Source organism: Strix uralensis, chromosome 2 (assembly GCF_047716275.1).
Source record: "Strix uralensis isolate ZFMK-TIS-50842 chromosome 2, bStrUra1, whole genome shotgun sequence".
Taxonomy (NCBI): domain Eukaryota; kingdom Metazoa; phylum Chordata; class Aves; order Strigiformes; family Strigidae; genus Strix; species Strix uralensis.
This window is the reverse complement of record NC_133973.1, coordinates 32754661-32978464: the sequence shown is the minus strand read 5'-3', so window position 1 is coordinate 32978464 and position 223804 is coordinate 32754661. Positions and strand designations below refer to the sequence as shown.

At 45.1% G+C, this 223804-nt stretch overlaps 1 protein-coding gene across 8 annotated transcripts; it reads left to right on the top strand.

Moving 5' to 3' along the window:
- The first annotated feature begins 23094 nt into the window (after positions 1 to 23094).
- On the top strand, positions 23095 to 212468 carry TIAM1 (TIAM Rac1 associated GEF 1). Of its 8 annotated transcripts, none has more exons than XM_074858166.1 (30): positions 23095 to 23200; positions 58610 to 58850; positions 59020 to 59120; positions 79155 to 79214; positions 123290 to 123468; positions 128839 to 129818; positions 144648 to 145095; positions 147450 to 147622; positions 151590 to 151814; positions 153262 to 153447; positions 155894 to 156040; positions 158124 to 158198; positions 159203 to 159373; positions 165197 to 165301; positions 169238 to 169319; positions 174389 to 174475; positions 177727 to 177951; positions 187977 to 188083; positions 196262 to 196441; positions 196880 to 196948; positions 197246 to 197371; positions 199020 to 199128; positions 201237 to 201416; positions 201544 to 201662; positions 203450 to 203558; positions 205111 to 205169; positions 206126 to 206228; positions 206972 to 207059; positions 207912 to 208084; positions 210052 to 212468. In XM_074858166.1, exons 6-30 carry the CDS (start codon positions 128850 to 128852, stop codon positions 210534 to 210536), a joined length of 4800 nt encoding a protein of 1599 aa, XP_074714267.1. In that variant the 5' UTR covers positions 23095 to 23200; positions 58610 to 58850; positions 59020 to 59120; positions 79155 to 79214; positions 123290 to 123468; positions 128839 to 128849; the 3' UTR covers positions 210537 to 212468. The 8 variants fall into 8 exon arrangements, 7 of the variants coding, with proteins under 7 accessions (XP_074714267.1, XP_074714269.1, XP_074714265.1 ...); XM_074858165.1 differs by lacking the exon at positions 59020 to 59120 and adding an exon at positions 32653 to 32689 and having other exon boundaries at positions 23113 to 23200; positions 58610 to 58948; XR_012627473.1 differs by lacking the exon at positions 59020 to 59120 and having other exon boundaries at positions 58610 to 58948; positions 207912 to 208774; positions 210052 to 210108.
- The last annotated feature ends 11336 nt before the right edge of the window (positions 212469 to 223804 follow it).

Below are 223804 nucleotides of genomic sequence, written 5' to 3'. Positions count from 1 at the left end.
CTTGGGCCCAACTGCACCTTTATAGGTAAACTGGTGATAAAGCGGGTTGACCTGGAGCCCAGAGGGTTGAAACAAATACAGGAGGGACAAACTTAAGGCTGGGTGGACACAGAGCTTTGTCTCTTTGCCCTGTTCTGGCATTGCCTGCAAAGCGAATCCCTTGTAACAGGGGAGTGAAACAGTTTTTAGTGCTGATCAAAAGGGTTGCTCTCACCACGTGAGGGTAGACACACAGGGATCTCTGAAGAACTAGGATTCAAGGTAGTCTTGGTTACTTCCTATTTGCCAACTTAAAGGGCAAATGAAATAATTACTGTGTGATGCAGGTTAACAGAAGTCTAATCTATGTAGACAGAAGCTAATAAACTCCTAAGCAAAATGTGCAGTAGTAACAAAAAATCCCAAACCCTTATGTACTGTAAAAACATGGCACATATGAAGCATCAAACCCATGCAGCACGTTAACATGCTTTCTGACTGAGATTTTATATGGATTAAAAAATTAGAGGGAATTTTGAGGGTTGTGTTTCCCATGGCAACCATACCTCTGGTGCCTTGTGCAAATATATAGTATTTTCTACTTGTGATGACTCTTCTGGAAAAATACAGAGTGAAACTAAGATTGCAGTAGTAAATGTCACTCCAGATGGCCTGAGCTTGTGCACGTAGGTGCTCACTCACCAAGATCACTGTCCACAAATCTTCATTAATGTAATTTTTAATGTTTATTCTCTTACATTAAGAAAAGCAAACAGAAGAAACATGAATTTTGAATAATAATCCTTCCTATAGGCGCATTACATCCTTGGATGTGTGTCTTTGGAGGGGAGGCTGCTGGTGAGATAAGTACAGGTGTGCTCATCCCAGCATGCAGGAAAGCAGACAACTGTCTCTTCTCCACAACCTTGTGCTCTAGAGACAGAATTCCAGTGGGGCTGGATCAGAGCAGTCTGTCCTCCTGCTCCTGGAACAGATCTTTGGCTATTCTTAACCCATTTTTCCAGCTCAGCAGCTGAGTAACCCCTGTTACACGAAGGGGATGAGCAGTGGCTTCCCAGTGTGGTAATGGACAGGTTGCACAGTCTTGTCATCTAAGAGCTGCTGTGTAGAAAGGTGGAAGCTGCATTTCCAATGTTAGTGTGACCTTGTGCTGTGGCACCGTAGCAGACTTGCTGCATTTGAGAGTCACCTAATGCACAGAGAACTAATATATGTGTGTTTGTTCGGGCTTGCTCAGTAAGGACTGTGCTGCACCAGATGTAGGTTATTATTCTGTATTTTGAACGGTCTGGAAGAAGCTTTGTGGTTTGGTCTGCTTTTTTTCCTTTGGGATCCCACAGTCTAGGTGCTGGAATTAGTGTCTAATGCTTTGTCACTGAACTCAGCTGTCTACACATCAGTGTCCAGCACCATCTGAGATATCCCAGGCTATCTCCTCTGGCCTCTAGCCACTAGAGGAGGGGTCCTGGGGCTGCTGTTCCGTACCTGCCAGCCCGCTGTGCATTCCCGAAGGCACTCTGTGGCATCTCAGAGAGCACAAGGAACCTACGCCGAGAAACCAAAACAAACCCCAAGCCTTTGTGTTGTCCTGGGCAAGACGTCGGGTGTCATTAAAGTCTTCCCCTTTGATTACACATGGATAATGACACTTCCCTGCCTCTAAGGAATGTTGGGAGAGGTAATTAACAGAGTTTATGTTTGTATAGCATTTTGAAGATGAAATGTGCTGTGAAAATTATTAAGTGTTATTTCACTAGAAACTTTGTGACAGTGGCTCCCTAGTGGAAAGCCTGCGGTTCCAATTAAGGGGTAGTGGTGCTGACAACCAAAGTATTCATGTAATTAAAATAGTGTCAGATGGAAAGCCTTTACATGGAACATACAGGATTAAAAATAACATTCACTTTTAACAGCTGAACTGTTCTGCTGCAAGGCCCTCATCCTGCACTGCTTGACAAGCTGAGTAAATGTGAAATGTGAGACTCAAAGGAGAGGCTGTGTAAATGTTGATGAAGACCTTTGTACCCAGCATGGGGCTTGCAGCCACAAGTTACTACAACCTTTTGAGGGCTCTGGTGCTATTCAAGGTCTGTCCACTGATTTTTAAATTTTTCTTTTTTTGCTTTTTCGTGCAGTACCAAAGCCTGTGCATGTTATTTCAGGGTGTGTTTCTAGTGAATTCAATGGATTGTACAGATCCCCTGCTGAACCACCTACAGAGGTCGGCAGCAGGCAGTCTCTGAAAGCAGTGCAAAACCGGTGCTCAGTGTCCCCTCTCGCCCATGCACCCCTTGTACGAGCACGCTGCGAAGCAGCTGGGTGGTAGGTGTCTATGCAGGGCAGGAGCAGCCACAAGAGAGGGTGCTCCTGGCAGTGCCTGCTGCCAGGGGGATTTCAGACTGGGTTCCTAGCAGCTGTCAGTGCTGCGCTAAAATGCTGACAATTTTTTAATTATATTAGTAAGGCCATGCTATTGTATACCTCTTGTCTCCCTGAAAGAGCAGAAGTAGCTTGTAAGAGAAACTGTAGCCCTCTGTTTCAGCTCAAAAGGCTGTATGACCCTTTGGCTAAAAAAAATCCCAAGAAAGCAAGGAGTTCCTGCCAGGCACAGCCGATCCGGCAGCTCCCCACTCAGAGCTCACAGGCTGGAGCTCCCGCATGCCCAGCAGCCCTTGGGTGAGTTTCCTCATCAAAACAGCCCAACAGTTTGGGAGCACGAAGCAGCTGACAGTGACTGGCAGGATTGTCATACACAAGATGGGATGGATGCACACGTGGGCTCTGGGGATTCTCTGAGGTTTGCAGAAAAAATATTTTGCTGATGGGGAACTGATGCTACAGCACAAAGTGATGACTGCAATCAAACTGAATTGTGGGGAAACCTAGCTGAAGTTTAAAATGACTTTTAAACTATTATCTAGATTTTTCTTCTTTTTTACCGGGCTTGAATAGTTTATAACAATTTCAAAAGAATATTTTGGTTAAAATAATGCAAACCATAATTTGAGGCCTTATTCTCCTGCACGTACCTATTTTAAACTCGCATTGCTCCATCAGCCTCAGTGCAAACACTCTCCCCCTCAAGCAGTTTATTTGCTCACTTGGATCACAGGCAGAGAAGCACAACCACAACCAGCAGCCACAGAAAACGGCTGCCCCGGCGTGCACCTCACCGAGGCAATGGGCACTTCTCCTCTGGCCGTGGCAGCCTCCCGCAGCCCCCCCTCCCACGGGATTGTGTGCTGCGGCTGGATTCACTGGAGCAAAAATCAGGCCCAGAGGGTTTGGGTTTCTGCTCTCACAGTTACACGGGGCTGTTGGCATGGCTAACAACGGGCAGGCCAAAGTCCCAGGAGTCCTCCACCCTGTTTCTCGCAAACAGACATCTCTTGAGGCTGTGCCAGCAGAGCTCCCTGGGGTGACGCCAGGCTCTCGGCCGGCCCCACGCCAAGCCCAGGAGCAGCGGAGGAAGAAGTGCTCGAGCTCTGGCGTAGCAGCCAATGCTTATTGGGCATTTGCACTGTCAGGAGGAAACGTGTATGCACGCCTCTGAAAGTACTCGGTGGTGGCTGGCAAGGCTGCTTCTGCACGGGAGCAGACCCAGGACTGCAGAGCAAAGCACCTCTCAGGTTACAGGTGATTAAAGTTTTTGTTATGAAAAAGTGAAAACGTTAACTTGGAAACTGGTCAAAGACAGAACATTGTTCAGAAAGGTCATCTGAAATAAGCTTTTTTAATTGGAGACTGTCAAAATGTTTATGTGTTCAGGAATGTTATTTTGTCCACTGAAAGGGTCCAGGCACCTAAATGGATGCAACTAAAGCATTGTGCGCGCGCGTGTGTGTGTATAAATATATATTAGGAAAATATATTTAAAATATCAGCTAGGATAAAAATCAATAAAGTTCAAAGAAAGCCTGTATGTTCTCATGCTTTATATATGTTATATATAATGATCGCTAAGGATTTCATTCGCAGCATAGAAAAAGAAAAGCTTATTCTTAGATTTTTAGCTAGGATTTTATTTGTAAAAGTCCTTGTAGTTGTAACTAAACTCTTAATGTCACTTGATTTATAAGATGCTTTGCAAGTCCCAACCCGCATAAACATACGCCAGAGGTAACTTCCCATGCAGTTTCATTTGGACATACTTTTCATCACTCCCTGACACAAACTGTTCTGGACTCTCTCTTCAATGTTTACTGCATTTATATTTTAGTGGTACAGCAGGTGTCAGTACACCAAAGGATGAGGTGGTTTGTAATTTTTTTTTTTGCTTAACTCAGCTGTGTTGAGTAATCCTGGAGATGCAATCATTTGATTCAGTACAAAATCACAGTGAAAATGCTAATTAATATGCAATTAGAAAATACTTAAATGATACAACAGGGTAAAGTATCCCTTCTCTGCAGTCGGAGATCAAGACTGCCAAACAGAATATATCTAGGTAGGTCTCCAGGTAGGTCTAGGTAGGTGTTTTTATTTGGATTTTTAAACATGTGATTTCTTCTCTAGGGACACTAGGTGGCTGGGGAGTGACCGAGTACTTTCATGAGCAAGAAGCAGAAGTTTGTACAGCTGTCAGTGAAACGAGGCTTCTGGGTGCTGACTTAATATAAGCAATTAGTAAGTGGGAATGCAGCTGTGAAATGCTTTAGCTGGGTATTATAATACAATTTCCACAGTCCTGCGTAATTAATATTTATGTGACCACTTGACATCTGTTAGGAAATTTTTTCCATAGGTCAGCAGACATCTCCAGCCTTGCCAAAAGGACGAAGTGCACCACAGGAGAAAGCCTGCAGACTTTGCACCCAGCGTGCATGCCAGGAGCCATCGTCCCTCTGGGTTTGTGTGATCTGGAACGCCTTCATAAAATGTGGCCAGAACAGATACGCAAGTTCCCAGTCAGGACTTGGGCACTGTGACTGTTGATTTTGGTGGACAGAAGAAAAAGTCCCCTTCCACATTCACTTGTAAGTGTCGAGAGACTTTTAAAAGCCTGCCTGTAGGTCTCTGCCTGGGCCAAGCTTTGTCGCTCTTCTGGAACAGGCTGTGGCATCCACCGAAACCTGCATCTGCGTTGAACCGCGTCCAGCCCTGTCAGCACGCTCCCCAGCTTGTCGATGCTGGGGTCTCTGAATGGGCATGTGGGCCCGCTGGGACAGACTCCAAACCTTTCCAGAACTGGAGTAATTTAAACCTCCTAACAGTTGCTGGCAGGCAGCCCACTGCGTCACATGCCTGTGAACTGCTCGGCTATGCCAGTCCCTCCACGACTGTGGAGGAAGATGAGGTAACGGCACCCAGCTGCTGGAGAGCAGCGCCGCTTCCTGACTTCATGCATTGTTATTCCCTAACCCAGTCCCGTCGCTGTGATCCAGGTTAATTTGCACACTTCCAGCAGCAGGGATTTTCTAGCTGGGATCACTCTAACATAATGTGGTTAAGGAGCAGCTCCACATGCAATTGTGCCGGAGGTCTGAGGGACAACAGCAACCTTTGCTCAGGGCAGACTGAAGGAGCAGCTCAGCATGGGTGGGTGCAATGCAGCCCCCACCGCGGAGTGCCAGATGCCTCTCCAGACCCAAACCCTCACCATGAATGTTCATTACAGCTGCAGTTGGCACCCCTCTGGTGAAAAACCAGGCCAGCCAGCTTCCACAAAGCAATTCTCATGACTTTTTTACAGTGAGTCCCAGCTGCCACCAGTGAGTGCCAGCCGCAGCACTGGGATCTGGGCACGCACCAGAGGCACTCCTTGTAGGAACGTGCTATCCTGCAGAGGGGTGATGATCAACAGCAGCCCATTTGCTTCAGGATGTGGAAGGCCACTTCCACGGCACTAGCTCTGGATGTGCAAACGTTAATTCTCCCTGGGCCCCTCTCTCATTTCACCAATGGGTGGGCATTGCCCTGCCTCTGGCAGTGCCTGGCACCCTCTGACCAGGGTTACCGCAGCTTAGAGCTGGCGAGTACCTTGAAGCAACTGCCATCAGGAACTGTGCAAAGCTGTCTGCTGCCTGGTTTCCCCTGGGGCTGTTGGCTCTTCGTGACATCCTGAGCATTGTAGCTGTATTCTGGAGAAACAACAATCACAGCAGCTATTCCTGGATCACTGTGGGGACACTTGTCTTCACCCTGCCATCTGCGGGAGGAGCAATCACTGCCACCATGGTGGGTTTGCTCCGCTACACTGTGGGAACTTGCAGCAGAGGCAGTTCGTGCACAACCACGTCAGCTGCATCACCTGTGCGCACAATGCCCTTGTGTTTCTGATCAACATCCCTGTCGTGATCTTGGTTACAACTGATCTCTGTGGTGGAGACAGCACCCATACAGAGTTTTCAGGTCGTATATCCCAGTTGTGCCTGGCTCTGAGTAGCTGAGGGCCTGTGGGTGGTAGCTCTGAGATGGTTTGTTGCCAGCACAGAAGACATAATTTGGATGCCCAGGACCTGCTGTATCCCTGGGGACAGCGGAGGAGCCTTTAACCTACCTGGTCAGGTCCATGTGTAGAGCGTGGCCTCAGCCCACAAGAGCTCCCATCACAGAAGGGTGACCTCTGTGCTGGTCAGTGAGTCATACCCCTCATCTCCCCAGATACCATCCCTGCTTTGGTTTGACTGTGGGATCCTCAGCTCCCCTCTCTTTAAGCCACCACCCTGCTTCTTTACAGAGTTTTCTCATTGCTTTCACCTCAGCAACCTCTGCACATCAGAATCCTGCTTTGTGCCTATGAGAGCAGGCAGCAACCCGTGGCTGTCCAGGCAGCCCAGGCCAGGGCTCCTCACCCCTGTGGGGCATGAAAAAACATGAAATGTTTTCTGTCTGAAAGCAGAAGAAGAATTCCCCACACTGGACCACCTTTCTGCTTTCTTCCCTTGCTCTGAAAGCAGGGGATGGTGTCCTCTAGGGCTCTGTCCCCTGCGCATACGCTTGAACGGATGCACAAACATGTCCTGGCCAGGTTTTGTGATCCTGTAGCTCTGCCTGATCTGTCTCAGCAGATGTGGGAGAGGAGCAGACCAGAGCAGGATGCAGATGGCTGTGATTTGACGTGGTGGTGGTTAGCTAATTGGGTTTTTGGAAGATGTTGCAACAGGTGCCAGGCTAATCTCTCTAGTACAAGCTGTTGCCACTACATTTTTCTCCTTGCCTCCTGCCAGCCAACACTGAATGTTTCTGTACCTCCCTGTTTCATAGGGGCTACATGAACTATGTAGGAGCACCAGTGTGTGACTCCATCACACACCATCACAGAAACAAATAAAACAAAGTCTGTTTTGCTCTGCACCCCAAATTCACTTTAATACATTTCCCCCATGGCTCTTGGCTGAAGGTGCTCACTGTAAAAGGGCAGGACAACTTATTGCATCAGGTGCATGAAGAAAGATCACATATGAACTCAGCAGCGTGTACAACATTTATGAGGATTACTTCACAGAGACTAAGCTGTAGATGATACTTTCTATAGAAAACATAGGTGGCAAAGGAAAAATGTGCTTAAAACAAGCTAGATAGAACATATGTGTGGTTTCTTACATTTTTTCAGTATAAGCCTGGGCTCTGATGGGACCAAGTGCAAAAAACTGTTGTGTGAATGATTGCAAACAGCGTGGAGGGAAGAGTTTACAGTTGTTTTTTCCAGTCAATTCAGGGTTTATTAGCGATGGCGGGTGTGTTAGTGTGTGCCAGCCACTGGATGGCATTAGTGGTCCAGGTTTCGTTTGACAGACTCTACCTTCCACTGTACTTCTGCTCTTCATTTGCTAGAATACTGGAAAATTTGTAGAAGCTAGAAAAAGAAGGAAGACAACCAGGCACGTTGGTTATTTTACACATACACAAGACAGTCCCTGCCCTCTCTCATGTAAATATTACCATCTTCATCCTTCTTTAGGAAACCCAGAGGTGAAAGAAGAAATTCCAGCTGCGCCTCATAAACCAGCAGAGCAGCCACCAGTTTTCCGAACCAGCCACTGACTTTCTGCAGCCCATTTCATTCCAGTTTTGGGCACCTGATTTTTAGCAGCATTGGGTTCAGGCAGGCCCTGCTCAGTTGAACCAGTAGTGTGCATGTTGCTGGTGTCAGGCCCTGGGAAGTATTTAGCTCTTCAGAGAAAGTCCTCCGTGGGGAACATCTGCACCTGTCTGCCAGGCTTTCAGATCTAGGGACTGTGAGAAACCAAAGCCCAGCTGAGCCAGGCAAGGTTTTGTAAGTCATGCCTAATTCCCTGTTGGTGCATAGATCGGTCCATTTCAATTAAAATAAGACCTAAAAGGAACAGTTTGAGAAGACAGTCCTTGCTCCATTAAACAACAACTGTTTGGTGGATTCCTTATTGTCCTCCTCCCAGTATATCCCTTTAACCAGCCGACATGCTTCATGTCTAATCCTGTTTTATACAGATTCCAGCTTCAGACCATCCGGCAAAAGCAGGACTTGGCTAAAACCTAGCAGTCTGTTGAATATACTTGGTAACATTAATATTTATGGGTGATAGGTCTAAGGCAGCAAAGGGAAGAAATAAGGGGAATAATAGGCTTATCAGCTCAACAAAAATAAATTTGCCCTTTTAAAATTAGGTTTGTAATTTGGAAACCTTGATGAATCTTTGGCTGTGTGACAGTATAAATTGTGGAAAACCAAAAATCTCCTTCCTTATCCCACAATGCCTGGAGAGGATAGTTGATAGTTTCTGGAAGAGAGAATGTGTCTCACATGGGTTGAAAACAACTAGTCTGAAAAGAGATCAGAAAGCCTTCATGTTCATACAAATGATTGCTCTAATTCCTCTGGGGACACAGAAGAGATCTTTATATGGCATCTTACATCAGACTGTAATAAAAACAAGGGGCACAAGGACTTGCTTGTGGGGGAAAAAGACCCATCCATTACAGAACATGGAACCAGTCTGTCATGTTCACATGGTCTATCTGGGGAAAAAGGATTTTAAAGTGAATGACACAAAGATACTTTGTGAGTTTTCTAGTACTGCAGTAATCCTGTAGTGTCAACAGCTTCAGTAAAACTGGCAGGATGCAATCTTTTCCCCTTTGGACAACACATAGGACCTTGCCAGGACAAAGAAAAGTGGGGAATGTAGCAACCTCATGTAACAGAAGCCCCCTTTTGTACATGAGATGGGAATACCAATTTAGACCACACCTGGCTCCTCTAACAGCATTTCCCGATTATACAAACCACTAAACAATTCACCCTGCTTCAAAACTGAAAGCAAAATGCCGAGGACACAGATGAACTAATCTCATAACAGGGTTTAGTGACGAAAGGATGCAGGGACAGTACCGGCTCCTGCTTAACATTTCAGGGGCTGAATTTCATGAGGAGCCTCCAAGATTTTTGCCCTCTCCCCTTGGTCAGCCAAACCCTGCAAGAGCAGTGCTTATGCCTGGTCATATGTACTACATTTGGCAGAGAGCTATTTTGTTCCCTCTACTTCCAGCACAGAAACAGACTGCAGTTTGGCTGTGTAGGCAGAAAACAAGTGTCCATCATGGAGAAGCCATTTGCTGGAATCAGAAGGTAGAGTGACTTATTACCCACATTAGCCTGACAAGGTTGAGTTATGGGAGGACAGGAAAGTACTTGTGTAAATAGAAATAATGGAACTAATAAACATAAATCAATAGGCACAAGCATTCAGCAACACCAAACACCCCCTGGTCTCCTCTGAGGTGGGATCTAACATCCATCACAGTAGACGAGGGCAAGATGGATGAGTATGCTCTCAGCCCAGCCAGTTCTGGACTCCTGAGCTGCCCAAGACTGCACTGGCAAATTGCCTGCATCAAGGCATCTCAGAGGTTTAAAGTCCAAGCAGAAAACTCAAAAAAGCCGGAATTCACAAAAGTCAAGGGGTGGTTTAAAACTGTCCTATCTTGACATCATTCTGGAGGACGTATCTCCAGAGAAGCTAACTTGGAGTCTGGTTTCACCTGCTTTCTGCTTTTTCCCCCAAGTCTTTCAGCACATATTCTGGCTTGTGAGAGTCCTTACAGGGTAGCACTTTTGTCCCTAGCTCCTCCACAAGATGGAAGGTGTGTCTACACTTGCTGAGTACAGGAGGACCAGGGAGTAAGTTCAAGCGCTGGATTCCTGATTATCTGCACTGTATAATTATTAGGTCAATATTTTAGATCATTTCATCAGCCCCTCCAAGGTACGTCTACCAACAGAGCAGGCTAGCCCATAGCCATGCACAGGGGATGTGCTGTTTGCTTAATTTGTTTATTTTAAGGAAAGGCAGTGACCCCATCAGTGGCTACCTACATAAGCAATGATGATAAGAGTGGCTTAAAAATTTAGATAAATTAAAAGAAAGCTCATTGAGCCATCCCTCTTGCCCCCCACTCCCTGCCAATTCCTTCCTTCCTTCCTTCCTTCCTTCCTTCCTTCCTTCCTTCCTTCCTTCCTTCCTTCCTTCCTTCCTTCCTTCCTTCCTTCCTTCCTTCCTTCCTTCCTTCCTTCCTTCCTTCCTTCCTTCCTTCCTTCCTTCCTTCCTTCCTTCCTTCCTTCCTTCCTTCCTTCCTTCCTTCCTTCCTTCCTTCCTTCCTTCCTTCCTTCCTTCCTTCCTTCCTTCCTTCCTTCCTTCCTTCCTTCCTTCCTTCCTTCCCCACTCTGCACCTATACACATGGCAACTCTGACCACTGTTTTTGCTCTCCATACTGCCATCTCCAAAGGACTAGGATGCTGGGAATGCTTCCCATTGCTTTCTTCCCCTGGGGCAAGGACGGCATGGGCAGGCCATGCTCTAATCCACTGTTAAGTAAAAGTTCACTTCTCTCTGGCTTAAATATTTTAAATTAATTATTCAGAGAGTCCACAGGCACAATCACCTCTTCATGAGCAGGTAATCAGGAAAACATTAATATTTGAAGAAGAAAAGCTCCAGGCTAATGATTTAGGCAGGACAGGCAGGGGTACTCTCTCCCCATCCATTCATAAGCAGCTTTGTGCTTCTCTACATCTCATGGTCCTGACACATTATGAGGTAAAATATGATTAATTCTCCATAAATATGCTCATGGTGTAAGTTTGCCTTAAAAAGGCAAATTGATTTGACATCACTGGGATCAGAAGGCTTGGAGGTTTGGGTGAGGCTTGCTGCAGCTGGGTCACCCCCAAGCAGCAAGGTCGCCTGCCCCTTTCTCCTGTCATTCTGGAGGCTACAAACATGTTCCTCAGGAAACATGTTCCAGGAGATGGGCCAGCAGGCAAGTCCAATGGACTCCAAAGCTACATCCGTAAGAGTTGCGCTGGGAGCACGTTCCTGCAGATCTCCATGCTGCTCAGGGTCAGCTTCAGCAATCAGGAGAACAAGTTATGAAGAGCCGTGCTGAATGCTCTCTGCAGGTGAGCACCCTGCTGCTGCGGCACACGGGCTGGGGAGCACACAGGTTGAAATCATCTCTCTGCACAGCCAGGGCTGAGGCATGCCCAGATTTTCCTGAGTCCACCCGGGGAAGGTAACAAGGCCAGGCATGCAGCAGCCCAGACGTCAGCACAGCAAACCATTTGAGCAAGTCACAGGGCAAGCTTAGAACGGTCAGTGCCAAAGCCAGGATCACCATGTCCCCATGGTTATCGGTGTCCAAGCTCAGCAGCTGAACACAAACGTGATGGTGTTCACCTACTGCAAGAAAGCCAACTGATGGCAACACAGCCACATGGTCACACCTCGGTCTCCCTCCTCCCATGCTCCAGGGGGAGCTTAAAGCTGTGCCCTTTCTCCCCCAGGGGTTTGTGCCTGACTAAGGTGGTGATGCGCAGTGTCTGTCTCTGCATGGTTGGTTGCTGCTTGGTTACCTCTCACCATGCTCAGCTGGAGTGGGAGCTCGTGCCAGGGAGCAAGGGTAAGATGCCTTATTCACCCACCTCTCAGGCTGTAAGGGGAAATTCAGCCCTGTATCATGAGCCAACGTTCATTTAAGTTTTACATGCATGGTATCTGTTCTCCAGATAGTAGTAGTGTGATGTACAGCCTCCGTTGAGGACTGTGTGAAACTTGTGGGCTGTATAAATCCTACACGACTGTCCAAAAGGGTTCAATGATATGTTGGCCCCTGTCAAGCCTCTACCAAGGGGCAAGTTTCACACAATGCCAGTTGTGGGACCAGCAGTCTTTCAGTCACATGAACCAAGTATTCCTCGAGTTTTTCCTGTGACTCCAGTCACTGTAAGAGGAATAACTTACCTAGAGAAGAAAAAAGAGTGGTGGGGAGAAGAAAAAGAGGCAGGGACGTTATGAGGCACTACGGTAATGGAGGATATAGAAATGAGAGGTGCTGGAGGGGTAATTTTTCCCTGCTCCTACCACCAGATGATGCTGCAGAGCAAGCCATCAGAAGCACTGAAGGCTACCTCTGTAGGAGCCCACATACTTATAAGCTGAGTAATACCATTTTCGAGATAAAATGACTTTAAAACCCATTCTTATTACTCATACAGGTATTTCTTAGACATAATCTCTACAGAACATCAGTGCCTCTCCTGAACTACTCAGCCGAGCTCTTCCCTAGGCCATCCGTAAGGGGTATTACGCACCCCACCAGCTGCGAAACTTGCCATCACACATCTCCAGGGGAACCACCAGAGCAGTCAGGGGCACAGCACACACATGCACACCCCAGAAGGATGTCCACACCACTCGGTGCACTGCTGCCCTTGAAGAAATAACATGGGGGAACCAGGCAACGGCTGGTCACTAGAATTAACTCCTACAAACAGCCCACAGAGAAAGATGCCCCAAATTGAAAATGGGAGAGGGGGGCACTTAGCATAAAACAGACACTCAAAGGACAAAACACCTTCAAAGGGTGAGTCTGGAATTAACAAACCTACAGGCTAAAAAGACATCTCAGCTATAAAGATGATACTAACTTTTAAGATATATTATAGATGCTCCCTCCTCCTAGCACCTCAGTATGCCACAAGCAGTATTACCTACCTCTCCTACCACCTCTCCCTTCTGAGCACTTCACAAGTACTGACTAAACTTGTTCTCAAATTGTCCAGCTGATTAACATAATTCAGTTAAACCCAGAACAACTCATCTCAATCTGTTCTTAACATGAAGATTTCTGTTTCTGTTTCAAAAGTGAGGAAGGGCTTGTGTGCCTGAAAGCTGCAGTTTCTCAACAGTATTGGTGGATCTAGTGAAGAAAAGCAACCACCACCCAACACCAAACCGAAGTTCCTGCCCCTGGAAAAACCCGATTTGTGGATTTAGACTATGCTTTTCTCACCAGAAATGACATCTCGAATGTCTTCTGGCTCCTCTCTATTTTCCCCACCCCATCCACCTCCTCTTGCTGCACCGACACCACTGTTCATGGTGCTACTTGCTGTACTCTTTACATCATAGGTAAGCCAGTATAATAGCTATTTGCTAAGGGAAGATTTTCCTTTCCTTTTTGCTTATACCAGCACCCACCTGTCCATCCTTCCAGCCTGCTCAGGGAGCTAGACCAAGAGAAAACTGACATCTTGGTTTTGGAGAGTTAATTTTTGAGTGACTTGAGCTTGCTCATTGCAGGGTCAGATTGTGCAAGGCAAGCAGTGAGGGAGCGGGACAAACAGTGACCCTTTGCACTGTCATTTGCTGACAAGGGTGGCTTAGATGTAGTATCAAGCTGCACCCCAAGAGAAGTGAGATTGGTTAACCTGCCTAGAGGTGCCACAGAAATCTGTATCCTCAGCCTGTGTCTCCTGATGGCAAAGCCTGCTGTCTGTCCGGTAGGCTGTCTTTCTTGCTCTGCCATTTATAAGGAGTATGTTTCATGTAGTCACTCCCCTCATATCTAGCTTTCAAAATTTTGGTTATTTCTATCTTCTTGTAGTGCATCCTTGGCATTTTAGACAACGCTGGTGCTCCCTATGAAATTGTCGCGCTCGCACTCAACACACCAGTCTCTTGGTGTTTTATCACACACCTCTTAGTGTGTTTGCAGATGGAAGGGTAGAAGAGGAAAATGCTGCCACAAAGTGTGCCATCCCTGTCTTCTCCTCTGCTGACATTCATGGGTTCCTTGTGGTTCCTTTTACAAAGACAAAAAACAGACCAAAGCCTGCTGTGGTTTTAGTGAGGTGGTCACAAGGGTAAATGTCCCCTTTGGGATTTAGTTAAGGACAGTAAATGATTTTCTGTCTGTGACCTACATCAGGACTGAGGCCAGGTTTCCCGTAGTAAAAGGCTAATGCGGTAACACAGATATTTGCCTAGGTTTACATGTGTGGGTTAAGCTAATCCAGCAAGAGATAAATATTTTAAATTATGGTCCTTTTATCCCCCTCCTCATATAGGCTTTTTAGTAATGTATTTGTTATCCATAAATTAATGTCAGTGATCAGCTGAAACCTGGTCTACTGGGGGCTGAGGGGGTCCATCTGTTAGAGAAGGGAAAGAGCATCTTTGGTCATAGGCTTGCCAAGCTGGTGAAGAGGGATTTAAACTAAAGTAGCCCGTGGAGGGGGACCTCCATTCATCCCACTCCTACCAGCTTGATGCCAGTGCCAGCAATAGATGCCCAGAGCCTGGAGAGGGGTCACAGGTCAGCAGGAGGGCACCTGAAGAGCAGCACAAAGGAATCCCTGCCAGAATGTCAGCTTCATTGGGGGCCCAACCTAAATGCCTCTATGCAAACACACATAGCATGGGGAATAAACAAGAGGAGTTAGAGACGTGTGCATGCCTGCAGGGCTGTGGAGATGTGGTGGGATGGCTTCTATGACTGGAGTGTTGGAATGGAAGGATACAGGCTCTTTAGGAAGGACAGACAGGGGAGATGAGGAGAGGGTGCTGGCCTCTATGTCAGTGACCAGCTGGAGTGCATGGAGCTCTGCCTGGGGATGGATGAGGAGCTGACCAAGAGTTTATGGGTCAGGATTAAAGGGTGGGCAGGGACGAGAGATGTTGTAGTGGGGGTCTGCTACAGGCCACCCAACCAGGAAGACTGAGTAGATGAAGCCCTCTATAGACAGACAGGAGCAGCCTCGTATTCACAAGCCCTGGTCCTCATGGGGGACTTCAACCACCCTGATATCTGTTGGAGGGACAACACAGCAGGGCATAGGCAATCCAGGAGGTTTCTGGAATGCATTGATGATAACTTCCTTCTCCAAGTGATAGAGGAGCCAGTGAGGAGAGATGCTATGCTGGACCTTGTTCTCACCAACAAGGAGGGGCTGGTGGGGAATGTGAAGCTCAAGGGCAGCCTTGGCTGCAGGGACCATGAAATGGAGATGTTCAAGATCCTTAGTGCAGTGAGGAGGGCGCACAGCAAGCTCACTACATTTCAGGAGAGCAGACTTTGGCCTCTTCAGGGATCTGCTTGGCAGAGTAGCATGGGATAAAGCCCTGGAGGGAAGAGGGGCAGAAGCAAGGACAGGTAGCCTGAGAAGAATATGAAGAAAGTGTCTGAGCAGCCAGTGATCAGGTTGGGAAGGCCAAAGCCCTGATAGAATTAAATCTGGCCAGGGACGTCAAGGGCAACAAGAAAAGCTTCTACAGGTATGTTGGTGATAAAAGGAAGACTAGGGAAAATGTGGGCCCTCTCTGGAAGGAAACAGGAGATCTGGTTACCCAGGATATGGAGAAGTCTGAGGTACTCAACGACTTTTTTGCCTCAGTCTTCACCGGCAAGGGCTTCAGCCACACTGCCCAAGTCACAGAAGGCAAAGGCACGGACTGGGAGAATGAAGAAGCACCTACTGTAGTAGAAGATCAGGTTCGAGACCATGTAAAGAATCCAACATAAGAAGGATATGCACCTGTTGGAGCAAGTCCAGAGGATGGCCACGATCAGGGGGCTGGAGCACCTCTCCTATGAAGACAGGCGGAGAGAGTTGGGGTTGTTCAGCCTGGAGAAGGCTCCAGGGAGACCTTCTAGTGGCCTTCCAGGACCTAAAGGGGGCTACAGGAAAGATGGAGAGGGACTTTTTATAAGACCATGCAGTGATAGGACAAGGGGTAATGGTTCTAAACTGAAAGAGGGTAGATTTAGATTAGATATAAGGAAGAAGTTCTTCACTATGTGGGTGGTGAGACACTGGCACAGGTTGCCCAGAGAAGCTGTGGCTGCTCCCTCCCTGGCAGTGTTCAAGGGACAGGGCTTTGAGCAACCTGGTCTAGTGGAAGGTGTCCCTGCCCATGGCAGGGGGGTTGGAACTAGGTGGTCTTTGAACGTCCCTTCCAACCCAAACCATTTTATGTTTCTATGAAATTAGCAATGACATTAAAAAAAAAAAAACCTTTAATACCATAAACTAACAAGAAAACAGGGACTGGAAGCAAGGGATGTTGCCTTCCCCATATGTGTCCTTATGACATGAGCAATCATACCCCCAGGAAAATTCAGACTTTGCCATTATCCAAAGTACTCTGATTTTACGCATCACTTCATCCGCAACCAGCAGTGAACACAGATAACAGCATTTTTCAAAAGAGAGGCTAAGGTGGACAGTAATTCATCAAATGCATCCCTGCTTTTACATAATCTTAGATGTGTGAGGATGCAATCCCACTATTAGCCTTGCTGCAGCCTGAAAACTATTCAGACAGATACTGGCTGAAAAAAACAGGGAAGGCATTATTATAATTTTTGAAGCGTGCAAAGGCCTGGGAGAGCTTCTTCATGGGACTATAAGGGGTAATAGATATTTTGCACTCATGGAAGCAGACAGTCCCTGCTGAAAGGGATACTGAGCAGGGATAGTTACTTTCTATGTATGGAATTCAGGGTCTTGGTACAAGCCTGAGTTACTTCTACTTAAAAGCCAGAAAGAAACCTCCATTATTGCATTTTTGTTCCCGTTTTCAAAGAAAAAAAGAAGGCAACAACTTCTGGGTTGCGGTGAACATCTGTTTTTAAGCTATGGGCAAAACTGACAGGAAAATAATTAGAAGGCATGAAGTTCACCAATACAGAACACGTCCTAATTCAATCCAGTTTTGACGGTCTGGTTAAGACTTCGGTGGCAAGCAATCTTTCTGCTAACTGTGTGCAGGACATAAAATGTCAGCTTACACACATGCAGCAGCACATCCTTGAAAGGATGTACTGGTAATAGTCTACAACTATTTTTCAAAGAACAATTTCCATGATTTTTTTAAACCCCTTTTCAATTGTTCAACTTGAAATGTCCTCTGTCATTCCTGTCTCTCAGGAACATAAGTGCACTGATCAGGGATAAGAGCATTCCTTTGAGTAGAGGAGAAATATCAAAACATGCATTACAAAGAGAAAAGTGCTTTATTTACAGATAATTAATTTTACAAATGGACAAGGAATGTGTAGAGACAGAACTTTGCTTTTGAGCATTCCTCACCCATAAAAATTTTTTGATAAGCAAATGCTATTTCGTGTTTTCAGTCACAGAATTACTGTCCTTGCAATAAGTTATACTCCTCTGTTCATTGTGCGTTGCCAAGTTGTTTTTTCTGAGTGAGCTACTCCTGTATGCCCCTGTCAAAAGCGACTATGTTTTTTGCAACTCAATCATTCATAAACTCAGACAGAATCTTCAGAGGAGGATGCTTTACTTCTGCTACATTACCTGAAAACAAGGTTTCCTGATGTTGGACAAAGAGTGTTTAGCAATGGGAGTTTTCTCTCAGTCCCGTGTTCTGCTTCCTTTTAAAATGTTTTTGAGGAAACTGAACTTTTTATGCACACAATCACTGCAAGCCAAAAATAACAACTCTTAAATTAGCACTGAGTAGGTGGAGGAGTACAACTAGCACACCAGCTTGCCATAACAGTCTGGATATATAAATGAAGAGATAGGACCTGACATGCAGAATAACTAGAACTGTCAGATGACTAATGGATTTCACTCATTATATGCTGAGGCCCTGGAAAAGTAGCTAATGAAGTGGGATTACTTCAAAATATGCCTATATTAGCTGCCATAAACCCCAGTTGCGCAGTCAGGTCCGCTGAGACGCAGCCGCCTGCCCACATGTGCCTGACCGCGGGAGCTGAGTCCGGCGTGTGCAGGGCCACAGTAGGGGAGGGGGGAAGCAGCACTGGGGAGGGGGGGATGGTTTCCCTGTGCTGTTGTTTGATGTACACCTGAGCTTGCGCTGTGGCAGAGAAAAGCAGCTCCACAGGGGTTTCAGCCTCTGGTCCCTTTTTTCCCTGCTGGTGCTGACAGGAGCATCTGTAGAGCCAAGCGATGAATGGGATGCAGGAGCTGGTCTGGACGGGGGGCAGCCCCCTCCTCCCTCAGACACCTGGAGCTTTCCATGGGAACAGAAATATTCCCCGATTGGGTCTGATGGTAGATGTCACCTATAGGTCAATACCCCTGACCCTTTCAGTTTCTTCCTATTCTGGGGCAGCTGCTGAAAATCACACCAGTGTTTAAGCAGGACAGTGCCAGTGTGGTGCACTGTGGTGGCAGGAGGTGACAGCACCTCTCTGGTGTCGGACTCCCGTACACCACTGGATGTGTCTTGCTACAGTTTTGCTTTACAAGCTGCTAGAAGATGTCCTGGCCTTTCTTCACTGTTAGCTCTTCTTTACCATTCTTCTCCATGTACCTCAGAGGACCTATAGGACAGAGTAGATACTGTCTGTGAGAGAAGCCTGGGGGGCTATACGGTACTCTGCTGTATGGTGCTCTGCAGGAGCCATAGGCTGAGAAATGGAGGATAAAGGGTGCTACAGGACCTGCCAGATGATTGCCTGTTTTATTGACTTGTGTTTGACTTAAACCATGCTGACAGCTGTGGGATTTCTCCTTTGGACACGTATGAAAGCCCCTGTACCAGAGGGAGACTGGCAGACTGGAGTCTGTCCAGTGGAAGGGCACAGAGGTAGGGGCTGGAGCTCATGGTTAGCAAAGAGCACAGGCTGCCCAGAAGCTGTGAAACCTCCAACCTTGAAGATATTCAAACCTTGATGAGGCAAGTCCATGCACAACCTCCCTGACTGAAATTAGCCTTGCTTTGAGCAGGAGATTGGTCTAGAGGCTCCCAGAGGTCTGTTCCAACTTCACTTTCCTGTGATTTACAGTCCCATTGATGCCACCAGTGCTCCATGTAATAAAGAAGATCTTCTGCACCATATTGAGTTTCTCAGCCTTCCTTAAAATATCTCAGCCCTCCTCTCTGCTTTTCTCCCTTCCCCCCGATTCATTTCAATAAAATGCTCTCTGAATTGCTTTACCATGTGGGGTGGTAGCAGCTTGGTAGTGTCATCTGTAACGCACGGACAATTCAGCACACTCAGACTAATCCAGTCCTTCTGGCTTTTCTTTGCAGAATTACATGAGGTGGGAATGTTTGGCTCCTTGTCCTGATTTTTCTCTGTGAGGATGGCTCATCATCAAAGCAGTCTGCTGCTGGATGGTATTGGCCAAACCTAGGAAGGGGTAGAGCCTTCCTCAACCACCGCTTGGGCAAAGCAGCCATGCTGCATGGAGGATCTTCTGCTGCCTTGGGTAGCTTCACCTTGGTTGAGAGTTGAAATTATGTTCTCTCCCTTTTTTTATTTTTACCATGCCTTTTCCCTTCCCTTTTCCAAAATGGCAAATCAGATCGGAATTACAAATCTCCTTAACCATACAACAAATAGCCAGGCTGTGAGACCTTAAAGACTCACAAGTCATTGTTATAAAGGAACATGTGTATCAAGTGCGCCCAAACGTTGGCTGAGAAGCCAAGCACAGCCTACTAACCAAGAGGGCAGATTTTCCCTGGGCTGCGTGGAGTTGCCTGCAACATGGAAGAAGTTGATCCTGGGCTGCGGGATATACAGAAGGAAAGCAGTGCTGCACCATGCACGCCTGCCTGGTGGGACAGCAGATCACCCAGACTTAGTTGCCACGTGGTGACAAAGCAGCATTGCCTGGTGCCACTTGGCCAAGCCAGTGACTTGCACCCACTTAGCGGCCAGGTTGCACTTATGGCCAAAGGTGCTGTTGGTGCAAATGAAGCATGCATCAAACATAAAGAGCTCAAAGTGGAGAAGGTGTATGATTGCAGGAGAGGGGGGAGGCCAAGGTGCATAGGATTTGCCCACAGAATGGCTGATATTGGAAGGGAGCTCTGGAGGGCATCTGTTCCAACTCCTTGCTCAAGCAGGGCCACCTGGAGATGGTTATCCAGATGGCTTTTGAATATCTCCAAGCTGGAGCAGTCCACAGTCTCTCTGGGCAACTTGTGCCAGTACTTGGTCACCCTCACAGAGAAAAAGTGTTTCCTGATATTCAGAGGAAACCTTCTGTGTTTCAGTTTGTGCCCACTGCCTCTGGTCCTACCACTGGGCACCACTGAGCAGAGCCTGGCTCCGTCCTCTTTGCACCCTCCCTGCAAGTGTTTATATAAATTGATAAGATCCCCCTGAGCCTTCTCTTCTCCAGGCTGAGCAGTCCCAGCTCTCCCAACCTTTCTTCATAGGAGAGATGCTCCAGTCCCTTCACCGTCTTCGTGGCCCTTCACCGGACTCTCTCTAGTATGGCCATGTATCTCTTGTACTAGGGAGCCCAGAACTGGACACAGCACTCAGGTGTGATCTCACCAGTGCTGAATAAAGAGGAAGGATCCCCTCTATCCTCCTGCTGGCACTGCTTTGTCTAATGCACCCCAGGTACCATTTTCTGCTTTTGCTACAAGGGCACAAGGTCCTTTTCTGCCAAGCCGCTTCCCAGCTGGGTTGCCCCCAGGATATATTGGTGCATGGGGTTGTTCTTCCCCGAGTGCAGGTATTTGCACTTCCCCTTGTTGAATTCGTGAAGTTCCTGTCAGCCCATTTCTCCAGCCTGTCTAGATTCCTCTGGAAGGCAGTGTGACTCTCTGTTTTGTGTCACTCTTCCCAGTTTTGTGTCACCTGCAAACTTGCTGAGGGCACACTCTGCCCCATCATCCAGGTCATTAATGAAGATGTTGAACAGGACCGGACCCAGTATTGGCCCCTGGGGTACACTGTTAGTTACTGGCCTCCAACTAGACTTTGCACCACTGGCCACCACCCCCTGGGCTTGGGCTGTTCAGTTTTCACTCCACCTCTCTGCTCACTGACCCCATACTTCATCATCATGTCTATGAGGATCTTATGGGAAACAGCGTCAAAAGCCACAATGAAGTCACAGTCAACAGTACCCATTGCTGTCCTCTCATCTACCGAGCCAGGCATTTCATTGTAGAAGATTATTAGGCTGGTCAGGCATGACTTCCCTCTGTGTCCCTAGTTGTGATTGAAGGGCTGAGCTGGCCGAGGGCCAGGCTGTCCTCCCGGTCTGGGGTGTTGTAGGAGGTGCAGCAGCCCTACACAGGGCTAGGATGGCTCTTGGGTACAAGGAGGTTTTGATGTGCAATCCAGTCTGATGAGATACATTTTTTTATAAGCTGATGGATACCTTGAAGATCTGTTTTAAAGTTACGCTACTGATTGGGAGCTATAAAACAAACTGCACACTTGGGGTAGCTGTCACTTGCTTGGGTTCATATGATTATTCTGAGTGGCCACTTGACTAGCTGAACTTTCCTAATCCAGGGCCATAGCACACTATCCAATTTTAATAAGACCTCCTGGCTGAATCAGTGGGGAATTTTACCTAAAAATCAATATCAAGAAAGGACCTGCATTTAATCTTGCTGATTAAATGCTTTGACTAAAGTGCTTGGTGTGGTAATGCCATTTAAAACCTGCCATTAATTAATCAATGGCTTGGTGAAGAAAACTGCTGTTTTATATTTGGATTTGATTTGCAAGCAACATAGTGGTCAGTGGGAAGATAGTTGAGACTTTGATTTTGAAAGGTAGAACAAATACACAGTATTTGAAAATAAGTATTCTTTATTTGATACACATCCACGCATTAACGATCATGATTGATTTGGATTTGCCCATCTTGACTTTCATAGTTGATGGGGAGGTGCTTCCACATTTTTGTGCTTAAAGATCAACTTGTGTAGATTGGCAGGTTTTGTAAAATACTTTTGGTCAAGACACAGCTCATGTTTATTTATCAATACATTTAAAAATGTACTTATCCAGATTTGAGCTGAGTCATTACTTAAAAAAAAAAGCCAACACTTTGGCAGCCGGGGCGGTTTGTGACAAGGTGCTCTCTGGCTTCCCTGTGTCCCATCAAACAGTCTGTGTGTGTGATGCACAGCTGAAGCACTGCCTTAAATTCCCTCAAAATCTTTAGCTGCAAAAATAGCACAGGAGCAAGCTGGCACAGGGAAAAAGTTGTTTGTGTCTCTGAGCCACGTAGATAGCCATTGGCGCCTGGGGGTCTCCGTTAAACGGCAGAGAAGGAAGGGGACGTGGAGCGGGATGGCGGCTGCAGTGGGAGAAGCAAGTGGGGACAAGGCCTGGGTGAAAGATCCGGTGCCACCAACGCGTGCTGGGCCGTGGCTCCTTCCAAGTGTCGGGTGGTGAACGTGAAGTGGGGAGAGACGGGGAACGCTCAGCACTGCTCCAGGGCACTTGGAGGGGGTCTGGAACCGCGAGAGGAAGGTGCCTGACCGCCTCAGGCTTCCTCTCACGGCTCCCGACCCCCTCGCAGCGGCCAGGAACCTTTTACCCCGAGCGGGGCGGTGCGGCCGGAGCCGAGCGGCGGAGGCGGGTGGGGGGCGGTGAGGGGACGGTTCCCGGGCCGCCTCAGCAGCCGGGGGGACCGCGGAGCCGCGCGCTCCCCACCCGCAGCCAATCCCGCCCCCCGCCGCCGCCGCCGCGCGCGCAAACTTCGCCCCCCGCCCCCCCCGATTGGCCGGGCTCCCCGCGCGGCGGGCGGCCCGCACGCCCCATTGGCCGCTTTTGTTGCGGGATCAGCGGTGCGGCGGGGTGCGGGAGGGGGGTGGGTCCGCCGCCCGCCCCCGCCGCCCCCCGGGGAGCGGCCCCTCCCCTCCCGCCCGGGAGCCGCGTGGGCCATTGTCACACAACATTCCAACTCCGAACGCCCCGCTGTTCGCCGCCGTCGCCGCCTATTGGCTCGCACGGCCCGGATTGACTCGCCAGACAGCCAATGGCCGCCGGTTTCCAAGGCGGCCGCCGGCGCCGCCCCTCGCAGCGCCGGCAGTAACAATATGGCAGCGGCGCCTATTGGCGGCGGCGCGCTCTGAGCGGCGGCCGCGGGCGCCTGGCGGCGGGGAGCAGCTCCCTGGGCGGGCGGCGGCGACCCCCGGTGCCGATCCCCGGCGCCGAGCCCGGCCGTGGCAGGTGAGTGGGCGGCGGATCGCGTCCCCGTCCCCCTCGCACGGCAGCTCCCCTCACGGCGGTGCGCGCTGGCGGAGCGCCCCGCGCCGGGGGCGTTGCGCGGCGCCGCGGCCCGGCTCGCAGCCCCTCCGCCGCCGCCCGCACCGCGGGGCCCGGGCAACGTTGTGGGGGGCCGCGGCCGCGCCGCTCCGCTGCGGGCGGGTGGGCGGCCGGCTCGCCGGGCCCGCTTTATTGTTCGTGGTGTGGGCCGCCGGCAGCCGGCGCCGCTCCCCGCAACGGTGCGGCGGCGCGGGGGTGGCCCCGCCGGGGTGCCCGGCTCTTCGCCGGGGTCCGGCCCCGCCGCTGCGCGGCTCCGGAGCCGGCCCTACGGCAGCCGGCCGCCGGCAGTGCCGCTCCTGCGCCTAGAATGTCACCGCCGCCCCCCGGGGCGGGAGGGGGGGTCTGTGCGAGGACTGTCGCGCCCCCCCCGCCCCGGAGAGCCGCAGCAGCCGGGGCTGCCCGGTGCTGGCCCCGCGCGTGGTGGTGGCGGCCGCCGGGTCGCTTCCCCGCCGGGTGATGCTGCTGCTGCTGTGGGGGAGCCGAACCGGGCGCGGTGCGGGGGGGGCAGCCGGGGGGTCACTTGAGGCACACGCACTTCTTGAGCGGGTAGCGGGTAAGGGGGGGTGCTTTCGCCTGGGGTCACTGGAGACAGGGCGCAGCTTGTCCCCGCTGCCCTTGCTGAAGTTCGGGACTCCCGAGTGCTGCACGCAGTCCTCGGCTTGACGGAAAGCGCTGCCACAAATGCGGTTTTACATAGAGAGTTGGAGGAACGGGTGCGTAATTCCAGCGGGCAGCTTGGTACTACGGCGTTGGATTGAGAAGCACTGGGAGAATCGACTTTCCGATCCTCATCCGTCTTTCGTTCCCGCTTCCCTCTCTCTGTGCCTGCCAGGGGACTCCGGGCTGGTGAAAATTGGCTGGAGCTCGGAAATAGGTGGTGCTTGTGACTTATTAATCATTTTGCTATGTATGAAATTCTGATTAAAAAATGTATTGGAATAAATTAGGGGAGGCTGAGATCTATGGAGTGATTACTTGGGTGCCTAATTTGTGATTAGAGCATCCTTTACCCTTCCTGTGTTATTAAAACGCTTCTGTCTGCTTCAATGACACTTCAATGCTGTGATATAAATTATTGAACAAGAGCAAACAAGACCTCCTTCACCTTAGCCGTAAGGGCCTGATCCCGCAGAGCGACTTCCTTCCACCCCTCCTGGTTCGGCAGCTGTTGGAGCCCCTCGGCCGAGTCTTTGCTCCTGTCCCTGTGCAATCCCCGGCTGCCCTTCCCCTGGCAAAAGTTGCCGTGTTCAGGCAGAGTATTGCTTATTGGATTGCATGTAATGGTTGTCCTTGCTGCTTCCCGATGAGTCCACATGGATGGGACAGTCCCGTGGGATTTTGAAGGTGCCAGTGACCTTGGAAAGCGCTGTGGTTTTCTCTCTTGGCTTTTGCCTTAATTGCCCTTGTATGCCACGAGCTCTTTGATTGGGGAGCGATGTGCGCACAGGTCCTGGGAAGTGTCTTAAAACCTGATCAACACGCCTGTGGTAGTGATAGTGTATATTTGGTAGTGGCGATCAACGTGCTACACTAGCACCTCCATACTACTCGAGGTAAAACATGGTTTAGGAGGGGGTGGGGAACGGGACCGTGTTCTTCCCTTCTGGGCCCTGGAATGGTGCAGGTGGAAGAGGAATGTGACATACCCATGGGGACTTGGCTCACCTCTGCTTTGGTTACAGGCAGATTCGTCCTGCTCCCCCTTAGGCTGCAGGAACACTTGCTGCCCCAGAATCGTGTTTCTCATGGAGGAAAAAGCTGTTTCCTTCTTGAACAGCAGAGCAACTTGAAAATGACATTTTAAGGGGATTTTTTTAAAGGGATTCTCTCAACAGGAGTTTAGTCTGTAGCCTTTTTGTTATTGTTATTCTTGCATTAATGATCCCGTTATGCTTTCCAGTATATTAAAGGCAATAACCTGTAGTTCTTAAACAAATGCTCATCATGTTTAATGATAACTGACTTTGGGATCTGGCTGTCCATAATCTCATGCAATGCTGACTGTAATTTGCCTTGAGGGAAACAAGATATACTGCTGTTTTAAATGGCCTTTTTGGCTTCTCTGGTTGCTCTTCACTGAAGTAGAATTCAATGAATCCTACCTGATGTCTGTCCAGTGATTCATCTGGTCTTGCTTGGAAGAGGAAAGACAGTGGTGGTTTTTTTTTTTTTTTTTCCATCAGAGGTGATTATGCCGTGTAGTCATTCAGTGGCCAGGAACATTGGAAAAACCTCATGAGGCATCGTTTGAAAGGATCACTGCGTGTAACGGAGAAAAAAACACGTTTGTCTGGTGCCAGAACTCAGTTTCTCAGACGAAGTTCTCGTGCAGTAGTGAGGAGCACGGTATAAATAGCAATCTAGGTTTTAGCCACTGAATTCAAAGTTATGGTTTCCACAGCAACCAGCACTCAGGCCGTCGTTTACGTATGTAATATTGCCCCCTTTTTTAAAAAAAAATATGTATCTGGCTTCTGGTGTTGTGCTGTGTCCAATCCTCCTCCACAAACACTCCACACTCATTCTTCCTACTCTGCTTTTGAGCATCCCCCGCTGCTTTCCTTCTCCCGATGTCTGTCATCTTTGCTCCGTTCCCAGCTCCAGGCTTCCTGCTGCCTTCTCCTGGGCCAGTGGCTGAGGGCTCTGTCTACCAGATCCCAGCCTGTCCACCATGTCCATTTGTTTTCTAAGTCCTCCTTTACCAGTGTTTGCTTCCAGCTGTGCCTGCGGCGTGATAGGCACCATGCAAACACAGGAGGAAACAGTCCTTCTTTGAATCTCTGGCATATCCCTCAAATACTCACCTGTGTTTCCCATCTCCCCCCTGTCTGGAGGGTTGTTGTCTTAATGGTAGGTCCACATGCTGTCTTGGCTCTTGCTCAGTCATTTCTCTTGAGGCTTACAGGAGATGCAGACAGAGAACTGTGCCCTGTGTGGAGGGCTGCGGGATGTGCCCTTCCTACATGAAGATCAGGATGCAATGCTTGTTTTTAAAAACATTTGTCACGCAAATGTGCAGTGTTGCAAAAGTGTTTTCATTTATAGCCAGGGGGTTGATGTATCTACATGGTTGTGTCCAAGTTACAGTTTCCAGAGCAACTGGAGCTTTGTATCTCGAAGACTGTTAACTAAAGCACAAAATATCACATCAAATTTTCCTTTCTTAAATTCTGTAATTTTAGCTACTGTTAAAAATACAGCTGTGCTTATCTGAGAACATGCTTAAAAACCTTAAATGACCAAGCAGATCTTCAGATATATACCTCTGCAATGAGAACAAGAATGGGAAATTTCAGCCCCCAAAGTAATTATCCTTAGAGTTACAACATAAGGCAGTTTACTTAAAGAGAGAGAGAGAAATGGAAGTGCCATCTCATCTGTATCTCTAACCAGAACTAATGACGGAAGTGCAATCTGGCAAAACTGAGTAAAAAGGCTGGTGTTGGCTGAAAGCAAATATGAAGGATCCCCATGGCTGAAGAATCAATCCTGAGAAGGAAGGGGATTCGGGATCCCCTGTACCTGGGAACAGTTGGGCAGGCTGTGGTGCCGGAGGCAGGTCTGATATTATTATTACTTTTTTTTCGTTCTCTTTCTCCCTCTCATTTGGCTGCTGCTCCTTATGGAACTGAGTCCCTCTTGCAGTGTTTCACAGATGCTTTTCTTCTGAGCAGTCATGCCAAGAACCTCTGGCAACAGAACAGGTCACTTACCCATTATAACTCAATTTGAGCCAATGTTACTTTCAAAAAGTTGATGTATCTGCATTGTAGGTTTTCTCCTTGTTCTGTAAAGAATTTTGTCAATAATAGGCATGTCATTCTCTTATAAATTGCCCAACTAGATACTCAGATTGGTTTGAGCAATGATGCTGTAAAATGGTTTGTAGGTTACCTGGGGAATCTCAGCCAAGAGGCTTTAAGTGTTGGCTTGTGTAAAAAGGAATTACAAAGAGAATGTCTCAGGGGTCTTCCCTTCTATTTTTGTTAGTAACCTTCCAGCTCAATGTTTTTCTTTCTATATATTTTATATAATGTTCCATTGATGTTGCCGTCTATAATAGCATTGTCAGCAGCCTATGGGTTTTGCTTAATAAAATGGAGGAATGATTCTTCTCCTACGAGATGGTTTTTAAATGAAACTCAAACCCAGACCTTGTGATCTTTGGTGTGTTGCCCAGATTATAGAAACCAAATGATTGAAACAGCAGCTGGCAATGGCTTGAAGTGAGTTGAAATACCTTGAACTTCTCCTTGGGTCTCTTTGAGCAAAGGTAGGGATTTTGTTTTCTCTGTAGTCAGCCCAACCTTCGCGATACGGCACAGACTGAGAAAGGATTTTTAGCTTGTTTGCATAGGAGCAGGCTGTTGGTCAGCAGCCGCAACCCACCTTCAAGGCAGGCGATGTTGCATGCTGGGTGGTGAGACAGAGAAAACTGGTAACAAGCTGGGAGAAGAGCCAGGTTCTTGGCTGGAATAAGAACTGCCTGTTTATTTTCTTGCATGCTCAGAAAGTGCCAGTGTGTGCCATGCTATCAACTTAATTGGCTAAGTCTTTCTAAGTGAAGGTATCGATGCTGGGGTTTGACATTGCGTAAATGCATCTATCTTGGCAGCAGGACACCTAGTTTTACTTTTCTCCAGTGCACAGTATAAACGCACCTCCTTCTTGACCTTCTCCATTAATTTCAGTGGATAAAGCCAAGTCTTCTGAGGGACCAGGCATTTGAGAGTTGGAACAAGATACCTACGCCATTAACGCAGACTTATTTTAAGAATTTCTTCCCTTGAAAGAGCAGGCAGTGAGTGAGGGTGGTGGGAAGGTCTTGTGTTCTTAACTTGGTGTCCTGGTGCGTCACCACAGCCCTTCAGTCCAGCTGGGGACCTACAGCTGTAGTGTCTGACCGGCTGCTTCTGTGGGTAACCATTGCTGGGGGAGCGATCTAACAAGGCTGCACTGGGCTAGAGTGGTGCTCCCACCCTGTCTGTCTTCCACCTGGGAGGTCTCCCTTGGAGCTTGGGTAGACACTTGGCTTTGAAAAGTGAGATGGAGGAGAAGGTTAAGATCAAAGAAGAAAAGCAAGAGGTAATGTCTATGCTTGAGCGATGAGGAGAGTCAGTCTGGTCCAGCACGTTGGGTGTCACACTTACTTACGGAACAATAGTTCACGAAGTATTCTGTTTTTCCCAGACACTGTTTCTGTTTTTGAAAAAACATTTAAAAAGTTCTGCTCTTTCAAACTAGGGAAAGTACCAACTTTTGAGTGGGGCTTTGTGCTTGTTGGAAACAATCATTTTGCCTTATGGTTGGGAAATACTTCTTCTAGTAGCAGCAAATCTCTGTATTTTGAGTTTTGCAGCCCAGGCTGCAGTAACATAAATACTTGGAACACCCTTAGTCACAGTTATCTCGGGCATGAGAAAATTCTCTACTGCTTCACATTATTCAGCACGTCTTTATGTCTAATTGTTTTTCCCCTTCATATGCTCTGTTCCTAAGATTAGTACAGTTTTCCTCCTTATGGATAAATAATTTAAACACCTGAACTGATTAAATGCATGCATCTGAGCTCAGAACAATCACAACTTTTTTTTTTTTTGATTCAAAGACTGACTTTTCTGAAGAAGATTCAAAGCAACTGAAAATAGCTTCATCACAGAAACATCAAGCATAACTTGAAAATTATTGCTATCATGTCATGGATTCTGGCAGTATACATTTGCCTTCCCATTAGTGATGTGTCATTGAACAATCAAAGGTTTATTGACAACTCGTTTACTTTGCCTAATTGTATGACTCACTGGAGGGCAAGACCATCCTTCCCTTTGCAGAATGATGGAAAAGACATCAACACAAAGTGGGTCTGTGTTGTGCAGTAACTTGATTGCTCTGTTGGAGGGTGTTTTGTGAGGTTGACTGCAGAAGGTTTGAGGCAACCTCTAATGTTGGATTTGACCATGCATTACCTGCAATGCACCCCTTACCTGACATGGTGTGGGAAGATGCCAGGGTCCTTTGGGCCAAATATGATGCCCCTGTGAAGTGGCAGGGCTCATGGGGAGTGGGTGGCTGCTCCAGATGGTCAGAGCTCAGCTCGGTGGTGCCAGAAGCAGTTCCTCCGCGTGACAACAGTTGGTGCTGGTGTGAAGAGAGCTGTCAGAGAGGTTTAGGAGCCAGAAGCTGTCAAGTTCCCCCTCTGCCATTGCTGTTCTTGCTGTAATGGGCTCATGTGAGGGCTCATGCAGAACCCTTGTGCTGGTGCGGGCAGAAGTGCCCCTTGCTGGGGAGGGTGGCGAGGCTGCAGCACTGCTTCCTGTCTGGAAAAAGTCCTTTCTGCTAATTTTCTTTCAAAATGTCTTTTCAAAGAGGAACAGCTCTCCTGGTTTCCCCATGTAAAGCCATACATGTTCTACAGCCACCTCTAGAGAACTGCAACCCAAACCCACTACCTGAGGAAAGAAGTCTTTTCCCCTAATGTGAGAGCCATCTCATCCTGCATCCTTATCAGTCAGTGCTCTGCCATTTCATCTCAGACTGGCTGACAATAGCACTCTCGGATGACTGGAGTTTCCTCTCCCTTTGTTGTAAAAAATACTCTTAGGAACTACCTTTATAGAGCAACTGCATATCTCTAGGCTAAAGTTAAACCACAGCTGGAAAACATCTCTCGTCTCTCACTCAAAACATCGTGAATCTACAGATTTAAAACCTCATGCCAGAAAGCTGCGGCCTAATACTTTGCCCACGATTTCCCGCTATATCTGCGCTACTCTACAAGAACATGAATCACCTTGATTGCCTGTATCTTGTCTGTCTTATTTGCAGAGGAAAGCGTGGAGAAAATTAGTGATGTTATAAAGTTTCACTTTGCATTTTGATGTCCCCCCCCCCCCCCCTTTTTTTTTTTTTGTACGGTAACCTGGCTGATTTGTTATCACATTAGCCCTCTGTCTGGCTTTCCACCCTTCTTGATAAGCAGTGCTCAGTCAGGCACCAGGCTTTCAGCAAGCCTGGGCAATTTCTGCTTGGATCCAGTAACCGCTTGTCTGTTGGATCCATCCATTATTGTAGCAGCAGGCAGTTTTTGTTGTTTCAAATTATCTCTTACCCTGGTCCATCACAGTTAGTTCCCTTTGCTTCTTCTAAAGCAAATCCTATGCCCGCCTTTCTCTCCTGTCATGATATGGGGAGAGATGTGGGTTTTCTTGTCAACACCAAGCAGGCTTCCCGACTGCTTCCCATCCATCTTAAGCTCTTGCCATCCTGATCTCAAAACAGGCCCTTCTCTCTCCTGTTTGCCACTTCCTCCCACTCCAGCACCGCTTTGATCTCCTGGGCTATGGAAACCCCCTGAGCTTTGAAAGCTTACTGTCCTGCTGCCAGTCATTCCTTCACGATGAATGGGCTTGTGAACAGGCCGGGCTCTCTGTGCTGTGCCCCACTGCTCGGTCCCACCACTCTCCTGTCTGCTGGCGCTTTCCCTGTGACTTGCCGTTACTCACCAGTGAAGCCCTGGGCAAAAGGCATCTCTCTGTCTCAGCCAGTGCTCCAGCAGGGCTCTGTTTGGTTGCATCAGCTCCTCAGCTGTTTGCTTATTAAAAGCATGTCTTAAAACCTTAAGAATACTCCTTCCTAACCACCCAATGAGTTCCTGCAGAGTTTCGGTGCTGTTTGAAACTTTTATGAAAGCCTTAATTCACGCCCTATCTGCATTTCTATCTGCACCCGCATAACTGGAGGGAGGCCCCCATCTGTAGCTTGTGCCTTCACCGTGGACCTTCCCTAGAGTTTGGGTGGATGCCTGTGAGACACGATTGCAGAGGCACTTTTAAAACAGTTCTCCACTGACTGTGTGACAGGTGATCTGAAGAATCACAGTAAAAAAAAAATGCAGAGGGCTGACGTCAGTTAATTTTTCCACTTACTATCATGTTCTTTTATCATCATGCTGTTAAGAGATGACAGTGGGTTTTTATCCAGAGGGTTTGATATCTGCTGTGCTGGGAGATGGAGAGCTGTTATGGTGACATATCAGCATGACAGCTAGTGATACTTAACTTGTTCCAGCTCGGGAGTGAAAAAAGGTTAAGGATCTTCCCTAAACAGACTTGGCTTCCCTGGAGTATAAGCCAAGACCAAGTGAGGGAGAAAAAACGCAAAACAATGCAGAAAGTACAGAAACTGGATGATGTGAGAAACATTTTGAGTTGAGGCTGTTGCATCCCCACCTTGTTACTAGTTCTGCTTAAGTCACTTCTTGGCTGCTCAGATACAGCTGAAGCAAAAGACCCCCAAAAGGATCTCTGCCACCGTTACTGCCTCTGGTACCTGAGCTGTCTCCTTCCAGATGAACCAAAGTCTTTCAGCCTGGTGCTAGGTTATGTTGTTATGCATCCCCTTATGTCTGTGGGAGCTGGAACAGGTGAGACATAAGATAACTGTGGTGATTTCAGAGGCAGGAGGAAAGCCCAGGAGCAACTGAGGCTAGGCAGATGTTGTGCTTGTTGTTTAGCCTCTGGGAAAGCCTCCCCAGAGCCTGACTGGTACTGATACCCTCTTGTCCCTGGGATGAGGGGTGCATGATGCTTCAGGGACACACTGACTGACTGGGGGCATGCAGTTCCAAGTTACCTAGTATTTTGGAGTGCTATTTTGGCAGGATTGTTTCCATAATGCTAACCAAGAAGAAAGACTGTTAGCATTAAGTGACTTTTTTTTTTTTAAAGCTATTTGTCTTGTTTTGCTTGTAAACATTTATGGACCCGACCCGCGTAAAAAATTTTCAAAACCTGGAGGGGTGGTGTTGAAGTGTAGTGTGGTTATATGGAGTGCAGGAAGAGAAAACCTCTTTTGAAGACTCAGCATGTGATAGTGAGAAAACCTGTTGCACTCCTACAGCAGAGGAGGACAAATGTAGCTTCTGCTTACTCTGTGCTATCTGTATGGCAGGTGTTAAAAAAGTATGTGTTATGTTTGAGAAAAATTGAACGTAAATCCTGCTACATTTGCTTGTTGCTAGTAAGATACATTTCCTCACTTGGTCATCATTGTCTCCTGGGAAAGTTGCACCAGTTGTATTAACTTAATGGCAGATCTGCTAATGAAGTCAGTGGGTTTGGGATTTTGCCCCATGACTCAGAAAACTTTGTTTATTCTGTTGATATAGGCTGTGGGGTTATAAAAACGGGATTGCTTCGTGCTGTCAGTTTGCAAAAGGATAGTTGTGAGGAAGGAAACTTGAGCTGACAGAATTACCTGCCAAAATAATTAAGTGCATAGCTAAATGAATATAAAAAGACCAGACAAGTAAATTGCTTTTGTACAAATAGCCTTTCTTCTTCTTTCTTTTTTTTGAGGCTTGCTGAAGTGTGAAGAGCCCTCTGTGAAAATAAGGTGAGCAATTAGTATTAATTGATTCGGTTTTTAATATCAGTTGGGATGAACTTGCTGAGGATTAGTGTGGAAATGTATGCAATTTCAGGAGAAATTGATTGCATTTCATCTCTTCCATGTGTAGCTTTCCCTTAAACTGCTAATGAAAGTTCAATAACTAATGAACAGGATGTTTCATTAAATGTGCGTTCAGCTCAGAATAGTTAACAAGTACCTTTTTGGGATCCCTTTTCCTTGCTAGCCCCCTCCTTTGCTGGGTATATGTTCTGGGATTTTTTTTGTTTTATTAAAGGTGTAAGTGGAGGTAATGACTTTTGTGTCCATTCCTATATTCCTCTTTGGAGAGTATTTTGTGTGGAAGGGCTGGGGTTTTTTATGTGTTTTGCCTTTGGTAGCAATTACTGCTGCTTGCAGTTGTGGCTTCCAGTTCAGAACAAAGCTGTTTTGTGTGCCTAGCCAGTAATAATTGTTGACAGTTGATAATGTTGGAGACCTCTCATTGTGGCTGGGATCTGAATTATACCAACTGCTACTGAACCAAAATTATAGGTTTTTAATTTTAGCTTCAGGGCTCCCATGCTGGAATATTCTCTTTCCTCTCGTAATAAACCAAAAAAAAAGTTGGTGTTAAGAGGTCTTTCCTAAACCTACCAAGCGAGACAGAGAACTGAAGTGTCACAAAGACTGGCTAAATTTCTGTTCTTATTCTTGTCTGCTCTCAGACTTTCCTGGTAACACCTAGTTATCGCATCCCATGGGGCAGTTAAACTCATTCACTGTGTGTTTAAATCTGCAATATATATGTTAGGTGGAATATATTGAGTAAGACGGGAACTGCTGGGGGACTCTGCATATCCAATTACCGATGCAGCTCATGGACCACAAGCCACTTAAAACCCATCCTGAGCAGCTGGAAACGGAGGGTGGCTGTTGTGGTGGCAGGGGTGGCTGACAATGAGACCCCCGGTGCGGGGAAGCTCCCAGTGCTTGCACCAGTGACTGTGAGTTGCTGCTGTAGATGAGGCCTCGACTGAGAATCTTTCTTGCTTGTATCTCTGAATGAGCTAACTGGTGTTACCTGGGCATTTTGCAATTTATTTTCTTGGTTAAATTTCCATGAGTAGGATGATATGAAAATGAATGTGTCATTAACAAATGTCCGGGAATGCTGCTTGCTCAGAAGTGATTAGGAGATTAAGTGATGGATTAATTATAATTATTCTGCTGGAACCCTCCTAATGTGTGTAGACACAAGGCATGTTGTCCTCTCTGAAAGGGTTCTGTCTGGGGCTTGCTCACGTAGGGGTACAAGGTGTGTGTGGTGTGTTACTTTGGAGAATCTTTTGTTGGCAATTCACTTTTTCGTCCTTGCTTCCCAAATTAAAACTGTTTAGCTTTAAAGTTTGGATCATTGTGAAATTTTAATTTTCTCTGCATGTGGAAATTGTTTGTTGGGAAAATATGATTTCAGGGAAATGTTCTTTTTTGCATCCTAGGAAGGCTTAAGAAGCTTGTGAGAATGATAAACAGTTTTCCTTTGGTCATTTGTGAGTGTCTGGAGGTACCTGCTGGGCATGAGTTGCAGGTAGGCTCAAACTGGATGAATGAGGCAGTTCTTCATGCAGCCTCCTCTTCCCCTGGGGTCTTGTGAATACACTCTTGCATCGTATTTGATTTTTTTTTTTTCTTCCCTGAAATATGTCTGTGGAAGGCTACTAAATTGTGCCAGACACTTCTGTCCTAGGGATGAATATAAGACCATGGCAGGTGCTACTGAAATTTCTCTGAAGTGCTCTCCCAGCTTCCCGCACTGTGCAGCTTGGGGATTTTGCTGGTCAGCAGCAGCCTCTTTGTATTTGACAGCTTTTTCCAGAGGGAGCTAAGCAATGTGTTATCTTGCCCTTCCTATGAGTGGCAGTGGCTGTAAGACCTTTGGGTGGTGTGAATTCCAAATGTGGCCCTGACTGGCATGGCCACAGAGCTCGCCTAGGTGCACCATCGGTCGGGTGCCACCTGGCTGTTGCAATCCATCTCCAGTGTAACCACAGCTAAGAATGGGGAAAAATTATAGTTTAGACATGAGTGAAGGTTTACTTCACTACTACCTTGGGCATACGCCTCATTGCGAATGTGCCGGTGTAAGGGATTTCATGTCCTTCTGAGTGTATTTCAGGGTATCAGAGACCGCGTCCTCCCATTCAGAGGTACCCGAATGCTAATTCTCCTCTCTTACTTATTTCTGACAGTCTGCACCGGTTCTTGTGGTGACTGCATGCATTTCTCTCTGGATAATGTGAACTTGAAGTTTGTCAGTGTTGTTATCATATATATTATCCATATCAGGTGTATGTTATGGGTGAGTCTTGTGATGGGTCAAGGAAAGGCCAGGATGGTATTGACCAGCAGTCATCAGTTTAGTTGATGACCAAATCCATGGTGTGGGTGGGGTTTTCTTTTTGTGTCTCAGGTCAAGGATGAATTAATTTTGATGTTAAAAGCTCTGGCATAACTGCAGCAGACCATTCACAGCTTTCTGAAGACAGTCACTGAAGCATGTGACTGTGGAGGTACTTAGTGGTTCACTAATTACATTACTCACTTCAGCTTGCTTGGGCCATCTGTGGTTAAAGTGCAGCATGGCATTAAGGGTAGGTGTTGCTTGCTCAGTTCTCCCATGGCAGTGCTCAGAAGAGCTGGGCTTCAGCTGTCTGCTTGGCCCCTACAACCCTTTGACAGGGAAGTGTGGGACAAATGTCCAAACATAGGGTTTGTAGGTGCTCTAAGCTTGTAGGAAGAAGCCCAGTATAAAAAAAAATTGCAAAATGCTTAAGAAGTGTTAAGACTTCAGACAAAGACTGGTGGTTTACTGAGGAAACTCAATATCTTTCCTGTATTTGTCTGCCAGCAGATAGGCACTCTGTCTTGGGTTGCAAGTGTGCCTGGCCCCTGCCAGCTGTGGAAAAGTGGAGGGAACAAAATCCAGCAAAGAAACATGAGAAAGCTGCTACAGGAGCCCTCTGGTAAAAACGGCCCTGAGCAAGTGCAGTTTATGGCAGCTGGGGGGTGGGTGTGTGGTAGGTGAGTTTCTTAGAAGTTGTGGATGTATAATATATAAATAAGGGTTTCTGAAATGAAGAAAACATCCCTTGCTGTACCTGGGTTGCTGCCTATGTTAAATTAGAAAACACACTGTTTTTAACAAAGCAGACCTTGTTAAAACAAAAGCTGTGACTACGAGCATCTTGAATTAAACCCAGAAGAAAAACGCACCTCTTTGGTGTTTGGATGCAGTTGTGAAGTCAAATGCTTGACTTAACTAAGGGATCCCACATGTCATCCCCTTCCTTTACCTTTTCTCCCCATTGTGGGGTGGGATCTGCCCTGATGTCCTTCACCTATGGTCTTAATCGGGGGGGGGTGAAAGAGGCTAGGGGACAGTGAGAAGGCATCTGGAGAATGTGATGAATTGAGGGGGAGGCGGAAAAAGTGCTTGTAGGTTTGGCCAACAGAGAGTAGGTCTCCTCATTTTGTTTTTGGTGTTTTTTTTGTTTTGTTTTTTTTGTTTTTTAACCAAGAGTGCCGAAAGACACTCCCCCTTTCTTTCCTTTCCTGGAAAAGAAGAAGAAACAGCCTTCAGAAGGGACCCCTCAGGGTATGATAGATAAGCTGTCTGCATTTTTGTGATGGTTCCCTTAGCCCCTACCCTACATAGGCCCTTATCTATTCCCCCTTCTGAGCCCTAGTGCTCTCTGGTTTTACTGACATTTTTAAAGAGAACTAAACTGTTGGTCAAGTCCCACGAAGCCTCCTTGGGCAGATGGATATGACTGTGACTGCTGCGAGTGGGGTCCCAAAATGCTGGTGGGCTTCTCTTGTCTTTCCTGGTTTTGCACAGGTCTGTGTAGGGCAGGTGTGTCGGGACAAGCACACACTGCTGCTGGAAGGAAAAGCAGGTCCTCTGCAAGCGCTCTTCATCTTGCCGGACACCTGAAACACCATCTAGGTGAGCTTGTGCACTTGATTACTTGTTGCTGAGCTGCTGTGGCTGTTTCTGGCCCTGGCCCCTGTAGTTTTCTTGATGTGGCGTTCTGTTTCTGTGGAGCTCAGACATGAAATACGGGGTAATATCTACTCTCTCTTTGCCTAGGATTGTTCCATTCAAATGGAGTAGTCCTACAAGTTTAATGGCTTTTTTTTTGTCAGCACTTTGCCTGTTGCCTCCTTTTGTCCTGCAGTGGGAGCAGGAGAGGCAGCAGCAGCAAAGATGACTGAATCCTGTGCTCAAAAACAAAGCTTTCAGTTTGTTGTGGCTGTAGAAGCAAATTCATAATTTTTCTGTAGAGTACTCAAATCATCTCGAAATATGGGAGGAGAGGAAGAGAAATTATGCTTCAGTTTGCTCTGTTCCCCACTTTGTGCTGGCAGTGTGGGGAGATTGTTTTTGGGCCTGACCTGTTTGCTCCATGCTGGGGTGGGGAAAAATAAAAGGGTATCTGTGGAGCTCTGTACCAGAAACAGAAAAGACCATTTTTCTAGAATGATTTGAGCTGTGCTCTGCTGGCATGCTGGTAAGGGTCAGCAGCAGTAGTGAACGCACAGTTTTGCTGCTGGTGGAGAGAATGCTCAGGATCCACAGCAACTGAAACCCTAACCAAGGTCTGTGGAGCAGGTGGGGGCACCCTAATGGGAATCATCATGTGGCAGGATTGGGAATGGCAGCACATGAAATGCCTTGGGAGATTTGCCTGCTGCAGACGCTCGAGGTCTCCGGAGTCAGTGAACAACTGAGTCTCAAGTCTGCTGGGAGGTAATTTATTCCTTCTTTTGATGGGCAGAAGAGGGAAGAGCTCATGCATGGTGCCTCTTGGCAAGTGCAAGAGGGAGTGAGCAGCAGTATAACGTGAGTGTCTCAGGCCGGGGGTCCCGCTCAGTGACTTGCACAAACCAAGGACTGTGGTCCATGACAGTCAGCAAAAGCAGCAGCCCCAGGGGGAGCTCCCGAGGCTTCGGTTTGGTGCTGGGGAGCTGCGGCCAGCAATGCAAAGCAGGCGTACCCATGTAATGCCAGGCGGGGCAACAGCGCTGGTCCAGGTGGATCATCAGGCGTGTGCGAGGGGGAAGGAGGCTGCTGGAGTAAGTGTATCTAGGATGAGATGTCCTGACCCTGCCAGCCGGGCAGATAAAAAGGACTGACAGCAAACTGGGGCTGCTGGTGCAGGCAGAGCTGCATGAGGGGTGGGAGGTCAGAGGGATGTGTGGTTTCTGAGCTATGCAGCCCGTAGGCCAAGAACAAGCTTGTTTATGTCAGCAGAGTCCGACACATCTTCAAGGGCTTTCACTCATGACTGATAGGAGTAAACGTTCTCTTAGATCTGCTCAAATCCTTGTTGACAGAAGGAATGTGCAGGTTTCTTGCTTTGTGCTTCCTCTGTTCCAGCACACCCTGCATGCACACACAGAGGGGGACCTGTTTATCCAGCTTTCCTCTGGGCCACTGATAATCTCTAGGTGTTGGGGCTGGGAAGCCTCCTGATGGGTTTCGGTTCCTCTCTTGAACAAGAAAGGCTGATTTGAAGAGGTGTCTCGGCATCCAGCTGCAAACCTGGGGAGTCTTGCAGTGTTGTTGCTAGGTGGGGATCTTCTGAAGTTTCTAGTATGTCTGTGCACTTAATCTTCACTTCATGTTACCTAGGTATTTATTGAAGTGCAGTCTTAACCTGAATAATATCAGAGGGGGATATTTCACCATGTTTCTGTATGCCAGCTTCCTGTTTCCCTCTCCCTTCCTCCTCCATTTGCTGTGGTCACAACCTGCCAGCGTTTAGAGTGGTGCATGTGTGAAGCTGTAGAAGACCTTCTCTCACCCAGGAGCTCTGGAGGCCTGAGTTCTCTGATGCCGCCCACATTGTGTGCTGTGTTTGGTGAGGTCTGTTTGTTTTCACTCATGCATGGTAGTCATAATCATCCCTTTAATAAATGTGAGTACACAGAAGTGTTTATATCATCAAAGTGTCTGATGCAAATGTACAATCTTCTCTCGGGACATCCTTCCTTCCTTCCCCCAGTACTTTAAAGTCTCCTTGAGATGGTGGGAGGAATTGTATGTGAAACACTCTTTATCTTTCTAAGAGAAGGTGTCTGAACCTGTTTGTACTTCAGAGACAGGTACTGTACCTTGTTCTTTTATCCCCGTAAAAGACCAGCTTTTCTTTTGTTTGCAGGATGCTTTGGGCTTTCCCTTTGCTTGGTGGTGTCACAAACGTCACAAAATAGGAAGATGCCAGAAATACAGGAAAGGAGAGGCAATTGTGTGTGTGTGTGTGTGGTGGTGTTGTTTTCTTCTTCTCTGTAGTTGACTGTGGCGAGTAAATGAATCTCTGATCCGTAGCAGTATCTGGCCACTAAATTCTTGCCTGATGAATTTTGACCAGCATGAAATTTGAAGATAACATGTGTTGAGAAACGTCACTTGCTTCTCACCCTTCCATCCTGTGGGTTAAGGGTGTGGAATGCCCAGGAGTGTCCCTGGAGCATGGGTGCAGCATCATGCGTGCTGGGCTTTGGCAAGGCTGTGGGGTGCCCTGACCTGCTGCTTGCCGGTTGCATCGGGTAACAACAGTAAGAAGAAAGCACCAACACATACAGGACAGGTTTTGTTGACGGAGGGATGTTTTTTGCTGTAATTCACTACTGTGCCATTTCCAGTCTTGTCTTAACAGGAGGTGCTCTCTTCTTCCACTGGCACTGTACGCCGTCTACTAATTGCTTTTCTTCCAGGGATTCTTGGTGAATGTTCCCTCCCAATCTCTAGATACCTGTTGAAGAAAATTGATAGTTTTTTCATCTCTCTCACCAAGTGTTGACAGCTAATTGCTGCTGGAATGGCCTCTTTTTTTATGCATTAAAGGTGACTGCATTTCTGAAGGAATTAAGAAGTGCCGGGATCTGATCTGTCTCCTAGATCAAGTGGAACATATTTCTTGCACATGCTATTGCATATTTCGAGACTGGGACGATAATTGTTGCTGGTTTGACTTGGTGGCATACTGAGATGGAAGATTTGGCTGAGTCCATAGACTTTAATGCTTCAGTGGGACACGCTGTTCCTAGCTCATACAAGCTCAAACCTGAGGTCATGTTGTGCGGTGCCATAAAACAAGTCCTGGCTTCACGTAAGTGGGTAGGACAGTTGATATCGATGGAGTTCCTCCAGCTTGCCAACAAAACTTAATCTAGCCTTAAATCTTGTCTGTCAAGTTAGGTATAGCAGTGTCACTCATCAGTGGATGCTTTCCTTTAAAATTGCTTCCGTAGTGCTTGGTGGAACATCATTTCTACCCTCTAAGCTTTGGAAGAAATTGAGTCAATTTGTCTTTTGTTAACCTGTGCCAATGTTTTCTGTATTTGAAATACTGTTTTTCCTGCTGAGACTAAAATGTTGAATTTCCCATTCTCATTTAACTTAAAAATGTTCTACATTCCAGGGGCTGAAAGTGTGCAGCATTGCCAGAGGAGACTGAAGTACCTGTAGCCTTTGTTGCAGAGAAAACATTCAAAAGCAGAGTAGTTCTGTGTAACTTGTTTTTATAGAATAAGATAAAACTTGTAGAAATCCTCAAGAGAATTTAAACACTGATGCATACCCATCTATCTACATAGCTAAAGCTTCAGTGATCTGAAAATGATTGTCAGACCCTGGGTTTCTCCCTTCAGATTCCTCAAAGGTTTGTTCTGATGTTTGGGTCTGTTTTAATCTCCTTGTCTTGTTATCAGAGTCCTGCTGCCACTTATGACTCTCTTTGTACTTGAGTTGTAATACCTGCTTCAACTCCAGATGCCTAAAGTAAACCTGCTGCTACTTTTGTTCAAGTAGTCTCTTTAGTTGTTTTTTTGGAGGTGAATATAACCTGGCATACTCTCAGTATTTATTTGTGTTAAAGTGGTGTCAGGCTGGTGACCTGAAGGCCCAGTGTGCTGAAGCATTTAATGTAAAATAGCCCCTGTGACATAAAGAAAACACTAATAAATGAAATAAATCAAAGTCTAACCACTAAGTTCTGAGGATCACAAGATGATGCTGCCCGGTGGTTCAGTTTCACTGCTTGTGGTACTAGGTAACGACCCTGGCAGAGGCTGCAAGATCACTATTATACTCTGTAATGAGAATAAGGGAGTCAGCTGCTTATACTGAGTATTTTTGTTACTTGCCATGGTGAGTGAAACTTCTAGTGGTACCTGGAATGCGGCTGCTGCTCCAGGTGTCACAGCCAGCCCCAGCAAGGGCACAGGAGACCAAAGGCAGCCTCTTGCCTGGCCTGCAGCTGATGTGGGTTTGCATGGCCCCATGGCTGTACAGGGGGTTTCGTGCAGACGAGAGTCTGTCTGCCCTGTGGGCTTCGTGGGGCCTCTTCTACAGAAGGAAATGGTTTTTGTTTTTTTTCCCTGCTGTCTTTTGAAAATGCAGCTGGTGGTCCCTTCAGTTCTGGAAATCTGGTCTTGGAAAGACACTACTGAGCTATCTTAAAATAGCTAATTAAGCATGAATTTAAGCTTGTCTGTGTGAGAAACTAGCCAGCCTAGCTGTAATAGGATTGTTCTGGCTAGTTTTAATTGTGCTGATCTAACTTGTGTGGATGCTTTAATACAGGGTAACATTTGGGAGCAAACTTCTCTCTGAAACCTGCAGTCAAACCAGCCTGCTGTGACTGTTTGAACCCTTCTTTGATGCCTGGTAGCTTTGACACCTACCAGCAGTTAGGAGTGATCCAGGTATCAGAGAAGATTTCTGATGCTTATTCTTACTAGTCCTTGCCACTTGTGCTGTGGATCTGAATGTCTTCACACTGCGGATGACCCATGTCTCGGGTAATGATAATAGCCTTTCATAAATACTTTAAGACAGGAGTTACTCATGTGTACAGTATTCAATTTTATTTATTTATTTTATTCAGTGTTAAGAGCAGAAGAATTGAACACTCAGAAGTTCAGGGGAAACCCTGCCTGAAGACTGGTCTTAAGTAAATGGTATGCAATTGTCTAATGAGTTTATTTTTTTTTCTTCCTGGGAGCTTCGTTCAGGACATTTCCTTTTAGCAAAGAATTAATAGGGTTTTTTTTTAAACATCCCTTATGTAACCTCCAAAGAATATTTTAAGCAGCAGTTTGCTTTTTTCCTTTTTCTTTATAAAAGTAGTTTGAACAGAAATAGCAGGACCTATCTTTGATGGGTTGTTGTTGCTCTATTTGGCATTTCTCTTGTGGATTTACAGAATTGCTATTGCTCTCCTTTCCTTGGCTGTGGGAATTCCCTTTAGAAATGATTTAGATGCTGGGGGAATTTGGGCTGTGCTTCATGTCAAATCTTTGTTGGGCTAGAGGTAAGGTTGTCCTTCTAACTATTAAATTCCTGCACTATGAGCAAGAAGATCAGTACTAATACCTAAGTCTTAAAGCAAGGAGAGCTCGTGTGAGCGTGTCACTGACAGAAGAAGCTTCTTCCCGAGAGAAGCAGTCTGGCTCTGTGGCTGGGACTGATGTCTGATGGAGGGGTCCGAAAATCTCCTTCTGCAGCTTAAACAGGGCCTCTACTGGTATTTTCCCCTTTGGGGTTTAGATCAAACTTCTGATACAAGTGTCACAAACTGGGGAGAAAAAATAAATATGTAAAAACCCCCAAACACTACCTCTGAACACTTCACTGCAGAAGTATTTGACTATAATGGCTTGTTTTAAGCCTTGGCTTCTGAGCTGCTTTCAAATCAGGTGTATTGTTGAAACCGGTTTGCCATATTTATAGTTTTGCCACTGAATTTGCTATGCGTGAAAGGGAATCCCTTTCTTTTTCCACTGTGGATGAATTGCTATCAGGTCGGTTTTACTTTTTATGGAAGGTTTGCTTCAAAAGACTAAAAGTATAAATTCTCTATGTGATATTTGACTTGAATGAGTAGCACAGCTAAAAAATTAATGGAATGGAATAGCCTGGATGATGATTCCTCTTCTGATGTACAGTTTTATGTTGTTCTTTTCTTTTTAATTGCCTGGTGAGCTTTCCTCTTAACTATCTGTATATCTATCTCATTTTTCTTTTTTCCTTTGCGTCCAATTCCCTTGGATCCTGGTGCTCGTAGTTGGGTTAGCGACTTACTCTGCCAGCGCTGGCATTGCTTTTAGAGATCTGACTGGGTCAGCTGCTGACGTGTTTAATACGGCTCTGTACGTTTGATGTTTGTGCTGGTAACCTCGGGCAGTCTGGGATGCTTCAACTGTATAGAAATGGAGATGAAATAGAAAGTTTTTATACTTGAGGACAGTTTTCTGCACTGGAGGTAACAATGTTTTCCAGTCTTTTTTTCCTGGTGCATTGGTGTGACCTTTGGTTGCCCACTGCCACACCACGAGCAGCTGTGTTGGCTTTGCCGGTCCCTGTGGGAATGGGCAGCTGACCCAAGCCGGGTGTCCAAAAGCCATCCAAGGCAGCCCCTTGTACCTCTGTGACAGGCGGCATGGTCTGGACCAGCCACAGCATTGCTGCTGCCCCCAGCCACCCCCTGGGTGCCCTGGCAGGAAGGGTGGTAGGCAGCGCTTCCACAGGGAGTGAGGGGCAGTGTGGCCCCTCGTGGGTGCTCCTGGAGAGAGGTGGTCCTTGGCCTGGAAAGGGAAGAAGAGGCAGCACCTCTGCCTTTATGAGGTTATCCTCTTCTTTTCTGTTCACGTGCACACACAGATTTTTTCCAGGGAGTAATGAGGACAGGGCAGAGGCAGATTTTATGCTGAAACAGTGTATTATATCACTTTGCAACAGCATTTATTTCCTGTGAGCAAAACCAAATGGTAAATACCTTTTAGATTGCAAAGAAACATTAATTACTGTAGCATAGTCTTCTCTTTGGCTCAACTGTTGCCATTTTAAAGCCTAGGTCCGGCATTTTCCATAGCTTGGATTTGTTTGTGTGTGAAGTCAGAGTTATATAATTAAAACGAACATGTTTTCCAGCAAAATGTTTTCCCTTAAATAAGTACTGTCTGTAGCTGGGTAAAATTAAGTAGTGTCTTTGTTGAAGTTCTTTTTTCTTCTTTGAAGCTTTTTTTATATACTATACCTAATTGGCAATTTCCAATATTATTCTTTGTAAATGTTTTGTGGTCATTGTCTGCTCTGGTTTGGAAAGTCTCATTAGGAATAAAAGCACTCAATCCCCAGCTGAAGAGTGGTATTTATGATGTGTTATGTGCTCTTGGTTTGGTGAGGGTGTTTTTGCTGCTTTGGGTCCTATCACTAACAAAAGCAGTACTGATGAGGAAATTGGCTTTTTCCTGCTTGAGCAGTTTGTGTATGTGCTGCTTGGAAATGGTGGACTGTCTTAGGTTTTGGCTTTCCAAGTTGGAAGGCAGGCAGCTCTGCTGCAGCCCCCTTCCTTCTGGAGGACCTGCTCCGGGCAGAAATTAGGATGGCAGCACTATTGCTGCGTTCAGACCGAACAGGGAGCTCAGTGGGTCTCTGAGCAAATGGGAGCCCACGTGGTTGGGATTATCTGGTATTAAATGAAACAACAAATGTGCAAACAGAATATGGGTGTTCTGTGTGTCACTTACTACTTGCACGTCTCAAAGGTTTGCTGTGCCATGACAGGTCTGAGGACTGTATGGCATGTCCATATGTGGCTGTGTTTGTAAGTAGTCCCATTATGTTGTTAGGTTTGCCCACCGGGAATGGGAGGTGAGGATGTGTTCTGCAGGAGTGGGATCTTTTTTAAACCAGGCTTCACAAAACAGTGTTTGCAGAAAGAGCTGCGTTGGCAAGGGAGTATGGAAACACCTCCTTTCTTTCACGCTGCCTCCTGGGAGCAGGCAGATACCCTGGGCAGGCAGATACCTCACCAAGCAGGCTGGTTTGGTGTCCCTGGCTGAGGAAGAGACTAAGGAAGAAGCTGAGGCAGTCCTTGCAAGAAGCTTGGGAGGCATGCCCTGGCCCTGCTGCAGTGGGGATCTGCCAGCGTGGCTGGGGGACAGCACTTGCCTACAGTGGTTCTCTGGAGATGGGGGCTGGGGTCTGTGTGTGTGCAATGTGGGGACCTGGGATATGACTGCAACTCTTGGGTCTTCAAGAGGAGGTATGTGTACAAATAATAATAGAGGGGGCTTTAGAGGGGCTTTTTGCTTTCCTCAGTGTTGCAGTGGCATTTGTATGCGGTACGCCTTTTGAGGTACACCTCAGTTGTTCACTTTTCACACTCATCTCCTTATTTTATAGCATCTTGATGGTGGCATCACTTTGAGCCATCTCTCGTGTAAAATTACGTAGATCATTCCAACTGAAAAACAAGAGCTTCATGCAGCTCCACTGTGGACACGAAGCTCACTGGAGCCACATCATACTGGAGATACAGAGATAAGCTCCTTTGGGTATGGCACTGAAATACCAACTGCAGTCCTGCTGAGATTTGGGCATCTGCTTAACTCACACACTCATGGTGTATAAATATAGACCATGCATAAACATGTAAAGCCAAGCACATGCCTTGGCCTTTGCAGGACTTAAACCATCAGATGCAATGTGGAATAGCCTGAACTGAAATGGAAAAAGTAACTGTGTTCATTATACCTAATGGATATGTTGCAAGAAACAAACTGCGGGTTTTGAAAACTGACTATTCCATTTCTTTTGGCACTCAGTTATATACCTCTGCATGTGTGTCCATAGGCATTTCAGAAACGCTAACCTCTGAACTGTGTTTATGGAGCAGCTACCCATCAGGAATTGACCTGGGGTCCTACAGGCATGAATTACGACAGCCTGCGAGACATGGATCCTTAATGGAGGTTTCGCACGCTTCATGCGTCAGCGGCAGAAGGGGACTTATCAGTTGTTTGGATTCACAAAGACAGTGGGTTCATGGAAATGGGTGCACAAGGAAGAGAGACCAGACGGAGCAGTTCTTCTTGTTCCTGCTATCCACATTCTCGATCTTTTCAGAGCCTGCTTTTTCAGCAACAAACATGCCTGTGCTGTTACTTGGCTTGGCGGTTTTTCTCTTGCCAAGTGAAGAACTGATCCTGAAAGGCTTCTGTGGGGTACTGTGAGGAGCCTCCCCCTGTTCTCTCTGTAAGGAAAAGTTGTGCATGCTGTTAGCACAGGTGTCAACTGGGTCCCTGCTGACTTCAGCGAGACATGAGGGTGCTCGGAGCGGGGGGTGAAAGCTAGCCCTAAAACTTTCCTGTAGTTTGTGGATTGTTATTTTGGGCTGCGCAGAATCAGAAAGGTCATGTATATTAACCTTTTCTTCTTTGCTTAATTTCAACAGGGCTATTACCCTTTCTGCAATCTGGGCTGCCTGGCTGAGTATGTTAATGTCTCAGGACACGTCTGTTTCCTGGTATCTTTGAGTAACTGTATACAGACCATCTTCCTATCATCGTCTCAGCCTAAATATCTCTTGGCAACTGGCAAACCAGTAGCTGAATATAAGGGAAAAACTCGCATAATGGATTCTGATGCTAACTGCATTGGTGGGCTCTCGGGGCCTTTGAAACGGTCATCATCAACTTCATCACTGATTCAGATGCTGCTTTGCCATTAAAACAAGATGAAAAAACTTTCCAGAATCTTTCCCTTCTAAGTTAAGGAGAAAATGTTCGTGGCCATAGGATGCATTACAGAGCCCTGCTGTAAATACAAGGCTGAATTCAACAGTGGTGTTGGTCTGCAGCTTGCTCATCCCATCTCCCTCCCTGACTCTCAGCCCCTCAAGTGAATTATGCTTTGTGTTCAGTGCAGGGCCATCTGTTTCCCTGTATGTTCTCTCTTTTGCTGCAGCATGATTTGAATGGAAAGGTGAGTCTAAATACGTATGACGAGGAGCAGCTCTTTTTGTGCTTCAAACAGCTTGTTTTCCAGCAGAGGAGCCAAGCAATAAAAGAAATGCTGGGTTTTTAGGTGTCCTGCAAATGTGCTCCTAATGCAAGAGTCCAGGGGATTACTGGGAGCAGAGTTGAGGGGCAACTGAGTTTTGGGATTAATTTGGCACCTCAGACTTAAAGGTCTCTTGTGACTGGGCCTGAGCAGCTTTTCAAAGATGCTGAAGTCTGTATTATGACCTAAAGCTACTGCCAGATAGCTCCCACCCCCACATGTCATCCTGATTCATGCAGAGGAGAGAGCTGTTGCTGCTATCTAGGTTTTTCTGTGCTACCTCGTTTTACTCTGTAAATGGTAATTTAATTTCCACATTTAGACGCCTTAATTAATTATGAATAAAATCATTTGTATGAATTTTAGAGCTGAAGGGTGATGGATTAATGGCTCTCTGGAAACGTGAGGCTGCTTTACCAGAAGCGATTCGGTCGCTGCGTGAGCTCTGCACCATTTGCAGCCCTGTGACATGGGGTGGGATGAGAAGGAGGAGGATTTCCATCCCCTGACATCCTGGGGAGGCTGGCATAAGGGAGAGGACAAGGAAAATGCTAGTGACCATGTGGTGAGGTGTTCAGGGAGCCAGTCTGGTTGAAACCACTCTTGGTAGTGTGGATTTTCACCAAGAGTTCCCTTCCACCTGCACACACTGAGTTGTGTGGGTGCAGAAGTATCCAGGACTGCGGAAGGCAGGGCCCAGCATGCAGGGTGCAGGTGGAAGAAGGAGTTGTCACCTCTGGCAACAATGTGGGCTTTGACTGACCCGAGACACTTGGAGTAGCATGCATCTCTGTCTCTGAAGTGCTGTGGAAGTGGTGTTGTGCACTCCTCTTCATTTTCCACTCTCTCTTGTGGCTGCTCCTGTCTGCCTCCTCTGCTTCCCCAAGCCCCCTGACACACTCAATCGCCTGGTGCTTGCTCATGTTTTGTAGGTTGAGGCTTCCCTTGACGGTTGGTTTTAATAGGTCTGATGAAGTAGGAATTTGATTCCAAATGCATATTGTCATATTTTATGCATGGTTGGATTTGCTTTCTGTCCAATGGAGTAGAGCACTTTGCAGATCAGCTCTGGTTGCCTCTTTTTCTGTCTTTTTTTTTTTTTTTTCCTTCTTTCTTTAGGGATCATGGAGTTCATTGAAACTTTTAGGCTTAGTCCTCAGGTCTCTGTACAGGCAAAACTTCTAGTGATCTCAGCTGTCACCTCTGCTTTTGGCAAGAGGCTGGTTGCTTGATACCTGCGGGCATCAATCATTTAACAACTGCAACATTTATCAGGTGCTACTTGAATAGCTCTCTTCCTCCCAGAAGTGTTTTGCATTTTGGAGCTCTTTACAGTTCCTTTTTTCTTTTGTTATTGTTCTGCAGAGGCTAGTGGGCCTAAAATTATTTCTGCCGTCTGTCTCCTGGCTCCTGAGCAGCAGCGCCTGTTTGATGCCTGCGTGCACACGCATATTGCACTGTCCTTCTGCTCTCCCTGCCTGATCCTTTTTATTCTCAGGGACAGGCAGGGTACAGAGCTGAGTCCAGGTTTTGTACTCCAGGCACTTCTAAGACTGAAAGGGGTTTGTTTTCTTTTCCTAGAAGCTTTGCTTGCTAAAGTGAACAGTGAGCAATCCAGCTTCTAGCAGTTTTATTTGGCAAAGTTTCCTACTCTGGGTTGTCTCTAGCTCTTCCTCTGCAGAACCGGTGGAAATGTTACTGTTTAATCCCAGCAGCCGTCCTGAAGTCACTGGTTTTGTGTTTCTGGCTCATCACCTTCCCATGTGCTGTGGGTATTTATCTCCAGTTAGCAATCCCGCTGGGTGATGCCTTGGCTTTGGATGCAGGTCGAGTGTTGCGCAAGGTCTGTCTGTCTGGAGGGCAGATTGCCATCAACAAGCTTCAGTATTTTTTCATGAAACAATACTTAACTTCCAGGGGTCAGCTGGAGGTGATGGTATCGTGTTGCTTGGAGTGACTGACAAGGCAGTGACAAAGCTTTATGCTGCATAACTCGTTTTAGTATCACCAAGTGCAATAAACAGCTCGCTCAGACCCTGAGAGCAGCAGTGAAGGCAAGCTGGGTTAACATTGTAAGTCCTTTATAACAAACCATCAAAAAATAGTCTAAACGGAAGTGGTCAAATTACTCACGGGGCCCCCTGGTTTTGTATGACTGCTTCATGCTTAATCATTTCTTTTCCAAGCTAACAATTTCATAGCATTTCTTTCACAAGGTTATAAAACAGAGTCTCAGTGAAACAAACACCTAGTGTTTGTGGAGTGTGCAGGTGAATGCGGTGGCATAGGTTGATGCACTACACGCCGCTGCCTGTGGGCTTCAGCTGGTGCTCAGGGCAGGGGGTAAAAATTCATCTATGGTGAAGATGGGGCCAAGTCATAGGACTTGCCCATCGATCTCCCCATTGCCTAGCCCACTCAGCAAGAGGGAGGGATGCTAGTCAGGGGAAGACTCCGTGATGGGGAGCCCCATTTCTGTCCTCTTGCCCTGTTGTGTGTCTGGCCAGAGCCCCACTGGGCAATGCCCGCCAGCTCCACTGGGTGGGTGCTTTGCTCAGGGTCCCTCTGTTTTACTCTGTTGCCCTCTTGGTCCGCATACCTCTGTTTTTTTTGCCACGTGTTGTCCCTGGCAATCATCTGGTTGCCCAAATCTTTCTCTCCCTCTTTATAAAACATAGTTTACATTGTTCTTTAACCCATCTCTGTTATTCCTAAAACATTGGTGGTGTAGCCCAGGCTACTTTTGGTGAAAAGAAGATTTCTGATGGTATAAAAGCGGCACAAGCTGGAAGCTTTTACTGTTTTTGTGTGTATTTACCCCAGTACCTGTTGGGCTGGGCTGTTCTTAAAGTTTTCTTGAAGGTTTAAAGAAAAAAAAGAAGGCGTGTTTGCATAAATGTATTGAACTGATACACAGTCTGTCTGAAAAGAATAAAACAAGACATGTTCAGCTACTTGAGTATCCAGTCTGGTGTATAGCCACAGCCTCTCTTACTAAATTTAAATTGCTCAGCTGCTTTGTGAACCTGATCATAAAGGTCTAATCTACACTAGTTACACTAGTAACTATTGTCACTACTATAACCTACACTAGTAGGTTCTATTTAAAAAGAAGGCAGAAAAAGCAGAACTGCAGAGCTTTCCTGTCTACATGTTCCTCCCAAATCCTGCAACTTTTCCTGTTCCTTCTTGACAATTAATGTTGTTGCTCAATCTTGCTTCTATTTAACTTGGTAACATTTTAACCACTGGTTTCTACAGAACAAAAATCAAGTTTCTGTAACTAATAATGACATACCATAGTGGTTGTTAATGAGATGGTGATACATGCATACAAAGATGAGAAGGACCTGTTTCTCTGAGATGACATAACACAGTTAAGTGTTGCTCCTCTTTTTCAGGGTGTTTTTTCAAAAAAGAGAAAAGGGAGAAAAAAGGGAGGAGAAAATAGAGATAGGGCAGCATTCACAGCCGTCCCTGTGCCATCCATGTCCCACCCAACATAGTTGGTCAGAAGGATAAAAGTCCCAGAGTTATGAGGTCCCTCCCTGCAAATCCCAAGGAGCGCAGCAGCCTCGTGGGCACGAGAGCCCCCGCCTGTTGAAGGGAGCAGCAGAAATAATTTGGCTGCCTGATGTGCCGCTTGTCAGGCCCACAGGTGCGTGCCAGCAGGTTGTGGATGCCAGTGTACCTGCTGACAGAGGAGCTGGGAAGGGAAGGCTGGGGGGCGACACGGATGCAGAAATATAGGCTGGACGATTTCTACCCTCTACGTGATTAATTCTACCTGATTATTTCTAATCATAGGTCTATAGAAAGTCCTTGCGCTCCTGGCTGGGAGAGTAATTATATTCCCATTAGCTTTCAAAGAACAGCATGGTTTTCCCTAATAAAAACCTGCATGGGTTTCTGAAGGCTGTTCTTGTTTGGCACGGTCCTTCAGGTGCCTGTCACCAGTGGGCTCTGTTTGAGCTGCAGATGTTTGGGCTCAACACCTCTGTGGGGCTGGTAGGTGGGCACGGCGGGGTGCCTGCTCTCGGCCGTGCTGGGTTGCAGCCCTTACGCCTCCCAGACGCGACTCCCCAGCAGAGCAAGCATGGAGGTCTGGCTCCTCATCTCTGTCTTTTTGTGGTGGCAACTGCACGGGAGTTTGTTCAGAAGCAGCAAGCAATTAATATTGCAGGTCAGGAGGTGTATTGGGGCTGCAGCAAGGCTTCTTTGAGGGGTTTTCATATGTAGCAAAGTGACACTGAGTATTATTATGCTTTTGGTAGAGGTGCAGGTTAGTCTCACTTGCTTCCTATGCTTGCGCCTCCACCTCAGATCTATCCGCAGTAGTCTCAATGCTCACTTTGTTGACTTTTGGCCATTTCTAAACTAGCTTTAAAAAGTATCTGGAGCAAAAACGGGTCTCTTAGCAACCCGCTCCTGCCAAGGGCTGCTGGAGAATGGGTCAGTGATTAACAATTATGTACAACTGAGGTTAAAAATGCAGGGCAGTCTGCAACATCGCTGCTCTGATGGCTGGAATATTTCAGCATTACGATGCTGGGATTTATGGTGGTGGTAAGTAAATTTATACCAATTGTAGTTCTGACCTCATGAGCACGATGATTCAAGACTTCGGTGTTATGAAATTGGACTGAAGCCTCTTTACCAGAGTGTTACAAAAAAGCATTAAATAACCATCGGATGAGTAACATAGGCATGATCTATGTTTTACATATACTTTTTTCTCAAGGATCTGGGCCTTCCCCTGGCCATATGACTTCCCAAACAAACAGAAATAGATCTGCATGGGACAGTGGAAAATGTGGAGTCTAGCTATAAAGCAGAAATGCAGAGGGAAGGTGGGTTTCTGGTTTTGGTCACCTATCTGAATGTTGATGCACTGTTCCTCCAAGCAAGGAGACAACAAATGCCACATGAGCTTGATGAATATATTTTTTTGAGCCTTATTTTGGCAACATGATCATTTTCCTAAGTCATTGGTGGTGCTTTGGTTTCTGGATGAAGAGATCCATGACAGCTTTTTCTCCTTTCACAGAGTAGGAAAGGAGGTGGCTCGGTTGTGATTTCATTTACCCCAATAAATGTCCCAGTACTTATCATTTCTGTGGAACATACAGTGAGAATATCAATCATTAAAACAGCACTCTGTCTCTTAGATGTTTTTATAACTCTGGCAGTGAAATCAAGGTTGTTTTGCCAAGTCATTTACTTTCATTGTCTAATCAATTTCTAAAGGCTCTTGCCTATTTGCTTCTTTGTTTAATTAACCCTTCTTTTCAGCCTTATCCCACCCCAGTCATCATCCCAAACTTGAGAAATAAGGATCAGCTGACAGTGCCTCTTCAGCAGTCACGGGAAGCGCTGAATTCCAGGAGCCCTGACTGGAGGTGATTTATATTCCTAAGGACTAATCTTCCATCACTGTCCGTAGCTGACAATGTAACGGGCAAGTGGGCAGCTCTTTTCTTTCACTCCCTTGACCTTTTTTTTTTCTTTTTTCCTGCTTCCACCAAATAGGCTTATTCTCTGCCAACTTAAAAAATACGTATTTATTTTTAAAAGGTCCCTTTCAGGCTAATATTACTCATCATCTTACTCATCTGTTGCCACTGGTCAAGGATAAAAATCATCTTAATGCCCCTTTCAACAAGAGTAAGAGAATGTCTTAATGAATGCTTTCCTTTCTTGGTTTTGATCCTTAAATATACTTTACCTTCGTTGGCTCTTTATGGCTTCTGTCTGCTGAACATGGGACTAAGTGGTAAAATCCATACTTGAGACTTTGCAGATGCTTTTAGGTGTCATTAAGGATCATTAATATGCAGAGCAACACCACACGACAGAGGCTGCTAGGGTAGGAAATGAGATCCATCATCTGTTGTTAGAGCTGCAGGATAATTTTAGGTCAGCAGAAATCAGTTACTGGGACTGGATTTGGGCAGGGATTCCTCATTAGTATACTGAGAGAGTATGGGGGTGGGATGGGGATGGAAGAAGGCAAACCTGAGCAGGTTTGGGGTTCTTCCCATCCTCATACTGCAGTGTTGATTTGGAGCATCTTTTGAATCCCATAGCTTTTGCAGTCACTCTGATGTCTCCTAACTACAGAAAGACTATGCCCAAACTTGATAGTTTGGACTACATTTGTATAAATTGAATTAATATCCAGTTTCAGGCTATCTACTGCCTGCTTCCACAGGCCAAAGATTTTTCCTTCCTTCCTGGCTTCTTGATTACTGTCTTAATTTCTGTCTTCCCAGGCTTTTCCTGGTTTTGCTTGTTTGTTTGCTTGCTTGCTTGATTTCTACAGCCGCCTACCCCGAGGCAGGTGGTTGCTGGGGGCGGGGGGGGGGGGGGGGCTTGTGCCTATTTGTGACAGTACTGATACACTGGGGCAATTTTGCTGCCGGATTGAGCTGGCAGCGACCACTGCTCACTGCCCCATGCCCACGCACAGCAGCCAGTTGTGTGCTCACCCTCTGAGGATGAGATGGGGGTTTTAACCAAAAAAACCTGCTGCTGCTGCTGCCTGCCACGTTTCCTGCTTGCTTTCAGAGGTACATCATAGTTTATTAAGGCTTTCCATCTTCTGCAGTACAGGCCCAGTTTTTTGTCAGGCAAACAGTGGCTTGCAGCGTGGGCTGTCTGGGAGTTCTTGCGATGAAAGGTCTGCTGCCCATTTATCTGCAGCTATAGGCTGCTTGCTCGATAGCTGGCGTGAGCTTTCTGCCTTTCTTCCCTTGCACTGAAAGGCCTGGGAGTATCGGGGCTGGGGGTGTAGGGAGCAGGAACGTTTCCTGCTGTCTGTCGTGGCTCAGCAACGAAGGGAGACTGGCTGAACAATGAATTATGTATCTTTATTTACTTGAAGAGTGTTTCTCTACCTTGGAAAGTTCAAAAGATTATTCTATGTGCTGGTTTCTGATACTGAGCAAGCTGGAAATGTTAGTGGTTATGTTAATGCGGCTTCTGGCTCTCATGGCGTTCACTTTTGAAAATAAAAATGGTTTTAATGTGCTTGGCATGGGAGCTTTGATTTGAAATGAATAGTCAGCCATATTAAAAAGATGATAAATTACACTGAAAAACGTGTTTGCTTCTAGTAGCAGCACTAGGGTTATGCCACAAATAGAGTAAAAACAGAATCATTTGAAATGCAGGTGTTTGCCCCTCCTGTGTCTTGCCATGCTGTGCTGAACTGCTCTTTGCAGGTGTTGTCCCATGGTTGCTTTTTGCTGGTGGTGAAGCCAGCTCCCTGTGCGGTGGCTCCTGCTTGTGTGGGGCACTGGCATGGGTGGCAGCAGGGGTAGCCATATTATCCCCCATGGCCTTTCCCCAGGCTCCCTGCTCTCTGCTGTGCCATGGGGGGTTCCCCAGGCATCCTCAGCACGTGGGCCCTCTTGGCATTGCCACGTCAGATTCAGCTTTGCACCAGCAGTGGTGAGGAACCTTGCCTTCAGGCAGAGGGATGCCTACGAAGGGGCTGTACCTGGGCTACTGGCTGCTCCCCTGGAGTCCTGCTTTTTGGGCTATTTTTGCCTGTTGCTGATTGCTTTATGTGCTCATTAAAAGCAGTGGGAATTCATGGGTAAAAGGAAAGATAGAAAATGTAACCCAGAGTAAGCTCTAACAGATTTGTAGATGAAAACCAACTTGACATATTTCTGTATTTGAGATTTATAATCTAATCATTCCTCCACTTGCACAGCAGGGACTGGAACAGCATGTAGTTATTTACATATAGGGAACATTAAACAGCCACCTCTTTAAACCATATGTGAACATAAAATCCAACAACCACTGCTGAGTAATGGGTATCCGTGAAAGATGAGAATAAAAACAAAGCAGAAACAAACATAATGAAAAGGTATTATTGCAAGAAGTAGCTGTGACAGTGGCATATTATATCCCTATACCAAAGTGAAACTGTGACCCTGTAAATCTGTGTCCTCTTGCCTCTTGAATTAACACTCTACACATTGAACACATACAGATGGTTTGCTTTGTATTCCTCTCTAGTTGTAGAGAGCAGGTGGGGGCTTTGTGTTGCCTTACTGCTTTGCCATAAGGAACTAAAGGATGGCACACCACATTGGTACAGACTGCTTCGAACTTGTTGTCATTGCTCCTTTGGGGCAATTGAAGTCGTTCAGAAACCTGAAGACTTCTTTTCAATTTACTGTCAGCTAACTTTGGGGCTGGCTTGGTTTCTCAGTGTACTAACCTCCCAGCCAGTGTAAAGCCTGCCTGTCCTTTGAGATGCTGTGCCAGGTAGCTGGCTCCTGAAATGGCTCTGGTCCTGCAGGGATTAGGATTAATTTGTCCAGGTGCTGAGACACACTCCTGTGACTGTATCGCCTGGGCTGCCGTCCTGCCTGCAGTGCTGGCACGGGCACCTTGGCTTTGCCATAGTTACTGTGGATACTCGACAACTCCTGTGGCTATTGCCAGGCTGCTGCTATGTAAGGGTATGTGCTTTGGATGTTTTAGTTTTGAGATTGACAAAGGGATTAGGAGCTGTTAGCGGGTTTTCGTCCCTCTTTTGGGAGAAAAATGTATGGAGGGAATCCTCTTTGGAGAAATCACTGCTTTCTCTGTATCATATGAAGTTAATACTTTTCCCTAAAATACTATGTTTTTATGCGTTCTTTCCATTGGTTGCTTAGTTTCTTGAAATATGCTTCCTACTCTCCTGTCCTTTTCCATTTCTAATACTAATTATGAACAGGAACTTGAAAATAATTCCCTAATGAAGGGTAGGCATCCCCACATAGGTGCAACTGCATCCTGCAGAAGCCATGCTTATTCCATAAACATATTTTGGTGGTAGGTCTAGATACTGGGGTCTCAGCATGCAGGTTAGATACAGAGAGCTGTTAGTTGTGAGAAAGGTATTCCCTCATGATAAATGCACATCTAAATCTGCTCATTGCTGGAGTCCTCTGCGGTACTGGTGATGGTGAGCTTGAGAAGAGTAACTTCTGTTGTTTTTTAGGGTAAAAAGAGAAGCTAATTTCTGTGGTACTGGGGGAGAAGACAGTAAGTTTCTATCACAGAACGAAAACACTGTTTCCTACTACTAAAACACTTTTTCTACAGCTTTTTCACAAAATACTGTCCTTTGCATCTCTCTCATCTTTTAACCCTCTGCATTCCTCTGCCCTGAAGGGAGGGCAATGAAAAATGTGGATGGCGGTAGGCTTAAGAAAATTTTTATTCCTAAATCCCCACTATTTTTAAGTTTTAATCTCAACTGTATTTTGGTTTGGTTTGTCAAAGTATAATTGCCGTGAATGAGGTAAGAAACTAATTTAAACACAGCAAGTGTAGTGGAGAATCCAATTTTCAGAAATCAGTGGAAATGTAATTGGAGTCATTAAGTGCTGACTTCGGTAATTAAGAGTCGTTTTTTGACGTTTCAGGCTTGTGTCGCTAATCGTCTGTGGAGAGGGTAGAAAAATATTTTGTTCGCTGCAAAATTGATTGCTCCCTAGACCAGTGTAGCCAACGGCATGAACACTGCCCGGCGGCTTGGACGAACCAGCAGTGTTGGAGATTTGCTTGCTAGGGTCTCACGCTCCTCATCCCTCCCTGCCTGCTGCTGCCTACAGCGGGGGACACGTGGAAGCACGTTTTGGGGCCACCCTGTGTGCTGGGGCCTGTGCTCCCCGCTGTGTGGGAGGCTGGCGCTGTCTCTGCTACTGCTGAGCAGCCCCTCGTGCTGGGGCACGGAAGAGCCTCCAGGAGCTGTACCCTGTGCTGGGCATCGTTGGGGTGGAAAACCTGTCTGTGGCTGGGCAGGCATGGGCTTCAGCTGCTCCATGTCTGGCTTCGGCTGAGGAGGGCAATTTGGCTGTGGAGGGCAATTTGGGTGCCCCTGGGTCTCTTCTGGTCCAGAGGAGCCCCTGGTGTAGGAGCTGGACGAGTGCAGGCGCTGCTCTGTCTCAAAACAGGGCCTGGCCACACTCAGCCAAGACTTTGGTAGCATGGTGAATGGCTACCAAGAGGCATCTTTTCATTGATAGATGGTGCTGTGCAGTGTCGCGGCACAGAATACACAGCAAAAGCGAGTCCTTTGTGATACTATTCAGGAGGAGGATTTTTCTAAGCCAGAGATGGATGCCCAACTCCTTAACCTATCTTGCTTTCAAACTTTGATCTTGGATTGCAGGGCTATCTTGATAAAAAAACTGGATTTCTCTGCAGATGTAAAGTGCTGTTAAAGTTATTCATAAAAGAAATCAGTGGTAGAAGTGCATCCTCATCACTTCTTGTTTGCAAAATTATCTCCAAGAAGTCAGAATGTTATGCATTTTTAACTCCTGCAGTTCAACCAAGATGCTCAGCACGCTTTTGTTATGATAATGGAGAAACCATAAAAAAACCCTGACATGCTGATAGTTATCATCATATAAAACAAGCCTTATGTTTACTTTCCTATTAAAAATGCTAATTTTCCAGAGCAATGGCATTTATAAGGCATTTTTTCTTTCATTTTGTTGTTCTCCAAAACCCCAGATAATGCTGTTGTTTGGGCCTCCAGCATGGAAGCTGATGTGATAGTTTTCGTGCTTCTGAGCTTTCACACCCACAAACAAATCCATCGGTGACTGAGATCTCTTGCTCTGTGTTTGAGTTTGTAATTATCTCATGGCCCAGCGGAAGCCAGAGCTCAGCTAGGAGGTTGCCTAAAATGTGTGTTTAAAACTTTGGCTGTGCTCATTTCTTAGGTGTGCAAAAACCACCAGCAGTTTAAACATTTGTTTTAAGCAGAAATCCCCTTTTTGCAGTTGTAGTGTTTTTCACAGTGCCTTGCAAAATTGGGTTGCACTACTCTTCTCAGGGGTTCTGACCTTTAAAGCTGAACAGGTGGTTTCTCATGTGCTTGTTCACGTTTGTGGTAGATATGGGACATCCTCTGAAAAGTGTGGGATACTCTTTGGAGTTGGGCACCTGGTGTGTTGGGCAGCCGGGGATGGGCACCTCGAAGTGCTTGCAGGAGCAGCCTCTGCCACCCAGCTGTGTTCAGAAGAAATAATCTTGGTGTCCCTTCCCTGTCCCTTTGCAGCCACATGATTTTCTGGATAATGCACAGAGTACGTGGCGATGGCTGAATGCAGTGCTACAAAAGCCAGAGAAGTGCTTTAAATAGCTAGAACAGGTTGGAGAAATCATGCCAAGCTTTACTGACTAGGCTGGCTAGAGAGGACTGTCTCTTTGCTGCCTGCTCTTCCTTACACCCAGCAAGTAGCTCATGTTTGGTGATGGGGGGTTTCCAGGCTGGGGAGAGAGCTGGGCTCTACATAGCTTGTTGTCCCAGCTAAGCTCCTGCTTGCAGCTGCAGATTAGAGGAGTAATGAGAATATGCTTTGCTTTAGGCATAATTTCTTTCCCATTACTTTTCCCTTCCCTGTTTCCTTTTATTTTATTTCTTTAGACAGCCTGTATTGCTGCCTAATTGGATTACTAGGTCACTTACCACCTGACTGGGGGCTATACAGGATTGGGACCGGTCCCTGAGACTTAGCAGTTTGGGGGGCTGATGTAGGCTGGCAGCCTGCTAAGCCACTACAGTCCTGTGGGGCCTCAGTGGAAAATGGCATTTCCTGCCGAACTCTATAATGGCCACATAAAGAAGCAGATCCATTCCTTTGTTTCACCTAGCTTTTTAGCTTCAGGAAGGAAAAATTTAAAAATTATTTGTTTTAAATTGTGCCGTGTGGTGCATAGCCTTCAAGTAGGGCTGGCCGTCTTCTGGGAAACACATCTAAATGTGAAACCTTGAATGCAGTTCAGATGTTTGCATATTAGAGATGAACAGCTCTTACTTGAAAAGTGTGCTCTGTATCTTAAACAAAATACCTCCTTGCAGTTTCCATGGTAAGCTCTCCTTCATAATTGAATAACAGTCATAAATGGTTACATAAAACACAAGCAAAACACCGCACGGTAGCTGAAGGCTGCACTTGTCAGCTCTGTGTTTGTTCTTCGTGCAGGGGTGCGTGCTGGTACCTGACAGCGAGGCCCCACCTGGGGTGCAGCCATTTGGTGCATCAGCCCTGCACCTCAGATTGCCGGACCCAGCTCCCCGGAGAGGCTTCTTGTGTTTGCCCCAGAGCTGCCTCGTGACTTGTCTCCAGACCCTTCTGCTAAGAAGAAGCCAACTAGAGGAACTGTGAAGGCCAAAAACTGTTAATGGGACTACACAGAGAAAAACTCAGACCCTCTGCTTTCAAGGTATCTCACTGCAGATAGTACTGTCAAACTTTCTTTCCGGAGCTGCTATATTCACCTAGAAGCTATTAGACCTTTGAAAAACAAGAGATCTTGCCAAGGTGAGTACAAATGGTGCGTCAGACCATGTGTTTAAAACTTCTTTTTTTTTTTCTTTTTTTTCTCTCTTCAGTGACTGAAGAGTTTCCAAGAAAGAAAACAATAAATCTTTGCTACTTCTGGGACAAGAACTTCTGTGCTGTTCTACCTCTTAGGTTTTTACGTTTTAAGTGTGTAGGTATCTGTCATGTCATGTCCCCCCCATTTCTGTGCCTCTTCAATTATGAGGATTTGAGTCTCGCTTGCTTAAAATTTGTCACATGGACTCAGTAGCTATTAAAAAAATCCCAAAATGACAAAAAAAACCCCATGGAAAACCCCAGGTGTGAAGTAGACCTCAAGGTTTTGATGCCTGAAGCTTGGCAATGCTGTATTCTCACCGGTGGAACTCCTTGCAAGGAGTGGGTTTGTCCTCCCAGGCAAGAGGATGCTCGTCTCTTGCACCTGGTGTGTGCATCACTGGCCCCTGCCAAGGGCTGTTCTGTCTGCACTCTGCCCGTCTCCTGCCTGGTGTGGGTCCCCATCAGTGGCAGTCTCGGAAACATGCCAGTGTGTTTCCAGCCGGAGGCAGAGATCCCAGGGGTACGGCTGTAGGTTGGAGGGACGGGGCAGAGCTGCCGGGCTCAGCCGGGTACATGACACGCAACCAGCCATCTGTGCAACGCCCTTGGGTCTGCTGCCCTGACCTTGCCTGTCACTGCATGGGATGCTGGCCCCCCAAACCCCTGCCTGTGGCCACGTGGTGGTGGGGGTGGATGCTGCATTCTGGGTTTATTGCCACCAGCCGTGTTTCACATGCAGGTGGGTGATGCTGAAGTGCGCCCTCTGTCCATGTGCCTTTCATGTTGGACTGGGAGCATGTCCAGGGGCGTTATGGCACCTTGGAAAGACTGCATGTGACAGATTACTTGTGGATGTTGTTTTGCCGCTTCTCCCTCCCCATAGCACCGCTGATTTGCAGGCGGTGGCTGCTCCTCCAGCCCTGTGCTCTCGGCGCTTCCTGATTACCGCACATATGGCGTGTGAAATTACCCGGCGCTCGGCGGCCTGCGTGGCACTAGCAGCGGCAGCGCCAGCTAGCAGCGGAGTGGCAGACCGAACTCTGAATCTTCCCCTCTCCTCCAGAGGGAGGGGGCGAGAGTTTTTGTTCTTTTGTTCGTCTGAGTTTTTATTGCAAAGCATGTTGGAAATAAGCCCGCTGCCTGTGTGTGGAGGGGAGAGGAAGGGATGCAGGGGAGGCGGCAACAAAGCCGTCATCTTGCTTTGCTCCATCCAGGGAGCAAGACGCAGTAGGGTCTCCTACTTTGTGCTTTGGCAGCAGGTGCAAATTGCCTCTGTGCTGATGGGTTGGACCCGATCATCTCGGCGGGAAGCCTGTGACACCAGCGTCTCTGTGCAGTGCGTCCCTGTGCTTTGGGCCAGTGGTGAGCTTGCCCTCTGATGGAGGATTTGGGATTTTCCCATGGCTGTCACTGGTCCCCATGCCCATTCAGGTGCGTGTGCTTGGGCCTGCTCCTGCACTCTGGTAAGGCAAAGGTGGCTCTTGACTGTCTCCACTTCTTAAGGTGGTTGGTCCCTACATGTGGCACCAGGGTCTGGGTGGGAGGGGGGTGCGAAGCAAGAGGTTTGCAGCCTTGGAGTCGCTGCATAACCCTCACCCTTCCTTTTGGGGGGAAAGAAGAGGAGGGAGGTGGGGAAGGAGGATGGATGGTGTTGCCTCCATCCATCTTGTGGCCACTGTGGTCCCTCCGCTGTGCTGCACATCCCCAGGGCAGCAGCCCTGCCAGCCTCCCCCCATAGCGGAGAGGGGCTCTGGAGGGTGTTGCTGTCTCAGCTCCCACCCGTGGTGGTTTCTGCTCAGCCTGACAGTGTGGAGGCCTTGTTTGTTTCTGACAAAAGCTGAAGCCCTGCTGAAAAGGGAGCATCCTCTGAGGATGCTCCTGGCCCCTGACATCTGAGAGGGGCTGCGTTCTTCTGCCCCCCATCCCCCTCCTTTTCTAGTTTTCCCTAGGGTTTTTGCTAACTGTGAAGCTGCTAATGTAAAATGAAGGCGTGGAAATTTCATATTGTAGCAATTAATCAGCCCTCCCTAATACTTTCCAGTTGTAAATTGCCAGTGCTAACAGATGCGTGCTGTTGCAGCTGAGCAGCTGATCCTGCCAGGAGCCGATGGTGGGTTATGTTTGGTTGGTTACTGCGTCCTAGGAAGCCCTAGCACGCCCCTACCCAAGTGTAGTGCTTTGATTAGTTTAACAGAAAGTTTCCAGTTATTAGTTAAACACATTTTTACTAATTTTTTTTTTCCCTCTTATGTACTTAAGAGAAACTAAAATAGAAAAGGTGTTACATTGTCATGGGACAGCCAGTGCAAGTTTCTAGGCTTTGGCTCAGTCCCTGCAGTGCGTGAGAGCTGGTCAGTAAATTCCTGTTTGATTTTGGTAGGCGTAGGATTATTTCTGCTGTGGGCCATACACACACAGATCTCCTTGTCAAAGATTTAGAAAAAAAGACCCAAAGAATTTTCCCTTTAACAATGTCTTGTTGCACAGAAGCGGGATTTCTTGCCCTCTGGCATCCCCAAGTCAGAGACCTCTGAGTAGCAGAGGTCAGGATTTGCGGAGGGAGGGGGGGTATTGGTTGAGGCTGCACCCGGCTGATGTGACTTGTCAAGTGCAATCTGTACAAAGTGGTGCTGTTCCCATCCGCCCCACGTCTGCTGGATGTAGCTGGCTGGCGCGTTTTGATTAAAATGTTGCAGGGAGGGGAAAATAAGGAAGAAACTAAGCGCATTTCCTATCTTAGATTTTTAGGAGACTCTTAAGGGAGTACACTTGGATGAATAAGGCAAAGGCGAATTGCAAAAAGCACTTACTAAACTTGTCTGGGGATTTCAGCCCTGTAGTTTGTAGCGTGAAAGCTGGGCTTTTCTTTAAGAAGCGGCAATAAAAGCCGACAAGGCTAAAGACCCAGATTAATTTAGGAACTCTGCAGTTGGGGGAGGAGGGGTGGAAACAGAGGTGCAGCAACTCAGACTGACCTTTCCATCAACTCCACCACTCTTCCAAAAACGTGTATGGCTTCTGAGCCGTGGTCGAACTGCGGGGTCCCCCAGGCAGCATGGGGCAGGCTGTACCTCAGACACTGGGGTACCACCTTGCTCCCCAAATGACACAACACCTCTTTGTGTGGGCCTCCATGGCCAGCATGGGCTGAGGCTGTCTGTCAGTCTGGCAGATTGGTGTCGTATGGCACTGCTGAAGTAGAGGTGCCAGAATCTGTCCCGAAAGCACCGAGCAAGGCGCAGAGGGTGTTTTGTAATATGTAGAAGCTCTTTTGTGCAACTTAAAGAAGTTAGCTCGCAGTTAAACGCTCTGTCTGACGCGGATCGGTGGCTCTTATAAAGGATTTAATTATCCTGATGACCCGAAGTAACAAAAGAAACAGGCCTGTTCATGTCGAGCTGTGATGTTGAGCATGGTTACTTTACTTCCCTCTTTACTTCTCCTCCCTCTTCTCCAACATAAAGCTATGAAGTGAAGGATGATAACAGTATTCCTCTTTCCCAGGCTGCTATATACAATTGTTTCTATGATCTTTGTTTATATAGATCTGAGGCAGATTAAAGCGCCTTTTAAAATCTGAGTACTTGTCAGGAGAGTGGGTGAGCCAATGCATCTATCTGACCGAAAATATTTCAGACTCCTGATACCTTCCATCCTTCTTCCCTAATCTTACATTTGTGCAGCTGTGCATTTTGTGTTGTCCTCACAAGCTTCCTGCTGCTCAAGGAAAATTTTAACCATTTATGCAGTCTAGTAAAGCTACAGGCAGATTCCCTCCCAATATTTATTAATCCGTATTCCCTTCAGTGGGAAGGGGAGAAGAGAAGCCAGCTTATCTGTCTGGGGGGCCCTTTGGAGGGAGATGAGGACTTTAACGTAGGTAAATGCTCATACCCATAGCAAAGGTGAGCCCTTTCCATAAATAAGCCACCAGCCTGCCTGTCAGGACAACAACTGAAGGAGCGGCAGAGGCTTGGGGAGATGTAGTGGGGCTGCCCAGAAGGAAATGATGCTGCAGGAAATAAAAGCTGGGTCTCCTCATTCCCTGTCTGATCTTTGTCAATAGGATGTGTCTCCTGACTGCAATGGATTTCCCTTGGATTAGAGGTTATGTTCCCCTTTAGTCTTTTCTGTACAGGTGGGTTATCACATGAACAAACTCTCTCCTGAAGTTCTTTAAAAAAAGCTATACCTTGTGATACATGTATATGTTCGTATACAGATATCACATGTGCATATATAGTGCAATATATAATGGCATCTTATCAGCTTAGGAAGTTACTAGGTTGCTTTTGTGCCAGTGTTTTTACCTGTGTAGAATGGGAGTATTTACTGACAAATTTGTTGAAGTCTTTCTCCTGCTCTTAAGTTGATGATGGTTTAAATAAAAAAGCTTTCTTTAGGAGCATGTGAGAGAAATCTTGTTTTGAAAAGCTGTTTGGTTTCTTAGGAGCATGTGCACATATGTTTTTCTCTTTATGATCTCGGGTTTCAATGGTATTTAAGCCCCATTTTTCAAAATTGAGTTATTTAGAAGCATTAGCCTCTTTAACAGTACCTAAAGTGAACAAGACTGTTTCTTAAACTGCTGCACGTGTGTATGCACGTGCACAGTATGGTCCTTACAGGGCCTGAGCAGCATCTTTGGATTGCTGCAGAAACTCAGGAGCGCCTTTCTCTTGCTTGTGCTTTGCCTCCAAGCAGTGCAGGTGACTCGGCTGGAGCTCATGCAGCAGAACACACCGTGGATATGGAGAACTGCCGTTTTTTGTGACTGGCTAGGGAAATCCCACATCTAAAGCAGCCACATTTGAAGAGGTTTTTGGGAGGCAGCTGGAAGAGTACAAAATCTTGTGTTTGGTGTTATGGTTGGTAAGGGTTTGAAGGCAGCTGGAGTCTGAGCTCTGAATAGTTCAGCTAGGTCCTTATCTTTATTTGCCCAAACACTCCATCAGGTAAGAGTTGATTTGTTTCCTGAGTGGAGGAGCAAAAAAAGGGCTGCTGCTGCTTCAGCTTTGAGCAGCATTGAAGCTCTGCATGGTCGGTAAAACGGGGAGGGCTTGCTGCCTGGTTTGATGTGCTGGCCTGTCCCTTGGAGCCCTGCGTCTATGCCTTCTGCCAGGGCTGTGCCACCCAATGGGCAGGGACAGCCCTTGCAGGGGGTCCCTATATCACACACGTGTATGTGAGGAATCTGCAGCCCAAGGGTAAATGAGTCAGATGGACCTTCATCGAAAATACTCTTTTGTAAAGGCAGGGGCCTGTGGGTGTGAGAAGAACGAATTGGTGTCTTGTACATTGCCTGGTTTGTGGTTATTCCAGTGGAGAGACTTGCAACCCCTGCTGACCAGAGGCCAGTGAAATGTGCCCAGGACTGCAGTGGAGGTGTCTCTCCTGCTGGATGTCCATCCATTACCCGTGGCAGAGATTTCTCTTTCAATCTTGGTGGTCATTCTGCTCCTAGCATCACTCCTGTGGATTACAGCAGTAATCTTTATGTCTGGGGGCTCTATGAATTTCATTTAGTTCATGGTCTCTGCAGTGTTTAAATCTCTCATAGATTTGAACCTTTTTATTTCGGAAGTCAAAATGGAGGAAAAGAGCACACTAATTCAATTTTAATGCCAGGTTGTGTTGGAAGTACTCTCTCTTACCAGGGAGGTATGCTTAAGTTTGACTAAGTATTGGTAGGCACTGCTCATTTGACTGTGAGGCCTAAGTGAGATTATTATTTAAGCCTTTCCTCAATCGTTTAAGGCCTAATTAAATAGGATCTTTAAGGGAGATACTATTTTAATTGCAGAAGCTTTCTTCTGACACACAAAGTGCTCAGCTACCAAGAAGAGTATGGTGGTTTCCTAAACTTGGATCTGCACACTTTTTTATAATCTCAGTTGAGTTCAGTGCAAAGCTGACCAGAAGGTACAGCAGCAAGGTATAAATTATACAACCTTTTCCAGTTTGCGTCATCCAAAGCTGGTGGTTTTGAACATTAGCATGCAAGTTTCCATTCTTCACTGTGGAGAAAATGGAAAATAGTTTATAAGCCCCCCCCCCCCAACCGCTCCCTTTGTCCTTTCTTTACCATGTTTGCCCTGTTAACTTTCAAAAGACATTTCTTGAACTGAAAGCTTGGAATTTGGATAGAAAAACTGTCATGGTCTTTTACAAAATATGTAGGATTATAAAATATGTAAGACTATCCAGATGTGTAACAGGTTGATGTGAACTGAGGCTCCAGTAATTTTGAAAATGGCATGATATCTATGCATACAGATCCTAGAAAACTGACCCATCAGTTATTTGTGGGTTTTTGAGCATCTGGAATGATTTCCTGATTTTACAGGAGACTTAGTGTGCAGTTGATGTCTAACTGCTTCGTTTCTGTCTGCCTCATTTACTCCCTTGTGTAAAAGACAAATAATATTGATACAAGAGAGCTGTGTGAACAAATGGTTATGATTCAGAGGTGGTATGCCCTGCATAAGGTACTGTTTAGATATAGTCAATCCTGCCTTGGGGGCAGCAGGATGCCATGTACAACCTTTTGAAATTTCTTTCAAGCCTGTGATCTAGGCTCAGTTGGCTGAAAACAACCAGGCGTGTTTCACGTAGGAGGTCAGCTGAGTCTTGATGGAAGCCGTACCATGTTTCTATATAGCATGGCATTTCATTTGGTTTCTCACGTTACCCTGGTTAGTCATCTCTCATCTTAATTTTTCCTCCTCTCCTGACTTGCAAATCAGATCCTGCTTGGTAGATGGTATGTATCGTTACAAGAGTTTGCCCTAGCAACCAGATAGATCTCCAAAAATAGCTTGTCCCATCATTGTAGAGCATCTCTGAACCTCGGGATGTTGTGCTGCAGTCTGAGCAGTTAAAGGCTGTCATTTTGTTTCTAATGGTGGGACAAAAATGAACCGTGCTGTGAGTGGACTTGACTTTGTGCACAGAGTAATGCTATTTGAGACATCAGAGAAATTCCTGCAATGTTTATGTGCTGAACAAAAATGCCTTTGAAGCTAAAGTATTTCTTCTGTGTATCCATGTGTATGATTTTGTTTACAGCTTGTTATCTGAACAGTCAACTGCTCAGTGAGCACCTGATGTTGAAAGATGTGTAGTGCCTGGGTTGGCTGTGCCAGGTTTGAAGTTAGCTACTTAAATGGCTGCTCTTGGACCTTTTACCCCTGGTACCTGGAGCAGCCTGGCATCACGCTTCCTAGGCTGAGGAGTGGGATAGCCAATTCATGAGGTCTTTCCTTTCTGGGAACATGGGTATATAAGTCTCTGCTACTATTTGGTTTTTATGCTAGTCAACACAGGAAATATTTTAAGATGCTTTTGGAGTGTGGCCATTTTCTTTTTCCTGTCTCATCAGTCGAAGAAAATTCCAGTATTTGGGATATCATTGCATTTCCATAGCACTGCAGGAGCATGAGAATTTATAGAGATATGTTCAGCTGCTGATCATCTGCTGTAGCAATGCTTTTTGAAATGATTATCTTTTCATTGCTTTTGGAGGGCATTCTGCAGTCTGGTGTGTTGTTATATTCCCCTTTCCTGATTATCAGCTTCAGTTCTCCTCCAAATCCTTTCTTCTAGCCATCTCCTTTTTTTGCTATATTTAAAACTATCCTTTACAGCTCATATATTTTTTAAAAATCTTTCCCTAGATGTTTTTCCTCTTAATGTAAACTCAAAATAAGGAATTTTCAATAACTTGACATCACCCCTGCGTTTTATGCATAACTTTTAATCGCAGTTGCACCAAAAATGTAAACGCTCTTCCATAAAACTTGAAGAAATCAGAAATGTTCTCACTATGCTTGGTTTTAAAACTAGGTTTGAATCAGAGAGGGAGTAAAGAAGCTGCTCTGGACTTAAATGATGAACACTGCCTTGGCAGTGATCAGAGGGCTTGGCTGGAAAGTGGGAGCGTGGGTTCAGATTCCTGCCCTTCTTCCCAAGACACGTCTGATCCTCCCAGGTGAATGGCCATGGGATGGATGGGTCCTCTGGGATTTCTCTTCTCATTTGAAAAGAAACTTTCATCCCTCAGCTAAAGGACTTTTCATATTAAAAAAAAATTTCTGTAGCTCTTGTTTTCTGGTATTGCTTTAGCAGTCACCACCTTCTGATGCCAGTTGGTTTGCCTGGAGGGGTGGAGGGGTGCAGCAGCTTGAACCTGCAGGTGCAACTCAGTCTGTAAGCAAAAAAGCTGAATTGATGAGAGTTTGACGGTAGCACCCATTGCAACATGCATTTCAGAGGGGGTGGGGGGGAAAGCAGCCATGGAATATACTGTGCTGAAAAGTGTGAGGCTCTTTGTGCAGTCACAGAGCATATTTACTCTAAAAATTTCACCCTGCACTGTTTCCAGGGAGCAGCCGTGTTTTGGAGGGATGGTTTCTCTTGCCTGGGCTTGCTTGTGTGCTAAGGGAAATAACTTGCAAAAGTAACTTGACTGTTTAAATAGCTTAGCCCTCATCTTGAATGAGAACAGGTGCGTTCAATGAAAAACAAAATAAAGGCAAAATGTGCTAGATACCAGCTTCTATTTAGTATCACATGAACCAGTATTATACTAAATCCATTTTTGATCATGCCCATGTGCTTTTCTTTATGGTAGACTTTGCTGAAGAGTCAGCTGGTTCTCTGGATGTTTTGCTGAGAGGCCTCTTTGACTTTATCTGATATGAATTGTGAACATGAATTTCACGGTGCAAAAGGATGTCAGTGAAAAATGACATTATGGGCTTGGACCAAAGCCAAGTGATGACCATGGAAAATTCTTAAACTTGTGTCAGTGAGCTCTCTATTGTGTCCAAAATGGCGTAATTTGTTTCATGTTGACCACTGTAAATAGCTTTTAGATAATACAAAGAATGATGAGTTTATGCATGTTTTTCTCTTCAGTGTGGTAGGTCTGGGTCAGAAGAGCATCTGCTGTTAGGAACTGAGGAAGGGAGACAAATGTGTAGGACCTGAGGGCTTTGCTTCTGATTTGATCAATCCTGTATCATGCAAGCTTTTTTTACTCCTCTCTGAAAAACTAAAATGTTCCTTTAATACCATATACTTATTTATTTATCTATATTCCTTTATAGTATAGCTGTGACCTGTTTAAAAAGAACCCCAACAAACCCAAAACCCAGAAGTGAATTAAAACAGTGGCAGATTATTCAGTTTGAGTGTGTGATGACATGCAAGATGTAGGTTCTTGGGGGCCAGAAGTTACATAGATTGTTAGTATAGAAGATTGAGGACTGCTCAGATTAAAGTGGGATGCCAGACATTTATTTGCTTGTATGCATGCGAGAGAGAAGAGACAATCAGATGTAATATTTACACTGAATTACACAGAGAGGGTTTTTTCATTACTTGCATTCTTATTCTATATTCTCTAGCGTATTCTTGCCATATGTGTTTAGTTTCCAGAAGTTTATATACATTATCTTCTTTTTGTTCCAAACAATATAACATTTATTACTAGTTTCATGAGTTGTTGTTTCAAGGGGGAAAAATCTGTACAAAGCTGCCTCTAACTTTGAGTTCTGCTCTGGCACCATACCATACGCAGTATGTACCATCTGTGTCAAAAAGGATGATAAAAAAAATATACAAATCAACCAAGTCACTGTGTAGTTGGCTTAAAGTCATTTCACGGTCATGAAAATCTTGTTGAGGAGTGTGTGTGCCTGATGCTTCGCTGTTGGTTGCTAAGATGGCTTTTACCCCTTAACCCCTTCCCACACTGTAGCAAGAAAATAAGGCTCATGTTTTCAAAGTGGTGAGATGCATGTCTGTGCTATGCAAGTTGTTATGGTGACAGGCAGCTCTGGTGCTGCTTTGGGGACCCATCCCTCCCCACCCCTCCTGGAAAACCCCTGTGTTCTGCTACTTGACAGCCAGTGCTGGAGATGGGATTCAGCCCTGGGAAGAATCTGTAGAGCCAGGGCTGGGTTGTCCCCAAGCCCTGTGGCTCCATGGGGTCCTGTGGAGCTGCACCATCCCCTCCCTTCCCACCACGTGGATGGGTCCTGGGCGAGGAAGGGTGGAGAGGGCAGCCCAGGTCGCTTGTCTGCAGAAAGAGGGACAAAGAAAAGGAGGTGCATGCACACATATATGAAGCAGCCTGAGAGGTGCTGGATAAAGCTGGAATGTGCAGAGATGGAGGTGGGCATCTTCTGCACTGGAGAGTTTCTAGGGTCTCTTCCCAGCATCCTTCCCCAAGACGGGGGGTGTGTGCCAAAAACAAAATGACAAGGAAACATTCTGGGGCATTGCAGAAGGAAGCTTCTTGATGAGAAATTACTCTCCTTTTGGTTGTGTGCTTACAGCAACAACAGATAGAAAGACTGTATTGGACATAATTACAAATAAATAGAGGAACAACTGCAGTGCTGTAAACATTGTTTTCCATGCTCACAACCTTTTCTTTTTTTTTTTTTTTTGAATTACTTACCCTTGATTGTTGCAATTGATTGCAATTGTGAGAGCTAATTTTAGTGCATAAATTCTATAATGGAACCCTGCCAAATGTTTGTGTAATGGAGGATAACAACTGCACAGAATGTGGTACAGGGTATGCTTGTCTTCCTTTCTCCAACCAAATGTTAGCAATGGTTTCATGGGGAGATATATATAAATATGTATAGGCAATATTTCTGTATAGTCAGTTTTCTCAAAGAAGAAAATTCAACCAACCCCTCCTGTAAAAACAGAAGATCAATTTACAGAACTGTGATGTGTTTTAAGAACAAGCTGAATTCAATGCTGATGATCATTGCTTTAGGTTTAGGACAAATACCAAACACAACTGAGTTCACTTTTAAACTTTGCATGATGGAACAGAGAGTAAATAATGTTCCAACCTTAGGGATCAAATCCAATATGATTAGCTGATGAAGTTGACGACCAGCATATGGGTATATAGATCTGGGCCCTTAGAAAATGTCACGGCAGTTTTCCTAGCAGCTTGGTCCAATTTCCATGAAGTTCCGTGTCAGGACTTGCAGGGAGAGGATATTTAGTTGCCGCAGGATAAAAAATCAAATATTTATTTCTGAATGAAATGCTAACTTGGGAATAAATTTTCTTTCCACATCCAGGAGTCAAGATCCAGTAAATTTGGGCCTGTTTGTATGTCTTTCCTTTTCTTCCAGGTGCATTTGACCAAAGAGGAGGAAGAAGTTTGAAGGGTTAAAGAGTGCAGGTGGGTTTGTGGTGTTTAAGGCTGCTTGGGACAATATTTATTTGAGTTGAAAATTGATGTGGAAAAAAAAAGCTTATCTAATAGATTAGTTTTGGTACTCAAATTATTAGGTGAGCTCACTTGTAAGATAAGATACCAAAACTAATTGGAACTCATGTCATCTTTCTCCCACAGGTTTTTGGTGTCTCCTCTCACTTATTTTTATACCGTCATTCCAGTTGTGATTTGTCTTACATGCTTGTTTAAAAACAAGTTACACTTTCAAGCTCCCATTATACAAACATTTGTCTTGGTTATCCTTCCAGAGTTATTCACAGATGTAAGTTTTGGCGAAGTCAGGGCCAAGAATGATGATAGGTGGAGGATCCACCTTCTTGAAACATCAGCTCGCTCTTTTGTGTTGGTTTTAGGCATTTTTAGTTCAGCTGTGTGCCATATGGGTTTTACTTAAGGAGATAGCTTGTCCCTGCAAAAGAGTCTTTAAAAAGGATAGAACAGTTTAAATATGTTCAAGAGAATTAATTAAAATGCCTTTCAGTTGAAAGGGAATGAGAGCTTTTTTTTCAAAATAAAGCTCCAGTCTTGTGAAACATTTTGCATCAATTACAAAAGGAACTTCAGTACATTTTTCTAAAATGAGGAATGAGCCAACTGCATCTGCTAGGTGTGGGAGTGACATTTCAAAATCCCAGTGACAGTCGCATTATCAAACTAAACATCATCGCTCTCTCTTACTGGTGCTAACTGAAGAATTCCCCACTTTCTAGGGGCAAAATTGTCCCTTTGGAAAATGCCAGTGGAAGGTATGCACACCTTCAGGGCCTGCAATTCTCTACCATAGTAAAATTTGTTTTCTACAGGAAAGTGAACTTCTGGGCTCCTTGTCCTTAACTACATCTCAGCCTGTGCCAGGAGGGGTTCCTGAATTTCATTTGCCAGGTCTACTTGGTAACGACACCTTTGACTCCCTGGTGCCAAAGAGGCAGCCATGGTGCTCGGTACTGCCGTGACGCCGCTGGGCCCGGTAGCTGCAGTTGATCCTTCTGCTCCTGTGGCCGTGTGCTGGGATGGGGCGGAGGGGCTCAGCCTCCAGCCCACAAGCCCATCTCCAGTTTGCGCACTAGTCATGACTAGCTCCAGTCTCTTCAGGAGACTGTCAAAATGGCTGTGAAAACCACCTCATTTAAATAGCATATTTACTTAAGTCAGCCCTCCTTACCCTATCAAAGAGGACTGAAGATAGGGAAAAGTATGAAATATTTTTTTGAGCATTGAGGACTTTCACTGTTGGTTTATATTTACAAGTTTTTTCAGGTGAAACAAAAATAATATACTGTAGTGATTTTCCTCAGTCTTAAGCAGTTGTAATTATCTACTTACACCACAATTGGTAGATTACTAGATGCATTGCAGAAGACCTTTGATGTCATATCTGTGTTAATGGGAATGAATTGTGATTTTTTTTTTTTTTTTTTTTTGAGAAGTGAAATGTCACAGGAAAGGTCACACTGTGGCGCTACAGCAGAGCTGGGAAGGTGACCTCTGCTGTATGCTGTCAAGTGAGCAGTGCTGTTTCTAGTTCTAGACTTTATTATTTTGGTTGCAAAAGATGACAGAATTGTAGAGTTGTGTAGGTTAGAAGAGCTCTCTGGTCCCACCTCCCTCTCAAAAAGCATTTACAAGCATTTGTGTGTGTGTATGTGTATAAACAGTGATCTAGTGCAGGAACATCATGCATATTGCCATCTTGTTTGATGCTGTTGCACATGTTCTGAGAGGATTTATTTGCCACATCGGTCTGGAAGAGATGTGCTCAGTCCTGTAAAAACTTGCAAACTATTGTAAAGAAAGCAATAACATGAACTGGAAGAAGGTCTCTGGAGAAGCTGATGCAGAGAGTGAATTTGAAGGAAGAGAAAGGCTGGGTGGGCACAGAGAAAATGATATTGGCAATGTAGCAAACAGTGTAATAGGCCAGAGCCATGGACAGGACCAGGAGACAAAAAGAGCAGTAATGAAAGAGAATCAGTAACACCAGAGAGACTGGTTTGAAGGCAAAGCTGGAAATGTAAGCAGAGGGGAGGTTGCTGTCTTTGATCTATTTGATATGTAGATTCACAGAAACTTGAGGACAGAACAACTGTGGTGATCGTCTGCACCTGGTGATGATCATCCACACCTGCAGCTCTTTGTCTGGGAATCCTTCAGAATCTCCTTTGAGAGGGGATCTTCCAGGGTACCTGTGAAAGCAAGTTCATGTTTCTGTGAGCATAGATGAGCTTGGTCAGTCAGGAGGTATTTCTGCAAGGACTGCTCTTGCTCTGGAGAATCGCTTGCAGAACATAAACCAAAGGTGAAGACCCCAATCTAGTTTGGTCTTCTGCATGACAGCAATCACAGCATATCGCGTACTTTCTCCCCGAGGCCTGCGATGCTTCAGTTCAAGTTGTGGCATATCTCTTCGGGTGTTCAGCTTCTTTTGCCATGATGACAGTCTGTGTGCCCCTGGGTGAGCCCCTCCAGCACTGCGTTATTTCTGTGCTGGAAACACGTGCTCGGTTTGGTGTGCATGGCGTGCCTGCAGTAACACCAGAACTGGCTGGAGGAGCTGCCGTTTTGATGTGGTAACGAGGCAGGAATCCGGTGAAAAGGTTTATGGCTGCTGCTTTTGCTGTCTTGTTGCCCAACTCCTGTGCTGCAGTACTGTCTGGAGGCCCTCTCGGAGTCGGGGCTGTGCGGGCATGTGGCTGCTGGAGGAGTGATGTTGGGAAGGGTGATGGCTGGTGGGAGCCATGAGGAAGGCAGGCAGCGTGGGGCAAGCAGACAGTGAAAAGCTGGCACCTTAGGGACGTGTCGGAGGGCACGAGGAAAGTGGACATAGCAGTGGCATGTGGCCAGCAGCCAGGCAAGGGGAGAAGGACTGCAGAAGGTCTGCATTCAAGTAGAAGCTGTGTTTTAAATAAAACTGCTCATCTTTCACCCAACAGCTATTTTTTTTCCCCTCCTGAGACTTTTATATGTTACTAAACTTTACAGTGTTTCAATACCACAGTGTAGTTAATAGCCCCCGGTAACTGGGGGGAGTGGGGTGGAGAGAGGGCACAGGGATCAGTGCTGCTTGGAGAAGAAGACAAAGGCTGGGTTTGTAGGCTGGTGGGAATGTGCCAGATGAGAGAGGGAGAGAGGAAGAGGATGAGAAACGGATGTCGGAAGCGGTGGGTCAGGGTTGAGGGGCTGCGAAAGGCACACCTGGGGGTCCGGCTGTGGGGGCGGAGCAAAATAGCCCAGTTAAAGGAGTTCACAATGCTGCAAGGGTGGAGAGAAGATGCAGCTCAGCAGAATAGGCTGGGATTATTACTAGGCACCTTGTAGCCTTTTTCTAAATACATTTTTGGTAGGGCAATGTCATTAGTAAAACTCTGGCTTGGTTAATGGAAATGGCTCATTGTGGAGTGGGATGCTGTGCTCACAGGACAAGATCAGATGTTCCCCACAGGTGCTGAAGCCAAACCAGCAATCTGCCTTAGAGGCTGGTTGGGAAAAACATAGAAGAAACTGTTCTGAGCAGTGTTGGTGGTGTTGAGGGAGCATGGCTGGGGCTGACTGCAGCCTGCTCCCTGTTTATCTTGGCTTACTTTTCTGAGAAAAAAAAAAAAAAATTACTTTCTTGAGCATCTGGGTGATTTATTTATTTACTTATTTTTTAAATGCTCCAGGACTGAGTTGCTGTTGGAAGGGAGCGGTGTTATCCCACCTCCTCCTTTGCTGGGCCCCAGGTTCCTACTGCCTTGCTTGTGTCAGTACCAGCACTCCCAGGCCATGTGGCTGAAAAATGACCTGGTTTCATCAGATACATTTTTGGGTGGCTTGATTTGACTGACATGTGGGTGCAGCCATGCTCAGGTGGCATGAAGGAGCCAGAGGGAATGTGCAGTACGGGGTTGTGCTGTCCATTTCATGGTCTTGCTCTGAACTAATAGTGAAAGTGTACTCTGAGTGACATCTCCTGCCCTTCAGTTCTAGTATTACTGTCAATATTTAGTTGGTGGGGTGATCACTGCAGACAAAACCACCTTGTGGATCACATTTGTCTTAATCCTTCCTTTCCTCTCAGTGTACGTTCCAGTTCGTGCTTCTGGAGTGGAGCTGCTGCAAGGTAAGTCAAAAGCATCTTTAAGTGCCACTGTTACATTAATACTTGTACTTAAAGGGCAAGTTTCTCGAGAGCGCTGCCTGCTCCGTGGGCTGTCTCTGGTCTGCAGCGTCAGACCTGCTGAGAGCTGCGTATTTAGAAAGCTGGGCTGATGTTCTCACAGAGATAGAGCCGTCTTCCTGGCAAATGCTGCATAGCCAGGGTTTAGACTTGCTAATAGTGACTAAACTATGAGTTGTCAAGAATGTGTTGGAGGTGTGATATGAAGGAAAAATGGGATGAGGTAAGAGACAGGTCTTGGGCAAGAGCACAGAATGGGATACCGCACTGAAAGAGAGCAGATATCCCTGGCAGGTGAATGGCAAAACGGCATTAAGACAAGGTTTCAGTATCAGATGTAGGAGATGATGATTCAAGAAATGTATACATATATCATGGCCTGTAGGAACAGTGTGCTTGGACTAAATGAAAGAGAAATGTTTCAGCTCTAAATTTTTTTTATGCAAGAGGTGGGTGTGTTGCTGAGACATGGAGACAGCTCGATGGTGGCTCAGTTTGCTGACAAAAGCAGTGAGTTGGCATGAACAGTGTTGAGCGTGGGAAGGGCCATGGGCAGCTGGCAGTGCCCATGGGGTAAGAACGTACATGCAGTTTGGGGGGATCGGAGGCAGAAGAGAGCAGGACGAGATGATTTCCCCCTACTAGTAGTGTGGTATGCTGCTGTGGTTTTACCCAGCCTCAAATTTTAGGGCATGTGTTTTCCCCTCATTTTGTCCTTTTGTCATCTGCTCTTGGGAGCTCCCCTTCTGACTGCTCTGCTCTAGACAGGCTCTTTCCCCTTTAGTTTTTTAGACTCATACTGCTGTCACTTCTGAAGCAACCCTGATCCTTATGAGTGTGACACAGGTTTCCTCTGCCCTGAGCTTCTTGGGAGGGGATTGAACAGACCCTTGATTGTGCAAGTTGTCTTTTTGATAGCATCGCTTAGAGATGGGATGCTAGGGAGATGGCGTAACTGGCTCTTTCCACGGCACTTCAGAGGGGTGGCTATTAAAAGCTGAGCTAGGAAGCTTGACAGGGTAGAGCAAGGTATGTGACGGTTGCTTTTTTTCCAGATTTGTATCAAGATAGGAGAAGCATTTGGACGTGACCTGTCTATAGCCTGAGATAATTTCTGCACTGACAAACATGGAAAGAAAGAAGGCAATGGAGAGCTAAGAGCTAAATCTCTTCTGTACAAATGCTAGGAGCATATGTAATAGGATTGTTGAATTGGAGTTACATGTTTTCAAGGATAAGTACTGTATGATGATACCATACAGTTGCAGCCGTTCTTAAATCAGGAAAAAGGATGGGGGATTTACAGTAGTTGTTGGGGATGCTTGGATTTCACTAGGAGCTTCTAGAACAGAGAACAAGAAGGCCTTTGCAGATAAGACAAAATGGATCCCTAAGAAGGCTGGAGTTCTGACTGAGTGGAGTCCTGGGGGGAGAAAACAGAAGCACTGTGACCTCAATGTAGTCAGGTGTCCCAGATTTTTCTTACACAAAATACAAAGGTAAGGAAACTGTAGATCTAGCTGAACTTTGGTTAATTTACATGGAAAAATTTTTTAAAAACATTTTCATTTGTTTTTCTGTGGACCTTTCAAAAGACACATTAAAAACTCTGCACATCCCAACCCCTGTGTTAAATGTATATTATTGAAGCTATAGTTTTAAGCAATCTAAACTTAGAAAATGTCAGAACTGAGGTTGGCTGCCTAATCTTGTCCTCTTTACACGAGTGTTTTGATGCAGTGTTTTATTCCAGGACACCTCCTGCCTTGCCCACAGCACGTTTGCTTCCCAGCAGGGCTGCTGGTGGTGGGCACAAAGCGAGGGCTGCCTCCGGCCCTGGTTTTGTTGCAAGAGAGGCTTAAGATAGGGAAGAGGAACAGGCTTTTTGTTGCTGTTGCTCTAGTTTGGGAAACCTGGGGTCTGCTTCTCCTGGGGACGTGCTGGCCTGGATGGATAAAGGCCTGGTCTGGGCTCGGTCTGGCTTATGGTCTGTGTGTCTGTGACTTGTGCCCTTCAGCCCCTAGCCGGGCGAGGGAGGGAAATGCCTCATGTCAGAGCTGCTTTAGGGGCAGATGTCTGTGGTAGGGCAGGGGCTGGCTTTTGTGGGGTGGGAGAAGGATTATGGCATGTATGCTCCATGAGAGCTGCTGGTGTTTGGCGTGAGTGTGCCCGAGGAGCTGGTCTACACTGAGCACGTGGCGATGGAAGCTCTCTGAAGCTGCTGCAGACCTGAGTGCTGGACCAAGGCCAGCACAGCCTCTCCCCAGAGCTTTCCGCACCCCTCTGGGGGCGGTGGGAAACAGGGGAAGTGCCTGGCCTGGCCTGGCCCTGGGAATTGACACAGATTTTAATCATAGCAGAGCAACAGTTCAGCGTGTCATTAGGATTCAGGCCAGCATGTTTTAAGACTTACAAGCTGATGTCCTTTGTGTACCTGTAGTAATGCAGATGAAATTCCCAGAAAGGTTACTGATCTATTGCCGGTCCTGCCTGAACTCCTTATAGACACAGTCCCTCTATGCTGCCAAGTCTTCCTTGCTCCCCGAGGTGTGTGGGGACACCCTATTTTTAGCCAAGTTTCTGCCTATTTACAGGTAAAGCATTTCTTTCTTGAAAACCCAGCTGTGCTGAGGGACACAGACAACCAACACTAGGTAAACAAAACTTTTCGGTAAATGGCCGAATAACCTTTTCCTGAACCAGCGATCGGTGGGAGCCTCTCTTAGCTGACATGAAGGTGGATCAGGACCTGGGTTGAGTATTTGAAGCTGCTGCCTAATGCTTGATGAGGGTCCTGCTCCAGCCTCTGCTCCAGCCTCACCGCCTTTTGCCCTGGGTGGCATGGTGGCAAGCAGGCTGCAATAAGGAGCCTGCCCACTTTACTTCTAGCTTGGCTAAGGAGATTGCTACAGTTTCTTGCTTTTCGTTGTTCCAGTTGTTAATCCTGCAGGCAAGCTGATGGTTCCCCCATGTTCTTGGCTTTTGTCTTTGATTACTTTTTGATGAAAATACCCTTTTTGTGTTTTTTGTTTTGGTTTTCCCCTCCACATCCCTGCCACTGCTGGTGTGAATAAATGGGAAGATGCCTTATCTTACCTGCAGTGTACTGGAGCCTCACTTTTCCTGCCGTATAGCGAAGGGAGATGCTTTTATTGCTCTGAGTTTCTGGGAGGGGGGAGGTGTAGCTGTGCATCTGAGACATGGAGCTGGACCCCAGATCTACTGCTGGGGTGAACTGGTGTCCCTCCAGAGTAGAGTGGTTTGGTGGAGCTTCTGTGGAGTTTGGTGGATCCTGGTGGAGCAACCCTGGCTCGGAAGTTTTTGTCTGAGAGCTGCTGCATGGGGCAATGCTGTGGGATTCGGGCCATTTGCTCTTAGCAGCTCCCTCCTCTCTTTTTTTTAGGTGCATTGCTCTTTGACCGTAGCTGATATATTGTCAACTAACAAAAGACTGTTCATGTTGAATTATGGATGCATAAAACAGTGTTGGGCTTTTGACTGGGCATCTATTCAGAAAGCAGGTGCTTTCTCTTGGGATTTAAGTTACTAAATTCATTAGGGCATTTCAACTTCTTGCATTTTAAATTCCCTGATCCTAAAGAACAAAGTCATTTTCTCAGCTTTGGAGGCTGACATCTGCTTACAGGGATTAAGCATGTTCCTGTAGCAGTGGGCACAGATTTTCTTTGTGGAAGGGGATATATTGAAGAGAGTATTAAACCCCGGTACAAGTTCCCATACTGGGATGAAAATTGCTTTGCAGATTTGGAGTGAGGCACGTTGGAGCTCGTTTATTTATTTGGCAGATGTCTGATGATGTTACATCATCTACAGCAGTTGGAGCCTGTGAGGGTTTTGAAAAGGCTCAGTGCGTTGTGGTGGGTCGAATGGCAACGGGAAGCTCTACTCTTCCTGTTTTCTCTTTGTGGGGAAAACAACCATTTTAATAATGAGCCGTCAGCAAGCTCTCACTCTCGCAAACTCGGGTTTCAAGGTGATGTGAAGATGGTCAGGAAGAAGGGCCATAGAAAATCTCAGTTCGGTGGTGCTCATGGAATTGTCAATCAACTCACTTTTCCAATCTCTGAACAGCATGTGGTGATGCTATTTGCTGGGGTTAAGTGACCTTTTACTACCTTAGTTGGACAGGCAGTCTAGAGATTTATTTTTTAAATGCATTCTGTTTTACTACCTTCAACCTATGTCAGTGCTTTGCATTTATTGTTTTGTGAGATCCAGACTAAACCAAATTTGGCCCCCAAGCATAATTTTGCTGACAGCATGCAACCAGGAGCCAAGCTTTTTATAAAACTCAAGATCAGTAGAAATGGTACAATTAGCTAAACCCAAGTCCAGTGGAAAGAGTTGCTTTTAAACAAGTAAATGTTCCCTGCAGGACTGGCAGCCCCAGATACTGCAGCCTTGAGCGCCCAGAGCTGACCGACTGCAAACCAAAGGGAAACCGACTTAATTGGGTTTTGCAGCTCTGGCAAGTATAAAGAGCAAGAAATATTGAGAAGCAATTTGGATTTGATTTTCCTCCCTGCATTAATAGATCGAGGTGATGTTAGTAATAAAAATCTGGCCAGCTCTTTGACTGCCATAGTTTGGCAGAGGTCTGTTGCAGGTAATGAGGGTCATGCAGATTAACACCAGCTGCGTGCATCTGGCTTGATGTTTGAAGTTGACCTGTTAATCTTTCTCTTCCATTCCAGAACCTACACGGAACAACAAATGTTTCCCTACCTTCCTACTTACTTCTGTAACGCCCTCATGTGAGTAACGACCAGAGTGGTTTTGGTAAAGACTTTTACTGTTGAATCTGTTTGCAGCTCCTGCCCACCCTCCCTCTGCTCTGCTTACTTGTCCCTTCCCTTCTCTGTCCCAGGGCAATGCTCCATAGCCTGCAGAGGAGAAGGAGTGGTCTCTTAGAAATAAATATGTTAAGGCTTCTCTGAAATACGCAGTGTAATACATAGTGAAATGTTTATATGAAAAATCATGTCAGCAGCTGCATGTTTTATCAAAGAAAGTATGTTCAGAAATGTTTATAGAAACATGACAGCACTAAATCTGGATAGTTGGTCACTAATCTTTATAAAGATACAAAACTGATTAAATAAAAACATTCCCCTGAGGCACCCTGTAACTTGCAATATATGTATGACCCAGGCTTTTAAAGGCTTCTCTCCTGCCCTTATTCTTCTCCACACTTCCTCCATGTGGTCACTCCAAATTGCTGCCAGCTGGCCTATTTGTCATGTGTGTTTGTTTGTGCTGCTTCTAATTTTTGACCTTTCAAAGAGACAGACAAAATCTGTGGCTTATGCAAATCTTTGAATTTGCAGCCAGCCTCATAGTGGGAAGGAAAAATACAGGGAGTTTAAACCACAGAAGGGAACAGATTCTGTTCTTTAGTGCTTCACTATTGACCGTAGACCCTAGCGTGCCTATAAATGAGCTGAAGTCTGGCCTGTTGTATTTGAGGTTTTCTTACCTCCGTGTTGCCTTCTACCCTTATTTCAGACATCAGGTTCCTTCTGGTGTGTTTTCAGCTTGACAAATATGATCTGTTTTGTTTGTTCCAGGGTAAGTTTTTTTTCAGCTGAGTGGTTTTATACTGTGGTACCTTCATAGAGACAAAAACAGAACAAAAAAATTGATTTAAAAAAAGTCAACATTGTAGAGAAAGAAGAATGAAACTAGAAGACTGATATGTCATCAAACTGAATGCTCCAGTATGTGAATATGTGGCAGAAGTCAGTTAACAGAAAATGATAGTGAAATTGGGTGATATTTCCAGTTTCCCTAGAGTGGAAGCAGATGCAGTTTACAATGGATAATGAAATGTTATGGTTTTATGTTTTATACGTTAATTCTGTCAGTGCAGTAATCCCAAGGTTCCAATCCTCTGCAAGACTGACATTTATGTTATAAAGAGATGCACAGACATTTGTTGAGGATATAGGCCGAGAGCACATCTTAAAAAAAAAAAAAAAGTGAAAGGTCTCCTCTTCATTCTCTCTTCCATTCTCTCCCATTCCATCATATCAAATATTGACTAATGTCAAAGGGGCTGCCACTCTGAAGACTGTTGTGTCTTTCACGACAAACCCAAAAGTTAATTATTTCTTCTTTTTTGGGGGGCGGATGGGGACGGGACGGGACAGGAGGAGGAGGAGGATATTGTGTGTGATGTTTTCATGCTTATGTATGGCTTGGGTTTCATAATGGCAAGTCTTCAGCACTTCCAGCTTACAGCATCCTGCCCTGTCACAGATCTGCATCACCGGGGTGGTCATGAATCAGACCAAGGTACTGATCCAGTGTATAAACTGTGTATAGTTTGCCTGGTTAGCTGTAAGTTGGCCCTGTTTCCCGGCCGTGCCTCACTGCCGAGTGGAGTAGGCATGGCTCTGAGCTTGAGGTATCCTTTTAATCAGGGCCACGTGTTCCTGCTCCCCTCCTTACAGCGGCACAGGTGCTTTCCTCATTCAACAGTAAGCAAGTTCAGGGAGTCAAAATGGCCATAAAATAAAAATGTGGTGTTTTGCCCAGCTGTTTTGTGTGCTGGGGGGCTAGAAGAGGGCTGGTGGCTATCTGGAGGTGGGAATGCGGGGGCAGGATGTGGCAGCCCTTATGTGGAGTTAAGTGTGGCGAGGAGGGGCAGGGGCAGGGGGCAGGTGGTTGCCTGAGGGTGCTGTTGGCCAACAATGCACATCCCTTCCATCTTGGTAGGGAAGACATAGCTCAGATGACATGGGAAATTACAGCCAAAGCCACATAAGCACCTGAATACATCGATTTTGACAGAAAGCCCAGCCTGAAGACAGTACATTTAATAAAGCTGCATCAGAGATCTTGTTGTCCTTTACTTACAGTTAGTTCTGCTCTAGTTGACTTAATCAGTGAAAGTGTGCTGTGGCTAGTGCACATCCTTATTTTAAATTAATGATGTTTGGGTGTGATGATTTGAAAAGTGCTAGGGTGTATACAGCCACCTACATTTCCTCTGGCATGTTTCTTTATTATCTCGCAGGACTTCTGACTGCCCACCTGCACCAGAGTGCTAGTTAGCAGCAGTCTCCACAGCTTTTGGTGCCTGTTCAAGTAAAGATGTGTCACCATTCACTCCTAGGTAGCAAAACCTACAAGCATGATGATCAACTTTAAGCAAGTACTAGAGCACTTGTTAAAACCAGGGGTGTTTTTAATGCATCTGAAGTCAATCCTGTGGCTAAGTCTTTTGCTGAGGAGTGATGGGCAGTTTCCAAGGCTGCCTGAAAGGCTTTGCTGCACCTTGCTTAACAAGAGCATACAGAAGTGGAAGTCATTGGTAGCCCATGGAGCACAACTTCAAGATTTCCTCTTCTGCAGAGCCACTTTTTCCTTAGTTCATCAGTGATACCTCTCAGAGGCTTTGACATAAAGGGGAGAACTTCTGCAATTTGGTGCTTCCTACCACTGTTTGCAGTCTCTCCTTGCCAGTGCATTGGGACAGTTTATCCCAGTGCTGGGATGCCAGCCACTTCCCAGCGCTTTTGGACTCTGCTGAAGGCTGACTGAAGAGAGCGAAGTGGTTTAATGAAACATTTTGCAAAGCTTGGACCTCTGTACAGTGTACTTTGGACCAGTCCTTCATGATTCTCCTGGTATTGCCTGGAGGTCTCAGACACTGAGCTGCCACAGAGAAGGCTTCTGCTTGTAAGGGACTGCTACTTGTTCTGCAGCACTCGTATCCTCTGCTCACAGCACCCTCCTTCTGACAAAGGTGTCTCTCTGAATGCTGCACTGCATCCTGCTTCTGAGCTGTACATCTGTATGCTGCCTGCAGTGAATAATTTCTCGTATTGATGTTACTGCATAAATATGCAGCCACTCGGAGGTCTGCCCCTCCTTTTCCCTGTTCTAGGACACATACAGCTGGGGCTTCCTGCTCTTTGCTTTCTGCCCTTCTGCATCATTTGGCTGTGTCATTTTTGAGGAGATTTGAGGAGAAAGGAGATGTCTTGGAACCTGTTTAGTGCTCTCATGGCCTCAGCAATCCGTGTCATTAAGATCCTTCTATCCAAAACCCAGTGGTAGATGGACATCCTTGATTAACCCTTCCTTGCCAACTATGGGGTTGTGCTTTTTGGCTGTGGATTTAGAGCTTCTTCACTTGTGTCCTGCAAGATGATATTGTCCCAGGAGATTCCTGCTTTAAGAACCAGCCAGAGATCCATGCTGAGAGTGGGGTGGAGAGTGAAGAAGAGGAGGCATCTCCCTGGAGAGGCTCTGGATCACTCGTGCTGCAGGATCACCTAATGGGAAGAGTGCAGGAGGCCTGGGGCCTTCTGTGCTTTTTATTCTGCCTTTGCAGGGGTCTCTCCAGGACTTTGATCCATGGCTGATGTAGGAGGCTCCCTTTTCCTGTGGCCGACTGTGTCACTGAAATGGGTGAGGAGACCGATGCTCACACCCTCTGAACTGGCTTGACCTGAGCTGGCCTCTAGATAGCTCAGCTGGTTTTTGCAGAACCCCGAAATGTGGAATGTGGTCATTTAAGTTTGAAGAGTTCCCTTATCTGTTGGGTGCAGCTACAGTGGGGGAAGTGGGCCAAGTTATAAAAGTAATTTCTTCAAGTTACTGAGTGCAGCATTTTTGACATACTTAAGCATACAATCTCTGATTACTGATTTTGTTCAGTTTCATCAGTTGCATTAATTGCACTATTTTATTGCGCTGCAATGTATTTCTGTGTTCTCCCTCCTGTTGCCCTGTCTATTGTCACTTTAATATATACCCACCACTATTCATACTGTGCAGCTGTGCCACTGTGTATTAATCACATTTTTCTGGGGTGGAGGGGACAAATAACTTTGGTCACACAGACTTATGCAGAGAAGGATCTGCCCTGGTACGCTGCGATCTCACAGATCTTCTTACAGTTGGAACAGTGACAGCAGGCAGCATTGGAGTCCGCCTCCCAAATATGTTTAATCACAAATCAGGCTTTAACTTTCGAGTAAAAGACAGATAGTGAAAAGCCTTATAAGAAATAAAAGGAACAGGCAGGATTTTAAAAGGGGGAAAAGTACAAATGAGGAAAATTAATCAGAGGTTCTACAACAATTATGATTTTCAGAGTACGAGGCTTTTGCCAGTAAAAGAGACTGGGTCTCTGCCCTTGAGCTTGCTTAAGCAGTTAATCCGTATATGAACTCTTAGTCTTAAGGGATCACTCAGAGAAATTATGCATCTCTGAGCATTCAAAACCATATTTGTGCAAGTGTAAAGGCAGTGCTGTTAGAAGTTGAAGGCTCAGTTCTGACCTTAATGCAGGTTTTCCGAAGGTGAGCATGTAACACCGTGGATGTATACTGATGTATGTATTGTCTGTCAGTGTTGCCACCAGTTTGCAAATATGCAGGAGCAGGGCAGTTGTTTGAGTATCACAAACCATACATTATTTGCCTGCTTTGTCCATAACGAGCTATGGCCTTCTTCCAAATAGTAGCTTGGAACAAGATTTGGAGACTCTTTCTTTTTAAATTTACTAGTATCAAAAGAAAGCCAAAGACTTCAGACTGCTATTCAGAGAAGACACTTCCATGTGCTTCATGTGTTCTTCCTGCTCTTGTTTTGCACCTCCTTTCCTTGCCTGCTAACCATGGAAAAGAGCCAACTTTTAAACAGTGTTTCCTGGTCACGCTTTTCAGTTTCTTGTTTTCATCATAAAGGGAGTCTGAACAATTTCCTGTAATTCTGGTGCTTTTCAAAGCAAAATGCACCAGTGGGATTTCTCAATACTATCCTATCTAGGAGGCCTCTGCCACCCTTTACTCTTGGCCTCCAAGCTATGTACAGAAATCCCCCAAATTTTGTTCTGTTGTGGGTTGGGAATGAAGGTGCAGATAGAGGTGTGCTTTGCAGACTGCTCAGGACTCACAGGAGGTTGCCATCCTGCCGCCACTGGGTAGTACTATAAACATCTGTTGGAAGTCACTGGCTTTCAGTGACTGGTGAAACTGTTGCTGGTGAAACTGTTTTCATGAGTGCTCGCGCTGTTTCGACACTGTCATCCAGTTTAGCAGAGGCCTGTTTGCTTTAGTGTGTCCTCAGCTCCGTTGGACTGAAATGTGTTGGGAGTGCTGTGGCTGCCCCTAGAGATAGGTTGGTGAGCATGTTTGGCAGCTGGTATCGAAGGATGAGGATCCAGCTGTCACGGTCATAGACATGGTTTGGCTGGATCAAACACTTCCACAGCTGTGAGGAAGCTTCAAGGCAGTGTAGCTGGGCGGACCCCACACTGATGAAAGGCTCATCTCCTCTTGGTGTGGAGTTTTGCCCTCTCTGCCAGGCATGGTCCTGGGCGTTTGGTCAATGATTGTTTGGAAGGGTGCCCCTGAGCCTGGGGTCAATGAAGCTCTCAGGTGTGAAGAGACACATGAGGGTCTTTGCTCCAAACCCCTGCCCAAAGCAGAGCCGCCTCTGGGACCAGACCTGGCCGCTCATGGCTTTTCTCCAGGCAGGTCTTGAAAACCTCCAAGGACAGAGCCTGCACAACCTCTCTGGCAAACATTTTCCCACTTCACTTTTCACCTTGAGCATCTTCATGGTGAAGATGTCTGTATATCTAGACAAAACTGCTAGTGATTCACCTCGTGACCACTGTAAGATGATGTACCCAGACTTGGCATGGGTGCCACCAATATGGATGCCTGACAGAGACTGTAGATGAACACTAACTATGCCTTGTTCGTTATGAGGAGGACAGCACTGGCAAACAAGTAGATAGTAATGTAGTTATACGAGGTGATGTGTCCTGGCAGTGAACGGGGGGAGTATATATTGGAAAAGTAGAAAAATAGCATGTACTTTCTGATAAAACTGTTTGTCTTTCAGCGGAATAACTTGATGTGGGTTTTTAAAAGGGAAAAAGGCCTCTAAAGTAGCTAGAACAAGTTAATGGAAAAGGAGAAAAAAGGAGAGCTGTATCTCCTTAAATTTCTGAGACCTCTGGGTGCTGGCAAGTCCAGTTGTGCCAGCCCTGTCTGCCAGCGGTAGTGTTTATAACCTTGGGTCATCCTGTGAAAGTCAGTGGTGGTCGCTCTCTGAGCAGAACCTGAAGTCAAGATCTCTGCTCCTGTCAGAGGGCTTTGGGTCAGGCTGTGAGTGAGGGGTGTTAGGTAGGGACCCCCTGGGAGAGGGGTATTAACTGAACGGTGTGATTCCTGTGTCGTGCTCTGGGCTGGGGAGGTTGAAACCAGGTCGGGCTTCCTTTCATTGAGGTGACATTAAGGGGAATTTGTTTACCATCTGGCTGAAAATATTTGGAAAAGAGAAGTAGTATATTGGAGCTTGTTTTCTAAAAAGGAGAACACACACAGTCAACCAGCATCTTTTATTTTTATGCAGCACGTCTAAAATAGATGCAGGTCTGCCTACTTTCTTAACATGCATCCGACAGAAAGTAATAGTAGCAGTTTATGTTTCTGTACTGTTTTTTTTCTGTGAGGGTCTTGGAGTATTTCATGGGGAGGATCAGCCGATGGGAAGCTGTGTATTTAGCCAGGATCTGCCCAGTGGTCTGGTCTGCGACATGGCTGGTGGTGGGAAGGCGGTGCGAGGGCTTGTGGCAGGAGCTTTCTGGCCAGTCTTATTCTCAAAGCTTGCTTTGGACCATGCAGGCAGCTGTGCAAGGGCATCCTCGGTCTCACTGCATGCTTTCATGGGGAGTTTGGAGAAGCAGAGTGCATGCATCTACCTCCATGACTCTTCATTCCCCTGCCCATCCTGTTGGTTGGGTTGCTCCTTTCCTTGACTTGCCTGTTCCCACCGCTTGATGCTGAGCTTCTGAGAAAGTGACATGGCTTTGGATGTGTTAATCACCCCTGCACTGTGAGGGTAGAGGTGGCAGTGACATGAGGGGGTGTGTGTGGATGGCATTGATGCTGCTGTAGTCTTCTCCTTCAATATAAAGCTCAGTGTGGGAGGGAGGGAGCAAGGACACTTGTGGTACCCTGCTTACTCCAGTGAAAGATGAGAGTTGGATGCACAGGGAAGCATTGCTCAGACAGAAGAATTACTGGAAGGGTGCTTTCTGTTATGCTAGTGGAGTTAGCAGACATTAGTCCATGCTTGAAGCTGCATGCTCAGTTTGCTAAGTCTGGAAAGGGGCAGTTGCTCAGATTGTTTCCTTTGAAGCTGCTGGAGGTGGAGGGACTTTTCTCCCCCCGGTTCATGCCTCCAACACATGAGGAGTCCATGGGGATTCACCTGCATGTGCTTGCAGTCAGCCTTTCTCCACCCCCCCTGGTTCATGCCTCCAACACATGAGGAGTCCATGGGGATTCACCTGCATGTGCTTGCAGTCAGCCTTTCTCCACCCAACAGGCAGGCAAGCACTGGAGGGAGCAGGCAGTGCTGTCCCTGCCGGCGGTGCCCCTCACGCTCTGGGGGAAGGATGGCAGAGCCATGGGCTGCAGTCTCTGTGGGCAGGGTAGGAGGCATGGATGGGGATGGTGGGGGTCTGTCTGTGGCTGGTGCAGCCTCTGCCGCCTGGCCTTCCCTAGCTCTGTGGCTTTGAAGAGGTTTCTTCATGAGCTGTGAGAAGATATCTCCTCTGGGAAAAGTGGGGGGAGACTGAGCTGTTGAACAAACTTTGGGCTTTGGCATGTTGTCTGAGAGTGAGGGAAGAGGCTGAGTCTTGGTCATGCACTGGTGTAAGCTGGAATTTATCCTTAGAGTAAAAGGAGTCGTGTCCGTGCCAAGTTATGTGGGTTCAGCTGCTCAGCCAGGGCTGAATTCAGTCCCTGAGTTCATGTCTATAAGTGAATTTCATCTTAGTGGCAAGGAGTTGGAAAATGCAGCCCAGGCCAGTTCATGGAGATACGCAGGGCTGGGATGATAACCGAGGAGCCCCTGCTTGGCGGCCCGAGAAGAGGTCTAGCAGCGTGGCTCACGGTCTGACGGTATGGGAGATGTAACGAGTGGGCTCCTAGTTCAGTCTTCCTCTTCGATGTCCCATCCCTGTGCTCAGGCAGTTGTGTGCTTGGCCAGGGCAGGGGACCCATCTGCCCAAACTCTGCCTCTTTTTTTTTTTTTTTTTTTTTTTTTTTTTTTTCAGCAGGGCCAGTTTTCACTTGAAGCTGTCCACTGAACCAGCCAGCCACCAGGCTGTCATGAGCACCAGTACATGTGCCGGGGGGGAATTGCATGGCTGTAGGGTGAGGTCTCTCCTTAAGGCAGCAGCACAGACTTTGGTAGGTTTAAGCCAACTGTGCCACAGTGCTTTTTTTGGTACTCTTGGGCTTTATGAGGGGACAGGTATCTTCTGTCCTCTCACTGTTGGTATGAAAACATAGACAGCTGGTCAGGTGCTCTGGCTAACTTAACACGAGTGTGTTTTGAGTCAGGTTTTCACCATCAGTGATCAGGCCATGCCCGGATCAGGTGTCAGTGACGGGGACCAGGGTATCAGCTGTAATCCTGTCTCTGCTCAAGGTCTGTGGCCATGAGTAAACCACTTGCTCTCTGCTTGGCCGTGCAGAAGATGGGGATAATGTTTGCCTCAGAGAGGTATTGTGAAAGTTAATTTGCTAATTATTTATAAAGCACATTGGAGTGCTGCTTCAGTTCTACACAGTGTTATGATAACATCTAATTAGTAATTCCTTATGATGCTTCATTTTCTTTCTGCTATAAATATTGGCCTAATATAGGGACAACTCTGCCTGTGCTAGTCATCTCAGTGATTCAGAAGGAATAAGTAAGCTGGATTTGGTTAGTAAATGGTCTCTCTTCACCTCCCCCCGCCCCCCATCCTCCTATGTCATCTTATCCATAAAAACAACGTCCCCTTTGGCGATCTGCTGCCTGACTGGTATCCATCGGCGAGTCGCCGCTTGGAGAGAAGTCATCCCTTGAATGGAAATGTCAGCCCTCCAGCAACCTACTTGCTTTTCTTGGGCTTTCCCATCTTTCCCCAGCCTCGCAGCTCCGGGCCCTTTCTTGCTGAGCTGGGGCAGGCAAGGGATGACAGGAGGGAAAGGAGGAGCTGCTGCAGGAGGATCTCTGCCCTCCCTTTCAGTGCGATTTGGACCAAGAGCTGGGATAACAGGATGCAGGATTTTATCTCTTCTCCTCTAAGTTTTTTTTCTTTCTTCCTTTGCATGTGTTTGCATCCCATATTGTGCTGTTGTATTTCGTGTTGTGTGCAACATCTTGTCTTCGTTTTGGCCAGCATTGTTACAAGATTTCACATGGCAGTGTGTTGTTTTTTCTTCTCAAAGTAAATAATGCTCAGAGACCTTTGTTGTACGTCAACATTGCTGGTTTTACCTGGCTTTGAGCTCTTCTGAAGGTGTGAATATCCTGTATGTTTAATATTTCAATGTGGCGAATCCAAAAGCTTGTGATACCTATTTTTAGTGGTGAAAGATTTTGACAACTAATGTAAACCTACGTTATCCGTCATTTGACAGCATCGTCACTAGCGTACAGCTTGTCACTCTCATTTTGAGCTGATTTTTCCAACGAAATTAAAACTATTGGCAGGGATGTGGTGGAAGTGTGTCAGAACGCAGCATGAAAATGACAGCAGCTACCGCCTAGTTTCTTTCAAAGAAGTGAGAGGAGGTGTTTGGATTAGAGGTCTTGAATAAAATGTTCCTCCTCAAGCCTTCTCGTCAAAAAAGGAAACAGTCCCTGTTTTGTTAAACTCTGGCTTATCATTGTGCCACGTGGCAGTTGCAGTAAGGACTGAACGGGCTCGTGGGCGCTGCTGCGAGGCTTGTGCAACGCGGGGTGTCGCAGCGGTACCCACTTCCCTGCTCAGGGGGAGCTGGGTTGGAGCCACGCCGCGCAGCCAGACGGTGTTGAGCGCCCTATAAAACCATCCCAGTGCTGGGGAGGTGCAGAAGCTTGTGGCGACTTTGGGTACGTGTGTGTGCATGTGATTGTGTGCATATCCAGAAGACCTTCACCGTTGCGGGTATTTTCTTTCTAGTCATCTTAGAAGCAGGCCTCTTTGATAGATATTAATCCTGTATACACAGAGGTTTGTATTTTACCTGCAAGCACCTGGACTGTCCCAGTAAAGAGAGAAGGAGCCCTACCTTTGCCTGCGAAGTGACATGTGTTGAGTGTCTGTGAGCAAAGTGCCCGCATATGCGCTGCAAAGTCTGCGAGAGAACTGCCAGTCACAAGCAGCACGATGAAATGCAAACCTTAAATTTTAACTTGTACTTGCTCCAGAGGTGGTTCATGCCTCTTGTCATTTGTCTTGGTTTCACAGGCAAGGGCTCTGGCTCATCGCCAGCATCCACTCCCTGCAGCTCATTAGAAATCTTTTTCAACTACTCTTGCAGTATAACAACAGGGATCAGTTTTCCCATGAGTTGACATATTTGCTGACCTCTCCAAAGGGAAAAAAACCCCTGTTGTTCATTACCTTACTTTCATAGAGGCTGAAAGGGAACTATTTGTGGCTGAACAATACTTGCCTTTCACAGCTCCGTTCTTAATCCCAAACAGAAACATGAGGCTGAGAAAAATCTTTCTGATAACAGGGAGTATGGATACATTCAATCTAGTATAATTTTTCATAGTGTTAATGTTCTTTAACTGTCAAGGGTTGGTGTGAAGGTTTTTATTGGACAAAGGCAGGCAGCGTTAAACATCAGTTTGAGGGGGTAGAAGTGATTCTGATGGGGGTGTGATGGTTTTCTACCAGTGCCTTCTTGTGAGCGTCTACATCACAGAGATCCAGTTTGAAAGCTGAGGCTTCAAAAAAAAATAATAAATGCAGGCTGTCGGCTTTCTTGCTCAATTTATCATTGAATATAAGATGGCTCGAACCAAACTGTGTCCCCACCTACACAGAAAGAACCCTTTGCTTCAGCAGTACTGTTGGTCACAGCCCCTCCTGCCAGATGTGGGAGGCTGCACAGACACAAGGTGGTTGTTGCTCGCAGGGGAGGGGGTTTACCAGGGTGAAAGCCAGTGCATGGCTTGGCCACATCATCCACAGTGATGTGTAAGAGCTGGCTTGAACTTTGAAACCCAGGTCACATTTGTAGGGCCTCAGTTTATGGTGTTATGTGAAAAAAGGGTATAATGTCACAGTAATATGTGCCAGGGTGCCTGCCTCTGCTGCCAGGTTTGTCTGTGGCTACAGGATGTTTGGAGTAGCACTGAAACTGGTGTTGGGCATCAGAACCTTGGTGTTCCCCTGGGGTTGTTCCTGGCAGATAAGTTCCTGGTGGTTCCTGGGTCATGTCCTGAAACATGCTTGACCAAAGCAGGTGATAATCACGGTGTCTGGGATCATTAGAACCAGCACCATGGCTATAAGTGCTTGAAGAAAGGCCTGAGTGGCTCCAGTTGTCTGGAGGATGGAGACAGGACGCTTCTCCGAGGCCATCTGTTTGCACAAGTGGAAAATAAGACTGATACAATCATGAATTTTTGAAGCACCTTGGCTTTGTAAAGTAAGCTGTAGTTAGAGATACAGTCTGCCTAGCCCTGTGCAAGCGCGGCCAATGCTCTTCATATCTTACCTTGCTGCTATGCTCAGGGTGAGTCACTCCACTGAAGTGACTCCCATTTTTCTGCCCAAAGTGATAATCCATTGTTAAAATTATATTAACTCGTGTGCTAATTAGCAGGTGTGCTAGGGTGTGAGAAGCCCGTGATGTTAATTAGGGTTGATAAATACAACTTTATGCAGGATACAGACTTGGCTTGTGTCTGACGGGAGTCTCTCTCCCCTCCTTTCACCACTGAGAAGGTGCTGTCCTGTAGTGGACTGTGCTACGCTGGGAGGACCTTTCTCCTCTGGGCTCTGTGGTGGGGTCTCCAGATCTCAGCTGGAGATTTGGGAGAGCCTGTGGACTCCCTGAAGGGCTTCTGGTGTTCGTCTTGCTGATGCTGGAAGAAAAAGGGTCTTTTCCCAGTGGTATCATCTTTACTCAGCTGAGAAGAGGGTGGTAAACTCGCCCTCATCCAGCCGCAGGGGTTAGCTGACAGCCACTTCCTCAAGCTCCCAGAGGCAATGGCCCCTCCAGTCATCCAGCTCAGTGACTGGCCTGGTTGTCTGTAGCCTGTTTTGGGCAGAATATGCTAGGATGTCTTAAAACAGGTTTCGGTAGGTCTTCGCTAATCACCTAGCGCGGGAGAGCGTTAAGATTTATATAAGTTGGCTCGCGCGCCTTCAGAGGAAGCCCACATCAAACGGCATGTATCCAAATGCGTCAGCCAAACCAGGGTGACGGGGCCGGGGCCTGGAAATGCCTGTTCTCCCGCAGCAGGCAGGCGTGAGCTGACAAGTTGTGGTGCTGCCCGAGAGGGCCCTCGGCGAGACTGTTGTCAGTCGGCCGCTCCACACCTTCCCTGAGCGGCCGGGGCCACCTGCTCCCTGCAGCCCGGGCCATGGCGGATCGCTTGCCCCTGCCAGGCTCCCCTGAAGGCTCATCGTCTCTCAGCAAAGCTTTGGAGGAGGGCGGATTGGCTGGTACACGGCCTCTCCCTTGCGTCTCCCTCCAGCCCTTCCTGAGGATTGCAGCCACAACCAGATCAACCAAATCAAGTGCTGTATCTACAACAAACCCAGATCTTAGCTACTTGATGGCACCTGTAATTCTTCTGTGCATCCCTCTCCATACATCAGTCTTGATATTTATTGCTTGATGTTTTTTATTCTGGTGCTATGGGTCACGACGGGAAGGGGTAATCACTGCTTTTCTTTTATCCATCTGCACTGATTTAAAATCCACTGGTGGTCAGACCAACTTGGGACTTGCTGACTTAGGACTCGGTTGTCTGAAACTTTCTGAAAGCAGCTCTTACAGGGGGGGCACACGTAGTTCATGCTTTCCTGGGAGTCCTGGCCATGCCAAGGATTTACTATAGGTAGCAGCAAACCAGCAGGAAAAGATGGCCCAAACTGCTATGACAGAATGCAAATCGACCTGACACTGGCAGCAAAAGGGTGTGCCTCCTTTAGTCCTTTTAGGCTGAAAAATGCTTTAGACAATCACTTGTGATCTGTCGTAGTAAGCATATATGTTCCTCCTTTAGGACTGGAGCGTAATTGCTTTGTATCTATGGGAGCTTGTGTTCATGTACACTTGTGTATACGTACACATTGGTTTCCATGTAATGGCAAAGCCGTTTTGATGAGAGTGATTAAGGGTGGGTGGTGTTGGAGCTCTGAACACAGCTTTGCCTGTCAGGCTCTTTGAATGGGCTGAAGATGGTGAGTGCTGGCTGTGCCTGAGCGAACCTGAAGGCAGGGAGCAGCAGCCCCTGTCGCCTTCTGAGTCACTCATGGCTCGCCAAACCTGCTTGCCTGCTCTGCTCAGGGTTTGCTAGTTACCTGTGCCGAAAACTTCTGGAGGAGGCGGTCCGCTTCCCTGGGCTTTCTCCCATTTGTTTCTTGTGCCTGGCCCACAAATATGAGCAAAGCCAACAGCTCCTTCAGTGTTTAAATTAACTGTAAGGCTAAAGGTTGATTGTTTCAGTGCTTTCTAGTCCAAGTGGTACGTCTGATCCCATCCCTCCTTCAGCCCTTTTCTGCTGTCGAGGTGGAGGAGTGCCTCTAGTCCCGGGGAGACCTGGTGCTTTCTAAGCTGGGCAGATACATCGGAAACATCTGATGCTGCAAGTACTCGGATGTAAAGTTAACCTGCTGTTTGAAGCGGTCTAAAACTAAGTGCTGTACCAGGAAGCTCAGCTTGCATGCCTGTTTCTGATAATGGGGTAAGTAAGAATGATCAGGCTGCATCAAATTACTTCTCCAACTATCTCGTCTCTGGCTGGCCCAAAATAGAGTCATCTCCTCCATCCTCTCCTCTAGCATCCATGGCACCTGGGCATGTGGAGCCCCACAGCCTCACTACAGCTATTTAATCATTGCAGTCGCACAACAGTGTGTATAACCTTGTGGGAGAACTGGGCTGCTGCACATCTCTTTTGCCATTTTATTTTTTTCTTTTCCTAATGGTTTTGTCCTTTTTCCAATTCGTGGTCATTGCTGGATTGCAGAGGCAGAACTGCAGGGATATGGTTATTGCTTAATACTCTGTATCTTTGAAGTATCACACAAGAGTTGTAGATGTTAATTTGTTAATTAATTTGATTTCTGTTTGTAAAAAATATTTACTGTGTTGTCTACTTCATTCTGAGAATAGTTTGATACCGGTTTTTCTTCTCCCATTTAAATAGTGCGGAGTCAAGCTGGGGAAGTTGGGGGATGAACATAGATGGTTTAGGTTTAATATTGGTATTTATTTATAACAACTGTTAACCAACCCTGGTCTCGAGGATGGTGCTGCTCAAATCCTAATCCAGAGACGGTTACATGAAAGTAGCGAATTAAGTAAAACCAGATCCATGAGTAATTTTTAAATCCCTGTAGTTCTTGATCCTGGAAACACTTTTGCACCTGTGGACAGCTTAGTGAGAGGCAACTGCCTGTGTGTTTTGAACACGTCCTCTACAGAAGCACTGTCCAGATACATACCCAGGGAGAAATCCTCTGGGATGTGAGGAAGTCGAGGGCAACGGCAAAAAGGCGGAGAGTAGGTCAGAAGGTTTTTATCTTATGTCTTGCTGGTGAATTGTTCCCTGGAAATGCAATGAAATGCCAAGGATGATGCAGTTTAGCAGCGTGAGGAAGGGGACCATGCTGCTGGGTCACACGTAGCTGATGTGTAAGTCGCGTCTGTGAGTTGGCTGAGTATTTTAGTTCCTGGCTCCTCTTGCAGCGCACCAGGCTGGTGAGTTAAAGTCACCCTGGAGGGGTGTCCTTGGGAATTCAGATTTCAGGAGCCAGTGGGGCTGAGTGGCAGTTTGTCTGAAGCCTGTGACAGGAGGAATTAATCAGGAGAGGGAGGGAGGAAAGGAGGGAGGGAGGGAGGGATGGCAAAAACCCAAACCTTCAAACACACCCAATTGACCCATCTCATCTTAGCATGAAACTTAACGAGTTACACCCACTCTGAAGCAGAAGGGGAATGAAACACTGGCGCTTCCTCCTTTCTGTTACAGGCAGCTGGGGCTTGGGAAATACAACAGGCAAAGATGTTTGTGCTGTTGATGATGAGCGGTAAGCTACTTCATGAATGACATTAACTTTTGCTTGTGTTGTGTGTGCCGGGCTGGGGGAATGAGAGCAGCTGAAGCTCAGCTAAAGCTGGGAAAATGTCTTTGCAGGGTGTAGTGTTGTCGTGTTGTCTAAGACGCTGTGTGTCCAGGAAGCCCAGTAAAGCTTTCCTGTCTTTCCCCAGTGTGGATGGAGGTGCTGGTTTCTTTGAGTTGCATTTAATCAGGTCGTTGAGTGTTGTTTGCTTTTCCAGGGTTTGCGCTGATTGCAGGTAGCAGAAGCACACTGGATTCATTGCAGACACTGAGAGCTCAACCTGATTGAATGGGAGCTGGGGACTTCATAGCTAAATTCCCTAAGAGAGAAAATGTAGTATCGTGTTACTTATTAAAGATGCTTCCCTTCTCCAGCTGTCTGGCTTTATTTTCAGTAATTACAGGTTGCCATGCTCTTTAATTGTTGAAAATGAGCCCCGTGAAAGGTTTCAACTTGAATTGAGCTCTGTTAGGTGTTTCTGCGAGGTGGGGAAAGCTGAAACGATGTGAAGGGCAATACTGCCGCGCTTTGCAGTAAGGGTGGGAAGGCTGGGTTTGGTGGGGTCTCGCGCTCATCAAAGATCTGATAATGCTGCAGAAGCAGGGGCTGGGGAAAGCTTTTCTGTATCGGGTTGCTCATTTTTCTCCTAGTTACTTCTGTGATCGCTTACCAAGTTATTTTATATACCGGTTACTATCTTTAAATCTAAATTGCCTAATTCTTGGGTTGGTGACAGGAAATGTGAGTACAGAGCCCTGGCCCTGCAATTACTGTGACTAAGCATTAGGGCTAATAACCAAGCGGGCAGCGTTGTCTCCTGGCCCTGGTCTTCCCCCAGCAGCTGGCTTCTGTCGAGGGGCCGGCTCTCCATCCGGACCCGCTATCTTCAGGGCTGCTGTAGAAATGTTGGATATGGCTTCTGCTTCCTGGGGGGCATGGACTTTGCTTTCTGATGGGCAGAGTTCAGACCTGATTCAGAGCTGTGCTGGGACCCATCAGCCATGAGTAATCCTCCTGTGCAGAGGCAAAGTATAATGTGTACCTTTTTGGGGGAATTAAGTCACGCTGTAGCTGTTGGAAATGTTAGTGCTTTAATCGTTTCATTTAATATACCAGAAACCCATTGTCAAGGCGGTTATTAATTACTTTGACAGCGTTTTCATATTGCAGGAGTGATTTAAATTTTCACATGTGATTAGTGCAGTGGAATGAAGGAAGCAGGTTTTGTGGGTGTTGGTGGGTTGCTTGTTTTTCCCCAATCCTTTTGGAGTTAAAAGTGATCTGTGCATTATGAAAAATGTGTGGAAAATTGCTGTGTTAATCATGGCAAATAAAGCTAAGGAATCAAGTGCTGAAGTGTGGCATGCCTGGTTACACTTCCTCAGGGAACTTGCTCTTTAAAGGGTACATGTCTGTTTTTAAGAGGGTTCCAACTTGTTTTGAGGCAGAAACACTTTATTTTTCCAGAATGCCTGTTGGAAAAAATCTGCCAAACCGCAAATTTGCATCATTTAAGTGTTTGCTTGAGCTTTATGCTTTTTTCTCCGGGAAATCAGTGGTAGGATTCCTACTGGCATCAGTGGCAAGAGGAGGCATTGATTTTGCACCATCGCAGCAGTGGGACCAAGCCTGTTAGACATTGGTCTTTGGAGCAGACTCGTTTATATTTAAAGTTACACATTATGGCTTGAGTTGTAGGTAATAGCTGTTTGAGAATGAACTCTGAGGAAAATACTGATAGTTTCCTGCAGGATCAGTGACCTGGATTGGCCCAGCATGGGGTCCAGTGAATGTCTGGGCATCCTCCAGAAGCTGGGGCAGAAGGATGGGGGGGTGCAGAAATGGGAGCTCCCTGCTGGGGGCAACAGATTGGCTCGGGTCTAAAGCATGGCCTCACTGTGTGTGTTGAGGCTCTGTGGCGCATGGCAGCAGCAAGCCCTTTATCACTCCCCCTTCACTTTGGCTCTGCTAGTTATCCGGTGCTGGTCTTCTGCCATGCTGTGAGGATTAATAGCACACACAAAAAAAAGGGTCTGGGGGGGAGGGGGGGGGGTAGAGGTCACTAGAATAAAATAGCAGCTCCTAAACAATTTATTGAAAAAGAAAAGTCCAATGCAAAAGTAATAGTGGTGTCAAATCTTTAAAAGAGTTTGGCAAGAAAGAGAGCAACTCTCTACTGATATGTCTTTCTCACCATTATTTTGTTAAACTGGTGACTTTGCAGTGTGTTCCAGTGAGTTTTATGGCCCAGTAATCCATTGCTGGATGAGGGGAATGCATTATTTATAGATTAGAGTGTTTTAACATCCTAGCATGGGGTTGTTTAAAGAGGTCAGAATACAGAGCAGTGGAAATGGGATTAGCCCAGCTGTACTGCAAACAGTGCAGAAGCAGGGGAAAAAAAAGGGAAGTTATCATGTAGATATTTATCTTTTTGTTGTGCCTCTCAAGGCATAGGTCATATAAGATTTAGGGGTTTCTAGAACCGGAATGTAGTTTTTCTCTTTATTGTCTGGGACATCTCAAATTTTAATTGAATTGTAAACAAACATGAGCATCCTTTTTCCCTGGCTCAGCAGGCTTGCTCTCTGCTGCTTGTCTGCTTTCTTCGTGGGATGCTGTTGAAGGACTTGAGGAAGGGGAAGCTGTTGAGCGGTTTCCGTGCATGAAACCTCCCTCTGTGCTCAGCTTTGCGCGCACATCCTGGAACTACGGTGCTGTGGCTGGCGCAAGAGGCTCGTGGGCAAACGGGTAGTTAGTTGATTCACTCTGCAGAGTGCTTTTAATGTAATTGCTTTTTGAGACTTCCAATTATGCTTTCAATAAGAGTTGGAATGCGATGTTCTCAGGTAGCTTAAAAGGCCCTCGTAAAGCAAGGCAAATAAATGATCCCAGTAGTGGCCAGCAGTGTAGCAGGGTGCCCATTAGGTAGTGCACACTTCTGGGTGCGTGCAGGCCGAGGGGTTCCATGTAGCTGCAGCCCTCTGAAGGGTCTCTGTGCCCAGCCCTTGCCTTGGCTCACAGGCAGCTTGCGCAGGAGACTCAGTGGTCTTGCTGCTGCTGGCACCCACAGGAGTTCCCGCTCTCCCTCGCTGCCTTCGATGGGCTTCCCAGCAGCGAGGTCTGGAGTGGCAGGCTGGAGGTTAGCTCATGGGAGACCAGCAGTGGTTTAGCTCTTGCATTTTCTAGCGTTGTCTAGAGTTGGTCTAGATTATGGAGTAATTAAGAGCTCAAACTTACAGTGATGTTAATGGAATTTAACAAGTTGCCAAGCATTAGCTGGGCTGCAGGAACTGTGTGTGTGCTGTTAGGAGGAGCACCGCAAACGCGCCGTGGTGCAACTTCACCGAGAGTGGAGGAAGATAAATTGCATTACCTTGCATTGCCATAGGTGTACCGGAGTTACAGCTAATGAGCAGTACCTCTGTAAGCTGACTTCAGCCTCACCGCAAATCACCTTGCATACGTACATGCTGCTGTAATGGCATGAGTGTTTGCAAGTGGGGACATTTCAGGAACGGTTTGGGTCTGTCAAAAGGTCAGGCATATGGATTACTTGTGGACATAGGAATGTGTGAAAGTCATGGTAGGTGTGCTCTTCTGCAGACGTAAGGGGATAGAGATGGTGTTGGTGGGCGGCTGTGGTGGTGGGAACGGTTGTGTTTGTTTCTGAAGAGGCAGAAACATTTTTTTCTTGTGAAAGTTGCTCTGCATTTCTATTTCTGTTTTCCCTTCCAAACAATTTGGAACTGGCAGGCTTGGTTTCATATGACAGTTCAAGAAAACACCTCACCTGTTGAGGGGATTTTATACTGAATAATAAGTGCAGAAGCAGCACTTGAATAGCACTGTCTTTATGAAACAGTCTTTTTTCCCCCATTTTTTCCTCTGTATCAATACTTGCAGCACTAGTATTGTTGCTTAGATGCATTTCAGCTTATGGGGATGGCTATAGGGGGCTGCACAGCTGCTAGTAGCACAGGCAGGGACTTAGGAGCTTGGCAGCTGCCTGGTGGTGGTTCTGGTGCACTGGTCTCTTGCTCCATGGAGCAAAAGCCTCCCGTGTGTATAGGGAAATGTCTCTTTCCCATTGTGTTGGAGCTGCTGGGGCAGTTGTCCTGGGTGCTGAGGGTGACCCCTCTGAAGATAAGGCTCTCTGAAGTAGGCAGAGTAGGGCATCAGCAAGTCATAGCTGCAGATGGATGCATCGGGGGAGTTGCCAGACCTCGTCTGTAGCACTTTGTTGGAAGCCGGAAAGCGGTACTTGGAAGCTGATAAAATAGCTGAGGTGGGAGGGGAAAAAAGAAAGCACGTCGATTTTGCATTAATACCTGCCTCCACCATTTCTGCAGTATGCACAGAGCTGCTCGTACCAGTCTCTCCTTCCATACACTGCCTCGCCGTCTGGCTGCGGAAAATACCCCAGCAGCAGTTGGGCTTTTGGTGAGAGGGGGCTTCACAGTTCGTGTTAGAAACTGCTGTAGCAAACTCTGAAAAGCTGGTGCAGTGACTTTCCCAGGTGAGCAAACAGTGCTCTGTGGTCCTGCAGTCGAGTCCCTCTAATCCTCAAGTCAGAGGGAAAACAAATAAACTTTCTGCTGTCTGCTTCCCAGCTGAAAATTGCTTTGTTATTCATTTGCATTAACCTGGGCGGGGAAGGTATATTAAGAGTGTGCTCCAGGCCCTTAGACATTGAAATGGAGACAAAGACTCCCTGTTGTGCAAGGCCACAGCTGGGAAGGGAGGTTGGGAAGCTGCTGGGTGCAGCCGCCTCCCTGCACCCAGGCAGGAAAGGGGACCAAATACTGGTCAGGACAGGAGGGATTGTCATCAAGGTCTGGGATGTGCAGGAGAAGGAGTATTTAATGGTTACTACAAAACAAAATTCACTTGAACCAGCACTGCTTGATAGGCACATTCTTGCACATTAACCAGTGAGCCTAGCTGGAAGAAGCTAAAATTATTTTAACAGCCTGCATGGGATTGTGCTAAATATTGCCAAAACCCCCAAATCCAGCATGCTGAAGGACATTAACTGTGTGGTATAAACTTCGCAACCTGAAATTAGTGAACACGAATGATCAATCTGAGTTTAAAAAACTGCAGCTGTATGACTGCTGCTTGCCAGCTCTGTGCCTGCGGCAGATGTCTGAGAAGAAGATTTTTGGGTTATCCCAGTCATGGGAAAGCAGCGTCTCGACGCTGAAGTCTCATCTCCAAAGGGATCAGACACGTTCTCGCCCGTGCCCGGGTTTTGCATGAATGCTAGCAAAACCTGGAAGACCCAAAACAGAGGTTGTCCGATGCTCCTTGGCTGCGTGAGGTGCTTCCCACCTCTCCTGGTGAGGGGGGACCCACGCGTGAGGCCTCTCTGTAGCGGAGGGATGCTGCAGCATGGCATGGTCAGCATGGCATGGCGTGGCTGCAGCCCCGGGGTTGCTGAAGGAAACCTGCCCACCAAGCGCCGCGGGACTTGAAACAGTGACTACTCCCAGGTTTCCTGGAGGGGGGGGGGGGATTATTAAGTGATCACTGCAGGTTTATGCAGTGAATTAAAGTGGTTACTGAAAACCTTTGCCAGGCATCTGATGAATTTTCACTGGAAGTGATGTGTAATACATGCCAAAGGCTGTTTTGGTTAAAAATGACTGATGTGCTTTTTTTAACAGTTATAAAGGAGCATTTTTTTTTTTCCTCTGCACAACTGCAACAATGAAAACTCTTTTTTCTCCCTTCCCCCCCCCCCCCCCCCCCCCCCCCCCCCCATAAGCGGGGGGGAAATTGCATTTTTGTTGATTTTTATGGTATCCTAGAGTGGAGTTAGTGAGGTGCTGCCATAAGACATGCGAGCATAGGCAGCAGGCACCAGAAATGAACATAGCCTTGTTGTAAGTCTCTAGGCAGAATACAGAAGTCAATTCAGTTAGAAGTTGCAGGATGAAACTTATGACAAACAAGCCAGTGGGAGTAATTTTCTTGCTGCTTTTATTTTTTTTAAGCAAATTAATCTTAATGCTTTAGTAACATCTGGATGATTTCTTGTTAATCTTTTTCTAGGAAGCACTTTTTTGTGTGTGTACTTTGTTATGGAATGAAAAATCACTGTAATTTACCAGCCTGCTTTTTTTTTAAATTTGGAAAGTTATACTGTTTGATGTGTTCCTTCAAGCTGTCATTCTTGGAGGCATATGAATGAATGCATGACATTTCAGCTTCTGTTTACTGTTTAAAACAGGTCTTTATGCTTGACATGGTTACCTGAGCATACCTTCAAGTTTGGAATTTATAGGTTTTATTTTTTTAAAGGGAAATCAAAAGGAACAGGAGGATTTTGAGGAGGAAGTAGATGCAGTCAGTTGTTTTGGGCCACTTGGACTAAGTAAACCTGTATAAATATCCAGAGCTACATGAAGATTTTGGACACATTGGCAGTGTCCCTGGGAGCCCCTTGCCTTTTCTTGCCAGCAGTGTGGGCTATCCCCCCAGCCAGGGGACAGCTGGTGCCTCTCTGGTGAAGTGTGTCCTCCAGCCTTTTTGTAGTGGGGGTGGGGGGGTGAGGCCAGAGGAGGGCAAAGTTGCACATCTGCATAGGTACTCAAACAGTTGGAGTCTGTATTTCGAAATAACCTTGAGTAGTGTGGGGAATAGGCAGAACACGGCTGTCCGGAGCATGAGAAAACTGTCGTACCTACCGCAGTCAGCTTTTGATTCATGCTGCTGGGTGAGTGAAAGTAAAGAAATCGAGTCTTTTTCTGGAGCATGGCTTTGAGAGTAAAAGTGTCTGCAGGGCTGGGGGTGCTGGGGCTCCATCTTTGGGAGAAGTGGGCAGGATTATAAGGAAATAGGGGCTTTGTGGGCCTCATTCAGGCTTATGGGGCTTCACAGCTAATGAAAAAACCTTGTGTTTCTGAGGACCTTACAGCTGTCCTTGTTGGGTTCTCCTTTTCCAGGGAATGGTGTTTGGTAAGGGGGCAGGGAGAAGCTGGCAGAAGACTGTGGGGAAGGGCAAGGATTTGGGATGGGATGGGTCTGGAGGCAAGAGAGCTAGAAATAGGGCTTGGTCTCTCTGAATTGGGCATGTTCGCCAACATTGAAGAGGCTGGAGTCTCATCGGGTGTGTGTTGGTTAGTCCTCCTGGAAAACAGGAGGCTGAGCCGCTTTATGCCTGCCAGTAACCTGGTCCTTGTTGTCAGATGTTGTGGGATGGTTCCCCCAAAGTATTAGGTGCCATGTGGAAGGAGAGCCGGGACTGCCCCATTGCACGAGATATGGTATAGCTTCTCCTGCCAGCACCAAATAAATGGCAATGAAATAATTGACAGGCCTGAGTCTACAACAGTATGGAAAACAGCTACAGCTTTGTGTAAGCTCCTGGACCAAGGATCACATATCCTTGTGTGACTGTAAAGCAGCTGGGAGCTCTGGTTTCAGTCAGTGCTGGAGCTTTCAAATGTAGCTGCAGTATAAATACAGCAGGGTCCATGACCACTTCTCAGGAGGTGATGGGGGTGGATGGTGTCTCAGAAGAAAATTTCAGGAGAACATGCCCCTTGTGTGTCTAAAACACAGATAAAACAACTTGCAAAACATATAGGAAATATGTCAGTGGAGTATGCTATTTTTGCATAATTCAGCAACATAGAACATCAGAGAAATGTGTCTTGTAAAGTAAATAGTGAAGTGCTCTAACAAGTGTTTGTTTGGTGCTGAGTACAAATGTGCAGGGGAAAAAGGGTTGACGTCTTTGAAGGTTAATTGAAGGAGCCCAGTAAAACCACAGCTCCCAGACAGTGAGTGGTCAGGCAGGCAAAATTACAAATAAATCTATTAAGAGAAAAAATAACATCCTATATAATAAAATGTGCAGAGCTATAGAGATGGCATAATAATAAAAGGCTGAGGACATTGTAGTATGTGGTTGACCCAGAGTAGCAAAGAGCTATGAAGCTGCTATCCAGGGATGTATTCAGGGCTTTGCTGGATTCCTTTCCCCCAGCAAAAGGTTTACTTTTAAGTTGGTTTCAGTGCTGATTTTCTGAAGAGATGAAAGGGGGCTGCCTCTAGCAGGGAGTACAGTCTGGTGGTTGGAGTAGGAGATCTGTTCCTGCCACCGATGACTTGCCTACAGTTCAGGCATGGTTGCTTGGTGCCTCAGTGCCTCTGTAAAGAAAGATGGCTCCTCACACACCAATTTTGTGGGTTAAGGAACATTTACAAAGTTTTAAGGATGTTTATTGAATATAGTTTGCACATTTCCAGTGCATTTTACTCTGAGATGTTTTAGCCTAGAGCTGTTGTCTGCAAGAGCAACAAGAAGTCTAAGGAATTGCCTTTGGAGTCAGTTTTGGATTCAGCTGACCTCATTTCCAGGACATAGACCTGCCTGCCAGCCCCTGTAAATACATGCACCCTTGCACTGGGATAGGGTCCTAGTCTGAGCTCCAGGGCTTCCTGGGGTCGGGGGGCTGGATCCTGCTTGCCACCAGAACCTGCTCCAACTTTGCTGTGATTATCACGAGCCTTCGGGTTGATCGTCCTATTTTTGAAATGGTTCCCCAGCCTGTGTTGCTGGAGGTGGCTGGATACCCCCATCTGATTTGGGATTTTCCTCCACATGGTGGGTTTAGGAGAAGCACAGCTGGCCATCCTTAGCTTGCCTGTAATTTAGACAAGATTACAGGCAAGCTGCAGATAGCCAGCTTTTTAAGAGCAATCTCGAACTTGCTCTTCAGAGTGTACATCTCACTTTAAACTTACCGAGACCAGCCAGCTGTGGAGAGCTATTTCTGTACAGGAATCCCTTTAAAGTTTAATGCATTTTTTGCTCATTGAACCCCAAAATGAGTCACTTAAGGGAGCAGAATCAGATTTTTGAAACCTCTGCCTACCTGTTGCTTCCACTAACTTTTTTGTGACGTGCTTTGGTCCTAGATTATTCAGAGAGAAGTAAAACAGATTCAACAGAGGACAGGTTTTGGCAGCATATAATACCGATGAGAAGGAATTAAGGATTAAAGCGTTTTCAGCAGGTATTTAAAGTTGTACTTTTATCAAATTCTCTTTAAAAAAATGTGTATTTGAATATGGGAAGATAAAAGTGTTTAGAAGGTTTTATTCCTCTCAGAGCTACCGATTCATACTCTAAATGGCAATAAAATGTCTTGCCTTGCTGCAATCTGCAGAAAGGTGTTAGTCACGTCTTAACGTTACTCTGAATTTGGTACAGAAGGGAGAGACAGCAACTTCATGCCTTCCTGGCAGCGCCTGCTTTTTCACTACCCTCTTCGCACCAGAAGGTACCCAAACTTGTTGCTGTGAGTTTTTTAGCAAAATTCTCTGGAGGTCTTGAAAATGAATACATTTGTGTGGAGGCCCGTCCAGCCTCTCTTCTTGCTCACTTTCTCAGCTCCTCACTCAAAGGGCTTTCAAAAGCCAGGAGGGTTGTCTGGGTTGAGCTGGCAGGTGCTGAAGGCTGGACCCACCCCACCGCTGCCTCTGTGATGCTGCGTGTGCTCTTGGAGCTCAGTGAGGCTCCCAGTTGGAGCTCCGGAAAGGCAGAGGTTTAGAATGTTGGCAAAAGAAAATAATTTTTTATATTGCTAGAGCTGGACCAAATTTCACATTTAGAGTCTCTACTAGTAAAACTGATAGAGCAATAAGAGGATTATCTTCTTCTGACCTCTCTTTTTAAACCTAATAGATGAATGCTGGAGGCCAGGGATTCATATTCCACCAGGCCTGACCTACAATTTATTGCAATGTTATCTCAAAGTAATTGAGTGAGTCCTACAAGTCTGTATATCAGAATAATTCTGGTCGTTTCTTAAGGAGGTGCAGATGATTCCTTTCATTTCATTTTAGAGAGGTCTTTTATGTGAAGCAAAGTGACAACGTGTTTTTTGATGCTCTGATGAAATTATGCGGTATTGAGCACAGTCCCTTCTGTCTGACTAGATATTTGTTACCACCATGTCACCTGCTTGAGCACCTCACCTATATAAATGGATTTATTCTAACTTTATTTCAGTGATACAGGAAAGTAATTTCTCCATCTGTAAAAGGAGATTTGAAATGCAGGGAGATATAAGATACTTGCCTGTGAATCTGTGGGATTACATTTGAGAGTGAGGCCTTAACCTAGTACCTTCGCTATAAGATACAACCTTCACTTAAGCTTCACAACTGCATAAACTAATAAACCTGTTAACCTGGGTGCTGCACACTGAAATTCTTGGCTTGCAATCAAACAGAATCCTCTAGAACTTAAAAATTTAGAAAAAATGGGCCTCAGCTCTAAAGGCACATGCCCTTCTTTGAAAAGCATCCCCCACATGGCTGATCTGACTGTTCTCCTAAAATCTTGTTGAATATGTGAAAGTAAGCGACAGTGCTGAGTGTAAAGAAAACAACAGGAACGTGAACATGCCCGATGTAAGTACTGCAGGTTATTTCATCAGGCTAATAACAGAAAATAGGTCTACCTGATGGGAGAGCATTGTATAACATTGTGGAATTTATTCAGCAGTACAGAATGTAGTCTGAAATGCTACCTGTTAGCATTAGCTGTTTCACTGTAAATCGTGGATTTGAGGACTCAGGCTTTCTGATTGTTTCTGGCTGAATGTGATTATCTCAATAGCTACACTTGAAAGCTGTTATTTTATTTTCATTATGTCATTGTAATAGTGCTCAAAGGATTAGACATAAATATATGTGAAGAGCTTGATCCCTAAGAGCGTGAGACACAAATCACATGCCTGGGCCAGGTTATCATGATTTCATAGAGAAACTGAGTGGGGTTTTTTTGACTAAATGACCATTTATGCTTCTAGCTTCTCACAAACCCAGTGTGGATAGCCATTTTCTTTGGGCTGTCATCAGGGATGCATATGCATGTTGGACTGTGCTGTTGGAGATGGGCAGCCAACTCCTGAAGTCATGAGGCTGCTGAGAGGTCTAAGCCAGTGCTGCATCCGTCTGGAAATGCCTGGAGGTCTATAGACTCCCCAGATGAGAGTTTCCTTTCTTACAGTGAGGTTTCCCTTGCCTCCTTCAGCATGATCGGTTTTGGTGGTACCAAGAACACCAGTGGAGTTGATTTTCCTATGGTAAGGGGATTCAGCTGTAGCAGCAGAAGTCACCTGTACGTTGATATCACTGCATCTGCCTCTACAAAACCACAGTAGAACTGACTTTTTTTGGTTTTCTTGCCAAAAAGATGGTATGGGGACCGGAGTTTAGGTTTCTTCGTGCCTCTAAGGCTCCCACTAGCTGAGAAGAGTTTGGGGTGTGCACAGGAGTAGCCACAGGGCTGTAGCATAGCATCCAGCCAGGGGCAGCAACCCTGTGTGGAGCGCTCGGTCCTGAAAGCGCAGGAAAAAAGGTAGCTAAGGGTGTTGTCTTCTGTAATAGCAAATTAAACTGGGCACTGAGTCACTGACTGCCCGCAGCCGTCCATACCAGTCCTCTATTGGAAGTTACTGCCCCTGCAGCAGTGATGGTGAAATATGGCATTAAGCTGTACAGCTCAGCCTGTACGCCCGAGTTAAAATTAGAGCAGTGCACTTGGGTACACCCATGGGGATGGTTTTAGCTGCCGCACCCTAACCAGCCCTCCTGTTGATATTTATGATCCCTTGCTAATAGATGAAAAGATTAAAACAATGCAATGAAATCACAAAATGTAAGAGTGAAGAGAAAGGAGAAAATACTGCATTATCTAAATTTCATACTAGTAAAATTTTATACTTGTAGTATATTGAACTTGAATGATGTGATGAAGTTCTAGATGTTCTTGATGGAGCTAACACTACAGTGTTTTCCTTTGCAGCAGAGGAGTCCATAAAGCTGTACCAGGTTTTTCTTCCAAGACCTGTAGGTTATTCTTTTAATTAAAGATGCGGTAAATTTAAGTGTTTTTTTTAGTAAAAGAGTGTTGAAAATATTCTAAATACAACTCTTCGTTAGTCCAACGCAAGACCGTTTTAATTTAAAATCAGCAAATGTTTCAGCTGGGTTTCCATAACAATTATTAGTTTTTAATTTTTTCTGCCATTTTTCCTGATTAAAAATGGAATTATTACTCTTCTGATTCTAAATCTGCTTCCCGGCTTCTTTCATGAAAGGCACTGTAATGTCCTTGGAAAAATTGGATGGCTGTTGCGTCAGTGTTTCTTCATCTAAATGGATTTGGAAAATATTGGTAGAATTTTGGGGTGTTACTTAAGGCTGGTCTAACTAACAACATATTAGTGTATTTAAGCCTGATGCCAAAGCATCAAGTTAGTTTGTGTGACATCGTTCGCAGCTTCGTGGTCAATCTAGTCCAGAATGTCATGTTTGATATACCGTCAGCTTAATTAAAATTTATAGTTAGCTGTTATGATATTGAATGTGATTTATCCCTATTTATTTTTCTGTATATTCAAATTCAAACCCATTCCAGTGTACATAGCCTGTACTTCCATGCAGTGGCTTTCAACATCCTCTAGTCAGTACATCCATAAAAACTGTTCCAGCAGAGGCACAAGTCCCTTGGAAGAAGTCAGCGGGCAGCATGCTGCATACTGTAGCAGCTGTGGCCATGCTGTCCCCGTCCCCTGGCTTCCCATGGGCCGCTGCGGAGACTGCAACTCAAAACCCACCAGACAGGCTGCTGAGGCATTTGAACATGTGGGCTTGAGATATCACTCCTGTGCCATGGGCTAGGCTGGCTTTCATGTTTCAAATTGCCGCTTGCATACCTCCAGTAGTGCAAGAATGGTTCTTGTGAATTGAATCCTTTCTGTAGAAATTTATCAACCTTTTACACTTGGCACAGCAAAGGAATCAACAAAATTAACAACATTTTGTTTTTTTAATTTTATGTTTGTACTAAGCACTGTGTTCACTGTTGTTCAGTTTTGTTATTTATTGCTTGCCTTAAATACAGGCTAAGTTAGAAAATATGTACAGTGGGACATCTTATTTATCTGTTCATACCATGTGGCATTCTTCTGAATATTTCCCTCAAGCTCCGTTAATGAATTAATTGGGCAAAATCACCCATGGCATACAAAAAATTCTTTTCTGTTTCATTTTGATGGATAGTGTCTTAAGTGATGTACACTGGAAGAAAATGTCTTAAGTAGTGTTCTTATGGGATCAACAATTCATAATTCAATTTAGTCTGAAGTCGCTGGCTGACAGGTTAAACTGAGACCTGTCCTCAAGTCTCCATTAATTTTCATCTGAAAGTTCCCTGGAAAAAATGCTAGCCCAGGGATGGCTTCATTGCCAATAGGTGTGCTAGCAATCCTTGCTTCGCATTGGTCTGCACTTCAAGCTGCTCACTTGAATTATGGGCTAATTCTGTCTGGAATTCTGCATATTTTTTTAATCTTGTTTCTTTTAATAAAAGTTACTTGACAGGGTGATATCTGAAATAATGACCTTGGTGTAACAGTGCGGGACAATACTTCGTCACGTGAGTGTTCATATAAAAACATCCCTTGAGTCCAGTGGGAGTCAACTTCCATTATGGCAGTGCTGAGCTTTGCTCAGGTCTGGTATTACACCATTTAAGTATCTTCCTTGAGAGTGGACATCAGATTTCTGTGCAGGAAAAGAAGATGGATTCTGGAAATCTTGCATAAACAAATTATACTTGGCAAGCGGGATGCTGCTGTGTTTTCCCTGCTTGTTAAAAGTTCCAGTAAAAAGGTCTCTTGATGATACAGAAATAGCCTAGAATATAGGCTTGGTCAGAAGAAACTGGCAACCAAAGCAGGGCTGTACCTTTTCCCTTGAAACACCATCCCGTGTATGTTTGTATTTTCTTCATTTTTCATGATCTACTGACAGAGAAATGTCAGGATAAGTTTCCTGAAACCAAAGGAGCAAATGAATAAAGTCTTTTTCTCTCTTATTCCTGAAACCAGTTATGGGCCCTTTATTTCCCTAAACCTATTAGGTTAGGCTTTAAAAAACAAAAGCCAAACCCCAAACAATACAGTAAAGCCAAAAGCACCGGAGCAGGTGTTGCCCACTTGTTAAGACAAGTATAGGACTCGTTTCCTTTTCAAAACGTGGTTGGAAGCCAGGCTTTAAGAAGGAAGATCCAAATGGAACTATTGAGCATAAACTTACATTGTCGGCCCTGTGCCCTAAAATTGCATATTTATGTGCAGCGTTGTAAGAAGAGCAGGTTATTAACCTTGCTGAGCTCCTGCGAGTGCCTATAAATCCCTGCACAAAACCTTCCTAGAGTTTTCCCAGCCTCTTTGCTCATTAGGAAGATTAACTGCAATTCCTTTCCTTTTTCTCCCCATTCTGATATTCCAGATCTCATTAGCTGCTTCATGGTCTGGGTTTTTCTCAATGCTTCATGCCTTAAATTAAGCACCAGCTTTTATGAATGGCTCCAAGGTGTACTTGTATGACTCGGCAGAGAGTTGGCATGGCTTTCTGCCTGCCCACAACTAAACTATTCTTGTGAAAATTTTTCCACGCCAGCGTATGCACCTCCATGTTGCAGTATTGGTTAGAGCCATCCAGATAGGGTTTTTTTTGGCATTTCAGTAGATGCTAAAAAATGATCATAGCATGTTATGTGTGTGCTTCCTCCAGGCACCGCAAGAGTTGTTTGATGGAAAGCCTGAGCCCAGCAGCCTGGGATGTGCTTGAATGCATGTTTGTCCAGAGCTTCCTGCATCGCTTGTGTAAACAAACACTTCTTAATTTCACCTCCATGTTCAGATTTCACTGGGACATTTTTCCTCGTTGGTATGGGAGCTGTCAGCAAAGGTCTCTGCCTAATTTACCTGTGGGACTGGGGGAGGTTGGTTCCCTTAAAAAGTTTGAGTTGCCCATTGTGTAAAATGTTTCGCAAGTCGCATTGAGCTGGGAAAAGTACATGGCGGGGCAGACTCTGCAAGCTGGAGCGGAAAGGTACCCTGCAAAAGTGATTATACATTCCTTTTCATAGTTTGGTTGTTCTTTTTTTTTTCTTGTTTTTAAGAGGCAGAGAATACGTTCAGGCATGTTAAAACCTGTGTGAGAAGTGATAATCGAGTGCTTCCCTCCTTTCCCACAGCTGGGCGTAGATAAGACGCGCCAAACCTTGTGTCTGGCTTCTTTTGTTTGCAGCCCTGTCCTTCCCCATGAGCTGCTGCATGGCCTCTGTTCGGAGATGAGTGGGGTGAGGTGGTCGAGGGGCGGTTTGCCTCTTTTCCTCCACCTGTGGCACAGAAGCAGTGCTGGTACCCATGAGCAGTGTCAGTACCTATCCCTGTCCCCATCCTGGGGGTCTGTGCCCCCCTCTCACCACGGTGCTTGCTGTGACCCCTAAATTACCAGGCTGGTGGTGCACGGGGCCCTTTTTCTGCCCCATCACCCCATCCCAGGGAATGAGATCTGTGCCAAAAGCCACCTTCTTCTCACTGTTCCTCTGTCTGCTGAAACCACTCAGACTTTTCAGGGTAAAACAGAGGTCCTGGTGAATGGGGGTGGTAGAAACTGGCATCAAACCACGTTTCCAGCCATCGCTGTAGTAGTTTATTTGTTTCATTTAAAAGCCGTTGCAGACACGGCTGTTTTAAATTCTCCCTTGTGACCTGCTGTGCTGATAAGTGGTCAGGCTAAACAATATCCTGCATATTAATTGGTGCAGTGGGATTTCGGGTGATGCTTGGAGGAGCATTACTCTTGTTTTTAACATTGGTACTCTTCAAATGTTTTTATTATCTTTAAAAGGGATTTACTGCCTGGGTACTTAATTATTAATCTAATAATTAAACCCGAAATGAACTCTGAAAGTTGGTGAATCTGTCTGAAACTGCAAACAAAGGAAGCCTGTGAGGTTTCTGTATCTTTTATAAAGATAAACCTCTGGAACAAACAAACCAACAGAAATTCCACAAAAATGTCACAGCCAATGGACTTACTGCTTGCTACACTATATAAGATTATAGAAATGCTGGTAGCTAATTGCAGCCTTACAGATGTCATCAGGACAGTATAGTGGATTCTGTAGCCTGTGAGATGGGCTGAAAGAAGGGATGATTTTCCTCCAGCCTGTGCTGTCTTCATTTGACTCTCAGAAGTTTAAAGCAATGAACGTTTTTTGCAGAGAAAGAAGAGTGTTTGGTTGCTTTTTGGGTACTCTCTCTGAACATAGCTGCTGTGGGAATTTCAGGTATTTAAAAAAATGATATATAAGATGTTAACAAGGGTGTTTTCAGAATGCTTACTGCAAGTTTCCTTTGAAGGACACCTTTTTTTTTTCAAATGGGAAAGTGAGATGTGCCGCCCTGGGACTGTTACCTGGGATGATGCCGGGATCTGGCAGCTGGGGAGGGTGGCAGTGTTGCCTGCCACTGCCTTTGCTTCCTTATCCTCCTCACTGGGGCTGTCAGGTCTCCTGGACCAGAGCAGGGAGAAGGGGAGGAGGTGGAGAAGGACCCTTCCTCACAGCCAAGCCCTGGTGGGACAACCCCTGAGAGAGGGGTGAGTGGAGTTGGCTTTAAGGGCTCAGGCGCAGCCTGGCTGGTGAGTGGGCCAAAGAAAAGGGTGCTAAAAATGACCGCTGAGGAAATGGCTTTTAGAAAAGTCAGAGAAACAGCATCTTGTTTCTCTGAGATTTTTTTCCTTCTGTTCTTAGTACCCTTTTGCCTTTTCCTTTTTGCTGTTAAAGTTATGTGCATGAGGCAAAGAAGAATTTCTCATTGCAATTCAAAAACCGTGGAAGCCGAAGCTTTTTCGTTTTGTGTGTGACTCTTCAAACCTCATTACATCTTCAGGGGCCAGATCCAAAGCCCACTGAATTAATTTTCCACTGATTTCACTAAGGCTTTTGGGCAAGATGTTTAAGAGAGATGTTATTTCTGCAGGCAGGAGGCTTGCTGGATCGCTCGTGTGGCGGCTTGTTCTGAGTGAGACCAATATGCATAAGCTCGACAGCTTCCTTTTGAAGAAAAGGATGGTGTCAGCACTGTGGAGGGAGACACTTTTTCTTCCCCTGACAGACCTGAGGTTTCTGCCCACCCTTGGCACAGCCAGAAGCTGGCAGCCTCGCAGACGAGAAGCAAGCGGCTGCAGTATGGCAAAAAGGAGAGCACTTGTGTTGCTGTGTATTGCAACGACCAGAGGCTGCTTGGAGCAGCCCCTTATTTGCACAACAGGGACCAACAGAGAAAAGAGTGACTTTCCCTCCTAGCAAGCTGAGAGCAGCAGGGCTGGTGGAGGAATGAAGAAAGGCATCGCATCGCTGAGGGCAGGCGCAGGAGTGGGGTGCAGCAAGGCCAGATACGTGTTAACAGCACATCGCTGGTGCGGTACAGCAGCACAGCCTCCTTGCAGTGGTACAAAGCTTTCTTCATGTGGCTGGCGCTTACGCCAGTGAAACAGTGCTTTTGCTGGAAGAGCTTATTCTAAGCTTGTTTTTCTTTGGGGAAAAAAGGTGTTACTATAAGTCATGTCACAGTTTTGCTCCTATAACTATATTGCAGTGGCCTCTGCAGGTGTAATCAGAGGTCATGCTCCATCAAATTTGTGACTGACGTAGCTGTGCTGGCAAGTATTTGTAACATAGATCTGGCCTCAATTTTGAGACTGTGATTAGATTCCTGCACGGCACAGAGCTGTCTTTCCTCCTTTAATGTACAGAGGATAACTTTTTGAGAAAGATTTTGTAGGAGTTGGTTGAAAACTGTAAATGATAAAGTGCAAAATATTGGCTTTTTTTCCCCCTCCTCCTCTTTTCATGTAGGTATGCTGACTCTGAAAAGTGGTGGAAAAAACTAAGTAAACGAGCAGAGGAAGGAATTACATTTGAAATATTTTGATTTCACTCTTGAGTGACTTGGAAGGGCTGTGCAGCCCATCAATGCTGAGTGATAAGTTGATCTTTTAAGATGGGAAGACTATCTCTGAAGGCAAATCATCCAGAGATCACCAGGGCATCTTTAGGACAGACTCTGTACTAGTGGTCTGAAAACTTCAACGGTAAAGACCTCTGAACCAGCACAAGGAATATTGTCTTCCAAAAAGAGGTGCAAAGGCTGGTGCAGCTCTGCAAAACCAAGGAGTCTTTATTTAGCTCAATTGTAAAGGTGTCCTTTGATTCTTGGCCCCTCTTTAAAATTCTCCTTTAAAATGGGAATAGTCTCTTCTTTGTCTTTGAGGTATATCCACTCGCTGCAAAAACTTGAGTTACTCCTTCTGCCCTAAGTCTGTAGGATCAGTGTGGAGATACGGTGAGGCTGCGGCTGCTGGTGGAGTGGAAGGCACAGGAAAGTCACTTCTGGTGTGAAGGCACAGGAGGGAGGAAATGTGGCTTTCAAGAGGACTGAAATTCAGGCTCCCTGATATTTTTAACACCCATTTGAGTAAAACTTACTTTATCTGGTAACACAATGGGGGCTGTGTGCATACGGACAAAAGCAGTGCTGGGAAATTTTTGGGAAAGGGTGGTCTTTCCTGCAGCTTGGAGATTGCTCCATTTGTCTGATAGATGCCAGTCATGTGAATTCAGGAACTGTTGTGGGCTCAGGTGGGCTGAATAATACACTTGTAATGTGGACATAGGTGAATATGGTCAGTGTGTCCACAAATACACCATGTCTACATTTACTGCAATTTTTATTTTCATTTGGGCTGGGAATGACGCCACAGAAAATATCAGTAGCTTTCTCAGCTACTAAAATCATCTACCACTCTTTAAATTTAAAGAGGAAACTGGTTATTTTCTTTTAGGACTATTTTGGGCCACATACCAACGTGAAGCTTTGAAATGATGGAATGACACTTACTACTGCTGAAAATATCAAGTGCTGTGTAGATTTACTGTGTCTTCGTTTGATGGTGTGGCTGATATTTCACCAACCCGGCATTTCTGAAGAGGTACAGCTATTGTTTCAGGAGAAGTTTGCATTTCTAATTCATACTTTATAATTCCTAAAAAAATCCCACTTAATACTTTAGCACTGTATAATGTTTCTTTTATGTGACTATACCCTGCAGTAACTGCTACAGGTAAGAAAAATATTCTTCTTATAAATATTAAGGCAGAACATTTTATTAGTGACCTTCTTTTATAAAAAAGGCATTGAACCAGAGCTGACAGTAAGCAGTTTTCCACCAGCGCTTTGGTTGTGCTTCAGTCGGGTGGCATCTGTAGTGCTCTAATAAATAGCTCTGCTGGGTGACTTTCCAGTTAATGTTTCACTTCAGGCTAGGCAATCAATTTTTCTTTTCTGGTGAATGGTTTATTCACTGAAATGTGGTTTGTGAGTTTGGGACAGCTAAGATACTCCGGAGCCAGTTATAAGCTGCGGAGGGCCACAGTCAAGTGATACTGTGTCGTTGGAGCTCCCAGGTGGGATTAGGCAGACGCGCAGCAGGATCCAAGGCTCAGAGTGGTTGCTACAACTATGGATTTGACTTAAACTCACTTAGTATTTTCAACTCAAAATTTAATTTTCCAGATAGACTAACAAAATAGAGAAAGAGTAGCTGCCTCTCCCTCACCCCTGCACTCGCATGCTGCTTTCCATCCTATACCCAAGAGGATGTCACTCCTCCAAAACTGGGGAGGTCCACATGAATATCCTCTTCCTGGTGAGCCTAAAATCTCCCAATTTCCCACCTCTCCTGTGGGAGGCACCTTTGCAGGAGTCTTTCTTGAGTTGCTACATTATCGGATGTTCCTGGAACAGTTGTCCTCAGTTTGTCTTGTAATTAGTTGCTTATGCTTTGCATATAATAATTAAATATTGAGGCACTAAGAGAAAGTGAAAGCCTGGTGCTGGAAAATTCCCACCTAGGATTTGGAACACCTCTCCATGCTCCTTCTCTGCCGATACTTTTTGAATCATTTTCAAAAGAAGAAGGAAACTGAAGCTCTTTTTGGCAGTCTGCTCTGGAGGATGTTAAGGAGCTCAAAGGTACAAGACCCACAGCTGGTCATCTGGCAGTGCTGGCTTTGTACTAATTACAGATAGGTTATGTGTGCCAGCAACAACATTTCACCTTTACTGACCGTAGTTTACAAAGCCAGAGGAGAACTTGAACCAACTACTGTGCCTGCCAAACTATGGAGGATTAGTCCAGCAGCATCAATTCATTACTTTTTTTCATATTGCTCAGGAACAGCTTGAGTTTCACATCTTTTGAAAGGACGAGATCTTTCCCTTGATGCAACTGTGGTCCATGGGCCCCACCAAGGTAGGTCAGTTCATGAAATCCAGGGCAGTCATCTCCTGAACAAGCCAGCTGGATCCACTGGGGTTGCTCAGTGCATAAAGCTGCCTCTTTGCTACATGATCATGTCTCATTTGACTACAGTTTTTGTTATTCTAGAGGCAAAGCTTAGTCTGTGTAAGAGAAATGGTTGTGCAAAACTTGTATAGTCTTCAATCCTTGCCCATTGAAACGTGTCTGATAGAGAGATCACAGTGGCTTGTGCCTGCAGCTCCTGGGGCCAGCACCAGTCACACTGGAACAGTGGGGACCTGCCTGCTGTGTGTCTCTCTTGTCCTGGGAGATCCCACACACATGCTGGGGGCTCCCTGCATTCAGGCAGGTCTCTCTGCTTGAGCCCAGTACCAGGGACTGCTGCCTGACTTGAGGCCATTTGTGAAGGGGAGCGGGGAAAAGGCACAGTCTGTTTTAACCTTGCCTTACTTGTTTTGTCAGGATGAAATTACTATGAATACAACTATTTGAATTTATGATTTTTTTAACCTACCCTTTTCTGCCTGTGAACATAAATCATGTCCTTTTGCAGCCTCTTGTTTTGCCACATGAGACAGTCCTGTTGTTTTCACCTCTCAGAGTGAAGCTCTATGCTTCATTGTGTCTGACTTGCTTTTCTTGAAGGTAGTCTGGCCTGTATTAACCTTTGCCACAGATGACGAGGATTGCGCATGTTATTCTAGATGAGGTCAATGTCTTCTGTGGCAGCATCCACTCCTGTTTCTGCTGGGCAAGTCTTGCTTGGTGCATCTTTTGATTACATTTGCTTTTCTGTTATTTTTTATCACATTGGGAGTTTATGGTGCTCTGGGATCAATATGAGACAAAAGGTCTCTTCTGTATTGTGACTTTTTCTAGCTTTGTGTCATCAGCCCAAGTCACTGGTACATTTTTTTCATTGAAAACATTAAAAAATCTGGTCCCTTGAGCCAGATAATTCTCCTTTCAGCGCAACCTCTTGGCAGAGATTCTTATGCATATCATAATTCCTATGACAGTTTTTGTCATCTTCAGCTTGACCAGTAGTTTCCTGGAAAGATATCTTATGCCCTTTCCTCCCCTGGAAAATGGGTTATCTTGATGGAGAAAGCAATCAGACTAGCGTGCCTTAATCCATATTGCGTTTTATTAAATTTCTCATTTCTTCTTGTGTCATTCCCTGTTCTGTCTCTCAGATGTGCTCTCCAGCCTTGTATGCCGTTGAGGATGGGTATACATACAGATGGGTATGTCATTGCTGGGATCACTTGTTCTCCAGTCCCAGGCAGGATCCTGATCCGCAGGTTTTAATGTAAAAATTCTTGTCCATATCCATGTGGTTGCACCCACCACTTCTCTCATAGTTTTGGGATGCAGATGCAAACCTCCTGCTGACTGGCACATTTTAAACTCTTTGAATTTTGCTCCTCAGATACCTCAGACATGGTGATTCACATGCCTTGCTCCCCCATGCCCTTACTGAAAAAGAAGGCAAAGCATTCACTTTACTTTGAGGCCACACTTAGAGCTGACGGGTTTCAGCTTTCCATCGTGAAGCTACCTTAGCCCACCTTCTGGTAGCTTTGGCTTTTCCTCTCAAAAACATCTGCTGATCAGTCCTTTTCCCTGCTCTGTGGCAGGGCTTTGTGCTTCCTGCCCACCTCTTCCCGGGGGTGGGGGCTCACCCCTGAGCCCCGAGGGTGTCTTCCCCTGGGATTACCACCCTTCATAGGGTTTGCCCCCTCTTAATTAAAGAAGCAACACCCAGTGTGTGGCCTTTGGTGTAATGTGTTCCTCCCGTGGGGAAGAGCTATCAGCAGGAGCTGTGTCAGGAGATGTGATGTACGAGTTGTGACTAAAACCGGTAAACCCAGATAAACTTAACTGTGGTGCGGATAGATCTCTGCGACGGCGTTTGAGTGATCAGGTTCTGTCAGGACGTGCAAGATAAAATCTGAATGCTTAATTTAACTTTGACAGTGCCAAGCTGGTACAGACCAGCCGAGTTTTGCATGAATGTTTTCTTTCTGTGTGCTGGAGAAGTGGCGAGGGCTTATACTACGGTAATGCCAGGCTGAGAAACCTGCTCTGTTGCGGTTGATATCATCACGCTAGGTGAAAACAGCAGCCATTTGGTCATATGCTCACTTGTGTCTCCTCCCAGGCTCTGAATAAACAGTAGTTATAATTCCCAGCATTGGGTTTTGTGAAGCAGGGCTGCCTCTTCACCTGGGGCTCCTTTTTGTTTCTCCCGTCCTCTCCAGCAGCCCCGGCGGGAGCACTCAGTGCAGGCTGAGGCTGATAGTCCTACTGGTAGTCCTGTTTCTTGGCCTGGGTGAACTGCTGTCTCAAGCATCTCCACCTGGCCCTGTCCTGCCAGAGCAACCTGTGGCATTGCCGACACATCAGACAATAAGCTCTCTTATTTTCAGGAAGCGTGGAACATTTAATATGTGCTTTCTGCTGGTTAAACATGGCTTTCCTCCTTGGAGTCAGACAATGCCTTTTTAAATTGGGGATATGGCCATCTTGGGTCTTTCTGCAGGGGATGAGAGCATTATATTCAGGCTTTGCAGAGAGGAAAAGGAGCTGTGGGGAGTCTCCCTGGCGTGCCCAGGATGCACAGGAGGCAGGCTGCCAGGCAGGAATTGAGCCCTGCTCTGCAGTGCTGCAGCTGCTGGCCTCTCCATCCTAGCCCGGTACACCAGCCCTGGCAAACAATTTCAGCGAAGGCTGAATCTTGCGAGGTACTGATTTAAAAGTAGGAGCTCACAGAGAGAGATACTGATATCAAAACTTCTGCAAGGCATGCTATAAACTTAGAAGGACATCCTCTGCTTCAATAGTTTTCCTTATTATGCTTCCCTTGTGGCCTCCTCGTGGAAGTTGTTACTCTTATGTCCTTTCTACTAATTATATAGCATACCTTATAACGCTTTTGTACCTCAGTGAGGTATCTCAATTCTCTGTCAGAGAAAGTGTGACCAAAATGTGAAAGCTACTGTGATAGTATGTGCGCCTGAGTTTAATTTGCTGCCTGTTTTTCTGTAGATCTCTGGAATACGTCCGTGCTACTTAAGTCTGGGTATCTAAAATTAGATACTTGTCGGCATATCTCAGGCACCGTCTTAATGATCTGTGTGAGGTCTTTGGCATTGCTTGAAAATCAGATTACTTACCTCTGTGCTTAAATGAGGATATACACTAAATGCTTCCTCTCCAATTCCCCCTCCCCCAATTATCGGCCTTAATGTTTTTCCACAACATTTTAATCCTTCACATCCTGACTCAGTGGGTCCCCAGTCACTCAAGCCAAGGGTTTCAATTTTCATTGCCAGAGACCGTGGCACTGGGTGGTTCTTCTGTGCGTGCATGGTCTGCCGTGTTCCATACCACTTCTCCCTCCTCCAGCTACCCACCCCCGGCTGCACAGTGAGTGCTCTGATGGATCCGTTCCGGGCTCTGTCTCCTGGTCTGAACATTTTCTTGTTACTTCTAAATAAAGTTTGGTTTTAATGCATTTGGCACGTCCTGTCCTCACTGTGTATCAGCAGCTCTCTGCTCATTTGGCATGAGCAGAAAGTCCTTTTCAAGCAAAGTGTAATAACAATAATGTATAACCTAAAGGTAAATAAACAAACTGCACCTTATTTTTATTTCAGCTGCATTTTGGGCATTCTTTTATTTTTTTAAGTAAGACATAAATGCACACGCAGTCCTTGTAGCTACCTTTCTGATTCTTGTCCTCCATGGAGGCCAAGTGGGCTCCTTCTTCCCTGCAGCTCCCTCGTGACTTAGCGCTGGCTGCAGCTCTCCGGAGTGGGTTATAAAACCCCTCCGCTTCCCAGGATGCAGCGCACAAGCTGCTGTTGTCTGCCCCACAGGCTCCAGGGAGTTGCCCTTGTGGCTTCCCGTAGATTTGCTTATGTCTGATGATCTGAAATTAGAATCCTTCCCCTGCTTTGCCCTTTTCTGTAAACGTGTAAAACCTTGCAGATTTCCCCTAGGGAAGAAAGGGGGATTTTCCCACCATTAAAAATAAAAGGAAAGGGAAAGAGAAAGACTTAAAACATGTTCAGATACTTGTAAAAATGATTAAAAAACAAACCAACCTGCAACTGTGTCAATTATTCACATCCCTGTGTAAATATAGAAACCCTGAAGAGGGGGCTTTCCCTTGGGCTACCTGCTCTTCTCTTCAATTAACCAAGGCCCCACGGTGCTTTGTCAGTGCCATGCTTCTGGTTTTGTTTTCTTTAGCTCTGGTTTGGGAGTGGTTGACTGTCAGCTACACGGAGGTTGTAAGTCTCCTAACGGACCTTCCTCCCTCCCTCTCTCTTTTTGCCTTTTCTTCCGTCCCTTAGAAATTCTCATATGTGTGGTGCTACAGCTGGAGGAACAAGGCTTCCCACATCTTTGCTTTATGAGTAGTCCACAAAGAGAACGTGGATTTATTTTTCTTTCCCCTCCTCTTCATCTGGAGCAATCACCCAGCATTGTTCTCCTAACCATGACAGACACGAAGGTTGAGTTTTAGTGAAACGGTTGCAAAGAGGTTTTGCACTTCCAGCTCTGCTGGCCAATTCTTGCAGATGTGCGGATGGTCTCCCCAACCTTGTCTGAATGGTCATTGTCAACAGACTCCAGTTTCAGGAGCAGCTGTTCTCTTTGACAGGTAGTATAAGCTGTGGTTGGTTTAAAATTAGTTTTTCACACAAACAAGAGGTTTCTATGACATTTTGTATGTCATAGAAAGAAAACACAAAAAGAAGTATGATTGTCATTTATTTTCACTGGTTTAAAAGTCAGCCAGCTTCTGCAGTCGGTCTCAGAGCTCAGTGTTGTATGTAGTTTTAGTGACTACATCGAGAACAGGGAAGCTTGGAGCATTTCCAGATTACATGTCTGAACCCATGCGTGCACCCAGCCCTGTCATGGTCCTCTTTGACAAAGCTCTGGCATAGAGTAGCCTCTTCCCATCCATCCATCCATCCATCCATCCATCCATCCATCCATCCATCCATCTCCTCTGGGTTGCAGCGTTTCATTTCGTGGAGGGCAGCCCAGGGGTATGGGATAGGGAGAGCCAGAGTTGTCAGGGCATTGGGATCCTAGAGCATTTACCTCCTTCTCAGGGTAGGTGATTTGGCAGATTGATTTTGGCAGCAATTCATATTAACTAGAGGTAATAAAGGCTAACAAAATGTTGCCTCCAGTTACAAATAAAGGGCCTGATTCTCCATTTCAGGAGACGGGATCGAACACTGGAGTTACAATGGCGTGGAACTGGAATCGTGGGTGGGGAGTACAGCCCAGAGCCACTGATAAATATTGAATAGTTCTTGTATGAAATGACTACTGCTTTCTGTCTATGTATATACATCCTGATGGTTTATGGTAGCACTACTGAGGGCTTCTCAAAGCAGGTTGAAGATTTGCTTAATGACCAACTGATCTCACATCTGCAGTTACATTGGAAATCTGACAAAAATGATGTATCATAAAATCAAAAAGTAAAAATAGAATTGAAGGAGAGCTGTTGTCCTTCTAGCCAACATTTTATGTTCACTGGACAAGAGGGATATATATACACACTAATTTTTTCTTGATGGAAAGGAAGGGTTCTGCTTGGAAAAGGAGGCTTTTAGAAAGCTACGGCTTCCATATTTTTCATGCATTAATGTTAATGTCAAGTGTCCGCAAGCAAAAAGAAAACAGGTGTGCTGTTTTTTTTCTTGATCTCTTGGCATTGCAAACTGCTCCCAGCATGTGAAAGTCAAACCTCCCTTTGCTGTACCTAGAATCACAGGTAGCAGATGTGATGAATAACAAGGTGCTCCTTTAATATATTCTTCTTCCTTACTATGCATTCATTTACCATTCATGGTGGTTTGCTGCAAGCTTCCTCAGTTTGGATTGACTGAAGTTGCTGTGTGATGAGCCCTGTGGGAACTCCTTGGCCTGATTTTTCAAGGCGCTGTTTTGTGGCTATGACATAAATACAGCTGTGCTACTTCCAAACCTTCAAAGAACAAGAGGAGTTGCATTGACGTATGTAGACATTGGCATACATGCATGCATACGTGCATCACAGATGTATGTGTATATGTGTGTGTGTGCCTGCATGTTTGCAGGAGTCAGCTCTAAGACTGAGTATTTTGTCTTGAGCACAGGAGTTTGAAATTCTTTATTTAATGTTTCTTTTTTAATGAGATGAACTGTTCCATGTGTGAATGTTTACAACTCTCTGTCTACCGTGAGAACAGTTACTGGTGAATTACTGGTGGTCTGAATGTGCAGTCAGGCTGCATGGACAGAGCAAGTGTCTGCAGGAGCAAGTGTGTCCAGTGCAGGGAAGGACTCTGTGCTGGGAAGCAAGCGACAGGGCTGAGCTCATGTTTGCTTCTCTCTGTCCTCCTGATGGAGGAGCATGGGCATCCCCTTTTGCCAAGACTTTGTTGGAGGGAAGTCCTTGTCTGAGGCTGCTTCAGCACAGCAGACCTCCAGAATTTCTGCTGCAGCAGAGCCTGGACTGTCGGGATGAACTGGAAAGTATGGGGGTGAGGACCATCCCAGTGTATGTTAACGGCAGACAAAGAGAAGTACGAAAAATTGATGTTCTTCTTGAAAAGTATGACTTGGTTTCATTTGGGAAAGTCTCTCCAGGTTGTGAAATAGGAATAGGAACAAAGCTTTTCAGGAAAGAATTCATGGGTAATGATAAATCCTTCTCTTCCAGAGGAGCTGTGCATGCACGGTACTCATCTGTTCATGGCAAAGGATGTTGCCAGCCCTTTAAATGTACTGGAGTGTAGTGAGGATTTGGATAATGTAGTATCTGGTTGTAAACATCCAATTCGTATCTTCCCACCTTTTTAGCAAATGAGTGCAAGAGAGAATGATCTTTGTTGGAGGAGCACAGGTACTGTGTAGAGCGGGTGGCATTGTAGTTGGTTTCTCACAGAAGTGACCAGAATTTGCTTCAGCCCAGAGCAGATTTTTCTGAGTTACAAGCTCCTCAAAAGCCTCTTCAGGATGGAAAAATTGATAAAATGCTTGGCTGCATCTATTTTTTAACTCTTTTGGACAAGTTTTCTGGGGCAGCAGCAGGCAGATCTGAAAAAAAGATGGTTGCAATTCCTTTTTCTTTGGAGGTGAGGAATGCACTTTGCAGGGTTGCTCGTCGTGTGGTGGATGCAGGTGGGAAGCCTCTTGCCTGTAGGACCTTGTTTGTTCAGCAAGATTCCCGTCTTGCAAATTATTGGCAGCTGGCATGGTAATGAGTCCATTTCAATATAAATGAGCTTCATTTTATTAATTTCTGCCAGCTTCTGAGCAATTCATGAACTGCTTTTCAGATCTCAACCAACAGCTTGGGGGAAGAGGGGGAGGTGGGGAGCAGAGAGGGGAACATGAAGGAGGAGAAAGAAAATGAGAATGTTTTTAATTTAGAAAGGAGCCGGTGACTCTCATCTCTTTTGAGAATCCAGCCAAGAGTGAGGATCACAATTTCCCCACCAAGTAGCTCTAATAACATGAAGGGCATCAGTAATCTCTTCAAGGATTTTGTTCCTTGAGACTTTTGGAAAAGTTTATAGCTCTCAAAAGTCTGTGTGCAGTGTTGAATTGATGTTGCTGGTGTTTGGATAGGAGAAGGAGGAGTTGGATGACTTGAGAGCTAGCTCAGGCAGCGCACCCAGCCCTCTGGTGAGTTTGTGATTCTTGGTATCTCACAGGACTGGAGCTTGAGCTGGTGTACTTGCAAGGGAGCTTGCCAGTGGTATCAGGCCAAGAAAGGGCTGGGATTCGGTACCCACATGAGTGCACGCATGTATGTAACTTGAGGACTATTCTTATGACTTGTCTTAGGTCTAAATAAGCACAGACTGATCTCTTGTATTCATGCCTTAGTGAATGCAATTAACCCGACGATCCTTTCACTGTGCACAAAAATGCATGTAAATGCCCTACATGTCTGATTCGCCCTTGAAAAATGTTAATGAAATCCCTGCTTGGATAACCGCCCTTTTTGTAAATTAGACAGTCTGCGCAGAGAGATCTCCTTAGAGGTCTTCCAGTTTCAGGCCTGTTCTCTGTCCAATTCGGTCCCCGCTTGCTGCCAGAAGTTAAACCCTGGTTTATTGGAAGGTGCCTTTCTTGATGGCTGTCTTCGAATGCAGGCATGTTTTCAGACCTTAAGTTTTCTAGCCCTGCCTGAGACAATCAATCCTCAGCAGGGACGTGTCTATGGGGATTTTTATTGTACAAAGTAGTGGCAAGAGGAACTCTCCACATTCTGTAGTTTGGGCTGATGGTGCTTGACTGGGTTTTTCATTTATTCTGCCATCATCAGATTTCATCATTTGAATTTAAGCACAGCATTCGCATGCTGTATTGCACAGTGTTTCTTACATAACTGATGATAACAGGACCTGGCAGAAGACATCCTCCTGTATAGCCGTTCCTGCTAACCCTTTGTCTGATTTTTTTTTTTTCTTCCCTCTTTCTTCCCAGGTTTTTGGCATATAGTCATAGACTCTGACGTGAGAGTAATGGAGTCGCTGAGTGGCAGGTGCTGACAGCTTCTGCAGTCCCAGTAACTGTTCATTTTGGTATCATTTGCAATTCTATACCTCTAAATGCCACAGCTTTCTTGGGGAAGGTTGCGCTGGATACCAGTACTGCCTCAGAAGGTACATGTGTGTCCATATATTTTTCTTTAGGAGTTTGCTGTGCTGTATAATGGTTTGCGGGGGGGGGGGGGGGGGGGGGGGGGGGGGCGGGGCGGGGAATGGGTAAGCTGCATGTGGTTTATGGTTACACCCATTTAGCAATACAAAGGCATTTGAATGGCTATCAAGCAGCTACTGATGACATCCCTTCCTCCCTCTCCTCTTACTTGAATTGCCTGCAGGGCCTTTTTGGAGTCCATCCCATGCTTTAACATATGCGAGAGCATCTTACAAAAAAGAAATGGCTGGTTAAAAGGTTCTGATTTGAAAACAATTAAATATGCTGCTGGAGTTACAGAGAAACTCAAAGGCTTACTGTGGAATTTCAGCCTCTCTCTTGCCCTTTTGAAAAAGCACATTTTAATTACAATAAAATGTGTATGTTCGCACTTGGTTATTAGTCTTGTACATTTTTCTATGTGGTTCTTGTAAGTTCAGTAGAAATCTTTGTTGTTGGCTGGCAGATTTTAGCAAAAGTTTATTTCTGTAGACTCATTGCTTGCTGTGGATTTAATCATTGTTCTGGTTCTCACAGCCTTCAAGCTCTGCTCCAGGAGAAAAATACAGATTTGTCATCAGGGCCTCCCACTAGAATCTAATTTTAAATTTGCAATCTGTTGTCTTGCGAGGTGCTTCAAATTTGGTTGGAAAGTTAATATATTTCAGATTTTCTTCTGGAATCTAACAGCCCAACTCTTTGTAAGTTTTGAGAGTTAGTAGCTTAGGTTTAATTGAAATGAGTGTTTTGGTTTTGTAATTATTTTAGGAAATATTTAATGTCAGGGTTAAGGGAAGAGAAAGGAAAATGACTGTTCTCAAAGAAAATTATATTCTTTGAGGGGGCCAGCATCAGTGGTCATCTAGAATATGATCGTCCTTATATGTAACCATTTAATATAAGACTCATCCAGCAGGAACTTAGCAGTTCAGCTAGAGGTCAGTCTGCTTGTCTGGGGTGGCTGATGTGGGGAACACTGTTTTTTCCAAAGCTTTCCTGCAGAATTTGTGTTCTCCCTGCTGGTATCCTAATGTTGGTATCAATCTTAAGTTTTGGTTTTAAAAAAACTCAAACAGCTCACACCCCTCTACTGTCTCTTGATGTGCAAGCTGTCTAAAAGGTGACTTTCCTGGCCCCTTGAAGACTTCCACAATTCTTACATTTTTCCCTGCTCTGAACCAGAAAGGAGCAGATCTTCTGGTAGAGAGAGCCTTTTCCCAGACCAGCGGGTGGCCCGATGGTCAGGCCAGCTCTTGAGGATGTGGAGAAACAAGTTGCCACCCCTCGTTTGCCTGACTTGGGCTGCAGATACAAATCTCGATCTTCCGCGTCTTCGGCAAGCAACTGAGTCACTGAGCTGATGCCTCTTCCAGGAGACGTGCCTGTCTCCCTGCTTCAGTTTTCAAATCTCTCCCTCTTGGAGCGGAGGAGCCTTTCATCAAAAGCAGTCTGTTCCCACGAAAAGTTTGGGTTTTGATGAATCAACATTTTCTGCTGAAAAATTTCCAACTAATTCTGCTTGCAGTGCATGGTCTGTGTGCGCTAATCTCTGCTACCTTCGGAGAGTAATTCAGAACAGATTTCTGACACGTCGCAATCCTTGGTTGAGCGCGACAGACCTGTTTAAAGCATCAAGACGTGTCACACTTGATTTATGTTGTATCCTGGTGGTACCTGGATAGGTCTTTAATGGTCACCTTTGGATTTGGCGGGTGAACTAACAAGGGGAGCCTTTGTCCTACCAGCATTTGCGTGCAACTCCCATTAACATTACTCATTTTCTTAATTTGATACAGATTTTTTTCACTGAGTGTGCTAAATTCAGTTAAGCCATAGACAGGCAGCATCTGGCAGTTGTAGCTGGAGCAGTTTAAGACATTTCTGCCCCAGGGTGTCTGCCACTGCCCCTGGGAGGAGGAGGTTGGGGCTCCCCTCCCCTGCCCAGCACCCGCTCCTGCTAGCTGAGGATGCCAGCATCTGCTTCAGTGTGAATTCAAGTGTTTCAGGGCTGCCTTTCCACATCTGCCTGAGCTGACCTAACAGCTCACTGCTGCCAAAAAATAGGAGACATGCCACTCACTGTCCCCTCTTCCCTGGCTCCTGCATCACCCTGCAGTCGTGCTGCCCTGTCCTTGCCCCGCTGTGTCCCCAGACAGGCACCCTTGCACTGCCTGTGGCACGTGCCAGTTCAACTCACTATCTCAGCAAAAATAAACTAATAAAGTCTTCTTTGGGTTTTTTTTCTGGATTTATTTTCTGCTGCTTTAGTCGCCTTGGCTGCATGAGCACCTGAATTGGTTCAGGGTAACTGCAGGAAATGCTCAGCCAGGAATGCAGAGGGGAGGCAAAAATGGGGGTGAGAAGGTAGGATGGGGGTTCCTTCCAGGGGGAGCCATTGGTCTCAGGCACCCCACAAACGGTTACCCTCAGCTTGACCCAGCGGGGTTGACTGTCCTCACCTGAGGGGGGCTCAGGCCCATTGAGTCCTGCATCTCCCAGGGGAGATGGATGGCCTCTGCCAGAGAATGGTGACAAACCGCGGGGATGGCACTGTCTTGTATTGCTGCAGCTGGATCAGCTGCACCATGTCTGCCTGCAGCCCTTGTGCACCCACTGCGCAGCGTTTGTGCAAACCCGCAGCGTAACACCGGTGAGATCAGTGGCATTAGGGTAAGGACTCTTCCTGGGTTCAAGGAGTGGGCTAATCACGGGATGGATAGCCATCTGTGAGATTTGCAAACGCATCCTCACCTGAAGCGCCAGTCCACAGAATTAGAAAGGGACAGCTCTTTGAAGTCTGACACTTATTGCCAGTATCTAGCAGATACTTCTCATTGTGTGAAATCACTCGGTAAACATTCCTGCCGTCTGCGGAGGAAAGACTTTCCTCCTTCCATGAGAGCATTTCTAGCGGCATTACTTCCTTACAGGATGCACACTGAGCTGCTGCTCCTTTCCTCGCCAAGTCATTTGTGGTTCTCTTACTTTTTGGCTGAAATTTTGGGCTGAAATTTGGGTGAAATTTTGCCTGATGTGCATGGAGACGACATCGAGGTGGTGGCACAGGGCTGCTTTCCGTAGCTGTGCTGCCGACGTTTTCATCAGCAAGAGTGCCTTGCCGTGTGGTGTGCAGGGGATGCTCCTGCCCTTCGGCAGCTCTGTTTCTGAAGGTAAAGAGCCACTCTTTAATCATTCAGAGTTTCAAGAGGACTTTTAAAACTGCTCTTTCTCCTTAGATAGGTACTGAAGCAATGGGTGCATGGCTGGAGACTGGGGATAAATGGCTGCATGCTCTGATGGGCTTTGCAGCCAGTGGAAATCCTGTCGAACGAAAGTGTGGTTAGCAAGAATCTCAGAATCAAAGCAGCTAAAAGCATTACCCTGAGAGGGTGTCTTTTGCAAGATGGGGAGTGTTGAGGTCTGGTTTTAGACATCAGTGTGGAAGACAAAATACAGTTTTTGTGCTTTAAAATGTTTTAGAAGCAAAATCTAGCTGACATTTGTTTTTCGGTCTGGTCCATGTCAAAGGACTGTAGCTTTTAAGGAATAATAAACTCTGTCTAGGGATTTATAATGCTGTCATTTTTTTAGATTAAAACCTGCTCTCTCTTCAGCGCATTTATTTTTCTAAACGATGCATGATAACCAAGTCTCATGACAGTCAATGGGAGTACAGCCATTAATTTCAGTAGACGTAGGGTATTTCCTGGTATAGGTTGCTTCACATGCAATTATATTTATTTTAGATACAGGAATGTTCAGATATTTATGAAGGTGCTTGCTGCTCCAGCACTGAACAGATTTTTAGCCTCAGACACAGCCCCCTTAGCTGGGTAGAAGGGCAGAGAAACGCAGTCCTCTCTCTGTGGTCAGAAGTATCACTGCAGAAGTTCATTTCTAACGTATGTGCCCAGGGCAGCCTACACCAGAAGTGCTGTGCCTGTGTTTAGCACAAACGATTCCTCGCTTTCTATGTAATTTATGTAGGGCTAGTTCAGTTCTGTGCAGCAGTGATAGTGTGTATTTAGACAGCGAGGGAAAATATATGATCACATCTATTCTGCCAGCATCTGGCTCAATACCCATTGGTGCGTCTTGTTAAAGGAAACTGCCCTAACAAATTAAAAACTCCAGATTATTTTACTGTCAGGTCAGCTTTTTTTTTTTCAACCAAGACTAATAGAAATATCTCAAAATGATGAAGTTTTGTCTTGGAATTTGTGTTCAAGATTACGGACTATTTATCTAGATATAATTGTCTGGTGTGTAATTCAGGATCTTCTATTTAATTTTGAATGGCTATGTACTTTAACATTTACTTTTCTTGTTCTTCTTCTTGCTCTCTGGCCAGAAAGAGCAAATACTACTGATAAAATATTTCTGACATTTGTTGAGTGAGGTCACAGACCTCACAGTGTTTTCCAAGCCTGAGTCCAGATCGTCACTCCCATCTTCTGGATGGGAAACCTGTTTCACGGTGGGATGTGCGCGACTGAATAATGCAGAAGGCTAGGTACTGAGATGGGGACAGAAACCCAGTCCCTGTGTCCCAGCTCAGTTTTCCCTTTGCTAGATTAAAGTGCTTAGATCTAGCTATCTGCTTCAGAGGGAGTAGGAAGGAAAGGTTATTTTTGTATAGTCTGAGTCACTCGTGCTAATTTATTTTTCATAATATGGCTTTCTTCTGTGGGGCTCTCTGTACCTGCTTAATGTTGCACTGTTTTTTTGTTCCAGAAAACAAACCTACCATTAGCTTGCTGCCAAACAGTTGAATTTGTACTTTGCTATTTGGTGCTTCAATTCACAGTTCCTAGCTAAAAAAACCCCAGTGAAATCTCAGATAAAGGCATCTGTCCACTTTTTGGCATCTTGTTACATGCAGACAAACAATAGCTGTTGATTTTTTGTAGTGTTGGCTGGAATTGTGAAGTTAATGCTAAGAGTCAAGTAAATCTGTGCAGAGCTGAGATTGCCAGTGCGCTTTGGTGGTAAACTAGCTCCAGTTCACACCAAGTTTCAAGGTTCAATCCTTCCCCCTTCTACATTCTTCATTTACCCCAGCATAGCTATCTGGATTTTTCCTACGTACTGATTTAACTGAGTTGTATTTGTACGTTTGCTGGTATGGTTGCTGGCTCCCTTAATTAATTCTGTGGGATTAGTTGCTGCTGTTAAAGCATGTCCTGAGACACCCAGTGGAAGCTGTGGTGTAGGTTTCGGGACAGGTTCATTAAGAAAAAAAAGCTCTTTTGGGTGTACTGGGGCGTCCGTGTGTCTTCTTGCCTGTGTGTTTGGTTGCCGCCTTTAACGGTCCCTGTGCTCTCCCCTTGCAGACTGTGACGCCATGGGAAACGCGGAGAGCCAGAGCGTGGAGCATGCCTTCTACGGAGACAAGCATGCCAGCCTGGGCCGTAAGCACACTTCCCGCTCGCTTCGCCTCTCCAATAAAGCCTCTCGCCGGACACGACATGCTTCCTCTGGAAAAATTATCCACCGTAACTCAGAAGTGAGCACCCGCTCCAGCAGCACCCCCAGCATCCCCCAGTCCCTGGCAGAGAACGGCCTGGAGCCCTTCGCCCAGGAGGCCAACCTAGAGGACTTTGGAAGCCCCATCTGGGTGGACCGTGTGGACATGGGCCTGCGTCCCGTGTCCTACCACACCGACTCCTCTGTCACCCCCAGCGTGGACAGCAGCACTGTCCTCACCGCTGCCTCCGTCCAGAGCATGCCCGACTCAGAGGAAAGCAGGCTCTACGGGGATGAGCCACCTTTCCTGGCGGAGGGCAACGGGAGGTCACATCGATACGCAACCAACGGGACAAACTTCATGGAGACGGCCAGCTTCAAGAAGAAGCGCTCCAAATCAGCCGACATCTGGCGCGAGGACAGCCTGGAGTTTTCGCTTTCTGACCTCAGCCAGGAGCATTTAACAAGCAATGAGGAAATCCTGGGCTTGGCCGAGGAGAAGGATGCTGAGGCCGCCCGGGGGACAGAGGCCAGTGGCAGCCCCCAGCCGCTGGTTGCCTGCCAGCGCGCCAACTCTATGAGCGACCTGTATTCCCCCAAAACCCCAAGCGCTACCATCAATGGAGGCCCGCGAAACGCCTTTGGAGGGTACTGCCGGAATTTAGTGTCCGACATCCCGGATATCGGGAGCCATAAGATGTCATCTGTTACTGCTGAGGATGCGCCTTCCTACAGTAATTACAACACGCTGCCCTGCAGGAAATCCCACTGCCTTTCCGAAGGGGCCACCAACCCACAAATTAGCCATAGTAACAGCATGCAAGGCAGAAGGGCAAAAACTACTCAGGTAAGGCTTTTTTATTCCATGTAAGATGGAAGCATGTGGCATTCAGTAAGCTGTGTCTGTAGATGAAGATACTCCAGGTTCTTCCAGGCACTGTTTTCCTTCAACACCCCCTTTCCAGAGAGGGGGCTATATCCAGGAAAGAGCTGAACTAATCAGTCTCTGGAGCTGACTTGATCCCGTCACTGCTCTCTTCCTTATCTGCAACTCTGGGCCTTTTCCACTCTTCACTGCCTCTGGAAAAGATAAACCTGCATTTGCCAGCTAAAGATTTTCCTGTGTGTTTTGCAGTGTTGACGGTGTCTTTTTTTCCAGGGTAGCTGCCAAAACCGATCACTCCACTCGGGGAGCTCACACACACTGATTGTGTCTCCCCTCTGCCCTCCCTGCCCCGTCACCGTCCCCTGCCTGCACATGTGCAAGCACTCCTCAGCTCTCATAGCTGGAAGCAAAGAAGAAACCTGCGAGTGTTTCCCCTCCCCTCCGTCGTAAACACTCGCTGGGCTGAAATGTCACTCTTCTAATTAGCTGACATTCACGTCTGTGCAAAACGTCACCTAGAAACAGTGCTGACCCCTCACAGGAGACTGCCAGTCCTGCAAGCTGCAGTGCTCACCTGCTGTAAACTGAAAAATGATGGGGGATGTAGATGTATGGTGAAGATTCTGCTTCTCCTAGCCACAGAGGACTTCATACCCTTCATCCTTTTAATAGACAGCACAGAGCCAAGATGAGCTTTTCTATATGGTGCCCGTCCCATGCTCCAAACACCAGTCCTGTGACCTTTGCTTTGTAGGCTGCTGTTGGGTCTATATTGTGTTTTGCTCTGCTTTTCTTGGCTGTGTTCTGCCTGATCGAGTTACACAGCATCGCCTTGCGCTGCAAGTAGCAATTCTGCCTACAGTTAAGTGTGAGACTACTCCTAGAGAGGGGGAAAAAGGAGCTACAAATCCTGCCCACCTGTACAAGCTGTGTGTGGCATACACATTGCAGACATATTGCACTCATTTTAAGTTCATTCATCTGGCTTGCTGGACCGTCTCAGAGCAGTGGTCCAGCTGCCTAACAGAAGATGCTGGCTGTGGCATTTTTTACCTGCACTGTTTTCTAGCTGTGGGCACCAGCTCAGAAACATGGCTGGGGGACACAATAGTCTGATGGCACAGGTCAGAGCTGTGTACCAGATTGCATGCTTCAGCGGCTCCCCTGATTTTATTGCATGGTGTTTCTCCTACATATGCCATGCAGCATACACACATTGCGCCGCGTGACCCAGAAAACGAAAAAAGCATCACGTTGCATCAAGGTCGGAGGCCATCAGGCTCGTGTCCTGCTGCCAGGCTGAGCTGCTGGCAGGACACCAGCATTAGAGAGACCAGCCTGGGCAGCGTGAGTCAGGCAGGATGCAGCGTGCCACAGTGGCGGTGTAGGGGTGCAGAAGGCTGTTGGAGGGTGAGAAGAGCATGTCCCCCCCAGTCGGCTGTCACTGACTTGTGAGAGCTGATGGGAAGGGGTTGCTGAGTGACTTACCGGCTGTGCTTGATCTGTGGAGATACACTGCTTCTAAATATAAAAATGACATGCTAAAACAGATGCTGCAGCGTCCCACAACAGCAGCTTTGTACTCCAAAATCAGCTCTTTATTTTTGGAGGTATTTTTACAGTGCGAGCGCAAAAACCCTTTGGTGCTCCATCAAGGCAGCACAGGATAAAAAGCAAGAGAACAACAACAAGCAAAAAAAAGGATGTTACTTGGCAGCCTTGAACGTAACAGCTTTCATGGAGATTGTTAGGTGCAACTGCTGCCTCCAGCCCTCTTTCAAGTGTATTTAAGAAAAAGAGGACGGTGTCACTGGTGTACAGTGAAGCATTTGTTTTTCTTCTTGGTGCCTATCTTGGCTTTAAGAAGATTCCTGTGAGGCACTTAGTGAAAGTCACAAATTTGCGTAGCATTTTGCGAGGCCTCAGCCATACCCAGGGAAATCACTCTGTGGGGCTGGTTTCACTAGATGTATCTCCTAAGCTTGGAGACAGTGGCTATAAGGAGACTCAGCAGTGATTATTACCATGTGTAAATTCAACAAAATTAAAGCTTTGGAAAGGTCAAAATTCCCTCCAAGTCTTTAATCCTAGCAGCATACAGTAAGTATAAGATACTTGTCAGCAATGAAGTCATGTTAGCCCAAGCCTACCTTCAGCAAGCTTAGGGAAATTACTATCATTATGTGTTTGAGAGAGAGTGAAAAGGAAGTCCAAATTTGCACACGAAATAAAAGGACTAGTTCCTTGGTGAACCTGATTAGGTGACTTTGGATGGGGTGAGAGGAGGGAAGCTACCAAGCTGTCCCTGTACCAGGTCCCCAGTCCGACAATATCTCAGCACTTTCCTCATCTTTACTCGATACCCCTGGTGTGAGGTCAACATAATGGTTACCCTACCTGGGAGTGTGGAAGCTGAGATGTGGAGCTGATGACCTTACTGCCTTGCTGTTAATGTGCTCCTTGGCACTTCATTGGTCTGTGCCAGCCAGTACTTGGGCACAGTTTGGGCAATTTTGTTTCCCTCTGCCCTTCCCAGTCTTTCAACACTTTCTGAATGGCTTCACACTCTTGATGACCACCTTGAACATTGCCCCAGAGCCTGCCATATGTGTCCTCATGCTATAAAACATTTCATGCTATAAAAACAATTTAGTGGACTGAGGCAAAACTTTCATGTTTTTTCCAGCCTTTTGAACTGCCTTCCCCCATCCCAGTCCCACAAAATAATAATTATGTCTTAAGGCCACAGGAGCACCACACAGAGGTAACCCAGGGCCAAGTGTAATATGATGTTGGACACAGTTTTCCCTTTTGGCCTCCAGGCCAGTGACCTGTCATTGTCCCTGTGTTATTTAACAGTGCAGAGGTATCTCCCTTGTTCAAAGTCACCTAATTGAGCCTCATAGCCAGGAGTGAGGTTTCTGCCCAGATCACTGTTGCCCATCCTCACAAGAATTTGGGTTTGTATTTGCCAGTGGGTTTTTTTCAGCCTTTGGAAAGTCGCAGCTGGGATGTTTGCACAGTTTTTTAGTCTCACCTGCCCTGGTGCTAGAAGTGCTGGAAGGTCCTGATGGTCACTTGTAGGTATCTTTTGACTAGTCTAGTTCCTGAAGAGGTCCCTGAAAGCAGAAGACACTGAGCGCAGGGTAAGTCTGAGACCACACAATGGGCTTGTGCCCTTGTGTTTGATCCCTGAATCCAGCCACTGTTATGTGCATATTCAACTACATGCATATACATCATCGTATTTTCTATATGGGCTAAATTTATTAGAAGTTGCCAGTAGCTGTAATTTTTGTGGTGTGCTGACCACTGCTACTGGAAAAATGCATCACTGAACGTATCACAGAAAGGAGGTGCCAGAATCTCAACTGTACATGTTTTTTTATAATGCCTTATCCATGGGTTCTTTACAAGTATGTGATTTACATTAAAGACAAAAAAAAAAAGAAAAGAAAATCTCTCCCTTCCAAATTTAAACCTTAAATTGAACTGTGGGAGTTGCTTTCCTGTAATTCAGGAGAGCTTTTTAATACTGGAGAAACAATTATATTCAATATGCACAAGCGATTAATATTCACAGGCTGGGTTTGGGGCACCCACGCAGCAGTTCTGGTTTTTGTAACATTTTAACATTAAGGGTTCAGATCTGCTGAAGCGAGACTTCCCGGAGAGCTCTGCTGGGATCCTGTTTGGCTTTTGGAGCTGATGTGATGTAGGTGGAAAAAGCTTAATTGGCTGACATTTTCACCCATTTTTGCTTGAAGGGAGACAAGCTCTGGTTGGATACAGCTTGTTCTGACTGTGGGTTGTGAGATCCCCAGGATCCTACAACCTGCTTGTTGGGTTCCAGATTTTGTGAAATGGCCCTGTTATGTCCTGCTTGCAACTAAACATGTGCCTGCAGGAGACTCCCTCCTCCTCCTCCTCCTCCTGGTGGATGTTCAGAAACAAGTGTAACCACATGCTCCCCTGCTGTTAGGAGCCCCAGTTGAAGTTTCAGGAGCAGAATTAGGGACTGGAAACCTTGAGATATGGTTTTGTGCTACTTCCAAGCCCATCTTGCCACCTTCTTATTCCGTGTTCCCCTTCTGTGGATAATTTATGACTGCTCTTTTCTTTAGATCATCAAATAGGGGGGATACAGCCTTGCATAGGGCATGAACCTCTTTTGACATTTCAAACTCTACTACAAAGAGTGAAGACATCCTGCATGTACAGAAGATGTTCTGGTCATGCAGAAAAATCTGCTTGCCAGGCAGCATATCTATTCGTGGGTGGTATTTGCTTGGTGGGGCAAAACATTAGGAGTAACTCCTGATAGGTGTGAAGCTGTGGGTGGACTGTCTTTTCTAGAGGAGCAGTGGTGTTTTACAAGCAGTATTTAGAACATGGTGTGACTCCTGTGTGCATTAAAATCCAAGGAGACACGGTGGCCTAAGTATTTCTGCATGGTCAGCCACTCACATACAAGAAGGGTAGCTTTATAGTCCAATTTGTGATTTCCTCCAGAAAGCTCAATTCCAGTGGTGCAGTCCACATTTTTTACATAACTTTTGAGAAGGAGCAGCAAGATGTCCCTCAACTCTGCAGGGAAAGCAGAGGTTTTTACCATGTGCAGTCCAGTGTTTGCTGTGAGGCTGAGCGGGGAGAGAGTGAACAAACTTCCTGCCCAGGTGACTTGGAAACTGCACCTCCTTCAGCGCCAGCCCCAGACTATGTCCTTGGCGCGTTAAATCCCCTTTTGTCCGATTTTCAAGTTTGTTACTATTTTTAGGCCTCTGTAGGTAGCCTGAAGGAATTTGGGATCACAAGCCTTTTAAAAAAAATCCTATATAAATAAATTTTGCAGAATATACAGGAGGTGAAACCAGAGGTGTTGTGGGAATTAGATCAGGACGTACAGAGAAACCAGTCTAAAATTAGAAAATCTTTCCAGTCGATATTATTTTTTTACGATCTCAGGGAATTTTGTAACAGGTTATAGTGTTTCATTATGTTCTGTAGGATGGCTAAACTCCAGAGAGCTGATATTTGTTTTTAAGTTGTGTAAAACTTTTTCACAAATGGTTTTGTAGCATAGAGGATATAACCTCAAAATGTAAAAGGATCACACTGGGTCAGTCACATGAAAGCACCATCCAGCCCAGTACCTTTTTCCCAAATACCAAGTGCTCAGGAAAAGAAGGAAAGAAAGGAATTGGGAGAGTATGGGGTAAACTCCTTTAGGGCATTCTTCCTGATCCCAGAAAATTAGTGATTTGAGTCCTCCTGAGCAAGGAATGTATCCAAGACTCATTGGGTTGACCTATCCCCCATGAATTCTCTTTTCTGAAATAATTTTCTTCTTCTGGCTTCCACTGCATCCTGTTCATTCCCTGCATAACACTTGTGACCTTACAGCCTGCTCTTATAGTCCTCCTCGGTCATTGTGTTTCCAGGCAGAGTATCTTCAGCAGATGAAGCTATTAAAGTAATTCTGTACATCTCAGTCTGTAGTCTGGAAAACATAGCTACTTTCAACGCAAGTATGATTCTTAACCAGATTGACCCAGACCTTTAATCTTAGTCGTTTGACTTCAGATGGAACTGAGAAAAGCAGTAAAGACAAAGTTGTGTATCATTAAATTATAATTAATGGCATATAGTTTAGCAAGTGCTGAAAAGTAAGATGTTACTGGTATTCAGTTGTGTGCTGATTCGAGGCCCTGTTCACACAGTCCCATAGTGCCTTTCAGATGGAGGTCGTTCCCAAGGTCTCAGATATTCCCTGAGCCACACACTGAATCTCCAAAAGCTGGAGATCCTCGAGTCAGATGGTTTGTCTCAGGTGACTCAAGGGGTTGAATCCCACCGTAGAGCACTGCTGAGCAGGTCATTTTGCTGAGCCTCCAGGCAAACAACCCTATTAAACTCAAACATCTCTGTTTTCAGCTACTAGCCACAGGGCACCAACTTAAAGGAATGGGTAGAAATGGGCTTGAGGGGGAAGGGGTAACCAACTTGTTTTAGTGGCAGCCCAACCCAAGCTTGCACCAGCGTAAACTGCTAGTGAATCCACATCTTGGGTCATGCTGGCTGCTGGTGTGGCAGCTCACAAGGGGGTCTGAATGACTCGACCCACTTAATGGCTAGACCAAATGAGCTGTTTATGACCTCACTAACTGGAAGGGATTCAGAGTGAGCTTGGAGGAAAGCTTGAATAGAGGGCTTCGGACCCAAACTCAGAAGTTGTCCCTGCTCTGTCACCAGGCTGCCCTTCCCAGATGGATGAGATTGGGTCAGGTATTGCCTGTTCAGGATATTTTAAAGCAAATTGCAGTCACTCCCTTCAAAGCACACAACTCCGCCCCAATATTGTCCGGGAAAGAAGCATGTGAATATGAGTGTTTTGGTCTTTGCTGGAAAATATTTTGATACTCTTTCGAAGATCTTAATTTGTTTTTCTTCCTCCACTCTTGGTCTGATGCCAATAGAAAGCAAATCAGCAGTCCTGATATCTGATCTAGCTCCATTCAGGCATGTTTTTTTAAACAGGAGGACTTTGTCATTTATACATCTGAAGTGCTTGTACCATTGGCAGTAATTGTATTCTCTGTAAAGCTATATACACTGCATGTTTTTAGTTTCAAGTACTTTCCACTTAAAAATCACAGACAGGTTGCCCCAGCTGCTTGTTTGCTGGGCTGTGCTTACTTAGATGGATGCAATTTGCAGTCGAGATCCTTTCCAGTGAAGTGCTCCATTGAAATGTTTCTTTTCTGAGAGCTTCAGCATGTGATCCTGTGACTAGTCATCATCCCAGATGGCAGACATTTCCCTGCTCCCTTAAGTTAGGTGAACACCTCCCAGATAATATGTTTTGATTTCAAGCTGCTGTTCTAGCAGCTTTCCCCCTTCCCCACTTCTACCCCCTCTATTACATTTCTCAGGAAGAATTGCCTCTTCTTGGCACCAGGCGAACAAAAGTAACCTAACCCTGTATTTTACTTTGAGGATTTTGGTTAGGCATGTTGCCATTTGTTTAACTCGAGCACAGCTATGTTGCTTGCATTAGTTTATGGTTAGCTCAATCCCTCTAGAAACTTTCTTCAGCTGGGTGGTCCATTGGGATGAAAGCGAGGTAAGTTTTGGGGGGTCCTCAGCATATCATTTGGGAACAAAGGAATTACACACTGCAGTGCTTAAGAACTGAGACTTCCTCCCACTGCTGAGGATGGAAAGTGGGCATCCACCCCAGATCTGCACAGGTGTCAGCAGCTCTGTGCAGGGACCATACTGCAAGAGTCTTTACTGGATTACGGATTGATTCTTGTTCACGGTATTATATACTTTAGCACCCCTTAAAAGTCAGTGCTCAAGCCAGGGAAGAGCCAGTGTGTTCAGGCCCCGTGGTAGTGCTTCATGCTGTTTCCTGCTAAGGGCCCTGTTGTCCTTTGTGCGTTCTCTCGCAGACTTGGATTTCTCTCATGTTATTAAAAAGCAAAATCAAAACATCCTCCCCTTTCCCTTTTCTTTAGCTCTTAGGGATGCAGAACTTATTTTCTGAACGTGAACACATCCCAAACGGATGCCACAACTATCCTGAGTCACTGAAAAGCTCTGCACAGTACCTTGTAGAGAAGGGGAAAGCTGCCCCATGTATTTCCCTGCAGCTTTATGGGTGACAGTTTCATTTTCGACATTTTCTATCTCACAGCTGACAAGTCCTCCAGGGTTGTACTTTCCTGACTGCTACAGGAGTCGTGATAGCTTAACATGGAGTGAAGGAGCCCAGTGTAATACTGAGGTAACAGCCATATATATCAGAGTTGCCTGCAAAGGAAATGGGGTTGATGGGTGCTTGATACCTTGGTGTTTGTTACCTGCCTGTCCCGCAGTAACAAAGTGGATACAAATATTCTTCCCATATTCAGGTATCTTCTGGGTGCCTGGACCCAGTACGTTGTGTGTCTTTACAGGGTGCCAAATTACACTGTACAGCATTTACCAAGACAAGTTCACAAAGGAATCCTGAAACCAAAATCCATTGAAATCCATGCCTTAAGACTTTCCCAGGGATTATTGCCCAGAAACCTGTGACTGTGATTCATCCTTTCATAATGAGAGTGAAGCTTACTGCTAGGAGAAATATCTAGAGGTCTGGGCTAGTACCTTTTTTGTTGGGAGTAAATTCAGTTTCAGAGAGCCATGGCCGAAACCTGCTCGCTTATTAAGCCACTCTGAGCAGCTTTAATAACACATATAAGGGTTTGTTTTGTTTTTTTTTTTTTTTTAATTTTGATTTTTTCAGACATCTGAAGAACTGTTGCACAGGTGTGGTGAGTGCACAGAAGTAGGAACCAAAGCTGCTTGTACCTATCAGTATCCAATCTCTTTGAATTCCCCAAGGTAACAAACCCAGCATCTCGGCCTGATATCCACATACAAATTGCTGTTGGCTTGTAACTGTACCTCACTCGATTTGGGAGCCCTCCTAGGAGGTATAAACAGGATCCAACCAATCCAACAGAAAACTGCAGTTGGCCTGTGTTGGTTTGTGGCAGTCAATTTAGTTCTCCAAAGCTTGCTGTAAATCTGGTGCATCCTGACCAGTTCTCATATAATACTATCCTGTTATTCACAGGCCTGTAGATATCTTCAAAATCTCCTTTCATATCAGCTCTGAGCATCTGGTTGAGGGGCTTTGTTCATTGCTGCGGTAGCACATCTCCTTCGTGTCATTATTATAATCCCTCTGACTTTACAGTGAGTTATGTGGACTCAATTCAGCACGTTTGTTACAGTCTTCAAAACTGTATTCCTCCCAGACAGAATGAGCTGTGGAGTTGCTTTTGTGTTTCTCCATTGCAGCTTTAAAACCATTTCTCCCACTCTCCAGGTTTCAATTGCAATTTATGATTTTGCTTTGCTTCTTGGAATGTTTTGTCTCATTTCAAGACAGATCAATCTTCTAATGCATTCATTACCAGGTGTTCAAGTTACTCTGGAGAAAGGACTTCATTTTGATTTGGAGCAAGTTATACCTTAACAGGCCGCCTTGACCATCAAATGATGGTAGAGTCAGTACTGAAAAGAAAGGAAAATCCTTATCAGGCCAATCTTTTTCTACATAGGAGCTTCAAAGAGACACCAGGCACATAAAAGCATGCAAACCACCAGGCTGCTTACCCATTTTTTTTCAATGTATTCTGTGGTGCTTGCCTAACTAGCAACCAGACAGGTTGTGTGCAATTTCAGGCTGTTGCTGAATGTGAATGCCTTATTGCTCTGTTGCTAAACAGGATGGGGAATGGAGGAGATGTATTCTCTTGGAGGGAGCCCCTTCCAAGAAAAAAACCCACTCAGTCACCTTTTACTAATGAGTACTTTTAATCTAATGGTTAATTTAGAAAGAAGTATTAACCACATACATAAGGGACTGTTTATATTAGGGAAGTAAGAGTTTTCCTACTAAATCAGTCCCATGTGCCTAAAGTGCCCATGAATCACTGCCGTCAAGCAGGAGAAAGTGATTCACCAAGCCATTTTAATAGTGTCTGTAACAGGGCTGTTGGTGGGAAGTTTGGTAAGTGCATCGTTATTGCAAGCTCTCTGAATGTGTCCAGTCATGAGCCAGAGAGTTGAGCAAGGCTTATCCCATCCAGTGGTCTCTTGCTAGCAGAGGCCAGTACCAAGTACCTTCAAGAAGGGGACAAAGACACTTGGAACCTGGCCCAAAACTTTTTGCCTGATTTTTGCTAGCTCAAGGTAGACATTTTTTTCTAAAACAAAAGGGTTTTTTCTGTATATCTTCCAAATCTAGCAAGAATTTTTTTAACAAATGTGTCTGTAGCGGACATATAGAGGTATGAGTATCATGTGAGTATGCAAAAGCTGCAGCACCAAGTACATTAGCTTGATGGAGCTTGCATTACAGTTTTATTCCCCACTGGCTTGCTTTGCATGAAACCCAGTATTCATGTGAGGAAAAAACACAAATTTAAGTGGATTGCTGATACTTTCACTAATATTTTACCCAATTGGTTTATCAATTAAATTGTTCTCTGTATTTGAGGGTGCTGTGGTAATTCCATTTCATTACACTCGAATGCTATTTGGGCTGTTGTAGCTGTCCTGGCACGTGGCCTGCTTGCTGGGCCTTGCTGCATTCTTCTCAGTAACAACAGCACCATTTAGTCCATCTCTGGTTTCTCATTCCGTGGCATATCTCTCCGATGTCAGGCCTTCCACCTTTCTCTCCTCTTTCCCTCTATTACTGTCTGCTGAACCTCCTTTCAGAAACCCTGGGTATTTACAACTGATACGGTAGCACTGCCAGTGTAAGAAATGGTGCCACTCCTCCGTCATCTTCAGCAGCGGCAGGAATCCCAGATCCTGGTGGAAGCTGTGCTACTACTTACCGCCTCCTCATCAAGGCGCACAGTGCGGCACAGTCGCTACAGCCTGTTTAATTCCCTTCTTCAGCCAGTGGTCTTTATGTGGCTTTCTCCCTGCTTTCCACAGAGCAATCTTAAATTGAAGGGCAAAGCCCCCTGTTTATTTAGTTTGTTGTCTCTATGGACTAAGACCCCTTTTGTTTGCAAAATGCCAAGAACTGCTATTCCCACGACTTCCCCCATCTTTCTGACTTGGAGGAAATACTCTTTCTTTTCTTTGCTACATGCTTTCTACTTGGTGTGACCAATTTAATGATTTCCACCTCCCTCTTGCTTTGCCCTCTTGTCCTCCCAGGCCTGAAGCTAGATAAACACCAGTGGGAGGGCTAAGTGGGGCAGCACAGATTTTAGTTCCAGTCTTGCATTTGGTTCCTGGGATGGTCTTTCCAGGCAAAAATATTCCTGTGTGTGGAGACAGCTGTTTGCCAGCCTGAAAATACAAACCACAAGATCTCTGGTGAGGTACAAAATATCAGGTGCACTGTCCTGAATCTTACACAGAGCTGAATGAAACTTTTGGGGTTTTTATCCAGTGAAATAAAACAGAGCCCCTTGATGATAGCAATTACAAATCCAGAGTATTGGGCTGGTGATTTGTTATAATGTGTGCATAATGTCCAAAACCATGGGCTTCAGAAATGTGCATTCTGCTGTCTTCAGCTGTCTCCAAGCTCCTGCAATGTGCCCTGGTGGAGAGCCACAGGGATGCTGAGGAGGAGTCAGAGGGGTGAAGGCTGAGCCATGTCTGTAGTTCACTCTTGGCCTCAAGAACCTTTGCCTGGGAACTCCATCTGCTGAGGAGTGAAATGCATGTTTCATTAGCAAGCCTCTGTGGTGCATCCTGTCATGGACCTGGGATGGTAGTATGTCTTCCTCGGAGGAGAGAGGTGTTGCTGTCACTCATGAGGCTCTTTGAGAACCTGAGTAGGAAATGTTAGTAATTTTTAAATAGCTGTCATCAAGGTTATGCAGTGTTCGCCTTGCTTCTGGGCAGTAGCCTGTGCCAACCATGTCAGCACTCTGAAGCTGGACGCAAAGGCTAGGGGCTTGTGCATCCACATCGATCTCATCAGTGGAGAGCCATGCTGCTCACGGTGTGAGTTGGGATGCTTAATTTTCAGCTTCCTCATTTGAAAATTTGCAGGAGTATTTCTGTGCCCCCAATGATGTGTTCATCAAACCCTGCTATGGTTTCTTGCTTGGCTTGGGAGTGTTACCCCTTTGGCCTTGGCACATTTCTGCAGAAGCACTGCAGTAAAACCTCTGTACTTTTTGCTGAAATCTTAATTGAATGCTCTTCAGTGTGTGGATTATAGCACTGTGAGATGGCCAGAGCAGATGCCAGCTGCTTCTTGAGAGCTTTTCATACCCTCTGATGAGAATGAGCTGACACTGTAGCAGGAACTCGGAAGTCAGAGACCTGTGCAATGAATGCTCTTAATCCTACTAACCCCGAGACCTATCTTCTCATACAGTAGACTTCTGAAAGCTCACTCAGTGCTACGTTTCATAATTCTACGTTTCATAATCCATGAGCGGGAACAATATTAGCAGACTGTAGGTTTTGAACCGTTCTGACCTTTGTATGCTCAGACCCTCCTCCTACCAAAGGGCTTGCATCAGTTGGCAAAAAGTCTTTGATATGGGATATTTAAGAGAGGAAAAGAGAGTGCAGGGAGCAGAGGGAGGTTAGGGGCAGGGCTGCAGCATTATGCTGAAAAGATCTTTTGACCCATACAGGCTATCATTGGCATTATGGTAAAGATTATAAAGATGTTTGCAGAATGTGCTACAATTTAAGCTCACGAGTGTATGTAACGTTCACTCTGAGTTTTCCATCCTTTCGTTGTTTTATAAATAGTAAGGTGTTTTGCCCATGTATCAGTTACTGAGTGTAATCCCCATTTATGGATGGGGAAACTGAGGCAATTAATGCTGTCTCATCAAGGTTACACAAGACGGCGGCTGTGTCACACTGGGCACGAGGAACCTTGAGAGCCTGCATTGCAGCGCTGTGCTTGAACATCTCTGGGTGCACTTCGGTTTTTGAAAAATACTCCATCTGCTAAAAAGCGCCACGAATGTTTTGTGTATGCACTGGCTGGCAAAATTACAAATCCTGTCTCCCTCAAGTTGGTGGTCTGTTTTAGTAGCTCTATATTTTTTTAAACCGACTAATTCTAGTTAAAGCATGAGATATGCTTCTGAAAAGTTACATCAGCTAAAATTTTGGAACTGAGTATACTTTTTGTATTGCATGAAGCAAATAATTACAAGAGAGATTGTATATTTATTGAATTATTAACCTAAAATAAAAATCTCAAAGCCTCAAATAATTTCTGTTGCCACCATTATGTAATGTTCACTGCAGAATGCAGATTTGTTTATGCTATACGAGTGACACACTTTTTCCATTTAAAATAATTATGGAGGAAGAAGGCCCCAGAAAACTAATGCAAACCCCAGTCATCCTATGGGAATAAATATCCCAGTGAACATGGGGAATCTGGTTCAGTTCATTGGTGCTCCGATTTGATGCCAGTGTAGCTTGTGTTGGCAGAGAGGCAGTGCCTTGGGCGTGTGCGCATCGAGCGGCTGTGCCAGGCCTGGCTCCCTGACGCATGGGGTCTCAGATGGAGTGCTGTCATCAGAAGTTGCACCATCCAGCTTTTCATGATGGAGTGCAAAATCTCGCTTGTGGCAGTGTTTTGTAAACACCGGTTTCTGAGCAGCACCGTTTCCCCTCTCCAGATATTCCTTCCGTGTGCTGCAAGAGATGGGAAGATAATTAGCTTCCAAAAAACAAGTGTATTGGAACAGCAGGAAAAAATGTGTGGTTGTGAAAACTGCTCTGTATGGGTAGATGACTGCGCTTACAGGAAGCCCTTCTCAGCTCATTCACAAGCAGTGGGAGTAGAGGAATATTGGCCTGTCCAAAGCACCTTGTCTATCACTATGTGTTGCATTAAATAACCAGACTGACTAGGATAACTGTGCTCATTGAGGAGGGAAGGAAGCACTTATTCTTCCAGCTGGACTCCAAATCTCCCTTGAGAGGTAGCGTTTATAAAGAATGAGCCCATCCGTTACAAATTAGTGTTTTAAAAGTTAGTCAGATTCAGCAACACCCCTCCCCTCCCCCTAAGGTTTCCTCATCCAGCTCTTGCTCCACAGGAGGAAGGTTTCAAACAGAGCTTGGTGGAGGGGTTCTCAATTTCCGCAGAGCTGCTCTTGAATACGTAGAAAACTGGTGCTTGAACCAACAGCTAGAAGCTTGTTTTCTCTCAAAATAAAGACTGCATTCTGCCACTTCTCAAGACTCCTCATTTTTTTAAAAACTTGTAAATCAAGCACCAGCTGTTCTTGTGGGAGAGTTAGAGGCTGAAATTTCTGTTGTTTTGGTCATATTTATCACCTCTTTGCACCTCATTCCCTGGCTCCCTCTTCTCCTGAGTATCTAGCATAAGATATTTGTCTCCGCTTACAGGGCTTGGCCTTTATTTGTCCTCTTTTGAAAACTGCCACAGATGCCTTTGGATGCTGAGATGCTAGTGGGTAGTCTGCTTTGGGCACTAGCCTTGTCACAGGGGGCAGACAGAGCCACTAAACCTTCAAAACCTGATTTCAGTCGTGTTGTTTCCTGTCTTGCTCAAGCCAGCCATATTCTTGTCTCTTCTAATCCTTCAACTGCAAGTTCTTGGGGACTAGGAAGAGTCTTCTGTTGTGGTATTTTGGCAGGGTCTATCACCGTGGGATTTGGCAGGGGATATCACGTGGCCCATCGTTAAGATTTGTGATGTAGGAGTGACACAAAACAGAAATAATCTCAAATACATTAACTTCTTAGGAGAAAAAAAAGTACCTTTTTAGTTACATAATTTGCAAATTACAATCTTGGGATGTCTAAAATGTATCTTCAGCTGTAGGTGTGAATGTACAATATCAATGTTTTCTTCTCAAAATGCGTAGGTTGATTGCTGCTTTTCTTGACACTGCCAGTTTTTGCTACCATATGTTCTCCTTTTGCAAAACCTTTAGCACTGTTAACTTAGCTCAATGTAAACAGATGATGCTGCGTCTTATATTCCAAAATGCTAAGGCTGTAGAGGTACCACTTGAAATTGTGCGTATGTGAGTGGTCTTTCCTAAACTGTGCTGGAAGTTCTCCCTAGCCCACCTTTTCTTCCAGTTGTTTGTCTTCAGAAGAAAAAGAGACAAGGGATTTCCAGTGCCAGCCAAAATGGGGATGTAAAAAAATGTGCCACTTAGGCATTTCAGGTTCTGTTGGTGTCTCCAGAAGGCCAGGCTTGGCCAGGCTCTTCATCTCACACTGTGTCTCTCTTGCAACTAGGATGTCAACGCGGGCGAGGGGAGTGAGTTCACCGACAGTGGGATCGAGGGAGCAGCCACCGACACTGACCTCCTTTCTAGACGCTCCAATGCCACCAACTCGAGTTACTCCCCGACGGCCAGTCGGGCTTTCATCGGCAGCGACAGTGGGAGCAGCTCGACAGGCGATGGGCTTCGCCAAGGGGTGTACGAGAACTTCCGCCGGGAGCTGGAGATGAGCACCACCAACAGCGAGAACCTGGAGGAGGCCGGCTCTGCCCTCAGTGACGAACAGAGCAGTGGCACCCTCAGCTCCCCTGGGCAGTCCGACATCCTCCTGACGGCTGCCCAGGGCACAGTACGGAAAGCTGGTGCTCTAGCAGTGAAAAACTTCCTGGTGCACAAAAAGAACAAGAAAGTGGAGTCGGCCACGCGCAGGAAATGGAAGCACTATTGGGTTTCCCTGAAAGGTACAGAGCAAGCCTGCAAGGGTTTATCCAGATGCGTGTCCGTGGTGTCCTGTGGGTTGTGTATTGCTGCAGATGAAGAAACCAGTAGCCTGGACTCTTAACAAAAGCTGCTGTGAACTTCAGTATAATTAGCATCAAGTGTGAGGAAGTGGTCCTGATGCTGTTCAGAGGGGGGTTTTATTTAATGGCTGTTGATGTGCTCACATTATGGCATGCATGTAGTCCAAGACACATGACTGTGGTGCACTGAAGTGAGGTTCAGACCCTGCTTTGGGTCCTGCTGGCAGCACCTAGGGTGGCTTCTCCGAGCACTGGGTGTTTCCTTTAAGAAGCATGTCTATAGCTTGCCGACAAACTAAATACCTGTGTGCAGTCACAGGCATGTGACAATGGGAGTTTGCTAGTGATGAGACCGACATGTGTTCAAACTGTCTTTGTGTGCATTGGCCTTTCCTTCTCTGAGATATGCTTCATGAGTATAAACACCCAGTGAGTTGCAACACATCCATGGTGTGGACAGGAAGCCATGGTTTGGTCATCGAGGCTGGCTTGTGACTTGGGAGATGTTGGTTCTGGCTGTGTCACCCATCTTGCGGTGGGCAGGCCTTGGCACCCGGCTGCCCTGCCGGCCTCCTCAGCTGCCTGGGCCACAGACCCTTTTCTTTATGAATTTTTGCAGTTCCCGCTTAGGAGCGTGCTCCAGCACTGTTTGGGGTCTGAGTTCTTCTAAATGCACAAAACTGTTAACGGAGCAGCGAAACTCAGGAGCTGGCCTCCTAAAGCGACCTCTAATTAATCTTCATGCGGTTGCATTAGCAGTAAAACAGGAAGCAACGCTTGCAGGGTTTTGGGACTGGTGTCGCTCTCCTCTGCTGTGACCGGCCTTGTCTGTGAGCCAGGGGAGGCAGAGCCATGTCTCCTGCTGTAGGTGGGATCACCAAAAAGCTCAGTACAGTTAAAGCCCTGTCCTCCCCACAGAGTGCTTTTTTTAGAGCACTTTTTTTTTTTTTTTTTTACATTTGCAGCGCTATTTTAAAACCAATAGCAAAGTTAGGTGCCAGCCATTCCTTGGGATGGTTAGAGAGAGTGGGGAAATGAAAGAGGAGAGAGGGAGGGATCAGGGACAGCGGGGAGCCCTAATCTCCTGTGAGGGGTGCCCTGTGGCAGGAAGGTCTTGCTGTGAGGAGCAGGCAAACAAAGGGCCATCTGGGAGGAAAAAGGGGAAGGATGAGCACAGAGGCAATGTTATTTTGAAGTGCTTTGACTCAAGTGGAGTGTTTGCTCCTTAGATTGCTGTGCCTTAATAATGTTAGTGTTTAAACGAGGCTTTGAAGTTAACAGCTGCTATTGTTTGGCTGCAAATAGTTTTCTGAGAGGCTGGGTAACAGGGCATCCCTTTGCACGGAGAGGGCTGGTTCCAGTGGCAGAGAAACAGCGTGCCAGTTTTAGTTTAAAACAGCTGTAGATAATGGGAAAGGTGGGAGAGAAGGAGACCCTTGTTTTGGAGTCTCCTAAATTACAGACTTCCTATACCTTTTTTCCCCCTCCCAGAGAACTGTAAAGATTATTTTGTAAAACCAAGCAGGTAGTTTGCTGTCCCAGCTAAAATGCCTTTTTGATTTTTGTCGTATCGCTGTGAGTCAGAGCTGAAATGTTATAGTGGAATAAGGATTGGGTTTATGCTTTTTGTTTGTTTGTTGGGTTTTTTTGTACGTCAGTCTTTCAGCGAGAACAGCTCATTCCAGTTCATTTTTCTTCCAGTTACTCATCTGCATCCAGTAATTAAATTGCTTGATCTTTGCCTTGCAGGGACTGTAGCAGCTAGCAGCTGCAGGAGGCTGAGGCAGGGCAGTGGAGGTTTGCCTGGGGACCTGTCTGCTCGGCGGGGCCAGTTCGTAACTCTCCGGCATTGCCAGGGGAGACATGCTCTCACACCTGTGTCTTCCTTTTGGTCCCTTTGATGGGACAGGGTGGCCACAGAGGGCCCCCACTTTGGATTTGTAATGATGTTTCTCATCTGGGGCTGTATTTTACTGCCTGTGACTTTGTTGGCTTGTGTCTGTGGCTCTATTTAGGGCAAAGAAAATGGCCTGCTGGGGCATGGCTTGATGTACCATACAGCTTGTGGTGTGCCACGTGGTGTGGAAATCACCACTTTGTTGGGCTGAAAACTGGACCATTGCTGGTGCTCTCCACTGCGGGGCTGAAAACCTGAACAGGCCCTGGCAAATCCTCTCTTATCCCTGTGACAGCTTTATTGATGATTTATAGTCCCAAGCATTAGCACTGAATAGATGCAGGACAGCTATTGCGTTTAACTGTGTTGCTTGCTAATATAAAATTGTTTCTTTTAGGATGCACGTTGTTTTTTTATGAGACTGATGGCAGATCTGGCATTGACCACAACAGCATCCCAAAGCATGCTGTCTGGGTGGAAAACAGCATAGTGCAAGCGGTGCCTGAACACCCCAAGAAGGACTTTGTCTTCTGTCTCAGCAACTCCCTTGGGGACGCTTTCCTCTTTCAGGTTGGTCCAGTTCGAGGGTTTTACAAAGTTGTCCTCTTTTTCTGTCTTCAACCAAGGAGGAAATCTTAGCTCTGGTTGAAATCAGTGAAAAAATCCTGCTGACTCCGGTATGTTTGAGATTTTCCTCTGGCAGCACTGGAGGAAGGACACAATATATTAGGTGTAGGTGGTTGGTACAAAGTAAAAATGAAGAAACATTCTTACATCTCTGTAAAAACTGGGAATTTTGCATGGTTTGACAGCATGCTTCTAACAGATAGACCAGGCCAGTTACCATAGAACATACAGTAGTGCATTAAATGTGCTGTAACACTATCTGCATCTTGTAAGAGACAGGAATCAAAGATGGGACCTTGTGAAGAGACTCAAGGCGTTTACAAGACCAAGAGGAGTTTGAAGTGCAAGGGGGTACTTGGACCTCCAGGTGCTGTCCCAGTGGTGCTGCAGAATTCAGTTGCCCCTTCAACACCTGACTGTTGCCTGAGGGGAGACTTGAAGTGCATGTTTAATTTTTTAATCAGAAAATAGAAATGTCTGAATTTCACAGTATGTTTAAAAAAAAATCCAGTACTTACATCAAAGACCATACATCAGTTGATGTGTTTCACTGAAAAAGATTTCTGTATTTTGGTAACTGCTGCTTCCCTGAGTGATTTGTAGGTTGTCATTCCACTTTCTTATTGCAAGTTGTCGCTAATCAAGGTGTGAGCCAGCCTGTGCTGAGGTGGTGCCCTTTCCTCCTCTTTTGATTCAGTTTTCTTCACTGGAGGAATCCCTTGTTTATTTCCCTTTCCAGTGACAGTTCAGAGTTTCTTGCCTTCTTAAATCAAAAGCTATTCTGTGGTAGGATGTGCTCCCATATCATCACTCCCCTATACTCCAGAGCAAGTCTTTAAAACTGTACAGTCTTGCAGGTCCTTGCAGCTGTCCTAAACAAGGGGCTAGATTCTTAAACCAGTGCAAAATAAAAAAGCCTTACTGTCTCAAAGGAAGTGGTGCTGGCTTACATCTTGAAGAAACTGAGTATCTGATTGCATACTGAAAAAAAAAAAATTGTTTTTTTGCAGACTAGCTTCTCTGCCACCTCAGTCTGATTTTTCCTCAGCTCATAGTGTAATACTGCACTGCCCCTTTCTACTTCATGCCTTTCCTGGGCAGGGTACATGTATTTTGCCACCTGGAGAGCTTCATCCAGGGGGTAAGTGTGGTGCTTATGGTCTCGGCGTGTGCTTGAAAGGTTGTGGAGCACCACCTCCTCTTGATCTACTGATATGAGCTGTAAAATCTTTTCCATGCAGTTTTCTAAGGAAAAACCTTCATTCTCATAAAATTGATGCCGGTGGATGCTAAGTACTGAAAAGGTACATTTCTTTTGTGGCAAAACAAGGTCTTATTCAGTAAGAGCCCTGTGTCATTATGCCATGGGTAGATTTTCATGTTACTTTGTGGGAAAAAGCAAAAATGAGCCTTTTCAACTGAAAAACCATCATTTATATTGCCTTGCCGAAATTCTTCCTTGATGTGTCCCTTCTGCCATAGAACCCATGCATCTCTAGTGAAGCAGAAGAGAAAGAAGGGATGGATTTGGGAAGAAGGGAAGGAGACCAGCTGCAGTGGTGGAAGTAATGGGCAAGTGACTGTGCTGTAGGACTTGCTCTGCTGTGCTCAGAGCAGCCAACGCACGTGTACGGCTGGCTGTTCAGCAGCGTTACTTAACTGCTCATGTCATACACGTCCGTCCACACATAACACAGTGCTGTAGTAGCGGTTTTGATGAGAAGAAAACAGAGACCTGCAGAAGATTATTTCTGTCCTATGGAGTCCGTGTACTTCAGGAGAAAAACAGGGTTGCTTTGTAATGCGTACAGATATTGGACATCTTGTAACAGGCCTTCCCACTGCTTTGCACCTAGAGACATCACATACCTCCTACACGATGATTGCTTGCTCAGTCAGTTCTTATCGTGCCTACACAAATCCATTACTTGCAGATGTCACATGCATTTTCCAGGAGCTCAGAGCAACTTGTGACACCACGTACTTATGTATCAGATGTTTGCAGCTTGTTTATGTGGTCCTTTCCGCTGAGAAGCGGAGTGATTCCCCTTGCCTACTCATCTACCAGAAGAGTCTTCAGCTCCTAAAATCCATTCCAGATTATTTTTTTTCCCTCCCTCTGCCCAGGAAACCAAAAAGAAAACTGAATCTAATGTTATATAGATAATATTTTAAAAGTGATTAAGATAAAAATATGACCTCTTGCTGTTACAACTTTGCTAGGAATTATCAAAACATACCATCTCATTATAAGTCCAGTGGTACTCTCTTCTCTACTGGGGGCTAGGTTTCACCATCTAACTGTAGGCAAAGTGTCTCCCATTCTGCAAATAATTTCCTTATTTTCAGCAGAAATTCCTCAGCAAGGGGGGCTCAACATGCCTTCAGCAGTGGCAATAAGACATTGTAAGCCCCTATCTGTGAATGAGAGTTTGTTAATATTATTACCCGGGCAGGGAGACTGACTACTTTAAGCAGTATGCTTTGTATGGTGCCAGCTGTAGACAAGAAAGTTGGGAGTAAGAGATCGGTCTTTCTGGTGTAGACCCTATTTTCTGCTTAGGACTTCTCACTTGAGCTAAGGAAAGCGATGTCTTTCTGGGACATGTGTGTTTTACATCCTTCAGTACCACAGGAGTTTTGGGAGCATCAGTTTGAAGTCCAGCCTGTGCATACATGATTTCCAGAGTCGGGCTTCTGTGAGAATCTCTCCTTGGCTTCAGTAAGCCACATCCTTTGCTGTTAGTTGTGACAGCCAGGAGAGCGGTGAGGATGACCTTCTTCATCTGTGCTAGCAACTGGAGAAGTCATACTGTGCTTGTCTATTAATAGATCAGGTACCATCAGAAAGTTTAATTAGAACAAGGTGGTTTGGCCCCTTACTACTTTTTCAGCCATGAGCCAAATACCAGTGTGATTACTGCTAAAGGCTGACACTCAGAGAAACTCCGCTGCAACTCTGAGTTGGCTGTAAATTTTGTTCTACAATCTACTGTAAAAAGGAATGAATTTTAGTGAGAAGGCTAAGAAGATTTACTTTTTATTTTGAAAGTTTGGAAAAGGAACGCTTTAAAATGTTCTCTCTGTGTCAAAAACCTCTAATCAGAATAGTGTTCTTCCAGAAAAATATACTGGTGTCCCATGCCCCAGCCTAATATCTCATAGAATCATAGAATGGTTTGGGTTGGAAAGGACCTTAAAGATCATCTAGTTTCAACCCCCCTGCTATAGGCAGGGATACCTGTTGCTCAAAGCCTCATCCAACCTGTCCTTGGATACCTCCAGAGAGGGGAAGTGTTCCCTTTTCCCGGGCTGTTATGCCCATGAGTGGGAAAGGACAGTACCAGAGCTGTAAAAATCACAATGAGCCTGCCTTTAATGATAACAGGGTTGTATTCAGAGTGCTTTGAGATGTTCAGAAAAGGAAAACTTGTTTGTCTATGCACTGTAATAAAGCTACGCATAGATATCATGGTCTCATTTTATGCCATTAATTTATCACTAGCTGTTGCATGCCAGAAAAGCTCTCCATACTGTGAAGGGCACAGAGGCTAGTGCATTCCCTGCCTTAAGGAACTGGGAGTTTAGGAAACATTATTAAATGTTGAGCTACAAATTATGGCAGCATTGCATTGAACAAGGAAGGCAATTCCTGAGACCTTGCTGGGAAACACTGTACAGCTGCAAAGCACAGATATAGGAGTAATTCTAAGTGCTGAACGCCTAGTGCTGAGTTAAAAATGGCCTGCCTAAGAATGATGGGGGTTTTATTGCTTCTCTCATAAGTGGATTTAAGGCTTTGAATCTTAAGATCAAAGGGAAAGGAAACTCCTTGGAATTGCATTTGTTAATCTCCAATCAATTTTAAAGAGGATCCTGACTTCTTTTCCCCCTCTTTCCCTCTCTTCAGACTTCTAGCCAGACCGAACTGGAGAACTGGATCACGGCAATCCATTCAGCTTGTGCAACTGCTGTGGCAAGGCAGCATCACAAAGAGGACACTGTCAAGCTCCTGAAAACAGAAATAAAAAAGCTGGAGCAGAAGATTGATATGGATGAGAAGATGAAGAAAATGGGTGAAATGCAGCTGTCCTCAGTAACGGACTCCAAGAAGAAGAAGACCATACTGGATCAAGTAATCTTGCTTGCTTCTGTGAAATAATCCCCTAGCAAATATTTAAGGCCTTCTTCAGATTAGCAGTACCTCTGTCTGCTCCCACTGTGCCATGTGTGTGCGCTGGCAGAGCTCCCCAGAGCAGGCAGGATGTGTGTTGGCTGGGTGCCCTAGTTGCACTGTTTGTCTAAACAACATGCACTAAGGTACAGGATGGGCTGTCTTCTCCTGGCCTCCACGCAAGGGATTTGGCTAGCCACTCAGAGGTTGAGTGAGGGTTGTAGGGGAGTGAAGAGGCTACCAGGCCACAGCAGCAGGATGCCTTAGGGAAGAGCTGGTCACAGACTGACAAATGCTGCTGTTGCTGTTGTCTTAATCATGGAAGAGGCTGGTTCTTCTGACGGCAAATGGGATGCAGAAGCCATCCCTGGTTTCTGCTTGATACAAGGGCCTGCCTTGACCTCATGGCTGCAGCCCTGGCTGCCCCTCGGGACCGCTCCTTCTGACTTCAAGTGAACAACATAGTTGCATTTCAGAAGCAGAGAGCCTAGAGCAGATGTCTCTCCCGCTCACAGTGGCACCTTATTTTAGGAAACTAACATATGGCTCCTGCTTCATTAGTTTGTATCTCTTTTACCGTGGCTGCCAAACAGGCCTGTAATGCAAACCATAGGGAGCGGCCGGGGCCCTAATGTGCTAAACTAAAGAGATTTCATACCCCTGGAAGCCTGTGAGAAGGGAGGAGAGAGGGGGGGAGATGCTCGCCTCAGTTGAAAGGACTTCACTCAAAGACTGTCAATCCCAGTGAGAGGGCAGAGCAGTCTCTCTCTTTATGTAACTGAGTTTTTCTAAACGCTTTGAAACTGTTTCCTATCAGCAATTTGAATTATTTAAATAAGTCCTTACATAGGCTGATTATAGTGCTCTTCTGCTGATAAGATTAATTATCCCCAGTGTACTACACTTTTCCAAGTATGGCGAGCTCCATTGATGATTACAGCAACACTGCTGTTGCAGCTGCTGATTCGGGGTGCTCTGTATGTGGAATTTTGTGGGGTTTGGTCTTCTTGTTTCTTGGATGCCCTCGATACATGAAAGAAGCCTCTTAAGGGACTGCTCAGAAAACAATCCTGGAATATAAAGAAAATTAAAAATGAAATTTTATTTCTATTAATTAGCATTGTATCAAAGGAGCAGTTGTCCCAGGAGAAGACTTCTACCATGAGCGTAAAAAAAGTTGTTTTCCATCAGATGAAAACTTTTTGTTATTTGTATCCTTTTCGGGGTTGGGAGGGTAGGGGAGAATGGGAAAGAATGGGAATCGAGGTTTCTTGAGTGAGATCAGCATTGGTGAAAAAGGTGTGTTACTGGGAACAGTAGAATTTTTTCAAGGTATTTACCACCCTGTTCTTCCTCCTCTCACCCTCTCTTCTCATGTGTCTTCCTCCTCAATCTTCGCTGTACACAGATCTTCGTTTGGGAACAAAATCTTGAACAGTTCCAGATGGACCTATTTCGGTACCGCTGTTACTTGGCTAGTCTCCAAGGAGGGGAGCTCCCAAACCCTAAAAGATTGCTTGCTTTTGCCAGCCGTCCAACGAAAGTTGCGATGGGCCGTCTTGGAATCTTTTCAGTCTCATCGTTTCATGCACTGGTAAGTTTGAACAGAGGCCAGGGGTCATGTTTGCCAACCTGCAAATTGCTTCACGTGTCCAATGCATAGATCACGTTAACAAACAGCAGTCTGTGCCTGGAGGGTGAGCCCTTACCTTAGTGTGCAGAATATTCTGCTTCCTGAGAAGGGTGTGTGTCCTGGATATGGATTAAAAAGGAGATGCTTGCAAGCCATGGCCCTGTGGAAGTGGAAGAACCATGTTTCTCCTAAACATGTGATTTTGAATTTCCAGACCTGCACTATAAGCATGCTTTCTATAAACAGATCTTCCTGTTACAAGACCAGGCTCATCTCTAATGTCCGTGTACATGGGCTTGATCCAAAAGTCCTGTGAAGTCAATGGGAGTCTTTCCGAGGCCCTCAGCATGTGTTGGCTTAGACCTTCGTGGGCATGGCTTCCTTCTACCATAAGGATGAAACTACTGACCAATTAGTCTAATATCCGGTCTCCAGTGATCAACACCTGATGCTCCACCAGGGAGGGGAAATGTTCTTCTCTGCTACTTATGGTGTGGCAAATAATGTTTTAAATGGTTGTTTAAATTTAAATAATGTAACAAACCAGCTCTTAAAAATACAGGGCAATGTACTGCAAAGTGGTGGTTTTTTAATGTATTTAAATCAAGTTCCTGTAGTTTCAGCTTGGACTCATGGAGCTTCACAGAAATAGCTGAGCTCCACTGCTGTCTTGTAGATGTCAGCTGTACCCTTCAATTGAATCCGGAGCTGTAATTCAGTCAGGGGCGTTTTTATTCTTTCATATATGAAAAGATTAGCGTCATCATCCTGATAATTGCTGGTGGATTTATATTTTTTTTAAATGGCATTTGCATTTATGATTATTTTCTTGCATCTAGCAAAGCACTGAACATTAGGCTGAAAAACAGTCTGCCTCTTCATGCTGGTGTCTCTTGAGAGCCAAGTGAAAAAAAATATGTTTTGAATATGTTGTGTTGGAAAAGACACGTGCTGTCTTCTCCTTTAAGCAAACTCGCGTGTCCTCCTTTGCCCTCAATAGCACGGAGATGGTGCAGTGAGTCTGAGACTCGAGCTGGGTGCTGCATAGTGATATTGTGGCATCCCTAGCTTTCCTGAAGATGTTCCTCAGTGCATTAGTCAGAGGATGTGCTAAGTCTCCCAGGTGCCTCTGCACAAATGTCCCAGGTACAGCAAAGAAACACCTCACAAGTCCAGGCTGTGGAAATGGAGATGCTTGCAGTAGTGTTTAAGTTCTCATTTTTCTTGATTTCTCTGAGTTTCCCAAGGAGAGTCACCATTATTCATACAGCGACAGTTCCCTGGGTACACAAGCCAGCCTTCTGTTCGTCCTGTCTTTATATGGGTTTTTGTATCTGCTGCACCCAAACAACCAGTTTCTCAGCTCCGTAGCTTGGGGCATCACTCAGAGATTCGGGTGTTCCTGCTGGAGTTGCCAAATGACAGTCACTTTTTGCTAGTTTCGGCTGTGGGAATCCAGTACAAAGGTGTTCCAGGAAGCGTACAGCCAAGTCGGCAGGGTGGGTCTGTCTGTCTGTCTGTCTAGCTTCGCCTTGCACTCTCGTTCATACCTGACATCTCCTACCACTCCCTTTTTTGCAGGAGAGAAGCTCGCTCTCCTGAGGCCACCTCCACATGGGAAGTCTGCTTAAACTTTGGCCTAAACACTTCACTTCTGACTAATGTTGTACTAATTTCTACCATAGATTTCTCATTTGGGAAAAGCTCCTCAAATATTTGGTTTTGGTAAAGGCAAATATCTTTGCACTCCAAAGGGGTTGCCACAGGCTATTTTTCAAGTACCCAAGCAGTTAACAACTGTTCTAATCGAAAGGGTCATTTCAGCTCACTTTTTTCTTCCTGTGTTTTGCTCACTCCTTTAAATATTGCTATAGTTAAGGAAGTGCAGGTTTTAAATACCTTGACCTATTTGCAAGCTTTTATCTGGCCTTGTAGCAGCTATGAGTCAGTTCTAGGATGCTCAGAGTGCTTCCACAGGAAAGAGCAAAGAGAAAGACCGGACTTTTCGGAAGCAACAGATAAGTTTGGAAATCTCAAGTTTCATGTGTCCGTCTTTGAAACCTTGTTAGAAAAAAGAAAAGAAGAAAAAAACCCAAAGCCTTCACTGGTGCTGAGGCTTTGATTTGTGATGATTAGGCTGCTTTAAAATATCTCAGATTAAATGCCAAAAAAGGGGGGGTGGTACTGTCCATTTTGATTTTTGATGTTTGATGTTGGAAGAAGTGAGTTAAATTGCAGTGAGAAGGAAGTAGCCTGGCAGCATCACCATTGTCCCTATTGTGAGTACACATTGTTGCCATAGTATTTGCCTTTTTTTTCAAACCAGATTCCAGTTTGTTAGATTATGTAAACCACAGTGCAGTGGGATGCTGCAACCTTTGATTTTAAAACCATGTGGCATTGACAGGTGGCGGCTCGCACAGGGGAGTCTGGAGTGAGGAGAAGGACACAGGCCATGTCCAGATCTGCCAGTAAACGGAGAAGCAGGTTTTCTTCTCTTTGGGGGCTGGATACTACCTCGAAGAAAAAGCAAGGAAGGCCAAGCATTAATCAGGTAAGTGTGTGGAGGTTTGTGATATGGTTATTTTCAAGGCTTATTCGTTAGTGTGCAGAATGCAACTCATGCAAAGAGTCACTTCCATCAAGCACTTACACATGCAGCCTTAACCTTGCCGGTTTAATCTTTCATGTCATATAGTCATCTCATTCCACATCCTCTTAAAATCAGTGACTGTAATTACAAATAAGTATACAGCAGTTCCTATCAAACAAGGTTTGGAGTTCGCACCTTCTTTAGCTGAATTGGTTGCATTTCTACTGTTGTTGCATTTCTGGTGCTTCTACTTTTGCTGGAGGTACTTTCCCTAAACTCAGGAGTAACAAAGCAGCAGTGTAGAACAGATATAACTTTGGAAGGAAAAAAAAGTGCAGTCTTGTTTGTTTCTTTAAATTATGAATTTGTAGAATACTTCAAATGTATCTGAGTTTGTGGACAATTTGCTAAAGTAACAAACCGCTTTGCATTTAGTAGGGACAGTCTCTGCTTTGCTTCAGATTTTTAAAAAAGCAAAAGCTGAAATGTTTCCACCCAGTCACTGCCCAGATCTTTCTCTAGAAAATGTGTTTCAGGGTGGTAGGAAGGTGCTTCTCTGTTATTCTTTCCAAACATCCCTAATTATAGCTTTCAATTTTTGAGAGCCATACCTCACCTAATTGCAGGAAATGTTGGCTTTGCTTTTCTTCTTTCGCTTTTTGAGGGGAGAAAGGCTTGGGACACATGTTCTTCTCTGCCCTGTGATTTCATCTTCCTTCTGTTAAAGCAGCAGTGGGTGTTTGTTTTGTTTAGCAGAGGATGAATGCTGCAAAATTGTTTAGCTTGTTTTTGGTGAGACATTAAAAGTTCACCTAATATATAGTGGCTGAGTAAAAGCTCAGGGTTTTGCTGGGAAGCAGCAGATGCCTCCGTGAGCGCATTCCTAATTCTTCGCACTGGTGCTGTGGCACCCCTGTTGCTTTGTACTTATTTTCCCCAAATCAAGCGCAACCCCTTGCCCTGAGCTAGTACCCTGCCCATGCTGTGTCTTCAGACCTGTTTTTTTTTCCTGAACTTACTTTTTTTTTCTTTCAGTGGGGATAAATGCATTCTTCATGCTTCCTCCTCCCACCCATACCCCCCTCACTCCTCAGTAAGCACAGGCATGAAAAGGGATTTTGTTCCAGGTTAAAGAAAAGTCATACTGGAGAGAATCAAAGAAAAAGTAGTTTTGAGAAAGTAGCAGAATGCCTAAATGTAGTGTCTGAACACATTTCCCCTGCTTGTGTTGTAGAAGCATGCAAAGTATTGCAAAGTTGAAGCAGTAAACTGTAAATCCCTAAAGCACAGTGACCTTCTCCCATCCTTCATGGTTCCTGCTTCATTTTAGGTACAGAATAGTTAACAGCCAAACCCAGAAACTTGATCATAAAGCTGTCCTGATGTGGAGCTATAAAACTTAACTTTTCAGTTTTAATTATAAGCTTCTGCTGCACTAACAACCTGTTTGTCCGTCTGATGCAGTCCTGCGCTGATTTGGGGTGGATCTTGTAACTATTCCCATTCTGTCATTCCTTCTGCATGGAGTCCTGTTGATTTTGGCTCTCTGGCTCGTGCTGGGTTACCAGCTCTTATTTCATTAGAGAAGGGTTACACTGACTTGCTGTACTTGAATGTTTGCTGAGTACTTTTTGGAAGCTGGTTTATTACAAAAATAGCCAGAAGCAGAGCCCTTCTGCTGATTTCTCAGCCTTAGCAGAGGTAGGGAAGTGTTCATTTCCCCCACTTTACAGGTGGGGAAACTGTGCACAAAATGAGATAAAATTTATCCACCTCCACCAAATAAGTCAGTGACAGACCACTGAGCAGAATTGGCCTCTAATCTTTCAGCATGGTGCCCCATCACCAGCTTGTCCTTCACCCTACCTTCCCTTTTAACAATCTGATATTTTCCTCTTCTGTGTTTTGAGATGAATGCTTTTATTTTTCAGTTTGATTTCCATGCTGGATGTTAGATATACTGTTCTTCCCTTAGCGTGTGCTGCAGATGGCACGGAGGTGCATTCATGTTTTAAATAAGCAGAGTTGCTCTGTTGTTCCTCAGGTGTTTGGTGAAGGAGTTGATTCAGTAAAGAAATCTCTCGAAGGAATCTTTGACGATACGGTCCCGGATGGCAAGGTAAAACACTAGCTCTCCAGCTGCCTCCTTCGCCCCATTTGCAGCCAGCCTAAATGCAGAGTTGACTCTGGGACGTGAGAGGGGACGCAGAGCTCCTGGGAGAGGATAGGACCCTCTGTGTGCTGTAGGGCTTGTAGCTGCTCTGGGAGGGTTTGAGCTGGTTGCCCATGGTCAAAAGGGCTCGCTGTGTGTGGCATCCCAAGCACAGCTGGAGGTGTCAAACTCAGAGGGGTGTTAGCACTGCACGCCAGGGAAATGCCTGCCCACAGGAGGACCTTGTGGCGGCCATATGGGGTTTTCAAAATTCAGGGTTGGCACAACTATGAAGCACGGGGCTTTCTCTGTTTTGTTCTTATGCGCTTCTGCGTTTGCAGCCACAATTACAACTGCTTTCTTTTTCCCCAGAAAAAGTCAGCTATAAAACAGCATTAAGACAGTGCTAAGAGGCACATTCTTCATGTAGTGAATGTGGGTTTAGCTGTGTGAGCCCACTTGCAGCAAACAGGGATTCTGCCGTTCCATCACTTCCTGGGGATTTATAGCGTGGAGTGCAACTCAGATGTATAAAAGACAGTAAATTCAAAATAAATGCTGAGATTCGCTGTTTTGCCATTTCTAGGTGTAGGGACTGTAGCATCTACAACAGTTGTGTTGGCCTTGGATTGATTTACCCAGAAACACAGTGCATTTAAGTTTTAATTTTAAGTCTCTTTTTATCGCTGTTATTTTTTGTTACATTCCTAGCATTCCCAATAGCCATAGGGTGAAATCCCAGGAAAAGCGCATTGCACCAGTGTAGCTGTGTGGGTGGCATGGGAAGGCACACTTTGTACTGCTCAGGTAAAACTGCAAAGTTTCCTGTCCAGACAAGCCTTCAATCTATGCATAAAATGTCTTCTCTGTAAGAGCTTTTTGAGACAGCATATAATGTTCCTTACACTTGTTATTGATGAAGAGGGAGATTGTATTTGCTGGTAGAGTCATAATGGATTTTGTCTATTTAGAGGGAAAAAGAAGTGGCACTGAGCAGTGTCCATCAGCACAATCCCGACTGTGATATTTGGGTTCATGAGTATTTTACGCCGTCTTGGTTCTGCCTGCCGAACAACCAGCCTGCTCTGACAGTCATCCGTCCCGGGGACACCACACGAGATGTGCTGGAAATGATTTGCAAGGTAAAGGCTGCGAGCGTGCCCTGGAGCGGGGTGAAGCGTCTACAACCCTGAGTGAGCCCTTTCAGTTGAACCTCATAGCAACTTTTCTCATATGCCAGTGCTCAGACTGCACTGTGCTGGGGGATCAGTTGTATGTTAGATGAAAAACATGAATTATACCAGAATTCTCATACTAGCACCACACAAGAAAAATTCCTACAGGTGCAGCTAAACTTGGCATGGGTGTAGGGAGAGGAAGGCGGACTAGTTTTTGCCTTTACCACTCTGGCTGCTGTGCGTGAGCCTCTGAAGTGCCTGTCTCTGCTGCCACCTCTCACGTACACACACACCCACCCACTCCCCCTCCACTGGAGACCAAGCTATGTGCAGGACCCTTCTCCTCTCCCCATCTGCTCCCCAACATCCTGGCCTCCAGCCCGCTTCCTTTCACTGGACCCCGTATAGCACGTGGTGCAGCTGCCTTGTCCTTGCCCAACCACCCGGGTTCCCCCACCTCTGCCAAGCCCTCCCATGGCCCGTTCCGTCCTCTGCCAGGTGAGCGGGGTGATCTCACCCCTTCCCAGGTGCCAGGTTGTCCTGTTTCCAGGTGCTGTTCCTTCTTCCTTCCCCCTGCTGCTTCCTCCCCTCCAGTTGGCGTGGGGGAGGAAGGCACAGAGAAAACAGCAGCACCAGGAGTAGGAGAAGGTGCCTGTGTTTGCTGCCCACATTGCGGAGTCAGACTCGCCTTGTGTAGGTGGTGGGAGGGAAGAGAGAGGAAAGCTTTTATCTGCATTTGGGGAGTGGTGGAAGAAAAGCCACCTGGATTTCTTTGCAAGATAAAGTATAGGAGACATTGGCCATTAAAAAGAGTTACATCTCAGCAGAGAAGTTGAAAGCTTTGACAAATTAAATACAAGCTTTCAGTTCTGGCAGCTACATAATGTATGTTTTCTCCTAACGGGCTGACTGCAAACTAGACCCAACTCGTGTCACGTGCTGTTCTGAAAAGTGAGTCCTCTTTTGTACAACAACAACAGCAAAAGAAAAGAAAACATTTATTACTATTAAGAGCTTAACTTTGGGGACTTTTAGAACATGTTGCATGTGCTTCCAAAGAGAGGGAAGGTGAAAGGCATTTGTTTGCCATAATTATACAGTGTGCTCATCTCTCTGCCAGGTGCACTATTAAAGAGTGCTGCAGCTTGTGAAAGCTCTTCATTGTATTCAGGAAAAGATGACATTTTTGGAGAGAGACATAATAGGGAAGCTGGATGACACATTATTAGTAATGGTTTATTTTTAGGATTTATATTTTCCTTTGGGTAAGAGTGATTAACTCAGTGGGCCAAATCCTTAGCTGGAGTAAGTTGGTGTAACTCCACTGGTTTCAGTAGGTGCCTGCTGAGAATCTGGTCTCTCACTGTGTGATTGCTGTGGGTGGCAGTGTATAAGGAGAAGGGGAGGTGGATGAGTGTTTGTTTTTTGAAGAGCTATTATCTGTTTCTTTCCTTTCCATAAGAGTTTTCAGTCTGGAAAACACTGATGAATGCTTTCTTTTCTGTAGCATTTAATAATCAATCTCTTTCTTCTGTCTCTTGCATTCAGCTCATTTTTTCCCCTTTAATATCTGATCCACATCATTTCACATCAGTTTGCCATCTGCCATCTGAGAACCAGTCAAGTTCTGGTATAGTAAACATTTCAAGATCTACATTTCATATAAACCTCTTCATGTTTGTAGATGTGGTTAAATCTATCTGTGCTATTAAACTGGGCTTGATTATTCTGTTGGAGAACATTAAGTGCACTCAAGTAATTGTAGAAAATGTGTTCTTACACTAGCATTGCTGCTTGTTATTATCCAGCAAGTTAGGTTTTGGAGGCTGCTTTGTGACACTTTTATGATTCAAGATTGGTGGGAGGAGAGTTTAAAGCATGTTTTAAAATGGTTTCTTGAAGATTTCTCCTAAGATTTAACTAATAACAGCACTTGGAAGGCAGGAAAAATCAGTGTATATGCATTAAATTGTTTCCTATGGATAATACTGATCAGTGTGAACATGTGTATATGTATTACTAACATTTGTATAATGGTATGTCTTAAAATTGAGTAGAAACACACACATGGATTTAGGCAGAGCCAGGATGGAGGGAATAACACCAAAAATCAAGCATAGAAGACTACAAGGCATTTAATCTTTTGACTGAACTGGATAAAAAGTGAGAATCAGAAAAGGTTCTGTTTTATCATGATTTGCATTTTTCAAACAGACCTGTGTGATGGGCAAGAAGCAGATTTCCCCCATGTCTCTGGGTCTGTGCTCAAAGTTTGAGAAGCTACTTAAGCCTGATGCTCTGCAGGCCTACTTTGATTTTGAGCTGGTGTTTTCCTCCTGAAAAAAATTGGGCCACACAAGTGTGAAGCCGGAGTAATACGGTGGGATGGCTAGCGTGTTTCTGTGATGCTGTCATTTCGGTGCTAATGAAGCTCTCCCCCACCAAGCTGAAAGAATATGCCTGTCCTTCGCTTTAACTAGAAGGGAGATGAAATGGATGAATAGTTTGGGTTGTGTGCCCACCCGCTACACCACGTGGAGCCTGTTGAATGGGATCACACCCCAGGCTGTAAATTTTTCTTCAAGAGCATGTTGGTTAAGCTGTCGGGTTGTGCTTTAAATTGGGTTAGCTGCTTAATTTAGTCCAGACATAGCCAGAGTTATTAGGAGAGAAATAAATAAACCAAGAAGCTTATTTGGACTGCTAAAAGGTATTTTGGGTGGTCTCGAAAGGATATTAATATCATTAAAGCTGCCCTGTTTCTGCTCCCACCTTCCTGCATATGGATGTAGCTAGACCAGCAACAAAAAAAGTGGGTTAATGGTATGGCTTTTAGGGCAGACTGGCCGTGTGCACTTTAAGAGGACCTTTTCCCTTCACTTCAGTAGAAAATGGTTCCCCTATTTTAAACAGTTTAACTAAGGTAAAATTTCGAGGTAGAAAAAGCCTTGCTGCAGCTATACAAATGTTAATTAACTAAATGGTGTGGCTCATGTGCTGCACCATCACAGCTTTCATGGTGATGACTCTCCTGGCCAGACTTGGATGAGATTGCATTGTAGTGGATGAATGGCATCCAGCCTGGTTGATGGTGTTTCTTGGAAGAAATGAGTGGCTCAAAATAGATGTGAGTTTTATCCGGTGACCTCTTTAGACGATGCTGTGCTCTGGCATAGTTCAGGGCTTCAGTTGCAGCATTGGTCATCTTGCGTTTGTCTCCCTTCTGCTCTCTAAAATGGCCAGCACACACAATTTTCTTGTAAGCAAATGTCCCTGCAAGACAGGTGTGAAAATGGAGGCGTCAGGGGTCACCTCCACACCTGATGCAGTGCCCATATCAAAGCAGGCAGAAGCCCTGTCATTGACCACCGGGATGATAGACCAAGCCGCCGCCTTCAGGGAAGGTTGCTCTTTTAAGATGCTATCAGGGTGCAGGCTGTGGATTGGGTTGCAGGCAGGCCTGAGCACACCCTGCCCCTGCCCCTGCCCCAGGGCGGCTGGTGGCTCTGAACTGGCAGTGGTGGGATGCCCCCCACCCTGCGGGGAGCCTGGGGTGACTGAGCGTGGGCTCCCTGCCCTGCCAGTGCAGCTAAGGCAGCTCCTGGCCTGCGCCCAATGGCTGGAGGCCCCAGACTGGGTAAATTCATGTCCCTCTACAACAGGTTGTGATTTCTGCTGGCCTGGGGCAGGCTGGAAAGCGTCCCTTTGGGTCTCCTCTGCAAGAGGAGGACGTTCAGAGTCGCTGTTGGAAGCGACATGGATACCCAGCTGCAGACAGGGGCTTTCTCCCAACCCTGGGCTTTAGCCGATGACATGCAGCTTGTCAGCACAGGTCTGGCTGACCAGTGTGGCCTGATTCTTCATGAAATGAAGCACGCGCATGAGAACTTCAACACAGGTGACCATGGGAACATACACCATGGTGGCAGGAGGAGGCTGCCAGGTTGCGTAGCTCCTTTTTCTGCTAGGATGGTTTTTCCACATAGATATTTTTTTCCCCACCGGCTTTACTGTAAATGGCTCAAGTGTTTCATTGACTTCCAGAGAGATTTAGCACAGACTTCTCCCTCTGGACGTGGGATGTGCAGTCTGTGGGTTTATGTCTCCTCTGTATGTTTTTGTTTAATTGGTATGCAAGGCACTCTTCAGTTTGTGTCTAGGGATAGTAAACTAATCTGACCAGAAACTAATCTAGTATTTCTCTGTGCCATTTCTGAACCATTAAAGCCAATTATGCTTCTCTTTAATTTCTGGGATGTTTGTACATGTGTACATGTAAGAGAACAAGTGAAAACTGTCACTAAACAATGAGCAAAGCATGCAAAATACTTTATCAAAAAAGAAAAAAAGGGGAGAGGACAAGGATCTCCTACATTCAGCTATTTTTATTTTGGCCCTTGATAGATTTCAAATTCTTTATTTAATTAACTAAGTATTTGTCCGGATTACAGAGGTTATTCCATTTCAGATACTCGATTTCATATAAGCATAATTTGGTCTTTTAACTGGATATATTTGAATGTAGTGCTGTGTAGAGTGCAGCAATAGATCTGTCTGTCTTTTTTTTCTTCTTATTGGTAGCTTTTTTTTATTCATTGGCTAATCTGGAATTTCAAAAGCATTCACTGTTCTCTGAGTATTTGCTGAAAGGTTTGCTAGGTCAGTGTGTGATCTTTTCCACAGGTCACTCGGTGTACATGACTCATCATCTGTGCTGTGTGATCAGTCAGCTGAGTCCCAGTGTATCATCTGCTTGGCTTGAACTGGATAAGCGAGGCTTTAAAAAGCATAATAAATAGGCAATAATGACATTCTTGCATGAATTTTCAGATGAGCCATTTTTTTAGTACAACCTAGGAAACTTTGGTAATTTGCTTGTATAAAATGAAAAGGCCAATGTCTAAAAGCATATAATAATAGGATTTCAAAAGTGACAGTGAGGAGGATTTACCTCCTGTATTTGTGAATCACTTTGGGGTTTTTCATTAGTTTTAGTCAACAGTTTAAGAACTTTGAATGTAACTTCTGAATGACATCCTTTGTGTTTATCGTAATTCTAATGTGTTTTGATTACACACTGCATTAACCTCTGCTTAAATCAAGCTTATTAATCATGCTGAGAAAATGTCGTTAACATCTCCCAGACCAAATGCTGTATCTTCAGCTAATTATAACTAATTCATTAAAATGGTGTGACCTGTTTCCACTGGGATGTAATTCAGTATGTGACTCTTGGCTTCTTTTAGCCTTATAAAGCCAGTGTATCCTGAGCTGTTTTGAATTTAGAGGACGTAGAGATATTTTTTTTGTATTAACCTTGCTTGAAATTTACCACATCATACTTAACCCACTAAATGATGAAGATGCTAAAAAACCCAAAACAAACAGAAAAAACTCCTGTTACATTTTTCTCTGTTAGAAGAACATTTATTTTCCTCCTGGCGATTTTAAACGTCCTTTGATACAAAGGTATGCTCTGAGTCTTCTGCTGTATTGGTGTTTGCTTATTTCTGCAATAACAGAGGAGGGAGCAGAACTGCCAAATAAGCAGAACCAAAGAGGCTGCTTAGAATACTAGCACTGCCCTTGTCATCCTGGTCAGTGGTTAATGGATGCTTATTCCTGGGGAGACAGTTCAGGTTCTTGTTCAGGTTAGGAGATCATGGGCCTCTTGTGAAAGACTGTGCTGGGGCATTTTTCTTCCTATGAGTGTTAGGCCATTCTCTAAGTATAGATGATGTGAGCCATTGCTTTTCTCTTCTAAGGCCTCTTCTCCGTTTCTTGCAGACACACCAGCTGGATCACTCTGCTCACTACCTGCGTCTTAAATTCCTGATTGAAAACCAGATCCAATTTTATGTACCAAAGCCAGAAGAGGATATCTATGAACTGGTAATGCTACCTACTGAGCAAAATTAAATGACACCTGATAGGACACTATTAATTAGTGTTTATCTGACATTTGTCATATGCAGAGTTATGCTTTTTAGCTTGCAATTATAGTGCTTTGTAGACCATAGCAAATTGGCCTACAGTAAAGTAATCTCTCCAAACATTTCATCTTGAGGAGAGAGCTGCTGTTTAGCTTATGTTTGTGGATGCGTCTGGGCGGAAGAGAGAGAGGAGGAACAGCCACAGGTAATGTGTGACAGTCACTGTAACATACATTTAAGATTAACTCTCTCAAGGTTGCTTTTTCCTGTTGTTCATATTGTCCTTGGTGGTTTTAAAGACGTAGCGTTGAGGACTGAATATGTCTTGTTTGGATCACTTTGCCTGATTTTTAAAGAGGGGGAAAATGCACAATAGCTGTGTTTTTTTGTTTGTTGTTTGTTTGGGGTTTGTTTTGGTTTTTTTTCCTAAATGGGAAGGTAAATGTTGAGGTTAAAAAGCTCTGGAGTTATGTGTGAGAATATACTTTCCTAATTGCTTCAGTTGGATGTTTTCATATCATTCATCTCAAGAGCAGACTTCAAAGGAATTTTGAAATGAGAGATTAAAAAAAAGACCAAACAGAATTAGTGTCATGGTTTAACTCTATGATTTTACACATGCACACTGTAAAGCTTTTTAAAGTCCTTTTCACTGGTGGCTGTTTTATTTATAAAAAGTAAAACTTGGCCAGTTATGGATGTTTTTGTTCATTTGGTGAAGAAGTTCTGGGTTTTATCATTAACACTGTCAACAAAAAAAAAAGAGTGAGAAAGTCCTAGTGAAGTACTAAGACTGGGAAGTGAAACGTGGGAAAAATTAAAACTCAGAAGAGAGAGATTCTAGCTTTCAGTGCCTGGAAGGACTTCGGTGACTTGTCTTATGTTGAGAGGATGTAGGATTGACATAGTCATCAGTTATTGTTCATTCTGAAAAAAAAAAATTAAACCAAAGCTCTACAGTCAGTGGGACTGTGTACATGCTGGAAGATTATAATATAGATAGATGCTGCAGGGTTATATCTAATGTAGTAACATTGAAACAACACACATTTGTATTTTTGCTAGTGTTTGTGTGCTTGTTTCATGAGAAAATTTTAGTTACTTTATTTAAGTGTTTAATTAAATGATTCTGGTGCAGTATGATAAAAATAATGCCTCTATTTTAGTCTTCTGAATAGCTGTTTATAATGTTGTCTAATGTTGATGTCACCTTGCTAGAGCTATCTTCCATCTACTAAAATGCTTTTACAGACACACATTACTGCAGAAAAGTAATTTCTTAGGATGCTACTTGTTTTTCTTGCAGAATGTATCATACATATTTAAATAAATGGAGATTAAATATCCATATTCCATTTCTCTCCAAAACATTAATGGTGATGCTTTGTGTGTTAACACAGTCTTTCAAAAATTCACGAGTTCAGGTTATTATGTGTTAAAAATGTTACTAGGGGCTCAGGGGAGAGTATTTAACATTAGGTGCTGTACCAGGCAGTTATACTTTTAAGCACCTTTTATTGAAAACTAAGTGTTGGAGTGTTTTGGCTGAAGCTTGCTGTGCCAGACTTTTTACTTTGGATAGGATGGCACTTTTAGATGGAAGCAGGAGACCAGAGGCATCCCCGAAAATCTTGCAGGTGGAATGAGGCTGGGGTGAAGGCATTGGGGCTACTGGAAAAGGGAGCCCTGGGACAGGGTGCTGGGGCAAGAACAAAAGTGGTAGAGGAAAAGGGCAAGGAAGAGGAGATGTTGAGGGCAGGGGTGGGGGGAAACCACTAATAATAATAATAATAACAGTAATGAAATAATAATAATAACATCAACAATAATAATAATAATGATGATGATTATGATATCCCAAAGCTGCTATGAGAAGCACCATGAGAGACTGGAGCAGCTCAAAGGGGCAATGCTGCTTCTGTCAGGAAGAAATCCTGTCCCTGGGCGCTCCCTGGTGCTTAGCAACCTCCCTGGGATGCTCCGGGTATTGCTATCAAACCTTTCCATGCAGAGCCCTGGGCCCCACGCCGGGTCCAGAGGGGGTTTCCCCCACGAGCCCATAGTGCCCACCAGGCCGGCAGCTTCCTGGCATGAGCCACCATAGCCCAAATATGCTACCTGCCCGTGGTGTTGGGCAGGTGGGTCCAAAGGGCACAGAAATGCAAGCAGCATCTCAGGGCTACTGTCAGACTGGCTCTCTGGTTTGGGCAGCTCAGGTGCAGTCTGTACATTCCAGTTATTTGCCTCCCACTCAGTAGAGGTTCTTGCTTGAAAACAGCACTTTGGGATGCAGGCAGCAAGTGACTCCTGTATCCCTGCCAGAGCTTGTCGGCTGTCCGCCTTGGTTCTGGTCCTGCATGCTCAGTTTAGATGACTGCAGGGATCAGTCACATGTTCTGTTCTGAAAATACTGCTATTTTCGCTCCTTTTTTTCTTTCTCCTCTTGTTAAAACCCTTTCTGAAATTTAGCAGAGGTTTTTGTAAATGTCATTTGACACTTTTTCAAGTTCTGAACAATATGTTCCTATATTTGAAAACTGCACTTTAAAAATATTGTTAGCATGGCATCCTCATTTTATTTTACCATATACAACCATTTAAATGGATATATTTCTGTTCCATAATACCTAATATTTGCAGTCAAACAGATGTGTAAGTGCTGTTATAAGCAGGAGATAAAGTTATATTTTTATTAAGGAAACCCTTTACTAATGAGTTACTCTATTTTTTAAAGAATTGGTTTAAATACTTCGGTCCAAACACTGATGTCACTTAGTTTCAAAAAGTTAGCTATTGTGAATTGCTTTTTTACACACTCATACCAGCATGTAAAGAAAACTACTATTTACCTGTGGGCTCTCATTCACCTGTGAGTATGATTTTTTCCAAAGATGAAAAGATGGTTTGTTACTTAAATGCTAATCTGTGCTGTGGAAAAAACAGCTTAAAACCTGTAATGAGCCAGAGGTTTCCAGTGTGTCAAGGCTGTCTTACAAGGAATAAGTCAGGACTGACTCCTAAAGTTGTCAGCTCCGAGCTTCTAAATACCTGACATTGTCTGCAAAAGCAGAATTTCCCTGCCTCAGGTGGGATGACAGCCCCTGCACCCCCCCCCCCCCCCCACACACACCCCCACCAAGTACAAGATTCTTTGTTCGGAGCTGGGGCAGGACCTGGGTACAATAGTGAGCCACACAAGACAGGAGAATGTAAGTAATTTAAAACCTGTGAGCTGTGGTGGAGGGGTGTAGCCCTGCTGAGGGGTTGCTTGACTCCTGAAAGGCCAACTGAATTGCACCTTCCTGGTAGGCTTCTGGGTTATTACCTGGATGTGAATTTGTGCTGGTCTCCCAGGAAGGATGTTAATGACCATTTCAAAGACATGGAGGCTTTTTTTGGTACAAATAAAAACATGTTAAAGGTGAAATTTCATGCTAAGGAGGAGCTGCATGTCAAATCTGATAGTCTTCTAACAATTGAGAAAAGTATTTAAGAAGCAAAATCCCACATTGTGATTTTAATACTACTGAATAATTGAATTCCTGCAATGTCTTAATCAAAATAATATAAAGACATTAAATGATGACTACCCATAAAATATGAAAACAGGAATAGAAGCTCTGTTTCTTGTGCACTGAAAATGGTATTGACTGAGTGAAATAGAGGTATCTTTGCTTTTATGATGGTGGAGGTAAAACACTGCTTCCTCCTCTTTAACTGTTTTCTAACAGTAAAGCTTAGTGACACTACTAATGCATCTCACACATGGGGAGAAAAACTGTTTGATAAATAATGACCATAGTCCATTTCTTCCGCTTGCAATTAGAAAAACCCAACCTGTTCAAAATGATTACAATTGATATGTAATATTTTTGTGTCTTTTTCTTCTGTTCAGCTGTACAAAGAAATAGAAATCTGTCAGAAAATTACGCAGCACATTCAAATAGAGAAGTCTGATGCATCCTCTGATATATACGGTGAGTTTCTCCTTGATTTGTTCTTATTTTTCTACCAAGTCAGTTCTAGTGTGAGCAGGCTCTTGCTTGCTATTCATTGATATACCTGAAAGGCCTGTTGAACGCAGTAAGAAGAGCTCATCTGATTCCTGTGCCATCCACAGAAAGCTCACTCCCCTGCCCTGAAGCAGGACAGCTTTATTTGTAGCACACTGAATGCTGTTTTTCCTGGTGCTTGAGCTGTAGGAAGTGCAGCTCTTTGATGAGAGCTACAGTGGCAGAAAGGACAAATGTTTTCTTGTTCTTGTAGTTTCTCAAAACACCACCTACAGAGGTTGTGCAACTGAGCGCTGGTGGAAAACAGCATCTTTTGCCAGTTGTCACATCTTACACGAATGCCTGCATCGTGGTGTTCACAGGGGCCCTGCAGTGGGGCTTGGGGGAGGGCTGCCGCTGCGGCTTGCCACTGCCAGCAGCCTAGAAGGCTTTCCCCTTCCTCACTCCTTCCACCAAGTGTGATGGCAGGGATGCAGCCAAGAGGATCGCTGTGGGTGGGAGGCATCTCGAGGTCTGCATCTGGGCAGCTGTCCCAGGAGAGGCTGCTTGGTCCCTTTCCCCGCCTGCCAGAGGCACGTAGTGTGGGTCCCTGTCTCTCCCCGACGTTCCTGAGGCTGGGGGAGCCTGACCCCACTGCACACCCAGCCCTCAAGGATGCACCATGGACTCATGGAGCCGGAATCTGACATGTCGTACAGATCTGTGCACAAAACATAAAGCAGAGGAAGTTCTACTTGCGTAATTACAGCAAAATCCCTAATCTTTACGTGGGGGTGGTCATATTTCTTAGCTTTCAAGTATTTCAAGTTACAGACCTCCAGCCTGGCAAGTTTGCCCTTTGGTCTGGCAATTACAGTTCTGTAGTGTATTTTAAAGTTATTTGTGCAACCTACCCTGCGGGAAGCCAATCTGCATCTTTTTACTGTTTATCTGTTTTAATGACTAGAATAATTCTGAATCCCCAAACTGCTTATTATACAGCTGTAGGCCATTTGAATATTGAGCTCTTCTACAAAGCAGTGGTACTGACTTGTGGTTTGAATATTGAAGGCCTAAGAAAGAAATATTAACCAGCACAGCAATGGCCCTAGGTTTGATAATTATGCTGTGCCTGAAAGCACTGCAAGAGTTAGGGGGATTGTGGCATTTTCTGTATATTTCTTTTTCTTCTTTTTTTTTTAAGTGATGGATGGGAAAGATCGTGAAATGCACTGTCATGTCCTGTGAAATGAGATCAGCTGTGTGAGACATGGGATGTATCTGTTCAGTGGCTCTGACCCTGAAGAGCGTGAATGCTAAATGCACCCCAAAAAAGCTGACTTTGCTCTCATTGAAAGAAAATGGCAAAACTTACTTTGACCCTAATTGGCAGCAGCATTTCTGTAGTCTGTACATGTCTCATAGAAACAGTATTATGTATGTGTTCATAAAGTGGCAAGTGTGTGCTGAAATACGTGTGTGTGGGGGAGCAGAGGTGAATTGTTGATCCTGTTTTGGTGCTGGGGAAGACTGGGTTTCCCCCTGAGATTCTTTCCCGTCCTGTATGTTAGGTACATTTGAGTTTTTGGTTCTTCTAGTCTCTTTACAGAATTAGCATTGCCAATACATGCTTTTACAATCCAGAGGGAAAGCTACAGCACATTCACAAGCTATGGCAACACAAAGATGAGAGCTTTAAAGTTTTGGCATAGATTCTTTTTAACAGGATTGCTTAAGGGTTCTTGCTACTGGTTTTGTTTTGAGAAGAACCTAAATCAATAACGTGACCGCACAGTCTCAAAGATCTAAGCACCTGCCTAAGTCTTTATGTGAGCAGGTCTGCCTTTGAGGTTGGTTCTCAGTCAGCTGGGCAGTGCTTGGGCCTCAGCCTCTCACAAGCACTTCAACAAGTGCTGGGAGCAGGGTCAGGAGCCAGTACTGCAACGGATGTCTAGGGGACTAAGGGACTTTTTATTCTGATGATTACTTGTTTTTTCCGTGTTACTTTGTACAAGTCCTCATACTTGCCCATTTAAAAAACATGTCCAAATTCCCTGTGCCTTGATTCCTCCAGAAGAACTAGAAAAGTCTTCATTTTGAAAATGGATGAGATTATGAAAATCATTAGTGACATTACCTGTTGCTGTTGCTAGTATTCCAGCTATAGCAATAATAATACTTGTAAATCACCTTGAATTTTCAAGATACTTCACGAGCAGCTATTCATTAATCCCAACAATATAGACTTAGTGCTGTTATCTCCATTTAGCAGACATGGTATCAAAGATAGGGAGGTGAAATGCTTTCACTAAGGGTGCAATTAGGCCAGTTCAGCTCACTAGCCTGGCAGAAAGGTAAGATAATAAAAGAAGTGAATAGCTGTCTGCTGGCTTTGCAAGCTGTTTTGGGCCAGCTAGGAGATCCTAGTGCTGGGGGCAGAGCTGCCCTTTCAGGCATTAGCAGAACTTTGGAGCAGCTTCGCCATTGTGATGTGTTCAAGTGACATAAAGTGGACGGAGCAGTGTGTTTCAGGGAAAGCTCGCCTGGGAACATTTCTACTCCCACCAGTGTGCCTGTAGTAAGAGGCATTCCTGGAGTGTCTGGCCAGTGTGTCGGACCTTGCCAGTGTTAGATCTGTCAATGTGATGCAGTTACTGATGCGTGGGCACATACGTTCTTGCCTCTTTGCAAAGGTTGTGTGGGCAGGAATCAGGGCGCATCAGCAGTAAGGACCTATTGCTTCCAGCTCCTGTATGTGCCGGGAATATACTGGCATTTTTGTTAGCAACTGTCTGTCTCAGGGGGCCGAGGTAATTTTGTGGAGGCAGATTTGTTCAGGTACTGTGCTGGTTCGGTGAGGCCATGTGCACTCATAGGTGCAGGCTTTTGTTCTTCTGTCATCAAAACTTTGCAGTGAAATAAAAGGCTCTGTCTGGGTCACCACCCATCTCTTCACACCTGTGTTTCAGAGTCCACGCACAGTTTGATAATAATCTTTTTGGCAGTGATGCCAGCTTTTGCAATCGCTGTTGCTTCCACCCACTCCTGCCCTTCTTCTCATGCAATGCCAGTACACGTGTTTGTGTGGAGCACCTGCAGATTTCAGCCAGATGGAAACTGTACATCTGTATATACAAACTACACATACGTATATACACACACACACACTTGACTGAGGTATTTCTCATCTGGATGAGTTCCCTGCTCTGCTTTACTACATGACAGTGAAAGCGCTGGCACCGGCACTGCAGTGGGACAGGCACGCTGCTTCAAATTGTTTACGAGATCCAGCCACTATCACAATGGCAGAAATAAAACAGTTCATCTGTGCTTGGGGTATGGTCACATACCCTGTCTGTGGAGGAGTTAAGTGTATTTGTGAAATGACCGCTTCAAGGCCAGTTGCCCATCTCTCATCTCTTAAAGCTGATGACAACGTGTGTAATTGCTCCTTACACCCGTTCTGCCAGTAATTACTGCTCAGGATTCATGGGGGTTTTTCTGACTGAAAGATGAATTAAAAAGCAACTACACATGCACTTCTCCCTGACAGATTGGAGGAGGCAGAGGTCTTCTCATGAAGGAGAATGGGAGCTTGGGACTGCTTGGGCATGCTAATCTCTTCACAGTTAGCCACAGCGAGAACTTGAGATGCAACTCAGCCTTGATTTAACTGTGTGGTAGTTGGCTGCAAAACAGCATTTCTGTTGCAAAAGGGTGATAGTAGTAGTAACTGATAATTTGTTCTGACTCAAACTGCAGTCTTGGGCATGCTCCACTAATCTTCTGGTTAAGGGTTTTCCAGGTAGGCTTTGTGGTGATGAAAACCAATAACTACTATATTTTACAGCTGCTCTTTTGTTTAGTTGAGAGTCTTTCTCTCTGCCAAAGTTTGTGCGTTGAGTAAGCTTCACAAATTTCATTTTATTCAGGCTGAGGAGCTCACATAGAGATTCCAAGTAGCTCAGTAAGTCATGAAGGGCCATATGTTCCTCACTTCTAGGCTGCCACATTCTTCCCCCTCATTTCTTTTTTTTTTTTTTTAAATGATGGATGAAAAAAATAACTTCTCATCCATAAGCATCAACTTGAAGGGACTCCTAAAGTCAGAATAGGCTCCTAGCACATCTGCACCTCTTGGCTGGTGGCTGATTCCATGTCAAATCCCCAGAGCTTCGTAAATGTTTTTCTAGTAGGAAAAAGAGAGAGCAAATGGTTGCCTACACCCATTTAGGGAGTAATGGAGTTTCAGAAAGGCAAATGTTCTGCTTTAGATAACTCTCAACAGTAAATAAACAAACCGTATTTAACTAACCACATTGTACTTCCTTTACACATTGTTTTCTTACACAGTGTCAAACAAATGGCAAGAAAATCACCAAACCCCAAAGTAACAGTACCATTTGCGCTGTTTAAATTAAGGCTGTGTCAGTACTTTCATTTTAAGGCTCTTTCGCGGGTCTGTAATGTGGCTATGAAAATGTGTGCTGAGCTGAGACCTGGCAAATAACAGGTCGTGCCTGGAGCAGCTGAGAAAAGAAAGGGGAAAAGGGAAAGTGTCATTTTTACAAACTTGTCCAGTCCAGGAATTAAAAAAAGTAAAAGTTGGCATTCTGCTTTAGCAGGAGCTGTTTTGCCTTGTCTGAGTTCAGGATGTCATGTCAGCCATAGCTCTCCGTTTCCTGGCTTTTGTTGGTTTGGGTCACAAACCACAGCTCTGTGCAGCTTTTGTCTGCAAATAGCAAAACTTCTTGAAGTGACCTTTTGTGGCAAAAGAATTGGAAGCCTGTTCCAATGTTTTGCAGCTGTGGTATCCTCAGATAAAGCTGTAGATGATTTGTATATAAACTCAGAAATTCAGTTCAGGTTTTTGTTAAAGCTACTTTCATTTTTTAACTTCACCTTCATGTTTGTAAAGGTTTAAGGGAAAGAAGGGAGGAATTCTTAACTTCTTGCTGCAGGGACAACACAGCGTTACCTGTAGTGTGTGCGGTTGTTAGGACACACTGGAAGTGGTTGGCTTTTTCTAACCATCTCACTGGGTATCTCCCTAGGTTTCTCTCTGTCCTCTGTGGAAGAAGAAGGGATTCGTCGGCTGTATGTGAATGGCGTCAAAGAGACAGGCCTAGCTTTCAAGAAAGGTAAAAGACTTTTTAAAGTGGTTTTGATACTGTTTATTTAACCCTAGTATAGACCATGAGCTTACTGGGATATGAGCTTTATGAACACACCAAACCAGGGTCCCTGTCCAAAAGAGACCATGATCTTTTGGGAAGAACCTTATGTACTGAATACATGTCTGTTCTGCTCTTAGGATCAGCTATGCTATATAGTCAACCTCTGAATTTTGAGTTGCTGTGCATGTAGCAGGGTCAGCATGTCCCTTGCAGCTAGGAAGAGGAGCAGGGACCCTCTGAAGTCAGTCACTGCAAGATAAACGGGTACAGTAGAAGTCATCATGGTGCTCTCTGTGGCTGGGATTACTGCCTCTAGTTTTGCTTCCAGCCTTTGCAGGAAGCATGACAGCACTTGGACCAGAAGCCGGCAGAGATAACTAGACTGCCGGGCTCATCCCAAGGCAGAGCAGGATATGGTTTAACTGCAGCTTACCCAAGCTGAGGTCAACCCTGACACTGCTATGCCCTTCCTGCTTTTCCCATTCATTGCCCTTTCTGATGTGCCAGCCCTGCTGCTCATGCAGTCATGGGATGGGCTCGTCTGGGAGCTGGGCAACTGAAACCTAACTGGATTTTTAAGTATAACATGGAGAGCGTGAAGAGTGAGAAGACTCGCAATCTGTTCATAACCCCTCAGTGTATACAGAGTCCTCAAAAACACCTTCAGAGTTTTCTTGGTGAGTGGTTATATGGACTTGCAGAACTTATGCAACAGTTAGCTGTTGCCAAAAGCGATGGGGGCTGGTCTGCTGCAAACTGCTCCAGCCCTTTGCCTTGTGCTGATGCTCACACTCTGCTGAGCTGATTCAGCTCACTGTCTTGAGTGAGCCATGGCAGAAAGGCATGGTGGGTTTTCTGACCTGCTAGCAAATAGAGTTGGCTTGTGTTGCAGTGAAGCAAGTGGCAGAAGTGGCACAGTGGAGGGACACAACTGCGCAGACAGAAGCTGGAAAAGAAGAAGCAGGGGGCAGGGGAGGGGAAACGGTTCTGGCTGCAAGGAGCCTGGCATTTCGCTCAGCTGTAGCCTTTAACCCTAACTTAAGAAAACCCCATAGGTGGTTCTGGAGGCTGCTGTGTATGTTTATTGAGCTTGAAAAGACCATCTTTCTGGCCTTACCCCGCCTCAGCCCCATATGATTCCTTTGCTGACAGGATGGGGATTCAGGGACTTGGAGGCAGCTCTCTGCCAGCCTGCCACAGGGAAATAAAACTCTGCAGGCTTCCTGTAGGGAGCAAAGAGAATATTGGGGGGGATTTGTTCACCAGGGCTTCCTTATTTTGCTTTTAGAAAATGTTTGAGCAACAGTTTAAATGAATGCATGAACACAGACTGCCTCCTGTAGGGCTGAAATGCTAAAACACACTTTCAGTGATATATTGCTCTTCATAATTGATATAAAAAGCCACTTTTGTATGGATGGTATTTGGCAGGATATTATGACAAGATACACATAGTTAGCAGAAAGCAGGGAGGAAAACTCTCACTTCCTCCCATTATTTACATTCATGTTTGCAATTGACTGCACTTCCTATAGTAAGTCTAACCAGAAGAAATACAGTATTTCATTGTCAATCTTTTCTTCAATTAGAAAATGTAAATTTTATTTTCTCCTAATAATTTTTATGGTTTATCTTTCTATTTTTTCTGTTTGTCTGCATTAGCTAGACCATTGTTGGAATTTGAGGTGCTTGATTGTACCGAGATAGACATGATGCTTTAACCCAAATGATTCAAAGCAAGGATTACAAAGAGTAAATGAAGCCCCAGATACGATGTTTATGGTTGCAGGCATATTAATGTGCTACTGTTATGACATGGCATCACTAAGTAGAATAAATGAAATAATGCGAAATGCTTGACTTGCTTTGTTTTGTCCTTGTTTCAAATACGATTTTATGGTCCATTTACTTTGTAGCTATTCTATCTAGTCTGTTTTATTCTCTCCAAAACTGCATACCACACTACACTTTCTGGGCACAATTACATGCATTTAGAAGGATCTCAATTTTCCTAAAGAAGACTGATGCTCTTTAGCCTCATCCCTTCCACATTTCTTTCTTGAATGCGGGTAGGTAATCTGTTCCCTGGAGGACGCAGCTGAGCTCTGCTTGCAGCTCAGGCTCATTGAGTCAGGCCTTTCATCTGGGCTTTAAGAGTGGCAAGACTTGTCTTTTGCATGATTGCCCGGCCAGAGGACTGCATGGCACAAGGGCAGGTCACCCTCCAGAGCAGCTCTTTCGACCCTGTAAATTCCAGCTTTCATCCCTGTAAATGTCAGGATAGTGACTGGGATGCCACAGCAGTCCTGTTGGTGGGTTGGCGGCCATTGCAGAGTATGTGTTCCCAGTGGGCCAGCTCCTGGGGGGATGCCTGCAGGGGACTGCTGGCATCCCCCTCAAATAGAGACAAAAGCTTCAGCGGCAGGAGCAGCTCTGACAATCGGGGCTGTCAGCGCTGGTGTGCCAGGGCACGGGGCTGCCTGCCTGACCCTAAAGATTATTTGGTTAAACCCTGGTCCAGCTTGCTGTTATTAGTCAGAGAGTGGGCCTGGCTGGCCCAGAGGAAGGTCAGGTTTCCTGCGGCACCTCGGAGGGCTGCATATTGTCTTGTCAACATCGCTGTGTCACCCCTGAAGCGAGCAGAGTCAGCTGTTCCCTCTGCAGATCCCCTTTTCTCTTGGGCGCTAGTGCTATAAATAACTCCTGAAATCAGATTGGAAAAAAAACATGACTAACTTACCAAGCGCTAAAATTTGCCTTTTGAAGATTTATGTGCTAAGACATGATTCAGAGGGGGCCAGAAAGAAAGCTATCTGAAGTCCTACACCATACACCTTGGCTGAGTGGGAAACGTTTTCTCTTCACCTAGGTGTACAGGTAGGTGACCACTTCAAATAAAAGCCTTCACTTGTATGGAAAGTTAAAAGCAAGAAGCAAGCCAGCCCAGCTACTCCATCCTTCCCCCATCCTCTGTGCAGCACCTCGGAAATCTTCCTGGGTACCGCACTCTTAGGGATGGTACTGGAGTACCAGCCTGACAACAGATCTCGCAGAAGTCCATCAAATTTCAATATCATTTGCAGTCATAAATGTTTACTTTATGTCTAGACATAACACTGCCTGGCACTTCGTAAACACCCAGCTGAGCTCCTTGATGTCTGTGGGCAACAGAAGTGTTACTGTGCAAGTCTTACTTGTTCCTTTCTGTGTTGCAGGCCTGAAAGCTGGCGATGAAATTGTGGAGATTAACAAGAAAGCTGCTGAGGATCTGGACTCAGCTTTGCTGAAAGATGCCCTTGTTCAGCCTTCGCTGTGTCTTACTGTGCGCACCTATCCTGAGATAGAGGAAGGGCAGAAACTGATGCAGCCACCACCACGTCGCTTGGAAAACCCATCTGACTTGAGTGACAGCGCACTGACGTTTGCTGGGAGCAACCAAGGTATTGGGTTCAATGTAGAAATTACCAGGAGGAGGATTCATGCTTACAGTGTGCTGGTGTAATCCCATTGATCCCTGCATGTAACTTCCATGGTGGAAGTGAGAGGAATTACAGTCTGAATGCTCTGGGCAGATAATACATGGGGCTCTGGAAGCTGTAAAGTATAATCTACGGTAGCAGTGAAGGGTGACTGTGTACGTGGTTAGGCTGTGAAACATGTGGCATTGCCAAATGCATGTCACATCATCTAGTTGTGCCTACAGCAAGTCGCAGAACTAATTGCTCACTTCTGGGCTGCTCAGGAGGTGCCTTTACCTCTGAATTTGCCCACAGGATATATTTATAGCAGGAAAGGAAGGGGGGATGAGCGTTCACCCTCTCTGGGATTAGCCAGGAGCACAGGAGTCCTGTGTGTTTGATGAGACGCATAAATAACTCACAACGACAGTTCAAAACACCTAAAGTTAGGGATTGACATTACAGCCAAACATATCTAACTGGTCCCACAGCACACTGTGGTGGGAAGGGGCATTCCTGCCCACCATGCTGCCCTGTTCAGAGAACTGACCTGGCAGAAAATTAATCCCTAGCAAAAGTGAATTGTTTGCCACTAGTTTAGCTTCTTGAACGAGGTGAGGACAAGCATCTGTGCTGGGATAAGAGAAATGGCTGCAGAAGAGCACGTCTGCCCCCTTGGTGGTTGCTAGCCATTACCTCTGTAAAACAACAGTGTTGGGAATTGCACTGGGACAGCAGGAAAGCTCCTGCATCATGTCTCCCCTTGCCTGCTTAGTTACCTCTCTCCCCCTGTACTCAAAAACAGAAGAGGAACTGGATGTACCTTCTTGCTTTAGTTTTTTGAGATTAATTTAAAATACAGGAAAAATTAATAGAATGGCCAAAAAGAAGTAGTTTCTAGATAATCAAAATTATTCTGACCTGAGGTAAATTTTGATTTTCAATCAAAAGTAAATGGCATCTGAATATGTCAAAATGCTTTGTTTTCTCACCAGGTAAAGGTTTCAAAGATGTCAAAATAATTGTTTTGATAACTATGAAATGGTTTTTATTTGGGCATTTGGAATAAAAAGCTGGAGTAGGAGTGGGACTGTTAATGCACTTCACTAGTGTTAAAGTCAGCCTTCTCCCAGGACATGTCTCTTTGATTACTGCAGTCGCTCAATGTAGAGGCTTCTGGGGTGAGTCTGGGTGCAAGCTGGAGCTAACCCAGGAGCAGTGTGAGTGCATTAGCATGATGCTGAGCTGGAGCAAATGAGCCACAGTGAAAGACAGTTTGCTTGGGCTCAGGACCAAGCTGACTCATGTCTGCCTGCAAAGAGTCAGGGAGGTACAGCCTGCTGTCCAACATTTCTGGATGCTGCTCTCATTTTGCTTGAAATATTGACTGAAAGTGACCTAGCAAAAATGCCATTGTTGGGGTGATGGGGGGAAAGGGAAAGATGGACCTCTAGTCTGACTTTGGGGAGTATAGTATTCATAGCAAGTGGAATAGCATGAACAACAAAGCTTAAAAACATCTTATTTCAAATACCTCTGAGGGGACTGATAAAAGCAACCTTATGTAAGATGTGGGATAAACCCCCAAAGGCACTTAAACTTTTTCAGAAGGACATTTCCCCTTTTAATTTTCATTGAAGTTTTCCCAGCTACGCTTTTGTACTAAAAAATCAAGCTCATCTTGTACATTTTTATAGCTGGCCACAAGATGCCCCCATTTCCTACTTAACACCAGCTCTTTGCCACACCATCCTTTTGTCCTTGCCTGTGCTTTTTCACTGAAACTCAGAGTGCTGAGTCCTTGCACCCCGACTTTTCACTGAAGTGAGTGTCTGCCCTGGGTGCAAAGAATTGGGAACTGGGACTTTCGTATCTACGCAACATAGTGATTTCTAAGGCAGAGCAGTCACATTTCGTAACACAGGGTCTCAACAGCTGTTCTCAACAAGCAGTTTCTGTGCCACTGTCAGTTCTCTGCATCATTATTTTGAGTGTCTTTGAGGGGTCCTTTTCCTTGCCAAGGGTGAGATAGTGCGTGGTTTGCCAAATGTGTCTGAAGAGCCTAGCATTTACCTTTTAACACTGTCCAGTGATAACACTGCGTGCCCCATGTGAAATGAAGACATAGGATGTGGCTGATGGACACAGCACGGCAAAATCAGACCTCCGGCTTCTGCTGCTTTGTAGACATGACTTCCTTTGTGCTGCTCTCAACTTGAGTCATGTCTGTCCTCCTTTATAAGCTTCTCCCAAGATGGGTTTTTGTGGTTATCGCAGTGGTGTGGAACGACTGCTTGTTTTTCTGTGTCCTGCAGTGAGCATGTGAACTGTCTGGTCGACCAAAGTGCCTCCTTCCTAAATAGCTCCCTAGGACTGGGACTAAGCTTTGGGGCTTCCTTTTCCCTTCAGATTTCTCTTGGTACAGCTTCCCTTCACTTTTCGTGTGCTGTAGTCAGATCCTTCGCTTTCTCTTTTAGGCGGCAGGCAGCACAGAAGCTAGAGCTCTCTTGACATTTGCTTTCCTTCAAAATGCAGTAAACGTTGAGGTGGGAATCGCCTTCGTTCCTCCTCAAAGGAGAAAGAATGCCTCTTTAACCAACAGAAGCAGCACAATAGCTCATCAGAAGATGTGCAGGTGTCTCTGGCAGCTTCTGAAAGTGCCTGTAGTTGCCATGTGAAATACACCTCTGAAGAACGATGTTAAGACAGTATTTAAAGCTAAATAACACCGATGCTCTAATTTGGGATGACTTAGCCTGAGGTGGGAGTGAAATCAAGGATCTGCACCCAAGTGCGCAATTGGGAGGCAGGTGTTTTGTTCTTCCCCATCAATTTCTCTCTATTTAGGTGTTTGCAGAACACAATGTTTTACTGAAGCCTTTCTTCTTCTGGCCCTGTGCTTTTTCAGGGATTTGTTACATAAAATGGGATACACAAGACATTTTAAAAAGGGGTATGTGCTTTTATTTGGGACATTGTGGCTGTATCTAAGGTATTTGGTCTTGGCTCCACAGCTTCCTGTAGAGAGCAGTCAAGTATGAAATACCCACTGACCCATTTATTTGTGTCCATGTTGATTACTGGCAGTTTGGCAGGCTAGGCAAATCAGCTCAGTGATTTCTGTTATATGCTTTATTTATAGCATGCAGATTTCTTCTTTGGTCCTGAAGTAGTGTAGCCCCCCTTTCAGCAGGGGGGTGAAACATTGCTGGGCCAGAAAGCCAGCAGGTATAAATCACCTGTAGACACATCCATTCTCCAGTAATTCGGGGTCTGGTTGTGCTGATCATGCTGATGTTCTGTCATTATCTTCTTCACTAGCAATTCTTTATCGGCTATGAAGGCAGGAAAGGGTAGACTTCTTGTGTGAGGCAAATCACATTGTGTGTTTTTAACAGAAAGATGTTGTTTTACATTTTTTTTAAGGAAGCTTTCCTAATGCCTTGTTTTCCTCAGTGGGAGGTCTGCCAGGAGCAAAACGGGTCTGTGATTCTGGGAGTCGACCTCCCTGAAGTGACCGCCAGCCCTCCTGTTAAATACGACATCTCTTACAGCTGTTTCATTGTCTGGAACTACTTTGTATATACTGAGGTTAGGGCTAGAGCTGCAGATCAGCTCTGTGGCAGTGGTTACTTCATTTTGTTTACTTAACAGGTTATTCTTGAAACGACCTTGGATTTTATATCTCTAATTGATGTGAAAAATATCATCGTGGGTATGATATATTCTTTCCCCTAGGCATTTGTGCTGCATCAGGCTTGCAAAGCCACAAGTTTTGTTCCTTTCATCTACTATTGTTTTTCCTGGCTTTCAGTCTTCTCTTTTGCTAATGCAGTCTGCATGAATCTGGTTGAGGAGAACTAGTTCTCATTCTGTCTGGAGCCCCTCAGCATGTTCCCTTACTGCGTAAAAGGATCAGTGGGAGTTGTCTCCCCTCCCCATGAGGAGTGTTTTGTCTCCCCATGCTCCATTCAATCCAGGCAACGAGAGTCTGAAAGCTAGAAACACAGCCTCACATCTACCCAAAATCATAAAGAAGATCCTTTGCTATGAGAAGGTGATTTGGGAGTGGGAGTGGGGAGCGGTATCCATATTTGTTTGTGGTCTCCCCACAATTAACTACTTTTTTTACTTTGGGTAGAGTTTCTGAGGTTTAGGCTTTGAATGCTCCTGTATTTTGGAGACCTCTAGCATGAGGAATAACTCTGCAGGGATAACTGTGAGCCATACAAATCAGTGTGCAGAATGTATGAATGATAAAAAAGAAAGTATACTCCTGTTTTGAATGCATATATTAAACTTCTAGATATGAAGCAGCCAGGTGTTTTAAAGGAGTTTATTATTTTGTCATTCAGAAAGCAGGAGAACCAGAGGCTGAAGCTAACACACACTCTAAAGACTATGGTATAAAACTGAAACAAACTTTCATTGCACTATAAGAATGGCCACTATTTTTCATTCCATCCTCATACTGTCACAGGTCCCCTAAGGCTAAGTAATTTGGATTTCAGAACAAGCTGAGACTAACAGTAACCTTAATTTCTTCAGGGTTATTTTCCTGAGGCAGACAACTAATTTCATACCTTTTGTAGCACGTTAAAAATATTATCATTCAATGCTTGATTTAACAATTCCAGGGGCATTTACTGCAGCAACAATCTGAGGGTCTTGCATATAATTAGAGACATGCAGAGCTGTTGTTCACAAGATCTATTTTCTAAAACCTTAAAAGCCAAAGCTCAAGGATGTTCCCTCAGTCAGAATTGCGTTCAGAGGTCTCACTCCTGGCTTTTCTAAAGCCTGCCTGAGCTGCTGTTGAAATAAGCAGCATGGCTGTTAGCACGTTAGTTTTTGCTCTGCAGCTTTGGGTTTCTGACCCTTTCCATTTTAGCTGCAGTAAGCATAGCTGCTCCCTTACCTGTGGATTTCTAATCTTGATATTCTTGCAGCACTGCCGCTCCCCCTGCCGTCACTGCAAGCCCCAGGCTGCCGCGCGGGACTTGCAGAAGGAAAGGCAGGTTTCTGTGATCTCAGTGTCCCTGGTTTCCAAGGTCCCTGAGCACATGCTTCATTTTTGCATCCATCAACACTCCTGTTTATTCCAAAGGGGCATATTACTCAAGTATATTACAGGCTCCTGACCTGGGGAGGGTGAAAAGTGATCGTGGTACAGTTTGTGCAGGGAAGGTTTTATTGAATCTGTGTTTTTCCTGAGAAGAATGAATGAATTAAATGACAATCAGCATAGATTTTTTTTATATTTGTACAATTTATTACCTAGTTGAAATGGAAAGGGAAGCAATAGAGTTCTGTCAAAAGGGAAAGAGAATTATGGGGCTTGTTCTATAGCTCTCTAGGAAAGGCAGAATTCTCCAGTTCGTTTCTATACTGTTCTTTGATTGCTCAGTTGACTGTAACTGTGATAGTTGTAGCTGGGTTTTATAGGTCTTTGGAGATGTTATCAACTCTGTGGGTCTTCCCAATGGTTCAGAATACCCCAGTCTAAAAACGATGTTTTCTTCTTTTATGTTTCAGTGTTTCAAAGCTAACCCGAATTCTTCTAAAAAAAGAAAAAAAAAAGCATGATTACCTTTTTTATTGTAGATTTATAGGTGAAATTTTGTCTTAAATAAAAATTTAATCTGAGAGACAGTTCCCTAACAGTTTGTATTAGAATTGTTGCATTTATGACAGAGTCTCTTTTGAAAGGTACTCTGTTGTCATAACAGGGCCATTCCCCAGTACCATTTAGACAGACACTTTCTGTTTAAGGAGATTGCTGTTGAACTGCCCAAGTAAGTGATACTCTTTTCTTTTAAGACTACAGTCAAACATGAGCTGCTGAAAGCACTTGGCCACTGAAGCCTTTGCAGCACTTCTCGCAGGAGCACAAACACCCGAGTGACTTGGCTGGGATTCAGCTGGGGTAGTCGTGTTCTGTCTGGTCCATATTTCTTCTGTGGTTTCAGCTCAGATGGGGGTCACTCCTTCTTTCCTGATGAAAGTGATTAAGCAGTTGCTGTATTTGACTTCCAGTATCGCTGAGTTTGGTGAAAGAAGTACAGAGGAACACAACACACCTTTTGCAGGGAGTGAGCGGTGGCAGGCAGGCAGGAAAGGACACCAGGCTGAGCTCCTCAGTCCCTGACACTTGCTGGCTGGCTGCAGCAGTCCCAGAGCTCTGCCTCAGTCGCACAGCAGGGTGTTGTGTGGAGCGCTGATATGTGTAAAACAACCTGCCTAGGAGACTGAGGCACCTTAACGTTACTGACCAAAGCTTTCAACCATCTGAGCCTGTTGTTGCTTCTGGCTCACTGCACGTAACATGCTGGCAGATGGCTGCCCTTGCCAGCACTTTGCTGTTGCTGCCACTGAGAGGACTATATTCAGTATTGCCCATTCCACCTACTCGGCAGTAAGGCAGGGCCTTCTGATTTGTATGCTGCTTTTTGTGTTAGTAGGATGTGCACTTCTGAGCTTTGCACCACAGCTGACAGAGCTTGGCTAGGAATATTTATTTCCACTGCATTGAAAAAAAAATAATCTGGCACCAAGAAGCAGGCTTTGAGAGCGGTACCAAATATCATGGAAGTCTCATTAAAAGCTCGAGCAACAGCAACCCTGCAAATTGGAAGCAGCAGCCGTGGAAAATTTTAGCCAAGTGTTGGCATGGTGCTTAAGCTTTATGTGATTCTCCAGGCCTTTAAGCCCCAGCACCTTTGCTCCAGTGATATAAGACCTCCCTTTATTTTGTTAGTTCTAGCCATAAGTAGGAGTTATTTAATGGGTATTAGTCATAATGTCACAGATACTACACTGCTGAGACAACTCAGGAGCTTGTGTGACCTCCATCTGTGTTGGTGGCCACATGGATTTGACCCTCTTTTCCTGCTGCTTTTTGGATTTCCCTTTCTAGTTCCTTAATGTCAGGTGAAGCCCATGTGTTATCATTCCTAGCAAATGGTAGTGGTTGGGCAGCGTTCAGGTGCTGCAGAAGGAAGCGAGCACATTGTCCTCAGAGCTCCTTGCAGACCTAAATAAAGATTTACAGGGCAAAAATAAAATGATGTAATGAACCTGACAGAAATGAGACGGTAACTAGAAGGTATTAAAAGACAGGAACGTGTGGCGTTATTGAACTGATTGCCTGTATTTAACAACCAGCAGATAAACCTGCTAAAGTTGACATTGGCTTTGGCAGCTTAAGACATTAGAAATACCCTGAGCACATGTACTGTGTGACTGCTCATTAAGGCGTAAGTGAAAGATTGCTGTCTACTGGGTAGAAGTGTTTATACTGCAGGAAACAGATTAAGTGGTGTTTTAATATACAGGAAAAGTGGTAGCTTAAAAGCAAAAACTGAAAACCCCCAAACAAACATTATTTGCCTTGGCTTGGGGTGAGAAACAGCTGTAAGATGTATTTCACACAGTTTATAATGGGAAGTTAATTGCAGTGAAAAAACACAGACTGCCCAAAACAAATTATGACACATAGCACATTTTTTCTCTTATTTTTTAATGAATAGCTTAAGGGTTTTAAGAATTTTCTCACACATTAATAGAGAGACCAGAAAGCTGATAGTCCAAGTTGATAAAATCTGGGCAAGGCTCATAAAACCTAACTTCTCACAGAAGAAAACACTTCTTCAAATAGATTTGTGTTGCCAAACAACCCGTACAGGCACATCTTTTTAAAAGGTAAACCCTGTCTTTTCAGAAGAGAGGCATGTCTTCCAGAAGCTCAGCTATGAACTACCTTTTATGTCCTTTTAGTTGCATTTGATGTCCAGTTTATCTCCATCCCAATATGCTGAATATGTTCTGAATTTATTTCTGGATTTCTGAATTCCAATTCTTCCAAATTATTTCCATACTCAACAAAGTGGAAACCTTGTACAGTCATGCAAATTGTTTTTAGTAATGGTGGCTGAAAGCTTGCAAGAACAGCAGCTGACAGTTGGGTACTGTGGAATCCAGACCTGGATCTCTGCCCTCAGTCTTAATGTAGAGAACCTCACCTAAGACATGTTTGCACACCAGCTTGTGCGTTAACATAAAACTCCTTGAAAGAAGAGTAGTGGCTTTTCAATTGCAGTGAAGGAGCAGCAGAACTTTTCTTATTCATTTAGGAAACGTATTTCTTTGAGAGTATCATTTCTGTATCATGACATATATTGCGGTATAAATATAAACAAATATACTAGATGTGTGTAATCATGGTTTGTTTTTTTCAAAATCTCTTGATTTTAAAGCAGCTTGCCATTTTATCTGAATTAAAAAGACCATCCACACTATTACAGCCTTTTTGGCCAAACCGCAGAGTGTTTAACTGAAATATATAACAGATGTGTGTTGCCATCACTGTGTCTTTTTTACTGACAGCAAATGCTCCTTATAGACAAATATACGTGACTTACCTAAACTGAAATGTCTAATTGAAAAATAGCAAGTAATGTGAGAGTCAGCATGGGACTAACATAGAAATGGTGCTGCATCTGATGTGCTAAATCGCTGTTAATCTTTGTAAAATGTCCATGTTTCAACCTAGTAGTGAATAGGAGGGGGTGGCTGCTGCACCATTGGGTGCTGACAACGTGATAGTGTGCTGTTGGGCTGCTTCTATTTGTAGGGCTAGCAAACAAAACCAAAACCCACTGGTTTGAAAAAAATTATATTCTGCTACAGAAATGTGTCAGTTTTCCACCAAAATGTTTAAATGCTACATGTTAACAGTACAACCAAAAATTATATTAATATAGTCTGTTGAGTCTTGGGTTTTAAAAAGCAGGGATTTTCTGTGTTGCTGCATCCAATGAACTTTGATTAGGCTTTTCTGCATTACCTGAAGAATGAACGTAATGGAATAAAAGCTATAATCCCTGGTGGGACATTCACTGTCCTATTCATGTGGCAGGATGCAGGCAGGGAGGCATACTCAGAAACCATCCTTCCCCATCCAGCCAGAAGTGGCACCACAGAAAATGTCTTCCTTATGGGGTTGAGGGGAGGAGAGGGGAGAGGTGAACGGATTTAGTGTCTGAACTCAGCTGCTGTAAAGTATCTCTTTATGCTGGCTTGAAGGTCAGTTGAGGCATGCAGGAGATTCCTGGCAGAGTTCAGTCCGTCACTGGTCATTATAATTTGCCATAGCTAGTAGCTGAATGTATATGAAATCTGTTTTTATATGAAGACTGGCTAAGGTGTAGTAATACTGCTTCTTAAAGCTATTTGAGTCAGAGAATGAGGTCCCTCGAAAAGTTATTTGTGCACAGAGCTCTCAGGCTGGCATTAGTTATTGTCTTCCTTTTGTCATTTGGAGGTAATTCATCATTTACTTACAAGAAGTGGCAAAGGAGTTATTAGCTGTATCAACAACATAGTCTCCAGAAGAGGGGTGCATCATTGTTGCCACATACTGATGGAAATGAAATTTAGTTTTCAGTTAATGTAATAGACTTCTAAAAACTGCTGAAACTGGGTTTATTTCCTTAAAAATCAACATAGAAACTCAGTAGTGGGTGTGTTAGGCCAAAACTGCAAGCAATTTAAAATCATCACATTCCACTTAACTCGGAGGAAGGGCTGAGCAAGATTTGCTTCTTGGCACGGTGTGGCTGTTCACATACTGCAGTTTCCATTTGAAACCACTGAACTATAAAGGTAGCAATTGCTTGCCAGCCAAGAAACTAATACTAAACATAAGGATTTCACTGTGGCGTTTTAGCCTTATCTTTGAATTGGCTTTCATAGTTTCCAACTAAATAGCTGGAATAGTAAACAGGTCTGGCCATAACCTGTTTATTTTTACACCTGTAGTTAAACCTGGCCACTGCTGTAAACCGAGGTAGTTCTTTGAGGTCATTGAGTACCTCTGGCATAACATCTTGTTGGCATGTACTTGTGTGCAAGGTGAGGCCTGGCCCTCCATGGGAATTCTTTGTTCCGCCGAGCTGTGTGAATATTTGGAAATTATGGTTGGGTTTTCACGCACATCTTGATTTCAGCAGGGCACTCGCTTTGTGGCGACCCGGACAGCTCTGTTGAGACAGCTCCAGAGGAGGCAGAAGTGCAAGACCTGGAGTCATCTGATGAGGCCGATAAGATGAGCAAGGTGAGAAAGTTTCATTTTCACATGACAAGGAACAGAAGCACAATACAGTCACAGCTGATGTGCTGGCTTCACAGCTGCACACCATTAAAGCATCTTTCCTGGGAAAATGTTAATCTTACTTTTAAGGTGTTTACAGATTATATTGAATGTAACAAATTACAGTTTTGATTATGGCACATCACTACCTCTTAAGCAAGACTTGTGGCCTTTGTCTAGGTTGGTTCACTTCTTCAGTATCTTGTGATAATATTCCCCCATAGTTTTTAAATGGGCTGGTTTATCACCTCCTTCACCAGAGCAGGTCAGCTAAGCCAAAATCAGGTGGATTACTGCTATTTCTTATTCTTTCTTGATTTCTAGGCATAGGAGGAATGTAAGTTAAACACTATTTTATCAAATCGATAGCATAGCACACATGCTAGTTTTTAAATGCAAACTAATTATAGCCAATCTACCTTAAATTGAAGCAAAACTCTCCAATTATAGCTAAGAGGTTGTGCAAATGGATTGCTAATTGCCATCTATTAAGGGATGGGTTTTTCAGTGGTTGGTAGTTTGCACTTACTCTAGTGCTAGGAAGCTTTCTTTGCACAACATTAGGTGTGATGATTAGGGGCTTTTGAGGCAGAATCAAGTGAGATTATTTTAAAGACACCAATTGCTTTTAGGTATTTGTTGCATAGGTGATGGTGAAAGTTTACAGCTAATTTTCTACAGCATTAATCATCTAGTGTAAATCAGATCTCACTCAGTTTGTGCTTGTGTACAAGTGTGGTTTTTGTCAGCTCTCTTTTAACTCAGATGTGTTATAGTGAGTTCTGAGTTGGTCCCTGTGCTGTTCTACTTGTCATTGTATTGAAAGGAAGGAAAAGACCTTGGCCTCTTGTTTCCTGATCTCTTATGTCATGTTAGTCTGTAGTTTTGTCTTTGATAGCCAGACAGTGGAAGTCAGATAAGAGAAAACATTCCTATGCATGAAACATATGCAGAGCTTGCATGCAGAGAAGATGATTAGTTGTACAGTTTGTTTCCAGGTTTTATTATGGAACCTCTTCTTGTAAGTACAAAGAACTTCTTCTTCAGTAAGTGGAAGTGTTTGTTGATACTTTGCAGTTTTTAACTGTAAATATGTGGGATTGTCATATGCTCTGGAAAGAGTATTTTCTGTTAAACACTGGAGCTGTGGAAGAGCACGGAGCATAACACATAGCTGCTTGGGGAGTAAATGTTCTTGCTGTGTTTTCCGTAGCTTTCTATTTCTGAACTATGTGACAGGCGGTGGGGTTCCGTTTTGCATCTTGCCTCCTGGATCTTCAGAGCTGTAATTGCCTGAAGCAAGGCATAAGGATTACATGATTAGCCCTGTGGCTCAGCAGATACAGTTAAACTGAGAAATGTGCATTAGCAGCTCTGATGCTTAATATTCGTATATTGGAAGAGTAACTCATAACCCTTAACAAGCCTCGGTTTCCAGCAGGAGGAACATCTGTTTTGCTGTAAATGAAATGTCGACATCAGTACATGTTTTCTTTTAAAATTCAGAAATAGGTCTTGTTTTGTTTTTGTGATATAGAGGGGAGTGAGGCATTTTACTTCACATTCTGTTTGTTTTGGGACAAACTGCTTGAAATGGTCTTACATTAAAAAAAGGAGGACGTGTACAAGTAGTACATATACAACATACTCAATTTGGCAAACTCATGAATGCTGCTCTCCCCATTTGCATAGAAGAGTTCTGTACTAAGAGGGGCTTTCTTTGTGGTTCTTCTCTAATGAAAGCTTACAGAACCCCCCAAATTATTCTGCAATGTCTGTAGAGAATTCCAGTATATGGTAGAGGGGAATTAAAAAAGCTCAATCAATGGGAGGGTTTTCATAATCCCTTTGATTTTCTGTGTGCTTGGGAAAGCTGATCTGTGTGGGGAGTAAGGAGTCTGCAACACATGTTTTTCCACGGAAAGTCACCACCCGGCTTGTATGGAGTGAGGAAAAAAGCAAAGGTGTTTTCCTGAGCATGCACTGCCACACCTTTCCATGCTCCTAGGATTATGGCGCAGAAGATTAAGCCGATGTCCTCAGGACTGTTTTACACGGGTTATTTTTGTACGTGGGAATTGAAACACTCCGCCCTCGTACCACCAGGAGGGGCATGTTCCCCTGTATTGCCGTTACTGCCACAGCTTCCAGTCTTCCTCCAGTGCTGGAGTTCAGGACTGACTTTATTTTCTGCCCTTCTTGACAGAAGCAGGGCAGGAGCACTCTTACCCAACCACTGGGCAGCAGAGGAAATCCATTTTAACTACACTGGAGCCTCCCAGCTAAATGCAGAGTTCCCCTTCTTTCAGTGCAGATGCAGGATTAGCAGCTGAAGATCTGAAAATAGCATTTGGGTTGTCTTTTGCCTTGTGATAGCACAATCCTGAGGCAGGGCTTAGTCCTGCAAACACCACAGCTCCGTGCCGTGGTGCTGGCGGTCTGCTGATGCCCAGAGAGCGCTGCAGAGGAGAGCTCTGAGCTTCTCTGAAGAAACTTCCCAGCTCTCCAGCCAGCAAAGCGATCCTAGGGGAGAGTTAATAATTCATGGGAAAAGGAGAGGAACGCAGTGCCACAGCTCTCCTTCATCCGCTCTTGTAGCACAGGTTGGGTAGGCTTTTTATGAAGGTAAGCTCTGTAAAATCCTGCCAAAAGCTGGGCTCGGGTCCCTTCTGATTTACCTGTAACTTTCTCATGTAGGTGATGGGTGGATGTATAACACAGGACATACTCGAATGAGTCTTCCCTTTTCCTTTTCCTCCCTCCCAGCTGTCTCTTTCCCTTCCTCCAGCATGTGTGCACGTGGGTGTGTGTTTCCTTAGTAGTGGTGCATTTGTTTCTTAATCTGCAAAAGCCTCCAAGCTGTTGATGGTGAAGGATTTGGAGGGTACATCAGTTGCTCTGATGATTCCTTCCTTTTCTGAAAATCTTACCTTCTATATGTCTTAAAGACCTGATAATGTAGAGTTTACTTCTCCATCACTATTGTCAAAGGATTCATTATAATAATAAGCAAAAATGAGATGTCTGTAGAACTATTCTGATAAAATACTAGAAATGTGTTTCCAAGGTGGGTCGAGACGCTGGCAGTGCAGTGGTGTGGGATAGCTGTTGTTCTCTGGACTCGCTCCTTATCTAATTTCATGCCTTCCCTGTGCCACCCAGTCCTTGTAGGTATAGTATCTCTTGGGTTGGAATCTATGTAAACAGTAGCAAGCAGGTATGCTTTCTGGGTGCAACTCTTTTCCTTTAAGCCATGCAACTAGCAGTGGCCTCTGTGCTCCCAGTTGTTTCTGCTCTGGGTTGGACTCCTGATTTTCCTTTCTCTCCCTGTTTAGTGTGGGAGCCAAGAGAAGGAGAGGGCTGGGACGGAGAAGAGTGGGGGAAAGGAAAGCCTGCTCTCTGCCACCTCTTTGAGCTTATTTTCATCTAGCATATAAATTCAAGTTTCAGGCTGTTTATGAAATCTAGATGATGTCCCTCTGTCAGTCTCCAACAGAATATCAGGAACATTTCATACCAGAGTAATTTCTTAAATGGTTACGTGCCTCTGTGGTGACCTGACTGTTTTGACCTTTTAAATATTGTAGAATAAATTGACGTTCAAAGGAGGTACCCTGAAAACTGAGTATATGTGTGCATTCTTGACGTTGTAGGTTACCAAAGGCTAAAATAGGTGTTGCGTTGCATCTCAAGATCAGTCTTTGTGTGTATTTTATCCTGTAATGGTCCTTTAAATTTAATTGGGGATGTGTTTTAAAAACTGTCATCAGTTAAAATACTGCAGGACACTAATTTCTCCCTGTTTCTAATTAAAGACATCTGCCTCTTGAAATGAAAACTCATTACCTTGCAGCACTTGTGCTTGGGGGAGCATGCTGTAATGGGCTGTGTGTGTACATGCTTATACCATTTAGAGGTATTTTTTCAGAGAAAATAGGTCGTCTTCTGTCTGCAGCATTATTCAAGACCAGAATTAAGTCTCAAAACGTTCAACGTGTTGCAATAGATGTGAAGGGATTAAAACAGGGATTTGAGGGGTAGGTTTTCCAGTAGCGTAACTGGCTTTTTTAAGTTCTTTTAATTCTGTGCCTCTGTCCCTTCAGATGTTTAATATTCTCTGGCAGTGCTGTTCATAGCCAATCGGCTTGTGCTCAGCCACGGGCAAAAGACATTTATATTCCCAGGCTGCTTTCACCTCTGCTTTGCTGCATTTCAGCCTCTCTGCTGAAGTTTTCCTCTTAACGAGTCTATGAAAAGCAGCGTTGAGTTCTCGTCTTTGACTGGTAGCTGGCTCTTAATTCCAGCTGATGTGGTGAGCGAATGAGGCCGGCGGCAAATGACACATGCAGAAAGGCTTTGCTCAGAGAAATATGCTCACTGCCTGCCCTTATTAAAATGCAGCCGTCTTCTGTATTATGTGCCTAGTAAGCAGCACAGAGTATCTGTCTGGAGTGGGAAAGCCTTTTGGATCAGCTGGATTTATGGAGAACTGGGATTTTCCTCCTAGATGAGGGACAGCTCTGGCAATATTGTCTTTCCAGTGATGTCGGCTCTTTGGAGAGTTAACCGTAAACTCAAGGACGAAAGCGCTGGGAGAGCCGGCGACTCTCTGTACCGTATGCTGTATTTGGTGAGCAGATCTACCGTGCAACGCGACTAGTCTAAGTAATTAGCAGTTAAATGAATTTTCATGCTGGTTTAATTTTCAGGTTATACATTCAGGCTGAGCTGTAACATATATACCCTGTAGAGGCTTTTTGTTATTGTGCAATGTCGTTAGCAGTCCTGGCCATGCATGAAAGGGTGCAATTTGCCTGAGTTTTGTTTGGAAGATCAATACTGTGTAGAGTTTGCCGTCCGTGGCGGAATAGAGATGCTGCGTGCCATTCAAGGGGGCAATCTGCCTGATGCCCAAGCACCTGTATGTCTTTATACGGTCAGCACAACAGGAAATGGCACTCCGCTTTCAAAATTATAGGGCAGGCAGCCAAAACTCCCCACTGTGGACAGCATCAACATGCTTGATGAGTTTAAGGACTTGCTCCTCCTGCATGGGAAGGATGTGAGCCTAGCTCCACTGCTGAGCCCCCTGCAGAGGAGGGGTTAATGTACTTGCAAAATAAACTTCACTTTACAGCCCAATTGTGACAGCCCTCCATCTCATTTTAAGGTTGCTGGGTGGGATTGCTCGCAGAATTGTGCCTGAAGTGTGATGCCGTAATTCTCCTGGAGAAATCCTGGTTCAGTGCTCTCATTGTTGCAGCTGGCAAACAGAGCTGGTACTGGGGGGTAAAAGGATCTGTTTCTGTTCTAGACCTTCCCTACTCTATCTACTTTCACTAGGAAAATGAGGACAGAGAGGCTTTTGTTAATTCTGTTTGAGAGTTTTCAGCAAAATAGCTGTGTTCTGAACCTCCCTGGGTGCAATATGCACCTGCTTTTTGTCTAGGAATGTATTTTTTTAAAGTAAACGTAGACAGGATTATGTTCAGGAATGAAATGTCAGTTTGTTCAATGAACAAGCAACAGAATAGGTTTGTGGACATTATTGTGCTTGAGACTTTTTGTCTGTCCAAAGAGTATTGGGCGAGTGATACTTGGGAAATACGTAAAGAAATGTGAGGCGGGGCAGTGGCGAGGCAGAGCTCAGTTGCTGTTGGCTGGAGCTGGGCATGGCTGAAGTCAGTGAGCGGTTTATTAAGTGTGCACAAGAGGAGATAAGGCTTTTAAAAGTCATCTACGCTTCCTTTTTGGCATATGGATGTAACTATTCCTTCTGGGGCAGACTGTGTGCCTGTATGACAGTTACCCAGTTTTCAGCTACTTGTTAGTGTTTAGCTGGTGTTTCATGGTATAAGTGGATTTTCACTCTCTCTTTTTGGGTGACCCATCTTCTCCTACAACTTACTGCAAGTGCATACACAGGGTGGTGAGCTGTCTGTGGGGTATCAAGCATCAACTGCTTGAAACACTTGGATTATTTTTGGAGTTTGACTCCATCCTGTGTTTCATACATGATAACTTTTTATTCATACATTTGGCTCTTCAAACAAAATGCCATTGGATATTGTCTTCCTCAAATATTCTTTCACAAAATAGTCCTAACAAAGCTAAATGTTTCTGAGCAAAACCCTGCATATCCTGGGTCTCAGCAGGCTCAGATCAACATCTATTAATTCGGTTCTTTGTCTCTTTCCAGCAGAGCAGGTAACTTGGGCAGGGTTTTTTGCATGCGCTGAAGCCAGGTTTTCACCTACTGCGCTTTGTGGATTTGGGGCTGTTGGGATCAACATCTCACCTGCTGAAATCTAAAGCGAACTTAAGCTAGAAATTTGGATATGCTTTATACTTAAGAGTATGGCAAGTGGAGGTGGAACCTTGCTGAGAAATAAAAGGAATTACTTGGACTAATATATCTTAACTCTGTGACACATGCCACTACCAGAAACTGAGTTAGTTGGAAATGGACTGGTTCAACTAAATGCTCCCTTCTGCCCTTAACTTACAACATTTCTCTTTTCTTCCTCATCTAAGTTAAACCTCAGATACCAAAGATGAATTTTTTTCATGTAATAAACTGTGTTCAAGAGGCATTTTTGTATAGACAGTCGGTTACAATTAGTTTGTTCCTTACACTTGTGTCCTGAAGAAAATTATCCTTTGTATAATAAGCATCTTTACTAAAATGCCTTGCAGTGGTACACTCAGGTGAGCATTTACAGCTATAAGATACCTTTAAGGAAAGCAACTGTATTACAGCAGGAAATCCCTTAGTTGTCACTAGCATGGTTAATGCTCCTTTTGGGCTTCATGGCGTTGTAGGTACACTGAGAGGGGGAAAATAGCTATGTGTGAGCAGACTGCACAGCTTATAAAATGTGGGGATGTTTCAGCACCGGGTAATCATGAAGGTGTGGGGTAGTGCAGGCTCCAGATGATGTTGTTGCTACCAGCTGGTGGGAGTGAAGTGATCTCCCAGGGGACAGAGCTCTGTCTCCAAACTGCAAAGTGGTGATGTGCTTTTCTGTCTTTGTTTGTTTTGTTGTTTTTTGTTTGTTTGTTTGGTTGGGTTTTTTTCTTTTCCTCTCTTGGAATATTCTCTGCTTGAACAAGCTAATTTTCAGTCAGTTGTTTTAGTATGAACTGGAGGGCTATAGAGGCAGGCTGGGAAGTCACTATATCTGGATTAAGATACCGTGGCAGGATTAGCCACAGAAGGTTAGAGAGGTGTGATCAAGTGCAGCAGCTCTTTTCCTTCCTGTGCCCCCTCCAGGTGTCTGGGAGGGATGGAGACAGGTCACATCACTGCTTTGGCAACCCTAGAAGCCTGGGGCTGTCGTCACTGATACCAGAGACTGTACCTGCTCCAAACTTTTCAGCGTAACAAAAGATGCGAGAAGATGATCTAACGTGAGGAGGTGAAGAGAGGATAACTGTCTATGTATATAGACAGCTGATTAAACATTAAAGAAATCAGCTAGATGTAGCAGCTTTGAAAAACCTGACTTATGGGGAAGAAATGCACCCTGCAAGGCATATTTCCAGACACAGAACAGATACACAGTTACTTTCCCAATGAGCTTGTGTTTGAAGCCTTGAGAGGCTTTGGTTCCCCAGATGGCTCTGCTTCCCCAAAAAATAGCTTAGAAGGTTTCTGTCTCCATGTTGTCTCCTTGGCTGTGTTGACACAGCTATTCACAGGACCCTTGCAAACTAGTTTAGGGAACTGGCAGAGGGCTGGGGCATGTGTTTTGTTTGCACAGTCATTTTTGGTTCCTATTCTTGGGCCTTTTTGTTTGTTTGTTTTTGTCTTAAGGGCTGGACGAGCCTATTTCAATTAAAGTTCATGCTTATCTGAAAACATGAATGTTTTTGAACAGCACTTCAATTAACTTGAATTATGCAACTTTTTTCTCCCCGCCCTGTGCCGCCCCCCCCCCCCCCCCCCCCCCCCTTATCCCCAGTCACTGAGAGATAGGCTAGACAGATATATGAAATGATGTGTGCACTTCTGGACTTTGGTGTCTGTTAAAAAGCCCCCAAGCTGCAACTGCTTAACTGCAAAGGCTTCTCAGTTCCATCGTTCCTGTAGCTCTTACTTAAAATATTACTGCTGGTCTTTCCTCTTCCTTCTTTTTAAAGAGTACAGAGCAGGTCGCTGCTTTCTGTCGCAGTCTGCATGAAATGAACCCTTCTGATTCAAGTGCTCATCCTCAGGAATTTACAGGACCCCAGCTGGCCACCATGAGACAACTCACAGATGCAGATAAACTGCGAAAGGTTATCTGTGAACTCCTCGAGACAGAACGCACCTATGTCAAAGTAAGGGGTCTCAATGTGTTGTTTTAGTCTACTAATATTTCTCCACTTTCTGGAAAATCTTGTTAGTTTCTTCTCTAATACTTTTGTTTCCTGCATGTATCTCTTAGTTAACTTACATTAAATTCTACAATCTGTCCCTAGAATAGTAACTTAAACCTCTGAAATAAGTAGGCTTTCCAAATTCTTATGCTATCACTTTGAAATTGCTTAGCTGGTGTGCAGAGGAACACTGCTTAATGGGATCTGGTATTGATTTTGTAAGTAAAACTGTGCAAATGTTTCTTTTTACTGTCTTAAATTCTGTGAAATGCGACTATTTTGTGTTATGTGTGAAAGGGAAAAATTCACAGACTAGGTAAATGATGATCTTTGCCACCTCAATAAATATTCAGAGGCAGTTGGAGAAACCAAGATGGGAATCTTTTTCTGAATTTTTAGGACTTAAATTGTCTAATGGAGAGATACCTGAAGCCTCTACAAAAAGAAACGTTCCTCACACCAGATGAGGTATGTTAACTGTTGCTTATCTTTTTGCTAGATAGCTCACACACACACCTTCCCTCCGCACATCCCCCAGCTTGACCTAAGCAAGGGCTATGGAGAAATTTTGAATTCCATTTCTTTTAAAATAATGGATTGAGTAGAGTATAAAGGTACTGCTCAATAATGTATAGTCTGTAGGTTTTTTTTTTCCCTGACATCACACTGATTACACAATTAAACTGAGAAATACTGAAGTTCTGGAAAATGTGATTTAGCTGCAAAGTGATATTTTCAGCATCTTGCTTTTTTTCCTCTTATTAGCTGGATGTTCTCTTTGGGAATCTGACTGAAATGGTAGCATTCCAGGTAGAGTTCTTGAAAACTCTCGAAGATGGAGTAAGGCTGGTTCCAGACCTGGAAAAGCTTGAAAAAGTTGAGCAATTTAAGGTAATCTCATCGTTTATATTCTGAGTAGTCGTTTAATACTCTCTGTTGTATTTGTCTTGACTGCTGTCACCATTCATGTAAAAACCTACATCTACTTACATTCGAGATTAATTTTTAGCTAATGCTGGAGCTCTTTGAAAAACATCCTGTTACAGTTATAGTCTATGCTACATTTAGCCATATAGAGCACTAGAAATCTGTAATGTCATGTGCTTTTAGATGCTATTTTTGCCATTCTGCCAGATTTCTTGTCTCAGGCTGTCAGGAAAAGCTGGAAATGGAAAGTTACATATGATCTTTGTTCTGACAAGTCTAATGTTCAGAAGCCTACTAGGTCTACAGATCAGAGCTGTAAATTGAATTCTCTATTTGGGCTTTTGATGCATAGCGGAACTATATGGCAAATACTTCCAACTACCATCAGATGTGCATCAAAGATAGAAATGGAAACTAAAGATATATAAACTTCATTTAAAAAAAAAAAAAAAGGAAAATGTGGAAACAAATTTTGTTTTATTTCTGATGCAGTCAGGCACTGGATATATGGCAAGTAGCTAATACAGTGTTTTGTCTTTGGGGAATGTTACTCTTGCTTTGAGCACTCACCTTGGTAGAGGACAGGATGTCTTGATGAATAATAATAATTCCACTGGGATTACTCTTCAGCTACCACAGAGTCCTGGAAGAACTACTGAAAGAATTTGTCTTTTTGTGCACGTGTGGCTTTGCCATCAGGTGCTTGTTTAAAATAAGCATCAGTCATGAACACTACCCTCTCATAACTAGAACACAGCTTTTGTTTTGTAGAAAATGTTCTCTTAATGGAGAGCACAGGCACACTTCTTTTAGTGGAGTGTGACCACTGTGCTCTGAGAGGAGTGTGAAAGAAGCCTCCCTTTGGAAAGAGCTCTTGTCTTCTGAGTGCTGCTGCTTCCACCTCTTTCCATAACAAGTACACGAACTTCACCTTCAGTTCTGTCCTATGGGCATAGTCTGAAATCAGTGTGCAAAATGGGACTTCAGGGCTTCGTGGTTTCAGTTCTGCAGTTTGCTTCTCTCTGCTGACTGTAGGCAAGCTGCCTATGTGTTGTCTCACCCCCCCAACACCACGTTGTCTTGTTCCTAAGTGGGTAGTGGAGCAAATGCTTGACTGTGGCATAGACATCTTAGGGAAAGATTGTGCTTGGCCATTAGCACAAACTCATTTTCAAGTGAGTGAAGACCTTGGTGTGTTTGTGCAGAGGGATAATAGCCTTGCTTGCAGCTCCTTGGTGTCTTGACCCATTGCAAAGTCAGATACATCCAGTCCTCTGTGTGGCCTCTGGTCGTTACTTAGATCAATAAGGTTTTAAGCTCAGGCATTTAAATATAATTCTGGAGCTGTGAACTTAGTTCCCTCTATAGTCAGTGGTGTCTCCAGATCATCCTAACTGGAACTTGGCTAATGGTCTTGATCACATAGCCTGAATCCAGATACCAAGGCTAGGCCTGTTTCTTGCTAGGTGGTGTGAGGGCACTCTAAAAATGCAGTGTCCTGTCAACCAAAAGCTAGATGGAAACTTCGGGTGACCTGGCAGAAGAGAAAAACTGGCTCTCATGTGTTTTTTTTTCCTAATGCTATTTTTTTCTTTTTTTTTTTAAATCCTAGAAAGTGTTGTTTTCCTTGGGTGGATCCTTTCTTTACTATGCTGACCGGTTCAAGCTGTACAGTGCCTTCTGTGCCAGCCACACAAAAGTCCCCAAAGTACTGGTGAAAGGTAAGAGGCGTGTGCTGGACTAACAGACCTGAGCATGCAGAGAGAGAGATGTTGTGGTGACATGTGGGTTTGGGCTGGCACAGGTGGTCCTTGTAAATGATGAGAGGTGGCCACTGAACCCCAAATCATGCAGGGCAAGTTGTGGCAGAGGAATGAGGGCACATACATGCCTGGTTGCTCTCCAGGAGCCTTTACAGTAGGGAAGTAAGTCCATCTGGCCTGAGTGGCTCGCAGAGAGCTCTGTGCCATGGGTGTTCTTGGACCACCATCGATGTAATGATACTTGAGTAGCTCATTACAAGAGGTCATTCACCTCACATGTAGTTTTTCTCCCCATGCTTAATTTATTCTCCCCTGACATGTTCAGTTTCTTTTCAGTCATGTGGGGCGTGGAAAGATTTCATAAATGGGCAATGTGATGTGCGCTAATGGATCACTGTGTACTTTGGAACCAGGAGTGGTGATGCTTGTAATGACCTCTGGATCCTCCTAGAGTTTGTGCTGTGAATCCTTGCTAGTGGCAATCCCACTGAAGCTCCAGCCAATGTGGTTGAACTCTGACAGCCACTAGGAAAGAATCAGCCTGGGAGAATGTTTTCTGGAAGCAGTCTAAATATTTTAACTGCACCATGCTCTCTCCTCTATTCTTCTTCTCACCTTCATTCCAATTTGCCTGAGAAGTTTCTATGTATGAATTCCTAGTAGAAGTTGGCTTGCTGAGATGGAGATAAATTAACTGTGGTCTGGCTTCTAAATGCTCATGGGCCTCCTTCCCTTGGAGTGATGTTTTTTCCCCTGTGAACGTGTTAATCTTTTAGAGTTAGCAGTCCTTCATGCAATTTATTTTTGGCCAAGACATTAAATAAACAAATGCTTCCAGTTGTAGGAGCAGTGCCATTAAGGGAGGAGCTCTTACTTTTCAAAGAACATCTGGATGCCTGACAATCAAAAGTTTTGGGTTTTTTTTTCCTGTGCACATTTCTTTTTATTTATACTTGTAAACTCTTATTTACTATGCTGCAAAGAATACTTGGCAGCTCTGTGGAACACATGAATAAATGATTTGTTTCTAGTCACATCCATGCTTTCTTTCAGCATTATTCTGTTAGTCCTTAATGTTAAGGCTGTAGACTAGGTAGATTTGGTTGTTTTGTTTTGCTTTTTCATTGCTGACTGTATTTATAAATGAGAAATGGTTGTGCTTGAATTACCACAGAAACAGAACTTAAAATTTTATTGCAGTGATAAATCTCTTAAAAAGCCTGCGAGTGTATTTCAAGTGTAATTTGGTGTCCTCAGCTGAGGTGCAGGTGGCTTTTGGATTTGAAACTGAAGTTGCTTTGTTGAAGTCAGGTGACTGCCTGCAAAAAACCCACACAACCTAGGCAGAGGATACAGCTCTAATAAAAGCAATTGTGTGGAGTTGTTCCTGCACTGAATAACTTGTATGTCTAAAAATGCCACCTTCTCTGTATTTCCCTCCCTGGAAAAATTTATGTTCTAGCAGAGGGAGCAACAGAGAAAATGGTATTTTTATAAATTCAGTAGCAGTGAGGTAGAAAAGATGGTAGCAATCAGGTGTCCAGTCTGCCTGTGCTTCCTAAATATGGTGCGTTATCATAATTTACTGCTCCCTGCCTCCTTACTAGCTCTTGATTGTTGTTGTTTAGTATTGCGTTTTAAGTTCTAATGAGGTAACAATAACCAGACTTGCCAACATTATAAAGGTGTATGAGACTAGACTCATGAGTAGTCACTTCTTACAGATATCCAATTTGAGCCTTTTCTTAAAAGAAACAGATAATGAAAACAATTTATGCTGCTCTAAAATAGTTGCAAGGCCAGAAATAGTGTGGGTAGTGAGATTAAAAACTGCGCATATTGGTACAGTAGGTGGGTGCCTGTTGTTAAATCATAAAGAGCATATCTGTGGCAAAGGTCAGTAACTCAAAACCTGAAGTGCATATATCTAATACTGTAGACCTGATAAATCTGCACTTCTTTGCAAAATGTCTCTGGATAAATTAACTTAAAGCTGGAAAAGTCACTTTATCATGGCAGCTGTTATGATTTTTGATTTATCCAATCACTTCATTTTACTCTTCCAGCCAAGACGGACACTGCTTTCAAGGCATTTCTGGATGCTCAGAATCCCCGACGACAGCACTCCTCCACCCTGGAGTCTTACCTCATCAAACCCATCCAGCGGATACTGAAGTACCCTCTCCTGCTGAAGGAGCTCTTTGCTCTGACTGATGTAGACAGTGAAGAACATTATCACCTTGATGGTAAGGAGCTACCCTACGTTGCTCTTCCCTGTTTAACCTCTGGTCTGGAACACTCTGCCTCCCACTTCCTCTCAGAGGCTTAAAAATACCTTTTGTCTCTTCCCCTATCTCTTTGTCTTTCTTCTAGTGGCCATAAAAACAATGAACAAAGTTGCCAGCCACATTAATGAAATGCAGAAAATCCATGAAGAATATGGGGCAGTGTTTGACCAGCTCATAGCAGAACAAACAGGGGAGAAAAAAGAGGTAACAGATAATCAAATTTAAGAGAAAAAGGCTGTTATTTTGGTGCCTGTAGCATGAATGTTAAATTGTATCAAATATTTACCTTGTCATTTGTACCGTGTCATTTAAGCGGGTCCTGGTGCAAACAGGTAAATCCCAATCCAATTCAAGAACGGCTTTTCCATGTATGGTTCACTGACTGGAACCGATGTAAAGAACTAGTGGGTTAATTCACCTTCAGTGTTGTGGTTGGGTCAAAATCGGATCCCAACCTGCAGTTCACTATTTTGATATCCATGTCTTGGCTCTCCTCATTCCATGTAATCTTGCTCCACCAGTCTGAGTGGACTGGCATGCTGAGGCAAGTCTGTACTAAGATCTTTAATCCCTTTAAAGAGCTAAAAATGTGAGGTGTGGTGTGTGAGAAACTGCTGTTTCTCTTTTAGAAAGTGTTAGTGGGCTTGATATGTGAGAGCGCCTTGGGCTTTGGTGTAGATGTCTCATATGGCGCATATGCAAACACTTGAAGATCCAGCGTGGCTCAGTCGGCTGACCATCTCAAAAACCTGTGGCAGGTGTCTTGAAGTTTCAGACTGAGACCTGGACTCTCTGTTTACTGCTAAAACGTAGGTCTGCATTCCAGCAGTGCAGTGAAGGAGAGTGGTGGGGAGTAAGGGGGGAATGGAGTAAGGTCAGGGAGGCTCAAGGAAGAGGTGGAGACATGCTAAAGGGCTGATGGGGGCAGTGATGTGGGTGAAGGCTGCAGAGAGGCATGACTGTATGAGTAATGGTGATGGGGTTTTGCCAACAGCCAGAATGAAGAACAAATATAAGAGGCATTGAGCTACAAGGCAAAAGAGGTCTGGGATTGAGTAGTGTTGAGGAAGCTTTAGGTGTGAGAGCTGGATAGCAGCAGCGGGGAGGGAGGATCAGATGGTCGGTAGAGGGCAGAGACTAGGGTTGCTGCTGGCAAGCAGTGGTGGAGGGAACGTGTGAGGACATTTGTTGGGGAGAGCAATTGTGGTTTGGTGTTAATCTCGGAGAGGAGACAGTAAACACCTATCTTAGTGTTGCTCTTGTTATGGGGGAGACTTCAGCTTGTTGTGCTGATGGTATCTGTGGCATCCTTTGGCAAAAGTCTGACTTCACTAAGAGGAGGGTGGAGGAATGGGATAACATGGCCTCTGGATGAGGATAGCCCTTAATTTGTCACTCTGGAAGACTGTAAATCAAAGTGAAAGATATGGTTGCTGCAGTATTAGTGGGCATCTCCCAACAGTTGTTATGAACTCCTTTATTAGCCCATTTCCAGAAATGTGGTTTCCACAGATGAGCCTTTGGGCAAAATCAAGAGCCACAGCAACCGTGGGGAGGAAGTGGTTTGACCGCTTCACATGATGAGGTCTCTAAACTTTACCCCAAACCATGTGTGTGTGATGGGGGCTGTGCTTAAATGTTCAAACAAAATAGAAAGAAACTGATAGGGAGAAAAATGGACAAAGGAGAAAAAAATGCAAGGAAGACAGCATCTTTTCTTCCCTGACTTCACACCAGATTATGAGAGCCTGACTCGATGACTTCTAATTCATGCTCACCAATTAAGGATTTACATGCATCTATTGCTAACTGTTACAGCCTGTCTGCGCATGCTTTCAGTCATCTGATTAAATACTCCAAAAGCTAGCTTGTAGGGCTTTTTTTCTTTGTTTAGGAATAAACTTCAAGTAAGTTTTCTTGAATGGAAATTCAAGTAAGCTTTCTTGAAGTGATTACACATTGTGTCTTTGTGCATGTATTTGTGTTGGCAGGTTGCAGACCTTTCGATGGGGGACTTGCTCTTGCATAACACAGTGATATGGCTGAATCCACCCGCCTCACTAGGGAAATGGAAGAAGGAACCTGAGCTGGCAGCATTTGGTTTGTATCCTAGTAATTTTATTTCAGATGCCTAAAAGACTGTCAACTGTGCCTTAACAGATGTTTGTTTGAAGGTAGTTGAGTACTGCCTTCTGCAAGGTTGACTGGAACTTAAAACCATTATTTGTCTCTTTGCTGCCACGGTCAAATTATGTTCTGTGTTGATCTAAAACTGGTGAAGAATTTGGAGGTGACTGCTGTAATAGTGCAAGAGTTTCTTAAACCCATATCCAAGGGTATGAATTGAGAGCTATATAGAAAGGTATTTGTCTTTGAAAAGATACAGTTCGGTAGCCTGACTGATGCCAAGTAACTCTACCTCACATCCTGTAGAATGGGTTGGGGGCTTTCAGAGGCTTTGCCTTTTTTCTCTGTCCCTTTTGCCAGAAAGAACTTGTATATCTAAGCTTTAAAAAGTGCTTAAAAGCTAAGCCAGAACTCCCAGTGATTTGCTTTGGAGTGGTCTGTCTCCTCGGAGTAGTCTATCTTGGGTGGCCAAACTAGAAATTGAAACTGCTGTTGGCATAGATCTCAAGGTCTTTCCACTGCATTGGAGTATGGTCCCTTGGAAAGGTACATGATCGCTTATGTTGGCTAAATCATGTCTCTCTTACTTTCAGAATTATATCAAGTAATGCAGAGTGTGCTAGGTTTTCTTTATTTGTTCCTAAATTTCTTTACACGCAGTGTCCTTTTTCCTTGTTTCTAGAAAGCGATACTGATTAGGAAGCCAATGATTTTTATTTTTGATTTATACCAAACAAATAATGAATGAAGACTCTTTCAGCTTTGCTCTGGAAGAGCATATAAAAATTGACTGCTTTCCTGTAAGTTGGGAAAGCACCTGGTCATACCCTGAAGCCAAGGGGCCCCATGAAAGCTGCTAGGAATGTGCAGCAACTCTTAATTACTCCAAAAAGCTTTAAATTGGTTTCATAAAATGTCCAAAATTAAATGTTCATGCAATTCAATCCTAAAACAAAGGGTGTGTTTGAGGCCTGAAGAAAGAGATCACAGGGAAAACTGGAGTCTTGAAAGACAATTTCCAGCTCCATGTGGATGCTATGTGGCAAAAGAGGAATCGGATTACACCTCTGCCTGCCAGTGCTGCTCACTTTTTAATTCAGCATAGACCTGTGTCCCACCTGGGAGGTGTTCACAGTCTGTCCAAGCGCAGACTCATCTGCTTGACTGTCTGTGCGTAGCTGGGTGCTGCTCATTTGTCTGAGGTGAACTTAGCCAGGGGGATTAAAGTTCTCTAAATTTTTGTATAGAACTGTTGCTGCTTGAATAGTTGTTCCAATAACTGGTGACTTACACTCTTGAGTTTTGAGTGACTTTGAAGTAACCTGGTTTTGTGTACTAAAAGTGGTTCAGCTTTGTTTTTTTGGGAAGAATATGCAAGAGAGCTGGTAGGTTTACTCCTGCCTTCCCTCCCTGACTCAAGTGACAGCTGTCTGAGGAGTTGAAAGGTCTATGTGCTTGGGCATAGAGGAGACCTGTTCCTAACCTTACTGACTCCATGGCTTTTGTTTCTGACTTTCTCCTCTAGTGTTCAAAACTGCTGTGGTCCTTGTATACAAGGATGGTTCCAAACAGAAGAAGAAACTTGTAAGTTGCATGGACTATTTTGGTGATGCTGTGTGCATTTGTGGTGCTGCAATCAAGATTTGCTTTCTATAAAGCTGTGATGCTAGAGTGTGCTTTTGCATACATGATTCTTGTTCTCCGCCACACAACGGAGGTTTTGAGCAATGCTGAGTAGCCTGCTGTTTGGCGCAGCGCTCTGCAAGCATTCATTTAGTTTATCCTTTGCTCTCTGCTGGACTAGTTGTTCCTGTGGCCTGCCACATCCCTTCCATGCTGTGGAGTGGACTTTCATGAAACGAGGTGTTGCCTTGAATGCCTCTCTGGTGTTTGGCTCTTTGATCAGTTAGTGTATGTGAATCAAATACGAGAGCTGATGCCTGTCAGCTTTCCTAATGAAACGCAATGTCCTTGCTTCAGTTCTGGCTGTTGCATGCCACTGAGCAAGTGCTGACTGCTCTTAGCTAAATTAGGTGTGCCTACAGTATGTATCAGGGGATCCTACTGGAGTTTGGGATTAAAAGTTAAAGTTAAGCTTGACAGTAAACGTATGCCTTGCTACAGTAGGGAACACAGTTTAAAGTATTAGAGAAAACTTTTTGATTCCCACCTGATATAAACCATAGTGTGATTTGAAATGCTTGTGTGGTTATCCAACTAACTTTGGAATGACTAAGGCAAAACTTACGCATGTTTCTAAGTGTATGTGCACTTGGAGGAGAGAATGCAGCATTGGTCTCAAATGGCTTTTGAAGGCATTGATAATAGTTGATTGGTCTAATGGTTGCTTTTGTCTAGAATTTAGCAAAACCTTCATAAATAGTCACATCAGTGATGCTGGTTACTAAGATGTTGTAGTGAGAGAACAGGAATTGCAGCAAGTCTCTAGCTGGACATTCTCCATGCAAAGCAGAGGAGACTTCTGTGTCTGACTATCCCAAGGTGTCTCATTTCCTAACGGTATTTTGAAATTCTTCCAGGGAGGATCACATAGAGCTTCAATTTATGAAGACTGGGATCCGTTCCGCTTTCGCCACATGATACCTTTAGAAGCACTGCAGGTTCGAGCATTGGCAAGTGCAGGTAATGTTCCCACTGCATGAATTTGGCAGGGTTCTTAATGTTCGGCCTGGGGGCATTCACTGACCAATGTTTGTCCTTAGTACACGTGTATGCAGCTTCTAGAGCCTGAGCAAGGAACCCACAACCTCAACATCCGTAATAGCCCTGGAGAGAAACGAAGGGGCAGAAGCTCCAGTTGTGTGTATCTAGCTTGTCAGTACTTCTCTGAAGGCAGTCAGGGTTCTGGAAAAACAGGACAAAATTGTTGTTGACTCTGGTTTGCTCTGTTCCTCTTCTGGAGACTAGAAGGAAATCTTGCAGCTGTGAGACAACAGAGCGAGTGAATTTTTGTCCTTGTCATTGATAACTTCATGTAAAGCTTATTATATTAAAAAATTCAAAATTTTAAACAATTTTCTCCCTTTCTAATGCATAAGTGAAAGTGGAAAGAACATAGGAGGTAGCTGTAAAATATGAAGTATTCTGTGGAATACCTGAAAAGCTGAGGGGGAGGTTTCATATTTTTATGGAACTGAGTGAGTGCGTATAAAATACTACTAGATTTTGGTGAGTTTAAGTGTCTGTTGTTTCATTAGTCAGTTGCCCACTGCTGTCTTTCAGCCATGAGTTAATATTATTTACAGTGCATTATCTGTCATCCTGGATGGTCTTAAACCATTTTTTCAGGATTACAGAATAAATACTTTGATTGGGGTTAAATATGAGAAACTGTTGTATGAAGTGCTGCTTGCTTTTGGCTTTAGATGCAGAGACCAATTCTGTATGTGAGATTGTCCATGTTAAATCTGAGTCTGAAGGCAGGCCAGAAAGAACGTTTCACCTTTGCTGTAGGTAAGTGTGTTTCCATATTTTCAATGGCAGCTACATCTCTGGTTCTCAGCTTGCCTGTGCCTTTCCTTTCAGGCAATCTGGGAATAGCCAGTAGGGGAAGGGGGGAGAGGGTGTTAAAACCTTACTTCTGGCAGGCAGAATTTTGTAAAATTTATTTAAAAAAAGGCATATATTTGATCAGCTTTGCAGCTTCATGGAAATATCATTATTACAGTTTTCCTTTCACAGCTAAATTCCAGCATTGGATCTTTATGTTAGGTAGCTGCTTGTGTGTCTTGTTCAGCTGGTACATTCATGCCACGAAGTTCCAACCTCTGCTCTTAGGGCGTTGCCCTTTCTTTAAGTAAACCTTGTCCATCTTTGTTGTGGTGGTTGCTCTGATGTGTTTTAGAGTTCACATAAGAACTTGGTACACAAATTCACCAGGGTCTAACGGAGCTGATACCAAGCCAATTCCTACTACTAGGTAGTAGAGAGTTGCAGGACTTCTGCTTGGTGTGTGTTTACAGGGGACAAACCTAAGATTTAATTAGCCAGCATAGGTCAACTTGATGTTTATCGGACAAAGAGAAGTGCATGGTTGGTATTGGAGGAAAAGGAAGCCTCAAGACGGCTAAATGTTTCGTTAATGAACTGTGTATTTGTTTCCTTGGATGTCCATTGCAATGATTATAGATTCACCTTTGCTTTGAAAATACTGTATTAAATTGAATCTTCTCTGGGGGAAGTGCATGCCAGTCAGTTTGCACTGCCTTAAATTACAGAACTGGTCATTATTTATCACATTTACAGCGAGCTTTTAGCAGTTCCCAAGAGATAACGCTGCCTTTTGTATTCTCGCCTATTTTTCAGTTCACCAGAACACAGGAAGGACTTTCTGAAGGCAGTGCACTCGATTCTGCGGGATAAACACAGAAGACAGCTTCTTAAAACTGAAAGTTTGCCCTCATCCCAGCAATATGTTCCTTTTGGTGGAAAAAGATTGTGTGCTCTAAAAGGTGCAAGGCCAGCCATGAACAGGGCAGGTACTGTAGGGCTACAGACTTTCAAGATCCCAGTAACCCCAGCACCATTGTAGGACATGTGGTGGTGTCTGTTACTTGTATATTAGGATTAGCATTCTCTCCTGTGTATGTAAAAACTGCTGATTTTCCATGCTTCACCTCCTTGAGAGCCTTAAATTGCCTCTATTTACCTTGCTTTGCACTCAAGGCTCAGCTTTAGAGCAGTCCTTCTGGCATGGAAGGAAGAAATGGGATTCCTGTTAATACTGATTGGCTGTGCACTTTAATCTGGAAATGGGTTTCAGCTGAACAAAGCAGAAGCCTGCTGCATATTTCTTAAAAGCATGTACAGAATTTTGAGCAAACCCTAGCACTTTTAAACTAAAATGCACAAGAAAAATCAGCTCCCCCGAGTGAGTGGCTTGGTTTGAAGAGATAGTTCATATGTCCTCCATTTTAGCCTTTTCAGCTCTATTGCTAAAGGGCGTGTGCTTCTGCTTCTCACACTTTGGGAAGCATGCACTTGATACTATTATTTTTGTAATGGCCTGTCCTAAACCATGAATTTTCCTTTTCAGTTGACTTCAGGCAAAAGCAATGAGAAAATCCCAGGGAAAAGCAGGTTTTCATTTTCAGAACACTAGATGATGGAGGGAAGAAATACTTGCTTCCAACTGAAAAGTACACGGCACCGCTGCGTGTTTTGTTCTGGTCTGTTATTTATTTTTTTTTTTCTGCTCATTAGATCCAGCAATGTAGACAACCAGGCTTTCTGTTCCTCTTCTGTAATGGGCAGGCCAGACCAATAACATTCGCAGCATGGCTTCTCACTCGGGGTGTTGCTAGCCATCTGCCTCAGAGACACTTAAAATCGTAAGAAAGAAGAGTCAAAGGTGGGCCAAAATGCAACTGTTTTACCACAGTGCTTCTTCAGTCAGCCTGTGGGGCTAATCTACTGCAGATGCCAAACTTCTTTCAGTTTGACTCTTTGGTGCATTTGCATGATGAATTCTGCAGAGATTAAAATCTCCTCTTAGAGTACAGACCTCTTGCTACAGTTAAAATTTGCAACTGCTGAGCTGTTGTACTTAACGCATGTTTTGAGGCTCAGGGATATTCAAATATGACCCCGCCCCCAAGCTAGAGTTTAGTAAATACATACTGAAGTGCTAACTTGCTGTTTAGTGGAGGGGGACAAACTATAACCTTGGAGTTCACCTGCTTGCCATGGAGCTACGTGTGTGTGCACGTAAAGCGCTGGAATACCTGCAGGTCCTTCAGCTGCAGGATTTGTCCCCTGCTTTGCCTCACAAGCCTCTTATGAAGATGTTTCAACACAGAAGATGTGAATTTGCTAATTGGGCCAGTTGCAAAAGCTAGTAGACCAGCTGATGCTGAGTAAGGAACTTCTGAAAGTTTTTCTGGATTTGGGGTTTTCTTTTTTTCTTTTTCCCCCAGTAGGGAGGGAGCAGGGAAGGGAGTAGCAGAGCCTGGACAGGAAACTTACTTCCCCATAAATAACACAACAATTACAGCATCTTCAGCACCGAGGTAGCTACTTGGAAACCTATAGTGTTGCTCTTACCTGAGACAAAGCAATTTCCCTTACCAAGGCGTAAGGCTAGTTGGTTTTCATGGTGTGCTGACAGCAGGGCACTGCGTGTGAGAAGCTGAGCTGAACAGATACACTTTGTGCTGGCTGGCTGGCTGCCTACCGCTTAGGAGGAACAGTAATTGTGGGCCATTATCCCAACTGTGGATCTGAGTAGCAGAAACTCCTTTTTCAGCTGGAGAGAAACCTGTGCTGAGGAGCTGAGTGAAGTGTGACTTGCCTGCAGGGAGGATGCTGAATGACTAGGTCATTTGTGGGAGTCTGCCTGCTTTGTGCCTAGCGGTGTTAAATAAAGGGCCCCTGGAAGACTAACTTTTTTAAGAGAGTTGTACTGTGTGTAAAAAGCCTGTGGGGTTTTATCTTTGTGTGTGCGCAGTGTCAGCCCCAAGCAAGTCTCTTGGGAGGAGGAGGCGGCGGCTGGCCCGAAACAGGTTTACCATTGACTCAGATGCCGTCTACACGAGCAGCCCTGAAAAAGAGCCCCAGCAGCCCACGCACAGTGGGGACACTGACCGCTGGGTAGAGGAACAGTTTGACCTTGCTCAGTATGAGGAGCAGGAGGACATCAAGGAAACGGACATCCTCAGCGATGACGATGAGTACTGCGAGGCCGTCAGAGGTGCCGTGGCTGACCGAGACCTTCGGGAGCGGCTGCAGGCGGCCTCCATCACGAGCAGCCAGCCGTGCCGGGGGGACCACCCACGCCCAGCCATGGACACGCACGCCTCCAGGATGACCCAGCTAAAGAAGCAGACGGCCTTATCTGGCATCAACGGCGACGTGGAGGGCCACAGCGAGGAGGTCATCTGGGTTAGGCGTGAAGACTTTGTCCCCAGCAGGAAACTGAACACGGAGCTCTAAACCAGTCCCCTTCCCTGCCTGGATGCGTAGGTCTCCCTGTCCCGCCCTCCATCCCTCCCTCTCGCCCCCGCACACCGCGGAGAGCTGATCCCGATAGATTGCACACTTGCACACACCATTTCGGCAGCTGAATTGGTCCGAAGCCATGCGGCCTCACTTTAGGCAACTGTAAAATGCTCAAAACCTGGAACGGAATAAGCTTAAGGTCCTGTCTTACGTTACCAAGGGCTTTCACACGATGTTATTTATTCTAAAATAATCAGGGGCTGAAATTAAGTATGGGGAGAATATCATCACTGGAAAACAAATTACTCTGGATGTCTTAACCTACGTACAGCGAACTAGCTTAAACAATAGCACAACGAACAGAGAGTTTTATAGCCGCAAATTGTCAGTCGTAGGTTCATCTCCTTAATGAGGAAACTGCCTTTTTAACGTGTACAGTTGCAGCATTCTTATTACTTTTCCCTCTTTAAATGTAAGAGAATATACGTGTATTTTAGGAATGTGTGAGGAAAGGTTTGGGATTTATGTTGTGTTAAGTCCTCTTGGTCTGTGACTGGTCTAACTTAATGTCAATGTTGGAAGCTCTAGTTTTACATAATGTTATAAAGATGCCAAACTCTTTTAAAAGAGATCCAAATTTAAACACTTGAAGAAATATTTTTTTGTATTTTACCTGAGATGCAGGGGCACAAAGGATAAGAGTTTTACAGCATTAGCGTAGCTCCACGTCTAGGGTACGAGGCTAGCTTTTTGCAGAGGGTTAGGAATGGTGGTTTTTATATTAATATGAACTGGAAACTCTTATTTAGGTATGACTTCAGGAAAAGGATTATTGTATATGTTTGAGACTGGAGTTTTGTTAGATAATAAAAAGAATAAAGTAAAATTACATGGCTGAATTGTAGTGGACCAAACTGATCCATGGTGTAACCTCGCTGGAGCCAGTGTAGCAACATCACAGATCTGTTTAGTCCACTCTCTCTGGCAGAGTTTGGGCTTAGGGGACAGGGAATTCATGGCCAAAAAACTGACCTCATCCACTCTCCTACTGTGGGTGAAACTAGTGTATTTTAATTCCTTTATAAAAGCTTTTCCACTGCAATAGAGTATGAACAAGTTCTACACAAGCAAACCTCTTTAACATTTTAAATCTTTTATTTAAACATCTAAAACAGGGTAAAATGTGACTAAAATCTTGTGGTTTTTAAGTAGACTTCCAAATACGAAACACATAATAGCACTTTTTTTTAAGATTTATATAGCTTTTCCCATTGCAGTTTCACCTGTAGGAAAAAAGGAAGATTATATGAAATTTTCTTTTTTTTTTGTTGGTATCTATTGATGTTTGATACATTAGTAGGTACTTTGAAAACCTGAAATTTTATAATAGCTTTAGGATTATATTTTATAAAATCCACTCTGACTATATTTTAAAGCATAACAAAAATTATTCCCCCCAAAATTCCATCACTGTCTTTGTGTCCCAGCTAGCATTCTCCCCTTGCCCGCCCCCCCTTTCTGGTTTCTGGTGCACTATACTTGATCTTATGAAAGCTTTCTCTATTAACTTTTTGCTATCTTCTGATTTCTTTTCGTAAAAGCTTTAGAAAGGTTTCTATACCCTTTGTATTATCACATCATTGTTTTATATCATCTACCTGTCAGTTGTGTCCCAGCGTATTAGAGAAGCGGAGGTTTTAGCTGTCCTGTGCTGTACCCAGCGGAATACAGTCAGCGCTGAAATACTGGAAGGCTGGTACTAGGAAGGTACCGTTGTTCTTGTACATAATGTCATGACATGTCTATGTCAAAGGTTCTTATATATTTCTTTTATAAGCTGAAAGAAGGTCTATTTTTATGTTTTTAGTTCTATGAATGGAACGTTGTAAATGCCTGTCAGAAATAAAATACTGGAAAAAAATACAAGAGAGTGGTATGTGTATGTGTGTGCTCCGAGACAGGTGCTTCTCTGAGTAGAGGCAAGCAAGGAAGCAAGTCCTACAGTAGATGAAGCTGTTGGGATCACTCTCCTGGCTTTAATAATCTGTAAGGAGTGTCCTTAATAGTAAAGGTTTCCACCGTTAGCAGTGTGTGCCCTGTGTCATGTGAGCTGAATGGGTTCAGTGTGTCTTGGCTCTGCTTTTGGTGGGATCTGAGTTCTGGGGTAAATAACAGCTCCTTTGGCCAGCATGTGCTGAGCTTCAGCCTGTCCCATGTGAAAGGCTGGGGCAAGTTTGTTGGCCTCCCTTCTCTCCTAGTGAAACCTCATTTTTATTTATTTATTTAATTCCCCAATGGAAGGTCCAAGCTTGGAGCCATGCCTGTTAGAGGATGGAAAATGAGACAAACAGGAGAGCAAATGCTGGATGCAAGTATTTGCCTATAGTGCACCTATTTGACATGCACCTTGGCACAAAATGAAGCTTTCCTTTTGTGGGACTGCTAACTTTAAAACAGTGTGTTCAAGTCTGCAACTAGCAACGCTCTTCCCCAATTCTGTGAAACTGCATTAACCTCTACTGAAACATAAGTGCAAAGCATGGTCGTGCTTGCTTGTGTGCTCAGCAGAGAACAAATGTGAATAAGCATGAACTTCTATTTTAAATGCCACAACCTTTCTTTAGATGGATTCACGTGTTTGTCTCTTCCACAGTTTAGTTTTTATTAGCTACTGCAATGTTTCCAGCCCCAGACTTCAGCTTTCAGATTGTATACAAAGCTGCTTAAAGAGCTTGTTCTACTGCAGTAACATCATGCCTTGCATTAAAAATTCATATTATGTAGCTCATTTATCATGTACCAAGCCTTACACAGGTGTAATAGGTGAAAAGTGTAATGCCATGGAGTAATTCTTGTATTCTCACCTACCAGTTGCTGTAGCTTAGGAATGCGCCCTCAGGTAAGGCTCGGCTCATATTTTGCAGAAATGAGAGCTGCCATTTTCCTTATTGCATCCATAACTTAAGTCATGCCTGTTTCTTTTTCTACACTGGTCACAAGGAACCTTAAGTGCATATTTTAAAAAGAGGAAAAAAGTAACAAATTCCAGAAGAATTCCAGTTACATTGGAAGAACTCTCCAGTCTTACTGTGGTCAGTTGTTTAGCCAAACTCTCTCCCTTTGGGGTGCTGAATTTTAGTCCAAATGTAAGGAGCACACAGGGGGTTGGTGTTTTGTGCAGCCTGGGCAGGAGCTTCCCTGGTCTGTGGGTGAGACCCTGACTCCCACCACTTTTCTGTAGGGGAGCTATGACTAGCAATGTACAGGCAGTTGGGTTACATGTGTGGATTCTGGCAGATTGTCCCTAAAAGGTGGGCTGGTGGACTTTAGGGAGCTGGTTTATTAGAAAAGAAGGTGTTCTTGCCAGAGCTGCCAGAGAAGAGCCATGCACAGCCCCTTGGTCTTGCCTGCAGTAGAAGAACAGCAGCAGTCTTCGGTGGGAAGAGCACAGGCACCCTGTAGTACTGAGGTCTGAGAACTCAGTGGTTTTCTTCACTCTAGTTTTACGTCATTTTTTGTTGTCTTCTCTGGCACACCTGCTTCACTTGCACTGGCTTCGAGACAACACAGGACATAGTTTCTGAGACTATTGTCTCTGTAAATAACATGTCAGGAACGTGACCCTGTTCCCTGCATGCGGCTATTTTAAATGTGGCCAGGTAATTGTGGAGGCAGCAAACAGTGCTTCTCACAGCTCATGTTCCCACTCCCAGTGTCTTCGGCAACTTGTTTTCCTTTTAATTTTATTCTCAACAGTTGCTAAGGTACTTCTGCTGAACACTAGACTTTTCTTTTTTAATCCTTTCAATTACAAGACCTGTCATGCATGTTGATTGAAGACTGTCAGTGTGTCAGTATTACTGGATGAATTCAGTCCAGCATTTTGGAAGCTTGCTGTGGCTCTGCCTTATTCTGGGGGGAAATGAGGAGGAAGAAAGCCTTTGAAAAATTGCTTCCTCTGTTTCTTTTCCTTCGGCCACATCCTGTTAATAATACATAGTACCTCCGAGTTGTACGTGGGCGTGAGCTTGAGTAGGTTTTTGCAATAATGAAATCTTATAGCAGCCTTAGGGTCTGGGTAAATTGTTCTCATTTTAAGCTTGACAAATGAAGGCAGGTGGAGGAGTACCCACAAGGTCATGCAGCAAGCCTGTGGTACCAGTGAAAGGCTTACGGAAGGCTGTTTAGCCATTAGTCTGGACAATGTTTCCTTTTCATTAATGTAAAGAAGTAATTAGCTGTAGTAAGGAATCCTTTCTCATGGCAGAGTAATAAAGTGCTCAGAAAAGTCACACAGACTGCCTGGGCAGCAGGGGTTTGTTTGTCTGTTACGTACAGCTGTGGTATTGCGTTTGCTTTCTCCTTTCAATTCTGTTTCCAATCAATTTAATAAGAGGGGGAAGGATGATGATGAGTCAGGGAATAATTGTAACCGATGAGGTATTTTCCATGTGACCTTCAAAATAAAGCCCTGGTTTCTGTGGCTGTCCCCCTCCATGCACTGATGTTACAGGTGATGCTGACTGCACACAGCCTCAGGGGAATATGCCGCAGTTCTGTGCGCAGGGAAGAACAGCTTGTGCAGGCTCCGTCCTTGGAGGGGTTTTAGGAACCATGTAGAGAAAGCCCCGAGCAGCCTGGTCTGGTCCCAGAGGTGGCCCTGCTTGGGGCAGGAGGTGGGACTGGAGACCTTCCTGAGGGGCCTTCCCTTCCGACCTGCATTACCCTGTGATGCTGTGTGACTCCTCCACACCGCTCCATACCCGGTCACAAGGGAGGAGTTTCAGTTTGTTGTTTTTCCAGTCAGGAACAAACCACAAAATGTATCTTGAATTTTGTATCAAAAGGTGAAAATATTGTAATGAAACAAAATAGACAAACGCCCAGGAGATAAAGCTGGGTGACAATCTTCCATAGGAAACAGCAGGAGCACAGATTTACTGTGGGGGGGGGAAAAACTGAAGAGGCTGTAAATCACGTTCTCCTGATCCTCTCAGTCCCGGTGAGGAGTGGTTGGTGCGGATGTAGATATATTTCCTGGGTTGTCCCGGGTCTACTGAACACAGTATATGGCAGAAGTGCCTATCCTTGGGTCCTTGCTGCAAAAACATCACTGGACTTCTATTCAAACTGTGTTTGGGTATACAAAATCATGCTTTCTACTCCCCTGTTTTCTCCCAGTTGAAGCAAAATATTTGAAACAAGAAAATCTCCCCTTAACCCCTTGTTTTGGCACATCAGAGTTAAAGGTACTACTCTCCCTCCTCACAAGAGCCCAGTACGTAGTTTGAGGTCAGCATCCTACCTAGAATGAGGCTATTCTGAAGGAGGGATCTCTTGGAAAGGTTGACTGCAAGGGGCGATGGAGGGTAGGGTATGCCTCAGGGCTCCCCTGCAGATGCGCCCAGGGTCCTGCCTCAAAGAGCACCTGCATACATATATCTAGGGAAGAAGAGTACAGAAAACATTTGTGATACTTTGACCTCTACGCTCCCAGCTCCTAAACACAGGCACATAGTGCTCCTCCATGGTGTAGTATCTTAAGGCCCTTCAGAAGATCCCAAGGTGAGTTCAGCTGCCCACATGTAGTCAGTAATAACACTTCCTACAGATGTCTAAGAGGTCCAAGACATCTATCTGTGTGGGGGTGCAGGAGGACACAGGCACTTCAGGTGAGCTGTGCTGTTATGGAGGAGCAGTTGGAGTATGGTGGGTAATCCGGGGGCAGCTCAGATGGCATTAAAGGCAACTGAATCCCATGCTGTGGGTTTAGTAGCTCTCCAGGGATTCTACTCCAGGAGGCTGTCCAGTGTGCCCTTGAATCCAGGTAAGCTTTTTGCATCCAGACATCCATTAGCAAGGAGTCTCAGAGGTCTGGTACCCAGACAGGGATGTGCCACCTTCTTTTGTTCATTCTGAATTTGGATCCCACTAGTTTCATTTGACATCTGCTAACTTTTTACATTGGAGGAAACTGTGAAGAGTTAATCTCTACTTACTTTCTCCACATCATCCATAACTTTAGAAAACACTGTCATATTCCTCATAGCCAGCTTTTTTTTCCAGACCGAGCCCTTTCAGGTATTCAGAGAGCCATTAATCTGGCTCATTGATGCCACAAGACTTTGTTTCCATCCCCAAAGGATAATAAAAAGTATAAGGGTGTGACAGTGAAAAGAAGTAGAAATTAAACATCTTGAATATGTTGCCAGCAAGCCTGACAGGGATTGCTAGAGTGGTTAAATTTTGCAGAGCTCCACGTCTCTCTAGGGGATGACAATAAAAGGCACAGAAAGGAAATGGCATGAAAATGGGGTATATACTGTACAGCAGTTCCTACAACAGTGGCATCTCTTGTGGCAAGTTAATGTTTGCTACTTAAGGTAGGATTATTGTCAGCTTGTAATACTAGCAGATTAATCCAAAACCTTCAGGAAATCAGTGAAATAGTGAAATGAAGAAGGGCATCAAGCAGAAAGCAGCACACGATTAGGAGAGCACACGCACACAAGCGATGACAAAGTGGCTCATGTATGCCAGCTTGCTGCACACTTCACAGCACCAGATCTGAAATCCTTCCCGCTGCTTTGGCTTAAAAACTCTGTGCTACCATGAGCCAACCATCTCTGCGTGAAACAGAGGAAAACAGAGGGAAACTTCCTCCTGCAGTTTCTCCTGCAATTCCGTGCACAGTTTGGAGAGGCGAATACTAATGCAACTTTTGAGTGCTAGGACCGACTCCAGTAGACTGTGTGCCGGGAGAGGTGTGCTGGATCCCTACGTCACATCTGTGCAATTAGCTGATGACCGTACTCAATCACACATTGTTACAACAGCCAAATAATCTGCTCTTGGGGAAAAATTGTTTGAAATGAAATAGGCAACCTGAGAAAATAAGAAATAATTAGAAATAGCATATTGAAAAAAAGAGGGAGCAAGAGGGCCTGAAATTAATTAATGTTGCAGGAACCGAATCAAAGCCAGAAACTGAGATTCATAAAGCTGCAGAGAGGCATGAATAGAATATTAAGTATGTGCTACACTGTCTATGAAAGGAGAGCAGGTTCCGAATCAACACCTGGGGTGCTTGGAGTGTGTCAAGGAAAAAGCCAAGTGCTTCTCCATGCCCAAGGGCCAACACGCAGCGTTTTTAAAAAAGCGCTGGATGAACCTTTGCATTCACTGTACCTACAAAACTTACGCTAGGTACCATCTTGCACCAGGTGTGCTCCTGCTTCTCAGACCCACAGGCTCCCCCATGTCAATTCACAGGGCAGCACATGGCCACAGGAACATTTTGGCTGTGGCCACGGTCTTGGGGAGACTTAAGGGAGGTCCATAGCACAGGCTGCTCTGGATCAGCTGTTGCCAGTGCCAGAGAGTAGTCTCTGGTGTTACATTTTAAATCGAATGGCACAGCCATAGTTCCAGCAGGCTTCCTTTCAGTTCCTAGAGAAAACGTAAAGTTGCTGGGTCGGTCCAGTGCAAGTCATTGCTCCTTGTGTTTCCTCCATGGAAACTTCATGAGTCTGGAGGCTCTTTCCGCTGCGTGGGGCCAGCCCTGCGTGATTTCCCCAGGCGTGCTGAAGGCTTTGCCCTGCTTGGCTGAGGCAGCATGCAGTACAGCACACCTGCCAGGTCCTCCAGCGGGGTATTTTGGCTCGGATACCTCCACCATGCCTAACGTGCTCAGAGTGTTTTGTGATGGACAGCTGGTGAGAAGCTGAGACAACAGTCAGTGATTGCTCAAGAGCCCATAGCCTGCTTGCTGGAGTGACTGGTGCAGTCTGGTTCCGGTGACCACAGTGTGAGCCCTGCCTGTTGCTGGTGGCCAGGACGAACTGTCAGAGGCAGTAAGCTCCAACAACAGCTTCAGCGTGGAGCCAGAGCCCCAGCTGCCTTCCGTGCCTCTGCCCTCCCGGTAGCGCAGCATCACTGCTAGCGAGCGGCCGGGCTCCTCACGCTCTGTGGGAAAGAGCAGAGGCTGAAGTGTTTCTGCAGATGCCGCAATGGCAATAGCCCACCCAGTGCCTTCCCAGGATAGAACTCCTGGGTGTACGCTGCCGCCCAAAATCCCTGGGGCTCCCCTGGGAAGAGCCGCTCTGCCTGGGAGCGATGCAGTGACCGTGCAGGGCCACAAACCAACACGCCCGGCGGCTTTTCAGCTGGGGGAGAGGGCAGAGGAGGACCCTAACACGCAACGCGGGCCTTCTCCTCTGCACAGCTTTCGGGTGCGATGTGCTGCCCCGGGGGGGCCGGGGGGCTCCTTTCCAGGCCGTGGCCAGCGGGGGTCACTCTTCCCCTGCAAATGCCACAGCGCCAGCCCGCTTACTCAGCCCGGTTAAAAACCGGGGGATTTCTGCTTTAATAAAAAAAAAAAAAAACAGAAAATAAATTAGAGGCAGGCGTGCTCTGGAGGCAGTCAAGCACCATCCTCTTTGCTCGCATCATCCCGCACTGTTGCAGGGTGGCTGTTGACCCGGCGCAGGGTGCTAGCTGGTTTTTACGTCATTCCATTAGAGAAAGTAATTTCCAGGGATAGATTCAGATTCACTTCTTCTCAGAGGAGATTAAACCCCTTTAATTAACTCCTCAATGGGTATTAGAGTGTTTAATATCTTTGTAGTTGTTCAAGCTGGGACTGATGCTCCTGATCAGTGGGTTTCTTCCCTGATGAAGGAGGGCAGATTCTCCCTGAGTTGTGGCTAGTATTTTGTATTTACTCTCCAAAGGCACCAAAGGATCCCACCAGGAATTTAGGAAGGAGGGACAGGATGCGGATAACACCTCTTAACAGGCGAAAGTGTCGACTGCTCAGCACCGTCATGAGGCCTGTGTCAGTGCTCATAAGCAAATACTGCACAAAGGAGAAGATTTTGTACCTGCAAATCTTGAAAGTGACATATATTTCCCACCTGCCCTGTTGCTTTTACAGGATCGATAAGGCAGTGTAGGAGACAGCAGCCATTCACCAAGACCTTTTACAGATTTGTACTGAGATTCTTCCTGACATGCCCTGGCTGGGCACTGTCTGGGTAGGTCAAGACAAGAGCGTAGCATCACTGAAGTTTACTTTGAGAACTGCTGCACTGCGCTTAAAAATGGCAAGTGAGGAGCATTCAAGAGCTTTGGGAAAAAAACCTTACTGTTGGAGAAGGCAGAGGGATGTGGAAGCAAGTTTTGATAGAAATGCAGTTCAGAAAAATCTACTCCATCCTCTCCCACTAGTTCCTAATACAACATTTTAAAAAGCCCTTTAGATCTCTAGTAAGAAACTAAAAGACTCAACTAGAAGAGGAGTATCAGCTTTCTTCAAAGTCACTGCAATAGCAGGCTATTAGTTGAATTATACACTGGAATACTCCAGGAAAAGGAGATGAAGACAGCAAAAAAAAAGTAACTTAAGAAGATAAGAAAATCCAGTCCTCTACCCCCTCAAAACCTCATGAAGCATGAGAAAATGAGCAGTTGGTAATGAAATGATGTTTAAAATGACCCTTTCTTCTCTGCCTCCCCTTTAAAAGGTAAAGAAACAGCTGTTGTTAAAAGTAAAATAAAACTGAAAGTGCTGGGATAAAACCTGCACATTTGTACAGCAAATGGACTTTGACAACAGTGCCTGGATCTGGGAAGATTTACCCCAGTACAGGCAAGTTGAAGCCGTGGGGCTCAGCTCTCTGCATTTCCCCAGGGAGCTGGAAGAGCTGATTTCAAGGAGATGCAGGGACAGGCCCATAACAGTGAGCTGTGATTGACAATATTTTTGTAGATGGCCCAAGAAGATGCTTCAGTATGTTGGGGCAAGAGCAGGGCGTTGGAAGGTCATAAACCATAAAGGGTGGGAGGTGAGGGCAGTGAGACAATGTTTTTGGGAACTGCAGAGAGAAACGAAAATTTCAGGAAAGGAAAACAACATAGTGCAATCTTATTCAGTTGTGTGTAGGACAATTATGAGAGGGGAGGACTTTTTTATTTAGGATATTTAGACTGAATTACATGCACCTGCAGAGTGCCGCTGTGATGCGCAGTGAGGGCTGTGGGGCATGGCAGCACAGACACCCCCATACAGAGCTGGTCTGTGCTGGCAAGGGGGCTCACTGGCTCCTCAGAGGCTTTCCATTTTTCTGCTTGCTATACCAGGCTCTCACAACCACAAGTTTTAACCCTGTATTAGTCTGAGTTCTGCAGCACAGGGTGAGATCTTTGCTTGTTCTGATGTTGAAAATTCACAGGGGTGCTGCTGCTTTCACCCGGCTGATTTCATGACTGGGCTCTAAACAAATAACATATTGTGGTACCAGCTGCTTAACAGTTCCCTTCCTCTACACCTATATCTGCTTTTTAAAGCTGTGAACACTTTAAAATGCTGCCTTATGGCTCTACACTAATAAATAACTATAAAATATATGGCAGCAGTAGGTGAAGGACGTGCTTAGTGTGAATCAAAGGAATTAACACTTTGCAAACTCTTATCCCAAGTACTTCGTCAGTCCACAAAGATGTCCCATCCCTGAAGTGACTGATACTGGGGAATGAGGAAGAAACTTGCAGTATAATAAAACTTTGATCCCAAACATGCAGAAGTTTAGAGTAGTATTGTGACATAGACAAATAATCCTCACAGCTGTGTGTAAAAAACTGTACCATCAGTATGCAGTGTTGATCTCTGGCTGGTCCTATGACCTGCCAAATATTTGCCCTGTCATCAGGGCCCTGGAGTTACACCTGGAGTGGCAAAACAGATCTGTTCGTAGGAAGCGTAGTATATTAATTAAGCTTTCTCTTGGGTTCTTGCTCTCTGGTCCTGAAAGTAATGAAATCAGGAAGAAATGAGGAATGATCATCCCAAAGTGTAATTATTTATGTTGCTTTTACAGCTGGGAAAGGGCTTCTCACTAGTTTCATAAAGAACTGGAGTTGTTTGGAGTTAACAACAACAGTTTCACAAACTTGAGGGCCGTATCAGTTGACCTGTGATGTTTGGTTTTGATGGAACATTTTCTTCCTACAGCTCCTCCATCACTGTCATAACAGCTAGGGCCAGCCTCACTCACAAGCAGTTAATTGAACATCCTTGAGACATTGTATGCGATATGTATTTCTGAAAACTATCGATGTTAATCATGCGAAGGGACGATGTCGCTTTGCTAATATAATTAAATTCAACTGTGTCTGAGCCCGAAGGGACTGTTAATTCAGCACAGTGTAAGAGTGAGACAGAAATGCTGACAAAACAATCTCATGCACATGTAAACACCTCTCGTTCTCAGGCACTGGATGGTAAAAACCCATTACAACCATTTCCATTGGCAGGTCTCTGTTATTTTGGTGACAGCAGAAGAACCCTTCCAGGAGCAGTGACGGGGTTTAAGGCAATGAGGAGTTTTGCATCAGTTGCTTTCAGCTGGGGCTCCCAAAGCTAAGTTCAGGCTGCTCCCCTTGGCATGCTTGCACTCTCTCGGTTGCTGCTATTCCCATGTGCTGCAACGCTGACGCCGTTGATGGGAACGCTGTAGCCTATTGCACTGTGAAAACTGCTGTCACACCATTGTGGTAGGAGCTGGGAAACACCATTAAAAGTCAGCAGGCTCAGCATATCCCTGAAGGTCTTGATTTAAAAAGAAGTAAATCAAAATCAAATGACACTGGTAGCTCAATTTGCTCAGGCCTACTCATGGCTGGGGAAAGTTCTTCCCACTGCAGCTTCTTCACAGAGAGCATAAATAAATTTATCCTGTTCAAGCAAGAAGGTGTTCATATTCACCTGCATGGGACTGTTTTGGAGGCTGGGATGTGCAAGTCTCTTCAATGCGGAGACAAAACAGGGTTACTTTTCTCCTTTAAAGACAAAACACAAAACGAGATGTGTTGAGTTTGCGTGAGACTACATTTCCAACAAATACACCTTTTCTTCAGTGTGGTAGGGGATTCCAGTCTTTTGTCTGGTTTGGTACTTATGGAAATTACTAATTTCTCGTAATACAGATTTGTCTTTCCTGATCCTAGGTTTAACTTTTCCTTTTTTGCAGAGAAACATCAGTGGACAGTAGGAACTAGCTACAGCTCAGTTGCCTTGCTGAATGCATGCAGCTCAGTTCACCGTGACATGATACGCTCTGAAGTTCTGATGGAGCCTTGTTGTGCCTTCAACTAAAATGGGACCTGGGTTGTATTTGTTTCCTATAACTGCTTGTTAAAGAGGTGTAGATGTACCTACTTGACAGTAAGCTCTGCACCCTCTGAGTACCTCTCTCTCCTGGTAATGGAGGCAGTTCCACATCAGTTCTCCTGGCGGCACCAGGGCTCTGTGGGTTGTTAACGCAAGAGGAACAAAGGAGAAAAAATCTTGTTATCACAATGGTGCTGCTATATGAGCTACCGAATGCTGAGCACAAAGCCCTGTAGCTTACAGCACATCATATCACACTTCCGTGTGGCTCCTCGGGTTACATTAGTGGGTTTTAGTGTTTTCATTTGTCTGTTTTTGCTGTGCTGTGGCATTGCACTGAGTATTTAATTAGAAACATGGGTCTTGCAGTTTTCATTTATGAAAGTTTCAGGAGAATGATTGTGACTGCTGGCTGTGGTGTGTGACAATAGGTTTCACAGTCAAATGTCAGGCATTTGTCTTTGAAAAGCCTGCCTCCAAATAATAAAGATGAACAAGTTGTAAAAAAGATGCCTTCTTTCCTTCTTTCCTCTGGACTTGGATTCAGCTCTGAGTTTCAAAACGTGTAAGAAAAGACCCTACACCACCCTAATGGACTTCATAATGAAATCTCTTTTGAGGACCAGTTAATCAGTGCTTTTAGTCCATATAAAAGTCCTGTGTCACTGAAAAGCTGGTATACTAGACCAGCCAAGAAACAGGTGCAGAGCAGAGCCCCCAGTGCACTAACGTTTTTGCTGGCTCTGGGGTGTGCTTTCCACATGAACAACCCAATCACCCCCACTGACCCTGCTTCGGTTCACACTGGAGAGAGATTCTGCTGCCAGTGACCTGGAGCCCTTTTGAATTAAGTGAAACTGGTGGATCTGCTCCAGGAGCACACCTAATGCACCCTGGCCTTGAACAGAGACATGAGGGTCTGAACCAATGACTTGGTCATGCAGCTGTTGAGACCTCCAGGACTTGCTGTGGATGCATGGGCTAACAGAGGCTCTGGAAACACCAAGAGGTCACATAGCACTCTGAAGTGCTTCTCAGACAATGGAGAAGCCAAATATACCTTCAGGTTTGCTGTAAGCCTCCTGCATTAGGA

Excerpts from the sequence above, each read along its gene's own strand:
- TIAM1 (XM_074858166.1), top strand. The coding sequence starts at position 128,850 with ATGGGAAACGCGGAGAGCCAGAGCGTGGAGCATGCCTTCTACGGAGAC. Across the intron at positions 158,199-159,202 it reads ATACGGTCCCGGATGGCAAG|AGGGAAAAAGAAGTGGCACT; the intron begins GTAAAACACTAG and ends TTGTCTATTTAG. Across the intron at positions 174,476-177,726 it reads AGGCCTAGCTTTCAAGAAAG|GCCTGAAAGCTGGCGATGAA; the intron begins GTAAAAGACTTT and ends TCTGTGTTGCAG.